This window comes from Arvicanthis niloticus, chromosome 7, assembly GCF_011762505.2.
Source record: "Arvicanthis niloticus isolate mArvNil1 chromosome 7, mArvNil1.pat.X, whole genome shotgun sequence".
In the NCBI taxonomy this organism is placed as follows: domain Eukaryota; kingdom Metazoa; phylum Chordata; class Mammalia; order Rodentia; family Muridae; genus Arvicanthis; species Arvicanthis niloticus.
The window spans coordinates 19860057-20148414 of NC_047664.1; the positions used below are offsets into that span (position 1 = coordinate 19860057).

At 43.6% G+C, this 288358-nt stretch overlaps 6 protein-coding genes, 4 long non-coding RNA genes and 2 pseudogenes across 27 annotated transcripts; 5 read left to right on the top strand and 7 right to left on the bottom strand.

Annotated features, from left to right (window-relative positions):
- The first annotated feature begins 211 nt into the window (after positions 1–211).
- On the top strand, positions 212–53504 carry LOC143443032 (uncharacterized). Of its 5 annotated transcripts, XR_013111714.1 has the most exons (7): positions 212–345; positions 4351–4609; positions 6060–6210; positions 16430–16552; positions 20547–20650; positions 51844–51964; positions 53373–53504. It is a non-coding gene; the product is annotated as an uncharacterized LOC143443032 (long non-coding RNA). The 5 variants fall into 5 exon arrangements; XR_013111717.1 differs by lacking the exon at positions 20547–20650; XR_013111716.1 differs by lacking the exons at positions 51844–51964; positions 53373–53504 and adding an exon at positions 21416–22051.
- On the bottom strand, positions 35000–57411 carry Fam161a (FAM161 centrosomal protein A). Of its 6 annotated transcripts, none has more exons than XM_034508368.2 (8): positions 53485–53620; positions 52067–52150; positions 49750–49967; positions 44191–45324; positions 43650–43817; positions 41496–41595; positions 36614–36768; positions 35000–36144 (listed from the first exon to the last, which is right to left on the bottom strand). In XM_034508368.2, exons 3-8 carry the CDS (start codon positions 49911–49913, stop codon positions 36021–36023), a joined length of 1845 nt encoding a protein of 614 aa, XP_034364259.1. In that variant the 5' UTR covers positions 49914–49967; positions 52067–52150; positions 53485–53620; the 3' UTR covers positions 35000–36020. The 6 variants fall into 6 exon arrangements, with proteins under 6 accessions (XP_034364259.1, XP_034364258.1, XP_076794142.1 ...); XM_034508367.2 differs by having other exon boundaries at positions 52067–52175; positions 53485–53558; XM_076938027.1 differs by lacking the exons at positions 52067–52150; positions 53485–53620 and adding an exon at positions 56666–57411.
- A 4842-nt stretch (positions 57412–62253) lies between these two features.
- On the bottom strand, positions 62254–76664 carry Cct4 (chaperonin containing TCP1 subunit 4). Its single transcript, XM_034508774.2, has 14 exons — positions 76397–76664; positions 73949–74001; positions 72857–72946; positions 71487–71595; positions 70696–70838; positions 68604–68725; positions 68060–68192; positions 67237–67376; positions 64618–64714; positions 64121–64231; positions 63898–64028; positions 63192–63426; positions 62646–62759; positions 62254–62457 (listed from the first exon to the last, which is right to left on the bottom strand). Exons 1-14 carry the CDS (start codon positions 76521–76523, stop codon positions 62443–62445), a joined length of 1620 nt encoding a protein of 539 aa, XP_034364665.1. The 5' UTR covers positions 76524–76664; the 3' UTR covers positions 62254–62442.
- LOC117712701 (V-type proton ATPase subunit F pseudogene) lies at positions 64754–65275 on the top strand (annotated as a pseudogene).
- Positions 76665–83052: 6388 nt separating the features above from the next.
- Positions 83053–187589, top strand: Commd1 (copper metabolism domain containing 1). 4 transcript variants are annotated; one of them, XM_034508477.2, is made up of 3 exons: positions 83053–83385; positions 118176–118457; positions 187299–187589. In XM_034508477.2, the coding sequence occupies exons 1-3, from the start codon at positions 83209–83211 to the stop codon at positions 187404–187406; spliced, it is 567 nt and encodes a 188-aa protein (XP_034364368.1). In that variant the 5' UTR covers positions 83053–83208; the 3' UTR covers positions 187407–187589. The 4 variants fall into 4 exon arrangements, with proteins under 4 accessions (XP_034364368.1, XP_076794143.1, XP_076794145.1 ...); XM_076938028.1 differs by lacking the exon at positions 83053–83385 and adding an exon at positions 91907–92044; XM_076938030.1 differs by lacking the exon at positions 83053–83385 and adding an exon at positions 93319–93439.
- LOC117712560 (U2 small nuclear ribonucleoprotein auxiliary factor 35 kDa subunit-related protein 2-like) lies at positions 90826–93140 on the bottom strand. The gene has a single exon (XM_034508476.2). It carries the CDS (start codon positions 92476–92478, stop codon positions 91192–91194), a length of 1287 nt encoding a protein of 428 aa, XP_034364367.1. The 5' UTR covers positions 92479–93140; the 3' UTR covers positions 90826–91191.
- LOC117712563 (malate dehydrogenase, cytoplasmic-like) lies at positions 145924–147652 on the bottom strand (annotated as a pseudogene). The gene is made up of 3 exons (XR_013111719.1): positions 146974–147652; positions 146320–146524; positions 145924–146109 (listed from the first exon to the last, which is right to left on the bottom strand). The product of XR_013111719.1 is annotated as a malate dehydrogenase, cytoplasmic-like (transcript).
- A 19191-nt stretch (positions 187590–206780) lies between the features above and the next one.
- LOC143443034 (uncharacterized) lies at positions 206781–232495 on the bottom strand. 2 transcript variants are annotated; one of them, XR_013111721.1, is made up of 4 exons: positions 232178–232495; positions 226128–226215; positions 216926–217082; positions 206781–207221 (listed from the first exon to the last, which is right to left on the bottom strand). It is a non-coding gene; the product is annotated as an uncharacterized LOC143443034 (long non-coding RNA). The 2 variants fall into 2 exon arrangements; XR_013111720.1 differs by lacking the exon at positions 206781–207221 and adding an exon at positions 211737–212049 and having other exon boundaries at positions 232178–232485.
- Positions 227609–231019, bottom strand: LOC143443033 (uncharacterized). The gene is made up of 2 exons (XM_076938033.1): positions 230775–231019; positions 227609–230532 (listed from the first exon to the last, which is right to left on the bottom strand). The coding sequence occupies exons 1-2, from the start codon at positions 231017–231019 to the stop codon at positions 230421–230423; spliced, it is 357 nt and encodes a 118-aa protein (XP_076794148.1). The 3' UTR covers positions 227609–230420.
- Positions 230985–255750, top strand: B3gnt2 (UDP-GlcNAc:betaGal beta-1,3-N-acetylglucosaminyltransferase 2). Of its 4 annotated transcripts, XM_076938031.1 has the most exons (3): positions 231466–231851; positions 232915–233069; positions 253170–255750. In XM_076938031.1, exon 3 carries the CDS (start codon positions 253179–253181, stop codon positions 254370–254372), a length of 1194 nt encoding a protein of 397 aa, XP_076794146.1. In that variant the 5' UTR covers positions 231466–231851; positions 232915–233069; positions 253170–253178; the 3' UTR covers positions 254373–255750. The 4 variants fall into 4 exon arrangements, with proteins under 4 accessions (XP_034365136.1, XP_076794146.1, XP_034365134.1 ...); XM_034509245.2 differs by lacking the exons at positions 231466–231851; positions 232915–233069 and adding an exon at positions 230985–231126; XM_034509243.2 differs by lacking the exon at positions 232915–233069 and having other exon boundaries at positions 231467–231851.
- On the bottom strand, positions 255335–259696 carry LOC143443036 (uncharacterized). The gene is made up of 2 exons (XR_013111723.1): positions 259269–259696; positions 255335–259185 (listed from the first exon to the last, which is right to left on the bottom strand). It is a non-coding gene; the product is annotated as an uncharacterized LOC143443036 (long non-coding RNA).
- Positions 259697–263140: 3444 nt separating this feature from the next.
- Positions 263141–264581, top strand: LOC143443035 (uncharacterized). The gene is made up of 2 exons (XR_013111722.1): positions 263141–263261; positions 264213–264581. It is a non-coding gene; the product is annotated as an uncharacterized LOC143443035 (long non-coding RNA).
- Positions 264582–288358: the final 23777 nt, after the last annotated feature.

Genomic DNA, 288358 nt, shown 5'->3' on the forward strand with positions numbered 1-288358 from the left:
GAGGCGGTGACGGCCAAGGGAGGGACGTTTAGTCTTCTTGGGGAGCGCGATCCCACTTCCTGTTGGAATGAGAGCGGCCCGCGCCTTTTTCGCGGAGGTGTGTGAGAAGCGCGTGGGGGCAGCACGCAGGACGGCCTCCCGCTCCTGCGTACAGGGCGGACGGCGTCAGCTCAGGTGCCAACGAGACGAGACCACACTGCGTGCCTAGACCGGCCCTGCCCGGGGGCGGTGTCGCAGGAGCGGGCTGTGCGCGTGCGCAGAGGCGGTCCCGCCAGCCTGCGCTCCGCGCAGATGGACGAGGTGATCCACTGAACATCTAGGGTAGTGACGTCACGAGCTTGCTAGGTGCGTTCGTGGTCCTCGCTGGTAGGCCCCAGGAAGCAAGCGAGGCTTCCCTCAGAGGAGGAGATGTGGAGGGAGGCGAGGCCAGGTCCTGCAGAAAGAAGGCTCAGGTTAACCTTTGAGGAAGGGTTAAATTGGAATAAACCGGCTGTCCGCCAGACCCAGAGACTGCTGCGCTGTAGAGAACCCCCTGCCAGTCACTCTATTGGAAAAACCAAATAGAACTAACCTGTTTGGGTTGATAACCAACTTTGAAATGATTAGTGTTGAAAACGAATGGATTTTGGTTTTGAGGCATTAGTAGGACATTGGAGTAGAAGAGCTGATAGATTTGTTTTTGAGATAGGGTTTACTCTGTAACTCAAGTTGGCCTGGAGCTTAGTTTCCTCGGTTTCTCAGAGCAGAATTACCGCCTTGTGCTGCCACGCCTGGCTGAAGTGAAGTTTGGAGGCTCGGTTTGTGAATGTAGCTTGGGAGAGTTAGCTAAGTGACAGTTGTCTGTAGCCATGTTAGGCTCTGTTTAATCCCCAACTGAAGAAAAATTGAAGTAAAGCAATCTAAATGCATTGTTTTGACTAAAAAACTATATAGGGATTGAGTGGTGAGTTTGACATAAAACTATTTTGTTGGGCTGGGCGGTGGTGGCGCACGCCTTTAATCCCAGCACTTGGGAGGCAGAGGCAGGCGGATTTCTGAGTTTGAGGCCAGCCTGGTCTACAGAGTGAGTTCCAGGACAGCCAGGGCTACACAGAGAAACCCTGTCTCGAAAAACCAAACAAACAAACAAACAAAAAAAAACCCCTATATTGTTAATAATTTCACAGAGCAGACAAGAATCACAAAGTTTGGGGAGAATAAAGCTTTGGAAGGCCTGGAAGCCACATAAGACTTCGAGGTCAGACATTTTCAGACCAACCAGTTAAATAATGGGCAAAGGAAAAAATTAAGAGGATTCCCACTTACTAATTATGGCATATATCCTTGTCTGGTTTAACATAAACTATATAACTTTATACTTAATTATAGAAACTTTATATTTACCCATTAACAATAACAGAATTTTAAGAGCTTTTATTTGTAAACATCAGAACCTTTAACTACATCTTGAGTTTTTAAATGGAAGTTCACAAAATCAAGTTGGACTTGAAAGAAAGATGAAAGAAAATCCGGCCGCCGTGCAGAATAGACCACTCCAGACCACGCGGTTCCAAAGAGGGGAGTTTATTCAGGAGAAAGGGCAAAAGGTGGGGAGAGGTAGGTGGGAGAGGTAAGAAGTTTAAGAGGGCGCCTGCCTGTTTTATATGGGCGGTGACGTGGTATCTCCCAGGTAAAGGTGAGGGGGCCAGGTGGATTCTGGGAGCGTGTGCCTGTTGCCTCGGCAACAATGTGGGAGTCGCCTAAAAGTGACGTCACTGGTTTCGGAGGCTGATACCAACAGGACTAGCTAATGTGTATTTTAAGTATGAGACTTTAAATTTCAACCTATGAGTTTTTTTGTGGGCTAGAGAAATGGCTCAGTGGTTAGGAGTATTTCTTGATCTTACAGAGAGCCACTTTGGTTCCCAGCATTCTTGTAGGGCAGCTCACAACTGCTGTGAGATTAGTTCCAGGGCAGTTACAGGCATGAGCGCACGCACGCGCGCGCGCACACACACACACACACACACACACACAAACACACAGAGAGTTTTTTTAGATTGAGTTTTTTTCTAAAATCTTTCAAAAAACTAAAACAGTATGTTTAGTTAGAAATGTTAGAAAGTGGTTTGTGTGGTTGCCTAGTGGGAAAAGGCCTTGCCGGTGAGCCTGACCACCTCAGTTCAGGTTCCACATGGTGGAGTGAGCAGCATCTCCTGAAGTTTGTCCTCTGCCCCCACCCCCTATACATACAATAGAAAAAGAAACATGAGAACGCACTGCATAAAGAGAAGCCATGAATTCCTCTGCCCAGAGTTAACGCCTGTGTTCTCTATCATGGTGATGGGTATGGAATCAGTGAACTGTGCATGTGATAGAGGAGCAGAGGCCAGCCTGTTTGGAGGTTAGGGTTATGAGGGGATTACTTGGTTATGAATTGGATTACCATCAAACAACCATGTGTTTGTTACTTTTTGCAAAAAACAAAAGTCCTAAAATATATTTTTTCCATTTCAATCAGTAAAACCAAAGATATTGAAAAGAAAAGAATGTATTATGAATATTTTTTCATATTAAATAGTCTATAGTCATGGATTTTTATATAGTTGTGTAACATTCATGTATATTCACATATGTGCGTGTACTTCAGAGGACAGCTTTCAGGAATTGGTTCTGTCCTGCCACCACGTGTGTCCTGGAGACTGAACTCTGGTCATTTGTGAAGCTTGGTGGCAAACACTTGCTGAGCCATGTCACCAGCCCAAATTCTCAATTTAAAAAACAAACACACTTCAAAGGAGATTTTGGTTCAACACAAGAGACACTTACACATGGGTTTGTTTCCTGTGAAAGCTATTGAAACAGAAAATACAAAAGCTGTCAAGCCCAAAAGGCAGCCGTGGGTGAGAGATGTTGAGTGGAAGAGGGCCGTCAGAGTAAAGCATTTAGGCTGGGTATGGTGGTGTCAGCCTGTGTTCCCAAACTGTCCTGGGGGTTGAGGCGAAAGGAGGACAAACAGAGCAGTTGGGCAACTTAGCTCCTGTATCAAGACAAAGTCTCTATGTGCAAGGCCACAGGTTGATTTCCCAGGACTTCAGAGTGAAGTGGGGGTAAAACAACCCCAAAAAGGCTCATAAAGTGGAGCTACCACCTTAGTGGGAGGGTGTGGAAGAGATCAGTGGGCTGATTGAAAGTCTGTACAGACTGGTTAGAACTGGTTCAAGTCACCCCAGTTCTGTGAGAAAGAAGATATATAAGTTAAATGAGAGGGCCTGGATTTTTAAACAAAACAAAACAAAACCTGATCAAAGGAAAGTCTGTACTGACTGGTAAGACCAGCCCTTTCTCCTATTGACTGTTCTTCGTAATACTCAGTAAGCCAGGCTACAGCTAGAGAAGAACCCCTCTGTACAAGGGCCTCAGATTCTACACCTCAAGGTGACATTTTTACTACTCTAACAAAATGGCCTGGCCTTGCATTCATCCATCTTGTACTGTCTTTAAAGTAGTAAAGTGCATACACAATCAGATACTTATGTAGCCCTACATAGGCCTCGAAGCTCTCTGTAGGCCCCTGCCTGCTGGAAACCAGAGGAAAGCCTCCTTGTCCCTCAGAAGAAGCAGCAGCCAAAAGATTCCTAAGTTGCTTCCAGAGTGACTCTGCCCTTTTCCGGAAGGAGAAAATGTTCTCTGTGCTGCACAAAGTTGCCCTCATCTACATTTCACTATCTATGGCTTCATTTCCCACGCTCATCCGAAATCTGAAATGTTAAATTGAAAGTTCCAGAAATAAGTGATTCGTAAGTTGTAAATTATGCATCATTTTGCATAGCATGATAGTCTTCTGCCGTCTGCCCCATCCTTCACAGGCTGTGACTCATCCCTTAATCCAGCAATTCCACGATGCAGATGCTGTTTTCCCTTAGTCAGTTAGCTGTGTTACTCAACCAGGCCATTTGCCTACCTCTCAGCTTCCAATTACTGAAAGCTACAATGTTTGTCATCTTAAAATTAGTGATTTTTGTAAGACAAGGATTCACTATGTAGCACAGGCTATCTTGAAACGTGCAGTCCCCTTGGCTCTGCCTCCTGAGTGCTGGAATGACGGGTGTGCTGTGTGCCTTCCCACCTGACTTAAGTTCACTGAGAGCGGTTATCAGATCAACTACCAGGGCACCATTAGTGCTCGTGTTTAACAGTGAACAGAGCGTTTGTGAGTAGTGATTCTGACAATTTGACTATGCCAAAGAGAAGTGCTTCCTTGAACTGATGAGGCAAAAACTCTTGACTCTGTAAGGAGAGAAAAAATATGCCGAGTGCCAAAGTTACTAAGGTCTACACATTTTTCTTATCTGAAATTCTAATGGCTAGGCATGGTGGCTCACGAAGACATCGCAGTACTTGGGAAGCGGAGGCAGGAGCACCAATAGTTCAAGGCCATCCTTCCTTACATAGCAAGTGCCAGTCCAGGCTGGAAAACAACAGATTGTAAAGAAGGAAATGGATTTGTCCTTGTTTTGCTGTCACCTTGAACTACAAAGTGGTTGCCACAGTTCCTGACAAGTGCTTAGTCATTCACCTCATTTGATCTCTTCACATTGGCCTTATGTCACCTCCTGTCACCAGAAGGGTAAGTACAATACAGTCCATTAATGTTGAGAGACCAGGCTATGGCTGTAACACTCCGAATGCACTGATCTTGTCTCATCTCAGAATCTAAGGCAGGTTGGGCTGGTTAGCACTTGGACAGGAGAAATCATATTCACATAACTTTTGTAGGGCAATATAAAGTTGAACTTACTGTATTTTATTGTTAATCTTACTGTGCCTAATGCATGCTCTTTATCATAGGCATGTCTGGTAGAAAAAAATACTTTCTGATTTGGTATTCATTCATGCATCAGTGAGGCAATTTTGAACAGACCCTCCCTTCCCAAAAAGGTGGAGATTACCACATGTGTTAGCATTGGAGACCTGTTCAGGTTCTCCTAAACAATGATGCTTTATTATAGGTAACAGGAATTAAGATAGAGAGGTAATGTTCCAACATAAATCCTAGGACAGGAATCAAATCACTGCCATGTCTCATGGAGGAAAAAAAGTCACAGGATCCATCTCTAAACCCAGATTATTTTAAATCTTCAGCCACAAAATTGGGAAACTCTGGTGTCACTTCACCTTTAGCACAAGGCCATCCTGGTCTTGACTTATCTGTGGGGCAGTTTCCCTTAGTTCTCTCACTAGCAACTACATTTTCTTCACATTTTTCTGTTTAACTGCCCACGATCAGAAAGAGTCCTATTGTTTCACCAAGCACAGGTGATCAGGAGACAGGGAGGAGGGGCTCCCCAAAGTCAAAGGTGGCCAAGTTTCTATGCAAGCTCCAGGCAGCCAAGGCTACCTAGCAAGACCCTGTCAAATTTAACAAACAAACAAATGAAATCTAGATGTAAGCATTTATTCCATGCTCAAGTTCCTGAATTTCTATTTAACAACTAGTTATGTGCAAATTTAAAGTTATTTAGTGTTGGGGGAAGAAACATGAATGCCCTTTCAGAGTAATTTTCTCATTTGTACAAGTATTTTTAACTTTTGAGACATTTCTTCAGCTCAGAACCTCTTTTAGAATGTCTAGGTGTTTCAAGACAACAGGAAAATCTTTGAGTCTCCATGATCATTAAACTGTGTCTAGCATCTTTTTTTTTTTTTTTAATTTTAAGTCCAGGTCATGCTGTATAGTCCAGGCTGGTCTTGATGTCAGGGTCCTTCCAGTTCAGCCTTCCAGATACTGAGAGGAATGTGCTGCATACTGGCCTCTCTCTGCTATTCTTGACCTGAGTTACTGAGGGCAGGGTTATGGTAAGGCATCCATCAGGAGAGGATGCTGATTCTGTAGTAAGAAATGCCTGCCAAATCCAAGGGACTTAAAACCACAGGTTCATTCCTCATTCATGCTACAACGTGTGCTTTAATAGTCAGAGTAGTCCCAGAATAGCTGTCTCTCATTGGGGGAGTGGCAGGGGGTAGAATGCCTCATGGTTGCTTAGTCCATAAGGTCAGCCTCAGTAATTCCAATCTAGAGCCAGCAGCATGGATGGTCCTTGGATAGCCACTGCTCCCTATTCTACAGTGAAAGCTTGGGAATACTGGTTCTACTGTCAGCAAAGAGTCAGCACTCACAACAGCAGGACAAACCAACTTGTGGCAAGAGAGAGGCCAAGCCAGCAACAGGTAAGAGTAAACATCCTTCTGAAATACCCTTACCTTATCAATTAGGATAATTCTTCACGTGAGGCTCCCTACTCAGATATGTAAGTTGTAATCTGTGGCAAGTTGACTTTAAAACCAACCATAATAATAGCCAAGCAGTGGTGGCACACGTCTTTAATCCCAGTCCTCTGGAGGCAGAGGCAGGTGGAGCCCTGGAGTTTGAGGCCAAACTGTTCTACAGGTTGAGTTCCAGGATAGCCAAAGCTACACAGAGAAACCCTGTCTTGAAAACAAAACAACAGCCATAATAATGAGAATGTGCAGGAGATACAAAGAGACAGTACCAATTATGAGTCAGTAGCAGTACGAAGACCACAGTCTCAGCGGGAGGATCTGAAATTGCTTTGGCTAAATGATTTACTGCCCTCCTCAACATAGCAACCAAATAAAACAAAGTAATAGTAAATGGTACTTTGAACATCACTGTGTGAGTTTGGCTTTGTGCAAGCCTATTCTTATATCGCACAGGTTATACTAGGAAAGTAAAGGGAAGCATTAGTTAGGCACTAGCCATTGATTTGCTTATGATCATCAATAAACATATCTATTAGCACACATGTCAATGAACACACTTTACAATAGCCAGGACAGTTTACTCTTAATAGAATTTTTCTGTATTTTATTTCATTCTGTGGAAGAAGGGTGGTATTAGAGGTGGAATATGAGGCCTTATACACCCTGGATAGGGTGATAAGATTTCCTTAAGAAATCATGAAAGCAGGAAGCAGCAAATATTTTTTAAGGTGCTGAAAGAAATGAGACAGGGGAGGGGGGAGGGAGAGAGAGAGAGGAAGAAGGAGAAGGAGAAGAGACAAGAAAAGGAAAAGAAAAGACCTTCTTTACTCCAGAATTTTACATGCAACAAAAAACATCCTTCAGAACTGAAGTGAAGAAAATACTCCCGTGAGAATGGAAAGAGACTGTTGCTAGAAGATGTGCTCAGAAAATTATTCTATTAAATCCTAAGCAAAGGAGAAATGCTACTGTGAGAAAAACAGAACATTATGGAAGAAGGGGAAGCAATGGTGGACACATGGCAAATTCAGACAGCTCTACTGAAAGCAAAAATCAACATCGTCTGTTAGGATTTTGATGACTAGAGATGCTGTATGCTCAGAAGGTCTGTATGGGGGATGAGGTTTTCACATTCAGCTGATAGTAAAATCTCAACAGATGCAGTAAATACTAAGAAGCTCAAAGAACAGAAGGCAAGAAACAGAATGAGTAGATTCAAACAAACAAACAAAAAAAACCAAATGGTTAAATTGTTGACATTAGCCCAAATATATCAATAATGTTAAGTTGCCATGTAACTGACCTCAGTAACATATAATTGATGTCAGTGTGCCAACTAAATACCCCATGACAGTATGTGCTGTCAATAAAAAACATGCTTCAAGTATTGTCAGCCCAGTTTTGCTTCTGCCCTCCAGGCACTGTTGCACATTGGGCTGCCTAGAAGGAAGGAAGCTTAGCTGCTGGGTGCATCATCAAGGAACTCGGCTGACATGAGTGCAGGAGAAATAGCCTTCTCCATGGACAGTTTTCAGTGAAACAGATCTTTTTATTCAGGGTGTACAAGGGCTACATAAACCTTGGGGAATGGGTAGGGTTTTGGAGGATGAGTGTACACTATTGGCTGGCCTGAAGTACTAAGAATGCTTCATTTGCATTAAGAGGAATTCCAGGCCATGTCCTTATAGGAAGAGGAAGTTTCACCTATAATTTGGCCACCAGGCTATGTGACTACCTCAAGTCAGCAGAGGTTGGGGGCATAAGGCTTACATAAGGTGGGACATGCAGGACCATCTCAAGGAGGAAGCAGTCCTAACTCCTGCCAGTCTCAGGACGAGATCTTCAGGGTTTGAACATGTCTCACCCTCACTCTTGCTCCAGAGTGGCTCCCCAAGTCACATGGCTTTCTGGTCCTACGAACTATGACATAGAAATTGAATAGGAAAATATGTAATATGCAAATGTTCATGAAAAGAAAACATCAATGGCAATATGAATCTCAAACAAAGTAGACTTCTGAGTAGAGAAAGTGACTGGGGATAATGTCCGGACCTGCAGGTGTAGCTCAGTGGCAAGGCTCTAGTTTGATTCTTGCAGCAGGTTGTGTGTGTGTGTGTGTGTGTGTGTGTGTGTGTGTGTGTGTGTGTGTGGTGGTAGTGCATGCCTTTAGTCCCAGTACTTGGGAGGCAGAGGCAGGCAGATCTTTGAGTTTGAGGCCAGTATGGTCTACAGAGTGAGTTCCAGGGTAGCCAGAGTTACATAATAGAGAAACTCTATCTCAAAAAACAAAAACAAAAACAAAAACAAAACAAACAAACAAAAAAAACAAGAAAAGGAAAAAAAAGATTGTTGCATGGCTTAAGGGGCTGAAAGTACCTGCTGCCAATCTTGACAACCTGAGTTCAATCCGCAGGATCTATATGAAAGTTGTCTTCTGATCTTCATATGTGTGCCATGGCACAAACACCCATACACAAATACAGTACATAAATGTAATTTAAATTTTTTAAATTGTGACTGTTTATACATTTAACAACAACTTCAAAATGCATGAGAGTTGTTGGTCTGTGGGAAGCAGAATAATAAGTAAATTGGCAGCTGAAGACATCTATACTTCTCTCTTGATAATAACACAATAGACAGAGATAACCATCATGTCCAGATTATATAAAGACACTAAAGAACTCAACAGTACCATCAACTAGATCTGACATCCACCCAACAACAGCAAAATAGTAATTTCTTTCAAGTGCATACTGAAAATTCCTAAGGCAGGCTGCTTCCTGGATCATTTAATTAAAAAAAGAAAGAAAAGAAAGAAAGAAGGAAAAAAGAACAGTTAAAAATAATGCAAATTATGTTTAATTTTCATATTGGAATTACATTGGAAATTAGTGAAAGAAAGAAAGAAGAAGAATCTCCAAACAACGGAAAACAATATACTTCTAAGTAATTCTCAGGGCAAAGAAGGGGTCTCAAAGGAAATTGGAAAATACTTTAATTAAAAAAGGAAAATACACCATATTAAAATTGTGAGGAGCAAATACAGCAGTGTTGTTACATCAACATCATAGTATTAGAAAAAAAGTAACTCTTCAGAGACCCCTGTTTTCACCTTAAGAAACCTAGAGAGTTGGGTGTATGGGACACATCTGTGACCACAGTGCCTGGAAGGTAGAGATCAACCTGGGTTATGTGAGATCTAGGGTGCACAGTCAAAATAAGCTCAAAGAAAGCAAAAGAGGGAAATAGTAAAGAATATGAAAATCAGAAAATAGAAAATATAATCCAAAAGGTAACTTTTTATAACATTAAAATTGGTAAACTTTTAGCAAGACTGGCAAAACAGAGAGATGACATGAGTTACCAGCATCCAGACTGGGAAGCAGAATATTACTGTACTATGTCATGTACTCTACAGACAATAAAAGGATATGAGAAAATAATATATGTTATATAAATTTATAATTTTATTAGATAATATAATATGATCAAAGCAAAAAAGTCAACACCTTAGATGGAAGGGGCCTGTTCTCTGCAAATTCCAAGCTGAAATAAAGAGGAATGAATAGGGATGAAGAAGGATTAGGTGGCTTCTTATTTTAAGAGACCTTTGTTACCCTGATAGCCAAAGCAAAGGCATTACAAGAACACTACAGGCTGTTGTCCTTCATAACACAAGAAAAAACTCCATCACACTATTAAGAAGTTGAACAATTATTCAATACAAAATATACACACAGTAAACACATATGACACATCATGACCAAGCAATGTTTATACTTCAGAAGTGTAAGCCTGGCTTAATATTTGAAAATCAATATAATCTACTATTTTAAGAGTCTAAACAAAAAAAGCCCCTTTTTAATTTCATAAACAAGACTGAGCCTGTCTTAAGTTGTTCTGACAAGAATGCCTTCTTTACCCATCATGGAATATGCATTATCAAAAGCATTGCATTCTGTCTTTGGTTGGTAAGGCTCTGTGCAGAATCTTACACCCTTGGCTTGCCCGCTTGTTAATTTAAAAACTCTGTCTGGGGGTCCATTTTCATGTTCAAGCCATGTACTTTGGCTGCCAACATGTTGATGTTGTTAAAGACAAGCATAATGGGCAGGAATAAAATATTCCCAGGACTAAAAGGGCTAGCATGATCAAGCTATATATGCCCTTCTTGAAGCTTGACCAAAATAGAAATACCGACCTCAGGCCATGGGTAATTTTATCAGCAGTATCTGCTGAATCAATGCTCAGCAGAGCAGCCTTCTTTAAATTCATAAGCTCACTGTGCAAAGTTAAAACATCCAGAGAAGCTGGGCAGTGGTGGCACACGCCTTTAATCCCAGCACTTGGGAGGCAGAGGCAGGTGGATTTCTGAGTTCAAGTACAGCCTGGTCTTCAGAGTGAGTTCCAGGACAGCCAGGGCTACACAGAGAAACCCTGTCTCGAAAAACCAAAAAAAAAAAAAAAAAAAAAAAAAAAAAAAAAAAAAAAAATCATCCCAGAGAGGTGTTAGAATTATGCTAACTACAAGTTCCTTTAAACTTTTTCTTAATTATAATGACTACCACTGTAAATTTTAGAACTAACATGAATCCAATGGTATTTGGCATGACACTCAAGATAGCTCCTTACCCTTAAATTCTGAACCTTCTTCCGATAATTCGAATAGGATAAAGAGTATCAATCTGTTGGTCCAAATGCCTATCTAAATCCTCTTGTATATTTAACACATTAGTAACATTTTTTTTTTTTTTTGCTAAATGATTAACAAAAGTAGATGTCTTAACTTCTTGTGTCAAAGCAATTGCAGAAGCAGTGGTGCTAGAATTAATGCAATTAAAGCTTTTATCCACAACGGGTAGACAAAAGAAGACATTCTTGGTAGAACAACCTAAGACAGGCTCAGTCTTGTTTATGAAATAAAAAAAGGGGGAGAGGCAGAGAGCTTTTGGAGCCGCTTGTTAAGAATCTGATATGTAGCCGGGCGGTGATGGCGCATGCTTTTAATCCCAGCACTTGGGAGGCAGAGGCAGGTGGATTTCTGAGTTCGAGGCCAGCCTGGTCTACAGAGTGAGTTCCAGGACAGCCAGGGCTACACAGAGAAACCCTGTCTCGATAAAAACAAAGAAAAAAAAAAAGAATCTGATATGTGCCAAAGACAAGGAAATGGGCTGCTTGGCAGGAATATGACATTGGCCAAGGGCAAAAAAGTGGGCTTCAGGCAGGAATCTGACATTAGGCTAGAACAAAGAAGTAATTTCAGGCAGGAATCTAAATTTTAGGCTAGAACAAGGAAGTAGGCTTCAGACATGAAAATGACTTTGGGCTAGTACAGGGAAATTGGCTCAGATATTTTAGTCATCCTGATAAGCCCTTAGAAACAGTGATCATGGGAGTGTTCACAGAATTTTGTTTATTGTCTTGCTTGTTCTTTGACTATTTGCATCTATTGTATTGCTAGTTTCTCAACCTAGAACTGACCTTAATACTTGCATGTAATTAAAATGGTATAAAAGCAACAAGGAGGAGGGGGTATGGGATAGGCAAATTTTAGGGAGGGGAAATGGGGAAAGGGGATGGCATCTGAAATGTAAATAAATAAAATATCCAATAAAAAAGAAAAAAAGCCACATGAATATGTTGGCTGATGTAGAACATTTCAAAAAATCACATGTCTCCATGATCAGTCTCATCAAACTGGGAATTAAAGGGTCCTTCCTCAACAAGATAAAGGACCTATTTAAAAAAAAACTATAAAACTATTGTGAGTGATCAAAGGCTGGAGGCTTCCCCTAAGACTGTACCTCCCTCAAGGCCAGTCTGTGCACTCTCACTATGCCTCTTCAGTATGACACAGGAAGTCTTAGCCACTGGAGATGAAAAAAAAAAAAAAGCATAGATTAGAAAGGAAGAAGAAATAACAAAAAGAAAACAAAATCCAACCAGACAAAATTGGCATATGTGGAAATGATACTTCTGTATTAAGGCTACACAGAAAATCCAAGGAATTTGTCTTATATCTAGAACTGATGATTTCAGTATGTTAAAGAACATAACAGCTGGGCAGTGGTGGTACACGCCTTTAATCCCAGCACTTGAGAGGCAGAGGCAGGAGGATTTCTGAGTTTGAGGACAGCCTGGTTTACAGAGTGAGTTCCAGGACAGCCAGGACTACACAGAGAAACCCTGTCTCGAAAAACAAAAACAAACAAACAAACAAACAAACAAACAAACAAAGGGTTTTCATTGCTGTGAGGAAACACCATGACTAAGGCAACTCTTATAAAGGACATTTATTTGGGGCTGGCTTACAGATTCTAAGGTTCAGTCCATTTATCATCATGGCAGGAAGCATGGCAACATCCAGGCAGGCGTGGCAGTGGAGGAGCTGAGAGTTCTACATCTTGTTCTGAAGGCAACCAGGAGAAGACTATCTCCCATGCAGCTAGGACGAGGGTCTCAAATCACACTCTTTCAGTGACACTCCAACAAGGCCATACCTCCTAATGGTGCCACTCCCTGGGCTAAGTATATTCAAATCATCACATAACTCCAATACAAAATACCAGCTGCAGTCCTCAGGAGATCTCCTTTAGTAAAGCAACTACCATGCAGGCATGAGCACCTGAGTTTGATTGTCAGCATCCATGTAAAATGTCAAACATGATGGCACTCGCCCTAGTGCTGAGGAGATGAAAATAGCAAAACAGCAAGAGGTCAGTAGCCAGGAAGTCTAAGTCAGGGAGCTCCAGATTCAATGATAGACCCTGTCTCAAAAATTAGGTAGATGACAGTTGACTCAACAATTAAGAGAACTTGTAGCTTTGAAGAGGACATGAGTTCAATTCCCTGCACCTATGTGGCAGCTCACAACTATCTGACTCTAGTTACAAGGGATCTGATGCTCTCCTCTGTCCTCTACAGGAACCAGGCACACAAGTAGTACACAATAAACAAATTCAAAGAATTCTTTTTCATTAAAAGGTGGAACCCAGGGTAGTGGGACATAACTTTAATCCTAGCACATAGGAGACAGAGTCAAGCAGATCTCTGTGAGCTCAAGGCCAACCTGGTTTACAAAGAGAGTTCCAGACCACCAAGGCTACCTACAAGATCCTAGCTCACCTAGTTCAAATATATCAAATATATATATGTGTGTGTGTGTGTGTGTGTGTGTGTGTGCGTGTGTGTGTAAGTGTATAATAGAGTGGAAATGATAGAGGAAGACCTCTAGCCTCCACACATATGCATACACAGGCACATGCACTTGCAGACACATGAGCATGTATACCATATAAACACATACACACAAATATTTTACATACTAATAGTGAACTAAAAACCAAAATATAAAATATTTATAATAGCAAACTATTTAGGCAAAAAAAAAAAAGTTATGTAAAAAAGCTCATTGCTCTAAAGTGTCAGCTAATTTTTCTCTGTGTCTTCTTATCCAAATGTGTATGTTTGATATTATACTGCATTTACATTTTAATGAACAGTTTACTCTATATTTATCCTCATCAGATTTGTTGTCTGAAGGCCTTCCCAGTATTCCAGCATACTGTTAGATCAGTATGATGTGAGCTTTAAAAACAAGCTGCATGCCAGGCAGTGGTGACGCATGCCTTTAATCCCAGCACTTGGGAGGCAGAGGCAGGCGGATTTCTGAGTTTGAGGCCAGCCTGGTCTACAGAGTGAGTTCCAAGACAGCCAGGGCTACACAGAGAAACCCTGTCTCGAAAAACAAAAAAAAAAAAAAGAAAGAAAACCAAGCTGGGTTTAATTCCAGTTTTCCCTGGAGGCAGTTAGCCTTGCTCAGTGCCAGCCATTAGTAAAAAAAAAAACAAATATTTATGGTTTTTAAATTAAATATGTTAAGTGACTGCTACATGGTAGGTATTCAACAAAGTGCATTTATTAATTCCATGATTTTAATTCTTAATTTTGAATAACCTTAGCAGAATCTTTATGCTAGAGTCTGAATGATAATCTTTTTTTATTTTCAAGGTAGCAACCCTTCTGCTTTTAGTTCTGAAAACATTGTTTTCAGGTGTATGTGGGGCAGTTAAAAGCCTTGACAAATTGACTTCAAGGTCTAATTTGTAAACTGCATGCCAATTTATTAATAAACGAGAGCTTCATGGTCTGATTACTTAGTATGCATAATCTATGTTAAACTCTCAGCTGTCCATCCCTTTCCACTTGTATTGGTCATGAATGTAACCTTAACTCTAAAATATCCCAGAATCCCACTGCCGAGAGTCCAAGAGACATGGAGCACAGAACGTGGGATTGAAAACCCAGGAGCCAGAACTGTCAGAGTATGTCCTGAGTATGTCCAGGGTCTCCAGTCATCTCCAGGATGAAAAGAAGGGCAGGGGAGAAAGTAGTTTGCCTCCATGATGAGTTTGGGGTGTAGGGGTGGTGGGAGATTGAGGTTAATTGCAAAACGTGCTGAACAAAGCAACAACAGCAACAAACCCGCCTCCTTTGCATGCCCTTGAGGGAGTTATTCCAACCTTAAACTTAAAAGCACATAAGAAAGGGGCGGTAGCTAAACATGAGAGAGAACAGTGTCCTGGAAGCCACCAACTGGGCTATATCTTTAGCAGTAAAAGAACCAGCTTATGACTATGTGACAAGGAGGAGTCCCAGGATTAAATGCCCCTTCCTCACTTCCTTGCCAGTTTCTTTCCAGTACTGGGTCTTCCACATTTCAAGAAGAAAAAGAAAAACAAACAAACAAACAAACAAACAGTGGGCAAGAGGTCCCAGGGACCTTAGGACAGAGGAGGACAGAGAAAGCTGGAGGGTAAACTGAAGGTAACAGGATGTTTACAGCATGTAAGGCACACTGACTTAATTAGCATTCACAGGCCCACGTATTTTTTATTCATTTTTGCCTCTGTCACATTTTGGATTTTAGGCTTGCTCTTCTTTTGGACTTGTGGTTTTGTGGTCTACTGTCTATTGAGTCACATACATAGTCTTGGCTATTGTTCAGAATTGGAATGTGTATTTAGCATGCACAAGCTCTGGTGTTTGCTAGGCATAGCCTTCAAGGAGGGACTAGTTATCCATATAGAAATTCTAGGAGAATCAGTGTATGTGAATGGTCATCAGAGTTACTGGAATGATCATCTGAAGGGGGAGCAGAGAAGTACAAATCTCTTCTGAAACATCCCCAACCACTCCCCACCAAATCACACAGCCCTGGAAAACACACACACACACACACACCTCCAAATCACACAGCCCTCAAGGTCATTGTTTAATCATCTCAAGTTTGAGCTGCTTGTGTCAAAGGCAGACAAGGGCAGTTGAGACAGAATGGTAACTGGGACAAAGTCCATCCATGGAACTCTTATTCCTGTAGGGATGACTGCCAGGTATTTAGCTGAATGCATAGGAAGCCCAACACATTCTGAGAGCAGACGGAATCATAATCCTAGGAGGTAGTTCTCCCAACTGGAGAAAGCAGCAGAGCATGAAGCCAACCAACCCCTCAGCTGATGTCTGAATGTACCCCTCACACCTCACCTGTTGGAAGTCAGTGTCAAAAAAAATGAAAAAACAAGAGAGAACTTCACAGGAAGTTTGGTGGCTAGGGATACAGCTCAGTGGTGGTGCATGCTCAAGGGGCTAGGCACAATCTTCAAGAACAACAGATCTTTAAGTGGTCCGATTGTAGATTGGTGTAGTTATTTAGTAGATGAACTCTTTATCAAGACAGAGTGCTATAAAAGTTCAGTTTCTTCCAGCTCTTTGAAGGGATGTCATTTGTCATGTATAACAGAGCGACCCCTCCCCTGCCAGATGCTAATGCCATGCTCCTGGACTGCCTCTAGAACAGCAGTTCTCAACCTGTGAGTTGCAACCACCACAGGGGCTGCATATCAGATATTTACATTACGATTCATAATAGTAGCAAAATTGCAGTTATAAAGTGGCAATGACATAACTTTATGGTTGAAGATCAGTATAACATGAGGAACTGTAGCAAAGGGTGGCAGCCTTAGGAAGGCTGAGAACCGCTGGTCTAGAATATAAGCTAAAGGAGTCTCTGGATATTATAAATTAACCAGTCTATGTATGGTATTCTGAGAAACTAACTCACTATCTGAGGGAGTTATCACCTGACTTTATTCTGCCCACCTAGGTAAAGCCTTATTCAAGTTTCCGGTGGTGTGTAACTTCCAGAACATGATTAAAATTTGCCCCAATGGAAGAGCTGGCGGCTTTCTGTCACCTTTACTTTTCAACCATCTTTGCCAGTAACAGAGTGAGTCCTTTGTGCAAAATGAATTTTGGCTTAGAGAACTGACTTGTAGAAGAGGTAGTATACTCTTATTTCATTTATATTCTGCTAATGAATGTTTCTTAGTCCATTTTTGCTATAAAAATAATACCACAGACTAGGAGATTTATGAAGTTCAGAGATTTGTTTCTTACAGACAAAGGGTCTGAGAAGTTCAACCTGAAGGTAGTGATGTCTAGTGAGGGCCTTCCTGCTGCACATGGTGTGTAAGGAGGCATTCTATGGGGAGAGGGCATGCCTAGGGGCTGGTTTCTGAAGGCACCAATCTCAGCATAAAGGTCTCAACTTCATGATTTCAAACGGCTCTACTCAATTCTGAAAGGACCCTTCTCTAGGTATCACCAGCAGGTGAGTCCGAGGAATAAGGTTCCAAGCTTGAATGTTTCAGGGATACATTTAAAACACTGTATTATTCTTTTAAGATTATAATCAACGATTGTGATTGTGAAGCAAGCCATGTGAGATGTGCCAGATTGATATTTAGCAGTCTATGTGCCCCTTTCAGTGAAAAGCATGTATAGATTTTATATTATTTTCCTTTTGTCTGATATACTGACTTGTTTTTATTTGTTGGGTTTTTGTTGTTTTGAGACAGGATTTGGAGAGTCTCACTATGTTGCCTTGGCTGGTTTGGGATTTTCTATGTATATCAGGCCAGTCTGGAACTCACCGAGATCTGACTGCCTCTTCCTTCTGAGAGCTGGGATTAAAGTCACGGGCCATCATGTCCAGCCTTGATATGCTGGCTTTCATATGTTTATTGAACTGTAAAAATGGAAGTTTACAGTTGATATACAATACATGGGAATAATAAGAAAATCCAGTGTTCCTTATGATATCTTGTAAGCATTTTGTTCTACAAAGGTAGATTAATATTCCATAGACACATAGAGAAGGGATTATTCTTAAAATATGGACTTTTTAGTGATTTTGAATACTTGGGTATGTTTTGCAATACTTACAAAAAATATTCACTGTACCATTAATCAGTGAAAAAGATGTTATAGACTTGCTTTTTAAATGGTCTTTATTTGGTTAGTAATATAAGGAATCAAAATTGTTAGGCACCTCATTGCATGACAAAAGGCTGGAATATTTTTAAAAAACAAATACTGGCCAGGCATGGTGGAACATTCCTTTAATCCCAGCATTCTGGAGGCAAAGGCTGGTGGATCTCTGAGTTTGTGGCCAACCGTGAACATGGTCTATATAGTGAGACTTCATCTAAATAATTAATCAAAATTAAAATTAAAAAACATGTTGATTGACATCCAGAACAAATTATTTCACCTGTAGCTAAATATAGCAGTGCTGCCCCCTTTCCATGCTGAACTTTAAAATTTTTTTTCTGCACTGGCAAAGAGACAAAGGTATTGTACTTGCTGAAATTAGAGTGTAAGCCAAGGAATATTGAAGGGTCCTTTTATACTACCTCTACACTTTAATACAAATGATAAATTTGTAGCATATGCTGCGATTTTAGAAAGCATCAGGGTCCACGTCTTTCCTTCGGTGGCATTAAATCACCGTTTCCCTGAACTCAGACGTTCACCACTCATAGCTCCATGGAGATGACAAAATACAGCTCAAACACAATCCAATTCCTCTCTTCCCCAGCGTGTGAGATCTGTTTCCATGGAAACTTCATGTTGACCAGGAAATGCAAGAATACTTATATGCACACACATCTCAGAAGCAAACCCTTTTGGTGAATAACCATGATTTAATTTTAATCATTCCATTAAAATTGTTCAAATAATAGAAAAGAAATCTGTATTCTTCTAAAGCAGACACCATTCTGCAATTTCCCTTAGCTCAATGTATTAATTGAATAGAATTGGAGATTACAGGGACTTTAATTTGCCTTTTGATGAAAGCAAAATTAAATTTTAATCATTTAGGTAAATTTATTGAGTCAAAAAAGATGAAGGGTTTAGTCTACTGGGATGTGGAAAGGAGTGCAGAGAGGTATGTCAGGACTCACACTGAGAAATGGACTGCAACAGGGATGCTGACAGCCAGTGTGCTCTGGGATGCAGGAGAGAAGAGGAAAAACCAAGGTGAGAAGGTCGTGGCCTGGTGAGGGAAAGGCTCAGAGGCAGAAGTCATGCTTGCAGAACTAAGTTCTATTGGCTGAGGTGAAGGGGAGCTGACCGGCTGTGGCTAGGGCTGTGGCATGGTGAACCCTGTACCACTGACGAATTCTCAACAGCACCAGTGTTCGGTTAGGGCTCTCAGAAGCTGTGTTAAGTGATAAGAACGTAAGGGAAAGGAATAGATCATTATTTTGAGAAACAGTCCTGAAAGCAGAAAGAGAGCCAAGATGTAACTTGAAAGTGAACTGAGACGTGTGGTAGTTTTAAAGTATGTCCACAAAACTCCTTTTTAAAAGAGATGTAAATTAGTTGTACCCTATAATGTGGGTGTAGTCAATGACTTCTAGAGAATAAAACAAGGCGGCAGTGGTGACAGTGAGCACCTCTGAGAGGATCTTAAGAATGCTAGGCTTCCTTCTTGTTTGCTTTCTCAGTGTTCTTGCTCTGGGGACACCCGCTGGCATATTGTAAGGATATGCAACCGTGGACAAGGGTTCTCCAGCCCTGTTAGGCCTCCTGATGACTACAGTGCTTGGTGCTCATTGTATCTTTGTTGCAATCTCAACAGAGAGTCAAAGTCAGCAATTCCTGTGCCTAAACTATCTCATAATCCTGTGAGGAACCCTGAGGTAGTAATGGTGTTTTAATCTAATCAGCTTTGTGGTGTTTGCTATATAGAAATCCGCAGAATAGGCTAAGTGTGAAGGGATGGGATCACAGGAGAAATGGGAGTCAGAAGGTTTCAGATGAGCTGAGAAGCGGAAGTGAAACCAGATGTCCCTCATCCTTCAGTAATATAGGAAAATGGGCAGCAGTGACAGTGATTTACTCAGAGACTGGTCAGTAAGGCTCCGCTGAGATCAGAGGCTCCAGAAAAGCAAGAAAAGTGGAAGAGCTACCATGAGCTGTTACATAAAGTCTGGCAAAGTCAAGTCAGGGCAACTTAGCTCTGCTCCAGGACCCTGGAGAGGAAGCTGAGAAGGCCAACAGTGGCTCTTGCCCAACCCTGGTAGGAGCTTTGCAACAGGAAAGACAAATGAACAGAGGATTCTGAGATGCTAGCATGGTGGTGGCTGTGTGAGACTCTAGACAGGACGGTAGGGCACATGGCTGGCCAAGTAGAAGGGACAGCAAGGCATGAGATGGGTTGAGCCAAGGATATGGGAGGGTGAACTTCTGAAGCAATTGTAATCTGGGTAACACATGTCACATCTTAGTTGAGTTTTTATTGTCAAGGAAATCTTGGCTGGGCAAGCCTTGCTTCTCAGTGATATGATAAGCTCAGGGTTCCTGTGGTGGTTTGTGCATTCTTACCCCTGGAGCTGCTAGCCCACGTCTCCATTAGGCTTTGTACATTTGTTGAGGCCGTGCATGAAAACTTTTTTGAGTGTTTTCCACTCCAGTTCTTTTCCATTTTCACAATAAACACCTGATTGAGGCCAAAGATCTGCCCCTTTTGATCATCTGTGCTCCATCCTGTCTCTAAGAGCCTGGGTCTCTGGATGTTTTTAAGAAGCATTATATTATTATAAAAAGAGGGACTGTGCCTGATTGGCTCAGAATAATAACTCTAATTATGCCAACAAGAAGCAACCTTGAAATCAACCTTGGATGATTTCTCTTCAGTCTAATTTAAAAAAGAAAAAACACCAGAACAGAAAACCAGAATAATACTGGAGAGAGTGATAGAGACACTGTCTTTTGGAACATTAGGAATTGGAGGCCTCCATCTAGAGGAATCCTGATGAAGCTTAGTTCAGATGAGGACTTAAGAAGAGTATCTAGATTCTGATATTTACCAGTACAAATTATTGTTTATGTATTTTTAACTTGGTGCATTCTCTCATTATTTACCTTGGAAGGGTGGAAAAAGACCTTCTAAAGTCAGATAAAATGACTAAAGAGAAAAAGAAAGAAAAAAATACCATTAAACCATTGGACAGAGTCATCAGTTGCAATGCTATAGGTAAGCTTTGAGTCTTGTCCACTTTCACACACCCCTCTTCTTTTTTTTTGTTTTTGTTTTTGTTTGTTTGTTTGTTTTTCGATACAGGGTTTCTCTGTGTAGTCCTGGCTGTCCTGGAACTCACTCTGTAGACCAGACTGGCCTCGAACTCAGAAATCCACCCAAGTGCTGGGATTAAAAGCGTTAGCCACCACTGCCCGGCCACACTCCTCTTCTTTAGACTGTTTTTTTTTTTTTTTTTTTTTTTTTTTTTTTGCATCACAGGCCTGTCTTGAGTTCATCCTGCATCTGTAGCCCATGTGTTTGAGATTAAAGGGATGTGCCATCATGCTGAGTGAATATATGCCCTCCTATTTATATACATAGCCACATAGCAACCCCCTTTTATCCAACTCAGTTTGTATATATTGGGTAATGCATTAATGCTTAAAGAATGGTATGGTGGGGGCTGGGCTGATAGCTCAGTGGCTAAGAGACTACTTTGGCCGGAGATGGGGTTCAGCTCAAAGCAACCACATGGTGGCCTATAGAAACCTTTAACTCCAGTCTTAGGGGATCTGATGCCCTTTTCTGACCTCCACTAGCATTTTACACACGTGGTGCAACACTCACACACTCAGACACAAATATACATGTTACATATTTAAAAAAAAAAAAAAAAAGCTATGATGAGCTGAGCACTTCCGTCCTGATGTTGGAAGCGACAACTCTTGTTGATGAGCATGGTTTAAATGTTTTCTTGTACTTTGTCCTTTCTTTAAAAAGTGAAGAGAAACAGAAATGAAAGTGTTGACACCCGCGACACAGATTTCTTATGTCTAGCACAAACAAGACACATGCAGCTACCTAAGAAGAACAGAATTCAGCCATAGTCAGAAGCTAATTATAAACGAAAAGAAACCAGTGAAACAATACATCTAAGTGCGGGAACAAGGCCGGAGAGGTGGCTCAGAGATTAAGAGCACTGGCTGCTCTTCCAGAGGACCTGGGTTCAATTCCCAGCATCCAGATGGCAATTCACACCCTCTGTAATTCCAATTCCAGGAGATCCAACACCCTCTTCTGATACCAGGCACACATGTGGTACACAGACATACATGCAGTCAAAACACTCATATGCATAAGACTCAATCAATTGGACGTGAGGGTGATCTGGGTGAAGGAGTGAGTATCCCCTTCCTCACAGCTCCATGTGCATTCCTCCTGAAGCTATTTGCTCTGTTGAAGAGAAAAATAAATCAATTACATCTTAAAAATAATGTGCTGGCGCTAAATTCATGAAAACTGTGGCTGAAATAGAGATGTACTTGGAAATTTTACAATAACTTTTGGTTATAAATAATATCAGTTGTGCCAGATGGTGGTGGCATATCCCTTTAACCTAGCATTCTGTGGCAGAGGCAGGAGGATCTCTGAGTTTAAGGGAAACCCTGTCTCAAAAAAAAAAAAAAAAAAAAAAAAGCCAGGCAGTGGTGCACACCTTTAATCCCAGCACTTGGGAGGCAGAGGCAGGCGGATTTCTGAGTTTGAGGCCAGCCTAGTCTACAGAGTGAGTTCCAGGACAGCCAGGGCTACACAAAGAAACCCTGTCTCGAAAAACCAAAAAGAAAAGAAAAAAAAAAGAAAGCAAAAATATATTTTACTGACTGATAGACTTCGTTTGTTAAGGACCTCTAGAAGAGCAGCCAGCGCTTACTCACTGAGCCGTCTCTTCAGCCCGAGTTTGAAATGGGTTTCACTCTCTATCACTATCTATCTATCCCAGGCTTGTCTGGAGCTCATGATTCTCTGCCACAGCTTCCCAAGTGCTGGGATTACTGGCGTCTTCCACCATGCCTGGCCTCTGTCCATTCCTTTTAAAGAGTGGTATCCCAACACAGAATACCACTATGCTAACAAGTGCTATGTTTATGGGTTTTATTAAAAGCATTGCTTTCAATCCTGTTCTCAACAATGCCTTGCTAAATATGCTACACACATGTATTTGCTATTTCATTGGTATTAATTATTTGAATAGTAAAAGTTATGTAAAATTGGTGAATCAAATAGCTTAGATTTGACAAGCACTGCCAAGAAGTCAGCCTCTGAGGAATTTGAACACAATGGTTTACAATCTCCTGAAACTCTAGTCTCTGGGGATTCTGGCTTCCATGGGCACCAGGCACATATGTGCCTTTGCAAGGCAAAGCGCTTGCATGAATAAAATAATGAAAATTAAAAATCAACACACAGATACACACACTCGTGTATGCGCATACAACTGATACATACATGCAGGCGCACACTAGAATGAATGAAAGGTACCCAGGATTAGTCATTCAGTGGGAAAAGCAGGTTATAACAATTGTATATTTGAGTCAAAGTCAACAACTTAACAAAGAAGACCAGGCTGTGTGTGATGGTTCACACAACTGATCCCAGCATTGGGAGGCAGAGGCTGTCAGATTTCTATCAGTTTGAAGCCTGTCTGATTGTAATAGAGGTCCAGACCAGCCAGGGCTTCATAGTAAGACAATGTCACAACAAATATTAAAGAAAATATATGGAAATAGCGATGACTTTACTATTTTTATTAAAGACCATAGGGTTGTATTAGTTTACATGACATGATCTTTCTAAAATGTCACATTATATTTAGGGTATTATTTTGTTTTGTTTGAGAAATGATTTCTCTGTGTAGCCTGGCTGTCCTGGAACTTGCTCTGTAGACCAGGCTGACCTCGAACTCAGAAATCCGCCTGCCTCTGCCTCCCAAGTGCTGGGATTACAGTTGTGTGCCACCACTGCCCAGCTATATTTAGATTTTTTTTAAATACAAAACTATTAATGACTTAGTCTGTGAGCTCAAGGCCAGCCAAAGCTACATAGTAAGAAGACTGTGTCTCTAAATGAACAAAGAGTAAAGATTTTGTGGAAGTTTTAAATGCTAAGATTATCAGTGATACTTTATGAATTTTAGTCACATGACTAAAAGATGAGTTTAGTGCTCTCAAAGATGCTGAGTGCTCAGTCACTAACCACATCAAGGAATGACCTGCTGTTCTGTCACTGTGGAGGTGGCTGGTTTCAGGAGGGTCTGATAAGTGTCCAAACACAGCTGTCTGTGTCCACTAGCACTTGTGGGGTGGGAGTGGGGGTACCTGTGTAAAGGTGATAAGTGCTAATCCATCCTTCGATCTACCTTCTCTGTCTTTTCTAGTTCAGTTACCCAAACAACTGCAAGGCCATCTCATACTAGGTACATTCACACATAAATCAATAAAACTGCCTTACTGTTTATTTTGTTGATGTAACATTACTACAATTATCATCCATCATCATCATCATCACATCCTTCTAATTAACATTTGTGTGCTAGGGCTTAAAGCTAGAGTTGTATATGGCAAAAAGGCTGTCTGACACTGAGCCACACCCCCATCCTCTTGAATAATGGTAGAAATAACAGAGGCTGGGGGAAGAAAGAAAGAGACTGGTTTCCTCAAATTATAAGTTATGCAAACCAAAATTAGAAGATTTTGTTTACACAAACATAAGCTGTTAGGAAGTTGTGGTACATTGTTGTATAAATGACAAGGACTCGGGGTTGGAGGAGTGGCTTGGTGAGCAAGAGTGCTTTTATGCAAACATGAGGACCTGAGTTTAAACCCCTAGCATTCGAATAAAAAGCCAACATGGCAGAGGCAAGAAGACCTCTGTGAGTTCAAGGCCAGTCTGGTGGACAAAGTGAGTCCAGGAGAGCCAGGGCTACACAGAAAAACCCTGTCTCCTGTGTTGGGGTGGTGGAGAGCCAGCCCAGATGCCTGTGCCTGACCCCAGATCCAAGGCGCTCACTGGCCAGCCAGCCTAGCCAGAATGATGGGCTTCCAGCTCAGTGGGAGACCCTGTCTCAGGCAAAGAGGTGGCTAGAGACAGAGAATGAAGCCTCCTTCTCCGGCTCAGCCCCACACACTCACACATGTGCAATGCCACACAGGCACACACAGGCACACAGACACATACACACAAAATAAAGTGCTTATAAATGAGAGAAAGAAAGAGAGAGAGAGAGAGAGAGAGAGAGAGAGAGAGAGAGAGAGAGAGAGAGGAAGCATTAAGCAAACCTGGATTTTTCATAGATGTGTGAGGAAGAAAATGCTGGGATCAGTTTTGTAAACTGGCTAAACTACTGATGGTGCCATGGGGGGAGGGAGAAGTGGGGGGAGCGGAAACCAGAGAAATCAGATCTGGAAGAGTGGCCAATGATTTAGGCAGGATTGTTTGAACCAGAAGTTGCAAGTTCAGCTCAGGTAAAATAGTAACAATCCCATTTGAAAACAAAACCAGGAAAGTGAAAGAGATGAGTTAACTCTTGTACTAAATCCAAAGATACGTAGGTGTTTTAAAGACATTCCACAAGAAAATGGACATAGATGTCCTCTTACTACTAAAGGCTATTCATTTCATCCCAAGAGAGATTCCAGCATAAATATATGACACTGTAAACCCATTTGTCCTGCGGTGGGGCTCCGACAAAAAATACCCAGTGTCATTTGAAGGACGGACTTTGCTGAAACACATACAAGGCAAAGGCCTGCAGGAGAAGGCACAGGAGGCTTGCCGGCTTTGATGGACATACTGCAAGTGAGCATTCCAGCAAAAGACCATCCCTTGCACTTTAGTTAGAAAACTTCCTGTCCATGGTGTCTCCACCACTGTGCCAGGTCGTCTCTGCTTAGGTGCCAGTTGTCTGAGGTTATTAAGAAAACCAGCTGTCTCGTGGCCCCTAAGGGGATAGGAACTCCACAGGAAGACCAACAGAGTCAACTGACATGGACCCTTGGGGATCTCAGAGACTGCACCATCAACCAAAGAACATATGTAGCAGACGTGCAGTCTGATCTTCATGTGGGTCCTGAACTACTGGAGTGGGGGCTATCCCAAAGCTGTTGCCTGTCTGTGGGATACGTTCTTCTAGCTGGCCTGACTCATCTGGCCTCAGTGGGAGAGGATGCACTTAACCTCACAGAGACTTGATGTGCCAGGGTGGGGGTGGGGGTGGGGTGGGGGGTGGGATGGGGGTGTACACAGGGGGTTCCCCACCTGCTCAGAGGAGAAGGAGAGGGGGGACAGGGGAAGGATTGTGGCAGGAAGAGGGCAGTGAGCAGGACATAAAGTGAATAAGTAAAAGATAACAGTAATTTTTAAAAGCCAGCTGCCCGTGTCTGGCCTGCTTGCATGGCACAGCCCCTCCTGCTGCTGGGAGGGAGAGGCCACCTGCACCATGACAAACTGAATTTGAGACAAATAGGAAGGTTTCAGATAAGCCATTGTCCTGGACAATCCTAGAATTGTCTCCTGGGATCCTCTGGAGACTATTCCGTCTATTTCACCGTTGATCCTATCAACCGTACCAACTTCTAATACAGAAAAATTAAATACTGTTAAATTAAAGATTTTATTTTTATCTTAAAAATTAGGATATCTGTTTCTGTCAGAAATTCTTTGTAGTTTTAGTAGCGTTTGCAGGACTTTTATGATGATTTAAGCAAAATTTATTTTAAGGGTTGGCATTTAATTAAAATTGTTAAATATTCTTTCCCTTCTGAGGCCTCTGGAGTCTCTCCACCTATTTTGGTACGTATTTACCGCCCTAGCTGGAGAGAAAATCAAGTGGAGGTGAACAGTTAGTTAGCTAAGGAGTCAAACCTGTTCTGCCACCATGGAAATCACGCTTCGGGAGTGGAGGCCACTCCTGCTTCCGGAAGGCTGACGAACGGTGTACGATGTGGACTGGAGAGACGTGCTGGAGAGACTGGGTTTTCTGACGGTGCGGTGGCTGTGATGTATCCTGCAGTCTGCACCTACTATTGCAGCAGGAAGATGGGCAGGGGCGGGGTGGGAGCCTGGTGAACCACATGCAGATGAGGGCTGAGGCAAGGGCTTATGACAGGGCTATGTACCACGTGGACCGGTTAGGCTTATGACTTTTAAGATTAGGGTGAGGCGTATATAAACAGGGAATGTGAAAACTCGTTCACCCCAGGATACGGCTGTATGGCTCCAGGGAAGTACCCAAATGTATTTGGAGACCGTTAGTAGCGGGATCGATTACCTTCTTTGTCAGTTTCTGCTCCCTAAGCTGAGTTCGGTCGCCTGTACCTCCTCCTTATCTCAAGGGTATCTACCTCCCCTCCATTCTCATGCATTCCCAGTTACAGTGACCTTGCTCAGAAATCCTTCAGTCGTCTTTGGACTCCAGATGCTCACAAGTTCAAAGGGTCACCCAGAGGTTGGCTCAGAATTTTCTTTTAGTCCCTCCCAATCACTCTTAGTGTGGTCATCTGTCTCCCTTCTGGGAGGTCATACGCACTCATAGGGTCGTTTTGTTGGAGTTCCTGGCAGACTTTTGCTAATTTTCAGGCCTCCACCTTACTACAGAACAGGCCCCTGGAGTCTCTGCTCGTCTTCCGTCACAGCCCGACCAATGCCATCCTGGATCCACCCACGAGGCTCCCTGAGGGCTAAGGCATATGCTTCGAATGTGCCAGGCACGGTGGCACAGGTCTCTCAGAGCAGAGATCTAACTTTTCTCTTGGGGCTGTGGATTTGGGACAGGGTCTTCTGTGGCCCAAGGAGGCCAGTAGCTGGTCTACACGGAGACACAGAACTCCTGACCCCCAGCTGGGATGATAAATCCCAGTTTACAGCTGGGAAATCAAATCCAGGTTCTTTGGTATGCTAAGGTGGGACAGACCCGCATTGTTGATCTCAGTACTAGAGGCAGGACAGAGTTCAGGCTAGCCTGGCCACAGAGCAAGACATCTCCAGGGCCAAGGTCCAGGGACAAATAAAATACTACATTTGAAATATTTTTAGCTTCCAGAAAAAAAAAATCTATGCAGTTATTAAAAAAAAAAAACTTTTAGGTTTGTTAATTTTGTGATCACAGGGGCCTTGGTTCAATCTATAAACGTGACTTGTGATGGTTAAATGTGGCCCAATTTAAATACTCCCCACTTGTTCCCGAGAAGCTCAGTAACATCTGGTGAGACCTCAGGTCACAGACCAGTCCTGTGCTATCCCTGGTGGTAATGCCTCTAGTTGGTGAATACTAACATTTTATATTCTGTCTGCAAGTCAGGATGAAGTCTGATAGTACAGGATAGAAAACAAACTATTGTCAAGTGTGGCTCTGCCACCCCTCTGCTCATGAATCTGATTTTTTAGGAGCGTGTGTGTCTCTCCTCAACCCTCAACCCCAAGTCAGGATTTCTCTGTGTATCTCTAATTGTTCTGGAACTTGCTTTGTAGACCAGGCTGGCCTCAAACTCAGAAATCCACCTGCCTCTGCCTCCTCAGTGCTGGGAGTAAAGTTATGTACCACCACACCTGACTCGTAGAATTTTTTTTTTTTTATTCTTTTCGAATTTCACATCATCATGCACCTCAATCCCACTCATCTCCCCCGCCCATCATACCTGCCCTCCACCCTTGCAGCCTCCCCCTCAGTAGGGAAAAAAGTCTCGTTGTGGAAGCTGTCGTGTGTCACAGTGTGTCCACAGCACACCCTTTTGTCCACACTTCTTTGCTTGCAAACGTTTATTGCAATGACTCGGTCAGGAGTTTAAGGCCAATTTCAGGGACATATCAAGTCTAAGTCTAGTCTAGGTCACATTGGCCCCTGTTAAAAACAAAACAAAACCAAAACAAAAAACCAACCAAATAAACAAAACAAAATACAAAATAAAGACAAAACATACCCTCTCCTCGGGGTTTGGGGGGACCTGGCTTCTTTGGGAGGTCACCATGTGAAGAAATAAAGGAACTAAGAAGCAAAGGAGGAAAAGTCAAGGAGAGTCCTTTTACAGAGCAGGTCACCACTTGGGAATCTGCAGCTACATCTGGTGGATAGCCTCTAGGGAATCCTGTAGGAGGCCTCTCAGAATTGTCCCTAAATGGGCAGCTGGGCCACTTACCCAGTAGCTCCCATACCATCCCTCACTGGTGAAGGGCTCCCAGGGGACCTGGATCCCAGTTCAACCTGCTGAATGAGTCCTTGGGCTATAGAGGAAGCCAGGCAATCGCAGGCAGGGGGTTTATAAGAAGCAAGCAGGCGTGAGATGGAGCCATCAGCATACAGAGACTGTTCACTGTGGCTGCAAGTCAACTCAGGAGTAGGCCAAGGCCAACAACAGCCTCTGCCGTTAATTCTCCCAAACTCATTGCTTTCCAAATCCAAATTCAGTAATCGACAAACTTTGTCTTTGGATGCATTAATTCCTCAAACAATTCACATTCAAAGAAAGCCTTTTAATATTACCTTTGAAATGTATCTAGAATCCAAATATGTCTTGCTGTCTTCCCATTATAACTTCCAATCTGCTATCACCTCCTCCTTGGATAATTGTATCTACCTCTTTAACGGTCTCCTAAGCAACAGCCAGAATGACCACTCTTTGGTTAAGAGCACTGACGGCTCTTCCAGAGGTCCTGAGTTCAATTCCCAGCAACCACATGGTGGCTCACAACCATCTGTAATGGGATCCCAAGCCCTTTTCTGGTGTGTCTGAAGACAGTGATAGTATATTCACATATATAAAATAAATAATTCTTCAAAAAGATAGAACAATGACTTTCATATCAGGACTGGAGCATTTTTTTCAGCTGTGCATTGCATCCTCGGGGTCTTTGTTTTTCTTTTACAACAGGGTCTGACCTACCCCGTCTGGCCTTAAGCTCTCAGGGGCTGATATTACAAGTATGCACCACAATGCCCAGGCTTACGCAGTGCTACAGCTCAAAGCCAGAGCATCGATGTTTTCTCTACCATCTGAGCCAAATCCCTAGCGCATAGTCAGTCAGTCAGAGGCTTATTAATCCAGGCTGGCCTCAAACTTGTTACTTAGTCAAAGCTAGTCTCAACTCCCATCCTCCTGTGCCCAGTGCTGGCCTGGGAATTTTATTTTATTATTTGTGTGCTTATTTATTTATTTGTTTATTTATTTATTTGTTTATTTATTTATTTATTTATTTATCCAGTTTTGGCCTGTACTGATTTATTTGTTTATTTGTTTGGTTTTTTGAGACAGGGTTTCTCTGTGTAGCCCTGACTGTCCTGGAACTCACTCTGTAGACTAGGTTGCCCTCAAACTCAAAGATCTACCTGCCTCAGCCTCCTAGGGTGCTGGGATTAAAGGCATGTGCCACTAATACCTGGCTGTTGTTTTTTAAAGCATACAAGTGTCAGTGGTTTTAAATATAAAAGATACTGAACATATTTAATAGGATTTACTCTAAAGTCTCAAAAATCTCTGTGTTTTACTAGATCTTACTGGATCTGTTGGTCACAGAATTTGTAAGCCAGGCACAGTAGCAGTAGTCTTGTTACACTATGGAGAACACCATTCTCCATAAAAGGCTTTTGGACTTCTTTAAGACGTGAACGATTCCAGATCTGGGCAGAGAAACATAAGCTGATCCCTTGAAACTCTCATTGTGCCTGAAGGTAAGGAAGTGGGCCAACTGGTGGGGAGCCAGTTTATGGGACCTCACGCTGGCCCAAATTAGGACAATTTGAGCATAACTCTAAAAATTTAATGATGGTAATAATTATAACACACCAAATAAACGAATTCATCAGTCATAATGATACATCACCTAAAAGAAGTAGGAAGCCCTTTAGGGACTGCTGTCTAACACAGAGCGGATAAACAATTAAGAAAATGGCCACTGGATAAGCCCCAATATCACAACATATTCAGGGATGATCATTCAGGAATATTAAATCAGGAATATTAAAACTACTGGTGAAGAAGCTTTTGGAAGCAGATAGTCATAATATTAAAGCACTACTCACAGACTCATGCCCTGCCTCATAGTTACCATAAAGGGATAGTGAGGACTTTACAGCACATTAGGTGACAGGAACACTTAAGCAATCAAATGTAGTATCAACCACCCGTGCCTCCTCACAGAAGGTTATCACAGAGTACATACACTGTCAAGGCACCACTTTTGCCCGAGCTGAATACAGAAATGCAAGTAAATGAAGTAAGACATTGTTTGGGACAACTGGGTGAACTGAAGGTGGACTCTGAGACAGAAGTGTTTCATCAATGTTAGTTTTGGACCATGGTAGTCATCCAATCCTTAGTACCAAGAAAAGATTTTTTTTTAGGCATTATAATGGCAATGTGAACTGAAAGAGGGTCTGTCTGGAGACTGTTCCACCTGGGTATCCATCCCATGTGCAGTCACCAAAGATAGACGCTGATGTGGATGTCAGGAAGTGCATGCTGACAGGAGCCTGATATAGCTGTCTCCTTAGAGGTTTCCACAGCTTGACATGTTCAGAGGCGGATGCTCACAGCTAACCATTGAACTGATCATGGGGTTCCCAATGGAGGAGTTAGAGAGAAGACTGAAGGAGCTGAAAGGGTTTATAACCCAAGGGGGAGAGCAACAATACCAACCAACCAGAGCTCCCACGGTCTAAACCACGAGCCTGGGAGCACATAGGGAGGAACCCATGACTCCAGCTGTATATGTAGGGGAGGATGGCCTTGTTGGGCATAGGTAGGAGAGGAGGTTTTTGGTCCCATGAAGGCTGGATGCCCCAGTGTGGGGGAATTCCAGGGCAGGGAGGTAGGAGTGGGTGGGTGGGGGCACACCCTCATAGAAGCAGGAGAAGAAGAGATGGGATGGAGGTTCCTGGGTAGAGGGCAATGGGGAAAGGGGATAACATCTGAAATGTAAATAAAATAGCCAATAAAAATATATAAAAATAATGGCAATGTTGTTGTATAGAAGACAAAGAATTTAGGTATAAAATATGATTAAGCAAATTACTGTCAAATCATTCAGGGAATAAAAGTATGAGTGTTCAGGTCAGGGATGTAGATCATTGGTAGAGCAACATTTGCTTATCATAAAGAAAGCTCTTGCTCAAGGTGAAAATTGTGTGTGTGTGTGTGTGTGTGTGTGTGTGTGTGTATGTGTGCTTGTGTGCTCGTGAGCTTGCATGTGTGTATGTGTACAGTGTGTGGTGTGTATGTATGTGTATGTGTGCACATGTATGGGTGTATGGATGTATGTGTATGGTTGGTGTATGTGTGTGCATGTGCATATGTATGTGTACATGTGCGTGTGTGTGTATGTATGTATGTGTGTGTGCATATGGATGTGTATGTGTGTATGGTGTGTGGTTGGTGTGTGTGTATGTGTATGTGTGTGCTTGTGTGCTTGCATGTGTGTATGTGTACAGTGTGTGGTTGGTGTATATGTATGTGTATCTCTGCACATGTATGGGTGTATGTGTATGTGTGTATGGTGTATGGTTGGTGTGTATATGTGTGTGCATGTGCGTATGTATGTGCGTGTGCATGTGCATGTGCGCGTGCGTGTGCGTGTGCGTGTGCGTGTGTGTGTGTAGATTCTATAAACCTTTGGAATTTTTTTTTATTCTGTTTGGTGATGAAGATCAAACCCAGGACCTTGGGCATGCTAGGCAAGTGTTCTACCCAAGCTATGCCCCCGACACTGAAAATTTTTATACAGAGTACTTCTACTCAAGATTATGAGCAAACTTCCAGACTGTAGTGACTGAGAGATGATGCTGTGGTGTTTCCCTGGCTTGTGTCCTTCTTGCCTGCCTATGGGCTGGATATGAGACTCCAGACACAATCTGAGCTACTGTAAACAAATGGAATAGGTTCTTACACAGGAAGCTGGAGAGCAGTCCTCTGGTGTGCACTGAAACTCTCCCCTATGACTCTGCTCTTTCCGTAAAACAACACTCCCAGGTGACTCTGAAAGTAAGGCAGGTGCCACTGACCTTTCAAGCCAATTCCACTTCCTCAGATGAACTGAGATTTTTAAAAAACCTTAAGGGCTTAATGACAGGAAAAACTAGACCCAGCAGCAACAGAAAATCGTAGCCTGTAGCATCCTTGTGAGAGAGGGAAACTGAGGCAGAACACAGTTCATCTCCACAGCTGTGACAGTAACACAGTCACAAAATCTCACCAAACTGTGGAAGGTTGAAGTCCTGAAAATTTGATATGTAAAGAATAACAAGAAGACTGAGTTCCACAGAATTAAATGTGTCCATATTGATAGCGTTAACGAACCATTGTATCTTGAACTTTCTTGAGATCAGGAGTAGACAGGCTAACCCAGACTGGCCTGGATTTTAATATATAACCTAGGGTGCCTTGGACTTGCAGCAACTCTTCTGCCCCAGCCACCTTAAGTGCTGGGATTACAAAAGAGTTGAGCATTATGTCTGGAGGGCTGACGGTTCCCTCCTGCCCTCCTGCCCTACAGCTTCCTCCTTGGATGGCTTCCATTTCTCGGCCACACAGCTTTCAGAACATGGCCTGTAGGGTGGCAAATGGCCATCATAGTTTCTTCCACCCTGCAGCACAATGAGAGTTTGCCTTTGCTGCAAACCATGCCACACTCTTCCTTTTCTCTGTTGGGTTGCCCGCACATATGCAGGGTACCAGCTACATTCAACCCACCGCCTTCTGAGAACCTTCCTTTCCCCCTGGATATAACAATGACTCCCCTCCCACAGTGACGGTTAGCATTCTAAGCTCTGCCCCTCAGTTACCTGGCAACAGCCAGTTATGCCTGACTCACTATAAAAGTGGCTGCTTGCCTCTCCCCTCTCTCTCTTGCTCCTCTCTTGTTCTCCCACTCTCACCCCATTCCTTCCCCCCCCCCTTTCCATGTGCTCATGGCATGGCTGGCCTCTACTTCTCCTCTCTCCTCTCCTCTCTCCCCCCTCTCTCTCTCCTCCCTCCCCCTCCCTCTCCCCTCCCCCTCTCCCCTCTCCTCTTCTCTCTCTTTTTCTCTCTCTCTCTCTTCTGCCTTTCTCTGCCTCTACTACCCTCTTGTCTTCCCTCCCCATGCCCTGAATAAACTCTATTCTATTCACGTGGTCCCTCAGGGGGAAGGGATGTCTCAGCACGGGCCCCTTTCCCCACATTTCACCACACCTCTGTAAGACATATCCCTTCCTCTCTTTATCTTTTTTTTTTTTTTCAGATTTATTTATTTTAAGTATATGAGTACACTGTAGCTATCTTTGGACACACCAGAAGAGGGCATCAAATCATATTACAGATGGTTGTGAGCCACCATGTGGTTGCTGGGAATTGAACTCAGGACCTCTAGAAGAACAGTCAGTGCTTTTAACCACTGAGCCATCTCTCCAGGCCTCTCTCTATCTTTTTATAAACACATCACTGACCCTTACAAACAGTTCCCCAGGAAGAGGAGGGCATGCTCTTTAGTGATAATGCAAAGTGAACAGACTATTTGAGCCAGGCCTCAGTGCTGGCTTCTGTGTTGCTATCCTTTGAATGGAACTATTACAGCCTGGCCTCAGCACTTGTCTCCATGCTGGTTTCCATGTTGATGTCCTGTTTGTGGTTCCAGCCTCAGAGTTAATGTAGACCAACATCACAGACACCGTGGGAACTTAGAAATGATACCTCAAACCATATGTGAAACACAGAGTTGGCTACATCTCCTGAGTTAAGAACCCTATTCTGCTGCTTAATGAAAACTCACTTTCTCAAGAAGGAAGGAGAAAAAGAGAAAGGGCTGAAAGGGACAAGCTGCTGTCTTCCCTTCCAAGGATTTCCCAAACCTCCTTCCTTCTGGCTGAAGTGATATTATGTAATATGTCCACCTGGCTGTAAGGAAAGCAAGGAAACTGAGGGTCTTTTCCTTTTTCACTGAGCACATAAAAACAAAGTAAGAGGACCCAGCCATTAAGAGCCCTAGCTGCTCCTCCAGAGGACCGAGATTCAATCCCAGCACTTTCTCAGAGGGTGACAACTGTCTGCAGCTCTAGTTCTGGAGAATCCGATGCCCTCCCCTGAGAGCACTACATTGCATGTGCAGCACAGACATGCATGAGGCCCACACTAAATAAAAATGAATCTTTAAAAAGAGATAGAGTAAGAAAAAGGAAAACCGTTACTAACCAAACCGTGGGCAATATCCTTCTCTTGATTATTTTTGAAGTATAATAGCAAGCTGGTTGGATTGGGAGAGCTGGCTCAGTGGTTAAGAGCACACACTACTCTTGCAAAGGATACAAGTGTGGTTTCCAGTGTGCGGCCTCAGTTGGCTCACAGCCCAGGGCCAAGGAGACTGATGCTCTCTTCTGGACTCCATAAACACCTGAACTCACACCCACATTCCTACATACAGATATACACAAAGACAACCCACATGCCTACACACAGATATACACAAAGACAACCCTCATGCCTACACACAGATATACACAAAGACAACCCACGTGCCTACACACAGATATACACAAGACATGTAAAGAATAAAATTGCCCAGCAGTGGTGGCACACTTCTTTAATCCCAGCACTAGGAAGGCAGAGGCAGGTGGACCTCTGAGTTCAAGGCCAGTCTGATCTACAAATCAAGTTTAGGATAGCCAGGGCTACACAGAGAAACTCTGTCTCAAAAAAATCAAGGAAAAGAAAAAAAAAAAAACCCAAACACACACACACACACACACACACACACACACACACACACACACACACACAAAACATTTTTAAAAAAACAAGGATAAATAAATAAATAAATCTGAATTACTTTTACGATTTTTCTTCGGGAAGTTAGGATCACAATTTCAGCAAATATAGAATAGTAACCTTTATCTCTTAATTAAAAGATTGTTACTCACAAGGACCATAATTATCCTATACACAATAATACACAGGATTTTAAAAGTAGCATAAATTACTTTAATACTTTACCTAACAAAAATAATTTGGGGGTTTGAGGGTATAGCAAATGGTAGAATTCATCAAGTTAAATACGTATGAGCTCTGGATTTAATCTTCCCCAGAAAAAGGGCAAACAAAGAAGAAAGAGTAGCCATGGTGTGGATAATTTAGCAGTAAATCTTTTCAGTGCCAAAATTACTGTAAATTTCCAAGTACCTGTTTTGTCTGTAGTATATTACTTATTTAAAAATGGAAAATAGATCTTCAAAAGCTAATAGTTCTCTCAATACCAATTTTTTCCTATCAAATACAAAGGTACATTTCCATAGCCAATCCATTTGTGACAGCTGTGGTTCTCCACACCTCAAACACTTTGAAAATACAAATATAATCATAATCACAAACAGCATACATAGCAATTTCTAAACTGCAGCATGCAAAGCTGTAATCTAGCATCCAATCGCTTGTCATGTGGACTCGGCCTTCCCAGGTATGGTGTCTTGGTTCAGCAGCTATGCGTGTGTGAGAGCTACCATGGATGCTCACAGAACCACAAGCGCAGGCACTATGATCCTGAGGTTGCCCATGGGGAGGGTCATCGAGACAAGAAACCTTGTGACTCGGGTTCATTCTCCAGAATTTTCTTCTCCACTTCCTTTAATGTCGTCCTTGTTTCCCTTACAAGAATCCTGGCTGCTGGTATCGGTTAAATAGTTTTCTTCCTCATTCTCTCTCTCTTCTCCATAAGAGCTAAAGAAAGAAATGTATCAATCAGAGGGGAAATGTGTCGTTTTCAAAGGTACATGGCCTGTGTTACCATCATGTAGGCAGTGTTAAGTCCATAGGCTCCACCTATAGCAGGAAGCCCATAGCAGCACCAATGTGGAAATCAAAGGTTCCCGGCAACTAATCTATCTTGAAACTTGACTCCTTGTGTTTCAATCGAAAGCAGGCCATTGTATATCTATATGTATATGTATATCTATATCTAATTTATATCTATATCTAATCTATATCATCTGTATCTATATATCTATATGTGCGTGTGAGAGAGAAATATAAGCTTGCTGTAGGAACAAAGTGTTTTATCTGTGTAATATTTATATTACATGATAAAATAGTAGTATATCTTACAACAGTTCACATGCATTCCCTTAAGAAAGAAGATTTTTTTAAACAATAGGAAAGCCCAGAGTCTGATGCCCTGCAAATACACTACCTTTCTTTATCGGACGTGCAGCTTCTCAGCTCTTGCCTGGTGATGTTTTCAGACACTTTTCCACTTTGGCCTTTCTCTGAAACAAACTCCTCAGAGAGTCCTAGTGCTTTTAGAGTGTTAGAGTAACGCCTTTCTGCAGCCATCCTTGCATTTCTCTACAGGAGAGACAATCCTTTTTAGATGAGAGCAAAGGCTATACATTTTTATTAAGATGTATAGATTTAAAAGCACCGCTGAAAATTAGGATCAATAGTGTCAGCGATTGAAATATGCTTCTTCTATGACTGACAGTGACATGTGTAGACATGGGCCAAGAGAGACTCACACATGTTCCTGACATGTGTAGACATGGACCAAGAGAGGCTCACACATGTTCCTGACATGTGTAGACATGGACCAAGAGAGACTCACACACGTGCCCCCACTACAAGAATGCATCTTTAATAACCAGCACGGTGAGCATCCAAAGCCTGTCAACATTTGGGTAGGTAATAAGCTGTCCTTTCACAAGAGAAAAATGACATAATGAAAATTAATAACCTGGCAGATAACTTACAAACCTGACATCGAGAAAAAGGCATGCGTAGAAGAATACAAAAGAACACATCTAGCCAACTCGGTTAGCCCAAGTCCAGAAACAGGAAAAGCTAGAAACAAGGCGGTGTGTGCGGATCCCACGTTAGAAGCGCGGACGTCTAGAGGTGGCTTAGTGTTGACCTCTGATGAGTCTTTTAAGATTGCATAAAACACCCCCAAAGAACATCAATAAGGAAACTGGTTAATGATCTACAGGTGGTGCAGTCTCAGTAATGAAGAGGCCGAGGCTGGGGGAGGATTAGCACAACTTCAAGGCTAGCGTGGCCTACACAATGAGTTCCAGACCAGCCATCAGAGATATACAACAAGACCTGTCTAAAAAAAACGAAAACAAACAAACAAAGGTCATGTGTGTGACTGCAGATGGGAAGGCAGGACCACAACATGTGTGGGACGGCTCCTTTATGCAGCTTGTATAGTTCTCGGTCTTACTCGCCATGATATCAGCCCATCAAAAATAAAATCAGCCATGCTGTTATCTTTACTTCATGGAAGAAAAACTGGATATTTACAGCTGAGTTTAAATCCCTTGAATGTCACTTCTTGGTCCACAGGAATTTTAGTGGTCCCTTTGTAGCTGTAGCTAATTAAGGGCTCACTGGTGGAGCCTTTAGAAAGGGCTGTAGCTCACTGGTGGAGCGTTGATACAGGCACGCTTGGGGCTCTGCGTAAATCTTAAATACCACAGAAAAACCAACAACCTTCCCCCCACCCCCCGCCCAAAATGGCTTAAATCCCAGCAGCAGACAGCTTGTTCCACAAAGCCAGGGAGGGCTACACAACGAGCCCCCGTCAGAAACAAAACAAGACAACAGCACAGTTGCTACAAGCCAGCCCAGAGCCCACCAGCTTCAGGTAACTACATCATGACAAAGTGCTCAGCTTGCTGTCATGGCTTTGAGCCAAGCTTAGCTCCTCTGAGTGGATCTTACAAGAGATCTGAACCTCCAAGGTTCACAGCTCAGTTCTGGTGGACCAATATTAGCCTGTATGCAGAATGTGAGGCAGCGCCCAGTCAACACCCAGCTGGGAAAATGGGAAAGCATAGTTGCTCTATCTAGGGTTCTGCAGGAGAAGCCAAAATAGCAACGATCAATTTTGAGAGCCAAGACCATGTCCTCCGGGATACTCCGGGAGACTGAAAAAGACACACAACTTAAAACTTCTGTTAAACTGCACCACTGTCAATAACAATAGTTTTTAAACAATGGAAGTGAGACAGGGTTCCCTGTGTAGTTCTGGTCCTATGTGGACCAGGCTGGCCTTGAACTCAGAGATCCACCTGCCAGTCCCTCCCAAGTGCAGGGATTAAAGGCGTGCACCACTACATTTGACTGCCCTCATAGGCCCTAGGGTCACTGAGGGGCTCTTGCCTCAAAAATCAAATTAGTGATTGAGGAAGGTATGTAACACTGACCTCTGGTACACACACACACACACACACACACACACACACACACACACTGAACTGAAACCAATGAGAGGAATGAGAACTGTGCCCAGACAGAACATCTGAGGCATCTCTGAATGCCCTGAGAACAGTACATCCCAGGCCTGGGATATATACCAAGTGGTAGAGTGCTTGCCTAGTCTGAAGTCCTGGGTTCAATGCCTAGGACCACCTAAGCCAGGAGTAGTAATATAAATCTATAATCCCAGCACTCAGAAGGCAGCAGTAGAATCAGAAGTCCAAGGTTATCTTTGGCTTTATAACCAGTTTGAAGCCAACCTGGGCTCCATGAGACCCGTTTAAAAAAAAAAAAATTCAAAGCTATGAAGTAAGAGAATTCAACTTAATAGTTCAGTTAATAGACCCTGTGACTTCCATGAACGAGGACAACATGGTTGCCCCTGTAACCCTCACAGGTACTTCCCACTGGAGGACCGTGCAATGGAAGGGAGATTTCAATTGGCTTCTAAAAGTGGGCAATGAGTAAAGCTGCCAGAGAATTTATTGAATGACAGCGGCTAATTAGCAGCCACAGTCACAGGAAAACTTGAGACTTCAGGGGAAAATGTACTAATTTATGTTAACAAAACCAAAATAGTGGTCACTGGATGCTGACTCGTCATTTAGCACTTGGCAGCAAGGCGAGCAATCTGTGGCCGATGATGGTCGTCCTTTGCCTTCACCGTGCAGAGCTGGAGCTGTAATGGTGAGAGGAAGGCTCGCCTACTCTTCCACTATCCTAGGCCCCCAGCTCAAAAGGACTAGTTTTGTCTTTTTAAAGATAACACATGGGGGCTGGAGAGATGGCTCAGTGATTAAGAACACCGACTTCTCTTCCAGAGGACCTGAGTTCAATTCCCAGCAACCACAGGGTGGCTCACAACCAATGGGATTCAATGCCCAATTCTGGTGTGTCAAGATAAAGTCTACTCATATAAATAAAAAATAAAATAAAATAAAAAAGATAACACCTGATGGGAAGTTATCATCAATACCTTCGTTCAAGGTAAGAGATATTTGATCAGCAAGGTTTCGTTGTAGTAGTTCTTTGTTTATTTACCAGTTGCTGAGTGGAGATTGGCAAATGATGAGGAGAGATTGCTCCAAGGGAACAGAAAACTCGAGGGCCAAAAGTAGAGGAAGCTGTTAGCTACAAGGTTAATTTGCCGTCCACGTGCCCCCCACTGATGCCATGCTCTCTCTGGTGCTTAGGAACCATGGGAATTCGCAGCCTGAGAGACTTGTCTGTTATGCTAGGATTCATAACTAATACATCAGGATGACGCTCTTAGCTTGGGCTAACCCAGAAAAGAAAATGTACAATCTAGTCTGGCCAATTTTATCCCAACTCTTAGGTTCTCCCATAGCTATACATTATAGTAGGTGCTGGGAGTTCAAACATTAAGCCATGACCCTTAAAGGCTATTAGCTAACAGGGCAGAGAGACAGTGCACAGATAACCCCCATACCTTGGTGAGAGGGATACAGACAGACCTGGTAAGGTCATGCAGGAACACAAGGAAGGCCATGAGACCGTGACTGTGAGCTAAGGTGTGTGTGAGTCTGAGCTAAGAAAAGCTACAGTCGTCAGGGCATTCAGAAAACAGCCTGATTAAAGGGCCTGGATGGCTCAGAGTCTGCACAGTAAGGGAACTAAATGAGCAGGTGAGGTGCTAGGGAGAGGGAGTGGACGCAGGCCTGGGAAGTGCTGGGCTGTACATTGTGATGTGGGTGTATGCCCAGCTGCCTGAATTCCATCCTAGCACCACATAAAGCCAACTGTGGTAGCACAGACCCATAATTCCTGAACTTAGGAAGTACAGACAGGAGTGACAAACTTAAGTTCACCTTGGCTATGTAGGAGTTTGGGGCTGAGATACTTGAGACCAAGTCTCTAAAATCAAGGCTGACAGGAAACACAGAGGTGCTTTACATACTGTTCTGTGACTTGCAAGTTTCTCTTTTGGGAAAGGGTTATGGGAAGCAGATCAACTTGGGTTTTGGGTTTTGATCCTAGCTTTACCATTTACTAACCATACACCTCACTACTCACCTCCCCGGAACCCGAGTTTTCCACCTATGATATGATTACCTCCCGTCCTGAGGTAACCCCACTGGGGAGGTCAATCATAAGACCCTTTGAGGTCACCATTGAAAACGGGACTGAAAGGCCTCCATGGGAAGTAACGACTGTGCTGTTGTCAAGATGTACTAAGGAGAATGGGGAAGCAGAGAGATCGGCTTTTGTTTTTTAATGCTTTAAGGCCTGGAGAGATGGGTCAGTAGTTACGAGCACTTATTTCTCTATAGAGGGCCTAGGTTCAATTCACAGCAATCATATGGTGGCTCACAATTCCAGTTCCTCGGTATCCAATACCCTCTGACATCTGTGGGCAATAAATGTACATGGTGCCCTCACAAAACAGTCATACACAAATAATCAAACTAACTAACTAAATAAATATCCAATTTAAAATGCTTTTAAGAGACAGTCTCACTAGGTTGCATACAATGATCATACACGAAATGGTTGGATTCATCAGAGACCCCCCCAAGATATCCTGAAGCCTCAGCAGAATAAGAACCAGGCTGACTAAAAAGAACAGACACTAAAGAAAACTGGCAGGAATGTCTTGAGATTCACGGGGTTAGTGACATGGTCTTTATTGAGCTATAAGCCTTATCAGATCTTAAGTAAAATTACTTCCTTGGTGGACTGGATGAAGCTGCCTCAGAAGCAACTGTGGGACACAGTAAGATGGAACACACACGTGGAGGCCAGGGGTACTGAGAAACAGGAAGCTGGTAATGGCCCTACATTCCAATAAACACAACCTGGGCGACTCTTTCAAACAGCATCGGCCTCTTTTGTAATTTTGCATCTTGTTCCTCCAGTTCTTGCCAATATTCTTTCATCCTGGCCTTTTCATTCCTTCTAGAATCAGATAAAGAGAATGGCATTTTAAAAGGTCAGCTACAGAAGCTTTGTTAGGACATTCACTTATTCACTTCAGAAGACAAGTCAGGAAATGAGAACACAGTTCAACTCGGTTCCTTTTCTAAACTGGCAAGATTCTCATAAATCCAGAATAAAAAGCCCAGGTTTTGAAGACACACAGTGTACTGCCCTGGGAATGGTCTGGTCATTTTGATTTCAAAAGTCTTCAAGGCAAAAAGACTTCAAACTTGCCTGAAAAGGTGTTTTATATATAAGTGTACAAAAGCAAGAAAGTCTGGTCCAAATAGGTATCTTAAAAAATATTCTTTTAAAAACAAGACTCTGAAACTGGGCAGTTGTGGCACATGCCTTTAGTCCCAAACCTTTGAGGCTGAGGCAGAAGCAGGCAGATCTCCTAGTTCGAGGCCACCCTGGCCTACAGAGCTAGTTCTAGGGCAGCCTGGGTACACAGAGAAACCCTGTCTCACAAACCAAAATGAAAAAAAAAAACCTGCTTTTCTTCTTCCCTGAGTGAGATCACCTAATGGGCAGTGGCAACATTTATCAAGTGGGAACAGGTAAAGGAGAAAATGGGGTTCATGAATTTATCAACAGAGGACAGAGCCAAAATGCATGAACATCACTGTGCTTACCCTTTAGACAAGATCCCACAGTGAATTAAACTTCACTGTTTTTTTTCTCTGTGTAAGATATACTAAAAGTAACCAAGACAAGAGTGTTTCATGGGTACAGAAATTATTATACTTTACAATAATTAATACTTTATAATAATTACGCTTACTCGGAGTAAGTTGCTATTAACTTCCCACAGGTAAATACTATATTCCTAAGGAAGTTTTTGCTCAAGTTCATCAAACTAGGCTCTATTAGTGGGCTACTACTATCCCGTAGCAAAGGAATACTCAGTGTTAAAAGCAGATTATATATATATATATATTTGGATCTTAAAAGTTATTAAGTCCCTTTAATCCTAGCACTTGGGAGGCATAGGCAGGTGGATTTCTGAGTTTGAGGCTAGCCTGGTCCAGGACAGCCAGGGTTATACAGAGAAATCCTGTCTCCAAAAACAAAACAAAACAAAAAAATCAGTTAATAAGCCATATTACTTACCCAGCTTTGGAGGAGAGCTTTTCTTGTTTAGGCATGACCATTTTTATGTGCAATGTTTGGGATGCTGGTTTTCAGACTCTGCTCTACAGAATTCTAGTGGTATTCTGCAAAGGATTGTAGGTGTTCTGAGGCTGCTATTAGCTTCCACAGGGGAACAGTCACGAGAGGCAGCATGTTCCCACGATGCATCCATTCAAACCATGGATTTGGTAAAAACTTAAAACAGAACTCCCTGACTTATTTGTTAATTGAGAAAAATATTCTGGGCTAATAAGGCCAGATCAGCCAGTTGATGTACAAGGTCCTGGCTTTGATCCTCACAGCCCCAGCACCAGATATATAATGTCTGTGTGTACGCGCTCTCGTGTGTGCGTGTGCATGTGCGTGTGTGTGTGTGTGTGTGTGTGTGTGTGCGCGTGTGTGTATACTGTATGTAAATATGCCAAATATTTACATAATTTATAAATAAGAACATACTTATATAAATAAGAAGGTTTTGAGCTGATTTTAAAGCAGTTATTAATTATAGCCATAACAGAAAATGCTTCTGTTCCACATTGTCTCATGGTTCTCACTATGGAGGTGAGTAAATACACTGACTGTCATCCTAATATGTGTATGTGTACATATATATGTAACAGTTGAGTACAAACAGCCAAAGATTATTTAAATCCATAAATTACGATACCATAGTATTTTCATATCTAGGTATTCACTAGCTACAAGGAAAGGAAAGGAGAGGAGAGGAGAGGAGAGAAAGGAGAGGAGAGGAGAGGAGAGAAAGGAGAGGAGAGGAGAGGAGAGGAGAGGAGAGGAGAGGAGAGGAGAGGAGAGGAGAGGAGAGGAGAGGAGAGGAGAGGAGAGGAGAGGAAACCAAGTTTGGCAGCTGATGTTGGAGTTTCCAGGCTCTTCCACGGTACCTGAGATCGGTTACCCTGGATTTAACTATCTGAGACAAGCTCTGGTGCGAGCCATAAGCCTTAACCCGGGTTGCCAGGAGTTTCTGCAAGTCTTTCATTCTTTGCTTCTGTTTAATTAGGATCCGATTTCTTTCTTCTTCCAACATTTTCTTTTCCTCAAGAGATTTCCTGAGGGCAACAAACTAAGGCTTAATTCATTTTAAGCCAAGGATGAAGCTATCCCGCAAAGATTTAACAGGGGATAACTCAAAGGCTGGAAAAAAAAAGGGGGGTGGGGGGGCCACCTTTTGACCAAAACCTTAATTGTGGCATTGGAAATCCAAGTGAGGCGGATTGTGTAAGCTTATCTACCGATCCCCGAGTAAAAACGCAAATCACATTTGTTTCTTAGAAGACTGTTCTTAGCAAATGATTCTCTACCATGTCATACAATACCTTCCAGATAATTTAGTAAATTCTAATTTAACAAGGTAAAACACACAAGACTTCATATGCCAATTCAGCAACCATGTGACAGGGAGTGTTCATCTCGGCGGCTTACCTGATGGCTTGCTCCCGCCCTCGGGAAGACGCGGTGGGCAACGGTGGGCTGCATTCACGAGGCCTGGGCTTCATGTACGCGCTTCTTCTGGGTGATTTACGCCGAGGAGACAGATTAGGCCTGCATGTTTCTCTCAAATTTTCTTCATCTGCTCTGATGTCTACCAAGAGTTTCTGTCTTTTATCATTGTCACACTGGGATTCGAGAAGACAACACTGTTCACAAAGCACTGGGCATTTCAGAAAGCTGTGTTCAGAGTCGGATTCCCTCCATTTCTCCAAGTCTCCAGCACTTGGGCTCAGGTACCTACGCCTGTGTTTACCCCTTAGCTTGGCAGAACTTCTGGGGTCCCTGAAACGTCTGTAAGTTGACTGACTGGGCCAAGGTGAATTCTGTAGGTCTCTGGCCTTTGGCTGCATCCTGCTGTCCCCATAGAGTTCCTCCTTAGGCTTGTCATTTGCAGCTGGCCGGTAAATAAAATGAGGCACAGGTCTGGCTTTAAACTGCTTCGTTTTCCTTTTAGCCCTAAAAAGGTCTCTCAGCTTCTTCTCACGGACTGCTTGCTTCTGTTCCTCCCTCGCAATGAACTTAAAGGGCTTCTGGGAGGCCAGGAGCGCAGCCTTGCTCTTCTCCCGAACCTTCTTCCGACGCTCCTCACTCTGCTTGACTAGATCCTCGTAAAGGGGAAGGAGCACGCCGGAAGGAACAGGATTGGCTCGGAATTTCTTCTTACACTCTGCTTCGTCCTCGTTCTCCTTGAGCAGCTTCTGTCTCGTTTCCAGGTCTGCCCGAGCATTCGGGGCCTTCTCTCTCCGATTCTGCTCCCTTACTGTCATTTCAAAGGGCACAGGCACTGTAATCTTGGGCGTCCAGGATTTAGGCTTCTTTCTTTTTTTCTTAGCTGTTTGGAGGTCCGAGTCATACTGAATATAATCTTCAACAGAAAAGTCGTTCCACATGTTGTTTATGAGTTCCTTGGCATAGGTCATCGCTCTGCCATCCCCAGGAGTCCTTCTCTCTAGGTTGGACAACTCATCAGTAGTCGTGGACAAGGAGGGCGACCCATTTAGGTCAGGCTCTGAAAGTGAGGTCACTGACAAGGCAGGATGTGAGCAGCTGTTTTCCGATGCAGAACTAAGGAAGAATAATAATTAGAGTACACTTCCAATTTTATGTGGCCAAATGTTAGAATTAATGTAATTACAGATTTTCTAAGATTAAGGTATAGTCAGTTAGAAGAGAGTAGCTGTCTAAGGGGCGTGACAATATCAGTTTTCTTTAGAACAGAGCTGAGATGACTATGAATTACCTAACACACTCTCAGTTTTCAGAGAAGAAACTTGAGTCATCAGCTGCCCCTCCTGTCTTACTTTTATTCATCCCCATCCCCTCTGTGCTTCCCAGAGCCAGCATCCTGACCATGTCTGACCGTGTTACTTCTACCTAACACTTTCATCTTTGCTATAAAGTCTAACCTACCTGTCAGTCAGGACTGGCCCCTGCTTACCCAGCAGTCTTACCCCTCTCTAGACTAGTCATCATCCTTGAAGCCTTCTCACATGACTTCTTTCCACCATGCATGTGTGGGTGCACATGGTTGCTGCTGCCCTGAAGGCTCCTGCTTGCTTCCTGTATCCGCTTTGCCTCTTATTTTTCTCCAGTTTGAACTCAGTTAGGCATGCTGGTGCATGCTAGTGCATGGCAAGACTGGAAAGACAAGGGGCTCAAGGCCAGCCTCAGCAACATAGTGAGAGCCTGTCTCTTATGCACTGAGGGTTTGATTCCTAGAATTGTTTGGGGGAGGGGATCATACTTATGTATGACACCTTTGTTGAAAATACTTTCCTGCCCCTACCAGCACCTGGGCATGACCACTGTTCCTTCTGTTTCTGAGACACTGGAGTGTCATGTTGTACTGCAGGTCTGCTGTTGAGGTTTGGTCTGTTGCCATTGTTGTAATGCTAAATTCTGTACCTGAAGGTCTAAACCTGTAAGAACGTTCTCAAAAGCTTGTGTGTTTACAAGCTTTTGTGGTGCAAACCTTGTTTCTTGATTTAAAACTACTGGTTAAACAAAATGACAGCCAATTACTGGAGGTATTATGCCTATGCAACTCATTTAAAAATAGAAGATTTAGTGCCAGTCCTTCTAATAGCTGATGTCACAAACTGTTTAGGATAATTAAGTAATGCAAGTTAACAGTCAGTCAGTCAAGCTCATGGTCTTGTCAGATACTGGTCTGGATTATCACAGAAATAAGTATCCTGGGTTGTAGAGATAACAGTAGCTGGATATGGGTAACATTTGCTTGTTCAGATGTGCTATGAGTAGATTGATGGTCTTCAAAAACTCAGAGACTCACAGAATATGGCATTTAAAGATATTTTTATTTATTTATGGCTTTTTTTGACATTGAGACATGTTAGGTCCAGGCAACACCTCATTCAACTTGGAAGAAGACTGTGAACATGGAAAGGCCTCATTTGCCTCAGTCATGGCAAGCTAGACACTAGGCAAAGAAAATGCCCTCACTTATCTGCAGACAGAATGCTGTCCAGAAAGGACAAACAGATGCAGGGAAGTCAACTGCCAAACTCTGCCAATACAGAGTAAGCAAGTCCTTTATAATTCCTGCTTTATAAAAGGTCTGTCAGCTACTCTGGGCCAGAAGGATGAAGATAGATGCTCCAACGTTATAGAGAATATTAGGGACCATCCAGGTGGTCAGCTGTCTCTGTCATTTCTATGATTTTTGGAAGCTGCATCCTTGTGCCTACTGCACACTCAGGTAATATTTATTCCTTCTCAGGTCTCTGATGGGGTTGAAGACTAGATAGTCATAGTCTTACTATAAGCTTAAGTTGTTTAGTATTTAAGAGGATGCTCTAGGTCTACAAAGGTAATTTTAGGATGGTAATATAAGGTAGGATTGAAACTGATTTAGATACAGCTCTGAACTCACCAGGATAGAATAAATAATAGAATACTGTATCCTGAGCTGCCAAATACAGACTAAACTTTTTGAATGTTAACTCTTACCTAATAATTTTCATAATAATTTCATAATTGTCCCTAGGGTAGTTTGATCATTATCATAAGAGAAAGAATCTTTTTATTTAGACAAAAAAGTGAAATTGTTGAGTTGGTCTGTTGTCATATATTGTAATTCTGTACCTGAGGGTCTAGGCCTACAAGTGAGTTCTGTTTACAGGCTTTTCTTGAGCAAACTTTGTTTCTTGATTTAAAACTATTGGTTAAATAAAATTAGCTACAGCCAATTACTGGAGGAATTAGAAGTAGGTGGGTTTTAAGTTGAGGGTGAAGAAGAGACAGAGAGGAGGATAGGAAAGAGGAGAAGATGCCTTGGGGTCAGAATCTTAAAGTTATGGCCATGAGGGCTGGTCAGCTGGAGTGAAGAGCAGCCCAGATGGAACATAGTAAGTAATAACTTGCGGTTATCGATAGGAAAGTAGATTCTGACAGCATGGAGGGTAGATGTCTGCCCAGCCCCAGTGCTGACTGAGACTTATTGTAAATAAATAACAAAAGCTGTGTCTTTTATCAGAGAACTGAAAGATTAAAGGTAAGGTTGAGCCTCCAAATGAGACTAATTTTTCCCCCACAGTGTCTGTGACCTCCTTGGGGATGTCAGAGCTCAGACAGCTCTGACACACTGATAATAATAATACAGTCAGCTGACCAGCTGGGTTAGGTAAATGATCAGCTTATGGTTTCAAAGGAAGCAGGTCCACAGTAGAAAATGAACCTTGAAACTAGATTGCTTTTAAAAACAGAAATCAAAACCTACCATCTTTAATGGGCTCATCTTTTAATTTTTAAAATTAAAATGTAATTTTCGTTATTTAAGAGGACTGGCTGGGCACGGTGGCACACACCTTTAATCTTAGCACTTGGCAGTCAGAGGTGGGTTAATCTCTGTGAATTCAAGTCCAGCTCACTATTTACATAGTGAATTCCTGGACAGCCAGGGCTGCACTGTGAAACCTTAACTCAACAACAAAAGGCCCAGCTCAAACAAGGCAAGGCTGCATGTAATCCCATCATCTGGGAAGTGGAGGTGAGAGAATCAGGGGTTCAAGGTTATCCTTGGCTACAGTACAAGTTTGAGGCTAACCTGGACTACATGAGACTGTCTCAAAAAAAAAAAAGAAAGAAAGAAAGAAAGAAAGAAAGAAAGAAAGAAAAGAAAAGAAAGAAAGAAAGAAAGAAAGAAAAGAAAGAAAAGAAAGAAAGAAAGAAAGAAAGAAAGAAAGAAAGAAAGAAAGAAAAGAAAGGAAAGCCATGATGGCTCATGCGTATAATCTCAGTACTTGTGAGGCTGAGGCAGGAGGAGCGCCCAGAGTTTGGGGCCTGTAGAGGAATTGTTCTGATGCTTTGATTTAATCGGGAATCTGTGTTTACTGACACTGAAGGTCCTTGCCCCCAATTGGTTTTTGATCTATCAATAAAGATGCCAGTGGCCAATGGCTGGGCAGAAAGAAAGAGGCTTCTAGGTTCCCACAGGGGAGGAGAGAGGAGAGGGCAGGAAGAGGAGACTTAGAGACTTGGGAGAGAGAGACAGAATAGACTCAGAGCTGTAGGGGAGATCTTCCAAAATGTAGGTGGAAAAGGAAAGTGGCCCATGGAAGGGCAGCCCAAAAGTGTCTTGGGCAGCAAGACCAATGGGCTTCACAGAAGGTAACTGGGCAACTAAGCTGAGGGCAGATTTAGAGATATTGAGCTAGGAGTAAAGTTCAGGGCACACTAGCTGTGGGAAGCTTAGAAGAGCCCAGCCACCAGAGCCACTAAAGCAGTTTAAAAATAAGCGTGTGTGTATGTGTGTGTGTGTGTTTCATCTGTGTATCTGAGATAGCTGCTGGGTGTGGGCGTGCACCTCCAACCAGCCAGGAGCACAAAGTAGAGTAGCCAAAACTCTCACAACAGAGGCCAGCTTGGAACGTGGTAAACTCTAAGTCACCCCACAGTTACCTGACAGCAGCCAGGCTAGCCTGACCCACTCACTATAAAAGGGCAGCTTGTCCCCTCCTTGCTCTTCTTGCCCTCTCTTGTTTCTCTCTTGTTCTTTCTCTGCTTCCCTTCCTCCTCTCCTTATTCCCTAACCCCCCTCTCTCCTCGTGCTCATGGCCGGCCTCTACTTCTCTTCCCTTCCCCGTTACCCTTCCCCCTCTGCCTTCTCCACCTCTACTACCCTCTTAACTCCCCTCCCCATGCCCTGAATAAACTCTGTTCTATACTATACATACCAACGTGTGTCTGGTCCCTCAGGGAGAAGGGATGCCTCAGCACGGGCCCGCTGAGGCGTCCTCTTTTCCAATACCTTACTTACCACACCTCCATAGAACATATCTCCCTTCTCTTTGTCTTGTTATAAACACATCATATGGAGAATACAACCATGTTTCACCTTCATATATGACCAACACTAGGAAGGACATTTAGAAGTACATACTGTGGGGACTTTCTTCCATACTTCATCCAAGCATTTATCTTAGCTCAGTCCACAAATGACAATGACGAACTTCTCTAGAAGAGACTTACCTAGAAGAATCGTCCCTGACGAGCTCTGCCTGGATGTCCTTTATATTTAGCTTGTCCTGGCACATTTTCTCTAATTTTGCCATGGTTTCTACATGGGCAGCCTTCAGGTCTTTGAGTTTCCTAAAATACTCTTCATCAGAGTGGTAAATATCAGAGAAGCTCATAGTGTCCTCGAATGTCACCTCTTCGTCCTTCCCAGGAAAGTTGTGACAACCTGCCTGATGGGAAGAGAACCCTGTTATCTGCTGTTTGAAATTAAATAACAAATTGACAGTGGTCCAAATGCTGATTCTTACAGAAGTCTCACTATGTAGCCTAGGCTGGCCTCAAACTCCGTATGTAGACCAGGCTAGCACTGAACTAGTGATCTGCCTGCCTCTGCCTCCTGATCCCTGAAATCAAAGGCGTGTGCCACCATGGCCAGGTTCCTAGATAACTGACAGTTAATATTCATGTGATGTCACTGACATCACATCTATTCTGCAGAAGGCAGACTAGAACTCAGCTACAAGGATTTTGACAGGAAGCCTCTTCTGAGGTGTGCAGTTTTTTGCTGAGAGACTAGCAGCTGCTGCTCCTGTGCCCAGAGCCAGCTCCTGAGGGACTTCTGCCTCAGGGCTCCAAGGGTGTGCAGTGGACAGGGGGCAGGAATGGGGCTAGGGACAAAGTTCTCAGTGGCTCTCCAGGGAGCCCAATTGGGTTTATCTTGGAGGGGGAAAGGACACAGGATAGGGCAGAGGAGAGTTGCTGCTGTGGGCCGCAAGATGAGTGATGTCCACAGGTGGCAGACACTTAGGGCATGAGAAGAGAACATGGAGTCGTGTGTGGCTGGAGACTCCACACACCTCAGGACTGGAGCTTCTGATTGGGCTTCCTCTCCCCCACTACCCATCTCTCCCTTCTTCTAACTAAGGAGAGAAAAACCTCAGTTTCTAGAGATGGAGAAGTTGCTTAATTCTCAAGTGTTTGCTATGCTGAGTTCAACTCCTAGAACCCATGTTCTAGAAAAAAAAAAAAAAAAAAAAAAAAAAAAAGCCAGACATGGTGACATAAATTTGTAATCCCAGCACTGGGGATGTGGGGACAGGAGGGTCCCTGAAGCCTAATCAGTGAGACTTTCCTCAAATAACAGCAAACAGCAGCACTGAAGAATGCCATAGCATAGAAGTTGTTCCCTGGCCTTTGTGCATGTGCACACACACACACACACACACACACACACACACAGGTATGTGCACCTAAACATACACATAACACACTTATATTTACTTAAATATAAGTAAATTATATTTACTTATAAATATAATTTTTAATGTTCTCAGTTGACAAATGTTAGATTATGTATGATACTATGTATAAAGGGCCATCAACCATGGTTTTAAATTTAGCCTACCACCTTGAACACACTCAAAACCAAACAAAGTATATTCCCAAGTTAGATTCATAACAATCTCAGAAAGTAAGTCTGTTTAACCTCTCCAATAGGAAAATTCAGAAGAGTCCGTTATAAATAATACTTTGGGCTGGAGAAGTATCTCAGTTGTCAAGTATTTGCCTATTATGTACCAGGCTATGGGTTCATTCTGCACATTGAGAAAGGAGGGGATGATGGATAAATAGATGGATAGACAGATGTATATTTTTAAACTATGTGCATACATGTATAAATGGGTGAGTGCAAGTGCCATGGAGTCCAGAAGTGGGTGTTCAATCCCCTGGAGCTGGAATTATGGGTAGTTTTAAGTTGTCCACTGTGGATCCTGGTAACCAAATTCCAGTTCTCTGCAAGAGCACCAAGTGTTCTTAACCACTGTCTAGCCTTAGACTTTTGTTGCTCTTAGAAGAAGATTCTTCTGGTATTATCCCACTTGGGATAACTTCAAGAAAACAAATGAAAGAAAACAATTTTTCTTCAACAGAACTGATATGTAGAAACTTATCAACAACTCACAGGACCAAAGAACTAATGTATGTCACGCAAGGCTCATAGGAGAATTATTATTTATATTATATTGTATATATATATATATATATATAATATTTATATTATTTATTAATTATTATTTATATTATTTATATTTGCTGCTTTTGCAGGTGCTGGAACCTCTGGAACTGGAATTATGGATTGTTGTGAGCCACTGTATATATGCTGAGAACTGAACCTGGGTCCTCTGCAAAAGCAGCAAAATAATAATTCTCCTATGAGCCTCCACAGGTACTGCACACATATGACAAACTCACACAAACCTACATACACAACCCACCTCCCAATAAATATTCATAAACCTTAAAAAAAAAAAAGCCATGGGTCACCCACCTTAATCCCAGCACTTGGGAGACAGAAGATGGTAGATCGCTGAGTTCCGGGCTAACCTGGTCTATGGATTGAGTTCCTGGACATCTGAGGTTACATAGAGAAACCCAGTCTTGAAAACAAACAAACAAACAATCAAGCAAACAAACAAACAAACAAACAAAAAAAGTGCGGAGTTCCTGAGGTCTCTGCATTTGATTTGCTCCATCTCTCGAGGATGCTGATGACCCAGAAGTCTGTGCGAGATACTTGCTCACTCCTCACTCAAATGCCACCTCGAAAAAGTCTTTGTTGACTGTCCTCTTTGTACCATGTGTCCTCCTCCTCTGCTTTTTAGAACTATTCAGCCACCAACCATCTACCCCATCCTGGTCCCATGTATATCTGTGTATGTCCTAAGTGGAGAGTCAGCTTACAAAGGCAAGCACTTGTTTGCTTTCTGCTTTTATGTCCCCAGCTTCTAGAAAGGTACTTAGACAAGAAAACATATCCAGTAAATAAATTTGTGGAATGAAAGAACATATAAGTTAGGAACCATTTAAGTTTCCACCAAAGGAAAATAGCAGGTATTTCCTTTGCAAAGGTTGGGCCGTATGAGGACACAGGTCACTGAAGGCTGCACTGAGCTTACTGAGCTTACTGAGTATCAAGGAAAAGGCCTACAATCCAACATAAATGAAAAATGAAAAACCTACACATCAGGCTGTGAACCTGTCAATGTTTTCTATTTGTATGTCCTCTAGTTAAAACAGGGAGCAGCTTTCAGACAGAACATCCACGGCCTCATTCATTCTCTCAGAAAATCTTTCAAAGGTCCTATTTCCATTGTCTACACTAAAACCAGCAAGCTCCTGACCTGGAAGAACTGTGTGAAAAGGAGAAGGAGCAGCGTGAGGAGAGCGGGCCTGGCGAGCTGAACTCACACTTGAGGCTTGAGTGCCCAGTCCACAGTTAACACGAAACATTTCAAATAGGCCCTCCTAGTTTGTTTGTATTTTAACTTAAAACGATGGACGGCTAGGAAATTCTCATTTCACCTCCGCCCTCTGCCCCAGGACTGTTTGGTTTGCAAAACACCATGTGCAATGCCACTGTTTTCCCCCTCCTTGATGTTAAGCTTTCCATGTTGTAAGTGCCACTACAGAAGAAGCTAATCTTGAGAGTGGCTCGACCCACTTACGGATGTATCAACCCTCCCAGCACCAGAGGCTTAACTGGTGTCAGTGCCATAAGAAACTAACTGTCTGTGTTGTAGTCTACAGAGCTTATCTGATGTTCTGGAACTTTTACTAATTTATTTTCTTTTCAGTGCTGACCCTGGTAGCCCCTGGCTGTAATTCCAGCACTCAGAATGCAGAGACAGAAGGATCCTGAGTTCAAGGTCTGAGCTACATAGCCAGGCTGAGGCCAGCACGTGCTACCTGAGATGCTAGGGGCCAGGCATGTCGGTACACATGTCTAATCTCAACATTTGGGAGACAGAGGTTGGCAGATCTCTACGAAGCCAGCTTCCTCTACATAAGTTCCTCTTCTCCATGAGCTCCAAGCCAGGTAGGGTTACACAGTGACTCCAGAGTAGAAGAAAAGAAGGACCAGGAAGCAGAGGAAGAGAAGGAAGGGAGGGTGGAAGGAAGGAAAAAAGAAAGAAAGGAAGGGAGGAAGGGAAGAAGGGATGGAGAGAGGGAGGAAAGAGTTTTACAACAATGTTTAATGAGATATGTGTGCCTCAGCTCCCCAAAGACTGAGACTGTAGCTGTGGGTCATTGTACCCAGATAATGTTTGAGATTTATTGACTTATTTATGTACAAGGTCTTGCTATGTTGTCCAGGCTGGTCTGGAACTCTCCACATGCTCACAGTTCTGACTCCACCTTCTAATGCTCTAACATTAGATGTTTGAAAAGGACAATGTGTTTAGTGGTTAGCACCACAGCTGACGTGTAGCTTTCCAAAGCAATAGACAACATTTGGTAACGACTGACACTAAATTAAACCCTGGGCAATGTCTAGTGGCTACCTGGCCTGCTCGACAGTGTTCCTTTGGGAAATGGCTCTGCCACTCCAGCACCTGTGTCTTTCCCTGCTCTCTTCCTATGCGCCAACTGTTCTTATAACCTTTTATTTCTTAAGGAAAATAGAAAGCACCAGAGGAACACTCACTCCTCTCTCCACCTACAGAACTGCCCCCCTGGGGACACATTCTCTATTCCTAATTTTTAGGGAACTGATGAAGCGTTTGACCATTCATTCACCTTGCTGTTTTTCTCAGTGAGTGTGGGACCCTCTGGGCCCTTGTTCCAGTCCTCCTTCCATGGTGCCTGATCCTTAATCTCTTTTGTCTATTACTTGTCTACTAAATGTTAAGGTTCACTGTCTCTCTGGGTGTGTGTGCATGTGTGTGTGTGTAAGAGAGAGTGTGTGTGTGACTGTATGAGAGTGTATGAGAGTGTATGTGTGTGTTAGAGTGTGTGTGTGAGAGTGTATGTGAAATAGTGTGTGTGTGAGTGTATGTGAAAGAGAGAGTATGTGTGTGTGTGTGAGAAAGAGAGAAAGAGAGAGAGAGAGAGAGAGAGAGAGAGAGAGAGAGAGAGAGAGAGAGAATATGTGTGTATGACAGGCTTTTTCTCTCCTCAGTGACACAGATACAGGCCAGATTAGACCAGATTAAAAGTAGATAAAGGCGGGTTTATTAGGAGGCAGCAGCTCTCGGGTGGGTTCACGGATCTCACAGGTGGAGGTCAGTGAGGTCACACATCCAGGCCAGGGTTTTAAAGAGTTTAGGTGGGGAGTGTTGCCATGCTAGCTTAGAGCTGGGATTGTGTCCATGCATGGTCAGAAACTGAGCCCCGACTCGGGCACTCTCGGGCAGGTTGTCTGAAATTCAGAGACAAGGAGTGATGACATGTTAACCTGAGTTTTCTCCAAGTAGACAGGGAAGCTTTCTCTAGGTTGGTGGGGTTGGCAGAAGGAGGGCAGATGGGGTTTCCCAGCTTGTGCAGGGGATAAGCAGAGGTTCCAGCCGAACATCCAATCTTAGGTGAATTCCCTAGTCACTCTCCACCTTATTTTTTGAGATAGGGCTTTCAGCAAATACCAGGAATCTGCCTATTTCTTCCCCTCCAGCACTGGGATTATAGACAAAAGCCAACATACCAGGTTTGTATTTGGATGTTAGAAACCCAAACTCAGCGTATAACCCAAATCTTCAGTTAGCAGGGCTCTCTGGAACCTAAGTACAACTGGACAAAGTACAGCCCTTTCTGCCACAATGAGCCAAAGTATAAATCAATTTCCAAGTGAATTATTCAAGCTGGCAGTTGTTATAATTACTACTAGTTCATGTAAACTACTCTAGGAATGACACCCATTCTCTCCTTTGGTTCTTAATAACAACTGAATGAGGTAGAAAATGGAGACAATTATAGTCCTTTCATAGACAAAGAAACAGAAGTCATGTCCTAAAATCACCTAGCAAGTAGAAGAAAATGGATTCTGATCCAGGATCCAAATCCTCCCCTTCACTCTAGCATTTCTGCCTCTGTGACCTATGATAGATTGTGTCGAATGATTCTGAACCTCACTGATGGTCAGGGTCTGCTTTACTCTACTTAAGCTTGAAAGATTTGCACAGGCCAGTCGTGGTGCCTCATAGTCTTAATCCCGGTATTTGGAAGATGGAGGTAAGAGGATCAGGAGTTTAATGTCCTCCTTAGCCAGGAATAGCAAGTTTGAGGAAATCCTGGACCAAAGGAGACCCTATATAAAACAAAACAAAACAAAAACAAACAAACAAACAAAAGCCAAGGATGTAACTGTTGGTACAGTACTTGCCTAGCAAGCGCAAACCCTTCAGCCCACCCCAGCACTGCTAAGAAACCAAGTGTGTGGGGGGTACATGCCTGTCTTGGTGTTTTATACCAGCAGAGTGCTGGCTTAAGTTCAAGGTTCCCTACTTTTAAAGGGAAATATATATATATTTTATGGAAATAAATATATATATATATATATTTCCATATATATGGAAAAGAAGTAGAGAGAACAGAAGAAGCCTGTGCCCTCCTGCTAGAAACGCATCCAGGACATAATACTGAAAATGCTTTGTGAAAAGACCTCACTGAACTCGTATCGCCTCTTTAGAAAACTTTGGGATTTGGGCGATTTGTTTATCTGGATGTTTTTCTATATCTGTGGAGCATCTGACCACTGAACTTCAAACATGCTTTCCTAATGGACTGCTAAAATCCACAACTAACCAAAACTGATAAAACACACTTGTCAGTACAACTTATCATCTGAGCTTTTATAAAAAACTATGGGCACATCAGTTTTCCTCAAGGGAAAAAAAAAACCGAAAATTAAAATTAAAAAAAAATCAAAGAACTAAATAATTATTTATTCCCCAAATATGCTGGAAAATAAAAAGAGAGTTCTGTTCTTTGCACACTCTAGAAATAGCTATAAAAAAGGCTCTCCAAGAAAGTTTAGCAGCAATCCTTAGTTGGGGCAGAGGACAGGGAGGGTCTGCATAGGACACCGCATTTTCACCCATCCTGCTAGTGAAGACCACGACAGCCCTCAGACCCTTCCGGGCTCCCACATTACCGACGCCCGCATATGCCACATCCCTTTCTTCTGTTCCTCCTCCATGGCCGCCTCCAACGCCACTGCTACCAAGGACTCTAAGGAGTCTTCGTACTGAGCGATCCTTGCTCCGGTGATGGGATTTGCTGGCGGGTGGAGGCTGGCAGCCGCCAGTCTGGCCTCCTGGTGCAGCGCAGCCATCCAGCCATCGCCCCGCCTCCGAGCCCGAGCACCCCGGGGCGGGTGAGCAGGCGCTGCCGCCTAGCTCGCAGATCTTGGCTTGGGGCGAGAGGTTACTAGGGGCCCGGTTACTAGGGACGCTATAGGAGGTGGCAAAGGACCATAAAGTACGCAACGTCCTTTCTCACTGTCACAAATGCGAGCCCCGACTCCAGCTAAGGTCTAATCATGGTTTCAGACACAAATCTGCGGTTTAACGGGACATTCTAGAAGCATAACTATCTGAAGCTACACAAATGACTACCACAGCAAGTTAAAGTAAAACGCTATCTTCAAGCGAGTTGCTCAATGGGAGCGAGTTGCGCCGGGACAATTACTGATTCCCTTGAACGACACCCAGGTCCCCGGCTAGGGACTGAGCTTTTCTCTGGTTTCTAGCTTTATTTCGGTCTAACTACCTAAACGAGAACGCGAGCGGCATACGGACTTATAGCAGAAAGCGCGTTTTTACTAACTAGATCAACATATTAGGGTACAGAGGAACAGGAAGAACAGGGTGTAGGGTGACCACCCCAAGAAAAGGACAGGCTTTGCAGCGCGCTATTCAATATGGCGGAGAACGCGGTTCATCTCTAATTGACAAGACCCAGCACGAGCTGACCAATCAGAAGGAGAATACTTATTTGTCCCGCCCTCTTTTTCTCCGCTGACCAGTAAGACGCGAGGCAGAGGAAGTGCCTGTCACTCCGACCAGTGAGTGATGGGGTAGCTTGTCTGGGGTTCTGCAGCTAGTTTAGCGGCAGATTGGAGGGGGAGAGAGCCCACAGGGACCACACCCTCCCAGCTCACCCCCACCAACCTCCTGATCGGCCTTAGGTTTTTGGCCGCTTTGGATGGTCTTTCAGTGAAATCTCAGCCACCTGCGACATAACACTCTAACTTAGAAGCCCAGCTAGTGCCCCTGTCCCCACCGCAAGGTTCCAGTAGTTTCTACATTATGCCGCACACCTTCCACAGAACCTGTTTCTGACGCAGTAGCTACCACCCCTTCCTTCCTTGTTCGCCCCTGCGAATTCCCAGCGCATCACCTTCCCCGCCTCCTCTGTTTTGCTGAGCTTGCCTTTTCCAACGCTACTCATGGATACTGGTTAGTTCTGAAAAGCTAGGTGTAGGGAGGGAGCCATAGCCGTCCGAATAACAGAATAGTGACTTCTTGTCAGCCACATGCAACTAGTTCTGTGATGGGATTTGGTGTAGATAACTGAAAAACAATACCTGTCTACAGACTGAAGCCCAAGTGGATGGTTTTAGGAACATGAAATAGTAAATAAGGGGTATGAATGAAAGACATCAGTGTGTACATACAGTAGGAAAGTTTCGGCTGACAGTATTCTAAATTTGCAGACATCTAATAAATAACACAGCTAAAAAAAAGAGAGGGGAGCAGAAATGGGCACATCTGAAAGAAAATGGCATCATAGAAGTGCTTGTGAACTTTTGTATTGAATTGTAATATACAGGATAGTGAAATGAATAATTTTGAATGTACAGTTATATGAATTCTGAAAAAAAAAATGAATACCCATGGAATCACAGGCCAGCTACACAGAGAAACTCTGTCTCAAAAACAAGCAAAAAAAAAAACCCATACATGTTAGTTGATATTTGGGTTTATATTTGAGTAAGATGAAAACAAAGCACAGAAGATGTTAGAGTTGCTCATTAGTATTGGGAGAGGTTCTTGCACACACAGATATTCTATTAAAAGCTTTAACTTCCTGTCACACTGTAAAGAACACAGAGGTCACACACACGCAAGCTCTTTCTCCATCAGTCTCTTAACTATCAATTTCTTAGCATTTGCATTGTCTGATTTCAAGGTTTGATCCCCAGTTAACTGAAAAAAGAAAAATAATCTGAACAAAAAATTGGCATCTGTGAAAAAGGAAAATGAGGGCAAGTTTCTATCTAAAATCTTGGACTCTCTGTAGGTAATTTGAATGCTGATGTCCCTATTAAATCCAAAATACCCCAATATGATGCCTGAGTTTTTAAAACCTGATAATAGGTACTTCTTACATATTTTCACACCTTTGAAAAAAGGGCCTGATTTTAAGGTAAGCCATATTTTGGCCTGCATAATCTGGTGCTTCATTACCTCTATATCATAGAATCCAAGAAGTTAAGAAAAATGAATGTTTAAGTCTAGGGTCTTGAGATAAAGATACTTGAATCACCCAGAATTTAGTTTTTTCTCTCATTTTAATTGTTAAAGCTATAAAATTAAGGCGTTATAAAACTTGGATCGGGCACGTTAGAAATTTAGGCCAAAATACTATTCAAGTCCATATTAATGGATACTGGGATATTATCCATTACTACACATTTCTATCTAAAGATGTAGCTGTTTTGACAGACTTCTGCTAACCGCTGCTTATATGAAATTTGCTGTGGTAGAAAACTGCTACCTTCCCTAGGATTTGATGTGGGGATTTAAAGCACAATAGCTAACAATCCTAACAGCAGCTGTGTTGTAGGGATTAGAACAAGTCAGAACGCTTGCCCTGTTAAAGCTGAAAGAAGTCATCCTGTCAAATTTAAAAGGATGGACTTTAAAAGGGCTAGACAGATATGCTTACATTTAAGTGCTATTCCTCAGTTCTCCACTATAAGGTTTCCAGGTGTTTAAGAAATGGTGTTTAGACTATATTCTCCAAGTAGATTGGCCATTCAGTCAATTCTGAAATGTTTGAAGTGCCCACAGTATGCAAAATTGGAGAGATCTCAGGTGGTCCTCAGTAGGTCATATGTGGAGCCTGTGCAAGGAACCTGTCACCACCCAAAGGTTAGGGGCCTAACACACCTGAGTCAGCATACAAGGAACCTAGCAAAACAGAAAAACTGTTATCTGTTAAAGTGACTACGCAATGCAAGTAAGGCACTTAACTTGAAAAACACCTGAAGCTGTGGAAGAGCTGCACATACATTTATGAAGGGGTTATCAGAAAGTGGCAGAGGTCATCATGCTCACAGATAGGCACTAGGGAAACCTCCAGGGTTACCCAGGACTGTTCCCTCAAAGGGAGACACCTATAACCTATTTTCTGCCCAGAAGGCTGGAAGTGGACATAGGTAATACAACCTGGTGACCTTTGTACTTTGTGGCCAGAATCACACTGGACCCTCCCACTGACCATCAATATAGAACCCATCTTCATGGAAGGTGTACTTTCCAGAGTTTTGATTTAGTCATATCTTAGGCTTTATTATGCACCTGTGATTAATTATCTCCAGGAAATTTTCGATGAATTGTGCTGTAAATATGCCTAAAAAAACCTACCTAGTGTCAGACTCCCAAATTGTGACCCAACACTGGCTCCTGAGTCCTGTTGAACGAAACTGCTTTCTCACCTTCCCCAGTGTGGCTCTGTTGACCATGGTTGCAGAGCTCTGCAGTATCAGACATTGATCTGTTCTTTAGATTACCTATTTGTAGTTGTGGGTATGCATTTTGTATTTTAGCTTCACTGAACTACATGCAGTACTCTTTACTTGTGAGGAAATGACAAAGGGGAGATTCTAACATTCACTAAAACTTGTCAAATTGTTTGCTTTGGAACATAATAAAGTATGCTAGGGCCTCAATCTCTTTCAAGTGCTCATGATAAGTCTACAAGCCCCTTCTGGGAAATCTACTCTGCATCATCAAAGGGAACTAAAGCCGTCGACCCTTTTTGGACAACGGAGCCCCTTGGTTACTTCCTGAAGGCCCTGCCAAGTTGGAATTTACAATCATGGTGAGACATGACTGTGTGAAACACAGTGCTTAGCAATAAAAAGCTAAGCCCATCAACTCTGTAAAATGTGCCACATTGCACAGGCTTGTTTTATTGGAGACTGAACATGAAAACGAACTTATAAAAACCTCCACCACTGGGCCATCCCCTCCACCAGAATATTCTATAGGAATCCCAACTAGCACTCCTCTTGAGAAAGACTGATGGGTTGTGACAGGCTTCTCTTGTACTACTTTAAAATCAAACATGCTATGAAGCTTTCTACAGGAAGGGGCCTCGGGGATGGGCTCTGTACCTTGTCCCTAGTGGTGACCAGGCTCAGTTGGTGGTGGTTTGAGTGACTTACAAGGTATGGTTTTCTAATGTCACTGGGACAGGCAGCTTTGAGAGTATAAAGACTGCAACACTGGAGTTGTTTTGTGCTTGTGGTTCAAAATGCAGCCTTACCCTTCCATGTCTCCTGCCTGGTTTGCCGCCAGACTCTTAACCCTCTGGAATTATAAGCCCAAATAAATTCTTTTCATAAATTGCCTTAGTTACATGGTGTTTTATCACAATAAAAAAGTAACCAACGGGGGCTGGAGAGATGGCTCAGTGGTTAAGAGCACTGACTGCACTTCCAGAGGTCCTGAGTTCAAATCCCAGCAACCACATGGTGGCTCACAACCATCTAATGCCCTCTTCTGGTGTGTCTGAAGACAGCTACAGTGTATTCATATATAATAAATAAATAAATCTTAAAAAAAAAAAAAAAAAAAAGTAACCAACACAGTATTTGTGTGATAAACAAAAAAAAAAAAAAAAAAAACAACAACAAAACACTTTTTTTCCTTCTTTTTGAGACAGGGTTTCATTATGTATAACCCTGACTGCCCTGGAACCCATAGAAACCCACATGCCTCTGCCTCTGCCTCATGCCTCTGCTGGGATTAAAGATGTACACCACCATAACCTGCTATTAAGACAAACCAAAATAAAAAACTTACAACTGGGGGTCAAGATAGCCTGACAAGTTGAGTTTGATCCCTGAAACCCACAAGGTGAAGAACTTATTTGTTCCAAATTTGTCTTATTTCCATGTACCATATCATGTACATACAAACAAAATACAAGGAAATTATAAAAACCTTACATCTGGTGGTACACACCTATAATCTCAGCATTCATTTTAAGGCTGACAAGGGAGGCTCAGTGAGACAATCCTCAGTGACACAGTCAACCCCAGGCCCAGCTACATAAGACACAATCTTAAAAATAAAACAACCAACCAGGGTAGGGGGGATGGCTCATTTGGTAGAATGTTTGTCTAGTATGCCCAGAGCCCTGGGTTTCAATCCAAGAACTGTACAAACCAGGCATCACAGTGCACATCTGTTAATTCTAGCACTTGGAAGGTGGAGGCAGATCAAATGTCAGCTGGGATGTCTCAAAAAACAAAACAAAACAACAAAAAAACAAAACTTAACAAACCAAACTCAACAAGACATGAACAAATCAAGAATGTTAACAGAATGCACAGGATAGGCCGTGAGATCAACAGGTAAAGGTTAAATTCTGAGGGCTGTAGTTTACCTACAGGCATTTCCCCTAAACGTATCAAAAGCAAATAACTTCAGAATGACAAAATTAATATGGAGTTTAAAACCAAATATTTAATGTTTTCATTAAATTGCTTCAGTACAATTTCAAACAAATGCCAACTGGAAGACAATGTCCAAAAACTCTGAAGAAGCAAGCTTCCAGACAAGGACAAGCGATCATCTTCCATTCTAGCCACAGCACTTCCATCCACACTGGCGCAGTCAGCCAGCCTCATCCAGATTATCGAGTGTTCACCTGATAAGAGAAAAACACTTAAGGTTTCAAAACTTGTAATGACATAAGATGTTAGATCATGTTTAAGGTAAATTTTGCCTCATTTTTTTATGGAAAAAGTTATGAATTATTCTCTTCTTGGTGGGTAGCAAGCTTTTAAGCAAAATGTAAAACTTGACTTCCCCTGGACTTTAACTCTATTTGCTTACCACATCATCAATTTTCAGGATGCTCCTCACAGTTTCAGTTGCTAGGGTCAAAGCACTGACTGACACCAACAGAGGCTGAACAACCATTTCCTCCAAAATGTTGGAGATCCCACCCTGCAGAGAAGCAGATGCCTTCAATATTTGACCACACACAATAAACAAGAGACAAGCGATCACTCTTCTGTACTCACCAGGCATGCTAACTGCTGATGCTCACAACACAAGAAGCAGCTCACACTTACATCCACTTAACCTGTGCCCACCCAAAGACCTGAGGTATTGTTTTTACCAGCCAGACCAACTCCTTACAAGTTAGTAAATGGCAGTTAGTGAATGCAATTTCCCATGGCATCATCTTTACTCTGAAGGACATGCAGTTGGCTTGCTAGGTCTTAGATGTGAATCCAAAAAAAAAAAAACAAAAAAAAAAAAAAAACACTACTTTTAAATCCAAACCCTTCTAACCAATCAACAACAACAAAATTATAAAAAATGTTTCCTTCCAACAATCTGCTCTTCAGCAACTCTAAGCATCAAGATTATTACCTTTCGGACATTAATGCCTGTAGTTTTTTCTCCTTGGGCATGGCGGTTTCTTAGTTCTGTTACTGTAGAAATGGGATTCAGGCCAGCATTCTCAGCTAGTGTAGATGGAATGACTTCCATAGCGTCTGCGAAAGCACGAACACAGTAGGATTCCATACCACTCAGTGTTCGAGAATACTCAGTCAGTCTGAGGGCCAACTCTATTTCTGGAGCACCACCTCCTGCAATAAGAGCTCTGAAATTCACAAATATTTTTAGCTTATTTTTACCCTAAGAAGTCTATTTTAAAATAATTTACTATTTAACTTTAAAAAGTCAAAATACAAGAGTTTGGTTGTTTTTAAAGGCAGGCTGGCCTGTAACCTGGATGAAGTGGAGAAGTACCAAAGCTCTTGGTCTTTCTTCCTTCACCTCCCAAGTGTTAGGATTACAGGTGTGTCCCACCACAGCCTCAAACTAAAGTCTTCAGAATATTGGGGCCAGTAAGATGGCTCAGCAGGTAAAATGCCTGACACCAACCCAAGTTCGGTCCCTGGGACCTACATGATGGTAGGCAAAAGAGAGTGCCTCACCTCAGTGACCCCCACACTCATGCTACATTGTACGTACGTACTTACGTGTACGTACACACACACACACACACACACACACACACACACACACACACACACACACACACACAATTATGCAGCGGTGCTTGTATTACCTCTTCTTTACTAAGCATCGAATAACACAGAGAGCATCATGAATGGAGCGCTCGGCTTCTTCAATCACCAGCTTGTTAGAACCACGTACGACAATTGTAACTGTTTTGCCTGGGCTTGTACAACCTGTAATCTTTAGTGAACAAATTTCACATTAAGTAATAGGCTAAAAGAAAACAAAACAAAAAAGGGTAAGAAAAAGAAAGCTTAACAATATGTTGTTACCTTGAATAGTTTTCCAGAACCATTTAGACTGACTTCCTCTGCTAACTCAGCAGAGCCCAGCATGTCAGTAGTGAACTGGTCAATGTGAGCAACGGGTTTGGTTCCAATCGTCTGGGAAAAGATCATCAGGTGCACAAATCAAGACAGCATTGTGATAGAGACAGAACTCAGTCAAAGAACAAGCTCTTGTCTGGTATTTTATTTAAAGCACTAGATTCAATACTGGACTACAAAACAAAAAACCACTGCTGGGCCTGGAGACACAGCTCACTAGTTAAGAGGACGGCTGGCTACAATTCTTAGAGCAGCCACATGGCAGTCCATAGGCCCAGGTGGATTTGAAGTCCAAATCAGGCCTCCAAGAGGACCATGTGGTGCAGATACATGCATGCAAACATATATAAAACAAAAACCTTAAAAAACAAAACACTAACTGTAACATAAGAATCAAACCCACATTATGTGTTAATGGATATTTCTGCACACATTAATTTTACCTTGCAGATGAATTCAATGTCTTCTCTTTCAATGTCTTTAACCACCATAATCTTCATCTTATTCAGAAAATGTAATGCAAGATCACTAAGCGCATCTCTAAAATACAAAAGTGTTTGTTATCTTAGGTTTAAAAAAATGTTACTGTTCAAGTAGTTTAAGATTTAATTTTAGATCACAGGTGCTTGGGGAGTGCTCTGCCTGTCTGACAGGACGGTGGGCAGGAGTAAACTAAACTCGATGATTGGAGACGAGGAAAGTGACTAGTTTCCTGTTGGACAGCATAGAGGAGCTCAACAAGAATCCTACTTTCCTGGTAGTGGGGAAGGATACCACCATCAATGATACTTTCAGGCAGTTTCTAAACAGGGATGACATTGGCATCATTCTCATCAACCAGTTCATCCTAGAGATGGTTCAGCATGCCCTGGATACCCATCAGAGGTCCATTCATTCCTATGATGCAGCCAAAGACTCCATCCTGTGCAGGGCCAAGGGCATATTCACCACTGAAGACCTGCACTAGGCCGGCTTAGCCTGTAACCCTCCTCTTACTACCAGGCCTCTCCCAGTTTGCCATCCTCTAAGTTTCAAGCCTTGGTTTCCAGCTTTTCCCATCCTCTTAACTGAGTGGCTCACCTAAGCTGTTGGGGGTCAGTTGTTCAGGTCTAGGCTGGGTAGGGACAGAAAGCCCAACCATCTCTCCACTACTTACTCCCTGTGCTGTTGTAAAAATGTCATTGTTGATATTAAAGGAATATTCTCTCTCAAAAAAAAAAAAAGGGTTTAATTTTACTCTTATTCAAATGGCTAATTATGAAGGAAAACACTTTTAATGTTCATTTAAAAGTTCAAAATTCGCTCCTTCTTTCTTCTTTTTAAGACAAAGTCTTCCTGTGTAGCTTTAGATGCCTGGAACTCAGAAATCTGCCTCCTAAGTGCTGAGATCAAAGGCTTGTGACATTATTACACCCATTACAAGTTCAAAATTTCTTGGAAGATTTCGAATTTTACTAGAAAACTTACAACACAAAACTGTACAACACAAGTGGGTTGTGATTCTTTAAAAAATTAGTACATTTTGCTAAGTGAACATTTATGTATTTAGAAGCACAATTCTCACAAACTATCAGAAACAATCCTAGTAATAGTAATCCTGTGACCTAGCAAGTCAGGTATTAGCATCACTGATCAAACCTGAGCAGAAACCAATTTTGGGGAACAATCTACTCAAGGTCAGAGCCACTAAATGACTGGAGATTAGAGCAATCTTTTACTTGCTCACAAAGGCCTCTATATACCTTCTGGCATAGCTTATCAGTGGAAATGAGGGTTAAAGAGGAGTTCATATTTGAGAATTCTCTTGTCTATGCAGTGCCCATAAATACCTTTTTTTAGTTAATTAACTCAGCTGGGGTTATTCACTGTTTTGAGACAATTTCACACACCCCAGGCTAGCCTAGAATTTTACCTTGTAGCTGGACCTTGACCCCATCCTCCTGCCTCAAGCACTAAGATTAAAGGCATGTGACACCAAACCCAGTTTAAGCCACGCTAGAGATCAAACCCAAGGCTGCAAAGCAAGCAACTAAGCTTTATCCCTAGGCTCAAACAGTGTTAGAACAGCTTTTTAAAAATGTCGTGCTTTTTATTTTTTTAAAAAAATGAGTGTTTTGCCTGTATATACTCATATGAACCTGTGTGTGCCTGTTGTCCCTGGAGTTCAAGAGGGTGTCATCCCCTAGAACTGGCATTATGCATGTTTGTGAGTCACCATGTGGGTGCTAGGAACCAAACCTGGGTCCTGGAGCAACAAGTGACCTTGAAAACTAAGCCTGTTCACCTTTTCTAAAGGCCTCACTCTATCCCAGACTGGCCTGACTCGTAACCTTTCAGCCTCAGCCTTCTGAGCACTAGGATTACAAATACAAGTAACTATGTTCCACCTTCATCTTCTTACCACCTTGATCTAAAAAAAACCACTATAGCCCATGTTTACATTATCAAGAGAACAGTCCTGTCTTTATAAATGAAAATATGATGCACCAAAATATGCACTTTGGATTTCCTGTGCTTTAGAGACTAAGCAACTGCTGCTTTTAAAAATTGCTGGGGTAGGGGCAAAGACGGCTCAGTGGTTAAACAGTGCTTGCTGCTCTTGCAGAGGGTTTGGGTTCAATTCCTAGGTTCCTAACATAGCAGCTCACAGCTGCCTATAAACTCTAGTTCCAGGGCATCCAACACCTTCTGATCTCCAAGGGATCCTGATCCTGTACACATGCAGTGTATACCCTAAAGCAAACATATACACATAAATATTTTTAGAAAGTCACTTGTAGGATCCCCAAATCAATTATAAATTCAGGGATAAGAAAGTAAATAGGGGCTGGAGAGATGGCTCAGTGGTTAAGAGTACTGGTTGTTCTTCCAGAGGTCCTGAATTTAATTCCTAGCAACCACATGGTGCTCACAACCAATTGTAATAGGATCTGATGCCCTTTTCTGGTGTGTCTGAAGAGACAGACTGTGCACTCATATAAATAAACCCTAAAAGAAAAAGAAAAAAAAGAAAAAAAAAGAAAAAAAAAGAAAAAAAAAAAAGAGAAGTAAATAGAACAGACCTTAGAATAGACTTCTGTATGAGAAGGACATTACATCCTGTTTTCTTAATTTGTTTCACCAAATTTAAAATATAGGCTCTCTCTTCTCGAAGAACTCGATCCATCTGGGCATAATCAGATACTACTATTTGATTATCCATCTGATGGGAACAAGAACACAGTAATTATTTACAGCAAGAGATTTTAACATTAAACCAAAGACCAGCCCACACCTACCAGTTATACAGATATGCACAGAAAAGGGTCTAAAATTACATATATATATATATTTTTTCTATTTATATATTGTTTTTGTATTTTTTTAAAGACACGGTTTCTTGGTACAGTCAAAGCTGTCCTTAACTTGCTCCAAAGACGAGGTTGGCATTGAAATCAGGAGACCTACCTGCCTCAGCCTCTAAAGTGCTGGGATTAAAGATGTTTGTCAGTACTGCCTGGCTAAAGTTGGTTCTTTGTTTTTAATATAAGATATATTTTATGTATAAGTACACTGTAGTTGTCTTCAGACACACCAGAAGAGGACATGAGACCCCATTACAGATGGTTTTAAGTCACCATGTGATTGCTGGGAATTGAACTCAGAATCTCTGAAAGAGCAGACAGTGCTCTTAACCACTGAGCCACCTCTCTGGGCCCAGCTGATTCTTTTTAGTCACACCCATTACTGGTTTTTGTCTGTTTGAAAGACAAGACCTCACTATGTAGCTCACAAATGCAAATTCCCCAAAATGAAGTTGTTCTACATACCATATATATTTTCATCTTAAAGAACACACCTTATTAGAAAATTAGTAAGTAGGAAGCCAGCTTGGATTGTACTCACATCTGTTTTAGGAGCAGATAAGCAGAACTGAATAAGCCCGATCTTGGCCTTCTCAACTCTCGTTATGCCAGAGTTTGCCACCTTCTGCGTGAGAACGAGGCCTTCCACCAGCTCACAGTCATCTATTGTCCCACTAGGAAAAAGAATCAGAGCAGAGCAAAGTGCTTTGGTCTTATTCATCCTCAAAACCCACTCTAGGGCCTCTTGGATACACTTTCATCCTACCATAAGGAAACACAAGCAAACCCTTGAGATTGCTATACAATAAAGTCAAGCCCAAGTATTTCTAGTGTCCACTTTCAGAGTTACTTTTCACTTATGTTACGTCCACTTGCCAGGAAGGTCATTGGTATTTGTTTTTAAAGGGTTTGTGGAGACAGAACCTCAGTCTAGCTCAGACTGTCATGGAGCTCACTATTTATTTCAAGCTGGCCTTGAACTCATAGCCTCCCACGTGCTGGAGTTATATGTATAAGCCATCCCTAGTAGCTCTTTCTTCAAAGTTATCTGGTTTTGGCAAAAAAACCTGAAATGAGATGCTTACCCAAGCTTCTTAACTATTTTAATGTCTCTGAGATCTACACTGGTAGCTGTGGCCGGGTCGATCACTTTCATCACCGCATTGACACTCATTGGAGAGAGGAGACTTGAATACTGAGAGACAACCTAGATTTAAGGCAGAAAGTTACTTCCACAGAAGCAATAATTTAAGAAATAAATACAAACTCTGGATTTACAAGGACTTGTTATCACCTATTTGGATATAGTAGATGAGACACTAAAGTTAAAGCTCTTTTTTCTACCCAATTTGCAAGTTGCTCAATATACAAATAAGAACATGTATGCTTTTCTTTTATTACAGCATTTGGCACAATCTAGATTGCCAATAGTTAAAAAGAACAAAAGGCATTTGATTTTATGTGAAGAGTTCCTACCTATATTGAGTGTGTAATCAAGATATCACATCAGATTATTTATGTACCTAATACCAAGGGGCTGAGAAGACAGCCAATGGAGAGGGTACTGGCTGGTTCTGTGTGTCAATGACACAAGCTAGACTTATCAGAGAGAAAGGAGACTCCCTTGAGGAAATGCCTCCATGAGATTCAGGTATATAAGGCATTTTCTCAATTAGTGATCAAGGGGAAGCAAGCCAGTAAGTAACATCCCTCCATGACCTCTGTATCAGCTCCTGCTTCCTGCCCTGTGTGACTTCCAGTCCTGACTTCCTTTGGTGATGAACAGCAATGTGGAAGTGTAAGCTGAATAAACCCTTTCCTCCCCAACTTGCTTCTTGGTCATGATGTTTTGTGCAGAAACAGAATCCCTGACTAAGATAGATAGTATTCATCAAATTTCTTCATGTCCTTGGCAGATTGAAACAAAAAAATTAGGTAGGTCATTTGCTTCAAGTCACACAACTTGACTAGTGCTAGAATACTAAAAATAAATAAATAAATTACTGCTTCTATCTAATACCAACTAGGTTATATATTTAGAGTGGCCTGGAACTTGCTATGTATACCATAGGAAAGGAATGCAAGAAAAAAAAGATTTAAATTGGACAAAATCATAATAGAACAGATGGTAGCATAAAATTTAATATTTTTGTTTACAAACTTCTAAAAAAAACTAATGTGTATGAACATTTTGCCTGCCTGTATGTCTGTGCATCATGTGTGTGCCTGGTGACTAAGGAGGCCTGAAGAGTGTGTTAGGAATCTTGGAACTGAAGTCACACATGGCTATGAGTTGCCACGTAGAAGCTGGGAATTGAACCCAGGTCCTCTGGAAAAGCAGCAAATACTCTTCTGACTGTTAGAAAATCTCTTCAGTCCCAAATTTAAAATTTTTATTTCACCTGAATTTTCCCAAGAAACTTGTTTCTTCACTACTTTAAATCTTGTAAATAAGAAAAGCAGTACATATATTATGAGCTGGATAGTGGATGGGGAATCCATGCTGAGTTCAAATACCAGTTTCATCCTCTCCAAGTGTGCCATGGGGTGAGTCATTTAGTTTTTATGTTTCTTCCCCCCACCTCATTCTGTAAAATGGGAATAACTATATAAAATCCTAAAGACAGAAGATGTTAAAAACTTAGGACAACATTTTCACACAATATTAAATAAAAACTACTTATGTTGACAGAAATTCTATAACAGCCTTTGATGTTGGAGATGAGAAAGTTCCCAATTTTAAAGCCCAGTTTTTGCTTTACCAGAAAAGTGTTTAAGATGCAGTACGTGAAAAAGTACAAGTGGATATTGCACCTATGAGAAACTCCTAATTCTTTTTTTGTCCCCCCCCCCCCCCCAAGACAGGGTTTCTCTGTATAACCCTGGTTTTCCTAGAACTCACTCTGTAGACCAGGCTGGCCTCAAACTCAAAGATCTGCCTGCCTGTGCCTGCCTAGTATTGGAATCAAAAGTGTGTGCCACCATGTCCAGCTAATAACGCCTTATTCTTTTGTTAGTCTTACTGATCATTTTACCCCAGTCTTAAAACCAATTGTCATAGAAATTATTATTACTAGTCTTCTTGTGGCAGTGTTAGATACAGTTTAGCAATCAATGCTCACTGTGTCATAACATACTATTAACTGTAATTTAATTCTCCCTTAGTGGTAGTCTTACCTTTGAATTCAATGAAGTGGTTGCACTATTTAACAAAGTTTCTCTGTCGCTCAGTTGCACAGGTCGAGACATGTCAGTAAGGATTTCAAGACCCTTTTCCAAAGCTTTCTGGAATGACTCGGAAATGATAGTTGGATGTATACCTGCCATTTATAAATCAAGTTAATTACAAACTACTTCTTTATCATTATTTTAAAATGTTTTACTCATTAAAATGTCAAAGTAATCTAATACCTTCCACCCCCCACCCTCCTTTTCTGTTGTGATGCTGAGATTGACCCCAGGGCCTCTGGCATGGTAGGCAAACAAAACTACTAATCTATATCAGAGGCTCCAAATTCTCATCATACAAACTAATTTATAATTCAGTTGTAAACAGAATGCTTAAATAATTGCTTATTATAGTTAATAGCTAACTTCTCAATTTGAAACCAACGAAGTACATTTTCATGCAGTATTAAAGCTGAAACCAATTTCATGCTCTCTAAAACATCACATCTACTTTAAGGCAGAACTGGAAAGTTGCTGTGATAAATACCACTTATCAAAGCAAGGGCCTCATCTTCTCATCTAAGACATCTATCTCTCCAAGCCTGAGATGCAATATTACAATCATTTATTTTTGAACAGCAGAATTCTCTTTAAAAATAAGCAAAATAGAAGTTCTTGACAAAAAAGTAGTTACTTCAAAGTAAATCCTACATTACTTAATAGCTTGGCTTTTTATGTTTGCCTTTTAAAAACATTTCTGTCATTCTTCAGTAATAAAAAGTATATTATATTCTACATACCTTTCTGCAAAAGTTTGGTACAGGAGTCTAAAAGAGAGCCAGCAATGATGACAACTGACGTGGTGCCATCCCCTGCTTCTATGTCTTGAGCTTTAGACAGTTCCACCAGCTATGTGAACAAAACATGCCAAGATGCTAAGAAATGAGAACTCAGTAACATCTAACTCAAGCCATCACATCGATGTCACCTACACAGAATTAGAAAACTTAATACATTCCCGACACCTGATTTTTAGTTTACCTTGGGTTTCATTTAAAGATGAAAATCAATGTGGTGCACAAAACTGTTCTTATGATTTCTAGTTTAAATTGTAGATTGTAAAGGGTTTTCAGAAAATTCTGTCTGAGGTCCTATTGAAAAGCATCAATACTTAAGAGTTGTGGATATGCCTCAGGAGTGCTTGCCTAGCACCAGGGAAGCCCTGGGGGTTTGAGCCCCAAACAACATAAAGGAGATGCTGGTGGCACACATGTAATTGCAGTATCTTAAAGGTGGACACAGGAGGATCAGAAGTTCAAGGTTATCCTTTGCTACAAAGCAGTTCTAGGCTAGCCTAGGCCAAAATGATACCCTGCCTTAAAGAAAAAACGTATCAAGGTCTTACAGGTATCTTATATAGATGGCAAACTATTGAAGTCATTCATAAACACCCTTATGAAGTTTTTCTGAAGCAACCACACAGAAACATAATCTTACTTATTAGAAAGTTATCTTTAAGTAATGAAAGGAGACCTTTTGTGAAGCACGTTGTCTATGATAAGTGCAAATGATTTTTTTGCTTCACAGCCAGAGTACTTAAGATTGTAGGAATTTGTTGTGCCCGAGAGTACATTCTAACAGAGAGCAATTCCTAAAGCTTATTTTTGCTAATACAACTTCTCACTTGCCACAAAACTAATTGTGACTCTTAAGTTATAATTTTTAATAAAGACCAGTGAAAACTTAACATTTGATATGTGATTAAAATTACTGTTTTCTAAGAACTGTGGACGTAGCTCAGTAGTATAGTTCCTGTTGAGCTTGCACAATACCATAGGTTCAATCCCTTAGCACAGAACCAGCAAAAACAAAACAAAAACCTCTTATAGAACACCTCAGAAAGAACAGTATCTTAAAGATGTACATTTTAGCATAAAGATACAAAGAGTCTCCATGTTTAAGTAGTATCAAATTTAACCAAACCAAGTATCATACAAGTACACTAAAAAACAAACCACTTAACAAGACAGCCCATGCCCATGCATATACTCCCTAGTGCTCAGGATGAAGCTGGATTGCTGCCAAGTTCAAGGTTATACAGTGACTACCAGGTCACTAGGGCTACTGAACAGAGTATGTCTCAGAACACAAGCCACTCATCTACACTTACCATTCTGGCTGCTGGGTGCAACACTTGCATTTGTTTCAGAATGGTGGCACCATCATTTGTAATGGTCACATCGCCTTTTCCATCTTGAATCTGAAAAGATTTATTTTTTAAAACTTTAATGCAATATTCTACTAGCTCTATCCCATTTACTGTTGCATACAAGTTATGTTTATGTATATATTGCTTAACTCAAAATTCCTTTCATTAGTAAAACAATATAAAACATTCACACCAACTCAACTTTACAAAAGAAGTAACTGGCTCTGCCCAGTTTGCTCTATTACATTTAAGTGTGTGTGTATACATATTTGAGCAGTGCTCAGAGACCAGGTGTGTTGGATCCTCTGAATCTACTGATGGCAGCACAGCCGGGGTCCTCTATAAGAACAGTATGTGTCCATCTCTCTGGCCCAGCTCAGGGTATGTAAAGTAGTCTACGGGTGAAGCTCATTCAGTTCAAGCATGAGGACCTTGGTTCAGAGCCCCCAAATTCCTTGGCTAGACATATTGGTTTGTCACATTTTTGGTTGCTAACTAGATCTCAATTTGAGAACACATCAATCTAAAATTATTAGACTCTATCTGTTTTATGCTGTCAATCAATTAAGAAAAAAAGCCTGAAAAGTTGAACTGGGCACAGTGGCTCACACTTGTAATCCTAGCTAGCATTCCAGAGGCTGAGGCAAAAGGATTTAGCTCAGGTTTCAAAATAAATGAACAGCCAAACATGTGAGCACAAGCCTGTGATCCCAGCACTTCAAGCAGAAGCAAGAGGATCAAGGGACAGTCTCAGTTATTTATGACTGACTTAAAAAACAAAACAAAACAAAAAACCCCCAAAAGGCATTAAAATATATAGTTAAATACTACCTAAGTAATCTCTCCTTTTGATGAACTATAAGACTTTTGGAGGGATTCAAGGAGGAAGAGGTGGTAGTACACACAAGGGCTCCAACTTAGGGCCTTGTTCCACCCTAGGTAGGCGTTCTACCATAGAACTATTTGCCAGCCCCAAAACAGCACCACCTTTCATCAGACCTTAGAATGTAAACAGAAGCTCTCAATAAATAATGAATTATTTAACTTTTTTACCATTTTGTCCATTCCTTTAGGCCCAAGGCTTGTTCTAATGGCATCAGCAACCGCTGTTAAAAATAGAAGAAAAACAGAAAATCATATATTAAACCAAGACTTAAAAAAAGCAAAGTTTTGTTTCAAACTTGTCCTCATTAAGATATGGTATATAATAGCTTATTGTGCCCCCTAAAACTTTATGCCTAATAATAACCTTAATAGACGCTAGGATACTTCACATACGCTATGTTTATGTGGAACAAATTTTCAAGATTTCTCTGAGAATCAAAATGGTACAGTCTAGTGTTAAGTTCTTAGTTCTCTATTCCTTAACGGTACACAACTCATCCACTAGCCTTTTCTCTCCCCAAACAAAAACATAATCTGCAGAGAACACATATGTGGGACCCATAGTCTAATAATTCTTCTGTATCCCTTTAAGTAGTATATGCTTTTGGCCACATCAAGTAAAGAATAAATAATTTAACAGAAAATACCTTGTATAACATTAATAATGTTTTATGTATGTCATGACTTTAGCAGTCAAACGTTTCAGATGATTTTACTGGACCTGTTTCAAAATATTCACTACCTAAAAAAATTACAGTATTTTAGATCTACATCTCTAGGTTAATCCATAACACAAGCTAGTTACTGTTAAATGATTTATGCCGAGCTACCAGTATTTTCTTCCTCACCATTAGCGAGTAATATTATCTTTATTTGAGAGGGGATGGATAATTCCAAAATGAACCAAACTCAAGCTGTATCTGGAAGAAACCTTTCTCACTCCCTAGGGTTTTGTTTTGACTTGGAAAAACTAGTTTGCCCTTTGCTCTTTTAGTAACTATAAAGACAGCTTTACCGACAATTTGGGTAACCAATACCTTCTATGTGCATGGCTCCTTCTGTCCTGTTTTAATTTTTATGCACCCTTCCTTTGAAAAGTGACTGTTCTGGACAGTTTATGTCAACCTGATCCTAGCTGAAGTCATCTCAGAGGAGGGAACCTCAATTAAGACTGAGTAGCAGACAAGTAGGGCATGTTCTTAATTAGAGATTGAGGGGAAGGTTCAGGCTATTGTGGGTGGGTCCATGCCTGGGTTGATGGTCCTGGGTTCATAAGAAAACGGGTTGAGGGCTGGAGAGCTTAGCAGATGGGTAAGAGATAGCTGCTCTTCCAGAGGTCCTGAGCTCAATTTCCAGCACCCACAATCATGTATAACCAGTCCCATGGGATCCAATGCCTTTTGGTGTGCAAATATACATACAGACAAAACACCCATATACATATAAATTACATAAATAAATCCGTCTACCTTGTTTTTTCACAGTAATAGAAACCCTAGCTAAGATGGTTGCCTGAAGTAAACTCCCCATTTCGTAATAAACTGTACATTCTCTTGGTCACTCAAATGGCCCTAGAATTGATCTTTCAATACCCCAATGACTCCACCACCATACACAAAATTAATGAACTCAATAAATTTCCAGGTGTCAGGTACTCACTCCAAACTTCCAAGACCCTTACATAGACCACCTGGTCAACTTGGCTTTTCCAACTCGGTAAGGCCCATCCAACATACTTAACTTACAGCTCCAACACACTACAGTCACCTGCAAGGTTTACTTTATAACACTTTCACGTTTAATCCCCTCCCTCCCCCCAGCAACCCTGCAAATAAATTGTTACCTCACCCAACTTAACAGCTGTACTGAAAATAAAACCAACGATTTCCTGGATCCCAGGACCTCCAAAAGATATGACAGCATGCCTGTTCTATCTATTTCACTTCTCAAGTCACGCATCTTTTCCTCCAGCCCAAATAAACCCTGACAATATCTATCTCTAAGGCTTTGCTCTTAATTTTCCTTCCGTATTTTTTTCTTTTCCAGTTCTGGTTCTCTAAATGCTCACTACTACAAAAAAACAGCTGCAATCTTCCCCGAACTGACAGCAAGGGAACTTTGGTTCAGAGGTTAAAAACATGAAATAACACATGCAGAGACTAAAACTCAGGCCAGATTTTCGTCACGTGCTTTACAACCTTCTGTTCCTCACCGGCCAGTCCAATGGGATTTACACCGACTATCCGATTAGTACCACGGAGCGGAAAAGTAAGTTCATTTAACTTGGACCTTAAAAAAAAATACTGTGCCGTCTACCACTGGGTTTAATAAACAGCCAAGCTTTAGTTCTGGAGCGTCAGATCTCATTGCTTTCAGTATTTTAGACGGTTGTCTGCACCAACGTGACCAACACCGCCCATGCCTGCAGGAGATGAACCAGGGAGCATCGCGTCCCACAATGGGGCGTGTCCGTGGCCTCCACGCTCGGAGTGCTCAGTAGAAAGCTGCGCTCTACCGGACGAGACCACCTTGGAGGAACACAACCCACCCAGGGCCAAGGTCACAGTGAGAGGCTGGACCGTACCGCCGCGAGGCGGGCCGGCGAGGGGCTGATACCTTTGGCCGCGGAAATGTTGCTGAAGCGGATCTGGGCCGGCTTGTCGCGGTCCTGGTAGGCGCCTTTCCCGCGGTTGCCCGGCCCTGCGGCCGGCGGCCCGCTTCGGGAAGCTACGTTCTCCGGCATGGCGACCTTGGTGGCTTCTGCACGGGTTCAGGAGGCCCGATGGACACGGATTCCGGCCTGCTGTGGAGTAACGGTCTCTCAGGCCGCCTCCTCCACGAACCTTCCAGAAAGCGACGCCGGCAGAGAAGGCGGAAGCCGAGAAAGGGGCCCTAGGGGGAGCCGGCGCAGGTGTGACGTCAGGGGCTGTCCGCCGCACGCCGGCTGCACAGCCTGCGCGCGGAGATCCGGCCTGCGGATTGTCGTCCTGTCCCCGTGCCTGGGCGCTGAGATGGAGCGGGAGGTTTTATAGGCGTGGCTGGAGCCACTCAATGTGGACCTGAGCCTCTAGCTCCTGCTAGTCCAGTTGATGAAGCCATGACAGCTCTGGCTTTGTTCCGAAGTGGGTGTGGCGCAGCCGGCTTTTACGGACATCTATGTCTAAATTCTATTCCTAGTTTATTCACTTTGTAAAGGTGTTGGAGGAGAGATTTGCCATGAATGGTTTCCTCCCTTTTGTATATATTTTGGCTGCCTAGGGATTTAAATACATTGGTTAAATGGCACAGAATTTTAATAGTTGTGGAGCGGTGACTGCTTGTCAAATCCAGTCCGCCTTCTAGTTAAGATCTTTTCCGTAAGCATAGCCACTGACTCTTAGGGAACATAAACATTCTAATAACTGATTAGTAGTTATCTGCTGAACAAAGTGTGAAGTCTTTACACCTTACTTAATCCTCATAATCCCATGAAATAGATGCCATCGTCTTGACTTCATGGATGATGAAGCTAAAGCTCAAGGTCAACCAGAAAGGCAGTGGAAGGCAGTACATAGCCAGGACTCTGTCTTTAGGTAAACTTAAAAGGTTTCTATAACCACTGTCTTTGACTGGGGAAGTGTATATAGGCAATACTCATCACTAGTACCTCATAGTTAATCACTAAAGAGCCCATAGGTGCCAGATGCCTGCAGTAGGTTAAGGAACACTTGTTTCATGGGATTAGTCCTGTGATCACGAGGAGCTTTTACATGCACTGGGCTTTTAGGACTAAGATGAAGTTTTCAAGCCTCCCCCTTGGGGGGGAGGGAAGGACACATCTAGTTTACCCCTCCCTCACAGCACATAAATATTCTATGGTTGTTGAGAGAACTGCTTGATATGAAGAGAACAGGTACTGATACTGTGGTGGTTTGAGACGTCTCCCCTAGTTTCAGACATTCAAATACTTGGTCCCCAGTGGGTAGCTCTGATTGCAGAAGCTTAGGAAGTGTAGCCTTGCAGCAGTATGTATATCGCTGGAGGCAGAGTTTGTTTCAAAAGCTGCCAGCCAGTCCCAGTGTGTGCTCGGCTTTCTGTTGACAATTTGAGATGTGAGCTGTTCCTTCTTCATGCCTACATGTTGCCAAGCTTCCCTGATGTGCCAGTGATGACACAGTCCTTGAGCCATAACCCACCCCCACCCCCCAGAGAATCCTTCCCGATATAAATTGACTATCTCGTGGTGCATTTGTTTGCTTTTTTTATTTTTATTTATTTATTTTTTTTTGAGATAAGGTTTCTCTGTGTAGCCTTGACTGTCCTGGAACTAACTGTAGACCAGGCTGACCTCAAACTCACATCGATCCATCTGGCTCTGCCTCCCAAGTGCTGGGATTAAAGGCCTGTGCCACCACCACCCAGCATGGTCATGGTGTTTTATCACAGCAACAGAGAATTAATTAACAGGAGTACTCTGGCTTCTTCTGCCCCTAAAAGCAGGAGACAAAACTACGATCTAAAAGGGACCTTCACTGTGCCTGCAGGAAGACATGCCTCTTCCCAAGGACAGGGAAGCCGAATGAAAGAGGTACATGCCAATCTCTGCCAATCATACTGGAGAACTGAGTTCACTGCCTACCCAGATGCATTACAGGGGCAGAACCTCATGCACTGATGTTTCAGGAAATTCTTTTTTTCTGCAATAGGTGGGTTTATCTACGGTTCCATGACAACAGCTTGTGTGGACTGTCTGCATGGTTTGCTTTCTTTTCTTTGTTGACATTTCCTTCATGGCCCATCTGTTGCTGACATCCCCTGAAGTGGTTACCTGTTCAGACCTAGGCACAGAAGACAAGAAATCAGGGGACAGAGAAATTAAGAGGCATGCTAAAAACAACTGATTGGGGGCTTTCATGATTCAGCACCTGCTTTTCTTTCTTGTAAGGTGAGCTGAATTGCTTTCACAGCAAAAACATGACCTTAAACCATCTATGTTCTTACCAAAAAGGGGTGGGGGTGGGTAATTAGTTCAAGCCCCTTTGTCATAAGTCACTTTATTATTTGTCTCATTAACAGATGATTGTCTGGCTCAAACTTTTTTTTTTTTTTTTGGTTCTTCATTTCCTCCTGAAGTCTTCCATGTCGTGTAAGACTTAAATTTATATGTTTTACTTATCTGTCTTTGTTGAAAAGTTCTATCCAAAGCTGAGCAGTTGGTGGTGCATGCCTTTTACACCCCTGCTCCCCCCGCCCCCACACAAACACTCAACGGTTAAACAAAAATGAAGTGGGAGCTGGGAAGATGAACACTTTAGAATACAGGTTAGAACACTTGTTGCTCTAACAAAGGACCCAGGTTTGATTCCCAGCACCCACATAGATTGAGCACAAACACCTGTAATCCAGCTCCAGAGGATCCAACACCCTCTTCTGACCTCCACAGGCACTGCACATATATTGTGCACATACATACATGTAGGCAAAACACTCAGCAATCGCTAGTGTATGCCACCACTGCCTGGCACAGTTTATATTTTTAATGTTTACAAAAACATTACTTCCTGCCTGGAACCATTTGCTTGCTGGCATACTTGGCCATGATTAGAGGGAAACCTGTGTGGAAGGAGGGCTGTTTGTTAGATGTTGGTTCCCCTTGGGGCTGAGCTTCTGGGTCTTTTTCTTGTTGCTGCATTAGAGTATTCTCTTAGTGTTTGCCCAGACTTGTTATCTACAAAAACCTGCAATTTGAAATTTAATAAAAGATAACTGTATTTTGAGCCTTTTGTTTGAAAAGCAGTCTAAACTGCAGTTGGGGGGCCAACCTGTAGCTGCAACTATGACAATAGCAGCCCCTGGTGGCAGAAGAATGAATTTCTTTTATTGATCAACCTGGTGATTTGGAATTGAGGCAGGCCAGGCTGACAAGGTTCTCTGTCCAGTGGTATGTAACAGAGTATAGCACCACCCAAGTGCCACTTTGGCATAAGAATTATTTTGAATTTAAAGCAATTAAGAAAGAGTAGGTGCCAAACGCCTATCAGCCAAAATATGTCTCGGTGAGTATTCACTCTAAGAAATGGGTCCTGGCTGGAGAGGCAGCTCATGCTTCTGCCTTGTTTGTTCCTTGACTACTTTGTTTATGCCTTAAAACTGACCATATTCTTTGTGTGCATAAAATATATAAAAGCAATATAAAAGTAATCTAAAAGCAGACTGGAAACAAAATAAACCTGCTTCAGCCTCAGCACTGGCTGGGGTCACGTTATCATGTTGTCTAATTGTCTTTTTCTTTTCAATCTTCCCTCCCTCCCTGGAGACCCCGCTGACTGACTGAGCTGGCTTAGTCAGACACACCTAGCACTTTGAAGGTTGGAGTATAAAACGCTACTTCCCAATCAATTGTGTTGGGGGCAAAGAGGTCCTTGTGCTCACAGATAAGCACCCGGGAAACCAGGAATGTTAAACACAAAGGGCTGTGTCTTCACAGAAAGAGACATATAACCTGTTTCCTGCTCAGAAGGCTGGGAATCGATGTGGTTAGTAGCCCGGTGCTGTGTGTATGGCCAGGGCACATCTGGCTTCCCCAGACTTTTATGTTTACCTCAGTCATTCTCCCTAGATCCTTATCTTGAGTACTGTTTCCCAGTCAGCAGAATCCATCTTTATGGAAGAGTTCACATGTACTTTGAAACGACTTTCAATGTAAACATAGCTTAAGCTTCACTGTACACAGAAGAGTGAGTTAATTATCATCAGGAAACTCTTTTCCAAAATTGTGCTGTGGTTAAATATGTCTGAAATAAACTGCCCTGTGTCAGACTCCTGAAGTTTAAACCAGCACCAGCTCCTGAGATGTATTCAATGGGATTTCCTTCTTGCCTCAAGCAACTGATGCTTTGCTGGCTGAGGTCTTTCCAGAGCGACCCCCCTCCCCATACACATAAGTTTTTAGGTTTTCTGTTTGTTTGTTTTTAAAGATTTATTTTATGTATTTGAGTACATTGTCGTTCTCCTTGGACACACCAGAGGAGGGCATCAGATTGCTGGGAGTTGAACTCAGAATCTCTGGAAGAACAGTCAGTGCTCTTAACTGTTGAGCCATCTCTCCAGCCCGTTTTGTTTTTGAGACAGAATCTCATGTGCCTACAGAGTACAAAGAGGCCAGTATATAATAAACCCCTGCCTAACCTGGGGCTCCCTATGTCGCCCACCCAACCTGGCTTCCCATTTACAACTACCTGTCTCTACCTCCTGAAGGATGGGAATAAAGACATGTGCCACCATATCTGGATCAGTAAGTTTTATATCTACATTTTAGACCTAATTAAAAACAATTTAAAAAAATAGCCATTGTTTGTGTACTCTTAAGTCCTCAACACAGTATAAGTTATCCATGAAATGAGTCTTTGGTCTTTCATATGAATATTTAAAAATGAAAGGAAATTCACTGGAACTGGAGATGTTGCTTAGCGGTAGAACACCTACCTAGAACACACATAGCCCTACGTCTAACCCTCTCAAAACACAAGTGAAATAAAAACTCAAGGGCTCTTTGAAAAGTCAGTTGGATGGTGTTTCGCTAGGGCAAACACGTGAAGGAATATTTCGTTAAAGTGAACACAGGTGTGAAAGGCTAAGCAAGGCAGACTCATGAAGGAACGTTTTGCTGAAGCAGACACAGAAGAGAGGATGTTCTGCTAGAGCAAGCACACGAAAAGACACATGATAAAAGATTCTTTACTAACACACATATATTGGTCTAGCTTATATTATATAGTTAAGCTACATTTGTTGGGCCGCCATTTCTCATAGAGAGAAACTTACCAAAAAACTTTTAGTGGTGTACTATCGTTTGCTGCCACTTTCAAGGGCTCAGGCTGATTGGATGACGTGCTGAGGCAAGACCCATGTTGAGGCAAGACACGTGGAGGACACGAGATGTCTGGAGAGCATAAATAGGACTCCAGAGACAGAGATTGGCTTGCTGATATACACAACAACCTCTCCCCAAACCTTAAATCCACATCTTTTGTAGAAGTCACTGTTGCAAACACATTTCCTTCAAAAAAGATGGAGAGATTTGGCTACTTTGCATATCTGCTCACCAGTCTTTAACACAACTGGAGTTCATATTGTATTATGCTAGTTCCCTTTATTTTAATTTTTTGTTGTTTCAAGACAAGGTTTCTCTGTGTAGTTCAGACTGGCCTTCCTCAGTCTCAGAGAACTTCCTACCTCTGCCTCCCAAGGGATTAAAGCCTAGCGTGCTATTTTTTTTAATTACAATTAGTTTATACTAATTTTTCAGTTGAAGCTAATTTCTATGTTGTGAAACTGTCTTTTAGTGTATATAAGTCACTGAGCTTTGGTAAAGGCCAAAGCAGTGTAACTAGTACCAGTGGCTGCTCATAGGAATTTTCATCATCTGAAAAATAGACCTTGTACCCACATAGTCACTTCCTCCTCTTCCCTCCTTCAGTCCTTGACAACTGGATTTTTGTAAGGATTTGCTTAATTTAGACATTGCATATAAATAAGATTGTCCAGTTGTCTTTCATGTCTGGCTTCATTCATTTCGTGCGTTTTTTGAAGTTTTTTTTTTTTTTTTTTTTTTTTTTTTTTTTTTTTTTTTTGTAATGTGTGTCTGTGCACATGAGTGCATTGCTGGTGGACACTCTAAATTTCTGAGGCTGGAGTTACAGGAGGTTGTAAGTCGTCTAAAGTGAGTGCTGGGAACTGAACTTTGGTCCTCTACAAGAGCAGTATGAATTTTTAACCACTGAATCCGTCCAGCCCTCATTTAGCACATTTTAAAGATTCACCTATATTATAGTATCATGTTACATGCTTATTATAGCTGAATATAAGGTTTTTTTTTGTAATTATGTAGATGGATATTTACTAATGGGATTCCACTTCAAAAATGAAAAGAAGGCATTGAAAAATATTGGTTGTAGAAATGGAGACCAGACTACTGAATGACTAGAGAGACAACATACGAGTATACACAAGGGAATTAACTCAAGCAAAGGGATCACGTCTTCAGGAGGTAACATGGAGGGGGTGGGGAATTATAGAGCTTAGAACTGAGTGGCAGGCACTGTTCATTTAATTGCAAGCTGTAGAATGAGATACAGCCATCGAAGAGTTAAAGCAGCGTTCTTCCGGAGTTGCAGCTAGGTATCTCCAGCCAGCGATCTTTCCTTTGCGTGCTCATCAGAGTGAAAACGGAAACAGCAAAAGCAGAGTGACCCTAAAGGAAACTGAGTGGATTTGGCTGTAGTGGAAGTAGTGGATGTGTGGGGCAGGGCAAACGTGAGAACTGTTTATATCGACTAGTGGAGGAACCTGGCATCGCGTTCGGTGGCTGCCTTTGCCAGGCTTTACGGCCCTTCTCGGCCCCCGTAGCGGACCGGAGATAGTCGCTGGGCGGCTGGCTCTCCCTGGCTATGGCGGGCGATCTGGAGGGGTGCAAGTCCCTGAGCGGGCTGCTGAGCGGCCTAGCGCAGAACGCCTTCCACGGACACTCGGGCATCACTGAGGAGCTGCTGCACAACCAACTCTATCCGGAAGTGCCACCGGAGGAATTCCGCCCCTTCCTGGCGAAGATGAGGGGAATTCTCAAGGTACTGTTGTTCCGCCGAGCAGCTCTGCCCTCCTCGCAGCCTCAGACCCGCCCCCAGCCTCGGGTGCTGCTCAGTGGCAGGTCTTCGGCTGCTCAGCCCATCTTCTGAGCCGTGGAGCTCGCTCTGTTGCGCCCTTTGCTTTAGGGACACATACCGGTGAAAATATTCCCATCCCCAACCCCCACAAGACTTCTCTGTGTCTGTAGTATAGATAAGTTTCGAGTTTTCTTCCTCTCGGACTTTGATGGGTTGCACCGGGCGTAGTAGTGCACACCTTTAATCTGCGCACTGGGGAAGCAGAGAGCTGAGTTCGAAGCCAGTCTGTTGTATATAACAAGTTTCGGGACAACCAGGCCAGCCAGGGCAATGTGGTGAGACCCTTGTTTGATGAGAGCGAGAGCGTGCTTGCCAGCTTTCCTGGGTTGTGGAAGTTAGCGTTAGAATGAGGTGGTTGGTGAGATAAAGGATTGATTAACTGGAGTAAACACCACTAAAGCAGTCGACTCTATTTATCAAATGGAACGAAGTATACATCAGACTGTCTCATGAAAACTACTAGAGGGCAACATGACAGGTGAAATTAACTAAAAAGATTTATTTTTATTTTATGTGTATGGGTGTGGTGCCTGCATGTGCACTGGTGGTTGGAACGGTTATAGGCCATCACGTGGGTGCTGGAAACCAAGTCCTCCGCAAGAGGTGCTCTTAACCTCTCTCCAGTCCCCCGACCTGAGTTTTGAGATAGGGTCTCTTGTAACCCAGACTGGCTTTGAACTCACTGTGTAGTTGATCCTCCTTCCACTTCCCAACTGCTAGAATTACAAGCATCTACCACTACCCCCTGCTGTGGCGTGTGTGTGTGTGTGTGTGTGTGTGTGTGTGTGTGTGTGTGTGTGTGTGGCGTATGAGGGCATATGAAGGCTAGAGCTCTATACTGGAACCTTGCACTATAACTCTACCTCTCCTTCCAGTCAGAGCCTCTCACTGTACCTGGAATCCAGTCTCACTGACTGGTTAGAGCAGCCAGGAACTCTGAGATCATCTGCTTGTATTTGCTCCAGTGCTTGGCTGGCTATGCCCAGCCTTTTCATGGGTGCTGGAGAATCAAAACCAGGCCCTAATTGAGCTATCTGCCCAGCTGGTTCCTGTGATTTTTTTTTTTTGGGGGGGGGGTTAAGATGTTATAACTAAAGTGTATTCAAGGTATTATCATTTATGTAAATACTATACAATGTATTGCTTTCACAAAGTCTTTATTTTTATTTTATGTGCATTGGTGTTTTGCCTGCATGTGTATCTTTGTGAAGGTGTTGAAACTTTTGATGCTGGAGTTACAGAGAGTGATGAGCTGCTATCAGGGGTGCTGGGAATTGAACCTGGGTCCTCTGAAAGAGTAGCCAGAACACTTAACTGCTGAGCCATCTCTCCAGCTCCTTCACAAAGTCTTTAAAATATGATGTGCACTTTACAACATTTTAGTTGCAACTAGCCACATTTCAAATGGTTAAAGTGGCCACAAGTGGCTAACAACCATTATATTGATTCTGCTTAAGACCAATGTGGTAGCTTACTTCAGTCTGTCACTCCAGTTCCAGATCTAGCACCTTCTGGTCTTCATGGGCACCAGCTACTCACACAGTGCACTCAATATACGTCCAGACAGAACACTCATACACATAAAATAAAAATCAATATCTTTTTTTTTTTTTTTTTTTGGTTTTTTTCGAGACAGGGTTTCTCTGTGTAGTCCTGGCTGTCATGGAACTCACTCTGTAGACCAGGCTGGTCTCGAACTCAGAAATCCGCCTGTCTCTGCCTCCCAAGTGCTGGGATTAAAGGTGTGCCCCACCACACCCGGCTAAATCAATACATCTTTAAAAGATGAAGTGGATGGACTAGGAGGTGACTCCCTAAGTAAAATGCTTGCTGTGAGAGTGGGAAGACCTGAGCTGGATCTTAGCCCCTAGGTAAATGCCAGGCATGTTTGGAACCCAACACTTGAGAGGAGAAAAGCAGATGCCTAGATTTCACTGACCAGTCAGCCAGCCTAGCCAATTAGTGAGCTCTGGGTTCCATGAGACCTTATGCTAGAATTTAAAAATAGAGTGGAGGGCCAGCAAGGGAGCTGAGCAGGTGAAGGCACTTACTGTTAAGCCTGACAATCTAAATGAAGTTCCTGGAACCCACATGGTAGAGAGAGAATTACTTGTGGCAACTTACTGCCTTGGCCTACACAATCACTTTTTTTTTCTTTTAAAGAGAAAAAGCTGGAGAGTGATAAAGCAGGATCCCCGAAATCAATTCTAGCCTCCACAGCACACAAGCACTCATTTACACACAGGTGGGAGGGCACTGAGGAGAGGCTTGATGCTGACCTCTTATATCCAAAACCACACAGATGAGGAGGCAAATTCAAGGTGCCTACTTTCTTGTTTTTTGAGAGTTTAGTTTAAACTGGCTAAACAGCCTAAAACTACACTATTTAAAGTTCCTGTTAAATTTTAACTTGCTACTAAAAATACTTATGCTTTTATTTATTTACTACATTTATCTTTTTCAAGACAGGGCTTTATGTAGCCCTGGCTATCCTGGAGCTTACTCTATAGGCCAGGCTGGCCTTGAACTGAGATCCACTTGCCTGTGGCTCCCAGTGCTGGGATCAAAGGCAAGCACACTACCTAATTTTTCTCACAGTCTTTGACTAGAAGAAAGAAAAATGCAATTACTTTACAGAACTTGATTGGAATTGGCTCTTGCAATGGGAGAAGTAATGTCTGAGTCACTTGTAGTGTCAGAGTGGCCGAAGTGCCAAAGCCCTAGAGGGAACACAGCGCACCTTGAATTGTATGTATTTATGTGTACCTGTGCACATGAGTGCAGGTTCCTGTAGAGGCTAGAGGCGGTGGGTTCCTTGGAACAAAACTACAGGTAGTTGTGAGCTGCCTGATGTGGGTGCTAGGGTTGGAACTCAGGTCCTCTGAAAGAGCAGTGCATGTTCTTAACCACTGAAATATCCCTCGAGTCCCAAATGTCTCTCATTCTTATAAAAACATAATGTGGAAATGATTTTTAAGTGGAGAGAATGCCTATTACTTAAGTTTTTATTACATATATTTATTTATTGTGTGCATAGGTCAGGGGATCACACTGAATCCCTTCTTCTTCCACCGTATGGAATTGCTTCTGTTTCTGAGACAGAGTCTCATTATGTAGTCTTGGCTGGCCTAGAACTCACTATGTAGACCAGGCTGGCCTGGAACTCACAGGATGCACTGCATCTGTCTCCTGAGTGCTGGGATTAATGGTCTGCAATACCAGGTGGTTTTGGGGGAGTCCAGATGGTCTGACATGGCAGCAGTGTCCTTTCCTGCTGAGCCACCTCACCAGCCCATCCATCTTTAATAAAAGGAAACATACATGGATATATGATGTAAGGGTGTTATAGTATTTATATGCAAAAGTAAGAAACTGTGGACAGAAGGCATTCTTTCTGCTAGACCTTTTTTCCTTTAAACTAAAAGCTAATTATATTCTTACAGTTCATGATGCAAATGAAACTTAAAAAAAAAAAATCCCTCTTCTCCTAACCAAAACTATTCCCTAAGCTAGATATGAGGAGAAGTCTTGCTTGTCATACCACTATAAATATTCAGGTGTAGCACCATGGTCTCCCACTGTACTTACCTGTACTTACCTGTCTGTGTCATGCCATGCCGGGTGAGTACCATTTCATCACTGGAGGCCTGGACATCAAAGGGCATGTGGTCTCCCACGGGTGGCCTTATTGTAGGAACAGGTCCCACAGGTATCACCCCGGGAGGAGGGGCTGATACTGGCATCATGGGGGGGGGTGTCTCCCATGTTGGGTGCTTGCATCATACCAGAGTGAGGAGGACCCAGGGGACTGGAGCCAGGTAAGATCTTGGCCCCTTCAGGAGGAGGAACAGAGAATGTAGCAGAAGTGTCTTCCTTGTTGAAATAAAGATGCCGTTTTGTCAGTCAGGCTCTGGCATGCTCCTCCATCCATTTCTGGAAGTAGTCTTTCCTACTCCTCTGTTCCCACCACCGCAGTGTCTAACAGACTGAGTCATGGATAAGATGTGTGTCCCAGTAGTCACAAGAGAATACCTCTACCCTACCAGATTCCATGTGACAACCCCTCTCCCCTCCTGCCTCCTTTTTTTAGAAGGGTCTCATTATGTAGACCAGGCTGGCCTTGAACTTACAGAAATTTGCTTGTTTTTGCCTGCTGAGATTAAATGTATTTACTACCACCAACACAACCAACCAGCTTCTCCCGGCTCCCCTGCCACCGTGTTCCCCCCCCCCCCCCTCAGGCAGGCTTCTTGAAGGAAGGTTTTTCTTGTTCAAAAGCTTTCCCGATTTTGAACAAAGTGATTATTTTAGATGTTGATAAGGGGCATATATGGGGTAGTAAAAATGTAGACCATGTTCAAGGGATAAATAGGGCTGGGTAGACAGCCTGATAGGTAAAAGTGATCGTTGCTAAAGTGCAAAGCTCTGAGTTTGAATCCCTAAAACCCACATTAAAACTGGATGTGCAGGGGCTGGAAAGATGGTTCAGTAGCTAAGAGCACTTATTCTTACAGAAGTTCTGGGTTTGGTTCCCAGTACACAAATGGTTCACAATCATCTGTGCTATCAGTTCCAGGAATGTACAGCATACCACCCTCTTCTGGCTTCCTTGGGCACCAGGTACATACAAGGAGCACATGCAGGCAAAATACTCATACACATAAATCTCTTTTAAAGATTTATTTATTTTATGTATATGAGTACTCTTAATAAACACCAGAAGAGGATATCAGATCCCATTACAGATGGTTGTGAGCTACCATGTAGTTGCTGGGAATTGAACTCAGGACTTCTGGAAGAGTAGCCATTGCTCTTAACTGCTGATCCATCTCTCCAGCCCCATAAAATAAATCTTAAAAAGAAAAGTCTTAAAACAAAAATTGATCATGTAGCAATTTGCACACACTCCTATGAGGAGATGGAAGGTGGAGACAGGACAATTCTAGAAGCTTAGAGTCAGCTAGTCCGGCATATACAGTGGAAAGACAACAAAGAAACCTCATCTCTAATTAAGTAGAAGGTTAGGACAAACACCATAGGTTGTTCTGACTTGTGGAGGTACACTGGCACACACATGCTCCTGCAGTCACACGTGTGAATGTGTGAATGCACACACACACACACACACACACACTAAAGAAATGGTGAACCGTCCAATTTGATGGTAGTGTGAGGGTTGTAGTAAGGAGCGCTTGTGATGAGGCAAGCAAAAGTGAGGCACTTCCTCTTTTGTTCCTCAAGCACTCCTGCTTTGAAGCAGGCTATACACTTACACATGGATGGTAGGAGACTGTGGGTTGTCACCTAGAAAATCATGTTCTGCATAGAAACGGAAAAGGGAGATACAAAGGACGAGGATAGAATGTGAGAAGATGTGGAACTCCTAGAGAAACGGGGGGTATTCTTATTAACAGGCTCCTGGTTTTGCTGTGCCAAGGAACAAACCCAGGATCTAGTGCTAGCTAGGTAAGGTTGTAATGCCGAGCGACACCCAAGCCTGAGCCCAGGCACCTGGCAATTTGTTGTGCAGAGTGTTTCAGGTTCCTGACTTTCACGCTGTTTCCAAATGTTATGTCTGTTTTCCTGACAATTGTACTGAATATTCTTTTCTATGTACAATGTCACTTTCCTTGTTTGGGACATTAGCAGTCTATTACCTGTTAATCACAAAAAGGGCAAACATTTAATCTGCTTATGGATATGTGAAGCAGCCCATTCATTCATTCACACTAGTGCACCATGATGCACATGTGGATGTCAGAATTATGGGAGTGAATTTTCTCCTTCTACCATGTAGGTTCCAGGAATCAAATCTTCAGGCTTGGCACTTGCACCTTTATCCAATGAACTATCTTGCTGGTCCCCACTCTAGTTTTGATTTCTGGATAATGTTCAAGGAGTTGTGAAATTAATAAAGTAGTCATGGTATATGTAGCTAGTGCTCTTAACCACTGAACCATCTCTCCAGCCTCTATTTAATTGGTTTTTTGAAACAGAAGTGTCACTATGTGTCTGGAACTCACTGTGAGATCCTCCCAAGGGCTGGTATTAAAGGTATGCACCACCAGTCACAGCCCGTTGTTTAATTTCTATATAATTCTTTAAGCTCACATTTATAATTTGCTTTGAAGAATTAATAATACTACCTGAATTTTTATACTGTACTTACTAGCTTGTTCATTTGTAAAAAAGGCAAATGTTATTATTTTTCCTATCCTTAATACTTATTTCTGGCATCTGATAGGCACTTAGTAAAGATTTGTACAACATTTGAATGAATGGGCAGTGCTTAAATGTGCCAGTTGCATTGAAAATGTCAGCACAGTTGGGCATAGTGGCATATGCCTATGTCCTAGCTATTGGGAAGCTGAGACAGGAGTTTAGAGCTAGCTTGGGCAATGTGAACATATAATTCCTGCGTGGGGAGCACAAAAAAATCTAATACTGCAAGTCAGAGTCAGGCATTCTGGGCCAGGACTGATGTGGCCTGATGCTTCCATTCTGCTCCTCACTGTATTCCCATCCTTACTGCCATTGTCTACTGTTACTGGGGTCATTAAACCCACGGCCATAGGCATGCTGGCGGCCATGGGCATGCTGGCGGCCATGGGCATGCTGGCGGCCATGGGCATGCTGGCGGCCATGGGCATGCTGGCTGCCATGGGCATGCTGGTGGCCATGGGCATGCTGGCAAGTGCTATGCAGCTCAGTTTCACTCCTCACTGTCCATGATGTGATAAATCCAGCTTTGCTGTGACATGGTAGGCAACATGTTCATTCATTTGCATCCTATCTTTGGTAGCTGTTGGCAATACAGTAACAGCCTCTGTGACAGATATTATTTGATATTAAGAGCCTAAGATATTTAAAATCTGAACATTTACATAAAGATAACTCTTACCTTAAACATCTATTCTTAAATTTACAATGTTGGTATTTGGAAATAATATGTGTAAATTATGTTAAGTTGGTTACTTGGTAGAGAACTTAAAATTTTCACTCATTCTCAAGATCATGAGATCTATGATTTAAAAAAAATATAGCATTATGAGCTGGAAAGATGGCTCAGAGGTTACGGCACTTGTGCACAGATAGGGACACACACACACAAGGCTTTAAAAAAAAAGAAGAAAAAAATTAGCACTGGATTTGGGAGGTGGTAAATTTCTGTGACCCCAGCAGCTGACAGGCAGATCTTTGTGAATCCAAGGCCAGCCTAGTATACATAGCAAGTTCCAGGCCAGCCAGGGATACATAGTGAGAGCCTGTCTATAAAACAAGGGACATTAGTGTTTCTGTACTCCTGTGTGTTCTACTTTGTAAAACAGATTCAAACAACATAAAAACGATGTTAATAGATATATTAATGATAAAGCATCACAAGGTAAAGTTATTACAGGAAAACAACATGGGAAGCCAGCTTAAACTGCATGGAAATAACACCAATAACATGATACTAAGCATTATAACAGCATTATAACAGACAAAGAAATAATGAATACCTGGTTCTGTCTCTGTTAAAGCCACAAGATTTGGTAACTTGGTTGGAACTAGATGAAGTCACCATGCCTTTCCTTTGTAGTCAGTTTCGTTTTGAATATCTTGGGGAATCTGAAGGATACTGCGTTAGGTTTTTATTCTGTAATGAAGTTTTGTTGTTGCCAAGCCTGATATCAGTCTTGGGTCCAAGTGGTGCTGCCTTAGGGGGTCTCAGGTTCGGTGGCTCTGGCTTTGTGGACCTGGACTGCCGTCCTCTTCTCTTCCTCTTCTTGAACTGTGCCTCTCATGACTCTTCGTGGCCTCTTTGTGAGATTTCTTCCACCTGTGAGGACTCTTCCTCTCAGACTCCCTGTTTCTCTTGGAGGAGTGGTATGAACCCGAGTGGTAGCTTCTTGACTTGCCATAGTATTCCTCATGGTGGTCCTTCCTTTCCCTCCTGTCTGAGTTTTTACTAGAGGAGCCAGTCCAGGCCGGAGACACGAAGATGTCTCTGTTAGCTTCTTTAAATTCGTTGTTGGGATTTTTGAACACATGAAGAAAGTTGCAGTGCTTTCCTTTTGGACACTTTTGCATTTCGAATAAACCGCAAATCGCAACCTTCCACCGGGTCACGGGACAGAATTCACACTGGAGCTGTCGTCCTGCATACCATCTTCCATTAAAGAGAGAGAGGGCTGCTTGGCATTCTTCTTCCGACTGGTACTGAACATACACATTGCCCCGCAGATGAGGTTCCAGGTTGCAGCTTACTTTGAACTGAATCACCTTTCCCACATTCTTGAACTCGGGCAGCACGTCATGGTAGAAATCCAAGAACTGCTGGTAGGTTTCCTCCTCACTGTACTCCAGGTTTGCGTCAGAGTCATAGTCATCCCTTCTGCACTGCTCCATTCCAAACGTTGTAAACATACTCTTCACGAGAAGGGTTGGACTGGACGTGGGAAAGTCGTGTTTCCGTGAACACCTGTTACCAAATCTGCACGCTCCTGTTTTATTGTAGAAGGGACAACTGGGTCGATATTTCTCCAGCCTTAAATCCTTGGGTGGCTCCGGGTTCTGCCAAGTACGTTCATTTTCAGCCTGGTCCAGCATTTTCTGTACCGCTTCCTCTCTCTCTTTCTTCTCCTGTAACTTCTGCTCCTCCTCCTCTCTCTGTTTTTTCTGTTGTTCTTCCCATTCGGCCTTTATTTGTCTCTCCTGTTCTTCCCTCTGTTTTCTAGCAGCCTCCTCCTTTTGCTTTTTCATTCTGAATTCTTCTTGTGCCTTCTCCTCCCTCAGCAGCCACTCCTCATGTAATCTTTGCCGCTCTATCTCCAGCAATCTCTCTGCAAGTTCTTCATTAGCAGAAACATTGTCGTCCTCCTCCTCTGGTGGGGCTTCCAGAGCTCTCAACCGAGCCATTTTCTGCCGACGTTTCTTGCGTTTCTCCTTCTTCATTGCGGCCTTGTATTGTTTTCGGCTGAGTTTCTCAGGAAACGCGGGCTGCCGTGATGCCATTTTACCGCCGAGCGTGGGCTCCTTCCCGGATCTCGTGACAACCTCTCTTTCTCACGCTGTGGATTGAAAATGTCGCCCACTGCTAAGTTGTTCTGCTGTTTAATGTTCGTTACCTTCCTGAACAGCGACTACAGGGTTACAGCATCCAGCCCAGATGACTTTCCTTTTCGCCAGCCTAGAAAGCTAAACCAGCTGAGTCACGGGCGTCTTTGCGCAGTGCAGCAACCAGTAGTTGGATGTGCGCATGCGCAGTCAAAGGACCACGTTTGCGTCCGAATGTGGGCTGTACCGCCTGCCTGTCGCAGTTACCCAGTTATCTGGTTATCCGCAGTTAGTATGGCCTGCCTGCGTAGTAACTCAGTTATCCGCAGTACAGCCTGCCTGCACAGTTACTTGGTTATCCGCAGTATGGCCTGTCTGCGCAGTTACTCAATTATCCGCAGTACGGCGGCCTGCCTGCACAGTTACACAGTTATCCGCGGTACAGGCTGATGCGCAGTTACACGGTTATCCGCGGTACAGGCTGCTGCGCAGTTACACGGTGATCCCCGGTACAGGCTGCTGCGCAATTACACGGTTATCCGTGGTACAGGCTGCTGCGCAGTTACACAGTTATCCGTGGTACAGGCTGCCTATGCACTCTCCCGGTTATCCACAGTACATACGGCCTGTCTGCGCAGTTACCCAGTTACCCGTGGTACGGCCGGCTTGCACAGTTACCTGGTTATCCGTGATAACACCTGCCTGCGCAGTTACCTGGTTATCCGGTTATCTGCTGTATGGCCTTCCTGCGCAGTTACCCAGTTATCTGTTACCAAGTTATCCGTGGTAGGCCTGTCTGCGCAGTTACTCAGTTATCCGTGGTACGGCCTGCCTGCACCTGCCTGCGCAGTTACCCGGAAATCCAGTTATCCGTGGTACGGCCTGTCTGCGCAGTTACCCGGCTATCCAGTTATCCTTGGTACAACGTGCCTGCGCAGTTACCCGGCTATCCAGTTATCCGTGGTACGGCCTGCCTGCGCAGTTACCCGGCTATCCAGTTACCCGGCTATCCAGTTATCCGTGGTACGGCCTGCCTACGCAGTTACCCGGCTATCCAGTTATCCGTGGTACGGCCTGCCTGCGCAGTTACCGGCTATCCAGTTATCCGTGGTACGGCCTGCCTGCGCAGTTACCCGGCTATCCAGTTATCCGTGGTACGGCCTGCCTGCGCAGTTACCCGGCTATCCAGTTATCCGTGGTACGGCCTGCCTGCGCAGTTACCCGGCTATCCAGTTATCCGTGGTACGGCCTGCCTGCGCAGTTACCCGGCTATCCAGTTATCCGTGGTACGGCCTGCCTGCGCAGTTACCCGGCTATCCAGTTATCCGTGGTACGGCCTGCCTGCGCAGTTACCCGGCTATCCAGTTATCCGTGGTACGGCCTGCCTGCGCAGTTACCCGGCTATCCAGTTATCCGTGGTACGGCCTGCCTGCGCAGTTACCCGGCTATCCAGTTATCCGTGGTACGGCCTGCCTGCGCAGTTACCCGGCTATCCAGTTATCCGTGGTACGGCCTGCCTGCGCAGTTACCCGATTATCCGCGGTTATCCGTGGTATGGCCAGCCTATGCAATTACCAAATTCATGGTACAGTCGGCTTGCGCAGTTACCCGGTTATCCGCTTATAGCCGGCCTCCATGGCGCAGCTGGCCTGCGCAGTTACCTGGTTATCCGTAGTATGGCCAGCCTACGTAGTTACCCGGTTATCCATGGTATAGCTGGCCTATGGTTATCTGCTTTACAGGTCGGCCTGCGCAGTTATCCAGGTATCCGCAGTTATCCGCGGTATGGCTGGTCTGCGCAGTTACCCTGTTATCTGCAGTTACGTCTTTTCTCGGGAACGGGGAGCCTGCGCAGTACAAATCTTACTGCTTTTTTTTTTTTTTTTCCTTTTTTGTCTCCGCCCCCTGCAGTGGGAGTGCTGGCCCTGAGCCTGGGTAGACCTGTCTTAATGCAGGCCACCAAGCCGGTGCTGGCCACCCACCTTTCCGGGATCCTTTATGTGGTACTAGGGATAGAAATTAAGTTCTCATATTTGTTTGGGCTTTACCAGCTAAACCATCTTTCTAGCTTCAGTTCCTCACTCTTGTGGAAAGTAAGGATTTTTTTTTTTTTTTTTTTAAATATTAAATGCGTTTTGTTCTTTGTAAAACACATTCTTTTCATTTGTCGTGTAATGTAGTTTTGTGGGGTATTCTCCAGAGAAGACTGCTCAGACAAGAGTTTAAGCCAAGAGAAAATATTTTCTTTTTTTTTTTTTTCTGGGATAAGGGTTTTAACTGTGCAGCCAGGCTGTCCTGGAATTTGCTCTGTAGACTAGGCTGGCCTTGCATTATGCTATGTTTAGGTATGGCCCTCATAGACTCATATGTTTGAACAAGCCTATGGGGGCCAGGGAGTGGAATGTGATGGTTTGTATATGCTCTGCCTAGGTAGTGGCACTATTAGGAGGTGTGGTCTTGTTGGAGTAGGTGTGTCACTGTGGGTGTGACCTTTAATACCATCATCCTAGCTGCCTGGAAGTCAGTATTCTGCTAGCAGCCTTCAGATGAAGCTGTAGAACTCTCAGCTCCTCCTGCACCATGCCTGCCTGGATGCTGGACTGAACCTCTGAACCTGATAGCCAGCCCTAATTGAATGTTGTCCTTATAAGAGTTGCCTTGGTCATGGTGACTGTTCAAAGCAGTGCAATTCTAACTCAGAAGAAAGATCTGCCCTCCTCTGTGTCACAAGAAAGAAAGTAGATAATTGTAGTTAGTATAGCAAAAGTTATGCTTTATGCTGAGGGCCATCACACAAGGTTCACACTTTAAATTCCTAACTATGGTCCTAAGTCTTTATTCCCAGGGTGCTCACATGTGTGATGTATCTTAGCTGGCGGTCAGGTCCAGTCTAACAAAAGTCTCTGACTTGAGGGTCAGGATACTGGGGAGACTGTCCAGCCACAGGGCTCATCTAGAGGGCATCACTCCAGATGTGCAGAACAATGGGCGTCATGGGGTTTATACCTGTGTCAGGTTTTCTTGAGTGGGTGATGTTGCTGGGTTCTGGTTGTCAGGCACAGTGTTGGCTGTAGTGGTCCTGATTAAACTATTTTTATATGTCTAGAGACTTTAAAAAAAAATACTATACTTATTACACTGCTTCCTGAGTGCTGGGACTAAAGGCCTACACTGCCGCCACCCATCTAGAAAATCTTAGAACAGAACTATCCAGAACTATCCAGAAGCAAGGTTAGTTCATTTAGAAACTTTCCCACAGCTTGTGGCTTTGACTGATTAAGTCTTTGCTTTTATTTTTGCCAGGTAGTGCTGTCTGTGTGCTGAGTTTTACAGCCTGAATGGGCACTTCCATCGTGGAGTCAGTTGTGCTGAGGTCTGGGGCCCTGTGTTACAGTAGAAAGATTTTACTGTTACTATATGGTTTGGATAATATAATTAAACATTAGTAAAAATAGATTTAAAAGGTCCCCCCCCCTCCAAAAAGAAAATAAAACAAATCCAGGCAGTGGTGGTGCACACCTTTACCTCCAGCACTAATCTCTGAGTTCGAGGCCAGCCTGGTCTACAGAGTGAGTTCCAGAACAGCCAGGGCTACACAGAGAAACCCTGTCTCTAACAAAACAAAACAAAACTGTGAGTTAGTTACTTGGGATACAGTCTCTCTCTTTAATGTAGACTGGCCTGGGGCTCACTGGGTAGCCCATGTAGACTGTGAACTTGCAGCAGCTATTTTTTATAAGTCTCTTGAGGGTTGGGGTGACACAAGTCCTGAGCTAAATATGGACTCATAAATAGAAGAGGGCATACTTTTAGGTTTTAACTGTAATTTTATTTTTCTACTGTAGGTGGCAGTAGAATATTGGTTTGCTAATAGCTGCAGAACTGCATAAAGATATTTAATTTTTTTTTCCTGGAATGTTCGAGGCAGAAAATGCTTTTGCTGGCTATTCAAAAGTAATAATTTTGTGTATAAAAAATCTAAACATTTGGCTTGGCATTTTGAAATTAAAATTATTTTTAATAAAAAATTTGTTTCAATGGGGCTGGAGAGATATCTCAGTGGTTAAGAGCTCTTATTGCAAGCTGGGCAATGGTGGCACAAGTTTTCACAAGTGCATGGGTGGCAAGTACATGCCCACATACAGATGAATAAATTAATGTAGTAGAATTTTTTATAGTGATAATTAAAAAGAATGGGAGCTGGACGATGGTGGAACATGCCTTTATTCTTAGCACTTGAGAGGCAAAGGCAGGCAGATCTCTGAGTTCAAAGCCAGCCTGGTCTACAAAAACAGAAAAACAGGAAAGAAAAAAAAGAGTGCTTGTTGCTCTTCTAGAAGATCCAGGTTGATTCCCAGCACTCAAATGGTAGCTCACAACTCAGCGTTACTGCAGTTTTAGGGGATCAGAGGTCTTTCTGACCTCCAAGTCAGGCAAAACATTCATACACATAAAATAAACAAATTTAAAAATTATAAAGAGCAATTGTTTCAACTAATTCTTTCATTAAAAAAAAAATTACCCAGAATTTTGTATGGCCAGGAGGCACAGTGCCTATACATGTTTGTAGTCCCAGAACTGGGGAGGAAGAAGGAGGAGGATTGGGAGATCAGAGTCATTCTTGACTACAACCTGGGTTTGCTTTATTTGTCTGTCTGTCTGTCATCTATCTATCTATCTATCTATCTATTTTTGAGACAGGGTTTCTGTGTAACATCCTCTGTCTTTCTCTCTTTGTTTTTTGGAGACAGTGGTTTTCTGTGTAATATCCTGTCTGTCTGTCTGTCTGTCTGTCTGTCTATCTATCTATCTACCTACCTACCTACCTACCTATTTATGTTTTTTTGGAGACAGGGTTTCTCTGTGGCCCTGGCTGACCTGAAAATCACAGTGATCCACCTGCCTCTGCCTCCCAAGTGCTGTGCTCAAAGGTGTGTGCCACTATGGCCTAGCTTTAAAAGTCATTTTTATTACTTTATGTGTATGAGTATTTTGCCTGCATGTATGTCTGTGCATCATACTCATGCCTGGTGCCCACAGAGAGTTTCAGTTCCCTTGGATCTGGATGATTGTGAGGCATCATGTGGGTGCTGGGAACTGAACTTGGTTCTTCTGTAAGAACAGCAGTGCTCTTACACACTGAGCCATCTTCTCTAGCCCCTCCACCTATTTCTTAACAGAGAACTTGCCATATATAAAGTCTTTAAATTTACCTTTCTTTTTTCAGAGCATATTTTGCATTAAAAAAACCCAATTACTAGTTTATTTGAAATATAGCCATGTATTCAAATCAACCTCATTGTGTCCCTCTATGGGTTTTGTGAACATCAGTGAGACAGACTATTTCCTTGCCCCTTGAACCTGATACTCAAGGAGTGGCTAGATATGGGAGCATCCTGACAGTGAATGAGCACACAAAGTTATGAAAGCAGAAATATAAATTAGCCTTTTTACAACTTTCTTCACCTCCTGTAGAGGAATTTTAATCCAGCAACATGGCTGCTGTGGCAAGGGATGGGATCCAAAGACCTAGGTCTGTGTCCTCTGGCTGGAATGCAGACATGCTGCACACCTTTAATCCCAAACAACGTGCATAGGATTAGTATGTAGAGGGAAGGAAGCAGCTGTGTTTGAACGTGATGTCTAATTGAGGGGCAAAGTGATGAGTCAGAGAGAGATTTGGCAGAATGAGTCAGAGACAGGATGCGCCCAAGGACCCCGCTCTTTCCCAGGAAAGAGAAGCTGTTTAAGAGCAGTGCAGGGAAAGAGTCAGTGCAGTGGGTGCTGTGCAGTGGACTTGAGTCTGTTCCTGAGTTCATGAAGTTCGGTGCAGGTCAGCAGATGCCAGAGAATAAGAAGGAGCTAGAAGATTAGAATAAACTGCCAGAGTTAGTTTGATGTCAAGCAAGCAATTTAGTGAGAAGCTGAGAGAAGTCAGATTGAATCTGTCAGCTTGGAGAAGAGTTTTAGCCAGAACAGCAGAGTTGAACCGACCAGTCAGAGTTCAGAAAGAACTTAAAAGGATAAGATTATTCAGCAGTAAGCCTCTGAGACGACAGTTATATCAGTGAATAAAAGTTATTTTTACAACTTCCATTTCTCATTTTTTGAAAATATACTGTGTGTGTGTGTGTGTGTGTGTGTGTGTATCTGTGTATCTATGCGTGCATATCCAGAAGACAACTTACAGACATTTTCTTGTCTTCTTCTACCTTATGGGTTCCTGGCTGTCATGGCTGGGTGGCAAGTGTCTTTACCCACTGAGCCATCTTGCTGGCCCTGTCTCTCCATCTTAATCTTTATTATTTAATTTTTTTTGTTTTGTTTTGTTTTTTTTTTTTAGGACAAAGTTACTCTGTGTAGTTCTGGCTTTCCTGGAACTTGCTCTGTATACTAGGCTAGCCTCAAATTCAGAGATATGTCTACCTCTGCTTCACAAGTGCTGGCTGGGGTTAAAGGTGTGTGCCACCACTGCCTGGCTTATTTTTTGTTTGTTTTAAGATTTATTTATTTTATTCCAGGCTGGCCTCGAACTCAGAAATCCGCCTGCCTCTGCCTCCCAAGTGCTGGGATTAAAGGCATGCGCCACCACTGCCCCGCTGATTTATTTATTTTATATATGCAAGTTCACTGTTGCTGTTACTTTCTTCAGACACATCAGAAGACGGCATCCGATCTCATTACAGATGGTTGTGAACCACCATGTGGTTGCTGGGAATTGAACTCAGGTCCTCTGAAAGAACAGTCAGTGCTCTTCACTGCTGAGCCATCTCTTCAGCCCCTTATTTTTGCTTTTGAGACAAGGTCTCTCTATGTAGTCCTGGCTATTCTGCCGGGATTAAAGACTGACCGGCTAAAATCTGCTAAAATCCGCTAAAAAGATTTATGTGGTTGAATGTTTTGCTGATTGTACGTATGTGTGCCCTCAGAAGCCAGAAGAGGGCGTCCCATAGAACTAGAGTTACAGATGGATGTGAGCTACCATGTGGGAGCGGGAATCAAACTCACGTCCTTGAGAACAGTTCTTTAACCACTGAGCCATCCCTCCAGCTCTCTAATAATGTGAACATGAGATGTCAGTGTGATAAATTGTCTCCTATTTGCCCTTCAAGGACAGAATTGGGCACCTAGAACAGAGACTGCATGCCAAAGCCTAAAATATTCATTGTCTGACCTTTTTATAGAAATAATTTCTAGAGCTGCCAAGAATCTTATTGCTTGAATATTCCTTGATGTATTTATTGGTTCTATTCTTAATGGGCACCCTGTTTTTGCCTAATAGAGAAGATCCTACTTTTTTTCTGAGACAGGATTTTGTTGTCTGTCCCAGGCTGGCCTTACACTCGCCGTTACCCAGTGGAACTCACAGGATAAGCATCAGCTCTGAGGCTGGCCTGTGGCCACATTCCACCTTCCTCAGGACTCTGGTTTGTAGTCTCTAATTTAGCTGTTGTTTCTTATATTTCTTTTATTGAGTACAGAACCTTTTGGTCTGTTCATAGGATGGTTTTATAGGTTTCTGTATAGCTTAATTTGGCCTTATTTTGTCATTAGACTGCATAACTGTCATTAGACTATAGACTGCATAGACTGTAAGATAGTACCTGTGTACTGAGTTGTTTCTTTTGAATTTTTTGTTTTTTAATAAAGAAGTAGTAGTTTTCTTAGCAGCTGCAAAGTAGATGATTAAATAAGTATATATATTTTTTCTCTAAAGTGAGATTTTCTTCTTTTCCCATGATGCTGGGAACCTAACCCCAGGGTACATACCCTACTTCTGAGCTATACCTCAGAACTCCCAGAACGCCCAGGTTTTATACCTTACTATCCTTGTCACATTTTAGAGACCTTTTTGTCTGTCTGTCTGTCTTTAGTGCAAGAGGTTGTGCTTTACCCCCAGAGCAAAAACACCACAGAACCTGCTTGTCACAGTTTAGTAGTTTCTCTTAGTTTTTTTTTTTTTAAGTTTATTGTTATTATCATTTTAAGACAAGGTCTTGTTTACATAGCCCAGGCTAATCTTCAAATTGCAGTCTCCCCTCCTTAGCCTTGTGAGTGTCAGAAGGCATGAGCCATCAGGCCGAGCATCTCCTAGTTCTCAAGCACACACATACACATAAAGTAAAATAAGTATATAAAAAGACATGAATTCTAACTTGTTTTTGAGTTGTATACTGCACAAATCAAGTACTCTCCCCCAAAGAAGCCTGGAAGCTATAGTAGTACAGCAGTAGTTCTAGACATGAAGTAGAGAGGAAAAGGGATTCTTTTTTTTTAATTTTGTTATTATTTTTGGAGACTTTCCTACCCTTAAATGTCCTACTTGGTAAAAGTATTGTTTTGGAGCTTGGATCTTGCTTAGCGGCTCCCACGTGTGTTAGATCTCTGCACTGGGCTGAACCTCAGAGTCATAGCACTTGAGAGGAGGTGGCAGGTAAAGTTCAAGGTCATGTTTGGCTTCATAGTAAGTTCATGGCTATCCTGGGATACATGAAATCCTATTTCAGAGAACATCAGGTCTGACAAGATGGTAGAGCAAGGAAGGCATTTGCTACAAAGCTTTCTGGCCTGAGTTAACCCATACAACCCAATCCTGCAAGTTGTCTTCTGACCTCCACATGCTGTGTACATACATAAACAGAATTCAGCATGAGTAAAAAGAATAAACTATCTTATATCTGAGTATGGAAGCCTACAACTGTAATTCTAACAATTGAGGAATAGAAACAGAATATCAGGAGTTTAGATTACCCTCAGCTACATAGCTAATTCAGGGCTAGCTTGGGCTACATGAGACCTTGATTCAAGCAACAGCAAAACCAAGTAACAAAACAACAGAGTTATCTTAGCAGCTGTCTAGAGATAGCATGTTACTGGTATGAGAGAGGTAACCTGAGGACAACCATCTGTTTGGAGGAGAAAAATTAGAATGAAATTTATAGACTTATAATTGGTTTTGTTTTGCGTGATAGCTAGGTTAACTGTGAATTAGTTTTAGAATGACTAAAATTATAAATCATTTTGTTGAATAACAGCATAATTTAATATAATCCTAATATAATGTTCTGTAATTAGAGTTAGGTAATGTAGAAGATAGCAAGCAATTGCTTTGAAGGGACCCAGTCTTGGGATTTTGCAGAAGCAGATACTAAGTTTTTAGATGTTCACAATCTTGATGTTGGAAAGCTGGCTGATTTGTGGAGTTGAAGATAGAAGCTGCCACTTTTTTCATTATTAAACTGAAAGTTCGTTCTTTTTGGTTAGATGTAGTCATTAATACCTTGGATGTGAGGTTCATAACGTGAATGAATGTATGGAGTACAGAATTAATGAACTGGGGTGTTTAATGAAGCGACAATACAGGTATGGGGTATCTTATTCATTCTTGCATGCAAAGTGCTCTGCTAAGTGTGTTAGGTCTCTGCTGCTGGGATGAAATCCTGAGACAAGGGAAGAGAGTTTGGGCATAGGATTTCAGAATTTGCAGTTCTTGATTGTTTCAGATTTGGTGTAGGGATAAATGTCACAGTGATGGGAACACATGGTACAGCATAATAGCTCATCTTGAGGTGGACAGGAAGCAGAGAGAACAGGATGTACTCCTCGGAAGTATAAGCCAAGTGACCTACACTCCTCAGAGTATGAGCCAAGTGACCTACTTCCTTACCCCTGTCTGTCATCTTAGTAGCCTGTTTAGCTATGAGCTCATGAAATACTTGATGAGATTAGTGTCCTTAGGATTTATTCTTTTTAAAAATAATTTATATTTTATTCTATGTATATAGGTGTCTGTGGGTATAGATTTGCACACATGTGTGCAGGTGCCCACTGATGCTAGAGGCATTAGATTACCCTGGAGCTGGGCTTACAGGTTGTGAGCTGACTGACATGAATTGGGGCTGAACTCGGGTTTTTCAGGAAGAGCAGTACATTCTCTTAACCACTCAGCCATCTTTCTGTCCCCCAGCACCATCCCTTTTTTTGGAGACAGGGTTTCTTTGTATAGTTTTGGCTGTCTTGGAACTCATTCTATAGACCAGGCTATCCTGGAACTCATAGAGATTCACCTGCCTTTGCTTTTCAAGTGCTGGAATTAAAAGACATGCACCACCATTGCCCAGCTGGAAAACAAACCTTTGATAAATGAACTTTTTGTTGGGACACTTCACAGGTAAACTGTGACAATCTATGTTGGGTTTATAAAGTCAAGTACAATATCATATATGTAATAAAGAGTCCATACTCTACTAGAAGAGATGAAAGTGGATTCAGATGATAAGATTGAAAGCAAAATAAAAAGCCTCATAAATGAGTTGTAGATTATAGCAACATTTTGGCTAGACTCTTGGGCTAGTGAGATGGTTCATCAGGTAATGGTGCTTGACACCAAGCCTGATGACCTGAGTTTGATCCCTGAGACCCACATAGCATAAGGAGAGAACCGACTCCTGCAAGTTATTCTCTGACGATACATGCATGAGTGCACATACACGAAATACAAAAATTATCTTTTTGGCTTTCTTGCTGACCCTAGTTTTTAAAAAAATTTTGTCTTTGCATATATAGCATGTATGTGTTCGTGTGTGTGCGTGTGTGTGTACTGTGACATGTTAGAGGACAACCTCAGCTGTTGGTCCTGGCCTTCTGCCTTGTTTGAAATAGGTCTCAGTCCAATGAACTTCCAGGCATTCTCTTTCTTTGCCTCTTCTCTCACCAAAACCGGGTTTGACCCTTGTTTTACACCTGTGTGGCAAGCACTTTACCCACCCTCTCTATATCCTTGAAGATGAAATTCTGGGGCAGTCATGTGCTGTGGTGAATGAGTAGAGATCAGAGAACTTTGTGCAGTGGATTTTCTCCTTCCAGCTTTACATGGGTTCTCAGCAGGTCGTCAGGTGTGGGTAGCAAGTGCTTTTACTTACTGAGCCATCTTGCAGGTTCCAGATGGTCAAATTTTGACAACTGGGTTCTACCTGGATGGAGAACACATTAAGACTTGAGGATGGAATAGTGTGGTGAGTTCAGGGATACGAAGGTCATGGTAAAATAAGTGAGGTACAGCTGCTGAAAGGGTCTGACTATCAAGGATGCTCTACCGTCTATGAAAGGGGTCTGACTATCAAGGATGCTCTACCGTCTATGGGGAGGAAGGAGCCAGGGAAACGTTGAAATTGGGGCAAGTAGCATAAATACACATTTCTAAGAGAATTGTTTAAATAATGTGTAACATGAACCATTTTGAGTATAGTTCCCAAGCCATGGTGCTTCAGATGGGTTTACTTCCTGCTGGGAGACAGGTTGACCTATTGACCTCATCATTGTGAGGTTGGATTTAATTCCCAACTTTCTTAGCCAACCATAAAAGTGCCTGGTTAGGAGAAATGTTGACAGAGCACCACCTATTCTACCTGTGAAGGTTAGCTTTTGCCGCATAGCCGCCCTTGTACACTGACTCACATGACTGTTACAGATGCAAGTAGCTGAGCTGCCTGGGATGGAAGCAGACTGCAGAGGCAGGCCTTAGCTTCCCAGTTCTCAAGAGGCTCATTTAAAGTCAGAAGCATTCTTAAACTCTGTGACCTTACACTGTAATGGCTCTTCTTCTTGCTGGTTGGTTGGTTTTTAAGAGAAGATCTCTCTATATAGTACTGGTTGTTCTGCAGCTCAATATGTAGACCAGGCTGGCCTCAAACTCACAAAGATCTTCCTGACTGTACTACCGCCTATGCTGGGATTAAGAGTCTGCTGCCATGCCCGGCACATAGTGACTGTCTTAGTTAGGGTTTCCATCACTGGAAACAGACACCGTGACTATAGCAACTCTTATAAAGTAAAACATAATTAATTGCTTTACAGTTCAGAGGTTTTGTACATTATTGTCATGACAGGAAGCATGGCAGCATGCAGGCAGTCATGGTGCTGGAGAAGGAGCTGACAGTTCTATGTCTGGATCTACAGGTAGCAGCAGAAGGAGATTGAGTGTCTCTGGCATAGCTTGAGCATAGGACCTCAAAACCTGCCTCCCTGGTGACACACTTCCTCCAACAAGGCCACACCTCCTAATAGTGCCACTTTCTATGGGCCAAGCATTTAAACACAGGAATCTATGGGGCCCATTCCTATTTAAATCACCACAGTCAATGGAGGCAATGAGACCTTCTAGTGGGAACCAGTCTTCTCCTAGCAGCCTTCAGATGAAGCTGTAGAACTCTCAGCTCCTCCTGCACCATGCCTGCCTGGACACTGCCATGTTCCTGCCTTGATGATAATGGACTGAACCTCTGAACCTGTAAGCCAGACCCAATTAAATGGTGTCCTTTATAAGATGTGCCTTGGTTATGGTGTCTGTTCACAGCAGTAAAGCCCCAACTAAGACAGTGACTTAAAAAACAAGGGATTATTTATTTATATTTAACTATGTGTGTAAGAGTGTGTCTGTACTATGTTTGTGCTGGTGCCCATGCAGGCCACAGGGTGTCAGAGTTCTTAGACTGAAGTAACAGGTAGGTGTGAGCTGTTGGGACTGAACTCTGATCTTCTACAAGAGCGGTAAGCACTCTTAATCGCTGAGCCACCTCTCTACTTCTCTGTAATGACTTTTTAAAAAAAAGTAAAATGGTAGGACTACTGAGATAGCTCAGCAGGTAAAAGTACTTGCCTTGTAAGGCTTTACATCCTACGTTCTATCCCCAAAACCCATGTAAAAAGTCAGAAAGTATGGTGGTGTGCATCTGTAATACCAGGGCTCCCACAGCAAGATGGAGATGAAGACAAGAGTCTCCTAGAACACCCTGGGCCAGCTGGCCTGGAGTATCCAACAAAGTAGAAACAAGGGAGACCCTTCTTAGCAAGGTGGAAAGAAAGGACCAATTCCTAAAAGATGTCTTCTGACTTCCATAGATACACTGTGGCATATGTGCCCCTCCCCCACATTAATAATAATAATAATAAAATTAGCAAATAGAGTGGCCTACAGGCATGAGAATGAGTCAGTATGAATTTACTAAGGTCTCCAGTGAGTGACACGATGGCCGTGTGAGCGCAGTGGGAGGCAGCAGAGCCGCACATGAGAGGCTCAGCCTGAGTGGGGAGGTGATTCTCTTCATGGCTCCAAATCTTGAGCTTCCTTGTTGTCACTTGCTAGTGTTGCTCTCTCTTCCTCTCCTGCTATGAATGTACACTCTTTGGTGGCAAATTCACTTACAAACAAATGGGTGTGTATTTGGAAGTCTTATCAGAAGTCTTGGCCTGATTAGTCAGTTTAGATCTGTGCCTAATTGATGTAGGCTGTAATTGTGTTTAGTTTCTACTGTATCTTAGTTTACTCCCGCTTTTGTAACAAAATACTATAGACTGCTTGGCTTAAACTTATTTCTCATAGTTTTAGAGGGACCTGTGGCCCGTGTGTGATGCAGTATAGAAGACACATACACTTCTAATACCATCGGGAAGCTTCTGTCTGCATAACTTCTAACACTGATCACCTCTTGGGCCTCATCTCCAAACCCTCAATTAGGAATTTGGATGTGAGTGGGACATATGTATCCATTTGTAATATATTAGACTCTCTTTTCTCTGTGATGATAAGTTGTTTCAATAGCACAGGTTTGAAGAAGAAAGGACTCATCATGCTTACTGTTGAAATTAACAATCAGAATCCCCCCTCCTTTTTTTCTCTTCAGTGCTAGAGAGCAGACCCAGAGATTTGCACTCATTAGGCAAGCACACTACCTCTGAGATAGTTTATCCTTACCCCTCAGATTTTATTTCTTTTATTTTACTTTTTTGAGATAGGGTCTAGCTGTGTGGTTTAGGCTAGCCTGGAACTTGCTGTGTAGCTCAGGCTGGCCTGAGTGCTGTGTTCCCAAGTGTGTGTCACTGCTCCCAGCTGCCACAGAATCTTCAGTGCACAAGGTTGACATTTTCAGATAACTAGAATGTACTGGATGCTCTCGTGCTGAGGGCTGAAGTCTCATTCTGAACCTGTATTGTTCTTTGTACAGAACGAACAAGCAAGCAGCACGGCCGCGGCTGTGCTTAGCTTTGGTTCTGGCTCACTCCTGTTTATTTTGGCTCCACTACAGAGGTCAGATCCTAGGGAAGTAATTGGTGCCTTGTTCACCTTAAAAATAAGACTAAAATTTTTGTGTATGTGTGACTAAATATTTCTTAGTATGAAAACTGATGGATTCTCTTTCTTCACATAAGATCACAGAAACACGTTGCTGTTACTTATTAAAATCAATAAATAGACTTTTTTTTTTTTTTTTTTTTTTTTTTTTTTTTTTTTTAAAGACAGGATCTCATTATGCAGCCCTGGCTGTCCTAGAACCAACCCACAGAGATCTGCCTGCCTTTGGCAGTTGAGTGCTAGTGTTAACGAGGTGGGCCACCATGCCTAGTTAGACTTCTTTACTGGCAGTGTAGACCCTTTTCACTATCAATACCTTACACCGGAGTTATGCATTTATTAAAACCGGTAAAACTAAGACTGTTGGCCAAAGACTATGTTCACTTTAAGATTTACACTTGGTGCTATATATTTTGTGGATTGTGACAAATATGCAGAGTAGCTTCACAATCGGCTGTTCTCTCTCTCTCTCTCTCTCTCTCTCTCTCTCTCTCTCTTCTCCCCTCCCCCCACGGCATCCAATGATCTCTTTCTTATCTCCCTGCTTTTACTTTTCCCAGAATGTTCAAATAGTTGGAATCATGTATGTAGTGTCTTCAGACTGTTTTTTTTTTTTTTTTTAATTAGTAATAGATACCCTGTAGTCTTTAAAACCATGGTAACCTATTTCTTTTTAGCACTGGATAATACTCCATTGTTTGAGAGCTAGGGATTTAGTTCAGTAGTAGAAAGCCTGGATGAAAATAATAAGAGTAAAAACTAAACTAACAAATGAACAAACACATTCCACTCTCTGGAGGGAAGACATCTTGGTTCCTTTCGAGTTTTGGTAACTAAGATTAAGGCCTCTGTAAGCATGCTTGTGCAGATTGTATGTGGAGAGAACTTTCAACTAATTTGGGTGAATGCCAAGGGAAGCATTGGTTTGAACGAGTGGTTGAAATATTCAACTTTGTGAGAAGCTGCCAAATTATCTTCCAAAGCAGCTCTACTACTTTTGCAAAGATAATTGTCATGGCCTCACATCCTCAGTGTTTGATAGACCTTGTTATGAATCCTGGCCTTGTAGCATGTGAATTGGTCTTAATATTTGATTTGGTGACTTGTTTCTTAGAGTCCTAGAGACTACTTAATTGTGTGCAATAATTATTTAATATTATTTTTAACACTAGAAATGTTTATCCAGAATAGGGTCTAATTTTGAGTGCCTATGATGTGAATTTTTATGTGTTTAAATATCTCTGTAGTTTGAAACTATATGTGTATTATAACTGTAACTGTGATGCCAGGTAGACAGCAAGTAGAGGGAACGAGAGTGGCCTGGATGTAGGATTCATTTTTATTAGCTTTGTAGTGTTAATGATAAAAGAAAGGTTGGGTGGATCTGTTGAAGTATTTCTTATTTGAATTGATTTTAATTAGAGTCCAGGGTGTTTTTGAAGTCTTTATGGTATTTGTTTTTGTTATACATAGTCACAGAATTTTATATTTGGTCATGTTAAACAATGTATTTGATTATATCCAAACATATGACAGGTTGAGAATGACTTGGGTGTAGGCTACCATGAATATTTACAACATGACTGTATTTACAATGTGAACAATGCCTAAGATACCACAGCTTACCTATGGCTTTCTCATTGGTGATATCCTAGTCCACATGCTATGTTTGTTATAGCGGATGAACCAACATTTTACATATCACAATCTACAGCCTAGGGGTTATTCTATGGTTTTGTTTCCTGTTTAGTTTTGTTTTTTTCAGACAGTGTAGCCTCGACTGGCCTGGAACTTGCTATGTTAACCAAGATAGCCTCTAACTCAGAGAGTTCCATCTGTGTCTGCTTCTTGAGTACTGGGATTAAAGGCACACACCACCACTCAAGGTCATTCTATGGGTTTTGACAGGCATAATGGCATATCTGTAAAATTCCTCTGAATAGTTTTATTGCTCTAACAATCCCATGAGAGTCATCTGTTCATCACTCCCATATTCCTGATCTTGATCTTCTTGTCTTGTCTTGCACAGGTACCTACTATGTGTCAGTCAGTGTGTTAGACTGTAAGGATTAAATAGTAAACATTGAGATGGAGTCCTTACATTCTTTTGTATTTTTCAAGATTGGGTTGCTCTGTGTAGCCTTGACTGTCCTAGAACTCACTCTATAGACCAGGCTGGCCTTGAATTCAGAGATCTGTCTGCCTCTGCCTCCAGAGTGCTGGGACTAAAGATATGCACCTGTATGACTGACTGAGTCCTTTTTAAAGCATTTATATTTTGCTGCAAGATCCAGGTAGGTCTGGCAGTTATCCTACACTAATGGTAAACACCACTAATTTATTGTAAAGTCTAGAAAGAGACCCCTATCCTAGGTCTGAAGGTTCAGGAAAGATATCCTATGTAAAGTAAAATCTATTTGTTTTGTTTTATTAGGTCAGAGTCTCATATAGCCCAGACTGGCCTTGAACTCCTAATCTTCCTACCTCAACTTCCCAGGTGCTGAACCACTGTACCAAGCTAAAGAAGATGTGTATTAAGGTCTGGATTAAGTGTTACTGTCTTAGTTAGGGTTTTACTGCTGTGAACAGACACCATGACCAAGGCAACTCTTATAAGAACAACATTTAACTGGGTTGGCTTACAGGTTCAGAGGTTCAGTCCATTATCATCAAGGCAGGAACATGGCAGCATCCAGGCAGGCATGGTGCAGGAGGAGCTGAGAGTTCTACATCTTCATCTGAAGGCTGCTAGAAGACTGGCTTCCAGGCAGCTAGGGTCTTAAAGCCCACACCCACAGTGACACACCTACTCCGACAGTGACACACCTTGTGATAGTGCCACTCCCTGGGCCAAGCATATACAAACCGTCACAGCTACCGGCAAGGAATGGAGTGAAGGAGCAGCAGCTGGGATTTTCTAGGCAGAGGTTCATAGAATATGGGCAGGATGGCTAATTTAGAAGATTAAAGGGCTCAGTAAAGGAGGGAAGCACAGTGAGTGGGAGATCATGAAAAATATGGCAAGATGAAGAGAAGTAGAAGTGGAGAGGCCTTGCTGACCTTTATACCATCCTGAGGATCCTAAATTTTGGAGGTCAAAAAGTCCTTAACGGGTCTTCACACCCTCCTCTCTCTTATTCCCTCATAGGGATTTGAACTCAGGCCTCACAGATGTTAAGCTGTGCTGTGCCACAGTGCTGCACTCTTGGTCTTTTTTAGTTCTTTTTGAGACATGGTCTTGTGTATACCTTGCTGGTCTTGAAATCACTAATGTGGGCAAGAGGAACCTGAGCTTCCAAACCTCCTTACTCTGCTTCTTGGGTGCTGGGATTACAGACAGGTCCTGCTTCCACCACCACGTTGGTTCGATGTGTCAAATCTTGAATCCGGGGTTATAATATGCATGTTAGGCAAGCACTCGATCAACTGAGTGATGTCCTTAGTGGCCCCACCCCACTTTTAAAAAATTGTGCAGAGTTATGAGTGTTATTGTGACATTTCATAAATGCATGTTGCCTTACTATGGCTATGATAAACATCATGACCAAATCAACTTGGGAAGGAAGGGTTTCTTTCATCTTATAGTCCATCGTGCAGGGAAGTTAGGGCAGAAAGTCAAGGCAGGAGCTGATGAAGAGCTCATAGAGGAATGCGCATTACTAGCTTGTTCCTCATGGCTTGCTCAGCTTGCTTTTTTATACACCCCAGACCACCAGCCTAGGGGTGGCCCCACCCACAGTGGGCTGGGCCCATCCACATCAGTCACCATTCAAGAACATTGCCTGAAAGCTTGCCGCAGATCAGTCTGGTGAGGGCATTTTCTCAATTGAGGTTACATGGAGGTGTACAACTTCCTGTAACTCTAGTTCCAGGGGATGTGGTGCTTTTTTCTGGCCTCTGGAGTGGAGGGTACAGCATGAATGTGGTGCAAGCAAAACATCCATGTGCACAAAATACAATTAAAACACACACACACACACACACACACAATCACAATGCGTGCCTGATGTGTGTGCATGCCAGGGTATGCTTGTAGAGCTCAGAAGAAAGCTTTGTTTTGGAGTTTGTTCTTTCTGTTTTGTATGAACTCTGGGGATCCAACTCAGCTCACCTAGCTTGTCTCACTGGACCATTTTGCCCGCTCTGGCTGAGTGTGGAAAGCTTCTACATCTTGGACACTGGTCCTTTGTTTGTTAGTCTCACAGAGTAGAATCAATGGGTTAAAGAAACATGCAAGCAGGTCCCTTCATTCTGCTGAGGCAAGTACAGTGACGGGGCAGCTCCCTTATTAGGGAAGAAGACACTGGGGAAGACATGTGTGAATGAGTAGACAGAGGCTAGTGAGGCGAGGTGGGGACTGAAGGACGTGTTCGACAGACAGCCACAGCAGCAGCACAGAGGCACCCAGAAAGGAACTGTCTTTGAGAATGCAGATATGGGACTTGTGAACAGGTTAGTTCAAATAAGTACTGCAGATGTGCCTGGTTTGTTGAGCTTCCGCTTGATGCTCAGAACTTAGAAAAATGTTTGCTATAAAAAGTAAACAGGGGCCTAGAGAGTAGTAGTTCTGAATACTCACACTGTAGTTCTGAATATTATATGAATAGTAGTTCTGAGACCATGTTTATATTTATTTTAAATTTTATTATTATTATTTCTTTTATGTATGTGTGTGTTTTGTCTGCATGTAATGTCTGTGCACCATTTGCATGCCCATGCCCAGAGAGGCCCGTGGAGGACGTTGGATCCCTTGAGACTGAAGTCACAGTGAACTGCTATGTCAGTGGCTGGGAATTGAACCCCATCCTCTGCAAGGGCAGCCAGGGCTTTTAACCTCTGAACCGTCTGTCCAGCCCCCTGTTTACTTTTTATAGTAAACATTTTTCCTAAGACTGGTTTTATGTCCTTATAACAAATTCTTACGTAAGTATATAGAGCTGGGGAGATGACTCAGTTGGACAGTGCCTGATATTCAAGCATGAGGAGCTGAGTTTGCTTTCCCAGCTTCCATGTAAAAAGCCAGGCACAACAGCATGCATGTGTAACTCCAGTGTGGAAGTGGTAATGGTGACACACAGACCTAGTCAGTGAGCTCCAGGGTTAGTGAGACATTGCCTCAAAGGGAAGATGGAAATTGATTAAGGAAGACACTTACCTCTGGCTTCTGCATTTATGTGCACAGATATGCATGATCTCTCCCCCCCACCACACATATGCACAACACACAGAACACATGTGCACATACCACATATATGCACACATACACCACACATGTGCACACACACCACACATGCATACACATACCACACACATACACCACACATGCACATACACCACACATATGCACACATAGCACACACAGATGCACATGCACACCACACACAGATGCACATGCACACCACACAGCACACATATGCACACACCACACAGATACACACAACACACATGCACATACACCACAAATATGTACATACATAGCATACATGTGAACACATACACCACACACATCCACATACATGCCACACAGATGCATACACACACCACACACATGCACCCACACCACACACATGCACACATAGCACACACATGTGCATACATACCACACAGATGCATATGTACATACACAGCACACATATGCACACTCATATACCACACAGGACACATATGCACATATGTAGCTGCCAGCAGCCACAGTCGAACCGGGTTCACCTGCAAGAGAGGCTGGGGATGGAAGAAGGGACAGGAGGGCGGGAAGAGATAAAGCCAGGACAAAGTTCTCTGATAGAGGCTCAAAGTTTATTGTATGACCATCAAATAAAAAGGGGGAGACCCCACTCCCACAAGGAGAGCACTTCAGCTCAGCAGTGCCCAGCAGCGTGGGTGAAGGGTATGCATCCTTAATCGCTGGCTGGAGGTGTATCAAGCAAGCTCAGCAGGCAATCTATTCAACTCAACTGCAGTGGCAGACAGCAGGTCTCCAAGGCCAGCACTTCCCAGGTCCTTTTGTTATTCGGTCTCTTGTGGTAAACAGCTGTTCCAGCCTGCTCAGGCTGACAGGCTGGGGGAAGGGTACACACATACATCACAAATATGTACATACATAGCACACACATACACACACACACCACACACATGCACACACACACCACACGTACACACCACATACATGCACACACACCACACATATGCACATATAAAATATAGTTTGTATTTTTTAAAGACAATTCAGCATGGCATAAATAAATGAAAATAAAGGAAAGTACAGTAATGCGAGCTGTTGGAAGATTCAAGCACTATTGTATGTACGTGTCCGTGTTGCACCTATGTGTGGCCTCACTGTGAACATAGAGCAACAATGTACTTAATACACAGCTGTATTGCACTGGCAGCCCATACACTTTAAACTCAGCAGTGGCTCTTCCAAACGGCCAGCATCCTGTTTATAAAGCTGAAACCTAGCCAAAGAACAAGTTATTTTAGTCACATTTCTGAAAAATTTAGTGTTCACTAAAACTGTTCAAAGGTACTTTCTCATGTAAACAAAGTTAATTTCTAGGCTCTGGTCATTATAAACTGGTTTCTTTATATAGTGTCAGGAGCAGCTCTGCAGTCATGTGAGACCTGGGTCAGCCTGTTCTGTGGTATGTTCTTGAGCACGGCTTGACCATACTTCCTGTCCTTGTATAAGCCGAGAATTATTTCTGGTTTTGTTCTTGGCTGTTTGTTTTTCAAGATAGTGTTTCTCTGTGTATCCCTGGCTGCCTGGAACTCACTCTGTAGACCAGGCTGTCTCTTCCTGCCTCTGCCTCCTGAGTATTGGGACAAAGGTGTGTGCCACCACCTTTTTATATTTGTACTTATTTAAAAATGAGAAGAAAACTGAAGTGAAGCTGATGAGAGCCTTCTTGAATTAAAAACTGATATTAAATGAGAATGCATGACTTTGAATTCCATCCCAAGTCAGTTCCTCATTTATTTTTGAATTGTGTTAAGATATGGATGGATTGACTGTAGTTCAAGATACTGAGGAAACTCAACCAAAATAGCTTTTATGTCTTAGACAGAGCTATGTCAGAATAAGACACGCTGCCCTGGAACTCCTTGTGTTGCTGAGGATGCGGGTCCTGCTGCTGCTCTGGGACTGTTCATATGGGTGCATCACTACACCCCAGGATAAAATCTCCTGGAAGAAGGAGGAGATAGGACAGAGCTTCTGTGTCATAAAACAAGAAGATTATAGGAACGTTTAACTCAATTCTAGTATAACATGCTTGGTAATTCCCCCCTCCCTCTGAGGACTTGCCATGTAGCTCTACCTGTCCCAGAATTTGTATAAACAGACCAGATTTATTCTTGGCTATTCTCCTGACTTTACGTCCTGAGTGCTGAGATTATAGTCATGAGGCACCAGGCTAGTCTTTAAAGTAATATTTCTATTGGGAGTCACAGCTAGAGATTTTGGATGTATTACCTGGCAAATAGGCAGTAAATGTGTTCAAGTGTAATGTGAAACATAATCTATCAGGAAGTTTGGGGGTTTGCCACACATTTTTTTAGAAGAAGTGAATTTTTATTTTATCATCCTTTTTTTTTTTTTTTTTTTTTACTTTAAAAAAAAAAATGTATGAATGCTCTATCTGCATATACACCTGCATGCCAGAAGAGGGCATCAGATACCTTCATAGATAATAATGAGCCACCATGTGGTTGCTGGGAATTGAACTCAGGACCTCTACAAGAGCAGCCAGTGCTCTTAACCACTGAATTACCTCACCAGCCCTGCCACCACACAATTCTTATATTAATAGAGACATCAAAAACAGTACATCTCTAGCTGTCCCTGGCCTGTGAGACTGTAGCCAGTCTCAGCCTGTGCACCGCCTACCTTTACATTCGTTTGCTGTCACTGCTTGCGTCCTATTTTAGTGATAGCTTATGGGTCCAACTGATAGGACTGTGGTATAAATTATCTGAATAGCTGTGGTGTGGATGAGAATGTACCCAGTTGGTGGTACTAGTTGGGAAGGCGTAGGAGGTGCGGCCTTCTTGGAGGAAGCATGTTGCTGAAGGTAGGCTATGAGAGTATGTGGCTTTGCCTTACTTCCAGTTCACATTCTGTGCCTTGTACTTACAGATGAGATGCTATCTTTCAGCCTTTTGCTCCTGCTGTTATGTCTCCCTGTCACAATAGACTGTTTTCCCTCTGGAGCCATGAGCTGAAACAAATTTTTCCTTTTATAAATTGCTTTTGGTCATGATATTTAATCAAAGCAACAGAAAAGTAATGGAATGTTTTGGTGCATGCAGTTAGAAGGTTGCTGAGATAGCCTATACAACTGAAAGAAGACCTACAGGAACCAGGGCCCTGGGGACTGTTGTAGAGCAGAGATATCAGTCCTGAGAGTACCTGTCATGTCTTCTGGGCTCATGTTCTTCTTCCTACCCCTACTCTTCTTTTCATTTATCTCTCCTCCCCTTTCTAACTTTGTGTCAAAAATTGAAGAAATCTGCTGTCCACATTCCCAGTCTCACATCGTTCTGACACGGTGATCTCCAAAGACAAGGCTCTTATCCCCTGTCTAAGTGGGAAGTTGGCTTAGACCACCCCAGTTTGCAGAGAGCAGAGAGTGCTCTAACTTGTCTAGTTTGGTGCACTTGCCAACAGCCTCTGGCCAAGGGAGCACAGCCGTGGACGGAAGCAAGCATCAGGGACTGCTGTCCTCAGATTTAGTTTTCTGTGTTCAAATTTAGCTTTGCATCGTAATTATCCATGCGTCCCGCATTTGGTGGCTCCTTGTTGCCTATGGATAGCAGCGTTGTGAGTTTTGGCACACTGTGGTTTGACCTACACCACCCTTTCAACTTTCCTTCAAATTGTTAAACTAAGCTAGGACTTCTAACAATACATATTTCTCGCTTGAAACAGCTAAATCTTTAAAAGATGAAACTTACTCTTCAAGGGATATGAACAAAGCTTTGTAGCTAATTCTTAGGTGGTGACATGTTTATATCATTGATGGTAGAAAGAATCAGTTTGACTTTTTAATCAGCATCAGCAGCAGTGATGCCAGTACCTGTATCTGTTTGCGATCACTTATGACAACCAGCCAGAGAAACATGGCTCCACAGTTAGGACTCTTTGGCTCGCTGGTCTTTATGGAAAGTTTTTATGGTGGTTTTCTGTAATCAATACTTAGTGCTTCTGCTACCATGGTGTCTGTGAAATGGAAAATAGAATATGAGTTTCAATAGAAGTAATAGATGTCTGGGCTGTGCATCATGGGCTGGATTGAAGATGGCTACAGGCCACAGAGCCTGGGCAGTGTGGGCCAAGTGGGTGCCATTGTAATGAGCAAGTATGTAGTTGCAGAGATGGGAGAGACAGAGAAGGTTAAGAAGTTTGTGACTATGAAGAGAGAACTGGAGACAGGCTAGCATGAGGAACAGCCTGATGTGAGAGAGGCCTGCACTGCCACCTAAGACCATGGTGATGTCTTGGCCTGTGCTGCCTGCTCAGGGCCATGTCTGGATCTGTGGCACTGGGACAGCAGGGGCCTGTGTTGATGTCATGGCCTGTGTTACCACCAAAGACCATAACACCAAAGACATGCCTCCTGAGGTCATGTTGATCTGCCACCACACAGTGGCGCCCTGCCCACATGGGAAAGCTGGCCCTGCCCCTGCCTCTTGCCTGGGCAGCCTGGGAGAGCTGGTTCTGGAGAACTGGCCCCAATGAGCATAGAAGAGCTGGCCCTAAGCCTTGCCTGGCCAGCAGGAAAGTCAGCTCTGGTGGTGTGGGCATGGGAGAGCTGTCAGGCTGATCAATTTAGCTACCACCTAGGCCCAGATCCAGGGCTTTGAGCTGGCCCACGCCAGCATCTACCCTATCTATGAGCTGCTGTACTGTGTGAAGGGGCCGGTCGGTCCTGCAGAACCAAAGCTGCAGGACCTCCATAACTCAGGGCAGAAGCAGAATATACTGTATGTCTTAGTGACATTCTAGTATTTGTAAAGCAGAAGCCAGAGGCCTCAAACCAGACCACATGACTCATTGCAATGAACATTCGCAAGTAAAGATGTGTGGACAAAAGAGTATACTTGTGACACACCATGACACACTGCAGCTTCCGTGGCAAGATGTTTTGTTTTGTGGGGAAGGTTACAAGGATGGAGGATACATATGGAAGGACTGGGAATGAGTGCAATTGGGATGCATGATGTGAAACTCACAAAGAATCGATGAAGATTTATGAATAAGAAGTGATGGAGGCTGGAGAGATGTCTCAGCAGTTAAGTTCTCCAATCGGATGGAGACATTTTCTCAATTCAGTTGTGGTTCCCTCTTGTCAGATGACTGGAGATTGTCTCAATGTTGAGAAAATATCAAACATTTAGTTATTGTGTTTTCTTGAATGCTAGAGTGGAGAATCTGGCTTCAATGGCAATTAAGTAAAGTGTAAGTTAGCATACAGTGTCAGAGCAGCAGCAGTACTGAGCTGCAGCTTGAGATGGGTTGCAGAGCTCAAGTGACACCCATTTAACAGCACTGCCTCAGTGCTCATGGACAGCTTATGGCACCACAGTGACACGTCAGACCAAGCCTATGGGCAAGGAGTTATTTAAGGTTTTATCAGAGAACTGTAGTTTTGAAATTTTTTTGTTTCATTGTTTAGAATAATTTTTATTTCTCCATGTGAAGCTGTATATTTAAAAAACTTAGATTTATTTATTTTATATGTATTTGTATTTTGCCTGTATATATTTATGTGCGTCCTGTGCATGCTGGTGCCTGTGGAGGTCAGAAGGGGCACCAGATACCCTGGAACTGGAGTTATGGACAGTTATGAGCTGCCATGTATGTGCTGGGATCTGAACCTGAGCCTTGGAAAGAACAGCAAGTACTGTTAATCTTTCAGCCATCTCTCTAGTCCCCTGAAACTGGATATTTAAAGTTATATTCTAGCTTTTGATAGAGAATTTCTGGTATTTGAAAGGAGAGTATTTTTGCATTTGTCCTGTAATCATCGCTCAGTTTGTCTTGTCACTTGTCTTCACTAGGGTTCCTTGCTGTGAAGACACTCTATGACCAAGGCAACTCTTATAAAGGACAACATTTAATTGGGGCTGGCTTACAGGTTCAGGGGTTTAGTCTGCTATAATCATGGCAGGAAGCATGGTGCTGGAGGAGCCAAGAGTTCTACATGTTGATCCACAGGCAGCAGCAGGAGACTGTGTGCCACACTGGGAGTAGCTTGAGCATAGGAGACCTCAAAACCTGCCCCCAGAGTGACACAGTTCTTTAACAAGGCCATACCTCCTTAGTGCTTCTTACTATGGGCCAAAAATCCACATACATGAATCTATGCGGACCACACCTATTCTAACCACCACAGCACTTGATGGCCCCTTTTGAAAGCATATTCAGCAATTAAGTTCAATCAAAATATTTTCTGTAGCTAGGCAGCTAGCTTTGTCTAACTATCTACCAAGTTCAAATATATTGCTTTTTCTTTTATCTTTATAGTCTATTGCATCTGCAGACATGGATTTCAACCAATTAGAGGCATTCCTGACAGCTCAAACCAAAAAGCAAGGTGGCATCACCAGTGAACAAGCTGCAGTTATCTCTAAGTTTTGGAAGAGCCACAAGACAAAAATCCGAGAGAGCCTTATGAACCAGAGCCGCTGGGACAATGGACTTCGGGGCCTGAGCTGGAGAGTCGACGGCAAGTCTCAGTCGCGGCACTCAACTCAAATACACAGCCCTGTTGCTATAATAGAGCTGGAATTTGGGAAAAGTGGACAGGTGAGTCCAACTTCAGTTTTCCTTTGTAAACTATGTATTTTCATTGCTTATTATTAATCCATACACTTATTTTACTTTTATTTAACCGTGTTTGCAGGGGTAACCCTAAAATCACTTTTAGAGGTAGAATCATGTGAAAATTTTGATGTTTTCAGTTATAGACAGAATCTAAAAAAGCAGCCACAGGGTCCTTTAAGTTCTCTCAAATGCGCAGATTTGGACAGTTGTGATTACAGTCTCCCAGGCAATGAGAGAGACAAAGAGCAGGAGCCGAGTTAGCCAGTGCAGAACAAACCTTTCCTATCCTGTCATCTGTGTAGTTGTTCTGGCATGGGAGGTGATAAATCCTAATCTCTAACCGTATCAAACGTATTGTTCCTAGAGACCAGGTGCACCATCTCTGAACTTAAGCTCACAAGCATTTTTAATTGGATCCTGATTATTCATGAGCCAGTGCTGCTTACCTCTGGAGTCTCCAGGCATTATAACAGGTGGTTTTGGTGTCTGTGCGGTTTTTCTTAAAGCTATCCAGCTCCTGCTCCAGATGCCTGCTAAGTTAGACTTCAGGTGACCTGGCTTATGTTTTTGAGTGGGGAAGAGGAGAAAGAAACTGGTAATTAGAGACTATCCGGACCACTGAGTTAACCACATTTATTTTTTTGAAAATAATAATCAAATAAGTGCTTTGATTATATTCTGTACTCGATGTGTATTTCCACTCTCAGTGCTTAGCGCAGTCCCGTTAGCTGGCTGCTTTCTTCACATATGCTATTCTTTAGGGATTTGGGGTTTTTTCCAATGTAATTCCATACTGACTTTAATTAAAGGCTTTTGGTTAATTAAGAAAATTAGAATGCCTTTTATTCACTTAGTTTAGAACAGTGTTAATTGTAGCAGTGGGCTTAGGTTTATTTGATAGTGAAGTCTAGTCAGTCAGTCGTGATGCTCTATAGAAATGTGCCTGCTCTTCCTCCAGTGTGAAGTAAACAAAGTGTAATGAGAGAAAAAGTAAAGAAAGGAGTAACAGTTAGACTTGGAGTTTTTCTGGTATATGCATAGGCCAGTTACCTTTTATTCTGGCAATAGTGAGTGTACACATCCATCTGTGTCTCTGAGAAGATTGCTTTTAGGCACACATACCAAAACCCATGCTCAGCTCCTTTGTATAAAATTGTGTAATATTTTCATGTAACTTACATATATCTTCTTTTATAGTTCTAGATTACTTATAATTCCTAAAACAATGTAAATTCTATGTAAATTATTGTTATGCTGAATAATGACAAAATAACATCAGTACATGGTAGATGCAGATATTTTGTGTGAGTAGTTTTATGTTGTGAATGGTTAACTCTTCAGATGTGGAGCCTGTCAGGAGGAGTCTACTGTTGTCTTTAAGCACTAAGTATGTGCTCAGGATATGAGAACATATATATCTATTGGAAGAATCTTAGGAAATTATTATAGCATTTCTTTAACCTAGTGTTTCCCTAACACTTCTTCTTCTTCTTCTTTTTTTAAGGTTTCACACCTACTTTTATTTATTTATTTATTTTTTTAAGTTTTTTTTTATTGGATATTTTATTTACATTTCAGATGCCATCCCCTTTCCCCATTTTCCCTCCCTAGAAAACCCGTATCTCATGCCCACTTCTCCTTTTTGCTTTTATACAATTTTTTAACCAAAGGCTTTATAAGTTTGGTAGTGCTCAATATCAATCAGAAGTGTAACCCAATACCCAGCCTAGATATATCAACTATCTTTGACTGATGGAGACACGGGAACATCCTCCTCCATCTCTCTCTCCCTCTCCCTCTCCCTCTCCCTCTCCCTCTCCCTCTCTCCCTCTCCCTCTCTCCCTCTCCCTCTCCCTCTCTCCCTCTCCCTCTCCCTCTCCCTCTCTCCCTCTCCCTCTCTCCCTCTCCCTCTCTCCCTCTCCCTCTCCCTCTCTCCCTCTCCCTCTCTCCCTCTCCCTCTCTCCCTCTCCCTCTCTCCCTCTCCCTCTCCCTCTCCCTCCCCCTCCCCCTCCCCCTCCCCCCTCCCCCTCCCCCTCCCCCTCCCCCTCCCCCTCCCTCTCTCTCTTTCCTCTTTCTCATCACCTAACTCCTCCTCTCCTTCTCCTCCTCCTCTCCTTACTCCTCCTCTTCCTCTCCATACTCTTCCTACCTTAGCTCCTCCTACATATCACCCTTCCTGTTAAAATAAAGCTTTTCTCTCAAAATACCCTTAGAGTATAACTATACCAATTTTTGCCAGTTAGGTACAAGATAGACCTAATACCCAGTCCATCACTTTGTTAACTAAGCAGAACCTCTGTCATCTCTCCTAACTAAAAGACTTAGTTCTGAATCTGGCTTTTTTCTTGGCTTTAGAATGAATGTCAGCTGAAAACCATCCACTCAAATCTTTTCTCTCAAAGTAAATAGCCAGGATTGGCTATGAGACTATAAGTTTTCAACCCCGTCAGAAATCCAGAATGACTGAGTTAACTGAAATTATGGGAAGCACAAAGCATAGCTTCTAAAACTTAGCCAATTTATAGAAACCGCTGAACACCTGGACACTCCCTATACTACAAAATGCTGGAGCATCTGATCTTTAGCCTTCTGGCCCAGGATCGTCTGGCAGACCTAGTAATGCAGAATTATTAAGGGCTGATTACTCTGTCTAGGCAGATATAATCAGTCGACTACTCTGCAAGTGTGTCCTTTTCTGGACAGTGATTTGTCTGTAGATGGAAAGAGGCAATTCTTGCCTAGTGGCAGTCACCACACAACTGGAGTAACTCCAAAGATGCTCAATTTCTTCTTAGAATCCAAAACAGGAAGCTGTCAGGAGCAGACAGGTCTCTAATCAAAATGAACATTAATACAGAAATGTTTGTAATGTCAATTCTGTGGACTTCTGATGTTTTGAAAACCAACTATCCATGTAAGGTAATCTGGACTGTTGTCTGTTAACTCCTCTCAGCTATTTCTAAATAAAATATAGAAAATACCCTAACAATAAACTCAAAGACATGAATTTGCTATAGGCCCTTAACTCACAGGCTCACCATCTCAAATCAGTTAAAAAAGTTAATGAAGGGCTGGGTCTAAGCCTTGTATTCCTAAATGTGTTATACAGGCACAATGCCCATGAGAGTATCAATATTCATCTCACTTTTATATCAATAAGAAGCTTGTACCAATGAAAACCTTAAATTTGAAATCAAAGTAAATTTTGTACCATTTAAGAAATTATAACTTCATCTTAATAACAATTATACATATTTCTACCATTAGGTTATGGCTATGCAATAAACCCTAGCTAATCCTCCCTGTTCCAACAAAACCACTTTTTCCCTAGAAAGACAGCCCAATATTAACCACCTCAGTCCCCAAGCCCAGGGAATAGGGGCACCGACTCTTCATTAACTTCTTCAAGCTGATTATGGACATTGAGATATTAGAAGAGGGGTGGGGGGAAGAGTAAATTGATAAGCCTCTGATGCTGTGTCTTCACTGCATCCAGCTGGAATTCCAGGACATCAGAGGTTCGAGCAGGTCTGCTCAGCTTGCTTGATGAGTAAGATACACCAAGGCTATGTATTCTGCAATATACAATTCTCAAAACAAATTTTAGTATCAAGATAATTTTTTGTTTGAATTCTGGAATCTAGTCTTCTGGCGGCCTCCTCTGTCATGTCTAATCCATATAATTCTGGGAGTTTCTATGAGGGTGTACTCCTACCATTCTCCCATTTTCACCTCCCTACTCTCAAATTCCCCAACACTAGGGAATCCAAACTTTCAGGCACCAAGGCCCTCCACTTCCACTGATGCCTAACCCCTTACCCAATCCCCTCTCCTCTAATTACTATGAGAGTGTGCTCCCACCATCCTCTCATTCCCGCCTCCCTGCTCTTGAAATTCCCCAACACTAGGCAATCCAAACTTTCAGGCACCAAGGCCCTCCACTTCCACTGATGCCTGGCAAGGCCACCCTCAACTACCTATACAGGTGGAACCATGAGTCCCTTTGTGTTCTAGGGCTGGAGATTTTAGAATGGCAACTCCAGCAGCTTGTTTCTTAGGACCATTTGCTTGAAAATTTGTTTTCCAGCCTTTTACTCTAAGATAGAGTCTGTCTTTGCACTGAGGTGGGTTTCCTGTATGCAGCAAAGTGCTGGGTCCTGTTTATGTATCCAGTCCATTAGCCTATGTCTTTTAATTGGGGAATTCAGTCCATTGATGTTAAGCGATATTAAGGAACAGTGATTGTTGCTTCCTGTTATTTTTGTTATTAGAGGTGAAATTATCTTTCTGTGGCTATTTTCTTTTGGATTTGTTGCAAGAGGATTACTTTCTTGCTCTTTCTAGGGTATAATTTCCCTGTATCCTGGGTTGCTGATACTTATATTCTTGTGCTTGCCTTTTGCCATCTGGATCTCCTTAGTGCTACCTGCCCTGTCTCTGACTGGAGCCTGTCTTTCCTATTATCTTGGTTGTATCAGAACTGTGTGGGGTGGGTGTTACTAGTGGGGTAAGAGCTGGGGCCCAAAATCTACTCAGTGCTCAGGCGCAGACAGGAAAATACCAGTGCTCCTGGCCAGGAGTGACTTCCTGGGTCCTAATGGGTCCCAGTTACTCCCAGTTTGGGGCAGACTTGCTGTCTGCGTACCTAAGATACTGCCCAGGTTAGAGCTCCTGGGAGCCCGGCTCCCTCTGGGTTCTGTGAGATTGGGGGCAGAGCTGCCGCCCAAGATCTGCTCAGTGCTCAGGCCCAGACTGGAAGAAACCAGTGGTCTGGGCCGAGAGTTCCCTAATACTTCTTGAACTAAGATTATAATGTGCCCTTTTGATTTTATTACAATAGTTTACAAGCCATGCACTCAAAGAAGCCTTGATATACAGACCAAAATAGTTGAATTTGAAAATTATCTACCGTGTTAAGTAAATCACATAATTTGTATCTGACTCTGTTTACCTCAGATCTAGAGAGTGCCAGTGGTATTAACCTGGGGATCAAAGCAATGGCATCAGTGTGTTGGCTCTGCAGCTAGGGCTTCCCGCTCAGGGCTGCTCATGCCACATTCTTATGCTTTAATATGTTGTATTTTCATTTGATTCTAGGAATGTCTTCCTCTTTTCATACTATAAAATATTTATTTAATAAAAATAAATTTATAATCTATATAGACTTAAAAAAAAAAGTACAATGAACATCTCCACTCCTTTGTAAAGCTTTATGCAGTTCAAGCACGACATTCCAGAATTCTATAAATATGGTCACACAGTGAGATATGAGCATTTTATTTAAGTAGGTAAAAAAGGATAAGACTGGTTGTTACAAACTTAAGTTCCAGGGAAATGTTGCTTTGATAATGTGCACAATTTGATCGTGCTACAATGCATTGTATTTTAGAAAATAACTTTCTCAAGCACAGCGCTTTGCTTGTTTCTGAGTAACCAGTTCCCTATAGAGCAACAGATGACCCTTTTGTTCTTGTTGACGACTGTGTAAAAGAAGCATTGGCTGGAGGAGCCTTGCACCCAAACAGAGCATGCAGACTTGTCTAGCAGTGTGTGTGCTTGCCACCCTTCCCCACAGTGTGGCACTGGGCACACTTCTCAACAAAAGTCTTTCTGGCTTTTCTCAACAGCACCCATTTGTTTTGTTTTTGCTTTCATTTTCCAAGACAGGGTTTCTGTGAAGCCCTGGTTGTCCTGGAACTCACTCTGTAGACCAAGCTGGCCTTAGACTGAGAGATCTGCCTGCTGCTCGCTGCTTCCTGAGTGCTGGGATAAAAGGCATGCGCCACCACCACCTGGCTATTTTGTTGATTTTTATGATGTTTGATATTTTCCTTATATTTGCTTGCTTACTTCAGTATAGTTCATTATTTCCTATGTCTGTCTCATGAATGCTATTTTTCTTCTTCAGTGCTAGGATTCCTTCCAGTAGCTTCTGTACTTCTGGATTAGTGGTAATGAATTTCTTTAGCTTGTGTTTATTATGAAAACTTTTTTAAAAAAAGATTTATCTATTTATTTTATGTGAGTACACTATCGCTGTCTTCAGACACACCAGAAGAGGGCATCGGATCCCATTACAGATGGTTGTGAGCCACCATGTGGTTGCTGAGAATTGAACTCAAGACCTCTGGAAGAGCAGTCAGTGCTCTTAACTGCTGAGCTATCTCTCCAGCCCATCATGGAAGCTTTTTTCCTCCTTTCCAATTGTGAAGAATAGTTCTGCTGGATATAGTAATCTAGGTTGGCCATTGTTGGCCGTTGTTTTTTAGAGCTTGAAATGGACCAGTCCTTCCTTCTGGCCTTCAGATTTTTCAGTGAGGAAATCTGCTGTTATTTGAATGGATTTGCCTTTGTATGTGATTTGATATATTCCTCTATGATTCTCAATACTTTTTTTTTCCTGTAAATGTGATGTTGAACTGTAGCATACATGGCCTTGTCTGTTTGTCTTGGTTTCTGAATACTTCCTGTATCTGGGTAGCCATCTCTTCCCCATACTTGGGGAATAGCTCCTATAATTTTATCAAGTATATTTTCTGTATCTCTAACTTAAATAACTTCTCCCGTTTCTCTGTCTTTTCATTGCATCTTGTAAATCTCACACGTTGTCTTTGTCACTCCTGCTTTTGTGGTATCGAGAACTGAACCTAGGACATACATGCTAGGTGTGAACTCAGCTACTCAACCATGTTCTGGCCTTCCCTTCTTTTGTCCTTTCTGTTTTTGAGATCAAATTTCAGAAAGCTGCCTAGGCTTGCCTTAACCTTCAGCTTAGATAAACCTTGAACTTGTGGTCCCCTCCCTCTGCTTCCCAAGCAGCTGGTGCTATAGGCTAATTGGATATGCCAATATGAAGTACAGTATAAACCAATTAAAAACAGTCTCCTCTTCAATTAGAATAATTTTTGAAGGAGCAAAAGAACAAATGTAGTATGTAGTCTCTATTTTGGAATTGGTGTGAGACCTGTCTCTGTGCAGCCCCAGGCCTGATGACACTTGCTATGGATTTCCAGAGTGAACTGAAAATATATTTGATAAAATTACATAAGAGAGAGATGCTTGCCTCTGGTTTCACTGCTGCTGACTTAGTAGGGGTCTTTTCAGAATGGCTTCTTAGGGCTGGAGAGACAGATCAGTGGGTAAGGTCACTGCCTGCTCTTCCAGAGGACCCAGGTTTGATTTCCAGTCTCCAGACAGTGGCTCACAACTGTTGGTAACTCCAGTTCTAGGGGATCCAATACCCTCTTTTTGCCTTGGAGAGCACCAGGCATGCACATGGTGCACAGATATACATGAAGGCAAAATACCTGTACACATAAAATAAAAATGAAAACCAGTGGCTTCTCAGCTCTATGTGCTTATAATTCCATCCTTGGAAAGGCGGAGCCTCAAGTCTCCTGTATTCTCCCACTTGGCTTCCTGGTGAGTAAGCTTCATTTGAGTGATTTGCATATTATGCTGTGGGCAGACCAGGCTTCAAGACTCTAGGAGCTGATATTTGCATCTGATTTTTTTCTTGATAACTTCTGCTTTCTGATCCAGAGTGTACACTTACAAAATTAAGGAGTCTCTACAGACAGAATCAGTTCTCTGAGCTTGTGTTAAATCCCTGCATTTACCATGCTCATCACTTTTGGTGGTGACTTAGGAAAGGTTCCTGGTGGTAGCTGGTTCTTTTTCATCACATCATACATGTTATTTCTCCCATTTTCCACCCTCGGGCAGTAGTAGGTTGGCAGAAGAGCCAACTCAAGCAGAAGTGGGTGCTGGGATCCTTGTTGCCGATGTGTATCAGGCTCACCCAAGGGGCCCTGAGGGTCACAGCTGTTGGACTCTGCCTCAGACAAGGGCTGCTGCTTTAGGCTGAGTAGGAAAGGCTGCTCTGAGTGTTGAATAGCAGGAAGGCACCCACCTCAGGAAGGTCTTGAGGACAAAACTTACAGATAGAGGTACAGCCATGCTAAGAAGTTAGCCTTGCGCCACAGTGTGCATGTGGAGGTCAGAGGACAAATTTCCGAAGTCAGCTCTCTTTTTCTACCATGTGGGTCCTGGGAATCAAACTCAGGTCATCAGACTTGGCAGCAAACCCCCTTTCCCGCTGAGGCATCTTACCGGTCTGGGATGAAGTTTATACTCTATTTGAATTTAAATCTGTTAGAGGCACTACTTTAATTTTCCTGTATTCTGCTAAAAGTGAAGCTAGACCTAAGACCTTTTTCAACTAAACAGAATGTCTACGAGATTGATAGTGTTGTGACTATCCCAATGAATTTTTATAACATTATGATTATAACCTACAGTTAAGTAGACTATACAGTTCACGTGGCTATATTTTTGTTGTGTTTCACTTGCAGTACTGGAATTAAGTCCCTAATTTCCCAAATGCTAGGCAAGTTCTCAACCAGTGATTGACAGTCCTGGTCCCAGTATTCACAGTTGTGTCCCACAGAAGTTAAGCAGATACTTTACATTGGTTCAGTCAAGAACTTCTGGGGGGTTTTATGGATTCTTCTGAAGATCTTGCTTCCTGGGACCTGTGTAAATTCTGAGCTGAGACGGTTCCCTTTCCTGTGTTGTCTCCTTAAGAGAGCTCTCTGTTTGAGCTCCTGTGACCACTGTTGCTCTGTAATCAGTGCAAATAGAGTATGTGCCACAGTAAGGCTCTTCTCCAGCCTGCATGTACACCTGCACGTCAGAAGAAGCACAGATCTCATTACAGCCACTATGCGGTTGCTGGGAATTGAACTCAGGACCTCTAGAAAAGCAGCTACTACTCTTAACCTCTAAGCCACCTCTCTAGCCCTCCCATACATTTTATTTCTCTAGTTTAATTTTTTTTTTGAGTATATGAAGTATATGCAATACTTTACGTTGAGCAAACAGTAGGAGAGACTCAGAATACGCCTTTGATACATTGCTAAGTAAGGACTGACCAGAGTGTATGAATCTTAATAACGTCTTCAAAGTAAAAGCATGTATTTGCTGTCAAACCCTCTAGTGTGTTCTTTGTAATGAAGAATTCTTTACTTCAGTGACACCCAGTATCCTCGTCTATACTTCCCTGTACTACTTTTTGGAACTTTTTAAAAAAACTTTATATTTATTTATTCAGTTGAGGTTAGGTTGTATACCAGGGTTTGAATGTGAAGATCAGAAGACAGCTTGCTGAGAGTCAGTTCTCTCTTTCCCCCTTGTGGGCCTCAGAGTCGGATTTTAGGTCACCAGTCTTGGTGGCACTTGCCTTTACTGGCTGAGCCATCTTGCCGCCACCTTGGCAGCTTTTGTATTGACTTAGCTTCTTTAAAACAAGGTATAAGTAAACATATGTTACTGTAAATCTTATTTTTAGATTCCTGGTCATTTATGACTCCTGTATATTTGGCCACTGTATTTTATCAACTGAAAGGGTGCATGCGTGCCTCTGTCTGTCTGTGTGTGTGTTAGTGTGTAAGCCCAAGGATAACCTTGGGTGTTGTTCCTTTGGTTTTATACACCTTGTTTTTCTAAAAAGGGGCTCTCATTGGCCTGCATCTTACCAAGTAGGATAGGCTGGCTGACTGTCCATCAAGCCCAGGTTCCGCCTGCCTCTGCCTCTCCAGTGCTGAGATCTCAGTGTGCCCATCACTTTGATGTGTTCTAGGGATTGAACTCAGGTTCTCGTGCATGCTTAGGAAGTACTTTTGCATCTGATCTATCTTTCCAGTCACGAGATAGGAGTTTCACAGGATCAGATATATCTCCCCTTTTCTTTGAAACAAGAATGTGGGGTTTAAGGGATAATACCCAGCAGAAGTGAATGAGGAAACAAACAGAAACCCTAAGTGATCGATGATAAGGTGTGGTGCTCAAACTTCCTCCCACTTTTTCCTCAGTTAAAGGACAAAGGCCCAGACCTTTGGAAAAACATTGAATTAATAAGCAAGCTTTGAGAGGGAAAACCAGAAAGTAGCTACCTTAAAATGATTATGAACTGCCAGGCATGCCTTTAATCCCAGCACTTGGGAGGCAGAGGCAAGCAGATTTCTGAGTTCGAGGCCAGCCTGGTCTACAGAGTGAGTTCCAACATGGCCAGGGCTACACAGAGAAACCCTGTTTTGAAAAAACCAAAACAAACAAAAAAAAAGATTATGAACTGTCTTACAATTGTGTAGGAATTGATATTTACTTGAATTGCTGGCTCATTGTTTACATTGAAAGCTTTTGCAGTTAGCAAATGTGTTAGCATGCTGTAGAGTGTAACCACAGCCGGCAAAGGATGTGAAGGCCCACTGTGTGTTTGTGATGCAACCTGAAGGTAGAAAATGCATCCAAAGCAACTGCCAAGTTGGAGATTAGCCTGTTGGAGTGGAAGAGATTTTTTGTTTCAAATAAGATTCACGTTGTAATTCTGTCCAGGAATGGAGGACACAGTGAGAGGATGGTGGGGTTAAGCCCTAGCCTTGCTTCAGCTGTCCATCTTGTACTGTCCTTCCCTTTCTGGACAGTCACTTTGAGATCTCTGCATGCTGGTTCTCCTTCCCCCTTGGACTAACTTCTTCCGCGCCAGCCCTTTTCTCTGTCATAGTACTGTAGTTTAATGTCTCACTAACAACTGGTAAATTCATCAGCACTCTCTGAATGCTTCTCATCATTTTACATTGAGGCTGTATTTCTGGCCAAGAAATTTGTGTAATGTCAGACACATGTGCCACATGGGTGCTGACAAGGTTTTCTCCCTGAGCATAATACCAAGTGTCCTTGCCCTTTGACTCTTAAGGACAGACATGGAAAACAGTCTCATACCTCAGAAGATCAGCACTTTGTTTATAGTCCAATAAACAAGAAACCAAGTGGCAGTTGAGGTTGTTAGCAATGGAAGGCCCAAATTTCAGGCTCTCTAGTCTCTTTCTAGCAAACAGTCTCAAACTATTACTGGGTGCATTTCATCTCTTCGGTGCTTTGATTTCCTCATGCAGGGAATTTGGCACACTACTCCAGTATTTGGCTTAAGCCCAACCTTGTGTTGGACTGCCTGCAGTTCCACACCAGTACAGCACAAACCTCTGCAAGCCTGGAGCAGAGTGGGATAGGCAATCACATTTATACTAGCTGTATCATTTTGTATATTGATACATGAAAACAAACAAACAAACAAACAAGATGGCACTTTTCACTTAAAACTGTCTTGTCTGCAAAATTTATCCCCCACTTTTCTCTGTACATGTTACTGACAGTGACCTGTGGAAGATGAGAATTCTCAGTTTTCCATCTGTTAGGTTAAAAGAGCTAGAGTTTATGGACACGTATGTAACTACTCAGATAGAGTGGTTTCTTAGCATAAAGGTATATGGACTTTTCTCCAGTGTCGACGTTGGTAAATATAGAATCTCTTCATATTCATATTTTCATTTCATATTCAGTTAGCTGCACAAATTAAACTTAACTGCTGTGATTAGTTGGTAGAGCATTGTATTATAAGTTGATGATGTTTAGCATTGTACATTAAATCCTGCTTTATAATGAAGACCCCCATACTCGGGAGACCCTTCCTCAAGCCTACAGATTGCGACCACCCAAAAATCACAAGAAACCATACCTGGATGCAATCAGCAGAGGTTTATTAGGGGAGGAGCCGGCGGTCAAAAACGACAAGCTCTTTAGCTCCAAGAGCAGGGTTTTTGGCCACGTGTGGTGGGATAAAGGGTCTTTTATAGCATGGGGTGGGGGGAGGAAGGCATTTTCGCGCGCTTACACATGATTGGTTGTTTTACAAATTTTGAACATAGCACTGGGAAGACCAAGGGAGGGGTAACCAAGAACAGTGGAACATTTCAGAGAATCTAGCCCAAATGATCTAGAGTCACTTTTTCCGGCTATAGGGCTATGGCCCCACCTAGGTGATAACATCTTTATCTGTAGTCAGAAATGCCTTCCTGCCTTGGGGAATGTAATCCAGCAAGTGTCCTTCACCTGGAATGTGAAGGCCTGAAATCTTATTTTCAGTTCCGAGTTCTGTAAGGCGGAAAAATCTACACATATTTCATAAAATGGCCTTTATAATTTTTCACTCTACAATATGTTATTTTATTGTCCCTACAACAGTGTTGTATAAGGTAGGCATGAGGATTTTTTTTAATAAATGAAGAGGATAAAAAATGTACTTATTCTGTAATCACATAACATTTCTTTGCACAAGTTAGAAGACAACAAATGTTTCAGTTCACTGTCTTTTTCTGAAGGTCACATTGTCTTAAAGTATTGTCTGTTACCACTTGAAGATAAACTTGTGGGTACAGAAGCTAATTCAGTGGATGGATTGTATATGGTAGTGAGAAAGAAGTGGAGGGAGATGGAGAGAAGGCTCTGCAGGTGAGAGCACTTGCTGCTCTTGCACAGGACCCAAGTCAGTTCCAGCACCTCGGTGGGCAGGCGGCTCCCACGCACCACGTAACTGCAGCTCCTCTTGGAGTTGCTCCTCCGATGCCCTCTGCTGGCTCCTGTGGGCACCTGCACATACCTGTGCATTCTCAGGCACAGACGTCAACACATAAAGAAAAATAGATTTTGTTGTTTTTGCTCTTTTTGAGACAGAGTTTCTCTGTGTAGCCTTGTGTTGTCCTGGAACTTGCTCCATACACTAGGGTGGACTCAGACTTACAGAGATCTGCCTGCCTCTGCCTCCTGAGTGCTTGGATCAAAGGCCTGCACCACCATACCTGGACAAGTAATTCTTTTAAAGTAGAGCTGATAATGGCTTCTCTGGAGCTGAGGTATGGTTATTGTTTGTGGCAGAGACTTCTTAGTCCTATATAGGTTAAACTTCGACACCAATTCTAAGTTTTCCTAATGCTCTTTGAAGAAGCAGTCTCTCATTCTACAGGGTTTTGAATGCAGACCATGAATTATCTCCACCAGACTTTTGAATTTAAGGTCTACTTGCAAAATACTTTGAGATTTACTTCTATTTGTCACCTGAATTAATAAACTCAGTCTTGGTGGTTTCTGTTTAAATCCTGGAAAGTCTGATGTAAGATTTTTTTAGAATAATACTCTGTTTTTCTGAGCCATGTGTGAGATGGTGATGGACAGGAAGTCTGTGCTGGGCAGTGTATTGAGTCCATTTGCTTGTGTGTCAGTCTGGGTTTGCCTGTTTGTCTGCTTCTGATGCTGGCCCATTAGCATCAATGCTACTCTCCATTTGCATTTCAAGAATAAACTTACACTTGCCAGCTGTGTTCCCAGTCTAATGTTTCAGAGTGTAGGCTTTGTAGAGGTGTCCTAGTCACAGTTCTACAGCTGTAAAGAGACAGACATCATGACTATGGCAACTCTTAGAAAGGGAAGCGTTTAATTGGTACTTGCTTACCATTTCTGAGGTCACCCATTGTTGTCATAGCTGGAAGCATGGCAGCACACAGGCAGACATGGTGCTGGAAAGAGTTCTACATCCAGATCCACCGGCAGCAGGAAGAGAGAACCACTGGGCCTGGCTGGGGCTTTGACCTCCAGTGACACACTCCCTCCAGCAAGGCCACACCTCCTAATCCCTTTCAACTGCTGCCACTCCCTGATGACTAAGCATTCCAAAGTAGGAGCTTGTGGGGGCTGTTCTTATTCAAACCACCACTAGCCTTTTAATTAGAATAATTTAATTAGAATAATTAATTCATATGCTGCCTGCCATACATACGGTGCCCAGATGAAGACTGGGATCTATAGTTAACTTTAGAACCAAATGGGTTAGATAGACATTTAAGGTCAGAATTATAAATGAGGTGGTAGTATTGCCACCCTACCGTGCAGTGCCTAAGAGCCCTTTGGTAACTGCCCTCATGTGGCCTGTAGCTTGCTTGAGAGCCTTAAATACAGTAGCTGTGGAAGTGCTCATTTTATTGATGTTTTAGCCTTATTAATGCTTGGATTGGAATTTCGTGGATTTCCCTTGGGAAACAAGGAGGAGGATAACCTTTGATGAGGGTATTTTTACACCTTGGACCAATGAACTCTTCTGTAGGCAACTATTTCTATCTTGTATATTTAAATCGCACAGCTTGTAAACGCAATAACAAAGTTGGTATTTAGAAATATAGAAGTAACTCTTGGAGCTTTAAAGAGCACAGGCTTGTGCTCTTCCTTTTCACTGAGGGAGTATCGTAGTGTGGGGTCACTCGAAACTCAGCTCTTCCTCCAGATAAGTACATGCTGGGGTGTGATCATTTGTTTAAGTCAGTAGATTCCAATACCTAACACAGTAGTTCTCAGCCTTCCTAATGCTGAGTCCTTTATAATATAGTTCTTCATGTTGCTGTTACCCCAACCATGAATTTATTTTATTGCTACTATATAACTCTAATTTTGCTACTGTTACGAATTGTAGTGTAAATATCTGTGTATTCCAATGGTCTTAGGCAATCCCCATGAAAGGGTCATTTAACCCCAGAAGTTCAGAACCGCCAAGCTAACATGATAAGATTCATCTTGAAATTTTCTTATTCATAATTACAGTTTATTTCAAATGAATCTGCATATACTCTGGATAAAAACATTTACAGGTCTCTTTTTTTATGTTTAATTTTATTTTTAATTATATGTCCACGTTTCTGTTTATGCGTATAAATATAATATCCAAAGAATCCAGAAAAGAGTGTTGGATTCCCTGAAGCTGGAGTTGACAGGCAGTTGTGAGCTGCCCGTCATGGGGTCCAGGAACCAAATTCGGGTCCTCTGTAAGAGCAGTAACCACTCAACAACTGAGCTGTCACTCTAGTTCCTCGCTAGCTTTCTTTATACGGAAAAACACCGCTGGGTTTCTTTGCTTGATATATTATGTTTATAGAGTGGACAGGTTCTATCTTGTCAGGTTGCATACTTACAGAGTTTAAATGTTGTTTGCTGGTACTAGGGTAATGATGCCACTGGCTGAAAACAGCCCTTTGACATGGGCACTATGATGTATCAGCTACCAGAGGCCCTACCTCCAACGGTATCCATAGGAAGTGGAAACAGTTCTTTCTAAGGTCAAGTGTTTCTCCAAACCTATTTTTCTGAGACTGGCAGGGAGCCTCCAGTTTTGGAGTAAGGAGTAAACTTTCAGCCTTCCATCTATTAAATGTGCATTGTTCTTTCAAAGGTGCCGAGCTTCACCGTCAACGGTGGCCTGTGAGTCAGAGCCTTTGGAAACAGCCGCTAAGCTGGTGAAAGTGGACAGCCTTGGGCAAAGAGAAGAGTTTATATTTTGATGAGTTAGAAATTAAGAATTACCATTCACTGAAGAAACCATTCTACTCTGTTATGGCAAGGTTTAAGGGTGCCTCTTTTTTAAATGGTTTGCAAGTTCATATCCTCATCTCATACTGTTTTGTTAGTTGTCCTCTCCTCCACCCTGTCTCCTCCCATTTTGAGACAACATCTTTCTTTCTTTCTTTCTTTCTTTCTTTCTTTCTTTCTTTCTTTCTTTCTTTCTTTCTTTCTTTCTTTCTTTCGTTTTTCAAGACAGGGTTTCTCTGTGTAGCCCTGGCTGTCCTGGAACTTACTCTGTAGACCAGGCTGGCCTTGAACTCAGAAATCCGCCTGCCTCTGCCTCCCAAGTGCTGGGATTAAAGGCGTGCGTCACCATTGCCCAGTGAGACAACGTCTTTCTATGTAGCCCTGGATGTCCAGTCTCTATGTAGATCACACTGCCTTAGAAGTCTCAGAAAGCTGCCTGCCTGTGCTTCCTGGGTGTTGGGATTAAAGACGTGTCACCATACCTGGTTTTCCTTTAATTTCTTTATAGTTTTACTTCTTGTAACCAAACATGTTTGGAATAATTTTTCAATGTCATTATGAAGAATTTTAAAATGTTTTGTGTTCTTAGTAATGTCCCATATATGGAAAGTTTGCCCTGTTTTCTCTTTCACCACTTCAAATTTTAATTAACTTGACTCTTACTTTTGGAAGTTAGGTCTAACTAAATTTACTGACCAAATGTATGGCTGTTGTGGAAGAAGGCAAACCCTGTTATAATTTTCTCTTGCTTGCCCAGATGCAAGTAATTAGATTTCAGAACATGGTAAGGTTTGATGTACAGTGAACTTAAAATAAAGATAGCAAACTGGTATAAAAGAATGTCAAGGATTAGTCATCCTCTTCCTAGGAATGTCCTGAGAAGTGGAAGGAGCACCCAGTTCTTCATCTCCTCCTGTGTGTTTTCTTGATTGGTCTGTTTTGTAATTTCCCCTTGTTATGCTACTTACCATAGCATCTCCTTTTCCCTTTTCATAAGGCCTAGACTATTTGTAATTGATTGTGGTTTTTTAAAACTTTATTTTGTTTTTGAGTGTGTGTGTGTGTGCACAGGCGTGCAATGCCATGGAGACCAGTGGATCCTCCTTGAGCTGGAATTACAGGCTGTTGGGAATTGCTAAATATGGTTGCCGGGAGCCCAACTCATGACCTCTGAGGAGCAGTGTTTACTCTCAACTGATGAGCCCCTATTTGCTTGTTGTGTATCTTACATGGTATTAAAGGGCATAAAAGTAGGCATTATGCTATTTTGAATGTCTTATTCCTTCTTGAATCATGGATGTTAATTACAGTATCAAGTTTAGTGGTACCAGTTATAAATGAGAACCTTATATGCTCTTATAAGATGGGTGGCCATTTTCTTTTTGATAACCACAGGAGCATCAAATTACTTGTTTCTAAATTAGTTATTTTTTTTTTGTAATATGTATTTTTTTCTAATTTTTACAAATTTATGTTTTTGGATTTTATGTTTTGTTTGTTTGAGACAAGCTCTCACATCACATATGTAGCCCAGCCTGGCCTTGAACTTCCAAGAATGACCATAAATTCTTGATCCTTCTATCGCCTCCTCCCAGGTGATGGGATTTGTGTCAGCTTGTGATTTTTATAAGATTTCTTAGATTTACCAGATTACTGAAATACAGGTTTTCATCGCAGTAACTAGCAGAGTGTGTATGTTGTATATGAGTACAGCCTGAGAAACAGAATATGGATAGCCTATAACGGGAATTGAAAAGACCTTAGACTCGGGTCTTTTTGTTATTCTTGGGGCAGAATAACACTGTGTAGCTCAGGCTGGCCCAGAACTTAAGGTCCTCCTGTCTTTGCCTTTTAAGTATTGAGACAGAGGCAAGACTGTTTCTGTCTGGTTTTCCAGAGTCTTTTTAACCTTTCCCATCTTTCTATCTCACATTTTATCAGAATCTCTCTTCATTGTTGTGGATAAATAGAAACTAGAACCCTTCTCCTTCAAAACAAGCATAAAGCCTAGGAGAGTTCCCTTTCCCCTCTGCCTTCATCCTGGAGGAGTCCTGCCCTATATCTCAAGACAGAATGCCGTGCAGAGAGGAGTGTGAGCAGAAGTGTCAGCGCACACCTGCTTCAGTTGCACTTCTATATGACGGTCCACTCTTCATCAGAGAATGCTTAGGTATACAAAGCTTAGCCTGGGTCTTTGGTTCTTCATTTCTACAGGCTTCTGTGCCATGTAAATTTTGATTTAATAAATGATACAATTTTCTCCTGTCTTTTGCATTGGCTGTGAGGGAAATTTTAAACTCCTTTTCTTTCCCTATAGATTTTTAAAGTCATGTTTTATAATCTGATAAATATTATTATAATGATGGTTCTGTACAATTGACTGTGGCATTGAGAAATATTTGCTACATTTGTTTCTCTGTCAGCAATAGGGGAATCCAAACGTTTTCTAAAAGAAACCTGTGTTTTGTGGATGTTCTGATGGCCTTTCCTCTGCTAGTCTCCAGGCATTGCTCGGCCTTTGGCCTCTTGTATTAAATACGTGAGGAATACAGTTCTTGGGGGGTGGGGGGTCGAGACAGGGTTTCTCTATGTAGCCCTGGCTGTCCTGGAACTCACTCTGTAGACCAGGCTGGCCTCGAACTCAGAAATCCGCCTGCCTCTGCCTCCCAAGTGCTGGGATCAAAGGCGTGTGCCACCAGTGCCCGGCTGAGTAATGAAATCCTAAAACCCTTGTAAACTTTGTCAGCAAATGTGAAGGCCATGTGTGTACTCTTTTCCTTAATTTTGCTTATCCAAAACTCGATGGGGGGCGGGGGCGGGGGCTTGGTTCTTTAAAAGATTCACCATGTACCCAGTTGGCCTCAAACTTCTGACCATCCTGCCTCAGCCTCCTGGTGCTGGGTTACAGGTGTGTGCACCACACCCAGCCACACCCAGCTTAGACTTGAGCTCTGGTGTGTACAGTAGCTCGTTCTTCTGTTTAGTTTGTCTCTATAAGTGTCCTAGGGGAGAGCTGTCATCTTGAAGGATCAGATATGTCTAATAACTTTCTGATGGGGAAGGTCCTGCTCATTCATTCATATTCATGTTCTAACCCCTTCCTTCCTTCCTTCCTTCCTTCCTTCCTTCCTTCCTTCCTTCCTTCATCACGGCCTGCATCTCGCCCCGGGCTGCGTGCCACTAGGGCATCTATACCCCAAGCCCCTGGTTGACTTGCTACCTTTGCCGTCTGTTGATCTTAGCTTTCCAACTCTTTTCACCGTCTCGATCCTGCAGATATTGTTCATTTTCTATCATTTGACTGTCTTTTCTGTGTAACAGATTTTGACAATATAATTCGAAGGACTAGCACATCAACCCACTCAAACAGTGGCTTTCTTTTTTCTTCCTCCAATTCATGATTTACAGAGCAGTCAGCCTTAGCTGGTTAGCTCTTTCTAGGAGCTGCAGTGAGCGTCGTGGGTAGGCAAAAAAGGAAACTAGTCAAGGCTAAGGGCAGGGCAAAGCGAGAGAAAATCTTAGGAAGGAAGAGGACACAGATAAGAAGTAGTCACCTCCACCACTGCCCTCAGCCCAGAAACAAGCCACGGCTCCTCCTGTAAAACGGATGCTCAGAATATTTGTTCAGCTTTGCTGCACACCAAAAGTATTAGAATGATAATATAAAATTTCGTGTAACTTAGGTACGTATTGCTTGTGCTTTACAGTTTGTAAATACTTGAAAAATATTCTATCTTTAGAGAGCATCTCAGAGCGACCATACAAGCCACCCAGTTGACGGACAAAAGCTGTATGGTTTTTAAGTTGATTTGAATGAGAAAATAATTCTAAAAATTAATTGCTGAATTTTTTACTATTATATATAGTAAAATGTAAATTATCATGCAAAAATGAGCAAGCCTGCTAATTCATTAATACATTTTATAAGGTTCACAAAGTCCTTGGAATTACATATAATTAATGGTGAAATTATATGTAGGTACTTTATAATTTTATTTTTTAAGACAGTTTTAAAATTTAAATATATTGGACCATATTCATCCTTTCTCCCAAGTGCTTCCGGATCCTATCCCCCTCCCTGTCCACCCAATTTTAAGTTCTTTCTCAAAAACAAACAAATACCTAATCGAACAACAAAACCTCCCAAACCACTAAGACACTACCCAGAAAACAAAAACAAAAACGCACCAAACTGTAACCAAATAGAAACACACAAAAAAACTGTGGAGACTAGTATGTTGGTCAACAACTCCTGAACATGAGGCCTGCCCTGGAGTGTTTGATATGCCCAGGGTCACTCCATGGAGAAAACTGATTTTTCTTCCCCTAGCAGAGGTACAAACGAGAGTTCAGTTAACCTTTATCCTCGTGACTAGGATTTCTTTGTCTCTCTCTCTTTCTTTCTTTCTTTCTTTCTTTCTTTCTTTCTTCCTTTCCTTCCTTTCTTTCTCATTCATTCATTCATTTTAAAATAATTTTTAATTCTTCTCTCATATATTACATCCCAACTGCAGTTTTTCCTCCCTCCTCTCCCATATAAGGTAAAACAAAAATTGTGACATCAAAGTTGGACAAGTCAAACCAACAGAATGAAAAGAGCCCAAAGGCCGGGTGGTGGTGGCGGGTGCCTTTAATCCCAGCACTTGGGAGGCAGAGGCAGGCGGATTTCTGAGTTCGAGGCCAGCCTGGTCTACAGAGTGAGTTCCAGGACAGCCAGGGCTACACAGAGAAACCCTGTCTTGAAAAACCAAAAAAAAAAAAAAGAAGGCACAAACATCAGAGACACACTCATTCACACACTCAAGAATCCCATAAAAACAATAAACTGGAAGCCATTAATTTTAACTTTAATTTTTCAATGTCCATTTTTAGTAAAGGTTCTTAAATGCTTTATCCTCCCTTTTAGCCCACCATCCACCAGAGGTAGAGGAAAAGAAAGGATGGGGGGAGGGCAGTGGCCCTGTTTAGAAAGGTTCTTTGGAGCAGTCTGTGTTGTCTGGAATTCAGCAGTTCAGTTCACAGGGCAGCAGTGGCAGCTCGATCCACTCACAAACACTTCACGGATACATCAGCAGTCCAGTTTTGTAGAGTTGGGATAGCAAACTTGAATCAAAAGCAGTGGCATGACCTAGCAGACACACCCAGACCTCAGCCTTAGCACACATCAGCAGGAAGGACTAGGAGAGATGCCAGGAGAAGTTGTTGACTGTGCCTCTCTCAGCCAAGCGAAGACCAGCGAAGATGAGAGACCCACAAGTGTTGCACAGCTGGCTCTGTAAGCAAGCCAAGCTCAGCCCCGTCTCTATCCATCAGGTCCTATTTATACCCCCCAAACATCTCTTGTCCTCCACGGGTCTTGCTTCAGCATGTGAGTCTGTCTCAACTGACATCACTTGGCTGATAAATAGAGCTCTACTATGCAGTGTAAGGCAGACCAATCCATGCATGTTGTTAGCAAAGAATCCTTCATCGAGTGTCCTTTCACTTGCAAGCTTCAGCAGAACATCCTTTCACCTGTGTCTGCTTCAGCTAAATGTTCCTTCATGAGTCTGCCTTAGCCTTTCACCTGTGTTCACTTCAGGAAAACACTGTTTATATGTCTGCCCCAGCAGAACAGCTTCCAACACAACAAAGAACCCTTACGTTTCCATCATGTAACAATCTAAGTACAGAAGACCTGGAGCGACCCTTGCAGGCCCTGTGCCTCAGTCTCTCTGAGTTCCAATGAGCTTTGCTCACACTGCTTTAGAAGGCCTTGTTTTCTTTGTGTTCTCTATCCCCTCTGGCTCTTACACTCTTTCCCTTCCTCTCTGAGGTTCCTCTTTGAGGGGTTTGATGGAAGCATCTCATTTAGAGCTGTGTGTTCCAAGGGCTCTGTGTATGTGTGTAATGTCTAGCTGTGGGTCTCTGTTTTTTCCCATCTGCTTCAGGAAGAAGCTTCTCAGATGATGTCTGACCAAGGCACTGATCCATGAGTACAGCAGAATGTCATTAGGAGTCTTTTTTTTTTTTTTTTTTTTTTTTTTTTTTTTTTTTTGCTACATTTTTTTTTTTTTTTCCTTTTTTAGACCAGTATTATTTGGTTTTGACCTAGCTCCCTGGGCCGTGTCCTCTTAGGTTCTTAGTCACCTAAGCAGTGTTGGGTATGGGTTCCATCTTGTGGAATGGGCCTAGGTCACATCAGTTATTGGTTGGTTACAAGCTTTGTGCCCCCACTGCCCCAGCATATTTGGCAGGTAGGACACCATTCGAGAAGGTTTGTGGCTGACTTATGTTCTCTTTTGGTAGCACACACAGTACCTTCCCCTATCAAAGATGCTAGCACACAAGGGTGGAGGCAATGTGTAGGCGCCAGCTCAACATCTCCATGCTCAATGAGTCGTGTAGAGTTGTCTTCAGCAGAGGGGCTCCATTGTCAGTTTGTGAAGAGCAACCCATAGTCTGGGCAACAGCCTGGGTTGTTTGGGGATTCCCATGGGCTCCATTCAGCAAATAAGTGCTATTTTCTATGAAGAAAGTTTGTAGCTCTCATCTGATTTTTTTCTTCCATTTTAAACAAATTGTTTGTATAGACAGCCGTGTGTATTAGCCTGGCCTTGAACTCACTATTCAGTCAGTCATGGTCAAGAACGTCTGACCTGCCTGCCTCCATCTCCTTATCCTAGTGTTAGATTACAGGAGTGCACAATAATGCCAGGGTTTTGTGATGCTGAGGATAGAATCCAGCCCAAGACTCTGAATTTCTGTTACATTTAAGAACAAGTCTAGCCAGGGTGTGGTGGCGCACGCCTTTAATCCCAGCACTTGGGAGGCAGAGGCAGGCAGATCTCTGAGTTTGGAGCCAGCCTGGTCTACAGAGTGAGTTCCATGACAGCCAGGGCTACACAGAGAAACCCTGTCCTGAAAAACCAAAAAGAAAAAACCCAAAAGCATAGCAAGTCTAGATGACAAGTGAAATCATTGAACAAAATGGGTATGATTTAAGTGTCCCCTTTAAACAAAAAGCAGATAATTTAAAGAACATTTCTCCCCTCTTACCTGTAACTTCTTTCTCTGAATTATAAAAGTGGGGCTGGAGAGATGGCTCAGGAGTTAAAGGCACTGGCTGTTCCTGCAGAGGACCTGGGTTCAGTCTCCCTCACGTGGCAGCTCACCGATGCCTGTAACTTCAGCCTCAAGGGATTTCTGGGCACCAAGCTTGCATGCGGTACACAGACATACATGCTGATAAAGCATACACATAAAACATAATAATAAAATGATTTTAAAATTTTATAAAAGTAAAAAAAAAACCCTAATGTTGGAGAAACTTTCAAAAGATATAAGAGAGAAACCTTTATTGCGTATATCTGGCCCCCAGTGCAGCTGATAGCACTCTATGTATCTCATTTTGGTTATTTTATCAAAGAAAAGAAACCTCTCAGAGCATTGTATACATTATGCAATTTTATATTTACTTTTGTTGGGGTGAGAAAGGGAAGAAAATATTTACTTTTCCTCACTTACATATTATTATTTTCATTTAGCTTTGAAATAATTCACTTTAGCAAAGAACTTGTTACTCAGGAAGAAGCCCTTTGAGAGAGGCCAAGGACCCTGTGTCTTTCTATAAAGAGTTCACTCTGTAAGCTGGCTGACATTACCAGGCTGAACCACACTTAAACCAAAAGTGGCCTGGCGTGTGCAGGAGCCTCAGAAAGAGGAGACTCGGAAAAAAGAATAGTCTTTAAATTAGGATTGTCCTTGCTAATGCCGGGACTGCTGTTCTAGAACTTGGCCTAGTTAGGGACACGCCATAGCCATTTGAATCCAGTGTTGTCTTCTTACAGGAACGTCCTTTCTTGGATGCTCAGTGGCAACTGTGAAGTTAAAGTGCAGGTATAACTCTTGTGAAATTACTCAAAGTCTGAGTTAAATTCTTTCAGAAACCTAATTTTCTCTTTACTTAATGCAGAAAACCTACCCCCTGTTACTTACCTGAGATAATAAACTTATAAAAAATGTTTATTTGGACTTCCACTTTTAGAGACTTGGGTCTGTAATCAGCTGGCACGGTTGTCTGGAGACTAGGGTGGCATCATGGGGGAGGGGGGTGGAGCAGGACTGCTCACTTTATGGACAGGAGAGATGGGGAGGGGAAGGAGAGGGGAAGTGTGGGGAGAAAAGGCTCTGTAAAGAGGAAGGGAATAAGGCCACATAATGTCTTTCAGGGACAATACTAGTGACCCAAAGGTTTCCATTGGATTATATACCACAGGTTCATACCACAGCCCAGCAGCACCAAGCTGAGGACCAAGGCACATGCAAATCTAGCACCTTCTAGTCAGACGACTGTAACCTTTTTAGAAAAAAATTACTGTAGTCTGTGCTTTGATGTGGTGCTTTAAAAAAAAAATCTTTTGACCTATTTATCTTGGTTAGATACAGTCCCTGATAGGCTTTTAGCCTGACAAGCAATTTATATCAACTCTGCAGGATTTTTTTTTTTTTTTAAGATTTATTTATTTTACTTATATGAGTACTCTGTAGCTGTCTTCACACACACACCAGAAGAGGGCATCAAATCCCATTACAGATGGTTATGAGCCACTATGTGGTTGCTAGGAATTGAACTCAGGACCTCTGGAAGAGCAGTCAGTGCTCTTAACCGCTAAGCCATCTTTCCAGCCCCCAATATGTGTAGCCCAGGCTGGTCTCCAACTGGTGATCCTCCTGCCTCTGCCTCCTTCAGCAAATCCTACTGGTGTGCGCCACCACAACTGGCAGGATTTTTTTTTTTTTTTTTTTTTAAAAAAAAAAACTTTTAATTGATTCTTTGTGAGTTTTACATCATACACCCAAGTCTTGCTCATCTCTCTGTCCTCGCATATCCATCCTTCACTCTTGCAACCTCCCTACCAAAATAAAACACACACACAAATGAAACAAAGCATAGAAAACATCTCACTGTGCAAGTTGTAGTATGACACGGTGTGTCTCACAATGTATCCCTCTGCTCACACAGCTTCACTTGCAAATGCTTATTGCAATGAGTCATTAGTCTGGTTCAAGGTCTCTGGCTTCTGTGACATCATCAATATTGGATCCATACAAAGACTCCTCCCTGTTATCCTGTTGTTGCCCTGTGTCATGGAGATCCTGCAGCTTTGCATCAACAGGACCAATCACTTGTAAGATAGATGATACAGATTTTGGGGTAGGCTAACTCAGGGCTGTGGATTTGGGCCTGGGTGGTACCTGAGCTGGTCAGCATGCTGGCTCTCCTTTTATGTCCACTATGTGTAATCCTGCAGAAAACTCAGGTTTGATTGTTAGTCCTGGCAAACTAACCAGCCTTTGCAGGAATGAATGGCCCACCTATAAAATAGGATGGCCTGAGGAGGGGCATTTCATCTCCCTACAATCTACAAGGTGAAGGTTTTTGTCTATGAGGCCAAGGACCACCCGGGGCCAAGTGCCATATGTCACCACATGGCAATACCTGGCCAAGAAGCTCCTGTTTGGTAGAAACTCTTTTTGTCACTAGCCATGCGCTCACAACTGAGGGTTGGCCTTGCCCTGCTCCCCACAGCCACCTTGCTCTCTCTCTGCCCCCCTCCCCCAGGAGTATTTTAGTCCTCCTCTTTACATCTCTGCTCCTGCTGCCACTGCCCCTGCCCAGCCAGCACAGGCAGAGAGGAAGGAGCAGCCCGACTGACTCTCCTGACTCCACTTGGAATCCACCTCATACCCGAGCCTGTACTGCCCAGAGGGCCTACTCTATTAAGACTGTACTCCTCCCAGCTAAAGGATCCCCAGATATACAGTGGAGACAGTTCATAACATATGTGCCACTTGCTAGTGATGACCTTTACAATTTGAAGTTGCAATCCCACCCCCATTTTCAGAAAGCCCCTCAGCTCTTATGGGTCTTTCAGATTCCGTCATGCTAATTCACCAGCTCACCTGAGACCACTGTCAGCAATTGCTCCAGGTCCTCTTCACAACAGAGAAAAGGAGAGAAAATAAAGGTAAAAGTCATCCACTGGTACCCTAACGTGCTTTAAATTGACCCTGCAGAATCCACACCTCTGTCTTCCATTCCAAGTGTGTGGACCCCTGCATGCATGTTCTCTACAGAATAAATGCTCTCTGCTGTTGCATACTATGCATATCTGGGGTATTGTTCTTCAAAGATCAGGGACCCTTAGATTGAATGTGGCCATTGGCAGGAGGCAGGGTCAGCTCTCCTGCTCTCCCACCCTTGGGGCTGGCTCACCCACGCCTTTGCCATCGGTGCCAGCTCCATTGTGTTGCCAGGTGAGGTGCAGTGTGCTGCTCTGTGGGTTTTGTTTAATCATTATTTATCTAAAATGACTTGCAACAGACTTACTTGTCTTTGCCTTTTGTCTGACATATCACTTTAATTTTTCAAGGATTTTAAAAGTTCCCTTAAATTGGCATATTTCAGGACTCCAATATAGTGCATGCTTTGTATGCTTGAGGTCCTTGGGTTTGCTCTCCAGAACTACACATGTGTATGTCCATTCACAAACATACACATATTCACACAAAATTTCTGAAAGTGATTATTATGTCATGTTTTTCATATCATACATGGAAGGGATCCTTTTTTATAAAATAGCTTTACTTAGGTGTAACTGCTCTGTATGGTTCAAAGAATGATCTGTGATAATCATGCTTTGGGTTTTAAATGTGTGAGCTTATTAAGTATGTAACAAGCCAGTGTGAAAGACTAAATATCAGAGATAGATGGACGGAGAGAGGAATAGCAACAACAGATCGTCTTAAATTGGGTGCTTATAATATGTCGCAGAAACCAATTGAGAAACGCAGTTGACATGAACAGCTGGAGTTTCCGGTAGTGGCAGACCAGTGGGTTATGTTCCCTTGGGTTAGGCTTCCAAGGAGAAGAACAAATAGTAACAGATAAAGACAACACCATTAAACTAGGCACTCAAAGGCAGCATCCAGAAACTGACTGAGGAAGCTGAGGCAGTCAGCTGAAGTCCTGATTGTGCTTTCTCCATGGACGAACTTACAGCTTCTCCTACGTCATGTGATGAATCATAGCAATGTTTACTGGAAATGGTCTGCCTTCTGGCAGTGTTTTTATGCGTGGACTGTCTTATCCTCCCTCCCTGTCACAATTAGGGAGCACTTCATCTCTAGACAATGGCACTGGAAACAAACATTAGGGTTTGAAATGGGGGTTGGAGGTAGCACTGCCTTGCTTCTTAGTGGGTGCAAACAGTCACCAATTAGGTTTTGTGTTGCAGGGGATTGAACCCAGGGCTTTTTTACATCTAGACATTGGTTCCAGTTAGGCCTCCTGCAGTTGACTGAAAGGAGTACTGTAAGGAGATCCAAGATTAGTGGGTGAGTGGGTAGGTAGGTGAGTGGGTGGGTGAGAGTGAGTAGGTAGGTGAGTGGGTGGGTGAGTGGGTGGGTGAGCGGGTGGGTGAGCGGGTGAGTAAGTGAGCAGGCTTTCTGCCTACACCACTTGTGTGCCTGGTGCACACAGGGCCAGCAGAAAACATCAGATTTCCTGGAGCTAGAGTTACAGACAGTTGTGAGCTGCCATGTGGATGCTGGGAATTGAATCCAGGTCCTCTGGAAAACAGCCAGTTCTTTTAATCATTGAGCCATCTTTCTAGCTCCTTAATTAAAAAGAGAAAAGAAATTTCCATACTATATTTTATTGTAAAAAATTTCAAATACAGGAAATAGTTGTACTATAACTAATATATTCCTGGCATGTATATGACTATAGTTGCTCCATTTTATTATTTTTTTAATCACTGTCTTCCCATCTATTTACTCAACAACACTTCTTACTGTTTTCTTATATTTTAGAAGTAGTGTGCAGACGCCATTACATTTCTCCTCTGAAATCTTCCCTATCTCCTATTCCTCCTTCTACTCCCATTTTATTTGTTTATTTATTGAATGATTGATTGATTTCTTTTGTAGTGTTGTAGACATTTCCCATGGTAGACAAGCACATTACTACTGGGTTGCATGCCAGCCTGACACATTTTATAACCATATTTCTTTATGATTTTTTTCACTTGAATATACTTTTATTTAGATTGCAGCACTAACAACATGATAGACTTTCACAAATCACCAAGCACATACTATTTAAAATATTTAGCTGTTCATGATTTGAATGTAGCATTCTTACTGTTTGGTACTAGGCTCAAAGATGACATTTTGATTCCTCAGCCTTGGGATGTTTACTGACGTCAGCACCACTGTCCAGTCATGCAGAGGAGAGAAACTCAAAAGCTGTTTCCTTTTCCTCGGTCAGCTCCTTTGCTGTCAGGTCCATCTTCTCACGGGAGAAGTCATTGATGGGGAGGCCTTCAACAAACTTCCAGGTCTTTTTTTTTTTTTTTTTTTTTTTTTTAAAGATTTATTTATTTAATGTATGTGAGTACACTGTCACTGTCTTCAGACACACCAGAAGAGGACATTGGATCCCATTACAGATGGTTGTGAGCCACCATGTGGTTGCTGGGAATTGAACTCAGGACCTCTGGAAGAGCAGTCAGTGCTCTTAACCCCTGAGCCATCTGTCCAGCCCCCAGGTCTTATTCTTGATCACGACAGGGAACAAGTAGAACAGGTCATGGGGACACCATAGGAGTTGCCATCAGAGATAACACCCATCGACACGAACGCTCCCTCTGGAGTTCCAAACCAGATGTCTCTGATGTGGTCTGAGATGGCTTTTGCAGCAGACATTGCACTGGACGGCTTCCGAGCCTGATGATGGCAGCGCCACGTTGTTGCACAGTCTGGGTGGGGCACAGAGAGACAGTGTTACCTGAGCATGCCAGCACAGTCCTCATCAGTTCCACATTTACCCTGCGGGGAAAGACCACTGCAAGCATGGCTTAAAGAGTTCCCTCCAATGTTAATCTTACTATCCTAGTTCAGTTAGAAGCACCATTTTGTAAAGGTAGGCATTCCTATAGAACACGTGACACTAAATACAGAGAAGCAGATTTTGGTAGAAACAGAAGTGGACGGATCTGTTTTTCTGATTTGGAGAATCTCAACTGTCATAAATCAGGTCACATCAGACAATGATAACCATCTTTTTGCACACTCCAAAAGAATATATTATAGTGAAACAGCAGCTGTCCTTGAGGGTCCCACAAGGCCCTGGCAGATACTCAGCTCAGCAGTGTGCTGTGCCTGCCTCTGGCTGACTGCTCACTCAGAGGGCTCACAATCTGCTTACCGTGATGAACTCCCCCTTCAGCCAGCTGTCGTCTTTTAGGGCTTCATACACACCGACTTCCTTTCCTTGCAATTTCACCTTGGCATGATTGACATCTGGATACTGGGTTGATGAATGATTTCCTCAGATAATGACATTCTTTACATCATCAGCGGTTACACCGAGTTTAAGAGCAATTTGAGATTTCGCTCGGTTGTGGTCCAAGCGAGTCAGGCAACTGAAGTTCTCCTTGGGGATCGATGGCGCTGACTTAGAGGCTGTCAGACAGTTTGTATTGTCTGGGTGTCCCACAACAATGACCTTAACTGATTTCTTGGTGTATTTCTCCAAGGCAGCACCCTGGGATTTGAAGATTTTCACATTGGCTTTCAGTAGGTCCTTCCTCTCCATGCCTTCCCTTCTTGGCATGGAGCCCACAAGGACAGCCACATCCAGGTCTTTGAAGGCAATCTCTTCTTTGTCTGTTGCAATGACATCCTGCAGAAGGGGAAGGGCACAGTCTTGCAGTTCCATCAGGACACTGTACAGAACACTCATCATGGGGGTGATGTCCAAGAGCACAAGAATGATGGGCTGGTCTTTCCCAAAGACAGATCCATTTCCAGTACTGTACAGCAGTGAATATGCAATCTGACCAGCTGCTCCAGTCACAAGGACTCTGATTGCTTCAGACATTATTGCAAACAAGTAGGTACTTAGGAGAGCTGGGATGCCAGTAGAGACCATTTGGGAGCAAAATAAAACGAGTGACTACAGAGAGGGCTAGCTAACAATTGGGTGTTAACAAGAGAGGAACTCTGAGTCCAGTCAGGAATGGCACTGCACTGAACAGTAGATAGATCTGACCTCTGTCCTGAAAGTGGACACTACTGTCTCCTAAACCTATTCATTTCCAAAGATAGTATGGCAGAAAAGTAGCTGGCCTTTTGCTCACAAGCACTGCAGAAACACAGTGTGCCTGTGCACACTTAGCTCTCAATGCTGCTGTGCAATATGTTCTTTGAAAATATCATTTTACGTAGCCACAGTCCAGGACAGATCATATAAACTTATTTTTTCTTTTTTGATTTATGTTTGTGTTCTGTTTTCTTTTAAAATGTTACTTGGCCAATTCCTTATATCTCTGTAGCACATTTAAGTTCACAGGGTTTGTTTTGTTTTCTGGTATTACCCTCATACTTTATACGAAGTGGGAAGAGAAGGTGGTGTTACCATTTCGCAGATGAGAAATTGAGACATAGTTCCTTAGCTACATAATATTTTCTGATTTTCACTTAGCTTTTTGTAGAACTAGTAAATTTTCATATTTTCTTACATTTTGTGGTTATTTAATCTATTTGAGGCTTGATACAAAATGCTGAATTATTCTTTTCAACCAAGTTTTAGCAACTCATGCTCTTGGAGTTGAACTACCAACTTCAGGTGCCACAGCCCTGGCCCTGAACACAGCCTTGCTGCTCGGAACACTGTCTACTGAAACATTTGTGCTGTGTGCTGGTTTGGATTTTCTATCCACAGATTAAATGAAGAATCTCTTTGGCATAAACTCCCACTTCAGTGTGGGTGTTTGTAGCATTTTTCTTTGAGATTAGAACAGCCAGCTGACTTTAGTGATTGTATTTTTGTTTCTTTGGATTGTGTTTGGATCTTTCAGAATCTATCTGGAATACAAGTTGTTTTTCAGTGTTTGGTTGATGATCCTTTGTGGAGCGGAGGAGATCGACATGGTTTCTGAGCTGTCTCTCCTTAATCTCACTCATTGCTATGGTTTTTGCTTCCTGCACTTTTGATTTTGGATTGAGCTTTACTTAAGGTACTTTTGAGTCCTCTTGCTGAGGCGAATGCTCTCTGCGGGCTGCAGAAGTCTCCATCTCCCATTCTGTAAGGGGCCTCAGGCTTTGTCTTCTGTGTGATCAAGAACTCTGTTGATTTTTCAGGCCCCTCCTGCTAGGCTTGCACTTTTTTTTTTTTTTCCTTTTCTGTTTATTTAAACAAAAAATATGTGTTTTATTTATCCAACGTTTTAAAGAGGTTTGTTTCAGGAAATGTTGATTTCAGAAACTAATGACTATAGTTATTTTAACAAAGATAATATTATTAAACCTATTATTCTGCATGGATGGCTACACATATATAAAATGAAGATCATCTTTTTTTTTTTTTTGTATAAATGCTTTTACTTTTAAGATGGGGTTGTGTATTACAGAATAGCATTTCTATGTAGCTCCTGATCTCTCATGCTTCCCAGTTGTGAGGATTACAGGCCTCTACCACTACTCCTTGGCAATCCATCCATCCATCCTGGCCTATCTATCTATCTATCTATCTATTCGTTTTTGAAGCGCTCATCATTGCAAAAATATTTTCTGCTCTTACCTGGCAAGTATGCAATAAATTTAATTAATAGAACGCCAAGATTCAAAATGCATGAGTCAAAGCTAATTCCCCGCCCAGTCACAGTGCGCTAGGGAAGTATCGCAAGAGCGCTCTGAACACCTTACAGTGGAAGGGAACCTGAAGCTTGCTACCTTTGATTTCAATGTTTAAATGATGGAATGATATTTAGTATAATTTTTTTTAAAAATAAAAGTCTTGTGGGTAAAGCTTGTGAGAGAGTAACTAAAGGCGACAGTTAGCCTACTGTCCCTGAATAACTTAGGAGGAACAAGGGCCGTAACGAAACAGCTCAGTGATTTGGATTCTGCTGCACACTTTAGTTACTAAAGTACAATTTAAAAGCTGCAAATAGAAAAAGGGGGAGAAATAAGAACAGGAAGTAGCTAGCTGCAGTATATGGAGGCTAGCATGCCCAGGTGCATGTACTGGGTCTTTCTATTTACCACCCACAAGAGAACTACAGCAGAATTTCCCATTCAGTGTGGCTGATTATAGGTGACAAAATTGACATCACTTAGGTTTAATTTGAATTGACTGAGGGTACTTGTCCTTATTTCTTTTAAAAGATAAAATTGGAGAGAACACAGTAGATTCTTGAATTATTTATCATTTTTGATTTCACAGTTATTTCCTAAAATGACTTGTAAGATGCCTCCCCCACACTCTGACACTTACTGAAAGCTTTGTTTAACATTTACATATCTATGCAGGAGATGGAGGAGGAAGGGCAACACATCTCCAAGGTTATGAAAATGTCTAACCCTGGGGCTGGGGAGGGGAAATTTGACTGCAGGTGCTTTCCTTATATAATGACTGATTGGGTATGCAAATCAAGATGAAATCTCTACAGATTTGGTGAGGGTTTGTTATTGCCACAGACCTAGGTTCAAGCTCAGTATCAGATGCAGAGGTCGGACTTTTCAGTCTCCTACGCAGGCTCCCCCCCCCCCCCCAACCTTTACTGCCATGCCTGCTGCTCTCAGGGGTGTATTGAATAACAGTGCTTGCTTTCTAAAGGAACTAAAAATGAGCTAATGTGAACCATTAATGTTCCGAGCTAGACAGTGTCATCAGTGGTATAGAACTTGTGCTAGAACGTAATGCTTATTAGATTCTAGGGCTGGAGAGACCCATGGGAGAGAGAGAGAGAGAGAGACAGAGAGGGAGAGAGAGAGAGAGGGAGAGAGAGAATGAATGAATATAAATTAGATTGACCATCAGGCAAAAGGTTTATTAGAGTTGGCAAAACAAACAGCAAGGTCTACATAAAGCTGAGCCTGCCCAGGGAGAGCAGAATTTGTTCTTTTAACACCCCTCGTGAGGGAGTAAGGGCAAGGGGTCTATGCACCAGTAGGAGATGGTCCAAGGTCATCTGATATCATCCAAATAGACCTAGAAATATGATGTTTATTTATACTTGTGGCTGTTTAAAGGCTCAGGGACATTCATTCCTCGGTCAGGGCTGAGGAGGCATGGGGACATTGTGGTACTATAGCACTGGTCTGTTAGAGCTCTGCTGTCTATAAGGACCTGGTCAGGAGACTGTGGTACTGTAGCTCTGGTCTGTTAGAGCTCTGCTGTCTGTAAGGACCTGGTCATAGTGCAGTTGAGGCAGACTTGGCTCTTGTGAGAGCTATGAGAACAGAAAGACTGTGTCTGGGTCTGTTTGCTTCTTGACACCCAGAGAGAGAGGAACCTGAGAGAGTGTGGTCAAGTCTGTAAGACCCTTTGGAGCAGCATCTGAAAGATCTGGGATCTAACAGTAATATTTTGTATACATAATAGCCTGATACCCATACATAGAGCCTATGTATCGTGTGTGTGTGTGTGGGGGGGAGAATAATAAATAGATTGTTGATGAAGTAGTTAGTTAGTGAAAAAGTGCATAATGCCATGAATGGTGGCCTATACCTAAAATCTCTGTATTTGATGCTTAACAAAGTAATTGTTGTGGGTTTCAGGCAAGCCTAGACTATATAGTGAATTCAAGGCTAGCCTGACACCCTGTTTCAGAAAACCAAAAGAGGGCCATCAAGATGTCTTAGCAGATGAAGGTACCTGCAGCCAGGTCTGAGGGCCTGAGTTCTCTGGGCCCCACTCGTTGACACTGACACCTGCAAGTTGTCTTCCAACCCCCATGCACTGTAGCATGCTCCATACACAGATAAGTTAATATAATTTGAAAATTAAAGGAAAAAAGAAGAAAGGGAGGAAGGTAAAGGAAAGGGAGGGAGGGAAGGAGGGAGAGAAGGAGGGAGGGTTTAGAGTACAGAATTGAACTTTATGAATGCATGGTCAGTTGATTTTCCAAAAAGATGATTCAATGGAAAATGGTTATTCTTTTCAAGAAATGGAGGTGAGACAATTTCCATCTGTGTGATAGCAAGAAAATGAACCTTTACCACATAAAACAGCCAGTTCACAGCCAGTTCAAAGGGGTCATAAATTATGAAGCCTCTCCTAAATGTTTACTCCAGTTTCTGGGCTTGTCCTTTTCTTCTCTTAATGGCATGTTTGGCAGAGGAAAAGAAGAAATAGGTGGTGTGTGTGTGTGTGTGTGTGTGTGTGTGTGTGTGTGTGTGAGAGAGAGAGAGAGAGAGAGAGAGAGAGAGATCTTAGGCAAAGAAAACCAAGATGTGTGTGTGTGTGTGTGTGTGTGTGTGTGTGTGAGAGAGAGAGAGAGAGAGAGAGAGAGAGAGAGAGAGAGAGAGAGAGATCTTAGGCAAAGAAAACCAAGATGTGTGTGTGTGTGCATGTGTAGCCATGAAAGAAGAAACAGAGTTCTTTTATGCTCATAGAGTGATTGTGTTTTATGCTAGTAAAAAATATGTGCTTTCTTAGATCTTAGAACAGTGACACAGGAAAGATGAGTAACAGAGTCATTGAAATGAAAACATCCTCTCTCTATGCTGATATGGGGATTAGAAAAAAAAAGCCAAAGATGGGGAGAAAGTATTTACAGAGGACATATATAATAAATTATTTATATTTCAACTGCATAAGGAATTGTCAGAGTTCAGTAATAGCAAGCAAAGGCAATGATACAGAACTTTACTAAAGAAGATGCATGAATGACAAACACACAGAGATCCTCACCACCATCAGGCATTAGGGAATGGCACCATCTACGCATTAGCTGGCTAGAGCCATTTAAAACTGATCCTCCTGGTGCTGATGAAGATGCCGAGCCATGGGAACTCTCATACCTTGTAGTGGTTTGAAAAGTGATTTGGAGCCTTTTCCTCTCTCTTAGGCAATCTTTTGTAGCCTATGCTAGCCTTGAACTCCTGATCCTCCTCCATCTACCTTCCAAGTCTCTCAAATGTGGGGATTGTACATGTGGGCCACCAGGTCTGAAGGACAAACCTTCACTGGTTGTATTTCTCAGCCTACAGACTATGACAGTAAGCTTATGGAGCTACATACATACTTTACTCATAGATATTTATTTACCAACTGAAAATGATTTATCTTTACTTACAAGCCTGCAGTAAACATCAGGATTCTCTATAGGAACAGAACCAATCATATGAATATTATAAAAGGGATTTATTAGCCTGGGTTCCACAAGTAGAGACTGGATTGTCCAGCAGTGCATATCTACAATCAGAGAGCTTCAGTGACTAATAGTTGCTTAGTGCAAGAGGGTGAAAGCCTGTAGTGCAGCCCTAGTCTGAGGTTGAAGGCCTGGCTATATCCTAGAGAGGTACCAGTGCGAATCCTCATTCAAAGGCTGAAGACACTGGAGCCCAAAGTTATGGATAACGGCAGCAACAAGTACTGTACTGCCAAGAACAAAACCTGCATGGGCCAAGCTGGGTGAAGGTAAAGAAAAATACATCCTACTAGTGCCTGGAGAACAGGGCCTTGGTGACTGTGTTCCTTCCTACGGGATATGACAGCAAGCCTCCGGGACATAAGTGTTTTCTATTTAACTTTAGAAAACACAATTCCCAAGTTTAACCTCAGCAGTATAGAGCTGTTGAAATGTGTTACTAGAGCTGGCAGGATATCTCAGTGAGTAAAGGTGCCAGCAGCAGCGTGCTGGAAGGTAAGACTGAGTCATCTCCACTCCTGTCCTCTTACCTCTGCTTGAGTATTGTGACATGCGCAAACAGAGACAGACAGATCGAAGGAGCAATCTACCAAGTACAGCTTGGGGAACCAATGAGTTTACAGCACCAGAAAGCCCAGTCCCAGCCTGGGTGACAAGTCACAAAGCTGCGTCCCTGGAGCTTGACACATGGCTGTATTCTAGCACTTGAGAGGTGGAGGATCACAAAAAGTCATCTTTGGCAATATAGTGAGTTCAAGACCAGCCTGAGGTACATGGGACCTAACACACATGCACGCACGCGCGCACACGCACACATATAGACCCCTAAATCAAACCCAAACAAACAACAACTCTTTCCAAAACAAAAATTTTTAGAGTCTAAGGTGGGGTAGGTAAGCCTCAGTCCATCCTTATGTAATCTTATGAAGTTATTATTCTAAATTTCATTATGAAACCTGATAAATGAGTTTTCCAAGTGGATTTTCCAAAGCTTCATAATATATGCAAGAACTAAATTTATTGCCTCTTTATTTTATTGTTTTTACTCAAGGTCTCACTGTGTCTCTGAGTCTGGCCTGGTACTCACTCTGTTCTCTGTACGGGAGCCTAGGCTGGCCTCGGACTCCCTGTGTGTGGGTTACTGGCATGCACCACCACCATGGGCCTGAATCTCATTCTTTTCACTGGTTATAGCTCTGTTTACCTATCCCCAGTACTCTATCTGCATGCCCATTCTGTGAGCTGAATTTTCAGATACTAAGAATGCATATTTAGGTGTCTAGTATAACTTCTTGCCCAGTGCATTAGTACAACAGAAGTCTGTTGAAATGAAACTAGGCAGTGAAGTTATCAATATGTGATTTATATGAGCCATGTGTTGTCTCATGCCAAGATGATGATTTAGAAGTTCTGTTAGTTGGATGGCCTCCCAAACTGAGAGTATTCTTGCTACAAATTCTCTGGAACTTTCCTTTTGAATTCCACAAGGAAAAGCTATTATAAAGGGAGTGAAAAGGATCCTTGTAATGTTCAGTATTGTTAATTTGATTGGATTAAGAAATGTCAAGGGGCTATGCCTGCCTATCTTATACCAAAGCCTGGGACGTTATCCAGCATGGCACCAGGGCCATAATGGACTGCGACTGTGAGGGAATGGAGAAAAGGTGGGCAGATAGACAACAGATGAAATGCTGGGATCTGGTGGTCAGTGCTGGAGAAACCTCCATATCCAGGAAGCTCAGCATGTTTGCTGCATGTTAAATAGAGGGACAAGGTTTTTGCATATATTGAACAAGGAAGCATGCTTATTACATCCAGATAAATACAGGCAGAGTTTATGGTGTATATCTGCTTCAAGGAGGCACATTTAGCTAATCTCAGTAGGAGCTGTCTCTGAAGGGGAGCAGTCTTCAGACTGCAAATATCCTGAGGTAGAGGATTTTCTGCACACATTATCAGCATCCATACATGGGCCAGAAGGGAAGGGTTTTCCATTTTCCTCCTGAGCTTGAGCCTGGTGTGTGTGTGTGTGTGTGTGTGTGTGTGTGTGTGTGTGTGTGTGTATGCATATGTGCATGGCTTTGCCATGCTCCCATGGGTCTGAGGCCACAGTCAACATGGCCATACTCATGTCAACAGCACACATTTACTTGGGACTTTACTCAGTCAGGGCTTCCTTTTCTCCCTGCCCTGCGTTTGGTCTCCAGTACCACTTGAACTGAGTGGTGAGGCATACGTGTAGTCCCCACATTCAAGAGGTAAAGACAGGAAGATCAGAGGTTCAAAGTCGTCCTTGGCTACAGGATGAGTTCAGTGCCAGCTTGAGCTATATGAGATCCTGTCTTTTAGAAAAAGGAAAAGAAAGAAATACCTAGGCTGTTAGTGAAACAGGGCTTTAAGTGTGTCCATGAGGAAGTTTTCAGAGAGAATTATGGGAAATGGGGTAGAAATTTCAGCCATAGTCTTAAGATTCTAAATTGAATTAAGAAGGAAAAGGCAAAGCCCATTGAGCACCAGCGTTCTTCTCTGCTTCCTGACCCGTGGAGTGCGAGCAGGCAGAGCTGGCTCTGCTTCTGCTTCATGGTAGACTGTATCTCCTGCACTGTGAGCCAGAACCATCTTCTCTTAGCTGCTTCTGCTCAGATATCAAGTCACAGCAGTGAGAAAAGTAACTAGTGCAATCCTGTAGCTGCCGTATTTCTCCCAGTCTTAGTCAATCATTTAGGGACTGTGCAGTGGATTCACTTCACTTATTGTCTCTGACTCTGGTTTCAACAAACTCATCTTTGTGTCACTGGGTCAGTGATTTGTGAAACAGTGTTCAGAATAATACGTCATACTGTTGGGGAGCATAGACAAGTGTGATGCCCGTGATGATAGCCTTTGATAGGAAACAGTGGTTTCCACAGAAATGGGTGGATAGAGCAGCAATGGAGACCAAACTGAGGAAGAGAGGATGGCATTGGCAGCTGAAAGGATGTATAAATGAGGATGTCTTTGGTCTAAGAAATGTAGTTTGGGTACACATGGTATATGGAAGTCAGAAGCCAAAGTATTGAGAACAAAGAAAAGGATCTAGAAAGCAGGGTACAGCAAACATCAAGTTGTTTGTTGGTGGGCCGAGTTTATCTCTGATTCTTTTGAGAAAATGGCTAAGTGATTTTCAGCAGTCTTTACGGTTTATATACTCTTGGAAAGAGAGGGTTCTAGTAAATTCATTCAGTTTCATGGCTTCCTGGAGCTATTACTTTTTTCCATTTTAAGATTTACTTATTTATTTTATGTATATGAGTACACAGTTGCTGTTTTCAGACACACTCAAAGGTGGCACTGGATCTCATTACAGATGGTTATGTGCCACCATGTGGTTGCTGGGAATTGAACTCAGGACCTCTGGAAGAGCAGTCACTGCTCTTAACCACTGAGCCATCTCTCCAGTCTGAGTATTACTTCTTAAAGAGCTTCTATGCATTATTTAGCCTCCTCCTAGTGTTAGATCCAAAATGGGCCCCCAAAACTGCAGTGGTAGTGACAGTGTCCTAAACAGAAGTCTAAATTCAGCATTCCTCAGGAGTCTAGAGGTTTCTAGGCTTTCTGTTTACCAGGACCCACCCGTAGCCCACCCCACCATGGTCAATCCAACAGCTTGCATCAGCCCCAACCCCACGCTGCTGACAGATCCTCTCTGCCTCTCCAGAGCTGCCTCAGCAGTGGATCCCCAGTGGACCTTTCTAGTTTCTTCCTGTTGTTGATGTTCCCATTGGGTGATCTCAACAAACCCTTACTTACACTTAGAACTGCTGCTTCACCTTCCTGAAAACATCCTGTCTTAAGAAGTTGTCATCTCAGATGGAGGGAATCCAGGAAGCTGCTGCTCAGTCTACTCAGTTCTTGTGTATTTTTGCCATCGTTGTCGATACTCTAGAGTTCAGTTAAACGTAACACTTTAAGCAGGATATAATCTTTCCAAAAGACCTTAAGAAAGCACCCCAAGTAATTCCACTTTCCATGGCAGGAGAGCTGGCTTGGTGGCTAAGAACATGGGCTGCTCTTGCAGAGGACTCAGGTTTGGTTCCTGACTTATAACCAGCACATGTTGGTTCATAATACTCTGTGACTCCAGTTCCAGGGGATCCAAGAACCTATTCTCTCTTCTGCAGGCATGAAGCACAAACATAGTGCATACATATTCATTCAGGAAAACCACTGATACATGTAAAACTTGAAAGTCTTTAGAATTCCTTTCCTAGGAAATATAAATATTTACTTCAGATCTGTCTCCTTCTGTAGAAATGGCTGACACTGTAAGCAGCCGACCTGACGAAGACCTGACGGCTGGCTAAAGGCACCGCAGGTCTGTCGGCTTGGTAAAGCAGCGCCGCTGACTCAAAGCGGCTGCCTGCTTTGAAAAGCGGCTGCCAGCTGAGGGAAGCAGCGCCCCACCTCAAAGTGGCTGACAGCGCTGCCGCTTTGACTGGCATTCGCGCGTCAGCCACTCTGAGGTGCAATCCAAGATGGCGGCTGCTTAGGCTCAGGTAGAACTACCAGTTCTTAGGAATTTGACTCCAGCCCCTCCCGAACAGGGCATGCAAATGAGGTACCACGAACCTGGCCAATCACCCCTCCTGGGCGGGGCATGCCAATGAGTATGCTAATGAGGCATTGCAAATGGACCAATCGGACACCTCCATGCGCTTTGCCACGCCCAGGGCTGGGGGTATATAAGCAGCCCATTCTGGGCATTTGAGGCAGTCTCCCCAAGAAATCTAAAAGAGCGCTTCCAATAAAGGCTGTTGAGAAGGATCCGGTTTGTTGCGTCTTCCTTGCTGGACAAGCGGGCGTGACATGTCACTTTGTGTGTTCTGCTCTGGTACCTATCAGTGTCCTATAACTCATATGAAGTCATGCAGCAGGAAATGGTTCAGATGTTCTTCCTTCCCACAGCTCAGAAACAGCATAGCCAAGGGACCATAGAGGAATGAAAACTTACGGCATATGGTACATCAAGTATTTTACTGAATCCTGAGATTCTTTCTCTCACTAAGGAACTAGTCATAACTGCAACATTTAATCAAAGGTCCTATTTTCTCTTGCTTAATGTCAGTTCTTTTATGACAAAATAAAAAATGATGTAAATCTCAGGAGAAGGCCACAGGTTTTGACGTTGGAGAGCACCCTTCAGCTCTAGGAAGCTCAAACGCTGGGAATTGCTAAGCAGGGAGAAGCAGCTAGAGCTGGCAGTGTCAGGGAAGTAATGGAGTTTCTTTCAGGTCTATGGGAGGAAGCATTTAGCCATTTTGTTTTCATTTATGTCTGCTTGTATGTGCACATCTATCACAGGCATGAGTAAAGAGTCACTTAATGCTCTGTAAGACCAGTACTAAAAGACAAGATGCCATTTCAGAGAAGAAAAGCAATAAGGAAAATGTCCGTCTGTCTGTCTTTTCTTCCTTCCTTCCCTCCTTCCTCGCTATCATTTTTAAAAAAAAATCTTCTTGGATATTTTATTTATTGGCAACCCATTTTCCCATTTCCCCTCCCTAGAACCTCCTATCCCATTCTCCCTCCTCCTTTATGCTTTCATACCATTTTAATTACATGCAGGTATTAAGGTCAGTTCTAGGTTGAGCGTCTATCAATATAATAGATGCAAATAGTCAAGGAACAAGCAAGATAATAAACACAAATAGCAAAGAACAAGCAAGGCATTAAACCCAATTCCGTGAACACTCCCATGATCACTGTTTCTAAAGGCTTATCAAGATGACCAAACTATCTGAGCCTTTTTCTCTGTTCTAGCCCAAGGTCATTTCTATGTCTGAAGCCTACCTCCTTGTTCTAGCCTAATATTTAGATTCCTGCCTGAAATTACTTCTTTGTTCTAGCCTAATGTCTGATTCCTGCCTGAAGCCTACTTCTTTGTCCTTGGCCAATGTCATATTCCTGCCAAGCAGCCCATTTCCTTGTCCTTGGCCCATGTCAGATTCTTGCCAAGCACCTCTAAAGGCTCTCTGCCTCTCCCCCCCTTTTTTTATTTCAGTAACAAAACTGAGCCTGCCTTAGGTCGTTCTGATGAGAATGCCTTCCTTACCCATCATGGAATATGCATTGTCAAAAGCAATACATTTATGTCTTAGGTTGGTAAGGCTCTGTGCAGAATCTTACCTGTCCTTGGCTTGCTAGCTTGTTAATTTAATAAGTCTGTCTGGGGGGGGTGTGTGTGCGCTCTATCATTTTTTAAGACTGGGTCTCATTATGTAGCCCAGGGTAGTTTTGAACATTTGATTTTGTCTTTCTGTTGTCATTTTGTCTGTTTTGAGAAAGGGTCTCATTTTGTAGCCCCTTTGGTCAAGAACTTGCTATGTAGCCAGGCTAGCTTTGAACTCCCAGGGATCTGCCTGCCTATGCCCTCTGAGTGCTGGGATTAAAGGCAGGTACTACCATACCCACATCTAGTTTTGAATTCCTAGGTTCAGTCAGTCCTCCTGCCTTAGCCTCCCACATAGTAGTACAAGCATACTACCACACCTAATTTTCATTGTCCTTGTAAATGTCAGCGAATAAGAAAATATTCAGATTAGCAAGAAATCAACAATATATTTTAAGAATGTTTACAGTTGCTGTTTGTTCTTATAGTTTACTTGTTTTACCTGGAGTTTCAAATTTGTAAGCAAGGGCACAATGAAACCACCAAACTAGGCCACTCTGGGTAGAAGAAAAGTTTATTGGAGATTCAAATTGCCAGGCTGTTTCTTAGGGGCAGAAAAGAGTAAAAGGGCAGGGAAACCTTGCCAGTTTTAAGGTGACACTTTTAAGGTAGCATTGTAGAGACTAGGTGGGGGAAGGGGTGTAAACCAGAATAGTCTGGGAACCAGCATGGGGACTTTGATCTGTTATAGGCTTGTTTGCTGGAGGAAGTTGGTTGAAGGGGGAGGATAAGGAAAGTAATGGCTTTTCCTGACAAACAAACCCACTTCACAAGATTTCTGAGGAATTCTGAGATTAGGATTTGTTTATCCACTAGCAATCCTTCTGTCTACCGAGATACAGTATAACCTGAACAGAGTGCAGTCATCAGGACATTGCCAGCAGCACTGCCATTTTTGGGATACTTAGGACCTAACCATATTCAAATATAGATCTAGGAGCAACTAAGATCAAATTTAATACATAAACAATATCTTTTTTCCTCAATAGATGCATTATAGCAAAACAATGTATTTAATTGAAACACTGTTTGAAGGAATCATCCTATAAATGTTTTTAATATATTAATTGAATAATGAATCTTTAAATAGTAATAATACACTTCCAAAGAATGTCCAACAAGGATGCTAGGTTAAGCATTCAGAAGGCTAGTGTTAATTGTCATCTTGGCAGAATCAAGAATCTCTTGGGAGATAGGCCTCTGGGATTATCTTGATTTAGTTAATTAAGATGGGAAGACCCATTCATTCTGGGTCACACCATCCCCTGGCTAGACTCCTGTACTGTATAAGTGGAGAGACCAGCTGGGCAGCAGGCATTGTTCTCTGTTCTTTTTTTTTTTTTTTTTTTTTTTTTTTTTTTTTTTTTTGAGACAGGGTTTCTCTGTCCAGGAACTCACTCTGTAGACCAGGCTGGCCTCAATCTCAGAAATCCACCTGCCTCTGCCTCCCAAGTGCTGGAATTAAAAGGTGTGTGCCACCACTGCCAGGCTTACCCTGGAGATGCCCAGGTGAGGCATTTTCTTAATTGCTAGTTGATGTTAGTAAATGTCCAGCTCATGTGGGTGGTCCCACCCCTGGGCACCCTTGGGTTATATAAGAAAACTGGCTGAGTGCAAGCCAGAGGAAGCAAACCAGTAAGCAGTGTGTTCCTCCATGGCTTGTCCCTCAAGCTCCTGCTTTCAGTTCCTGCTTTGACCTCCCTTGGTAATGGATGGTGACCTGCAAGTATAAGCTGAAATAAACCCTTTCCTTCTCTTCAAGTTATTTTTAGTCATGGTATTTATTACAATAGGAAAGGTGTATACTAGGACAACTTCCCTGCTGTGATGGGCACTGTTTTAATGAAGGTTTCGGTTGCTATGAAACCTTCACCATGACCAGGTAACTCTTAGAAAGGAAAGCATTTAATTGGGACTGACTTACAGTTGAGAGGTTTAGTCCATTTTATGGTCATGGTGGGAAATGTGCTGGCATGCAGGCAGACATGGTGCTGGAGAGGTAGTGCTGGCATGCAGGCAGACATGGTGCTGGAGAGGTAGTGCTGGCATGCAGGCAGACATGGTGCTGGAGAGGTAGTGCTGGCATGCAGGCAGACATGGTGCTGGAGAGGTAGTGCTGGCATGCAGGCAGACATGGTGCTGGAGAGATAGTGCTGGCATGCAGGCAGACATGGTGCTGGAGAGATAGCTGAGAGTTCTATATTTAGATCTATAGGCAGTAGGGAGAGAGAGTGAGCCATTACGCCTGGCTTCAGCTTCTGATTCAAACTCCACCCCCCAATGACACACTCCTTTGAACAGTGACTAGAAATAAGCCCTTTCTCTCCTAAGTGTTTTTGTGAGGATATTTTATCACAGCAACAGCACAAGAAATTGAGACAGTAGCTTAGTGGCGGTGCACTGCGTGTTTATCATGAATAAGGTTCTGGTTCAATGTCTAGCACCGAAACAGGTAAAACACCAAGAATGACAGGATGAAGAGAAGCAGGGGCCTGCCTTAAGTCACCGTTCTGTCCCTCGTGGCCAGCAGAGCTGCTGATGGTAACTGTTTTTAGAGTGTGTCATAGCCTGCACACTTGATATTTGTTCACTAGTGTCAGAGATGGAGTGTTTCTCTAGTTATGGGATGAGAAATTAGCAAAAATGGATAAATGGTGACTTCAGAGGGAATGGTGGTTTATTACTGTGGTTCTCTTTACACAGCCACCAAGTGAGTTGAGGAACTCCCATCTTAAGTAAATGTTATTTATTAGGCTCTTCTTCAAAATTTACCAAAAAAATTCATGTTTTATTTTTTAATGAGTGAAAATTATAAAAACATAACAAAACATTAATAAGATTTCCAAGTCTTACCAGTGATATTATTTTTCCTATCATTTTTCTTGCAGATGAAAATACAATTGCACAGGGTTTGGTAGTCTGGTTGGGTGTCTTCCATAACATTTTGTGTATTGCTGGTGTCCGTGGTTTCGCCACTGCACTAGACTAGGGCGGCACCACCTCTCATTAGATGAGACTAATCGTCCCAGCAGCCACGTAATATATTATGTTGCTCACATGGTCAGCTGTTGTCACATTAATACATTTAAAACATTTCTTCTTGGTTTGCACTACTACTTTTTCTCCTAATGCAGAAAAAGATTGTGCACCTGTGTGTGTCCTTCTGTACTTGTGCTCTGCTCTCATTAGCCCCCACACAAGAGTTTATTGCAAAGAGTGTGCTGTTTTGTTTTTTGAGCTAGGGTTTCTCTGTGTTACCCTGGCATCTGACCTGGAACTCACAGAGATCCACCTCCCTCTGCCTCCACCCCCAGCTGAGCTGCATATTTAATTTAGGGCTTTGGGTGCGAATCAAAGCCTTCCTTACTTGGAACATTTACTCTACCCCACATTTTTATTTTAATTAGCAATTATTGAGCTGTTGTTCAGAAGGCTGTAGTCACGCCCCTCTATCCACAATGCATATTGTTCCTTTGCCTACATCCTTGCCATCCCTGAATAATGACAGTCTTTAATTTCCCTCAGCCTGTTCTTAAAGCACGTTCTTAGGATTATTTTGCTCTGTATTCTTTTGTCTGTTAGTGGGTGTATTGTCATATGTCCAGCATCTGTTGACATCTGTTGACATGGATGCCTGTCAGTTACCTATGCTGACATCTTGTGCCTGTTACCTTCTATTGAATTGTTTGGAAGTTTTCATCAATTTTCAGCTCTTTGTTAGAGACATTTTAAACCTAGGGATTACCATTTAAACTTGGTTAATGATGCTATTTTTCTCCAGGATTTTTAATTTTGTGTATGTAGCATGTTAGTCTTGCTATGTGTTTATCCTAGGTTTCCTTTGTCTAATATGTTAGAGACCCTCTAAAAACATCCTACCTAGTCTTTTAAGTGCCCCTCCCAACACTTTTGGATTCTTTCCTTTGCATTAACATTGAATTTGTAGCCTAATTGACATTTATTTGTATGTAGTAATAATCAGGATCTCATTGCTCTTTTATTCTTATTATTTGTTTATTTTGTGGGGTGGGGTATGTGCCACACACGTGAAGATGAGAGGACAACTTGCAGAAGTCAATTTTTTCCTTCCACCATGTTGATATCAAGGATTGAATTCATCTTATCAGGCTTGTCAGCACGTGCCTTATCTGATGCACCAGCCCATTGTTCTAATTTCCCTTGTGTGTGTGGGGGTTGGGGGGGAGTGTGTGTCATAATTATCATTGGATCTCAAGGTTAATGTTTCCATCACTATAATACAAGTTGTCACCAGGATAAGAGTTGAGAATTGGATCTAGGATGCCCCACACAAAAGAACAAGTTCTAAAAGCTTATGTACTTTTAAAACATGTTGTGCTGCTATTTTGGTTTTGCTTTTAAATTGTTATGAATACATGTGTTTTGTCTGCATGTGTGCCTGTGTGCCTGTGGAAGCCAGAAGAGCCTGTTAGGTCCCCTGGGACTAGACTTAGGGGTAGTTGTGAGTTGCCTTGTGGGTCCTGGAAGTAGAACCCAGGTTCTCTGTAAGAGCAGTCAATCCTCTAAAACACTGAGCCATCTCTCCAATCCTATGCTGAGGTTTTTATGTGTGTGGCGGGGGGGGGGGGGGGGGGGGGGGGGGGGGGGGGGGGGGGGGGGGGGGGGAGGAGGGGGGCAGTTTTGAATAACAGGTTTTCTATAAAGAACTGTAGATTAAATACTTTAAGATCAGTGTGCCATACGATCTCAGCCACCGTAGCCTGATAGCAGTCATAGATGATATAAAAACGAATGCACCTGACTGTATTCCAATCGAAGTTTGATAAAGAAAACAGGTGCAAGCCAGCTTTGATCCAGGGGTTGAAGTTTGCTGCCAATTTTTTTCTTTTCCTTTTTTAATAGGGGACATCCTTTCTGCCTCTCCTCCATCTTCTCCCCCCTCCTCCTCCACCACCTCTCCCTCCTCTTTCTTCACCTTTTCTTCCATCTCCATCTCCACCTCTTCCTTCACTATATTCTCTTCCTTTTAAAATATTTTTTGTGTACTGTATGCATGTATGGCTATTTTACCTGTGTATGTATCTCCATTGTGCACACTCAGAGACCAGAAGAGGATGTCAGATCACCTGGGACTGGAGTTACAGACAGCTGTACATCCCCATGTGGGTACTGGAGATCAAACCTGGGTCCTCTGGAAGAGGTGCTCCCAACCATTGAGCCACCTCCCTAGTCCTGCTGCCCATTCCTAATCTGCACAGGCTTAGTCTCTGTCTCTCTTTGTCTCTGTCTCTCTCTCTGTCCCCCCCCCCCCCCATGTCTCTGTATCTAAGCCTGTGTTCTTACTGATGGTTTAATTTTTGGATAATTTAACCAACATTGAAGAAGTGCCTGCATTAGATTAGGCCATGGGCATGTCTGTGGTGCATTTTCTTGATTGTTAATGTAGGACTCATTCCACTGTGAGAGGTACCATCCATGCAGGTGGGGCATGGGCTGTATAAAAAGGTTAGCTGAGCAAGCCTGAGGGAGCAAGCCAGCAAGCAGCATTCCTCCATAGTCTTTGCCTCAGCATCTGTCTCCACAGACTTCTAAAATAAAAGATCTTTTCGTGTGAAGTTGCTTTTGGCCAGTGTTTGATCACAGCGTACAACAAACCAGGACAGGCATTAACTTACTCCTTTTATTCCATCTCCTAGGAAGTGGAACATGACTTTAAACTTCTTTGGCAAGAACATTTGTAAATGAATGTTTTAAACAGAAGTTTTGCTCCATGGGTTTTAAAGGCTGTAGCCTCTGGGAGGAGGGTACCAAGGCAGGAGTGTAGCAGGAAATATTCCCAGGTGGAAGATGAAGAATTTTTTGTTTTTCACAGAATTATCACATGGCACAGTCTGATTAGCTACTCAAGTATGTTTTTTTTTTTTTTTTTAATTAATTAGTGTCTTTCTATTTTCTCCTGAGTATAGCAAAATTTAAAACTTTGGTCAGTGGTTAAGAGTACTGGCTTATCTTGCAGAGGACCCCGGTTCAATTCCCAGTGCCCAAATAATGGCTTTATACCTACCTGTAACTTCCATTGCAGGGGGTCTGATAGCCTCTTCTGATCTCCACAGGAACCAAGTTCACATGTGGTGAACAGACATACATGCAGGTGAAACATCCATGCAATAAAAATAAAGATATAATTTAAACGTAAATAAAACTTTGGCTCATAGGTTCTTCCCCCCCCCCCCAACTATATTTCCATTTGTCATAAGTTGAGAAAATAGAAGGCTTCAGTTTTAAAATATTCAGGGGCTGGAGAGATGGCTTCACAGTTAAGAGCAGTGGTTGCTTTTCAAGCTGATATGGATTCAGTTCCCAGCACCCACATGGTAAGTCATAACCATCTATAATTTTAATCCCAGGAGATACAGAGCCCTCTTCTGGTCTTATAGGTACCAGGCCACACAAGTGTTGTACAGACATACATACAGGCAAAATACTCACACACATAAAATAAAAATAATTGAAAAAATTTCTTTCCTTTTTTTTTTTAACCTCAGAAAAAGAGGCTCTTCTGGCTGGTTGATGTGATCCACACCTTTAACTCAGTTCTGGAGAGGCAGAGGCAGGCAGGTCCTTCTGAGTTTGAAGACAACCTGGCCCACAGGCTGAGTTTCAGGACAGCCAGGGCTACATAGAAAGACCCTGAGTCAACCTCAGCATCCTCCCCAAAGAGGCTCTTTTGCCAGGCACGGTGGCTCATACCTGCACCTGTAATCTGGCACTTAGGAAGCTGAGGCAGAAGGGTGACAGTAAGCTTCAGACATTGCTTCAAAACAAAACAGAACGCAACAGAAGGACATATTTGATTTTTGAATAATTTGATGACATTATGTCATCTTCAGACCCTTTGCAGTGGTTTCCTGTTGCTTACCTAGGACCCACTATTTGACAGTATCTCCTATCACGGTGTTTTCCCATGTTCTGTGTTGTAATTGGCACGTATCTAGGATAGATAAGCTGATTTATATTTTAATTTTTTGTTTGTGTTGGTTGCTTTTTTTTTTTTAAGCATAAACTTTAGAGAATTCTGAGTAGGAAAACTGGTGTCAGACTAACTGTGCTGCTCAATGATAATTAAGACCTTTCATCTGTGCCTTTCAAAGAGCTTTGAGAATATTGTTTCATAATTCCCAAATTGCCTGTGAAGTGGTGAGGCAAATGCCATTACCCCAATTTACAGAAGCAGTTGTGGTCTTTAAGAGATGAGAGATGAGCTTCATATGGAGTTAAAAGCAAAGGTGGAAATGGTTATGAAAAGTGTGTCAGTTTTCTTTCTAGATCTTTCCAGGTCCACAGTGTTTTTAATAGAACCATGGATTTATTATACTGCAGTTATACCCTTTTTCAAGTCAAAAGATTGAAAACGTGGAATTTTCTATCCTGTTGGGAAAAGTTTTCAATTAGTAGTAACTGTACTTGGATGAACGTCATTGGCTATGATACTGCTACTGTGCAGAGCTTGAGATTTTCTAAATGAAATTCTGTGTGTTTCATGCCCAGCTAAACATTTGTAATGGGTGCCTAGTCAGTGAGGGTGCTTCAGAACCATTTAAGGTTTTACAAAACCACTACACACTGTGGTGTTTATTATCACCCAAGTGCCCTCACTGTAAATAACACCTTCTTCATAAGTGTTCCTAGTGTAGACAGTACACCTAAGAGCCAAACCTTGTTAGATACTAGTTGTTTATAGTGTCAACTTTTGAATATAGTGATATTTCTTCATGTAAACCAACAATCTAATATGGGGGTGTTTTCTTAAGTTGTGCTCTGCAGATAGCTAACTATATTATCTTACGTCTCAATCTTATTAAAGACGGGTAGTTGTTGTATTCAAATTTCCTAGGAAACACTAGCAAACTCTACCAACACACCAAAGTAACAATACCACCAGAGTACAGTTCAGCAAACAGATGTGTCCATTGGGGTTACCCGTGGGAACATGGCTAACTCAAAGGCAGCTTTATCACTAGAAAGCCCGCCCCAGCATGGGCAAGTCAGAAGCCGCCTGCAGGAGACTAATCTGTCTGCAAGTCCTGCAGGGAGATCTAGGTTTGGGAAGTAGTCATGGGAAGAAAGCGGCCTTACAGACCATAGGATAGTGTGACTCACTCAAATCACTAACATTTGATCTTCATAGTCTTGGCTGAACTGCTTGCTCAAACTTAAGTCAAAACTGAAATCCTTGCTGTCTTTCACCTTCCTTGCTTAGGCCGAATTTATAGATTATATGGTAGCATATAAAAATTAAAGTGAAATAGAATTTATTAAATTTAAACATGACTTACTGAAGGAACATTATTATAAAAGCACAAGTTCCTGGAAAGATCAAACATCAAATCTCTGACACTTTAGCTTCTTGATAGAAGAGATTATATTTACTGTTTCCTTGTACTAGGAATCAAACACGGGCCCAAACATGCTGCACAAATACTCTTCCAGCTCTGATGAGAGCGTATTTAAAAGAACACAAACTCCCTTAGAAGGGAAACAATCAGGGATCCCACTGGTATCAAACCAAGGCAGTTTTCTTAGACTGGGATGCATGCCAGTTTGGCAAATATTCAGTGTAATCGATTTTCACCGATTAACCCTCCACACTTGTTACTTGTAAGTGACCATCAACTCTACCAGCTCTGGAGCTATAGCCCTGCTACTGGGCTGTGAGTGCAAATGCAGGGCCAGCTAATGTATTGGAATCTTACGCTCCAGTGTAACAGCACCTGAAGATGATTTAGATCACGAAGGCCTGTTCTCTGGAAGGGATTAGCCCCTATTATAAAAGATTTGAGTTCCCTCTACCTCTGCAGAAATGTTCTTGACTTTCCACTTGCGCCATGTGCTGATGCCAGAGGTAGATACCCTCAGCATCAGACTTGCTAGTTTGCAGAGCTGTAAGAAGTGAGCTTCTTTTGTGTATACATTACCACGTCCACGGTATTTGGTTATAGCAGCTCTAAACCTACTCTATGCAACCCAAAAGAACCTATGTTCCCTGTTCTCCTGCTGTGCCAGCTTTGCAACTCTGCTCAGCTTGTTAGATGAGGCCTAGCCACAGGCCACACAAGCACTTGTGACACAGCTTGGTGTCATAAGCATTGCTTAAACAGAGATAATCACTTTTATTTTGAATTTTGGATTATTTGCTTTTTTTGGACGGGGTCTCTTATAATACACTTTGGCCTTAAACTCACTATGTGACTGAAGCTGACCTTTGACTCCTGATCTTCCCGCCTCTACCATCCAACTGCTGGGTTCACAGATAAATGGTTTAGAATCTGAGTTACTAGCACAAGAAAGCTGTGAGATGGTGAGGAGAGTGGGCTGAGGGGCCCACAGAGTTTGGCTCAGGTAGTAATCATTAGCCCTTTGTATGCCATAGAAGTTGTCTTAGTCAGGGTCTCATTGCTGTGAACGATGACCAAGGCAACTTGTATAAAGGATATATAATTGGGGTTGATTACAGTTTCAGAGGTTTTGTCCATTATCATCATGGCAGGAAGCATGTCAGCATCCAGGTATTCATGGTGCTGGAGAAGGAGCTGAATGTTTGGCATCTTGATCCTACTACAGTGAGGAGAAACTATGTGTTTCTATGAGGTTGAAACTATGTGCAGGAGGCGGAGCTTGAGCGCCAGGAGCTCTCAAAGCCCACCCCCACAATGATGTACTTCCTCAAACAAGGCCATTCCTATTCCAACAAGGCCATGCCTCTGAATCCTAGCAGGAAACTACCACAGAAGTATTCTGAAAGGCAGAGAGCAGATGCAGAGGCTCTGGGAAGTGTGCTTGCTCACGTGCAAGAAAGATGCCTAAGCACAGCAACAGTGTTTGATGGTCTCCTAGGCTGTGGAGCCCAGGTTCTTGCCTGCAGACTGACTATGCTCACATCAGCTCTTTGTGTTTGTTTCTGTCAGTCTCCTACTTCTGGTCTTTTCCCCAACTCTGACCCATCCTAAATATTACCACCAAGTTACTGTTCCCTTAATTCTGCCATGATCATACTATTTACTTAGCCACTTAACGGTTACCTCACTGTCTTATAATGAGCTATAAATTTTTTAGTGATGCATACATGGCTCTTTAACTTTGTTCTCTAAGATATTTTCTCTGAAAAAGTAAACTATTTAATTTAATAATTAGGTATTGCTGGTCTTAATGAAATGTCCCTACTTCCATTTCCCATGCCATTTGTCCCCAGGATCTTTTCTGTTATCAACTAGCCTGATAACGTTCTGTGTTGCAGAAAAAATGAAAATGACTTTGAGGTTGAAACATGAGTCACAGGAGGCATGTCCTGATAAATATGGATGGCCATGGTTTCTGGGATTTTTTTCCTGGCTGTAGACTGTTACAAGCTTACGCTTCCCCTGTCAACCTCTTGCCAAGTGGCAGCTGTGCCTGACAATGGGCCATTCTAAGTGTGTGAATTGATTAGCATGAAATAGCCTTGTAGAACTTACTTAACATTTGCTTTAAAAGCCTTAACTACCAGGGTGCCAGTAGGATTAACTTTGTGTGTTTGGTTAAACTAGCATTCATTGGGGGAACTCTCAGAGCTCTGTTTCACAGGCTAACATTTAAGCATGCCAAAAATGCAAAGACTATAACATAACCATCAACAAAATAAACAGCACAGAGCTGAGATTGTCCTTGACCATCACTCATATACACCAAGATAACACACACACACACACACACACACACACACACACACACACATTGGGGAGGAGGGTGAGAGATTAAAGAAAACACAAGCTCCATGCTAGAATTCGTTATCTGTTACAGTTTTCCCATCTATGGCCCACTTCTCTTGACTAATCTACTACCGTGCTTCCTCCCCACAACTTTCCAGGCATAGTTCTATTCCAGCTCTTTGTTCATTATTCAGCCTAATGTGTCCTATTTTCCATCTCTAGGTTGTAAGGCCCAGCTTAGTACTTACTTCTCATAGCACAAACTGACAGATTATGTATCAATGTCAATAAGTGTTCTTTAAAATAAACAATTCAGCCTTTTTAATATGTATTAGGGTTTTGACGTGTGTGTGTGTGTGTGTGTGTGTGTGTGTGTACTAGGTGTGTGTAATGTTCATGGAAGCCAGAAGAGAGCGCTCTATCCCCTGGAACTGGTGTTGCACACAGTGAGCTGCTGTGAGGGTGCTGAGAACCAAACCTGGGTCCTCCCCAAGAGTAGAGCAGCAAGTGCTCTACTGACCAGTCTCGCCAGCCCCCTTTTGCAGTCTCATTAACAAAAGATATTTTAGAAGAAGAAGAAAACTCCAGGACAGTTTTATTGGGTTTTAAAAGATCATAATAGGCCAGGTAAGCTGGAGTTCTGAGCGTCTGCCAGGAAAAGTGAAGAGCATTTTCCCATTTCTGAGTTAGAGCTGGAAGAAGCAGGCAGGCTGGGCCATGCAGGTGCCAGCTGCTGGATATTGTGTGAGCATTTCTCACAGGCCTCGCTGGAGAGGTCTGCAGATGAAAGATTTCTGGGGGCTTTTAAATACTCGTCTGGTTAAAGCAGTAATTCCTCTTCCCATTCTTACCTCCTCCTTTAGTGGAGGTGTGTATGTTCTGTTCTTCTGGCTTCAGGCTGATCTGAGTTTGTAAATCCCAGGAAGGGCTAGGACTTGTCTATGCAAGATGAGCTCCTTCTGTCTCCATCAAAGGATGTATTATCAGACGCTGACCAAGTAGTTTGTAAGGGGTTACAGACCATCAGCTACACAGGTGTATCAGAGAATGTCAGCATATTGGTGCTCATACATCCCAAAGGGGTCTGTGACACGAGAGGCACCTTCTGTCTCACTTGGAAGGGATGTTATTGGCCATGAACCATGGTGCTCATATGTCCTAGGTGGTCATGGGAAACAATTACTGCAAAGCCCTCTATCTCCCTGCCTCTCATTCCTCATCAAGCTCACTCTTCTGTAAATAATTGGATGAAGTGAAACATGGTCATCCCTTTAAATACGTCTGCTCAGTCCCTCCCTCAATGCTTCATTGCCTTCTCCCTTACTGCCCAACTTTAACACTCCCACAGGCTCTTGAATTAAAGGTGGTGGCTGTAGAGACATCCAAGAAAACAGAGGGGCCAAGTTGTAAGAAGAATCATTTACATGCTTAGTGATCGATGTCTCAATAGTTAAGAAAGGGATCTTCAGCTGGCTTCTCCCTCACAGATACAAATCACCAAGAGTAACTCATAAGATAAGGATATTTAATTATGGCATGGGATGTCAAGAAATGAAATCATTTTACTTTTAAGATGAAAGATTTAAAAAAACAAAAAGAGATTCCAAAGTGGGATAAGGACTTGGTTGGGGGAGGAGCCAGGTAGTGGTTGGAGGGATGAGAGAGGGAGGGAGGACTCATGTGGCAGAGTGTGTCACAAATGTGCACAAAACTGACATAGGATATAGTTTTTAAAAAAGATGAAACATTTTGAGTGAGTGAGTATGTATGTATGTATGTATGTAGAAGTTGACATCACACCTGGCTCCCCCCAGTCCCCCCTGTGAGACAGGGTTTCTCTTTGTAGCCCTGGTTGTCCTGGAGCTTGCTCTGTAGACAAGGCTAGCCTCAAACTCACAGAGACCTTACTGTCTCTGCCTCCTGAGTGCTAGGATTAAAGATGTGCACCACCACCACCTGGCTCCCACACCTGGTTTTTACTTGGCTGCTGGGGATTGAAGGTCTTCGTGTTTGAACATCGAACACTTTTCCTGGCTGATCTCCTTAATCCCAATAAGATATTTGTCAAAAAGTGGGGTTCAGGCTCAGCAATGTAGAGGGCTATCACTAAAAAGGGCTCTTTGGAGGATTTATTTCCTCCAAAAGGTAAGCTTTGGGAGATGGGGTGTGTATGTGGTGACTTACCCTGTATTTGCTCATTCGAGTCTTTTGTCAATATTTGATTATGGAATTATAGTTACCTGTGTCTGTGTTTTAAATATTTTCATGTTCTTTTATTGTATCATTAAAACTTTCTTAAAAAAAAAAAAATCTTTGAAATGTGATAGATGAAGAATGTCAGGCTCCAAAAAGTTTAAGTGACGCATGAGTTCCTGAGTATTACTACGAGGCAGAGCTGGAGGCAGAGCCCAGATCTCTGGCTTCTTGTCTTGTGTTCTGTAATTTTATACCAGATCTTCATTATCCCCCAACAAATGATGTCATCTTGCTTTTGTGTGTTAGTAAAGGACAGCAGTGTTGGCGCTGACTCTGGAGGATAGACAGTAATGTGAATTTTGTATCTGGGTCAGCTTCTAGCTGTAATTCAGTCAACTTCTCTTTCTCCCTTAATAAACTACCTGGGAGGGGGCTAACAGTTTCGTCACAAAATAAAAAAAAAAAGTTTTCTACTGTTGATGAACAATTCTGACCATGATGCATTCAAATTGCTCCTAAAGTCATTTTGTTTTCTTTTCCCCCATTAAAGTGGGGAAAGGACAGAGACTGCCTTGTTTAAAGCTGGATCTCCAGTGTCTAGAACTGATCGTGATATATTACATCTTCTTTACCAGCCAACTTGGGGGTTTTGTGATCCTTACCTTCAGAGTGACTCCCCCAGGTTAAATGCTGTGGCCTGTCTGGGGTCTGCTTTCCCCTTTAGGGCTATAGGAATAATTAGCCTTGAAAGAGTATGTGGGTGGTGGCTCCGAGCTGTGGGGAGTTGAACGTTGATGTATGGGGGTGGGGGGTGTCTCTGGCACATGGCACCTTGTGGGAGGACCTTCCCTCCCTCAGTGCTGCAGAGTCTGCAGGAGCAACAGCTCTTTTGAGGGAGATGCTTAGCGTGGCTCACAAAGCGCAAGCACGGCTCTGCTGCTTCCCTCTCTTTGCCCTTCTGCAAATCTTCTTTCTGGTCTGCTCTAGGATCTCCTTGTGCTCTGTCAAGTGAATTCAGGGGACACACAAAGTGTGCAGTGTAGAAGACAGACTAGAACCTGGGATACTCTCAAGGGTGAGGATGTGCGGCAGACAAAGACTCCATTGGCTTATTTACTTTCTCCCTCTCCTCCCTCTCCCTCTCCCTCTCCCTCTCCCCCTCCCCCTCCCCCTCCCCCTCCCACTCCCACTCCCCCTCCCCCTCCCTCCCTCCCCCTCCCTCACCTCCCTCTCCCTCTCCCTCTCCCTCTCCCTCTCCCTCTCCCTCTCCCTCTCCCTCTCCCTCTCCCTCTCCCTCTCCCTCTCCCTCTCCCTCTCCCTCTCCCTCTCCCTCTCCCTCTCCCTCTCCCTCTCCCTCTCCCTCTCCCTCTCCCTCTCCCTCTCCCTCTCCCTCTCCCTCTCCCTCTCCCTCTCCCTCTCCCTCTCCCTCTCCCTCTCCCTCTCCCTCTCCTCCCTCTCCCTCTCCTCCCTCTCCCTCTCCCTCTCCTCCCTCTCCCTCTCCCTCTCCTCCCTCTCCTCCCTCTCCCTCTCCCTCTCCTCCCTCTCCCTCTCCTCCCTCTCCCTCTCCTCCCTCTCCCTCTCCTCCCTCTCCCTCTCCTCCCTCTCCCTCTCCTCCCTCTCCCTCTCCTCCCTCTCCCTCTCCTCCCTCTCCCTCTCCTCCCTCTCCCTCTCCTCCCTCTCCCTCTCCTCCCTCTCCCTCTCCTCCCTCTCCCTCTCCTCCCTCTCCCTCTCCTCCCTCTCCCTCTCCTCCCTCTCCCTCTCCTCCCTCTCCCTCTCCTCCCTCTCCCTCTCCTCCCTCTCCCTCTCCTCCCTCTCCCTCTCCTCCCTCTCCCTCTCCTCCCTCTCCCTCTCCCTCTCCTCCCTCTCCCTCTCCTCCCTCTCCCTCTCCCTCTCCTCCCTCTCCCTCTCCTCCCTCTCCCTCTCCTCCCTCTCCCTCTCCTCCCTCTCCCTCTCCTCCCTCTCCCTCTCCTCCCTCTCCCTCTCCTCCCTCTCCCTCTCCTCCCTCTCCCTCTCCCTCTCCTCCCTCTCCCTCTCCTCCCTCTCCCTCTCCTCCCTCTCCCTCTCCTCCCTCTCCCTCTCCCTCTCCCTCTCCCTCTCCCTCTCCCTCTCCCTCTCCCTCTCCCTCTCCCTCTCCCTCTCCCTCTCCCTCTCCCTCTCCCTCTCCCTCTCCCTCTCCCTCTCCCTCTCCCTCTCCCTCTCCCTCTCCCTCTCCCTCTCCCTCTCCCTCTCCCTCTCCCTCTCCCTCTCCCTCTCCCTCTCCCTCTCCCTCTCCCTCTCCCTCTCCCTCTCCCTCTCCCTCTCCCTCTCCCTCTCCCTCTCCCTCTTCTTTCAAGACAGGGTTTCTCTGTGTAGTCCTGGCTGTCCTGGAACTCACTCTGTAGACCAGGCTAGTCTCAAACTCAGAAATTCGCCTGCCTCTGCCTCCCAAGTGCTGGGATTAAAGGCATGCACCACCACTGCCTGGCTGGCTGGCTTTCTTTCTTTCTTTCTTTCTTTCTTTCTTTCTTTCTTTCTTTCTTTCTAAGGCATGATACTACTTTTTAAAATTTTCTGGGACAGCTTCTTGAGGATTGGTTTCCTGTCCAGGTGACTGACAGGCCCATAGATTAATTTACAGGAAAGGACAGTAATATTTAGTCTTGTAATATTTGATCTTGTAATTTGGGTGGTGGTGGTGGCAGTTTAGAATAACATGTTTCCACTGATGGTCAGAAGTATTACTCTGGTCATTGTTTTAACAACAACAAATTGTGTAACAGAACAAATTAAAAAGAAGCAAAAAGGGACTAAGGAGATGGTTTAGGAACTAAGTTCTGTGTCTTTACTGAGGACCTGGGTTCTGTTGCCTGTACACATATAAAAGCAAACAATCCTCTGTAACTCCAATTCCAAGGGATCTGACAAGCCTTTTCTGGCTTCCATGGGCACAAGCACACACATGACATACATGCATACATGTGTATAAAAATCTCAAAATATTTTTAAAGAATTTAAGAAAAATATAAAAAGAAATAACTCTATAAATACCCATATCTGGGATAGGAATGTATCCCAGCTTGTAGAATGCTTGCCTAGCATGTTCAGACCATGGGCTTGCTCCTCAACACCATGCAGAAACAGGCATAATGCTCATGCCTGCATTCCTACTACCTGGAAGTGCTAGGCAGAGGCAGAAGGTTGCCGCTTCAGTCAGGCTGGAGAGTCAGAATGGAGTTAAAAATGTTGGCAGCTACAGAAACAAGTGACAGGGCTGGCCAGATGTAATGGTTAACTGGGTGGATGGACAGAGAGCATTCAGGCAGGCCATGTCCTCAGTGAAGCCCAAGGCAGCTGAAGCTCCCGGGAGAGTCAGGAGCTCCCTGCCTCAGTCCTTTGAAAAACACACACACACACACACACACACACACACACACACACACACACACACTGGGTTTTCACATGACAGGTCTGTGGGGGACACTGCATTGCAGCATTATGTGTCCTTTTCTTTATGGGGTCCAAGTGAGGCAACTGCACCCTTCCCCTGAACTGGTATGTCCAGTAAGTTCTCGGGCCTGGCTTCCTGATAGGATTCATATTCCCATGTCCTCCTGTGGACCTAGTTTATATCAATAAATTTATAGAGTGGCATCCCTTGTACTATTAGGAATGAGTTATTTATCGTGGGTGGTCCTGGACACCTGTTCATCAAGGTGCTTTTGAATTCAGAATAGATTCAAATGCTGCTTATAAAATGGAGTCTCTCAGGACAAGGCACAATCTTTATTTTTTTTTTCTTTAAAAAAAAAAAAAAAGGGCCAGTTTTATAGAATGTGGAGTAACTTAGGGCCGGGCACAGCCTGATCTTAACAAGGTCTAAACCCATTTTATTCTTAGAAACAAAGAAGGAAGTAGGAAGAGGTCTAAAAGTAGCCAAGGAAAAGTACATAGAGCAAATGTTAGATTTACTATGCAGATTTAAATCCAAATCTGTAGTGATTTGATTGTCTTTCCATCCTCACAAAAGAAATTTCCTTTGTAAATATGAACTGTCCTTACAAAAGCATCATTTTTCAGGGCTGATGGGTCTTTAACTGCAACTGAGCCTGATAACATGCCTGTGAGTTCCAGGAGCCACATGGAGGCAGAGAACGGACTTCCACACTGCTGTCTTGACTTCTGAACATGCCGTGGTATAGTTAAACACACATGCAAATTAGTTAATTAGAAACCCCACGAATGTTTGGTTTTTCAGGGCTTCTGAGTTTAAAGTTTCTCAAAATAATTCTTATGTGAAAGAGGCATATTTCAGAATGGCATACACTGGGTCTTACCATCAATTTGGGGGTGGCATAGTCCATGCCCCCAGCAGTAGTGCCTCTGCTTTCAAGTTCCTTTAGCTCAGAGCTTTACAGAGGTGCTGGGGTCTGTTTGTGCTACAGTGGGAGTGACTGGGAGTACTACCTTATTACCTTGTAGTAACAGTCTGAGGCTATAGACTTCTGTGACATAAGTGACAGAAATAAGTTGTAAATACTAACTCTGTCTTAGAGTTTCTATTGCTGTGAAAAGATACCATGACCACGGCAACTCTTGTAAAGGAAAGCATTTGATTGGGGCTGGCTTACAGTTCAGAGGTTCAGTCCATTATTGTCATGGTAGGAAGCCTGGTAGTAGTGTTCAGGGAGACATGGTGAGGGAGAAGGAGCTGAGAGTCTACATTGGGATCAGCAGGCAGCCGGAAGAGAACTGACATACACTCCTCCAACAAGACCACACCTCATAATAGTGACACTCCCTGTGGACCTATGGGGGCTGTTTTTATTCAAACTACCACATTTTGCTACTTTTCAGAACAAAACCATGAAAATACATGTTCTCAAGGGTAAGAAGGTCTGACTGTTTTGTCCTGAGACCTTACCAGTTTCCTTATGGTTAAACCTGGCCTCTTCCAGTTCTTAATATTTTAATCCAGTGGGTGGTCTTGTTAAATAAAGACCTCTATTATGATGGAAAAAGAGCACACAGTGTGTCTGATCCTTGCAAGGAGAAAGACTCTTAGAAGCTCCAAAAGCTCTTGGGAATTAAATCTGTAAGAACAAAGGAACTTGCTGTTTGTCCTCTGTTGTTGCTGGATGCAGTGGTCCGGATGCAGTAGTGGGTGCAGTGGTGGGTGCAATGGTGGGTGCAGTAGTCAGTTGCCTTTCTTCATGTGAAAACAGTTTTTTGTTTGTCTGTGTTTGTTTTTATGGACGATGATTTTAGGCTCCAGGAGTCTTTCACATGACTATTTCTCACTATTAAGAGCAGAGTGCCTCTTTTAAAGGAAAGAGGCTGGTGAAGTGTGTAGCTCTGGACAGGATGGAGAGGCAGAATAACAGCAAGACACTTGTGTACAGGACACAATACTGATGCTTGGGCAGTGGCTTGTCCCACAGGAAAACTAGACAGACATGTCAGCAGCCTAAGTGTCTACGTGTATGTGTGTGTGTCATCTGTGTATGTGTGTGACTATGTCTGCATCTGTGTGTATAACATTCAAAGATGGACCAGATGGTTGAGGCATAAAAACCTTTTTCACAAGGGCCAGGGAAGACAGGAGTGAAGGTAGGTTAGAGAGGAAAGAATTGGGGGTGGGGGTGCTGGAAGGGGTAGGGTAGTAAGTGAGCCTGGAGACGAACAGCATCCTGGCCAGATCTCACTAGGTCTTTGAGTGTGGTTGCATCTGTAGTTTTTCTTCCTGGGAGTTAATCTTTTGGAAGATAGGTCTTATAGGTAGATGGAACTTCCAGGAAGTGTTTCTTCCTATGCTCTGGGAAAATTGAAAGACAGGACTTTAGGAGTAGGTTTCAGCATGTCAGAATGTAATATTTTAAGTCCTAACATCTCTCCCACATTTAAATATATCCGCAAAAGCATATAGGTATTTCTGGCAATTTCCATTGAGTCACTGTAGTTTAAGGAACAGGGTAAGAGCACCTTTGGTATAGCATCTTTCGTTGTTGTGTGTTTAGGTTTAACCTCTGGTGGATGTCACATTAAATACAACTATTGTAATATGTCTCTCAGGGTCGGTCACAACCCTGGCCCCTTGCTCTGTGACAGAATTATAGAAATTCCTATGGAACTGTTTTATTTAGAGTTATTATTTTATTTGTTGTATTTGAGTGTTTTGCTTGCATGTGTATATCTGTACCTCATGTGTACCTGATGCCTGCAGAGTTCAAAAGAGGGCATTGGATCCCTTGAAACTGGGGTGTTATGGATGATTGTGAGCCACCACGTGAGTTCTGGAAACAAAACCTGGTCTTGTGCAAAAGCAGCAAGTGCTCTTTTTTTTTTTTTTTTCAATTTATTTTTATTTTATGTACATTAGTGTTTTGCTTGCATGTGTGACTGTGTGAGGGTGTTAGTTCCTCTAGAACTGGAGTTATAGACAGGAGTGAGCTGTGGGTACTGGGAATTGAACCCAGGTCCTCTGGAAGAACAGCCAGTGCTCTTAACCACTGAACTACCCCTATAAGTTTCCTTTTAATATTCATATTTAGTATTTAACTCTTCACTAATGAAGATACAGGCTTTGCATTTGAATTTTTTCTTTCATATTACAGATACAAACCCAAAATAGCTTTGCTTAAGGCCCTTCCTCATGGCTTGAAATGAGGGATACAAGAGGTTTTTTGCTTCTTTTTATTTCTTAATCACCCCAGCCACAAGGGGGTATTTGACTTTCATTTGAAATGATGAAACATTTGAGTTAATAACATAAAAATAAATAAATTCGATCCCAAGCTTCAAGGGTGGTACTTCCACACTGAAGACTCGGTCCTTGTTTTGTTCACCCCAGTCTCTGACTCAGCGGACAATTCACCATTAACTTCACTGGTGTGTTCTGAGGAATGGCGACAATAGGTTATCATATGAAAGTAAGGGATTGAGATTGCTCTGCATGCCAGCTCCAGCGAAGAAGACGAATGCCATCTAAATTGTCAGTCCCTGCTTTTTCTGTGTATTGTTTGAATATTAGAATTATTTCTCAATTTGACCATAAGACAATTGGTTAGACTGGGGGCTCTTTCCTTCCTAAGGACTAGCAGTGATGGACAGACAAGACCAGAGTTGGGACCCATGTCCATCAGCAGGTCACTGGCAACTCTAGCCTGGAGCCTCATTTGTTTCTGCCCTGTCAGACTCCTGGCCACTGCTGAAGCCAGCTGCTGCACCTCTGGATCCTCCCACTTGCTGATGGATGTGTGCTTCCTGACTTAATACTGGCAGCCCCAGAGTAGGGTGTGCCTCAGAGGCAGCCCTTAGGCACATCAGGAAGCAAGATGAAGCTGACTTCAGTTTGCCCCCAGAGGCCTTAGCCAGGCTCTCATAGAGGCCTAGTGTGTGCCAGCATGAAGTACTTAGTTTTTTCCTTTGAAAAAAATCAGAAATAGTGTGTAAGTAACCAATATAGTTTTTATCTTGCTGGATAAGAGCAACCATGGTAACATAAGACAGGTGTGGGGCACAGGCTTGCTTCTCAGAAACACTGAGTCACTCTAGGAGGATCATTGTAAAAGTCTCAGAGACCTTAGCAGTTAAACCTATTTAAAATCATGAATTTACAAGCTCGTGAACTGCAACCCAGTTAACCTTAAGACAGATGTAAAATGGTAGAATCATGGTTTAGATTGGTGTGGTTTCCAAGCCTGTGTTCACTAGGCATTAGTATATAGATATGTACACATACAGAGAGTAACACAGTCAGGGAGAGTTTGGTAGATGTCTTCCTTACACGATGATTAAGTTTTCTAGACATTCAGAGGGACAGCTTACTGGGCAGGTAGAATCAGGAAATTTCTTAAAGTAAGAATTGGGCTGGAAATGTAATTCAAAGCTACAGTGTGTTAACCTCACATGCATGAGGGCCTGGGTTTGCTCCCTGGCATTGGAGAGAGAGAGAGAGAGAGAGAGAGAGAGAGAGAGAGAGAGAGAGAGAGAGGGAGAGGAAGAGATAGGATAGATAAATGGAATGTGACTTTGTTTTTACTCTTAATAGTGTATGTGCTGCCCATTCTGTGTTTCACGTGGTTGTCAGTCAAGCCTTGATTCTGTAATCAAGACATTATCAAAGGCTCTAACTCTCTCCTCTTTATCCTTGGCTTATTTGGAGGGTAGATATGGGTCAAAGATGGAAGCTATTAAAAGTTTAAGTTCAGAATTTAATGTATTTATTTTCTCACATTCCAAAAGTACCCCATCTGATTTTTTTTTTAAAAAAGTAATTTGACTTTCTTAGATAACAAGACAAAACTGGCAATTCCTGTGACTACTGATGAAAAGAACCCCAGGTTAAAGCAGGTATTTTGGTTCTGCTGGTATAAAGTTAGGACGATGTGAGAAGAAATCTCGTTCTAGACGTTTGAAACATTAGTTCATAGAACAACAAAGGTAGCCTTGCTTCTAGCTCTCCTGAGGACGATAAGAGGTATCTGTATAGCCAATCCTCATACCCTTCCGCTCACACCGCTCACACCCCTCCGCCATCTTACTGACCCAGTCAGGATGAAATGCCACAGGAACTGAGTTTGTTTATTTGCAGCCTGGGTCCCATCCCTCACTCACTCTGCTGTGCTTCTCCCCATGAAATGACTACTCACAGACCCAGAGTTCTCCAGATAGTCGGGGCATGTTCATCTACTGCTCCTTCTCCTCCTCTCCTCTCCTCTGCTTCCTCCCCTCCCTCCTCTCCCCTTCTCCCCTTCCTTCCCTCCTTCCTTCTTTTCTCAACCCCTACCCTTTCTTCCTTTCTTCCTTCTATGCTGGGAACCACACCCATGATCTGGCACTTGCTAGGCAAGTACTCCACCCCTAAGCTAAATCCTCAACTCCCTATAAAGTGATTGGTGGAGGACTTTGAGTATCATATAAACAACACCAAGCTTTCCTTTGAGTCTTTATTAAAGTTAATGGAATATTAAGGCTAATATTCAGGTGTGGATACACTATTAACTATCAATGATGGAATTTACATTATCTATAAATGTATAAATACAAGCTGAGATTGTGAAATAACCAGGTGTTTGGGTTCTGAAGCCATCCAGACCTGGGTTTGGTTGCTTGTTTGTTTGGTTGGTTGGTTGGTTGGTTGCTTGGTTTGAGACAAGGTCTTTCTCAGTAACCCAGGCTGATCTTGAACTCAGTATGTAGTCCAGGTTGGCCTCTAATCCATGGTGACTCTCCTGTTTCAGCTTTTCTGTTGCTGTGTTATAGGCATGAACCTGGCCAGATGTGTATTTAAAAAATTTTTTTAACTTACTACTTCTGTGGCTTTACATAGACTATTCATTATCTTTCTGTGAAATGGGATAAAATGATCCTCACCAGTGTGAAATAAGGCATATAGTTTTGTTGTTTAGTCTTGTTGCCATGTTTTATTATTTTAAGCATGCATTTGTCTTCCTTTGAACTTCAAATTCACTAGCATTTCCCCACAACACTCCCTGCTTCTCTTGTTTTAGGGGTGGAGGGAACACAGGATATAGCCTAGGCTAGTCTTGAACTTACTGTGTAGTGGCGAGTGATTCTCTTGCCTCTACTTCCTCAGTGCTGGGATTCAGGTATGTGTGTTGCCATCCGGTTTATGTGGTACTAGCAGTGAAAGCTGGGGCCTCGTGCACCTGGGCAAGCAGTCTGCCAGCTGAATTCTGTCCTCACTCCTTGTTTCTCTTTCTCTGTAGCTTCTCCTTCTTGCAGGGGCAGGAATGAGTCCTGGTGCCCCACACCCAGTCACTGTTCTCTTACCTCCACTTCCAGAACTTTCAGTGTTGACTACATGAATATGTGACCACTAAACTAAACTAAAGAATCTTAGTTCTTCCCTGGTTAGGAGCTGGCTACCTTTGCCTGTCTTTCACACAGGCCTGAACTTTGAAACTCGAGCATGTGGAACTGTGGACAATTTTAAGTAAACAAAATCTTAATTTTCTATTAGTGGGATTATAATCTATCAAAGCTCATAAAATCCATTGTATTTTCTGACAAAGTTTGCTAGCGTTAGCTCAAACCGTCTGCTTTGGGTTAGAGGGGGAAATTCTGCTAATTCTACAGTTGTTCAGAGTGGCTTACTTCTGGCTTTGTCTCTTCCCAGTTACCAGGGACTGTTAAAGGATCAAATGAGATCGTGCATGTGAAAGGGTTTCCAGTCTATAAAACACCACATTAATGTGAGAGCTGACCATTGTATTTGAACAAAGGCCCAGTACCAACTGATGTCAGAGCACACCCTCAAAACAGAGACCATTTCCTCTCTGCCCACCTTCTACCCATTGCCTCCAAAAGCTTGCCACAGGCAGAGCTAGTGAGCCTGTCTGACTGCCCTCTCCTTCCCTGAGACTCACATTTTCTTTCAGAGAATGGCTTGATAGAACACGAGTCTAGACTTTGGGATACAACATGCATGCAAGGCATTAACAAGATCTAGGAGTGGGGATAAAGAACTCTTTTGTGCCATTTTTTAATCTTCCTGGCAGCTTTTATTCTGGCAGTCCTCACAGGTTAAATAACGTTTCAAAACAAAGGTCAGTAAGAATGTGTTAGCACTGGCCAGTCACTTTGTGTGTATGTGCGTGTGTGTTTTGAGTTTGTTTTCTTATTTTTGGTTTAGCTACTAGAAATTCTTATTTGTATAGTATGTTCAGGAAACTAAGAATTAAGTATGAGATTGTTGACATCATATTATCTACAAACACCAGATCCTTGGTAAGACCAAGACCTCTTATCACTGGATATTGTTATTAACTAAATTGTGCCCCTCCAAATTCTATATTTAAGCCCATTCTGCACCTCAAAATGACTATTTTTGATGTACTTACTTAAAAGTAAGTAGCTCTACCATATGATCCAAAGGAAATGACATCAGCGTGTCAAAGAGACATCTGTGCCCCTGTGTTTACTGCAGTATTATTCACAATAGCCAAGCATGGAAACAACCTTGTTGGCAGATGAGTGGCTGAGGGAGAGACACATCATCATGGACTGTGTGTCAGCCATAAAGACAAAAGAGGGCAAAGGCCCATCTCTGCAGCATGGTCCATGTCTGCAGCATCTCTGCAGCATGGTCCATCACTGCAGCATCTCTGCAGCATCTCTGCAGCATCACTGCAGCATGGTCCATCACTGCAGCATCTCTGCAGCATCTCTGAAGCATCACTGCAGCATGGTCTATCACTGCAGCATCTCTGCAGCATGGTCCATCTCTGTAGCATCTCTGCAGCATCTCTTCAGCATGGTCCATCACTGCAGCATCTCTAGGCCTGGGGTACAGAATGTTAATTAAGTAGAACAAGTCAGGTACTGGGAGAAAAGTCCTACCTGACACTCAGAACTCCTATATAAAAACGTCCATCTCAGCCAGGTGTATGGCACACACCTTTGAGCTCAGTGCTCAGGAGGCAGAGGCAGGCAGATCTGTGAGTTCAAGGCCAGCCTGGTCTATAGAGTAAGTTCCAGGTCAGCCAGGACTACACAGAGAAGAAACCCTGTGTCTCAAAACAAAACCCAAAACATTCATTTCAGGCTAGGGAAATGGTTCAGTGAGTAAAAGTGCATACCATGCAAGTATGAGGACCAGAGTTCAAATCCCCAGAGCCTACATAAAAGCCAGACATGAAATATGAACATTTGTACCCTCAGCATCCCTAGGAAACAGAAGAATCCCTGGAAGCTTGCAGGCTAGCTAGCCTGGCATACACAGTCAGAAAAACAACAAAGAGACCCTATCTCAAAATAAGACGAAGGGCATGCGCTCTGAGGCCCTAGGTCAGTCCCTGGTAGCTACTAATGCTCAGGCTGTGGAGATGGCTCCAAGCCTCATGACTTGAGTTTGAGGCCTGTAGGAAGCTGACCTGACAGACCTGACGGCTGGAAGGCAGGTTTGTCAGCTTGAAAAGCGGCGGCAGTGCCGCTGCTTCAAAGCAGCTACCCGTTTTTTCTTAAGGCCCGTTTCTGCTCTCGGCGCCACTGACTAAAAGCAGCTGTGGCTGCCAGCCGAGAGAAGCAGCGCCCCAGCCTCAAACGCGGCTGACAGGCTGACATTCGCCCGTCCGCTGAGGCAACAATCCAAGATGGCGGCTACTCAAGGCTTTCAGGTAGCACTATCAGTGCACTGCGCACTTAGGAATTTGACTCCAGCCCCTCCCAAACGGGGCATGCAAATGAGGTACAACTAGGGTACCACGAACCTGGCCAATCACCCCGCCCGGGCGGGGTATGCTAATGAGTATGCTAATGAGTCATTGCAAATTGACCAATCGGACACCTCCATGTGCTTTGCCACGCCCAGGGCTGGGGGTATATAAGTAGCCCATTCTGAGCATTCCAGTTAGTCTCTCCCAGAAACCTAAAAGAGCGCTTCCAATAAAGGCTGTTGAGAAGAATCCGGTTTGTCGCGTCTTCCTTGCTGGACAAGCGGCGCAACAGAGGCCAAGACCCAAATGATAGAAAGACAGATGCAAAATAAATAAAAAGAAAAGCAGAAGCGCTGGCTAACTGTCCCCTGATCTCCACACATGTGGTATAGCATATGCCCTGCCCCCACCCCAAATATGTAAAACATAATTTAAATGATGGAAGGTGAGGACTGACAGGAGAGGTTATTCTCTGACATCCACATGTGTGACATGGTATGTGCATGTGCGCGCGCGCGCGCACACACACACACACACACACGTCACTGCAGGTTAGTGGTAGAACTCATGCTTGGCTTGCTTAAGGCCCTGGATTCAGTCCTTAGCACCCAAACAATTGATTTCACAGAAGGCGAGAGCAGGGTGGTGCTGGTGACCCAGAGGCTGGAGAGGATAGAAGAAAGGAGGCGATGGAGAGTTTAATCCATGGTCCCAAGTTACAGGCTGAGGTGAGATGCTCCACAACTGAATGTCTGTAGACAATATAATATACTTCATATTTCCAGAGGCTAAAGGAAAGTACTGTGTGTTTACCATTTAAAAATGAGAAAGATATGCTTGACTTGATTTAAGCATTACACAGTCTATGCAAGTTTCAAATATCCCATGGTACTCTAGAAATATAAACTTTTTAATGTTTTCAGTATCAGTTAAAAATCAATTTAAAGGCCAGATGTGGAGTTGCACACCTTTCCCCCATCATTCAGGAGGCAGAGGCACTCAGATCTCTGTTAGTTTGAGTCCAGCCTGGTTTATATAACAAGTTCTAGGCAAGACAGAGTGTCACAGTGAAACCCTGTCTGGAAAAAACAAACAAACAAAAAACCAAAAAAAGTCAGAGTTATGGGATTAGGGGATGGTTTAGTCAGCAAAGTGTATGGGAAGACTTGAATTCAATCTGAAGAACCCACCTGAGAAAGCCAAGGGCAGTAGCTTGAGCTTGGGATCACAGTGCTGGGGACACAGATGGCCGGCCCCACCCACCCTCAGCTGCTGGCCACCAAGAGATTTCTGTCTCAAAAGCCAAGGTGAATGTCTGAGGACCAACTGCAGAGGCTGACCTCTAGCTTCCACATGTGTATGTACATGAGTGTGTGTGTACACACACACACACACACACACACACACTTACTTACATGCCAAAACAAAAACCTGAAAACGGAAACTGAAAACTCAGAGACTTGGAAAGTTCATACTCTCTTTAATGAAAGGCTAATAGAGGAGGCTCCTAGATGCAGTTAGTGACGGGAACGGTGGCAGACACGGGTTAGTCATGAGCGCCTGAACTTTATGCTGGCTTTTGTCTCCTCCCAAGGTTCTCGTTTCTCAGAAGGGTTTTGCTTTAATCAGATAGAAGAAGCTCCAACAAGGGATCCAGTGATTCTCAGTTACCTTCAATTCAGAACAATCCATTTGTCAGAAAAGACGCTTGGGGTAGGATATTTTGACCTCTTTTAATGTTTGGAGAGGAAAATGTACAGATAAGAGTATTAATCCATAGTGTACTTATCATATATATAAAATGAGTAAAGTCTTTTATTTTTAAGTATTAATCCTGTGATTCTGCTCGTAACAGAACAGACAAGAGGCCATTAGGCATGTCCCCTGGCATACCTCGAACCTTAATTTCATAGGCTTGTATACCCTGTAAGCACTTATACCAGTGTAAAGTTACTGCTCATGAGGTAAGAAAGACTAATGATACCTATCGTCTGTCCTTGTTCAAGACCATGTAGAGTTAGGGTTACCTGGACCATGTGAGATTTCTGCCACACACTTCAAAGACCTTATTTGTTGATACTATCTAGATTGGCTCACCAATCCTGAGTGACTGAAGGGACTGTATTGGAGGGAGATGTTGTGAGGGATGTTACCTCATGGAGAAGAACCTGAGAAATATCTGTTACTATTTCAAAATCTGGTCATCCTTTTTAGTTGTCTAGCTAAAACTTCTCAGTGAACCTATCACAATTTCTTTTTAGCCAGAGTTGCAGTTGGCCCAGGCTAACTAGGGACAAAACACAAGTCTTTCATTATTATACAAGGTGGGGACAGCACTGACTTTGAAGCCAGCCAGAGCTGGGAATTCAATATCTCACTTGTGTCATTTAAAATATTTTTAGATGGAAGTTAGCCTTTCCTGCCCTCAGAGCTCTCATCCACGAGGTAACAATGCCTAAGTACCTACCTTACATTTGTACCATGTCAACTGAGCCGCCAGACAAAGAGCCTCTCATAATGAGAACAAGGGCATCTGTCTCTGTACACTTGTGTTTCATTGTGGACACTCTGTGGATATGCTTTGTATGGCAAAACATCACATAGGCTTAAAGGCCTGGAGTCTGGTTTGCTGTGCTGGGGCCCTGGGCCTCTACAGCTTGCTCATGCCAGATGAAGAACCTCAGCTAGAGTCTTAGTCACTGTTCTGTCACTGTGAGAAGACACCATTGCCAAGGCAACTTATAAAAACAAGCATTTAATTTTGGAGCTTAATTACAGTTTTAGAGGGTTGGACCATGGTCATCATGGCAGGAAGCAGGCAGGCACGGTGCTGGAGCAGTAGCTGAGAGCTTTACAACCTGATAAGCAGGCAGGGGGTTGGGGGCTGGTCTTGGCCTTGGTGTGGGCTTTTGAAACCTCAGTGCTCATTCCCAGTGACACCCCTTCACCAGCTAGGCCACTCCTAATCCTTCCCGAGCCACTGGTCATCATCACCCGATGCAAGTGGGTGTGCCTATGGGGCCATTTTCATTCAAACCACTACAGCCATCTTACTGGTCTCTTCTGAAACATCCTTTTGTGTTTTACAGGAATCTGAATTTCTGTGTCTGGAATTTGATGAAGTTAAGGTCAAGCAAACCCTGAAGAAGCTGTCAGAGGTAGAAGAGAGCATCAACAGGCTGATGCAGGCAGCGTAACTGACAGCGGAGGAAGGAGCGATGAAGTGAAGGTGCTCACAGACTTTCTCCACTGACCTTTTGAAAGTCCTGTTTGCCCATTGGTGTTACCAAAAGACATTGTATACATGTATGAAAGTCTTCAAGAACAAATAAAAAATATATTTTTAAAAGTGGGTAAAAAGGAAAACCCTCAAATTCCAATCTTGCCCGTCTGCTTGCTGGGTTCTTTCACATCTGTTCCATTGGAGAGGTTACCATATTTTAGCATACCTCAAGATTATGAGGGACACTTATAAAAACATACTGAAATTTGCCAGGTGGTGGAGGCACACACCTTTATTAATCCCAGCACTTGGGAGGCAGAGGCAGGCAGATCTCTGTGAGTTCCAGCTCAGCCAGGGCTACACAAGGAAACCCTGTCTCGAATAAATAAAAACAAACAAACAAAAAGTGAAATGAAACAGGAGGCTGGAGGGTATGCAGCTCCCGGTAAAGTACTCATTTAGAGTTCGAGAGAGTGGGGCAAGTTCACCTGAGAGCCTCAGGGTCAATAGGATTGATGCTTTGGAATTCTTTCCACCTGTTGTTTGTTCCTGGGAGAGCTGTTAGTAATTCACACATGGCGAATTGTGTATCATAGAATATTCTTGATATTTCCCCTCAGAAAATGAGGAAAGCAGTATAGTCATTTAGGCGGTGCTCTCCAGTGTGTGTTCTAAGCTGTGGTGCAGTAGAACCTGCCTACCTGGACAAGATGTAACTTGAACCTAATGAGATTCTTCTGGGACTGACTGATGTAGTCAAATATATGTGGTGTAAATCTAGAGGTTGGGTTTGACCAGAGTAGGGATAATCAAGCTTTTTAAAAATTACATTCATATTCTGTGTGTGTGTGTGTGTGCGCGCGCGTATGTATGTATGTATGTATGCATGCATACATGCATGTATGCATGTATGTATGTATGTATGATAAAGCACACATGCTATAGAATGCCTGTAGAGGGCAGAAGACAAGGAAATTTAGTTCTCTCCCATAATATTGGTTCTAGGGCTTGAACTCTGGTTGTCATTCATAGCAGCAAGTGCCTTTCTCAAAGGCACACACATGCACACACACACACAAATGAGAAAGACACCCAGCATCAACTTCTGGCTTCCACGTGTATGTGCACACACACCAGACTGCAGATGCGCCCAAGGACATGCAAATATGCATGTATACTAAGAGAAAGCATGAGGGACTATTATCATGAAAATTGTTCTAGTAGGAGTATCTTAATGGACTTTGCTTTATTGAGACAAAATGCAGTTCAGGAGAAAGGTTCATCTTGGCTCACCGTTTTGGAGGGTTCAGTCCATGGCCACTTGGTTCCCTTGTTTTGGACCTGAGGAGAGGCAGAACATCATGGCAGAAAGCAGTGAAGCATCGTCCTGCAACCAGGAAGCTCCAAGAGATTGGGAAGAAGCAGGCTTTCAGTCTCCTTCAAGGGTGTGTCCCTAGTGACCTAAATTCCTTCTGCTGGCTCCCACCTCCTAACAGTTCTGTCTCCCAGCAGCACCACAGGCAGATGACCAGACCTTCAACTCACAGCCTTTTGGGGCATATCCAGGACCACCACAGCAAGCAGTTACCACACAGCAAGGATATTCCAGTAGAAGGCTTTAATCCTTGTTGAACGTGTTTGTCATCTGATCCTGACGCGAGGAAAGCTTAGCTGCCTTCGAGTTACGCTTTTATGCTTTTAAAATGCTGTTCTCTTGCATGTGGTAATGGCACTCAGCTCTCATGAGGCTACCCCAGGCCTTCTGGAAGTTCTTCCTTCTAAATCAACTTGGAGATGCTTTCAAAGCTTCCGACACCCCATCTAAAAGCACTGGCTTCTTCCCTTACTGAAGGGACAAAATTAGGTTAAAAAAAAAGAAGAAGAAGAAGAAAGAAATTAGGAAACAACAGCCAGAAGGCTTTAGATGTAGCCCCCAAGAGCCCTTCAGAAAACATCTTGAAATCATAGAGTACATCCAGAAAAAGTGTGTGGTTTCAAACAAAAAGCTGTACAAGCATCTTTCTATTCCCAGGGTACTACCGCGAGGTCTAGAGTCTGGATAATGTGTCCTGCAGTGAAATGGAGGATAAATGTTTCATCAGATAACGGCTCAGCTCGAGGCAGCCTTGGGAGGAAGGACAATAGCCACCTCACTAGTGTTGACTCACAGGCTATGAAGGTCTGTAGAAGCAGGAAGGAACCATTCATACCTGCATACTGTTTTGCTGAGTCATGCCATCAAAAGTAATAACCACACAAGTGGTATGGGCTTTTAAAAATGAGTTCTGCAAACTCTGGGTCATTAGGAAAACTGCTGTTAACATAAAATATTTTGGAGAGGGGGAAGAATATCTCATATTACACATTTCTGAACAAAAAGATGTTTTGGGCAAGGTATATTTTATATTTACTGATTTTTTTTAAAGCTTATTAAACATAAGCCATAATAAACTATATTATTCTATAAAATTCTATAAAAATATAGACACATACTAAGAAAAACAGTTAAATAACCTATCACTCAAACATACAAGGATAGCAAGAAGAATCCAGAAAAGTTGATTCTTCATTTTTAGAAGCAGAGTGTGTAGCTTTAGGGCTTTGAAAAGCACTGCTAGAGGCTTTTTGGAATGCAGTCTGCTGCTTTCCCCAGACAGTAAAAGGGACCCACTCCCTTCTGGATAACTGGATCTTATCCTTTTTTGTGTATTTTCTAGAATGGTTATTTTTTAAGGTTTTATAAGAGGTACTCATTCTCAACGAGGAACAAGCCAAGAACACTAGCAGGAAGGTCTCAGAGAACCTACTAGGTTTTCTACATCCGTAATTCTAGAACCATCTTGAGGTTAGGAACCAGAAGATAAGATAAAAAATGACTACAGTCTGAACCAGGACTCATGGAATCATCCCTGCTTTGATAATAGCCATCCTAACACCCATCTATTAGAACCCCAGGCAGATGTTAGCTTTCAGAATCAAGTCAGAAAGCCTTATTTAGGCTCTGGTAGTTTCATATGGATATGAGTGAAGGCTCTGGCCTTACTCTCAGGTCTGGCTGTTCATGGAAGCTCTGGTTCATACCAGTCAAGGACCAAATTCCACCACTGTAGCCTTCCCTTTCTCTAATGTCTCTTAAGATCATAGCCTTTTAAAAACTAGCAGAGGCTTGACGTGAGCACCTAAAATCTTAAATAGCTGACATCGTGTCAAGCTGTTCATTATTGAAGTTCTTTCTTTAGAACTGGCTGAAAGCTTGGAGAAAGGAGTATAAATAGAAGTTAATGGGAAATGAATGTTGACAGGGAGAAAATGTCTTGTGGCATGCACAGTTAACATCCAGACTAGTGAGAAGGGACCCAGGGTTAGTTGAGTGACAAACAGTCGGACACTTCCCAGAGACAATGCTGCACCCTAATGCAAGATGCGTGCTACCTTAAGTCTTAACTGCCCACCACTACAGACGAGATGTTTTACATGGGGCATTGCAACAGAAGTATGAATCTAAGCAGAACTAACTGTTAGCTTAAGCTGGACTCTGGTCAACCCCTCAATATGAGAAATAGCAAGTTTCATCTGAGTTTGGCTGGTTCGCACTCGCATGGAGGTGGCCATTGTTGTCTCCCATCGCATCACAGCTGTTTGAAACACCAAGCTAGCTGTAGTGCACAGGGACTGCCCTTGTCTGTTTCCTGTGAGGTAAGAGTGCCAACTGACACCGTTTACAACCCCAGCACAGAAGTATCATAATAAATTACAAAGCAGTGCATGACCAGGTGATTAAATATGAGTTACACATCATTAATAAATCTTTTATAATTTATCTTGTGTATGTGTGTGTGGTGCATGGGTCCATGTGCGTAGGTGTGCACACCTGTGCATGTATACATAGAACAGAAACTTGGTAGGGAAAAGTAGTGGTTTTGTCAGAATAGAGAGCATTAGCTAGGATTTATTGCATAGCCATAACCTATTAGTAGAAATCTGTATAATTAATATCAAGATGAAGATATAAATTCTTAAATGGCACCAATTTACTTTGTTTACAAATTTTAAGGTTTTCGTTGGCATGAGCTTCTTGGTTTTTTTTTTTGTTTGTTTGTTTGTTTTTTGTTGTTGTTTTTTTGTTTTGTTTTTTTTTGTTTTTGTTTTTGTTTTTGTTTTTTTTGAGGCAGGGTTTCTCCGTGTAGCCCTTGGCTGTCCTGGAACTCACTCTGTAGACCAGGCTGGCCTCGAACTCAGAAATCCGCCTGCCTCTGCCTCCCAAGTGCTGGGATTAAAGGCGTGCGCCACCGCCCGGCTGGAATGAGCTTCTTAATGATATAAGAGTGAGACAAATATTGCTACTCTCATAGGCATTGTACCAGTATAACACATTTAGGAATACAAAGCTTAGACCCAGTCCTTCTTTAACTCTTTTTAACTGATTTGAGATGGTCAGCCTGTGAGTTAAGGGACTATAGCAAATTCATGACTTGGAGTTTATTATAAGGGTATTCTCTATGTTTTATGTAGAAATAGCTGAGTGGAGTTAACAGGCAACAGTCCAGATTACCCTACATGGATAGCTGGCTTTCAAAACATCAGAAATCCTTAGAATTGACATGACAAACATTTTAGTATTAATGTTCATTTTCATTAGAGACCTGTCTGCTCCGGACAGCTTCCTATGTTAAATTCTAAGAAGAAATTGAGCATCCTTGGAGTTACTCCAGTTGTGGTGAGACAGCCACTAGGCAAGAATTGCCACTTTCCTTCTACAGACAGATTACTGTCCAGAAAAGGACACACTTGCAGAATAGTCGACTGATTATATCTGCCTAGACAGTAATCAGCCCTTAATAATTCAGCAGCACTAAGGTCTGTCAGAAGATCCTGGACCAGAAGGCAGAAGAACAGGTGCTCCAACGTTTTGAAGTAGAGCGAGTGTCCAGATGGTCAGAGGTCTCTATAAATTGGCTAAGTTTTAGAAACTACGATTTGTGTTTCCCACAATTATAGTTAACTCAGTCATTCTGGATTTCTGATGGGGTTGAAAACAAATAGCTATTGACCTTAAGAGAAAAGATTTGAGTGGATGGTCGTCAGCTGACATTCATCCTAAAGCCAGGTTCAGAACTAAATGTTCTAGTTAGAATAGATGAAAGAGGAGCTGGTTAGTCAACAAAAGGACGGACTGGGTATTAGGACTATCCTGTACCTCACTGGTACAAATTGGCATAATTATGCTCTAATTGTATTTTGAGAGAAAAGTTTCATTTTAACAGGAAGGGTGATGTGTAGGAGGAGATAAGGTAGGAGGAGTACTGAGAGGAAGAAAAAGAGAAAGAAGAGGAGAAGAAGAAGGAGAGGAGAAGCTAGGTGATGAAAGAGAGAAAGAGGGGGGAGACAGGGAGGCAGATATTCATGTATCTCCACCAGTCAAAGATAGTTGTTATATCTAAGTCGGTCAGTGGGTTACACCTCTGATTGAACAATTCCAAACTTATAAAGCCTATGATTAACATTCTTTTTTAAAAAATGTATAAACGCAAAAAGGAAAAGGGGGCATGGGATATGGGTTTCCTAAGGGGGGTGGGGGGGAATGGGGATAGGGGATGCCATCTGAAGTGTAAATAAAATATCTAATAAAAAAGAAAAAAAAAAAAGAACAGAAACTTGGGGTGCTCTGGTCTATTACTCTTCTCCCTTACAGGGTTTCTCAGTGAACCGAGAGCTGGGCTGGTAGGCAGCTGACTCCACCGAGCCTCTTGTCTCTCCCCTCCAGCCATACACGGGCACACTCAGCTCTTTATGCAGATGCTCAGAACCAAACTCAGGTCCTTCATGCTATATAGTGTTTGTTCTTACCCACTGAGTCATTTCTCCAGGGTTCGCCTGTAAAGTAGTAGTTATTCCTCCTCCTCCTCTTTTTCCTTTTCTTCCTTCTCTTCCTCCTCCTCCTCCTCTTCCTTCTTCCCCTCTTCCTTCTCTTCCTCCTCCTTTTCCTCCTCTTCCTTCTCTTCCTCCTCCTTCTCCCCCCTTCCTTCTCTTCCTCCTCCTCTTCTTTCTCCTTTTCCTCCTCCTTCTTGAGACGGGGTTCTCTGTGTAATCCTGGCTGTTCTGGAACTAGCTCTGTAGACCAGAGTGGACTCAAACTCATATCTACCTGCCTCTGCCTCCTGATTGCTGAGACTAAAGGTGTGCGTCACCACTGTCAGGCAATTGCTTTTATAGTAAAGACATTAGAAGGTTTTATGTGGTTTATATTCTATCTCGAGTCAGGGCTATGAATTGGCACAGATCTCAGAATGACTGATGTTGAAACTGACAGAAGCTATTTTAGCATCCTGTCAAAAATGAGGAAACATCTGGATAGACCGGCAGCAGACTTTGTACAAGGGCATGCAGGATGACCAGGAAGGCATTTCAGGGCTGCTGTTTTCCATCTTCTTTCTGTATGGCAGGGCCTTGGCAAAAAAACATAATTATAAAACAAAAAGATGTCCTTGCTCATTGTGTCTAGATACTATGCTCCAAGTGGTGCACATGTATCCCTGAACCTACCCAAGAGCTCTAGACTCATGAATGAAAGACAAACATACACACACACACACACACACCCTTTATATTTTATTATGCCTTAACTAGCTCAATGGCTGGGCACTTCCAAACCTCCCTGCGGCTAACACACTCTCCGGTATTCCTGAGTTAACAGTTTCTAAAATCTGTACTTTATCTCTGCTACCCCAGATCCCTGGGGCCACTCTTTGCTGACTCTTACATGGTTGGTTCTCTGTCTTCCACAGCTCTCATGTTTGTATTTTCTTCCTTCTGCCCTGGTGATTCTCTTTCCCTGTCCTGTGTTTCCTCTCTGGAAGTCGTCAAAGTCCTGGCTGTGTCCCCCTGCCTAGGCATTGGCCGCTGGCTTTTTATTGACCATTCAAAAAACCAACTGTTGGCAGGGCCCCATAGCAGACCTGCAAATTCCCATGTGAGCACAACATGTGTACTGACACATGGGGCCTGGCATGAGCCCATTGTCATTTGCCTTCTGTGTCCATGTCAGATCTGACTGTGCTTGAGGCTCCCATTGGTTTTTATACAGCCTGGTTCTATTTGTGATGGTCTAGGCCTATTTCCCTCTCAGTATCCACTGTTGCCCTGCTGCTAAGGTCCAAGTCCACCATTGTCCAGAAAGCCTTTTGAGCTTGGAGCAAAATGGTGAACTCCTTTTGGCAGAGTCCCCTTGGCTTTCCTTTTCTCAACCTGGGAGATCCCAGACCCCACATCTCACCCTTGCATAATGTCACATAGCCTTGGTTAGATTACAGGTTCAGCTTCCTTTCTCCGGATAAGAACCCATTCAGCTAGCATCTGGGATTCCTGAAATGCCTCCCCATGCTAATGAGGTACCTCAACCACCTCAATATCTTAGTTTTCAGCCAATGGCCTTTGCCCACCCTAGATATTCTTATTCCCCTTCCCCCAAACTATATAAACCATGAACCACTCCAAGCAAAGGTGATCTGTCTCCCTGAAGCAGGTTCTGGTGTGTTGTTATTACTGCTGGTACTAATGGGCCATCCAAACCCTGTTCTTCAACTCTGTTCCCTTCATCTTCATGGGCCAATGACCCTGGGGAGAAGGGAAACCCACAGCCCATCTCTGAGGGCAGTGTACAACATGAATGGGGGTTCCTGGCTGGCCACAGTACCCAGGCAGGTGGATTGTCCTTGTCCTCTCAGGCTTCCCAACACAGTTGAACACTCAACTGTCAGTGAGTCCTAGCAGGATCCTGGTGAGCTCTGTAGCACCTGTCCCCTCATTTCCCAACGAGGCTTACTCACTCTTGGTGTGACAGAATGACCAGCTTTTCTAAAGCTTTAATTATCAAGCTGCACATGTTCCTGAAACAACGGGATTTAAAGTTTTAAGTCAGCACAGAATTGTATGGAGCAAAACCACCAGTTCCCTAACACTCTCTTCTGGTCTCAGTAGGCACCAGGCATGTACATGGCATACATACATATCTGCAGGCACATACATACACATAAAATAAAGATAAATATTTTTTAGGTTAAAAAAGGTTTCTTCCCCCAAGTAGTTATTCTTAAGAATTTGGTAAGCTTCCTTCTGGATGCTTCCAGTCCACGGGAGAGCCTGTGCCCATGAGAACATAATGTGTGTCTGTCTGTCTGTCTGTCTGTACATATTTTAGTTTGCAGTTACATTTATATAGTGGATTCAGCTCCAAGGCATTATTTTAGTGGTTCTTAACTTACAGATCCAATTGAAATCTAAGAATCCAGTAAGATCCAGGGAGAAAGCTCAGCGGATAAAAGTGCTTGCTGACAAGCCTGATGACTTACGTTCCATCCCCAGGACCCACATGATGGAAGGGGAAATTACCAACTCCCCAAACTTGTCCTCTAACTTCCGTATGCACACGATAGGTGGATGGATAGATAGAGTTTTAAATTTTTAAAACGTGCGGTGAAACCTCTTCTATGGAAAACCCCCACATATTAACCTTCACACATTAACATCAGTGTTGAAGACCTGAGTTTGGTTCTGAGCAACTGCATAAAAAGCTGAGTATGCCCGTGTATGGCTGGAGGGGAGAGACAAGAGGCTCAGTGGGTCAGCTGGCTACCAGCCCAGCTCTAGGTTCACTGGGAAACCCTGTAAGGGAGAAGAGTAATTGGCCAGAGCACCCTGAGTTTCTGTTCTATGTATACATGCACAGGTGTGCACACCTACACACATGGACCCACACATCATGTGCACACACACATACAAATACACAGACACACACAAGCTAATCTAAATTTATAAAAGGTTTATTATTTTTAATTATGTGAAGATGTGTGTATCCATGTGTGGGTATGTGCATGTGTGTGCTGGTTCCTGAAGAGGTCACAGGCACTGGATTCCTCAGGAGCTGGAGTAACAAGTGGTTGTGAACCACCTGACAGGGGTATTGTTTCTGGAAGACCCGTACTCATGCCTACCAGCTGAGCCTTCTCCCCAGCCCGATAACCGAATGTCCAGTGTCTCTATGAATTTTCATATGTGGATCGTGTAACGCACTTTGAAATACAAGCTCATCTCTTTGCTTGCTGAACTTGTCCAACACCAATACACCTCTTTCTTGTCACGTGTTTTCCCTGGAGCCATGAGCTTCATAACGGCAGGCAACATTTCTTACACATCTTGATATTTAAAACCTTCTCCCCATTCCCTGAGCACCAGAATCCTGCAAACATACTCATCAGGAGATCAGGTAATTGAGTTGAGCATTAACTGAATTCATGGTTTCCAGCTGGAGACTGATTTACAGGGTCTGGCCGTGTGGCATGAATGGGATTTGTGGGACCCTGTCTCAAAAAAGACACATCATGTAGAGAATCAAGGGCTGATTAACCAAGTCGCGTTCTGGCCCTTTACTTACTCTACATGGCTTTCGTCAGTTCAACAGCTCCATGACTCCTCTTCACTTGTTAAAAATAAAATAATAATAATATAAAAAAAACAAGAACAAGCTAACACAGCAGTACCCACCTCGTATATATTGAGGCCTCTGTGAGTGGACATACTTCCATTCTTGAGCAATCTCTCTCTTGGCATCAGTACATGTGTTTGTTGCTGCTGCTGCCGCGAGGACTGGTAAAGTCTGTCTTCAGGGAGACGAGCCAGTAACATGAAGCATTTACAGACACGGTGAACTGTGCACTGAACACTTACAGCTGCTGTGGGAGCTTCAGAGATGAGTCTGGACCTCAGCTTACATAACCCAGGTCTTAAGCTAGCTATCTGCCTACCAGGTCTGGGATAACACACAGCATCATGCTTGATTTAGAAGTTAGGTTGATTGATCATTGATTGATGGTTTGACTGCTTTTCTGTTCTGAAAATCAGATCTAGGGGCTTGCACCTCCTAAATTAGGTGCTCTCGTGGAGAGCTAGTAACACAACTATGTCCAGATCTTCAGGAAAGACTTTAAGCCAAAGTTTTAAAATTAGGACATATCTGAGGACAGGTGGGGTAAAGAAGCCGACTTAAAGTGGAAATGAAGTCTTTGGATCTTGAGGTGAGAAGTGCATTCCCCACCGCGAGTGGGGTCACCATCTTCATGAAAGCACCTCCTTTTTTCCCTGACGGATATTTACAGATCTGTGTGCATCATATCCAGTTCAGCATATGAGGCTTGGGGTTTCAGTTATGAGTGGAGAGCTGAGAAAAGAAAAAGTTGTGTTCCCATGGAAGCCAAACAAAGCTAAACAAAACCAGCTAAGAGAACGTGCAGCAGCTAACAGTGTAGCTACACACCTAAGTGAACCTCCAGGGCTTGAGTCCTCCCTGGGGAGGAGACCAGAGGCAACTCTATGGCTGCCTTCATGGAGCTGTGTGGCCTTTTCAGCCCGACCGGCAAGGAAGGTAATCTTCCAGTGAGCTCTTACTACTTCCTAAAGACTGCTGCCAAAATCCACCCACAAAAGAACGGATCATACAGAACAGAATTAATGCTAGCTGGTGAGAGAGTCAAGCCTATAACTCCCAAGCAAATTTCTGGAAGGAATAATTTGTCTAAAACAAAACAATCAACCTAAATGAGTCACGGTGGCTCACACTATAATTACAGCATTACAGTCTGGTACAGGTAAGAGGGTCTGAAATTCTAGTGTTCAGCTATGTAGTGAGTTCCAGGCCAGCCTGTGTACATGGGAGACCCTGTCTCCAAAGACAAAACTCCTTCCTGATCCTCCCCTCAAAGAGGAATTCAGTTGTGAAATTAAAAGGGCTGGAGGTTGCTACTCTGTGTGAAACTGAACTTTGCTCGGTGGGTTGATATTTACCAATGGCGGCAGTAACGGCACAGAAAGGCAAGCCAGCTGTGTGACATTGCTTCCTTCCCTAGAGCTGGGGTGACTCAGGTCAGATGAAGCTCCAAACATTCCCAGAGCAGGCAGCCCACACCGACTAAGAGGGTACCTATCTATGGCCGTTAGGATTTAGCTCAGGGCGATGGAGGGAGAGGTGGTGAGTGTGTTTACTGAATACCATTTGATCCCTATGAAGCAACCATCTTGCAGGTTAATCTAGGATCAATTTAAACCATAGATATGGCTATTTTCTGAACGTTGCTACCACCTGAGATGAAGAGGAAATTTAGGTAGAAAGCCTTTGCCGGTATCAGGCATCAGGCGTTAAAGATGGCTGCTAATCTAGCAGATCTAGTGAGAGAGTCCCTTAGGGCCATTCACTCCCCTTCAGAGATACAGAGATGCTGTCCTTTCCGCAATGCTTATGGATATCATTTCAAAACGAGGAGCGGTAGTGTGAGCGCTAACAAACAGCACCTTCTTTCCCTGTATACGCCAAGAAGTGAGCAAAAAGCTAAGGGATTTGGTTCTAAGATCCCTCAAGAGCTGGAGAAGTCTCCTCACCCCGGTCCTTGGAGAATCAACTTTCAATCCCTTCGGGCGGTCCCTTCGGGCGAAGCACAGGAACCTGTGGATAGGCAAGACCCAGCAAGTCCCTGTTGCCTTGAGGAAGCCCTCAGAGAGAAGCGGTTACCACACGAACCACAGCTGTGCTACTTGCTGTGGCTGAAATCCCACACCTACTTTGCCCCTGGAAGTCTGGCCGATGAAATGTGCATGGTTCTAAAGCGCTGCATGACGAAGCTATCTGTGGCAGAAAGCGCGGGTATTAGAGCATGCCTGGGAAGAGGACACTGGCCCCTGGCCCCCTCCTCTCTTCCTGCTCCTCTGTTTCTATGAAGTAAATAATCCCCTCCAAGTCTGTCTTCCTCACAACAGGCCCAAAGGCAACAGAACCAAGCAGCCATCAACTGGTGGAATCATGAGCTAAGCTAAGCCGTTCTTCCTTATGTGTTGATTGTCTTGGGCATTTTGTCACAGTGTCAAAAAGCTGGCGAACACTCTGGGGTTGCACAGCCCACTTTAGGAACACTTTTCCTGTGGCCCCTTAAAGGTTCTACCTCCTTGCAGTGGTGCCCTCCCAGCTGTGGACCAAGTTTGAACACATGAAACTTTGGAGAATATTTCAGAGACAAAGTAGAGCATGGATTATGAACTTTGTCTGCACTGGGAAGCTGATAAATGTTAACACCTGTTTTCCCCAAATCATTAGCTCTTGCTAATTACCCTGGTGATAAGTTCTTACACTGTGGCGGACTGGAGGCTACACAGGTGACATCAATGCACAGTCAGAAACCAGAAACGGTGCACAGGGACCCTGCAATCTGAGGTGAGGATAGAGACCACAGAAAGCACTATAACTTACCCGTCAGTTTATACTTTCAGTAGTTTACAGGGGTTCCCCTTTACTCCTGACAGTGCTTGATAATACACATTTTTGCCAATTTGAGGCAAAGGTTTCTTTTGTGTTTTTCCAATCGGTGGTGTTGAATATCTGTTCGTATTTTTTCTATTTCTTTTTTTTTTTTTTTTTTTTTTTTTTGCAAAAATTGCCCTCTCCTTCTGTTGTAGCCTGGAAACAATTGTCTGTCAAGAAGTCTTCGGACTAAGATTTCAGAAATGGCTCCGCATTCAACAGCCCTGGCTGCTCTTCCTGAGGCCCCTGGTTCAATTCCTAGCACTCATGTAATAACTCTAGGTTCAGGGCACGTGACACCCTCTTAAGCCTTCCGTCCTCTGTGTACATTAGGCCTGCTCCTGGTACATAAACACGAATTCAGGCAAAACACCTATACACATAAAATAATAAATAAAAAATGGTTTTGTTTTATTGTTTTTGAGACAGGATTTCTGTGTAATCCTGGCTGTCCAGGAACTTATTGTATAGATTAGGGTGACCTTGAACTCAGAGATCAGCCTGCCTCTGCCTCCCAAGTGCTGGGACTAAAGATGTACACTACTATACCATGCTTGGTATATGTGTGTGTGGGGGGGGGTGAGTGTGTGTGTGTGTGTATAATTTCTATCACACTCATTTGTGTTGGTGTGTGCATACGTGGAAGTCAGGGGACAACTTGACTTGCAGGAGTTTGGTTTTGGTTTCCACTCTGTGGGTCCTAAGGATCCAACTCAGGTCAGTACCTTTACCTGCTGAGCCATTTTATGGCCCCAGACATCAGAAACTTTTAAACTGAAAAGATACTAAAATGGCACCAGGTAATAATGCAGCAGTTAAGGGAGAATGACTTCAAAATCCATCAATTCCCTAACAGTTCTGCCCCAACCTCCCAGTTCCTGTCCTTTGTCCGTTATGGGCTTTAAGGAGTCTTTAGATCCTTTAGGCACTAAGATGGAAACAACAGCTTTGGAAGCGTGCTAGAGCAATGAATAGTTCTTTTTAAAAGCTTTAATTGTGTGTGCGTGTGCCTTTGCGTCTGTGTGTGGGTGTGTGTATGTGAATGCAGGGCCCACAGATGACAGAGGTGCCAGATCCCTTTGGAGCTGGAGTTACAAGTGGTGGGGAGCCACCCAAAGTGATTGCTGGGAACCCAAGTGCTCGTAACTGCTGAATCATCTCTTGAGCGTCCAGAGAGCAGCTCTTAACCGTGGGTGGATACCAGAATCCCCTGAGGAAAGTCTACTGGGCACGTCAATCCTGCTGAGTCATCTGGGGTAAAAGGCAGGCACCTAAGTTTGGAAGTCAAATCTGGAAATGAGTCAGATGTACCTTCCTTCCTGCCTAGCATGTCAGTTCCGGTGCTGTGTATAAGATTCCTACAAGCATCCATGTTTAGAATAACTGTCGAATAACTTAGAATGTTAACTTGGATTCTCTGTGTCTTTTATTTCATTTTGTCCTTTACAAAGTTATCAATCTGTGATAGAGTGGGAATAAAAAAAAAAAATCCTTCTTCACAGAGTCTGACAAGCACTGTGTTGACTTTGCTGTATCAGAACCACAGGGAACAACTGAAAACTGTGTTTAGAATAACAGAAAGGTAGTTTGACTGAGATGGAAGAGAGGACACCTCACTCTTTACAACCTAGGAAAAAACCCTTGAAACCCAGTAACTGGGTCTATCTTAGAGACCCAGCAGTCAGAAACTACCAGACAACTGGTGCTCTATTCACTCTGTAAAGCTTTCCCTCTGTGAGTTTGGCACTGCACCATTCAAGAATGGCAGCTCACACAAACCCTTTAAAATGTCAGTGTACTAAAGTTGAGCTCTTAGCCTTGGTCTATTAGCTCTGTGATCCCAGTGGACACCTCCCAAGCCCGCAGTGACCTCATTCCCTGGGTTATTGAGAGGATTAGAGATAATGTATTATCCTGAGCAGCTAGTAACATGCTTGCCTTTAACAGAAGGTGCTGGAAGCCCACCAGGGAACAGTTCTTAACACCACTAGCTTCCAGCTGGCTATTAACAATCAGAATCTTGGAAGGCGATGACTCAAGCTTTCAAATCACGTTCTGAGCACCTTGGACATCTGAGAGCTCTCCAAGCATTTCAGCCTCCAGGTGGTGTGCCATGGCACTATCCACAATCGCCAATCTCTGGCCAACAATACCCACAAACTTCTCCTGCCTCCTTCTCAAGCTCTCTGTCCTGTAGGCCCTTTCTCTTGTGCTCCCTGCCCCATGCCTTCTCTCTGAGGTCCTAGGTTTCTTGCTCCCAGCACAACCATTTTCCAGGTGGAAGGTGGAAAAGTTGGAGATGAAACATTGTGGCCACTAAGACCTTCTTCAAGTATCTAAAAATAACCAGACCATGCAGATAGGCAGTTAACCTCCTGGGGCTGTCTGTCTCTCCTGTTCCTTAATGAGATTAAAGAATCGTCTGTTTCTTCTTTTGACTTTGCACAGCACCGCCATGGCTATTGGAGTGGTGCCGGGCCCTACAGTTAGTCCTCAGAGTCAGAAACTTGGGACTGCTTCTGACTCTGTCTCTTAAGGCTCGGGGAAATGTTTTTTGTTTAGTTTTGCCTTTTATTCTAATACTTACTCTTACAAGCAACAATGGTCAGGCTATTTATTTTAGTGGAGAATTGGACTGAACCACTCAGTCTAACCTGAAGATTCAGGAAAAGGGGGACAAAGTAACACTCTTTTCTTCAGGATCCACAGTTCTTTTTTAGGGGTCTGGGGGTGGGAGAGGGGATTGAGAGGTCTCTGTACATACTTGTACTCCTGGCCATCCTGGAACTTGCTATGTAAACCAGATGGGTCACTGTAATCCTCCTGCCTCTGCCTACCTAGTACTGGGATTAACAGCATGTACCTCCATGCCTGGCAGGATCTCGGGTCCTGGCATCTAATTTTGTCAGACAATACTTCTAAGTAAGTTCTCTGGTGGAGCTTGGGAGTGTGTGCCAAGCCCCAGGGCCTTTGCATGTCAGGCAAGTACTTTGCTTTGAGTTATATATTGTGAGCCTCTGGCAGTTGGTTCTTCATCACTTCAGTATGATTTAAAACTCCCCTATTCTCAGGAAACCAGAAACTAGATGTGCAATTAAAATCGCTGTCAAGAACATAACATTGTTTATTCAGACATAATTCCTATACAGATTTAATTCCGGCAACTCTCTCCTTGGCTGTGGGTAGCCCCAGCCTCTCTGAGCCCACCCCCTCTGGTTTGATCACTCCTTAGCCTTCAGCTTAGCCACAGTTCTCAGGGAAGCGGCCTCTCTCACCTTCGAGGCCCAGCACATAGGGCGGCTTCCTCCTGGGCTCCACTCCAGGGGACTGAAATCAACGCCCTGTCTGCTCTCTCTTCCAGTGAGCTTGGTTAGCCCTTTCCCAGCTGCGCTGTCTCCCTCTGCTCTTCCAGTCAGCTTTCAGTCCCCGACCCTGCCCATGGTTCAGGCTTCCCAGTACACAATCAGTCAAGGTTTGTTTGTTTTTTTTTTTTTTTTTTTTTTTTTTTTTTTTTTTTTTTTTTTTTTTTGTAACATGTATGTCTTAGTTCAGGTTACTATGTTGCTGTGAGGAAACACCAAGACCGAAAACAACTTGGGGAAGAAAGGATTTGTTTGGCTTTCATATGCTCATGATCACGAACCACCTCATGCTCTACCTTGGGAAGCCAAGGCAGGAGCACAAACCAAGCAGGAACCTGGAGGCAGAGGCTGATGCAGAGGCCTGAAGTGTGCTGCTCTCTGGCTTGTTCCCATGGCTTGTTCAGCCTACTTTCTTCTAGAACTCAGAACCCAGAGGTGTCCCCACCTACAATGGGCTGGGCTTTTCTGCATTAATCACTAATTAACAAAATGTCCTACAGGTTTGCCTATACTGGGTCTTACTGAGACCATTTTCTCTCTTTTTTTTTTTTTGGTTTTTCGAGACAGGGTTTCTCTGTGTAGCCCTGGCTGTCCTGGAACTCACTCTGTAGACCAGGCTGGCCTCGAACTCAGAAATCCGCCTGCCTCTGCCTCCCAAGTGCTGGGATTAAAGGCGTGCGCCACCACCGCCCGCCGAGACCATTTTCTCAATTGAGGTTCCCTCCTCTCAGGTGACTCTAGCTTGTGTCAAGTTGGTATCAAACTAGCCAGGCCAATGTATCACAGGCTATTCCTGGATATTCTTATCTTAATGGCTGACTGTCTAAATTCACTGGCAGCAAGCACCATGTGTGTCTTGATTGATTCCTTAGAGCAGTTGCTGAGTATTTATTGGGAGATAAAAGGTGCAGTTTCATCCACCTGTCTTATCGAGGACAGGAACTATCTAATTGAAGTTTGAGGCCTCCATATCTAGCTGATATACCAGGCTGTCTATAAGCTTTATTTGCACAGATAAACAAAGTCTTTCTGTATTGAGAGAGGAATGGGTGGGAAGGCAAAAGATAGTGATGATAATGATGGTGGTGATGGTGGTGGTGGTGATGGTGGTGATGCTGACACTAGACTACAAAAAAAGGTCTCTAGTCCTTGTGAATAATTCTTGTCCAAAGTTTACCTTGAATCTAATCAAGACTTTAGTTCTAGCCCCTATCTTATAGGGAACCCTATAAAGTTAGAGGAAAGGATAGAGGAAAACACTTGGTAACACCTCGAAGAACTTCAGATGAGGGTAGACTGCTGGGCATTAAAACAGGGTTTTAGACCAAAGATGATGAAGAAAAAGATACAAAGATCATTGTAGATCATTGCAGTTCTTAACCTGTGAGTCACGAGCCTTTACAGGGGTCACCTAAGACTATCATAAAACAGGTGTTTACAGTATGATTCATAACAGTTGCAAAATAACAGTTATGGAGTAGCAACGAAAATAATGTTATGGTTGAGGTCATCACAACATGAGGAACTGTGTTAAAGGGTCACAGCATTAGGAAGGTTGAAAACCACTGCTATAGAATAAGAGATTGAAGAGACTTAACGACCAAATATATTTTTACTTGTGTTTGTGGTCTTGAGATAATGTCTCCCTACCCAGACATAGTGGCTCAGAACTCATAATAATTACCTTCCAGTGCAGGGGCTAAAGCCATGCACCACCCCCAGCTTCATGCATCTTATGGTCCTTGATTAAAATCTAGCTAGAAAGGGGCAACTACACACACACACACACCACACACCACACACACACCACACACACACACACACACACACACAGAGAGAGAGAGAGAGAGAGAGAGAGAAAGAGAGAGAGAGAAAGCAAAACCATTTTGATTTTAATTGAGAAGGTGGAATTAGTAGTCGGTATTATTGCTGCTTTTCTTGGATGTGAAGAAAACTATTCCTTGTGCATGAGTGTTCTGCCTGCACGTATGCCTGCAAACCTAAAGGGCATTGGATCCCAGCGCAGATGGTTGTGAGCCACCACATGGGTGCTGGGAATGGAACCCAGGTCCTCTGGAAGAGTAGCCAGTGTTTCCAACTGCTGAGCCATCTCTCCAGCCCCGTAGAATATTATTCTTAAGAGATGTATATTGAAATGCTTAGGGATTAAACTGCCCTGCTGTCTACAGCTTATTTCAAATGACTCGGTCATAACCACTTATGTACAGTGTATACTTAAGCAAACAGAGCGAGGTAAGCTGCCTTTGCATCTGGATGTGAAGTCAGAGAGTATGTCTTTGGTTTTGCTTTTTAGATTTGGAAGAAGAACCAGATTTATTGACATATAATCTATATAGAATAAAGATCCACCTTTTGTCAGTTTAAAGATTTATTTATAACTTTTGCTAGTGTTAGGGATTGAACCTAGGCCTCACTCGTGAGAGTGCCAGCCTCAGTCTGGTTTTATGAGTGGTTACCACACACAGTCGCATCTCTACAGCCAGCTGGGGCTGTACATGCTATCATGACCCAAATCTCATCCTCCTGCCCCAGATACCTCCGGCCGTTCCTGCTTTGCCATTCCATCATCTCTCAAGATGGTGCTTACAAGCCTCTGCCTTTGAGTCTGGCATCTTTCATTTTGTGTTCTACTTCACTTGGGCTGTTGTAACAAATGACTGCAAATTGGCACCTTGAAACAACAAACATTCGTTGTCTCATAATGATCAGGCTGTGGGGAGGGCCGAGTTATCTCCAAAGTTTTTGGGGAGAATCTGTTCCTTTCCTTTCTCTGAGCTTCTGGTGTCGCTAACAACCTTAATACTCCTCAGCACACAGTGGTGGGACTCTGACACCTCCCCGCCAGCCCCCTTACCCCTGTCATTACATAGTATTCTCTGGCTGTTCATACAGCTGTTTTTTTTTTTTTTTTAATTTATTTATTTTATGTATATGAGTACACTGTAGCTGTCTTCAGACACACCAGAAGAGGGCATCAGATCCCATTACAGATGGTTGTGAGCCACCATGTGGTTGCTGGGAATTGAACTCAAGACCTTGGAAGAGCAGTCAGTGCTCTTAACCGCCCGAGCCATCTCTCCAGCCCCCTATACAGTGGTTCTTAACCTGTGGGTTGCAACTCCTTTGGGGAGGAATGAACCTTTCACAGAGGTCACATATCAGACATCCTGGATATCAGATATTTACATTTTAATTCTTAACAGTAGCAAAATTGCAGTTATGAAGCAGAAATGAAAATAATTTTATGGTTGAAGTCACCACAGCATTAAGACCTGTATTAAAGGGTCACGGCATTAGGACGGTTGAGGGCACCAGGTGGGCTGAATGAGGGACTACTTTATTCCTACATGACTTGGGGTTATAGTTTGAAATGTCCCCACAAGCTCTGGCTCACCAGCTAATGGCACTTCTGGAAGGCAGCAGAGGTAGGCCTACTTAGAGGAAGTAGGTCATTGGTCTAACCTCTGCTCTTTGCCCCCTTTTACTTCCCAGTCATCATGAAATAAGCAGCTTTCCTCTGCAGACACACCTCATATTACTGCCTGGAATATATATATATATATATATATATATATATATATATATATATATATATATATATATATGTTGTTGGCTGTTGGCTGCAACACACTTGTCTCCCTTGGGCTGGCTCCGTCCTGTTAGCAGTTCTCCATATTTGGTACACACTGACTATGGCACCTCCAGCATCTTGGGGGAAATCCAGACTTCATCTTCACAGCTTCACACAGGGCCTTCATGCAGGGACACTCCTGACACAAGCCTGACCTCAGCAGCTTTTCTTAGCTGCTGAGGGAGATTCTACAACCCGTTTCTTCTACCCTTGCCTCTAAAGCCAAAAAGACAAGGCTGAAGCTGCTGAGTTCTGCTGCCTGCTGGGGCTGGAACGTGGCCTTCTCATTCACTTACATCGGCATCAGCTTTCTGTTGTTGTTGGGTTCCTTCATTGCTTCAACTTTTCTTTAAGTCTTTTTCACAGTTAGAAGTTTAGCTGGGTGAGGTCTTGCCCTTCGGTTGCTATCCCTTTATTCTCTTTAGCATCAGGCTTCTTTTTAAAAACAAACAAACAAACAAACAAACAACTTTTTATCTCCTTGAGCACCAGAAATTATATTCTTGATGCTCCTTTTCTTCCCAAGCTGTACATTTTCTACTTCTTTGTCCAGCTTTCTCCTTTTCATTATAGATCTGCATAAGAAGGATTACTGGGCTGGGGAGATGGCTCTCCCAGTCGGTAAAGGTGCTTGCCACTAAGCCTGAGTTTGATCCCTAGGGACTCCCTTGGTAGAAGGAAAGAAACAACTCTTATAAGTTGTCCTCTAATCTCCACAAGAGTACATGGCACATGTGCTCTCCCCCTTCAAATAAGTAAAATCCAAATCTGTTCAGAAAAAAAGTGATTACTAATAATCACATGATACAATCAACACTAGGCTGCTTTGAAATCTCTCTGCCAACACTATTAATCCCCTCCCCTCCCCCCAAAAAAAATCTTCAATTTAGCCTCAGGCATATTTTTTGGACAAGGATAGAAAGTAGCCACAATCTTCACCAAAATATTACAAGAACAGTCTCCAGGCCACTTACTAGTTAGTGTTCTTCCCTCTGAAACCTCTCAAGCCAGGAAGTTATATTCTGTATTACTCTCAGCACCTCTGTCTCCCATGCTTCTGCTAGGAGAGCCCATTAAGCCCCACTTAAAGCACTGAACTGCTTTTCTAGTCCCAAGTTCCCAAATCTACATTCTGCCAACAAGTAGCATGGTCAGGTCTTCTGTCTTGGTCACTGTTCTATTGATATGAGGAGACACCATGACCAAGGCAATTTTTTTTTTTTATTGAGGACTGGCATACAGTTTCAGAGGTTTAGTCCATAGTTATTATGGACAGGATCATGGCGTCCTGCATAGTGCTGAAATAGTAGCTGAGAGCTGCTGTGTTCTAACCTGGGGGGGGAGGGAGGGAGAGAGAGAGAGAGAGAGAGAGAGAGAGAGAGAGAGAGAGAGAGAGAGAGAAGAGAAGAGAAGAAAGAAGAGAGGAGAGACAGAGACAGAGAAACAGAAGCTGGGCCTGGTATGGGCTTTTGAAACCTCAAAGTGACCCCCAGGGACAAACTTCTTCCAACAAGGCCACACCTCCAAATTCTTCTAATTCTATCAAGAGTTCTACTCCCTGGTGACTACGCATTCAGATATATGAGCCTATGGGGTCAAACCACCACAGCACTCAACAAAGACAGGTCAATATTTCAGCCTCCATTATATCACAGATGGCAGCACACCAGACAGGCAAGGCCCTCAGACAGTAATAACAAGAGCAACTCAAAGTATGTTTATTCCTTGCTTAGTTCCGTCATCTTATCTGCAGATGCTATAACAATGTGTCATAAACTAAGTAGCTTACCCGGTACATATTTATTTCTCACAGTTTTGATATCTAGAAAGTACCAGCTTTTCAACTCTGGAAGGCTCTTCCTGGTTTGCAGGTTCTTCACTTGGGAGGAGGGGTTCTTCTGTCCCACCCTCTTCTAAACAGCACCTTCCATGGGCCCCACCTTCAAACACCACCACACTGCAGATTAGAGCTTCACCTTAGATAAAAGTTCAGCCCATGTGGAGCCAGACGACTGGAAAAGCCCTTTCCAAATGTTTGTTAAGTGGATAAGCCAGTAATTCAAAGCAAGATAGTGAAATGGAAATGCAGGAGTCCACACTGAACTTTGACGGCTTCACATGGAAAAAGCCAAACACGACCTCAGACTGTTGTGTGTTTCTGTGTCGAATGCTACGGCACTCCTGAAAGCAAACGCTTATTCGATACCATCAACTTTTCTGCCCCCTTTTGAACAACTTTTCATTTTTGTTGCCCTGCTTAACGAGGAAGATATTTCAGTTTTTAAATTTCTTCAAAGCCTTTTCGAAGTAGCGTGCTGTATAAATAAATACTTTTTAAAACTCCAACTGGAATGAGGACAATAGATATCCCTTGGGATGAGGGGCAGGAAGAACTGGGCGGAGAAGAGTATGTGGAGGACAGACAATTCCCTGAGAGCAAGTTTGCTTTGTGAAGTCCTGAGAAACATTCTGTGCTGTTCCAGACAAAACTGACCTTTGTGGAAAGAGTTGAGTTTTTTGTTTTGTTTTTTTTTTTAAGCTGAATTCTTTTCATATAAACCCTTCTGCTCCTTAGAGATGGAAACCCATTCCCATTAATTTCACAGAAATGCAATTTTGTCTATATTCACAACTGTCAACAAATGGAACTTTCCACCCTAGACTTAAACCAAGATCCAGAAAACACGAGGCTACAGTTGGATGTGGGCTTTAACTCAGGGGTCTGTGTTACCAGAACCCACTGGGAAGGGGTAAGGTGCTTTGGAAGGTTCAAATTCTATCTGGTTCTGTTCCCCACAGACAGAACTCCTCCAGCCTCATCCAACTGAAACACAGGCCTGATCTGAATGTATTGGAGACTCAAACTGTAAATAAATGTTCCATCTCCTTACAAACAGCTGATTGAGCTTCCACTGATCCAGACAGCCAGTTTCCTTCTTTACCCTTTCAGAGGGTTGGGTTCCTCCCCTGAGCTAGATGGTCCATGCCAAAGCTGTCCCTGATGTAAGCTCCTGTCCAGGGTTCAGGGCTCATCCAACACCCATCGCTGCTCATGAGTTATTAGAGTTCTGGGGGCTGGCATTGGAAGAACTGGCTTCCTGTCACATGCTTGCATCCCCAGTCCTTCACAAGCAGGAGAGGGGTTTCCCTACATTCTGAGAGCAGAACTTGGAGCCAGGTATCTAGTAGATGCTAGCAGTTATTGGTTTTCTGTACTTTTCACGTGTTTCGCTCTCCCAACCTCTCAGAAGGCCTGTGTGTTGGAGGTTGCACCTCAGGAAGGTCTGTGGAGGTAGTTGAAACCATAAGCAGCAGAGCCTACTGCGAAGCTTTGGGTCCTAGGATTGGCCCCCTCTTCCTCTCTTTTGATTTCTGGCCTCTAGGTGAGTGGTTTTACCTTGACAGTGGCTTTTGCTCTAATGTCTCTCTGATATAATTGTATCAGGCCTTTTTTTTTTTCCCCCCTGGCATTTGCCTTCCTTGTTGAAGCAGATGTACTTAAACAAAACTCAAATTAACATAACAGGTCTCCATTGCTTTTAAAATGTGTATAGCTTTCCAGAACGAAGTAAAAACAGAATTGGTGATGATCCCAATTACTTAGCAAGGATAAAGAAAATTGTATTACTTAAAGCTGACTGTCATACAAGTTATGGCTGCTTCGAAAAGCAAACTGTAATTTCTTACAAACCTAAACATTCACTACCATGTCTGACCAAGCAACTACACTCCTAATAAAAGCCTGTACTTAGACAAAAACCTGCATATGAATTTACAGCAGTTTTCTCTCCCATAGCTGCTAAAATGAAGAAACAGCCCAACTTTCTTTCACACAAGAGAACAGATACGTAAATTCTGGCACTCACACATCATAGATTTCTGTAACAAGGGAAAAATGAACAATGTAGAAAATGATTCAAATGGACCTTGAGGAAATACATTATTCACAGGGAGGAAGAAAAAGAAAAGGAAAAAGAAAAGTTCAAAGGAAGCAACCTAGAGATGCTGTTCCTAGGCCAATTCTCCTAGTGTAAGTCTCAAGTGCTGGGGGGGGGGGCGGGGGGGGGCGGCTGTTTGTGCTTGGTGTCTAGTGCACAGGCCTCAAAAGTGAGGATGTCTCCAGCGTACTGTGACCAGGTGCCACACTGCTGCCGCTAGGACAGCACTAGCTGCTATCTAGCTGACACAGAATTCTCTTGGAGAGCATCACAGTAACAACTGCAGTAAAGCTTCACATACAGAAAGAACAGTGCCACACATGCTTCCAACAGGCCTCCAGAGTAAGAGATGTGCACTGCAGCGGTTAGAGGTACCAAAGCTGTCATTCAGAAAACCTGACGGAGAGCTGGTTGGTCCTGGTGGCAGCAGCAGCACACACATTTAATCTCAGCACAAAGGGAGGTCGAGGCGGGCAGATCTCTGAGTTTGAGGGGCTATCCTGGTCTACAGAATGATTTCTAGGACAGCCAGGACTACACAGAGAAAGCCTGTCTTGAAGGATAAAAAAACCCAACAAAACAAAAGTCATCGTTTTGGAGGGTGCAAACCAACTTCTCAAGATGTTGGCCAGCTGGTGGTTTGACCAGAATGACTGCCACTTCTGTCTAATAGATTCACTGGGTTGTTACATGGCTCCATGCAAATGCCAGTTCTCACGTTCATGGTGTTTGCTGTCCTTATTGAAACATTGTGGCAAGTATTTGTTTAAATAAAAAAGAGATAAACCAACCTCATAGCTAGTAGGTTCTTTTGGCCTTACAAGGATTTATTTCTTTGAATTTAAAATAATCTTAGAATACAGTTTTAATTTGGAGGTGAACATATTAAGTCATTCTCAAAATCATATATATATATATATATATATATATATATATATATATATGAATGCAGGCCTTTTGTTTTGTTTTTGTTTTTTTGTTTTTTTTTTTTTTTTGTTTTTTGTTTTTTGTTTTTTTAGACAGGGTTTCTCTGTATAGCCTTGGCTGTCCTGGAACTCACTCGGTAGACCAGGCTGGCCTCGAACTCAGAAATCCGCCTGTCTCTGCCTCCCAAGTGCTGGGATTAAAGGTGTGCGCCACCACCGCCCGGCGTTTAAATTTTTGTTTGTTGTTTTTTATTTATTTATTTATTTTGAGACAGGGTTTCTCTGTTGTGGCCCTCTCTGCTCCACGTTGGGTGTCAAAATGTTGAGGATCACTCTGCTCCACGCCTGGGGGCCAAAATGTCCCGGACTGCTCTGCTGCTCCGGTCTGCAGGTCAGGGTCTAGGAAGAGAGAGAGTGGGGGGAAGAAGGGGAAGAGACTCGAAGAATAGAGACGAACCAGAGGGTCCGTAGTCAAGTGTCATTTTCTGTCTCCCACAGACTATATTCACACCTCCTATTGACCCTATTACAAGGAAATCCTGGGTATTTATAAGCACAAGCAGGAGAACACAGGTGAAAACATTTTACCACATGCACCATGCAGCTGGGGTCACTAAACAGCAAAACAAGCTATGTGGGACAAACAAGATGTTTGTCAGGGTGTGCCCAGCTGTTGTAGGCTGTTGAAAAACAAGTCTCTTATCAGGGTATATGGCTCGAGATGACTGCAAAGTTGATAGCTGCTTTCTAGCTGCTTTCTGCTAAAAGTTGGCTCCCAACATTTCTCTGTGTAGCCCTGGCTGTCCTGGAACTCACTCTGTAGACCAGGCTGGCCTGGAGAGATCTGTCTGCCTCTGCCTTCCAAGTGCTAGAAGTAAAGGCATCCACCACTATGCCCCCAAATACCTACTTTTAAAAAGGTGTATTTGTGTGTGTGTGTGTTATGAAGGTGTATATATGGAGGTCAGAGGTTAGCCTCAAGTGTGGGACTCATTTCCATGGAGGCAGGGTCTCTTCTTGTTCCCCACAGCATACACCAACCATCAGGCTAGCTGGCCCATCAACTCTGGGGAGGCTCTTGTCTCATGTGAGTCCTCATACTTTGCAAGCACTTGGACTTGCTATGTAGACCAGGCTAGCCTTGAATTCACAAAGATCTGCTTGCTTCTGTCTCCCAAGTATTGGGACAAAGGCTTTCATGACATGCTCAGCTGAGAAAAACTTAATAGATGCAAATTTAAAGTCTTTTGGGAAGTTGAAGAATTCCAGGATGGAATGCACAGTGTGACCAAAGAATGTTTGTCTGTAATTAGGTATGTATATACAATTATTTTCAAATAAAACCTAAGAAAAAAGAATGTATCAGAGGAGCTGTACATGGTGATAAGGAGCCTCTGGAAGCTAACTCTAAATGAGGGAGATGAGAGGCAGGAATGCTTCAGCAGGGACTGGATGGCACACTGAGATGACCAGAAAGGCTCAGCCAGGCTTATCTGAAGTGGAGTGATGCTTTTATCAGAGTTCGGCACTCAGAGTGTTCCCTGGGGAGGCTGTTTACTTCTTATCTTTAGGAACTGAAGCTGAAGCCATGTGGGACAGGACGAAACCACACTCTGGCTCCATAAAGCTAGCGTTCCAAGGCTTTCTCAGTAGCTCATCTATCCAGTCACTCAAAATGTTCAAAACAGCTAAACTGACTTCCTTCACCAACAACAGCAGGAAAGTTTAAACAGCACAGGGAATTTGTACAAACACTGTTTGGGTTGTTTATACTGAAACTATCTTTTTTAACTTTTAATTTTGTAATAATTCAAACATCACTATCAAGAGTGAAACTAGTAAGGGCAGGCATGGCAGTTAGTTTTCTGTGAGTTCAAGGCCAGCCTGGTCTACACACTGAGTCCAGGAGAGCCAGGGTTATGCACAGGAACCATGTCTGAGGGAAGGATGAAGCCAGAACAAAGAGCCCCCATGTGCTCTTCAGGGGACCTTTGTAAACCCCAAATGTTAAGACCTTGCATTAGCTTGCATACTTTTTTATGTTTATTTTTAAAGTTTTCATATTAAGTAACTTTTTTATTGGTTTTATAAAGCCAAACAGTATTGAGAAGAGCAGGTGAAAATCTCGTTCCAGCCTCTACACTTTTGATTCACTCACAGTCGTCAAAGCCGGCCACCTGTACTTTATGCAAACACAAACGAAACGTTTTTGTCTTATTTTAAAACACATTTTTTAAAAAAGTTCTTATTTTTATGTGTAGGAATGTTTTGCCTGCATGTATGTATGTGCGCTACATGTGTGTCCAGTGCCCATCAAGTTCAAAAGAGGGCATCAGATCCCCTGGAATTGGGAGTTACAGTTGGTTGTGAGTGATAATGTGGGTGGTGAGAATTGAACCCAGGTCCTCTGTCAGGGCAACAAGTGCCCTAAGCCTTGTCTCTAAGATGTCTCTAGCCTCAGACTCTCACTATGTAGCCAGGGCTGGGCTTGAACTTCCAGAGATCTGCCTGCCCTGACTCCCGAGTCATCGTGTGACTCAAGGTCACCACCACATCCATTTTTTTGTTTTTGTTTTTGTTTTTGTTTTGTTTTTTAATTTTTTAAGTTCCCTTTCTGCACACATTTGGAAGCCACCATCCTGTGTGCTGTGTATATTGAACCTTCTGTTGATTATTTAGAAATGTATCCTGCTGGGGACATAGCTCAGTGGTAGAGCATGTGCTTAAAGTACTTTCACATAAGAATGTAGTGATGTATAAGCCCGATTTCCTTTTGGCATTCTCAAGCACACACACCTCCCCCACCCCCCATCTAATGGGCATTACACAAATTCTAAATCCCCGGGGTCCAGTTCATTCTCTGTACTGACACAGCCAGGATTTACACAAACCTCAGCTAGCATGGCTGAAGCAGAGCTTCCAGTGCCCTGGATTACCCCGACCCACAGAGACACAGTCAAAAACAGCAGCAATAAGGTGATGATTGCCTTAGCTTGGGTGACACCCCAAAGAGATCAGCCTAGGCCAAGAAAAGATGGTCTGGAACGAGGCCTTGTTGCCAAGCAACCCCAGAGGGATGAAATTAATACAGGCTATTTTCATGTAACTGCATCTCCAACGATAGCTGAGTTGATCCCATGCAAAATTAATAATTGCTGGATGACTCTTTCTTTAAATGGCTGCTGTCAGAAGCCAGGACTGAAGAAACAGAGTCTTTGTAAATGTTATCATGGCGGGGGAGAAAGGAGAGCACAATGAATTCAGTTTTTGTCTTTTTCCCATCTGCATCATAGGAAATCTGATGTTTCTATCGTAGAGGGGTATCTGCCTGGCAGATTCTCAGGCAGACAAGATAAGATGCCTCAAATTGCTGAGAAAAGATTTTACCCTGAGAGGGAAGAGAAGCCTGTGACCATCAGAGACCACTTACTGGCCTTCTCGGTGGATCTAAAATGTGCTTCTTCCCATTAGTATGTTCAGAGAGGGCAAATTATTGTAAAAATAATCCTGCTGTTTCCACTTACTCCTTAGCCTCACACCACAGCTACAGGAGCACGGCTTCATGTGCCCACAGCCCGAGTCTGAGAGCTCGTCGGTATTAAAAAAGAGAAAATGGAATGGAAGAAAAGCCGTTCTCCCATCCGACAGAGGCCATGTCAATTCCAGTAAATTGCTGAGCAGGCCAAGGACTCCTTACCCAGAGAAACTTTTAGGTCAGTATTTTTTGATTATGTAATAAAACACTGAAAATAATGCATTGGTATCCAAAGGAACTAGTTTTATTTCACATGAAAAACTTCCTTGCCTAATAATATAAAAGCAGCTGAAGCCAGACTCTCACTCTGAGGAAGAAAGCCCCCAAGTTAAACTTTCCTCATTTAACTCTTATGCAATGTATTTATTGACTTTTGTCGTGTGTGTGAGTGCATGTGTGTGCCATCAGGCATGAGCAGGCTGGGACTAGCTAGGTTGGTCCAGTTGGCCTTGAATTGTACTCCTCCTGGGTTCCAGGTATGGACCACAATGTTGGCTTTATTTCTTGGTTTTGAGGAAGTGATTTCCCTTCCTCTTGCCACCCCATCACCCTCAACTCCTAGTAGACCAGTTTGAGAAAATGTCCTCCCAACTTGCCTCTGTGAAGTGATGAGCACTTGCTGATTGAGTTGAGCAGAAGGTATGAGAACTTGGAGGAAAAACCAGATAGTTACTGCCTAGAACATGGGATATAAGGCATGGCAGGACCATAGCCAACATGCCTGGGCTCTAGTCTAATAATAATATAATAATAGTAGTTAATAGTACTATTATTATTATTATTATTATTATTATTATTATAAAATAATAGTTAATAGTAGCGTACAAACATACACCCAGGGAATACTTACGGAATATGATCAGATAAAATACCTCCTAAATAACACTTACATACCTCAGCACAGCTGTTTGTAAGGATCACTTAAAATATCAAGCTCTTTGACATTTGTTGAGGATGGTGTTGACAGACTATTTATTGGGGCAGGCTATCCAGCTTTGCATCCTTTGGGCACAATGGCTCCCTCTTTCCTGAAGTGCCTCATAGCACTTGGGAGCTGGACCAGGGCTGGGTTCAATTCCATGAACTAAGAAATATTCTGCTCTAGCAAGAGAGCAAGTGTGGGTGGTCACAATGCTACGGAGACTCTGATTTTGTGCCCATGACATGAGTTTACTGACACTGGATGGAAGGAACGGACACCACAGAGTCTGCTCAGAGCAAGCTGGCCCTCCAGATGTGAGCTGAATGCTTTCCTGCTGTGTGCCAGAGAGGTTCTTCCTCTCTGGGTCGACTTGGGATAGAATTCCATTGATGTAAACTGGAGCTAAGACCTGTAGGAAACTCTTCGGGCAGAAATACCTCTGGATGTCCCATGTTTGTGGCTTACAGTTTCTAAAGCAGAAAATAATCACTTCCCTTGTAGAACAGCTGGCACTTTCAACATGACAGTTTCCCAAGCCAAAGCTCAAGTTCTTGGAGGACTCATTCACCAAGAGACTCAGCAGGACAACAAGTGGAACAGCAAGTGCTGACCCTTGCAGGAGGGAAGGGTTGAATTCACACCAAAGACAATTCCAAGGCTGGATTTCTAGCTACTGAGAAGTGCCTACTAAGCTATAGGCATTGTATGTTCCTTTTTAATACCTAAAAGTACCTTTTTGAAGCAAATTGTAATAGCTTCCTGCTTCTGACATAACACAGCAGCAAGGCTCTTCCCACCAAATAAGGGAGAAACTGTACCTGAGGTCCCTTTCCATCCAGAACAACATGTTTTAACCTTAGGCCTGAGGATTTCCCAGTCTTGAGGCAAATGCCTGCTCCATTGATGACTATGAGGGTCTGGTCTTCTGGCAGTGCCTGGTCACCATCTCTGTAATGGCCAACTGTGCAGCATTGGCTAAAGGAAAGGAGAAAAAGTGGCTTTTCAATACCATGAGTTGTGACATCTTGGAACACAGAACACCCACTGAGACTAATATATCTGAAAATGTCTGGGGAAAGGATGTGTGATATCTCAGAAGACCGGACATCCCATTGTCTTACTGTTTATAAGGCGGCACATCTATGGCAGAAGAATAGAGCAGAGACCAAACAATGCATGTGTGAAGGGCAAGGACCAGCTTCATTCTTCTGTCTTGCTCATAGGAAGTAACCAGGTACTATCTCATTGAGTGTTACCCCAAAGGAATGCAGCTTCCTCTCATTCTCAAATGCTTTTGTGTCTTCAAACAGGGTCTTTCTCTGGACAGTAAACTGGACTCATGCTCACCATACAGCCCAAGCTGTCCTCAGAGTCTTGGTCCCCCTGCCTCAGCCTCTCTAATGCTGAAATTACAGACATGGACCTCCATGCCATCTTCTGGTATCTAGTTTTTATCCTTGGTAGTGCAGTGTCTTCCTTAGCCAAGCTGTGGCCTTACACAGAGATGTACCCTCAGACCAAACCACGCCTGAAGGAAACAGAAACTGATTCCTTGTGGAGCCTGGCCTGGCTTTTCAGTGGCACACCCTGCCGATTTCTGGTCACACTGACAGAGCTTGTTTCTCTTTAATCATTATTTGCGCTGTCATTTAAAAACAATAAATGCTGATTATGAAAATAATAATTACCATTTGGAAAATGGAGCACACTGTCCTGTCTACCATTACATTTTACAAATGTGCTGTCAGACTTGTCCCCTTCCCTCCTCCCTTCTCCCCCCACCCCCCCAGGGTATGAAGAAACCCTCAACCTTGATCCCACACCCCCCCTTCAGGCACCGTTGGCCAAGGAGGTTTCAGTCTCAGCAGCTGTGAGTTCACACGCACAGCTGCGGACTCTCATTCTCATACAAGGAAGGAAATCGGCAGGAAATGAGAACGAGGCCAGTAGTGAGCGTTTATATTTATAGTGGAAACAGCCCCAGGCTGGGGACTGACCCTCAGTGAGTCCCAGCTTTGCCAGTACTGAGCTGTTCTCCGAAGAGATCTTCTTGTTGCTGGTTCTGCCCTCCCTTCCTTCTCTTATTTTTGAAATAGGATAATTGATTTCATTTCTCTTATTTCTATAAATTGCTCCATCTATAAAGCTGGGGTGTTGATTACATTAATCTCTTTTCTCATCTGCCCTTCCTCTTTCTGCTCAGCACACTGGTTTCCCCCGTCCTCATTACCCAGATCTCTTGCATTTGGCAGGAAGTAATGTGTTCCTTACTAGTCATGGATCAAGCAAATCTGCACACACACACACACACACCCATGCTTTCTGTTGTTTTCCCAGTCTTTTGTCCCAGATCTGCCCCTGCTCTGTGGCTGTCACTGATGCAGTGAATGAAAGTGCCTCTAGTGGGAACCTACAATGAATGCTCCCTCTTCAGTTTTGCTTTAAAAAGATAAACTGGGCTTCAGCATGTTCCCAGGGCTCTGAGAGACAGGGTCTGTGGAGTGTGAACTCTCTTTGCTTCTCACTCATCTCCCTCTGTGAGGTGAGCTGTGTGTGGCTGTTGGCCACACTCTGAGGTCTCTTCCCACTTCTTCCTGCCTTCCCTTTGTTAGATTTGCCTTCTTGACTCATTCACTAACTAGGTTGAATTTCCAAGAGCTCTGTCCTCTCATCATAAATACATATGTATACATGCGTGTGGGTATGTATTATGTATATGTACATATACAAGTACTTCTGGCCACCAAAAGATATGACAGGTTGGGGTCCTGACTTTTTATTTTGGTTTACTTATTTTTGTAGACCCTATATACAGGTGGCTGGATGTGAGGTGGTCCCCCTTAGGCACTCACCGCCCATAGTAGGAGGTCGACGATGCCTTTCCCTTCCAGAGGATCTACTATTCTGACCTCAGCTGGGGTTGTATCTCCTTTCTTCAGATGCCAATGCTGGCCCATAATCCTCATTCAAGAGTTAGCATGTCCCCAGTTTTAGAGGAGTAGTCAGGCAAGCATCCTGTATACTGACACTCTCCGGTTTCACTACAATGATATTAATGTATTTTGGCAAGCACCTTTGATCAAACACATAACACATATGTAATGGAATATGGTGAAAATAAAATGTGTTGATAAACCATAGCTACCAGTTTGTAGATAACTGGGATTTTGTAGCAAATCTGATTTTGATGTCATCTTGTGGAAAAAAAAAAAAAAAAACTTTAATATTCCGTTGCCCTGTGGGCTTTAGAATCACAAGATGGCTTTGAGTGTAGCTCAGTGCTAAGAGCAGGCTCACAGGGTATGTGCAAGGACCCTCCCATCTAAGCTAAGAGCAGGCTCAAGGACCCTCCCACTTGATCTGCAGAAATGTGAACATTAAAGTAGAAATAAAAAGAATAACATAGAGGACAGGAATATGGTGGTATATGCTTGCAAGTCCAGAGCTCTGGAAACTGAGATCAAAGGATCATGGTTTAAAGATAGCCTGGGCTTCGAAGCAATAAAAAAAAAAAAAAAAAAAAAAAAAATCCAAAACCAAAAAACAACCAACCAACCAAACAAACAAACAAACAAACAAACAAAAAACAAAAATAAAAAAACAAGCAGCCAAAAATATTTACAGAGATGATTTTGGGCCTGTAGGGAGTAGGGAGTGATCTCTGTCAGGCTAGAGATGGAAAAGAGGAAGGAAGGAAGGAAGGAAGGAAGGAAGGAAAGAAAGAAAGAAAGAAAGAAAGAAAGAAAGAAAGAAAGAAATGAAACAAGACCATTTTTCATTTCCCTTTTTCTGGAGCAACAAATTGTGAGGCTGCACATCAGAGGGCCTCTGTCTCTCCCTTTTGAGGAGATCCTGTTTCATTGTTGCGAGACCAAGGTGTCAAAAGTAGCTTTTCCTGAGAGGATGGAGTTAGAGCTCCAACTATGGTTCCATAGGATCCAACACTTGCCTGAATGCACCTGAGGCCCCAGGTTCTGTCCCCAACACCAGAGAAAAGAAAACAAACACAAAGAAGAAATGAAGGTCCTGACCAGTGGGTCTCAGCTTCCTTAATGCTGCAATCCTGTATACAGTTCCTTCTGTTGTGGTGACTCCCCCAACCATAAAGTTATTTTTCTTGTTACTTCATAACTATATTTTTCTACTGTTATGAATCATAATATGAACATCTGTTTCCCGATGGTCTTAGGTGACCCCGGTGAAAGGATCACTCCTGGTTGAGAACTGCTGACCTAGAACCTCTGGCTCCACAGCAGCTGGCAGTGCTGAATTCAAGCTCCTCACACTACCAAGTCACATGTGTGGCTAAAACGACTTCTCTGGGAAGACATACATAACGCCTTCCTGCCTCCCTCAGGTGCCAACAAGCCAAGTCAGCATGCCACCAAAGTTCAGACTGGGTGTCAATGAGTTTATTGGGTTTAGTAAGATAGCATAGGTGATGAGTTACTTACAGGAATGTGTGTGTTTTCCACCTCCAAAAGGCCACGCTGGAAAGTCTTTACCTAGCAGGTTTTCCGATAGCCATAGATGGAGTCTGTCCATCCTTCCCCTGTCACCTTACTACTCTAGCCCCTCAGAGGCCACCTGCAATTAGGGCAGAATTGCATATAACAGGTAGTATAGAGAGCCTGGATGCTCAGGTGAGGACCCTGGGACCCTCCCCCACCTTTCTTTCCATGAGGGGAGGTCAACAGACAAGGACCCCAGCAGGGATGGGTGCCTTTTTGCATGCGGGCACAACTGGATTCCCAAGGATCTCAGTTGTCTGGCTTGAAGGAGTCCTACACAATACTATGATATGTCTGAGGAAAAAAAAAAAAGCCAAACAAACTCATAAAAGAAATATGTGAGGTTTCAGCAACACCAAATCTGTGGCACACAAACTCTTGTATGTGGGTGTTAATGAGGTACTCTTGGGTACTCAATGAGGTAAATCATAATGTACAAGGTAACTTCCCCACTTTCACACTCTAGTGTGAAACTGAGCTGGCCCTGAAGCTAGGATTGTACCAGAGCTGTGGGATGTTCACGGGCTTGAGTGTAAGTAGCTATGGGAGTCTGGGGTCAAGGCAGCCTAGAGAGGCTGGGTAACATGGTACTTTAGTATTTCCAGTGACACAGAAAAAATTCCCTTCAATTGTCTTCCCTTTTGTTTTGTGAATTCTTTGTTCAGGGTTACATTTTGGATTATACCCTCGTTGGTGAAGTCAGCAATCCCAGGTAAAGCTTCTTTGACTTGTGTATCTGTAATTACTTTAAGTGCTTTGGGTCTCCTATTGTGTCAGCTGGGCTGGGAAGCTTGGCAGGACTCATACTCTGGAGACGTAGAACTGAGCAGTCTGATGTGTGTGGTTTGGGAAGTGCAGCAGATGCCAGGGCTTAGCAAGCTCTCATCTTGCTCAAGACTAATTCCATGGATTTTCATTCTTATGGGCATCACGCTCCTGTGTCTGTGGGTTTGGATCCTGTTCCAAACTCAGTTGACACAGCCACTTTCCCTCAGTCCTTTAAAACCAGAGTAACAGCTGACACTTGCAGGTACCTGTCTTCTAAGGAAGGTGGGGCAGCATACTACTTCCCCATCATCCTTCAGTGTTGGTGGCCACAACTATCAACTAAGCCCCTCTCTGAGACAAATGTTCTTCGCTGAAGAGAGCCAACTTGCTTAAGGTCATGCTTGCATTACCAAGGGCAGCCATATCTAATGGCTGGCTGATGTTGGGTTAAAAAGGGCTCATTCCTTTATCCAACTTGGACCAGCCCAGTCCCAGAGCTCTCTGAAACATCTGGCCACGATGGCACTGAAGTTCGGTTTCTCTCTGCCTATTTCAGCTTGCTGTGTGCCAGGAATCTACCTGCAAGGCTCCAGCTTTCTGGGTCAGCAGAGCTCTGGCTGTGTTTGCAGAGGGTAGACTTTTCCTTCTCGACCTTTTTGCCAGTGATGGTTGTAGGGGAGTTGTATGATTCCACGACAGCCAGAGACATGGGAAGAAACGATAATAAAGTGTAGATAGGTTTCCTACGTTATAGAAAAGGTCGGGAAGGAGGACACCCCTGTTCTGCTGGGTGTTAGCTCTGAAGGACACACCTGGGGTAGCCATAGAAAGCAAGCAGCATGAGCAGAGAACAAAGCTAAGAGTACTGCAAAGAAGCTGAACTGGTGCCACAGAATGCCAGCCTGGGGCCTGCCCTACCGATGCGCTTCAGTCCTGCGGGGCAAAACCCCTTAGACAGCACAAATACTGAAAGATGGAGTTGCCTCTACAGTTTGTAAATGGTGTTCTAGCTCCAGCCTTGGTTTCTGGCCCTTTGAAAGTCTGCCAGGACCTTTCTCTTGTCTATCCTGAGGACCTAAACTCTCTGGGTTTTGAAAACCAGCCACAAGTCTTTTGTAATTTAGCTAAAATTACACTTCCCCTTTTTTTTTTTTCTATAAAATTATGGTATGGAGTCTAGAGATCCAAACTTGCACAATAAAACGTTCCGTTCGTACTGGGCTAGCTGGGGGGGGGGGGGGGGGGCTGACTCTGAAAACCCATTTTCTAGGATGAACTTAGGCAAGAAAGGGAGGCAACAGTGGTAAAGGCTTTCTGCACCTAGAGGAACAGGGGCTCAAGTTTGAATGCTTAGCTCGGATAGAATAGAACTCATGCCCTCCTACCCATAGCTGATTATGACATTTTAGTCTGTGGCTGCCTGGATTTGGCACTAAATTGACTAAACCAATAGGTGGGATCAGTGGGTGAGAGTCATCCCCCCCCCCCCCCCACTAAACACTACTTTTTTTCATTCTTTTCCTATTCCAAAGGATAGTTTACAAACAATAAACTGTGTTGTCGTGCATACAGTTAACTACTTGAAAGGCCTGTTGTTTTTAATGGGAAAAGAAAAAGCATGACTAGGAAGTCTGTGTAAATGTGGCAACTGTTGTCTTGCGCAGTGGAGAGAATGTTGCCCACGGCTTCTTTCCAGTTAATTCTGTTAATTCTGAGGCAACTAGTGTTCCAGTTTCTACCAACATAGAGGGACTGTACCTGCTGTTGAACTTAATATGTAATTCTTGTGTTTGGCTTCTTTCACTGTGTCGTTCTGTGTGACTTGAACATATGCATAATCCTACTTCCTCTAAGACTGTCTGAGGGTGCGCTGCTCTCTCCTCCCTGACTACTGTCATGTTTGGGGGATCTCTGTCCTGTCCCCCTATGATGGTTTGCTGTGAGACAAACTTGTCATGTGAGTTTCAAGAGTCATGGGATCCTGATGACTGCTATGCAGTCCCTCTTAGGGCTAGCCTATTTGTTTTCTCACCCCCATGATGCTGGAATAAGGGCAGAATGACATCTCCCCCTGTGGGTCCAGGGCAGATATTGAGACTGCCTCCCATTTGACTTGAACATACCATCTGTATTTTACCCTGTGAGGATGGTCCACGGCTGAGGCAAAGGAGAGAAAGGCTCACTATGCCCCAGTGAGGTCAAGTCGTAAATGACATCATCTCTCCTTCCTAGGAACTCTTTGAGATAGGTTACCACTACCCTAGAAACACACTCAACTCACCAAAGTGAAATCTGAATCTGGAATCACAACTTTGTACCAGTAGCAGTCAGGACCCGGGCCTCTGCATCTGAGTCGGTTCATACATATGGTAGTTAGACCTTAATCCACAAATGGATTGTTCTGCTGCTATGTAGGACTTGCAGCCAAATGAACTTTCTCCACAAGGGCCAACTAGAGTTGCCGAACAGTTGCTATTTTTCCTAAAGCGTTTTCTTTCCTCTTAGCCAGGCAGCTTTGGCCTTGGGTAAAGGTTAGCAGATCTTTGCTCTCCCCCTCGGAAATGGATGTTTTGTAACAGTTGTGTTTACAATTGAAATGGTTTCTAGACCCTGGGAGCTTTGCAAGAGATGATGCCAGAATCAGGCATTAAACTCTCTAATAGGCTTGTGCTCTGATAATCATATTAACAGTGCTGCCTCAGGCTCCACACTGCAATTTCAGACCTCTCCCCTTGAACATAATGTTTCAGCTGGATGATAATTATGAATATGATTTTGCACTGCTTCTTACTGGATGTTCTATTTTCCAAAATACAATGTTCTTAATAGCCAGTTAGTCACGCCCCTTCAAATGGCTGACCTTGTGCACCAAGGTCACATTATTGTGTACAGGCTAGACTTTACAGATCTGGGGATTTTGAGTTGTTATACCACCAGAACTGTGCACTATGGAGTCCCCTGGGGATCATGGCATTTGTTTTCAGCATCTGCACCTGGTGATGAGGCTATTTTCCTCTGCTGCAAATCATCCTGGGAGCAAATCATCTGCTTTAGAACTGGGTGATTCTAGCCTGTCTACCATCCAAGATAACATCTGTGGTACTAAGGTTTATGTGAAAAGTCACTACTTTAGAGCCTTCTTTTCCTCACTTGCCAGTTTCAAAAGACTCAAAATGAATTTCTCAGAATTCCACTGTCAAGATTCTACAGGTTCAATCAAATAGTTACTACTTCACCCAATACAAGTGTGTTTACAGTGCCCCACTCCCGAGACTGAGTAACAGCCTATGGAGACACTGCTATCCTAGAACAGTATTTCTGAACCTTCTTGATGCCATACCCTTTAACACAGTTCTTCATGATCTGATGACCCCTCCAAGCATAAAATTATTGTTATTGCTACTTCATAACTGTAATTTTGTTACCATTATGAATTTAATGTAAAGATCTGTGTTTTCTGATGGTCTTAGTGACCCTAAGACCCTGTGAAAAGGTTGTTCAACCCCCAAGAGAACTGCTGATCTAGAACCACCTAAATTCACAGCATATGTGGGTTTGGGGATTTTTGCTATCTATGCCAGCTTTGTGTGTCTCTTAGCCATGCTATCCCTTCAGGTGAAAGAGGGGTGAGGTATAAGTACCAACCAGGCCACAGAACTAAGAGGTATGCTACTGCCAAGGGAGGTCTTCATTACACAAAGGATCACATGGCCTGCGTCCGACACAACCAAGGAAGGAGAAGGCAGCTCTGAGCTGGTAGGTTTGTGGGGGATCCTGGCCTGAGGCAAGGGCAGTCAAGAGGAAAGGAGGTACATGCAGCCCAGGGGTTGGTTCTGTAGGTATGCTGTAGGCTAGTTAGAGGTACTGAGGCAAGGGCAGTCAAGAGGAAAGGAGGTACATGCAGCCCAGGGCTTGGTTCTGTAGGTATGGTGTAGGCTAGACAGAGGTACTGAGGCAAAATGCAGAGCTCAAAAACTAGGGAGAGACATCCGGACCTACTTGCTCAGGAGTTTCCGGTTTGTACAGGCAAAATTACTAACTGGGCACTAGGGTGGCCAGGAACTGTGTGCAAAATCATCTTTGGTTTCCTCACCAAAATGTGACGCAAGAGCGGCTCAGTGTACAATGTGTCAATTTACTCTGTGGGCCAAGCTGTAAGTCCCCAGAGGGGCCAGGGATCTACAAAGTAGCAATAGGCTGAAGAAATAGGGACTAAAGAATGAAACTTAGGACCTAAGGCCTTTTCCCAGACCCATGTAGTGTGGTCACACAGATGGAACAGGCCTATCTAGAAGCGTTCTCTTTAGGCCTTAGCAACCTGAGCGCCTTCTGCACTATCCACTCCAGGAAGCCTCCCAGGCTCCCCCAACCCTGGCTAATTGCTCCTTTTCTGCTCGCAGAGCTCCTATTGTAAGCACCTAACAATTTAGCACTTAATCGAGCCCAGCTGCGCATTCCTCTCTAATTGTTTTGGATGTGTTTGTCTGTCTCTGAAGCAAAATTATAACCTCCTCTGGGGCAGAGACTCAGTCCTTTAAAGGCTCTGAGAGAGCTGTGGGTGGAGGCACATTGGGGGTTATGAAGAAGGAAACTCCTCACATTTATACAAAGTTTCAAAATTGGAAAGTGCTTACTTGTAAGCTGTCTATTCCTTGCAATCAGAGACAGGTGAATTTTAACAGCCCCATTTCATAGACAGTGAAACTAAGACCAAGAAAGGTGACAGATGCTGTAGGATAACCTTAGTATTTGAGGTTCTGTGCTATCCAGGGCCCACAGAGGCTTATTTGGAGGAGGAGGCTCACAGATGTCTTGCCCTGATGGAAATCCTGGAAAGGAAAAGAAAGTGAATGGCAACATGGTCCTGTTTGCAGAGATTCAAAAAGAAACAACTGAGGCAGAACCCACTGTGCCTCTTGTTTTTTCCACCTTCATTTCTCCAAAGATGGTTTATGGCTCCAGCACGTTGAGTCGTGAAGTGCTCTGCTCCCCCTGTGCCCCACTTACGGCTAAGTAGCAGAGCTCGCATCCTTCCACACCAGCCCTGGGAAACTGCAGACTTCGGCAAGCAAAGTGAATGAAAGGCCGTCTCACCCAAGTGCCAGTCTGTGCCTGAGACTGTGCACCCATCCCCAACAGCAGCTGCCACTCACAGTCAAATACCTATTTTGCTTCCCCCTACAGAGCTGGGAGATGACACTGCCGGCTCTCACCCACTTTCTCCAAGGGCTGGACGAACCTTCTACCTGATCTCATCACTATCCTCTGCCTCCTGCACATACATACTCCCTTGAGAAGATGGACACCCAGCCATATTCCCTTCCCTTTCTGGTGCTACCCATCTTCTTTTTTCTTTTTTTTGGTTTTTGTTTTCCGAGACAAGGTTCCTCTGTATAGCCCAGGCTGTCTTGGAACTCACTCTGTAGACCAGGCTGGCCTCAAACTCAGAAATCCGCCTGCCTCTGCCTCCCAGGTGCTGGATGTAAAGGCGTGCGCCACCACCTCCAGACTCTACCCATCTTCTGATCTCCAGGGCAATATACTCTTAGAAATCTAGCTCCTGGCTCAGTGTCTTCACAATGCGTTCCTGATTCCGGCTCACATCCTAGATTACTTCAGTCACATCAGTGGCCCAACCATTAACCTCCACACTTAGTAGCTCAGCCTTGGTGTTAACATTCACTCCTAGGCATTCACCTCTACCCTACTCCATCACTTTCTGGTTTACTGTGGCCCTAAAGTTCACCTTCGCACACCCAGATCTCAGACCTGACCTCTTTCCTTGAGTGACTTGATGTCTTGTCCTTTTTCTCTGATCACCTGGCCCTGTGGAGCAGGTTCTTCTTTGCTCTTCTGCTCTAACAATTGCCTCAGTTGAGCCTGCATGAGGAGAGTGGGTGCTGAGCTGCTGGAGAACCACAGCCACTAACCTCAAATGGAATGTCAAGCTGACCTGCTTATCCTGCTTTGTTATTTGTTCAAACCTTCTGTGGTAACTTGAGTGAAACTTTTCCCCACTCTTCAAAAATCTTCATCAGTCCTGGCCTCAACTCTAGCCTCCTGTGTCAGCAGGCTCTACACCAAGCCTCTTCTTGCTATAATCGAAGGAGGCTCTGTCATGTGAACTCAGCCTCTCCTCTGTAGCCGCCCGAGGCCACAAGTCAACTGGGTTCACCTGAAAGGGGGGCTGGGAATTGAAGGGGGAAGGAGGGCGAGAAGAGATGAGGCCAAGACAAAGTTCTCTGATCAAGGCCCCAAGCTTTAATGTTCAGCTCTCAATTTAAAGGGGAAGACCCAACCCACAACCCCTCCTGCTTTCAGATGGGTGGGATAATCCATAGTCCGTTCCAGGTCACGTTGGAGATGTCTCAAGGCAAGCCCAGGGGCAGTTCTGCTTCTGTGTTCGGGGCAGCCAAGGTGGGTAACTCCACCTAGATCCTGTTACTTGACCTTGTTGCGGTAAACAAGGTCTCTTCAGGCTTGCTCATGGTGGGGGGAAGGGTACACTCCTCCACCGTGGGTATAGGACCTCTGCTATCCATTGTCTTTGCCTTGCTGTACCTTCCTCTTCTCTATGGGCTCCTTAACATCTGCATTTACAAACTGCCAAGTTATTTTATCCAATAAATAAGGACAAACATATAGCTCACAACCCATGGCTGATTCAGAGAACATTCTTCTCTGGCAACTGTTTTTTTAGATTTAATGTAGCAGTGTTTTTGCTTGAATGTATGTCTGTGTACCACATGTGTGCCTGGTATCGTGGAGGTCAGAAGAGGGTGTTGGATGCCTTGGAACTGGAGTTAGGGATAACTGAACTACCATGTGATTGCTGGGAATTGACCCTGGGTCCTCTACAAGAGCAACAAGTGCTCTTAACAGTTGAGCCATCTCTCCAGGCCTCTGGCTATTTCTTTTTACTTTTCACAGTTAAAATGAGTTGCCTAGACTTAGTGACTTTCTATTATATATATTTCTATCATATATATGTTACCTATCACATTTCTATCATTCATATATATATGATATATATGATATATATATACACAATATATGTGTATATGATATATATATATATATATATATATATATATATATATATATATGATAGCTCTTACTCTTATTTGTGTGGGATTTTTCTTCAATTTTTAATCAATTTTTCTTCAATTTATATCATTTCTCTCCTTCTCATTCATACTTTTTCCATCTCTCATTTACTCCTTAGGCTTTTTTTTTTTTTGTTCTTCCAGTCATGACCTACAAAAGTCCCAACATCATCAAAGCCACTAAAGCAAGCACATCACACATGGGTCTCTGCCATTTTAAGAGCTGTTGCCTCCTGCTTCCCCACTGTGTCTGCTGGATTTGCTGACTGACTTTTCTCCCTGCCTGGTCTTCCTGTCCCTCAGTGAGATAGCTCACCCTGCCCATGCCCCTCTTGATTTATCTACCCCTAAGTTCCCTTCGATTATCTTATGGATTTCATTGCCACAGGGACACCCGCTACTCTAGCACACAAGTGCTCAACAGGATATCTCACAGGAACCTCACACTGTCCTGGCCAAGCTGGAATCTCAGCAGGGTTCCCAGTGCAGAAATGGCCATCTACCTGGTTGAGGCTGCACCACTTAGGAGTTTTCCAGAATTCCTCACCATCTGAGCAATTGCCTAAGTCTTTGTGGTTGGTGTTCATTCTCTAATGCTGACTAGACCAACACCCTCCAGGCTGCCCCCCTTCATATGGCAGAGAATGACAATGCAAATTTTAGAATATAATTTTTACTTCAAATGTCTTATTGAATAAAATCCAAACTCTGCTTATTTCTATAACTTCCCCCTTATAGCCTGAAGCAGCTAGAAACTTCATGTCCTGTTTGTTTTGTTTTGGTCAACCTGACACAAACTAGACTTATTTGGGAGGAGGAAACTCAACTGAGAAATGCCTTCATCAGATTGTACACAGGTCTGTAGGTTTGTCTTTTACATCTGATGTGAGAGGGCCCAGCATACCCCAAGTGGCATAAGAAAGCAGGCTAAGCCTGTAAACAGGGTTCCTCCATTGTCTCTGTGTCAGCTCCTGCCTCAGTTTCCCTTGATAAACTGTAAGCCAAATCAACCCTCTCTTCTTCAGCTGCTTTTGGTCATGGTGTTTTACCATAGCAATAGAAACACTAAGCACTTTTCTTGGTCTCCCTCAAAATGGTCCTTCCTTCTTACAGTTCTTTTGGTCTATATCATAATTGTAGTGAAATAGTTTTAATTATTAAGCACTTCTTTGGTCCTCTGCTCCTAGGTTGGACAGCACATTTGTTGAATGTATTATCTCTGCCTATTGATGATGAACCCCTCCCTCATAAAGAAAGAGTAAGCCCGACAGCTAAGTGGGTGTGGAATCCAACATTTGAGTTATTTTCCCAAAGTCACAGTGGAAGCTGGATGGCACAGTTCAGGTTGCACTCAACGGCACCATGGAGAAAATGCTTTTTTTCCTCTTTTTTCTTTTTTCTTTTTTTTTAACTACAGGGCCTCAGCTTTTGGCAGCTGAGAAGACTCAAGCTTTGTTTCCTTGTTGCTTGCCAGCTGACTTTACTCAAAACTTCTTGCCCAGCAATCCTTGAAAGCATGTCTGTGGCTACGGAGAGCCATTTAAGAGGAAATACAGTAACAAACTGCCGGTCAAGAATCCAACTTTGTCTCCTCACAACATTTAAATATCAATTCGGCAGTCTGCAGTTAATCAAATACACAGACCTAACTTTTCATTTGCTTCTTTTATTGGCTTTCCAAATTATAAATATAATCGTGGGGGGGAAATCCCTCAGAGTCAAGAAAAGTATACAATGTCTCTTCCTTTCTTGCCCAGAGTGACAGTGGTTAACAGTTTATATGAATAGATAAAAATCTATTGTTTTTTTTTTGTTTTGAGAACGTTGTGACAAACATAAATCTAAACATTTCCAGAGCCACAGACTCAGAATTCCTTCTTCTGGATGACCGTACACGCGTGGCTCTGCGCATCCAAAACAACTCGCACTTACTTCTGCGGCTGCGAGTAAGCACTTCGTAATCGTGGTCGAGCTGGCTGAAATTCAATCCGTAGCGCTCGAAAGTCAATGGCATTCCTTTGGCTAACTTCATCTGACAGCCTTTTGCAAAAAGGCAAACAGGTGTGGAGTGTTAACTTCTCAGTGTGATTATCTCCAGAGGGTCAATCGAAGGCCTCAGCGATAAAGATGGATGGGAAAGGGAGCTTCTAAGCGCGCCCGGGGGTATGGGGACCCGGCTCTAGGTTCGGTGTTGAGGGCGTGCCGACTAGGCCGGCCCACCCAGCTCTACTAACTAGAGCAACTTCTCCATCCGGTCTCGCCGGCTTTTCCCAGGGCCTCACCTTGGCATGTAGCGCTCTGGGGAGCCTGCAGAGGCGCTGGGTTGGGTGAGGGGGGAGCGTCCCGGGTCCCGCGTGATCCGCGCTTGGGTGTGGTTGGTGCCCATTCCAGCGGCTTCACCGGGATTCAGATGTCTTGCTAAGCCCAACTCCTGAAGTCGCGGTGCAGACTCCGCACCCAGCGCCGCCCGCATCTTGCATTCTTGGCTTCCTGAGACGCGAGTGGAACCACGTGGAAACCTCATCATGTCTTTGATGGCTTCACAACCTGAAGGTCTGAAGAAGCCAAACAGGCACCACCCTCAGGCCTTGAGCATCTAGGTGGCTGCTGGTACTATGTACGCGGAGAGTAAAGGTCAGGTGCACTTGGGTTTCCCTCTTGTCACCTCCCCTGGTGGATCTCTCTCACCAGCCACAGGGAGCCATCTAGGCTTAGCCACACGGCAGCGCTGGCTGGAAAATTCTCACCAAGCGCCACGCCCTGGTAGCTGAAGAGTTTAGACTAGACCCTGGATGTCAGCAGGATTTGGGACTCAAGTGTCTGCTGTTTTTCTGGGGGAGGCTACTTCCTGGGGTGTGTGGGGGGGGGCTGTAGTCTTTGGAGACCGCGCGCTCCAGGGTAGCCTTGGGTTTTCTCGGTGCAACGAGGGGCGGAAAGCTAGGGAAGGGCCCGGGGCGCAATCCCAGCGGGACCTGGGCGCCAACTGGCGGGAGGGTTCGAGTTCGGCCTTTCCCAAACTTGGGCCACGGGGCGGGAGCGCGGCCGTCCCGGCGGTGACGCGCGCGGTGGCGCGGCGTGTGATTGGAGAGTCGGACGGGGGCGGGACCGAAGGGACGCGGCAGGCGGCGGCGGTGCCGGGAGCCGGGGCCGGGAGTGAGGCGCAGCTGCCGCCGCGGCAACAAGTGCTGGAGCCGAGGCGAGCCTGAGCCGCCCAGACCCCGCCGGGCCGCCCGTCCGCGCACTGCGCATGGAGCGAGAGCGGCGGCGGTCGCGGGGCTGAGCCGCAACCGCGGCTGGGACGTGGATGAGGCCGTGGTCTCCCGCCCCGCCCCGCCGAGCTGGAGGTGTCCCTAGACAAGGTACGGCCGGGTGGGTGGGCACCGGCCCTGCGTCCCCGCCCCGCCGCGCCAGTTCCGGCCGGTGTGGGCGCCCCGCGCTCCCGCCGCTCCTCTGTGGCTCCTGCGGTGTCTGCGCATCCGTTCCATCGGGTTCCCTTCACCGCCCTCAGTCTCACTTCCCTGGCCTCCGCACATCATTTCCCTGGCCTTCTCACCTCCCGGATCCCCTCACCAGTCTCCGTTCCTCCTGCTCGGCTTGCTCACCTCCCGGTCTTTCTCCCCTCCTTCACAGCCTCCTCACCTTCTCCCCGGTCTCCGGGCCTCCACCTTCCTCCCCACCTTCTCACCTGATCGGCCTCCGCTCTTCCTGCACCCACAGGGAGAGGGCAGCGACACCCTGAGCAGCGCTGCACCCCGCGCATGAAGTGCGGGCCTGGGCGGCGGGGGAGCGCCCCGCCCGCGCACTGCGCCGGTCTCGGGTGCCGCAGGGGCAGATCAGGTGTTTGTGAGCCGCTGGCTGCCGTTTTGCACCCCCATCCGCTGACGCTGTTCTCTCGGGTTCCCAAAGACTGGTTTTTATGAAACTTCGGGAGAACCTTTTGCGTTGACCTCTAAAAAAAAATATTCCACGCCGCCTGCGTTGAATGATTAACCAGACTCAGGACAGCCTGGGGAGCTCGCCCTGCTACTGGCAGGTGGGCGCACCTGCGGGGCGGGGACCCTTCTAGGGACGTAACACCTAGCACCTGTTTAAATGCACTCGCCTAGGGTCCTCTGAGCTCCTGGGTCTTAGGTGGAAGGGAAGCTCAGTGGAGACTCTTCTCTAGTGACATCGTGCGTGCGAGGTCATCTCGGAAAGTAATGCACACATTTTATAACCTGGGTTGGTCCCAGACTCGCTCCTGCCCCAAATACAGGGTGGCTGGCATTTGCTCCCCTGCCTGCAGTGGTCGTCCCAGCACTCCCAACTTGACTGCTTCCAATGATTAAACCTGTTCTTCTGCCCCACCCCCACCCCTTTGCAAGCCGTAGCTTTTCCAGGTTTCGAAACCAGTGGGTGAAAATGGGCTTCATGTTATTACAGATTCTTCCATGGTATTTATTTGTGCCTCGGAAAGTGATGGGATGATTAATGAGAAGGCCACGGTGGAACTAGGAGGGCGGGCCCGGGGCCCAGCCCAAGCGCACTTCGGTGGGGTTCAGACCGCGCACCCTGACAGGGGACCCGCTCAGGGGCAGGTCGGTCACTTTCCACATGTTCTCGTTTAACTTCTCTTTCTTTTGAATAGAGACTATGAAAGCCGATGGAACCGGGGAGTTTTTATGCCGGTCCTAGAACTCTTTATACTTGGTTAGGTTTTAAGACCAAAGAAGTGTGCGGGAGCCCTGTAGAACTGGCCCGAGTAATTCAGCCCTTTGCAGTGCATACGTATGTGTTTATCAGCAGATCTGCCTGGAACTCCTTTCTCAGCGTGGAATATTGCTTTCCCTCCCAGGACTCAGCCTGCCATTCTTAATTTAGTGTTTTTGTGTAGATGGCAAATATAAAGAAATGCCTGATTCTCTGCTAAACTTAAGAGGGAATTCACTAGTCTTGATTCTGCCACATGCTGTTAAATGACAAGTTGGTTTTTCGGGCTTGTTCCCCTATTTAGTTTCGGGAATGGGATACTTGAACAGTAAAATTCTTTTTAAGAACAAATAAGATGCTTAAGCGCTTATAGACATCAAAATGAAGTTCCTGCTGGCCTCAGCTTACCCTTGCCAAGAACCAGTGGTCTGGCAGAACCGTTCAGATTTGTCAGATTTGTCCAGCCTGAAATTACCCAAGCTTGACAGATGGAGATAGCAGATTTTTAAGACCTAAGGGAGAGATAGTCTTTGAGAAAAACATAATTTGCTTATGAATTGCTTTCCCCCAAACCCATTGCTTTCGAAGGCCTGAGCATAGAGACGGTTAATGGTTTTGAAGATATACTTGTTTAAAAAAAAAAAAATCATTCAAAGCCGGACACGGTTCACACACCTTGCTTTAATCGCAGTACTCAGAGGCAGAGGCTGATGGATCGCTGAGTTCAAAAGGCCAGCCTGGGCTACAAAGAGAAACCTTGTTTCGAAAAACCAAAAAATAATTTGAAAAATATTTAGATTTCCCTTGTTCTAAAGTAGTACGGTTATGCTAAAAAGGAAAAGGGGAAACCGATAATTTACTGTTGACTTTGTCCTATACTGTTTGTTCAAATGTATGCACATGTTTTTGAAGGGTTATATTAGGACACAAGATCCAAACATTATTGCCCAACCTTAAAATGATGTTGGTTGGTCTAAAAGCTAATATTTGGCAATACAACCTATTATAACATGTAAATAGTGGCACGTCAATTACCAACACTAAAATTATCATAGAGCTCTTTTGGTCTTCTGTAATTGCTTTGGGGTCAAAATTCATTGTGATCAGTTGTCTGACATTTTCTAGTGATTACTGATTAAAGTGTGATCTGAATGAGGGTCATTTCTTTTGAAAGCAATAGATATTTCCTAACGACTGAAGTCATCTGTAAAGGAGATACGCACATAGCCCCAGCCCACCCCCACCTTGCCTTCCCTAGATGTAGCTCTGGCTGTCTTTTTTACCTTTCTGGACAAGAGTGAGCACTTGATGAATATATTCAAATGGTAGGATGAATGTATTCCTCTCTGGAGAGGCAATTACTGTTTGGATAAGAGGTGTGTGCATGTGTGAGGTGAGGCTTTTTGAGAATTGATGTAATGATTTCATCATTACCCACTGCTGGAGAAGTCTGCCAGTCTGAACAGCGCCTGAGTGGGAAGCATGAGGCACTTAATGTTTGCAGAGGATTTGTTCCTGGTGCAGCTACTACTGGGAAACGTTATTCCTACTAAGTTTTCTATTCCTTTCCCTGTATGCTGCGCCCCCCCCCCCCCCTTCTGTGAGGGTTTTGTTGTTGTTGTTTTTACTTTTTTTTTTTTTTTTCACTTTTGCTGCCTGCTTTGTTTGCTTGGCATGGATTAATTACTGTAACAAAATCCAAACTCTTTGAGAGCCAGTGTTGTATCTGATTAAAGTATAATGCACATTTCAACATTTATGCACTGTTAGGTGTCCACATTTCCTTATGTAAATGTAAGAAAAAGTTATCTTAAATTATTTTCTGTTTCTCTCTAGACATTCTCTTTTTTTGTTTGTTTGTTTTTCAAGACAGGGTTTCTCTGTATAGTCTTTGGCTGTCCTGGAACTCCACTCGGTAGAACAGGCTGGCCTCGAACTCAGAAATCCGCCTGCCTCTGCCTCCCAAGTGCTGGGATTAAAGGCGTGCGCCACCACCGCCTGGCTAGACATTCTCTCCAGCAGGATTTAATCTTTTTTTTCCCCCTATTGGGTAGGGAAATTCCCAGTAGTCAAGAAATTGATACTTGCCACTTTTCATTGTTACATTTTAAACTAGGTTTGCCTTCACTCTGGTGTGATTACAATGTATATTGCTTACTAGACATTCTTTTCTTTCCCCTTAAGAAACAAACTTATTAATCATAGTAATCAGTTCTAAGACTATATAGCAAGGCCCCTGAGCTGTGTTAAGGTAAGGTAGTTAGGAGCATACACTTGGAGTCTGTTAGCTGAGGTTTTCCTTTCAGTTAATGAGGCATAGTGTGAAGTTTTATGTTTGTGTTAAGCATAGAGACCTGAGCTGCTTCGCTAGGCTTCTGTGCCCACCCTGAAGGGCGATGTCACTGGAGACTGTTGAGGCCCACACTCTGCCTCAACACTTTTCCTCAACACTTTTGGGGCTAAGTGCTCTGGTCAAGAGAGAGTGTGGCTCTTGGGGCAAGAGACGCAAAGAATGGAGACAAGACCGGGTGTGATTCAGTCTCTTCTATTTTCTCATGTCTCTCCTATTGAAGGGAATTCTGAGGTATTTATATACACAAGCAGGAGAACACAGGTGAAAACACTTTACCACGTGCACCATACAGCTGAGGTCACTAAACAGCAAAACAAGCTATGTGGGATAAACAATATACTTATCAGAGTGTGCTTCAGCTGTTATAGGCTTTTGACAACCAAGTCTTTCATCAGGGTATATGGTTCCAGATGGCTGCAAAGTTGATCTAGCCGCTTTCTACTAAAGTCGGCTCCCAACAGGAGACCTTACTTGCAGCACCATAGATTGGTTTTACCTATCCTCCAGTTAATCTGAATCAGCCATAGCATATGTAGTGTTTATAACCTGTGATATTTGAAAACTGGTTTTGCCCCTAGCTGTGTGACGGTGGGTAAGTTGCTTGGCCTCCCTAAACCTCAGTTTTCTCAAGGTGAGACGCAATGAAAATTAAAGTGAATGATACAGCTAAGGTACCTGGCTTCTGAGATCCTCAGTGAGTTTGGGGGTGCCTGTCATCAAGCCTGATATGGACCTCATGAGAGTGGTGGAAGGAGAGAAGCAACTCCCACAAGTTGTCTTTTGACCTTTGCTTTTGTCCCATGGCTTATGCTCACATGCATGTACTCATACATGCAAATTTAATAAAACACCAGTACCTGAGATGGTGATAGCTAAAGGAATTGTATTTTCAGTTTAAATAAACTACGTCATTATAAAAGCTAATAAGTCTTGTTTTGAGACAGTTTCAAACACCCTCTCCACCCTGGCTGTCCTGGAACTCAGTATGTGAATAAGGCGGATCCTCAAACTCAGACCCACCTGCCTCTGCCTCCCAAGTCCTGGTACTAAAGTGCATGCCCCTCCATGCCTACCTAATATAGGTCTCGCTCTGTGGCATTTAGTTGAAATAAGACATGTCCTTAAAGTTGATGACCTCTTATTTTTCCTTGATTTATCTCTGTGGATCCACATCTGGATGTCTCACCCAGAGCTGTCTGGGCACCTGGCTGGTATGAGCTAGCTTGTAAAGGGTGAAGTGACAGAGTCCTGACTAAGCACTCAAGCACTCAGACAGCCTTTACCACTTCATGTTTTGTGAGTGAATTATTCCAAAAGTGAGAGCACTTTGCAGTTGCTTTAATTGCATGCTTCACTCTGGCCGGTTAAACCATCCTCGGGTGTTAATGGACACGTTTCATTCTTTAAGTGCAACTTGGATGATTGATACTTCCCTCTTTTGCTTTCTTTGTTTTTGCTTTTCTTCTAAAAGGATCTTTTGACCTACATTTACTTAGAAACAATATTCAAGATAATGTTAAAGGAAATTGCCTTTGGTTGCATGGCAAATTAAGGATAACCTTCTGTCACCAACTTCATTTGTATCCTTCTAGGGGTTCACCTCTGCATTTTTCAGCACTTCTGGAATGACCAGGAAAAGCATGTTGTTGCTGAATTAGGTGCCATTGACACTTGTAGATCTGCTTTAGAGGGTGCCTGGCAGATAAGAGCAAGTCTTTGAAAGCCTAGGCTTGAGACTCTGTCCACACAGAAGCTGGCACATTGTTTGAGAGGTGATGGCTGCCTGTGGCAGTTGTGTTTGCAGGTAGATTGCTATGGTCTGGGTCCCCTTTGTGCCGTTGGATCTGGAGTGTTTTCACACAGTGTTACAACATATGTTGGGAGCAGACAAGAAAGGCTTCCTGAGGAAGTGGCATTGAAACTTCACCTCACAATGATGAATGAAAAACACTTTAAGAGCCAAGAAAGCAGCTGGAGGGTTGAGGATACAACAAGAGGCTGAAGCAGGCAAGCACCAACCTCAGCTTTGGAGAACAGGGGAGGTGAACGACTTTAGTGACCATGGAGATGGTCTGGAGGTAGTGGTGGGCCACTGAATGATTGTGCAGTTGTTGAAGAAAATTAGCTTGAGGCAGAGAAGAGGGGCTCTCGGAGACTGGTACAGTTTGTGATCTGCAGACTGCCTGCTTCCTGTTATTCTGTATATGTGGTCTCACAAGCTGGAGGGGTCCTTTAAAAATTGAAATACCTGGAGGTTACTTCTGTGCTGACTCCTCCTGTTTCTGTTGAAATATATTGGCAGTTTTGGGGTCTCCTAGAATACCTACCTTTGTTCCTCTCTGCCTCCCATTACCATCCTGTTCTTTGGCTCTTGTGCCTACCACTCCCCTTAGGAGTGCTTGCTGGTCCTGCCTTGCTCTCCCTGGCCATCAGCATTAGCTTCCTCACCAGCCTCTGTTTTAGGTCTGTTGGTATTTGTCTGATTACCTCATTGATTTTAGAAGGGAAAAATTGAGGGCCCCAGGAGTGGTCCAGGGTTAAAGTATACATTTCATTTGACAGAGTGTAGTGGTGGGGAAAAAAACAAAACAAAACAAAAAAACAACCCGACTCGGTGAGGGGGTGGCATTTGGAAACATAAAGGAAGATGTTGGAGAAGGGTAAACTCCAGGCAGGTCTGATTGGGTAGAGGTTGGGGTGGTGTCTAAGAAGGACCCAGGGACCAGAGTGTCTGCTAAGGGAAAGCCCAACAGCAGACTTGGCCCAGCTCTATCTAAGGGACTGCCATTTGTCCCCATTTTGAGGACTCTGGCTAGGATCCAAAGCTGCCAAAGTCAGGAGAAAGAGGAGGTGGGAGTGAGAGGTGTGGGAGGGGGTGGAGGGGCGGAGGGGCGGGTACTGAGATCATGGCAAGCTGTGTTGGGCCTGTGAGTGAGTAGAATACCAGAACTATGACAGTCTAGCTGGGAAGTGGGTTGGTTGGGAAGGTCAACATAGGGCTAGGAGCACTGGCAAGGAGAGCATGTCTGTGACTGCCAGAGAGGGCAGAAAGTGAGACCGCTGTTTGACCCAGACCCAGATGGGGCAGTGTCTGCTGTTACTGGAGTGGGACTCTAGGGCAGTGTCTCTGCGGTTACTAGCATGACCAACCAGGCCAGTAGAGATTTTATTGAAGGTGGTTTTTGACTCTGGGGCTGATGACAAGCATCTTGGTAACTATGGCAACTGGTTAAGGGCAGTGTTTCCTGCCCCTCTGTGGGGAAAAAGCCAACAAAATAAAATCTTAGGGCTGGCTGGTGAGCACAACTTTAATCTCAGCACTGGGAAGCAGAGGCAGAAGGATCTCTGAGTTTTAGTCCAGCCTGGTCTACTGAGACTTTGTCTTCAGGCTCCCTGGGGACACACACACACACACACACACACACACACACACACACACACACACACGGGTCATGTGAGTGCTCCAAGTCTGTTTTATGAAAGTTCTAGCAAGATTCTGTGACCCATGATCTCCACACTTAGAGTTCATGTTCAGGGTTTTAAGAAATTGCTCTTTGAAATGAATTACCACTGTGTGTGTGTGTCTGTCTCTCCGTCCATCCCCGACTTTCGAGTGCCTCTGTCCTTAAATGAACCCTTTATGTCTGGCCTTAGATTGTCAAGGGAAGCCCAGTGACATTTAAAAATCAAATTATTTGAATTACTTGTCTAACACAAAAAAAGATCAAAGTGAGTTTATAAACAGATGCTGCCCTCTTAATCTTGGAGCTCTGTAGTGGAGAATTCAACCAAAGATGAGAAATATTTAGAAAAAAACAAAACAATAGAAAATGATGCAATAAAAGTGACACAAGTTAAAAGATACACTATGACTCTAGCCCTGCACTGTGTTAGTGCACCAGGCTCTGTAGGACAAGCTGGGTGCCAAGCCATCTTTCAGAGGCATCTTTCTGAGGCTTTGATAGTCACCAGTTGTATCTTGTTTGCTTTGTTTGTTTAAATGAGAGGCACCCATTTTACTATTCTTTGCCACATAAGGAATTACCTCTCTTCAAATGAACTTAAAATATCTCTTATTTTTAACTAAAAATATACTCCTATTTTTAACTGAATGTTTTCTTTTGAGTTTTTGTTCTCAAGGTTCTTTTGGGTCTTCTATTAAAAAGAAAAAAAAAAAAACTCTGTAATGGAAATTTTCAATTTCCTCAGGCAATCCTGTTCTCACCCCACCCTGCCCATATCCTGTCTGCAGCAGGCTCTAAGCAGAGGGGAGAGGGAAGTGCTCGGATAGGGTGAGGCAGATAAACCCCTTCTGCCCTAGAGGGTGGATTGCTGCAGCCCTGGTTCCTATAGTAGTAGTACATGCTGGGATTTAGTACTGAGGTGATGGGAATTACTTATTCAAAGAGGCTGGGTTTCCAGTCAGTTCCTCGGTGGGTGTGCCCATATATTGAATGAACACTAATTTTTTTTGGCAAGTAGCTAGAGAAAGATACATTACTGTTTCATCTCTTTAAATATGTATCTATTAGTAGTCTTGGTTGGATGACTGAATGATTTCTCCACCTCACGTTTAACAGGACATTTGGACGAAAGGCCAAAATGTCCTTATTTTGAAGATAAATGTGTTTTAAATCCATGTGCAAATATTTAAAAATTGTAGCCAAGACAGTCTACAGATACCTCTCAGTAAGTTGAAGTCTAAGCAACATCCAGGAAGGTAGAGAGGAATTGGAGAGGAGGCCTGAGGGGAAGGGTGGCTTGTTTGTGTCACCCCAGGGCCACATGTGCTAGGAATACTCTTCTGGGAGGAGGATGGATGGTCCCTTACCATAGAGCAGAGGCGTCTGCATGCATGGGAAGAATGCTGCCTGGCTTCTACTGGTGGAGTGCGAAGGGAACATCCATCTTCTAGGGCTCCTGAGGTATGCAGTGTACAGGCTGCCTCTCTGGGCTCAGAGCCAGTCCCAGCTTTCCTGGAGCCATTCTGTTTGGGAAACAGGCCTGGGACGAAATGTACATTCAGGGACTAGATCTTCTCTTTCAGAGGGATGGACTCCTCTATGTGGGGTGCTAAGAACCAGGAGGTGATTGTACTGTACCCACAGAGAAGAGCGGGGAAGAGCAGGGACTGAGCCTGGTCCTTCGGGGATGGGGGTTGAACTAAGAAGCAAGAGACCATCAAAGACATTGAGAGTAGCACTCCTGGATGGGTGGGGGCTCAAGTCCCTGAGAGTGCTTGATGGGAATGGGTGTCTCCCCCCCTACCCCCCCATGCTGCTGCTCCATACTGCTCTGTATAAGGGCAGAGGGCAGAGAATGTTTGGGGTTCTAGTTCTCACTGCCTCCTGCTTCTCTCAGAAGTCAGAACCTCAGCCAAGTTTCTGGCCTTAGGAGCCAGTTCCTCCCTAAAGTGAGGAAGGAGACTTAGTAACTATTTTCCCGGCTTATAAATTCTGTGGGTCCTTGGTTATACCTATAGCTGGGAGAGGAGCACAGTGAGGACTTAAGAGTGCGATTTATTATTTACAGTTTTTTTACTTAAAGAAAACCTAGGCTAAAATTTACACACCAAGCGATGAGTTCCGTTAATCTTTGTTTCGCCTTGCTAAGAATAGAGCCCAAGTTCTGGGTGTGCTAGGCAAGGGCTCTGATGCTGTGCTGGACCGCCAGTCTCTGCTGTGGTTTCCATGCCTAGGGTTTTGCTTGACCCATGTCTGACTTGGATCTATTGTGTGGTGAAGAACTGTTCTTCCAGTTTCTACTCCTAATGGGACCATAGGCATGTGCGAACACACCCAGTTTGTGTGGTGCTAAGGATCAGATCCAGGGCTTCTGGCAGTCTAAGCAGTCTGGCAGATCTAGCTAAGCCACATCCCCAGTTCTCGAGCCTGTCTGTAGAAGAGTCAGGTAGCTGTCCTCTAAGAGACTGTAATACAGTAAGTCTAGGAGTCCTGAAGGCTCAGGCTGTGGTCTCTTATTTCCCTTGGTGTCTTCTTCACAGTAACCAAGGATGTGTTCTCTTTTGGGAAAATGTGTTACTTGGAAGCCTTTGTCCTAACAGCAGAGAAGCTGAAACTTCCCAAAGCAATTTATTAGGTTACTTAAAATAAACACAATGTTTGAGATGCTCTCAAACTATATTTCACAGAGCATAGGCATTGCCAAATGCAGTTGGTTAGAATTAAGAAAGACAGAGTTTGCCCATAAAGTACGTGCTGAGAATAGCTTAGGTTCGTGTTGTTTGTGTGTTTGTTTTAAGGCAGTCTTGTTGGGTAACCCAGATGTCTTCATACATACTTGTGATTCTCCTGACTCCCCAAGTGATGAAATTACAGGACTGTGAAACCAGGCCTAGCTTTACATAGGTGATTTAAAATTTTTATTTTTGCATTTTTTATTTAATGTGTGTGTGTGTGTGTGTGTGTGTGTGCATGCCACATATATGTGTGCCGGTTGAGGCCAGAAGACCTGGGTCTGGAGTTACATACAGGTTAGGTAAGCCTCTTAGGAGTGGTTGTGAACTGAACTTGGGTTCTTAGAAGAACAGCTAGTGTTCTTAACCACTGAGCCATCTCTCTATCCGTAACTGAAAATTGTTAGATTTACTTTTATTTCAGTGTGTGTGTGTGTGTGTGTGTATGTATGTACATGTACATTTGCCCCTAGTGGTTAGACGAGGACATCTGAGCCCTTGGGGCACCCAGTGATCATGATCATTCTAATAGTTACTGAAAGTTTGTCCCCTAACTGCTTTTACTGGCTTTTATAGTGTATGAGTCTATAGAAATGGGTACCCAGCCCCCAGCCCACCTCTATGCCAAGATTACCAAGCCAAGATCAGTGGCCTGCTTATTTCTAGAAGCAATTACACACTTTATATAATGGGATTCTGTTTCTAGTCCAGTACTGTAATCTCTGCTTGTGCACTTTTATTAATTTTTAATTGCCTTCTTCCTCTCTTTCCCCATCCCTTGGGTCTGCGTTTGTTTATAGACCTATTTAATTGTGACTGTTTCCTGAGAGATATTTTCAGGTATCACTGTCTTGAGGATGGTACTGGGTAATGTCCTAGTAATAGCAAGTGAGGTATTAAGGAGAAAAGTCTTTTGACAAAACTCACTGTAAAAGGACTAGAGGGGGAATCGTGGCGTATGTATGAAACTATCCACGAATGATTGTCTCAAGCAGTATTAGAGACTTGATCAGAAAGAGTAAGCTTCCCTTAAAGTGGTGAGTGGCTGGCTGCACCTGCTCGCTACCTCAGCACACTTGGGAGGTGTAAGTCATGAGGACCAGGATCTCAAGGTCATTGCCCCTGTGTAGTAATTCAAACCCACCTGGTTGAAGACGAAGTCTGAAAAGCCACAGAAAAGTTTTCCTTTTATGTCCCATGGTTTCCTACCCTGGAGCCTGATATGCTTTGTTGATATGTCTCCTCAGCTTTGTTGTCTGTGGAGTGGCAGACTGATTAGAGATAAGAGTTCTGTTGTTCTGTCAGACATGTTGTTAGAGTGATAAGTCAGATAAATGTGCAGGAGATGCCAAAGAAAAAAAGTAATCAAGCCATCTCAAAGTGCACTGGTGAGGGGAACGAGAGGTTCAACTCCATGGATATTTTGGGTTTACTTTGTTAGTGAACTAGAATTAATAGACTGTGGAAAAAGACTTTGTCATCAATGATAACTCTCCCTGCAGGTTGACAGTGACATGTGAGGCCCTTGCCTCTGGGGACTTGGGTCTTACTCTGTAAATGTGGTGATCTATGAGGAAAACTATATGGTTGCCTGGACTAGAAATCTGTTTCTTTCTGCAGTTGGGCTGCAGTCCTATAGGAATGCGTGCGTGTGTTGTTGGGCAAACAGTTGAGTGCAGTTGTACCTGGTGCTGCTTCTGATTGCCTTTTCTGTCTTACACGGGTTGGTCCCAGGTCAGGAGAGCCTGGGTTGTGGTTCTGGTTTCCTTCTGTCAGGCTCTGCTGGTGGAGGGAGCTGAGGGCTAAAAGTTCCAACAGGTTTGCATGAACATGTTTGTGGCAGGGCTAGTTTCAGCCTTTGCCAATCTTTCATTCTGCAGTGAGAATAAGTAACTAATCAAGGGTAAACTCATGAGTCCTAAAACACCTCCAGGGGATTCCAACCATGGCCGAATGATGCCTGTTACCAGACCAGCGTTGTTTCAGTGCAGAGACTGGTATCTTGTTGACCATTTGCTATATGTTATTTCTTTCTCAATTTGATTTTTTTTGTTGTTGTTGTTTTATAAAAGTCTCAGTCCTTGGTTTTTTTTTGAGAATTGTTTATGCCCCTTCAAGTATCAACAAATGCTGTGATTTAAAGACTCCTCTTCATTAGAGGTATTTTTGTCTTCTTTGATGTTGATGGTGGTAGACCACACAGGAGCACAGACTCTGAGTCGAGTTCAAAGGTCAAAGCTCAACCCTACTGGGATTAGCTCTCCACAGACTAATTGCTTCACACTGGGGAGCTGGTTGTGAAAGGTGACGTGAGAATGTCTGGACAGAATACTGGGCAAAGGACAGAGTAGGAAACTCAGAAAAGAAGCCCACGAGAAGATGGTAAATGAGAAAACCAAGACATGTTCTTTCCTGGTGGAGTGAAGGACAGTGTCCAAGGTCAGTGGATGACTTTGTATTCCTAGGTATACAGTGGCAGAGGTCAGTCTGACCTCCCTCTGGTGGGTGAGGTCATAGTACCGTGCTAAATGACTTCGAACGTGTGTGTCCTCTTTGCCATTTTCCTGAAATATTCAGGTGGTGGGGAAAGTTAGGTGGCACACTGTCAGGTTTTCAGTTAGAGGGGCGACAGAAGGGGAAACAAAACAGTCCTGTGTAGTCACATATGTGCAGAGCCTGGCAGAGGCAAACCACCTGTGCTTTCAGAAGAAATGCCTCAGTGAACCTCAAAGCCAACTGCATTTTTTTTTTTAAATAAAGAAATGATTGTCTTTATCTGTTTATTTTATATACACTTTCAGCTAATGTTACAGGAGAAAATGTTAGAAACCAAGTGTCTCTGCCTTACTGCGGTAAGAGCTAGGCAGAGATAGTGATGTAGGGAATGCTTTAAGCAGGAGCAACAAGTGTTACATTGTAACTGTACCTGCATGCCAACTGCGTTTATATTCACTGTGGACATTCACGTTGGAGCCCTTCCTTTTCTTTTATTTCCTCTTTGTCTGTGATGCAGCCGATCTATTTTCACTTTTAAGCAGAGGTGTGAAAGAAAACATGCCATCTGTCTGGCTGCCCAGCACAGTCAGATTAGCCACCAGCGGCTGGTTGCTAACTAGGAGAACCCCTGGGTCTACCAGCCCCTACCCGTTCCGTCCTGGTGGCTCCAGAGCCCATCTGTCTGCAGTTGCTTTGCGTTCCCACCCCAATTCTTGTGCACCCTGCCACTTGCCATACTTCTAAAATTAGCCCTGCTATACCACCCCCTCAGGTCCTGTCTCGGTCCCTGCTGTCAGTTAAAGCTGTGCCATTTATTGCCTCTGCTAATTTCACTGAAGGCTCTTGTTTGGTGGCCTCTCCCCTTAACTCCAGGTTAAAGGGACAATATTATGGTTAGAGGTGACTTTGGGTTGATGGCACAGAGACTGTCAGCTTGCACTGGTTCATTGGTTACTTATGGCCTCTGCTGCAGATGCACCTGCTGCTGTCTGACCTCTGAAAATGAATCTGGGCCGTTAGCTGTTTCCTTTTACTCGCTTTGTAAGTTGATGGTTCCTGTTCTGCTGGTAGGATAAAGAGAATTTCTTTCTTGAGCTCTTGTCTACGAATGGTGACCGTGTGGTCCTGTTTCTAGAGTATGGTTTGCTTTTCTCATGCTCCTTGACACCAGGACAAGCTTTCCCTGTACCGGGCAGTGCTGTGTTCTCACTCTGGCAGCATGGTGAAGCTATGAGGCTGAGACGGTGGTTTGCACCCAGCCCTCAGCCTACACGTGCATATACCTGGGCCCTGTGGGCCTGGCTGTGTAGTGAAATAGCCAGCTAGGCTGTGTCCTGAGCTGCACTGACTCCAAGAACATTGTGATGTTTCCGTTGATTTCCTCTCAAGACGGATACTGACCTCTGTTTCCGAAGCTCAGGTCCTCGAACTCCAGAGAATCTTTGCTCCCTGTTCCCCCTCAGGACATAACAGAGTGAGGCAGACTTTTGAAACATAAATTCTTTTGTGTAATTTACCAGCCCGCATACGTGTAAGTGACTTTCTCAATATCTTTTCAGAAAAAGGTTATGTGTATTTATTGGTCTGGTTTCTACTTTATATTCACTGCTTTCAGTGACTTTGTCACTGAGTGGTGACACTGAGGCGTGTTACCTAGAGCAGATGCCTGTGCGTAGGCCACCCTGACAGGATATGAGGGCGAGCTGGTGTTAGATGGGGGCCCTGAGCTCCAGCTCCAGGAGTGGGGAAGATGTCATGTGAGGATGCATGTCAGTGATGCCTGCCTTTGGGAGCTGTGTGTGCAGGGGACTGATCAGCGTGGGAGTCGGGCGTTGTAGTGAGCAGTGAAAAAGAAGCAAAGAGGAAATTCTGGGGTTTCCCCCATGCCCAGGACCAGAGAAAGCCGAGTCTGTGAGACATTCTGAAACTGCTCAGGGGTTCAAGAGTTACAAGTGTTATTAGTCCATGTGTCCTCCTTTTGGAGGTTCAGTGGGTGGATGAAAATGTCTTAGTCAGTGAAGAACAAAACTGGAGAAATGTGCCGTATTTAGTATTTGGTGCCAGAAGCAGGAGCCCCAGAGGAGAGCTGTTGAACGATGTGGTATTTGAAAACAAGGAGCTGGTCTGTAGATTGTTATCAGGCCATTTTACACTTTTACATTTTACGCAGGCTTGGAGAGGTCAGGTTAATAGTAGTTTAGCTCTGATTATCCGATGGAAGATGTTGGAAGATGTCAGACTGGCTTTCAGCCTGAACAATGGGTCTAGGCTGTCTTATCTGCTAGCCCTGGGTTTTTACTTGCTTTTTTTTTTTTTTTTTTTTTCTTTTTTTTCTTTCTTTTTTGAGACAAAGTTTCTCTGTGGAGTCCTGGCTGTCCTGGAACTATCTCCGTAGATCAGGCTGGCCTTGAGCTTAGAGATCTGCTTGCCTTTGCCTCTCAAGTGCTGGGATCAAAGGTGTGGGCCATGTCTACCTGGCACTAGTCCTGTTTTTAAGTTACATAACCTTTCCACTGAGGACTGTGCCATTGTTTCCAGCTATATTAAAGACAGGGCACGGCGGTCTTTGTTGCTTATTTTTCTCTTCTCTTTCTGAATGATCTGCATGTATTTACTTGAAGGATAAATAAATACAGAGATAGATTTATTTTTTTCATTTTGTTTGTGGTACCTAAGATGAAATTCAGGGCCTTTTGCATGCTGGGCAGGTGCTCTGCCATGAGATGAACTCTGGCCTAGCCCTGTGGTTAATTGTATTTAAATGACAATTCCACTTGAGAAAAAGAGCCATAGTGGGTTCTAGAGGAGGAGTAATAGGTAAAGATCAGAATGTGTCCTGTCAGACACTGTGATCTGTACTTTTGCCTGTGGGGACATGTGGCTGAATAGACTATTTGGAAATACTTTTTCTTTTTAGTTTTGGTCATGGAGGGGTGAAAACTAGTAACTAGTAATTTCTTAGACTCAACAGAAAAACTCTGGCAGACATGCTTTCCTAATCTGATGCTATGGGGACTCCTGGGGTTCCCCTGCCTCACTCTGGCAATGACCTCTTGTACTGATTAGGGCAGAACTCTAGGAATGGCCCAGGCCTTCTGGTCCCGCTGATCGCCTCCCTGGTAACCTGTCATCTGCCATTTTGTTGGAAGCTGTTCTCTCCACAGAACCACTTAGCTGCAAATTGTGTCTGCTGCTGTTTGTTTGAGCAGGACCCAGGAAAGGCTGGCAAGGATCAGGCCACAGATTGGAGCTTGGGAGATGCCAGTGTTAGGGAAGCCAGGCTCCCTGAGCAGCAGGGCCCAGGAATGTACAGTGATAAAGTATCCAGCTTGGGCTTGCTTCTCTCTCCTATTCTTTCTGAGATTGGTTGGATTTGAACAGCAGTGAGCCAGGCTCCATTCTCCTGTGTATAGCCATAAGCTTGATTCTAGCCTCGTCCTTGCTTGACTGGGCTGGTCACTTTTATTTTATTAGAAAGGTCCTGCCTTTCTTTTACTCCTAACGTGTGTTGGCAAGATTTCTGCCGCTGTGACAAAATGCCTGCGCTAAGTAGACTTAAAGGGGGACACGTTTATTTGGCCCATGATGTTGACCGTGGTCACTTCGTCACATTGCATTTGGGTCTGTGGTGGTCTAGTAGCATACATCATGGTAGGAGCATACAGCTGAGGGACCCCGTCACCTAAGGACAAGAAGTGAATTGAAGAAAGGAATAGATTGGGCCCCATTTTACTAACTTTCTTCCACTAGGACATAGCTCCTACAGGTCCCACTATCACTTGGGAATGGCGGGGGGTGGGGGGGGGTGGGACACCAGGCCTTTGGAGGACATAAGGTCCAAGCCTCCTAGCGCCTTGGCACTGGGGGAAATGCAGGGCATTTGTTACTGGCTTTAGGCTTGACTTGGATTTGTTGCTGGTGCTGATCCTGGTTAGCTATTGTTGGGTATCTACCTACTTTGCCTGAGATCCTTGAAAGGTGGGGTGGGGTGGTCATGGCTCAGTGAAAACAGGTTATGATGGCTGCCTGTTCACATTCAGGAGTCTGCCGGCCAGTAACTTGCTTACATGTCTGCATATCTATCTTTCAGAACTGGGAGGAACCTCTTAGCAGCGTGCACTTCCATAGCTGCCAGTGTCCCATCAATGAGACACTGCAACTGTCCGGTGTTCTGGAGCCTTAGAGGAAAGAGTCTGGGTGGCCTGGGCAGCTGCAGTGCCTTCTTTGCTCTTGGTTACAGTTAAACTGACTGGGTGTGGTAGCATGATGGTCTTCTGTGAGTACGTAGACTGTAGGCTAGGATTACACAACTGCTGGTTAGTGCAACAGGAAAGTCTTGGCGACTTTTGACAGCCATGTTTTGTGTGTGGGGAAAAGAAACTAAGAATCGAAGTCAAGAAAAAGAAACTGTGACTCCCAGCAACTGGCTCTGTGAAGGACACAGAAAGCTGAGGGTGGCTTCTGGCCTCATGGTGTGATTCCAGGGCAGTCTGTTCCAGCTGACACTTTCCTCATTTATGAGGTGTCAGCATAAGAGACATTTTGTCTGAGTAATTCAATAAATGTTACTAATCTTGCCTGCTTTTTGCATCTGACTTTTAATTTATGGTACTTTGTGGGTTGAAATGTATAAATATAAAAATTTACTTATTTATTTATTTATTTATTAATTATTTTTTTGGTTTTTCGAGACAGGGTTTCTCTGTATAGCCTTTGGCTGTCCTGGAACTCAATCTGTAGACCAGGCTGGCCTCGAACTCAGAAATCCGCCTGCCTCTGCCTCCCAAGTGCTGGGATTAAAGGCATGCGCCACCACCGCCCGGCTTAAATATAAAAATTTAATAATTATTTTAAATAAAATAACCACTGAACATAAGACTAGTGTTCCTTAGTCTCGTCCCTCATGGTTGCACTCATTTGCATAAAGTCCCAGTTCAGCCATTTGGCAGCTGCATGTTCTTGGGCAGGTCCAGTCACTTCCTGTGCTTAGTGTCTATGTGGCCAACAAAGGGAGGAACATTTAGAATACGGTGGGAGGATTGCCAACTCCAGGTGCCAACAGATGTATTCATGCTTTTCTTCTTTGTCTGAGAGCCTCTCTAAAATGTGACATGGCACTTGGGGCTAGGCATGGGCATTGTGAGTGGGATGCGGACAGAGCCACGGGAAGCTGATGGAGGCTTTGGGGTGGGAGCCGAGTTTAGGGGATCCGCGATGTCTCCAGATAAGGATGGCAGCGGGGCCCAGCCTTTGTTACAGCTCGTGTTACTGCTCAGGAGCCATTAGTACGTTGTCCTCACAAAACTCAAGCACAGCTGTTAGTTTCGTAATCTCTTTCTTGCCCCAGCTTCGACTTTCCAGATATTTTAGCTACAAAATAAAAAGGGAAGTTTTTGTTTGTTTGTTTGTTTTTGTTTTTTGGAGGTTTTTTGTTTTGTTAAAGTCAACTTTAGTGTTGTGGAGGTTTGAAAACTGTCTGTCCTTAGCTGAGTGGTGGTGCACACCTTAAATCCCAGCACTCAGGGGCAGAGGCAAGTGCATCTCTGAGTTCAAGGCCAGCCTGGTCTACAGAGAGTTCCAAGACCACACAGAGAAATGTGTGTGTGTGTGTGTGTGTGTGTGTGTGTGTGTGTGTGATTGGGATGGGGAGGACCTTGAAAGTGTCCATCCCTGTTGGAAGAAATGAAAAAAGTTAAGATTTTCGTGTTTGCATGTAGGACTTTTTGCTTTAATTCAGGGCCTCAAAATGTCAGGTAATGCAATTTCTCCAACTTTGGTGCTAGTGTTTCTTAAATTCCTTTTAAGCAATGTAACTCCTGGGGGGGGGGGTGTCACCAAAAACCACAAAATGGGCTTTATGTCTACAGTGGGAATTACTTAACTACTTAGAGCTTTTTCCACAGTTTCTTTCTTTCTTTTTTTTTTTTTAAATGGGGTCTTTGCCTTATATCTCCCGTTCTGTGAACTTCTCTTGCTGTCAGAGTCTAAAAGCAGAGTCCCCATACAAGAGTCAGTGTCTAGGTCACAGTGAAAGATGATCTCTAACTCTGGGGATGTGCATTTGAGACTCTCTCCTCAGTTAAGTGAAGAAGAATTCCCATTTACAATTAGTGGAAAGGGTTCCTCCAAGCCTTTGGAGACTTAAGGTCTGTCCAGAAAGGCTTCCTGAAGGGACCTGAAAGGAGCTTTTCTCCTCTCTTGTTTCCCTTTCCGTGAAGGCTCTAGGCCTCTAACCTTTTTATTCTTGAGCCAACACCTAAAACCTCACAGGTACCTGGGTGAGAATGGCCAGCAGGGATGGACACTTTTCAGACATATTCCCTCCCGCCCCACCTATGTCACCTTGGAACTCCTGCCTCTGGGTGCTGGGATTAACCGTGTTTGCTGCTACCACCGCCACTCAGCTAAGGACAGACACTTTACAGGATGCAGTTCACGCCTGACTTTTAGGTAAAACTTAGCCTCCGTCCCAGTATTTGTACTCATGAGGCGGCATCTTGTGATCTTGGCTGGGGGTTGAGGTGAGTAACAACAGTCCAGGAAGATGCTCTGTACATTGGACCTCTGGAGCAAGTGCATTTGGGAGGGCACTTCCTCAGACAGCTTCAAGTGCATTCACATCTCCGGATTAGTGGGACTGGGGAGGCGGCCAGTGGTTACACACATTGGTTGTTCTTCCAGAAGACGCATGTGGTAGCTAGCAACAACAATCCTAATTGCTGTTTCAGAAGATCTTACAGCTTCCACTGGCTTCTGCAATATATGCAGTGACATATATTTTGGGCAAACACTCCTATGTAATTAATTAGTTAGATGATTTTGAAAAAGGATTGGTAGACTCATGAGAAATGTCACATGGATCAAACTGGATTCCAATAATCCCTGACTCCACAGCCCTGCTGTGCAATTAATTGGTTTACCTGCAGTGATTTTTCCTACTGTTTACACTGCATCTTAGGAGACTTAGCACTAGAATTTCCCAGCCTGCTATGCTAAAGAAGTGTGTGTGCTTCTGTTTTGTTCTGTAAACCGTTATCTTTTATTTACTGGTATCTTGATTCTTTTACTGGATGAAATATGTCTAGCATATTTCATATATCGTATTGAGCTTTTGCCTGTAATCACAGTGTGTACTGGATTTTTCCTGCGCACCCTTCCAGATGCCTCATGATCGTTTTTTCTGTTTATTCCTGTACTTTTTCTTGTTACGTCTTGCAGAGGGGAAAGAGCTCACAACCAAAAGACTAGTAGTTCTGAGGGAAGTGTACGTGTGTGTGTGTGTGTGTGTACGTGTGTGTGTGTGTGTGTGTGTGCGTGCGCGCGCGCGCCCGCTCACACACACACATATGGACACATGGCTGCTACAGCACACATGTAGAAGACGAGATTAACTAATAGTGCCAGTGTTCATCTTCTAACTTGTGTGATATAGGGGTCTCTTTTGTGTTGTTGAACCCAGCACCTGGCTTCCTGTTGAAGCACAGGGATTGCAGGCATGCTGTGCAGCTCTGTGTGGCTTGTAGATGTTCCCACTGAGGTCCTCTGCTTGCATAGCAAGTGCTTCATCCTCAGCCCCACGAAGGCCTCATTTTAGCAGTAGAACTGCCAATGTAAAGAGAACACTTTTGAGAGGGCCTGGAGAGATGACTCAGTGAGTAAGAGTGTTTGCAGAGGACCAGGTGGTTCCCAGCACCCACAGGGCAGGTCATAACTATCTGTAACTCCGGGTCCAGGGGAATCTTCTGCCATCTTCTGGCCTCCATAAACCCAGGCATGTGTGTGGCACACATGAATATGTGCAGGTAAACACTCACTCATACACATAAAATAAAAACAAAAGAAGTTCTAACAAATAATGGAAACCATTTACTTTTGAAAAGTGTCTTTTGGAAGGACTGAGGTAGGTATGGTGGCACATCCCTGTAATCTTGGTCCTTGGGATGTGGAGGCAGAAAGTCAGGAAATCAAAAGGTTATGACATGTAAGTGCTAAGAACTAATCCTGGGTCCTCTGCAAGAACAGCAAGGTCTCTTAACTGCTGGGCTGTCTTTCCAGCCCCTTTTGTGTATTTACACAATCAGTGTATCTATAGTTATGGAGGGCCTAGCTGTAAGCTTTCTGGAGTAGGCTCTTTATACACTACTAGATATAAGAGACACAAGTAACCTTGGCTTTCTATGAACTGAACTGTCTGAAATAGAGTAGTTTCCAGTGTTATCAGCACAACAAATCCCTTTTTACTTTGGGATTCTCTGTTGGAAGCCAATGAACTTAAAACAACCTGCCGATTTTCATTTCATTTACATTGGTAGGTTAGGAAGTAATTTGGGGTTAGGTCTGCATCTTTAAATGACAGAAATTTAGAGTGAGTGACATGAGACTGTACATAGTGTAACATGTAATTTATAACGCATGTGGACATATTGGATCACAGAATTAAAAATGGGTTATTATGAGTTGTAGGTGACTTAGTTTGCAAAGCTCTGATTTGTATGTACCTTTTTAAGCAAAGTAGTTGAACAGTCACAAAGTTATTTACTCTGTGTTGTTTGCTTCTGCCCTCCAAGTGTCTAAAATACATTAGTATCACTTACATGGTGATTGTAATGGCCAGGCAGGATTTGAAAAGCCTTGTATACAAAAATTACATATTTTGTATAACCAACCTTCTTTGTAGATGTAGAAGTTGAGATTTAATTTGAACCAGAGCTGGTGAGTCTGGAGTCCTTATTTTAGAACATTTATTCTTAGGAAGACTTTTTTTTTTTTTTAAAGAATGGGTCTCACTGTGTAGTCCTGGCCGGCCTGGAAGGGGTGAGTAATCTGCCTCTGCCTCTGCCTCTTGAGTGTTGGAAGTAAAGGCATGTGTCACCATGCTAAGCCTGAAGTGTACATGGGCATCAGATTCACAGTTGAATAACATGCTTTCCTTCATTTTCCCAGATATGAGAAATGAGTGTGGGGCGTCGAAGAGCAAAGTTGCTGGGCGCCCTGATGATGGTAAATGTCTTCATTTATTTGATTGTGGAAGTCTCCAAAAACAGTAGCCAAGAAAAGAATGGAAAGGGAGAAGTGATAATACCCAGAGAGACGTTCTGGAAGCTGCCCAGCCCACCGCGGGCGTACTGGAACCGGGAGCAGGAGAAGCTGAACAGGTGGTACAATCCCATCCTGAACAGGGTGGCCAACCAGACGGGGGACCTGTACACATCTCCAAACATAAGTCACCTGAACTATTGTGAGCCAGACTCGTCGGTCATGACAGCGCTGACAGATTTTAACAATCTGCCGGACAGATTTAAAGACTTTCTCTTGTATCTGAGATGCCGGAATTACTCGCTGCTTATCGATCAACCGAAGAAATGTGTGAAGAAGCCCTTCTTACTATTGGCGATAAAGTCCCTCATTCCACATTTCGCCAGAAGGCAAGCAATTCGGGAATCGTGGGGCCGAGAAACCAACGTAGGGAACCAGACAGTAGTGAGGGTCTTCCTGCTGGGCAGGACACCCCCAGAGGACAGCCACCCTGACCTTTCGGACATGCTCAAGTTTGAGAGTGAGAAGCACCAGGACATCCTCATGTGGAACTACAGAGACACATTCTTCAACCTGTCCCTGAAGGAAGTGCTGTTCCTCAGGTGGGTGAGCACTTCCTGTCCAGACGCAGAGTTTGTCTTCAAGGGGGATGACGATGTGTTTGTGAACACCCATCACATCCTTAATTACTTGAATAGCTTATCCAAGAGCAAAGCCAAAGACTTGTTCATAGGTGACGTGATCCACAACGCTGGGCCTCATCGGGATAAGAAACTGAAGTACTACATCCCGGAAGTCTTCTACACCGGCGTCTACCCGCCCTATGCGGGGGGCGGCGGGTTCCTGTACTCCGGCCCCCTGGCCTTGAGGTTGTACAATGTAACTGACCGGGTCCATCTTTACCCTATCGATGATGTTTATACTGGAATGTGCCTTCAGAAACTGGGCCTTGTTCCAGAGAAACACAAAGGTTTCAGGACATTTGATATTGAAGAGAAAAATAAGAAAAATATTTGTTCCTATATAGATCTGATGTTAGTACATAGCAGAAAACCTCAAGAGATGATTGATATCTGGTCTCAGTTGCAAAGTCCTAATTTAAAATGCTAAAATATACATGAGCTTCGTTTCACAGAAAGGCCTAGCCTGACTAGTTCCCATGTGTGCTTTCACAGTAGGCGAGTTCTGTGTGAGGCTGTTACCCTTCCTGAAGTAGCTCCTGGGCCTCCAGGCCCTCGGTCCATCCCTCGCCTTGTGAAGAGGGAAGGCTCAAGATAACTCAGCATGGCAGGGAGAGTGGTTACCACTCTTTCTCTGGCTGTCGGCCCTTAGTTTCTAGTTTGTTTTCTTTCTCCTCCAGAATTTGACCATGAAGATTTTTTTGCTGTTGTTCTTGTATGTGGTATACTCCTGTCTCCACTTTAATGATGGATGGATGGATGGATGGATGGATGGATGGATGGATGGAGATATATATATATATATGAGCGCCAGGTGTATAAACCTCTTGGCTTATCAAGATTTTGTAGGACACAACCTGGTGGTTTTGTGAAATGGAATTCTATGTATTTTCATAAGATTTTGATGGATTTTAAAAGTTGTCTAGAAAGTGGACTGATGTCAACCTTCCCTGTCACCCAGCAGTATTGTCCTTGTTACTAGAAACCGTTACTGCAGTGCACGTAGTTCATCTTGTCAGGGCTTATGGCCGTTAGGACAGAGGAGATTTTCTTTTACTTGTGTTTGGTTTCCTAGGTGGCATCATGGTAGTTAACCTAATTTTAGTATTTTGAAAATCATGAGTGTGATTCCCTAAAGGCCAACTGAAGACTTAGTGGCCTGACAGCCATATGTGTCTGTGAGTGTTCAGTGTGAGCCAGGAAGCATTTGTGACTTTCGAACTTCGTAAGTGATTTGTCAGTTTAAAATTCCAAGATTCTATTCTTGCCATATTATCACATATACTATAATTTAGATAAAATTCTTCTGGGTAGTGACGCTTCCCTGTCTCAGTGTAGAAGTGCCTATGTTTTTATTTATTGTTCAGATCAAAGACCAAAACATTTTCTTAAAAAATATTTTGTGTAATATTTTATTTGTATACAGTGTTGTTTGTGAAATATTTAACTAGAGCATGATATTTTATTTTTTTTTTCTCATTTTTAATTAGTTCTTTGAGAATTTCATACAGTGTGTTTTGATTGCATTCACCTCCCCATCTCCTCCCAGATCCAGCCCCTAGCATGATGTTTTAAATGTTAAGCTGTAACATGTTAGATAAAGTTAATTCTTATTTTTGAATTTTAGAATTTGGATTGGGGGGGTGGCGCGGGTATGACCTGCTAGAGAAAATAAAGTTCTGCCAAAATATTGCTTATACCTTCTATCTTGTAACATGCTTTCTTGAAATATTTTTGTGCTTTATTCCCATCTGTGCTACTAGGGACTGGGGAAAATGTGGAAATAAAGTGATCGTATTTTTTAATCATCATGTTGAATAAGTGATAATCTTTCGGTTCTTGTTTCCCTGTGTTTCATGACATCCTCCCTGGGCTGTCCTTCCCAAAAACCATTACAGTAATCATTATATTTAACAGTCTGTTTCCGTGTGTTAGCCATCACTGAATCTCTAGTCTCAAAAGCACTTCCCACCGGACACATAAAAAGGTGCTGTCTGTGTCTTTCTGACACCTGTGCCATCCGGATTTTTTGTTTTTATTTTGAGGAGGTCTCTATGGAGTCCTGGCTGTCCTGGGGCTCAGTATGTTGACCAGGCTGGCCCGTAACTGCTAGAGCTCTCCTCCCTCTACCTCCACAGTAATGATGGAACTGAAGAAATGCACTCCAGCTAGAAAGCACCTGGGCCCCTGCATCCCAAGCATCTGCAAGAAGGATCCAGGCATTTCCAGACATGGCTTGCACTTTTTTTCCTCATCCTGTTAACTAACATACACCTTCATGCCCTTCCTCCAAGGCCTCTCTGAGATCAACCAAACCCTTTTACTGACATGACACGACACAGACCAAGTAACCCTGGTCTAGAGCGCCCATGTCTGCTACCATCCTTTATGAACAGTATTCAGAATTGTTTGAGAACGTGGTTTAAGGTGAAGCTTCTAGTGCATGTAATGGCCGTGGAGTGGGAAGGGAATGTGACCAGGAAAGTGTGAAGGCAGCTGCCCACTGGGACTGGGGATCTGCTCAGAACCCTGGAGGAAGTGCTGAATGCACACTCATGATTTGTGTCTGAAGCCTAAAAAAGCTGGCTTTTTCTAAGACCGCTTTAGAGATGGCCTAATTTTTTCACAAAGTCTGTACACTAACTTTAAAAAAATAGGCTTCAGGGTTACACTGCCACTCTTACTACAGATCCAGTACAAAAGAAAATGTTGGTTGAACCAGGACAATTTTTTTTTAATTTGGTCTTACTTTGTGGCTTAAGGTGGCCTTAAACTGTTCCCCCACCCTCACCCCCGCAGCCTCAGTTTCTCCGATGCTGAGGTTACAAGGTTGTGGCACCATGCTCAGCTGTAGACGATTTTCTTTTCCCATTTTTGCCTTTTGAAAATGCGCTCCAGGACCTGGGGCGTCGATCATTTGGTAGAGAGTTTGCCCATCATGACAGAGACCTGGAACTAAACCCTAGGACAAGGTAAACGTGGATGGGGTGTGGTGGCACAGGCCTGTGTCCCAGCACTCTCCAGAGGTGGAGACAGGAATATTAGCAGTTCAAGGACATCCTTTGGGTACATAGGAAGTTGTATGCTAGTTCAGGGTACATGAGAATCTGCCCTGTTCACTTCCTGTCAAAAAAAAAAAAAAAAAAAAAACATGATGTCTTGTTCTCCGACTGCATGTTCTACAGGAGTCTATTGTTTATGATGAACTCTGTTGAAAGTAAATTAGCTCTGATAGTATTTAATAGTTAGCTCAAATTGTGCTGCTGTTATTTTCATGGGAGAGGATGCTAAGTGATCTTGGCATTTTATATGAAGAACTCAGTTGTGTAAAAATTTATAACCAGTATTAAATTTTTTTTTGTCACAGATGGTGTGTATGTGGACACACATGTGCCATGACACCAGAAGACAACTTCATGGAGTCCTCTGTCCCCTTCTACCTTTATGTAGCTTCCAGAATCTGGCTCAGTTTTACCCACTGAGTGATCCTGTCAGCCCCTCAGGAAACGTTTTATATTAAAGGATACATACCCCAAGTTTAGTTTCCATGCTTAAAGGCTACAGCCGGGTGGGTCTCCTTCAGTCTTTTCGGTTTTTTTTGTTTTTCAAGACACGGTTTCTCTGTTTCAGCTTTGGCTTGACTTGTACAGAACTCATTCTGTAGACTAGGCTAGCCTTGAACTCAAATCAGCTCACCTCTGCCTCCGAAGTGCTGGGATTTAAAGGCATGTGCCACCATGCCCAGTGAGAGTCTTCCTTTACTTTCATAGATTCAGCCGTGGAACCCCACGGTTTTGATCTTAAATGTTGGAACTGCCTTCTATGCTCTGCAGCTTGTGTTTCCTTCCCACCCACCATATAGACTTTGCTCAGGTTAGGGAAAACCTCAGCAGGAATGAAGCCGAACTTTAACATGACCCAGCTGTGTGCATGTGGTCCCAGGGGTCTGCTTCATCACCCCACTGCCTCCACACCAGGAGCGTCCCTGGGAAGGCCCCTCTACGCCTTCCGGCCAATGTTCTCCCTTACACCTGTGCACTGATAGAACTCCAAGTCTTTGAGAAACTGGTGGTGCCATCTACATTTGGACCCACGCTGGGGGGCCAGGGGTCTTTTTACTGTGAGGGGAGGCAAACCCTTGGTTTGTTTTCCTCAGCTGGAGTGCTCGTGTGTCTTCTTGTCATCCTGACCTCTGCAGTGGGTCACAGCATCAACTACTCCACCTTGAAACCTCCGCATGGTGATGCAGCATCTATTAGCTGGAATCTTTGTTCTGCTGTTGATTCCCTAATCCCGGCTGACAGACAGCCTTATCCTTAGATACCTCCTCCTTTTCCTCCTTCTCTTCCTCTTCTTCTTCTTCCTCCTCCTCCTCTTCCTTTCTTCCTCCTCTTCCTCTTTCTCCTCCTCCTCTTCCTTCTCTTCTTCCTCCTCTTCCTCCTTGTCCTCTTCTCCTTCCTCTTCCTCCTCCTCTTTTTTCTCTTCTTCCTCTTCCTCTTCCTCCTCCTCTTCCTTCTCTTCCTCCTTGCTTTTTTTTTAAAGCCTGGAGATCCTCATGGATGTCAGGCATGTGTTCTACCACAAAAGCATAGGTTTACCTCTCCTGGTCCTTACTTTGAGAGTGTTCTTACCTGGTAGGCAGGGGCGTGTATGGGGGTGGGTTGAGTACCTTCGCTCTGCATAGCTTGGGACCACGGTTATTGTCCCCTCAGATCAAGGCAAGGAGTTGTTCTCTAAGTTTAGTGCCTGTATCACTTGGATTAGTCTGTAGTCATTTTTGACATGTTGGCACCTGTTTGGTCAGGGTCAGCATCTTCTGTCCTCTAGAGTGGAAGAGCTGTCTCACCTCTGACTGTCTTGCAGACTTGGCCACCTGCTTGTGTGTTGCCTGTGATGATACTGAATTGCCCAGAAAGGACCAGCGGCAGAGCTCTGTCCCTGTCCCCTCCTCCACTCATCTATGCAGCTATGCCACAGACTGGGGATAACTCTGGGAAGGAGGCCCCAGGTTCATTCACTGCCACCCAAGTCCATTCAACAGCTCCTTCCTGGGGTGGGTGGGCGTGGCCAGGCTCAGATCCTAGAGAAAACCCCAGGTCTTGCCTCCTTTTTATTTAGTGGATCCTTTGTAGCTCTCCCTCTCTGTCATCCAAGGGCTCGAGGCAGCTGGGGCCAGAATACCTTCTTCCACATTGCAGAACATGGCACAGGACTGAGATGGGAATGAACATGTCTGCACCCTGCTGGGTAGAGAAGGGAAGCTGAAAAGCAGCGTTGTGCTGGCAGAACACACCACCAGCAAAGGGGAAGCTGAGAAACCTCCTACCTGGACAGAGACCCAGCACGGGAGGAGCCACAAGTCCTGCCTTGTCTGGGCTCCTGCAGTCCTGCATTCCAAGCTGCTGCTAAGGCCGGCACTCAGACTCTCTGGCGGCAGGATCTGTCCTCCTGGCTGGTGAGATGGAGCAGCCCAGGCACACAGAAATAAAAAGACCGTAATCAAATGTGGGCGCATGTGAGCCGCTCACATAGCAACAGCCTCACGGTCTTGTTTTTGTCTTGTGGGAAATAAGAAATGAGCACCAGGCATTGGAGGGTACATTATGCTTAAATTTGGTGGGAATGCCCGTATTTATCCCACTGCAAAAGCTTCAAGTGAGTCACCATGGAAGGAATGAAGGGGGTGGGGTGCTGGTATACTGTCTAGGAGGTTAGGGAACTTACTCACAGAGACCTGCTGGACCCAAGAATAAGACAAACAAGATGCAAAGCAGCCCCTTGGGGAGCCTGCTGGCTTCTCAGTTGGCTCTCCAGTTGGGAGGGGCGTGTCATGCTTGTCGGCAGGCTGGCTACCGCTCCTATCTCCAGAAGTGGGAAAAGGACTTCTGTAAGTCCTGCCCTACAGTTGAATACAAACTCAGCTACAGGGATGATCCTGAGGACAAAGCAACTGAAAGCAAGTCAAGGTCGCTGTGCTGGCACTTGCTGTGAGGACAGCCTGGGCTACCAAGCAAGACAACAAAACAACAAAACAACAAAACCAAATGTGGCATGTTTTAAGTAATGTGTCGGAAAATTTAAAAGTATGTTTAATTTCACCCCAGGGCACCTTTTCATTGCCAGTAGGCCGATCCAGTGAGCTAAATATTGTAAGTGACTTATTGAGTGACTTCATTTGGAAAACCTTAAAAAAAATAATTTAAAATGTAAAATTTTCCTCTTAGTTTTTATGCCGTGTATGTGTGTGTCTCTGTGTCTAGGTTCCCACAGAGGCCAGGAGAGAACGTCATCCTCTGAAGCTACAGTTACAAGCAGTTAATGAGCAATGCAACATGGATGCTGCGAACCAAACTGGTTCTCTGCAGAGAATGCTCTTTAAAATGTATTAATAATGTTTATTTATCTTATACCTTAGCGTGCGTGAGTGTTTTGCCTTCATGTATGTTTGCACACCATGTGCATGCCTGGAGTCCACAAAGGTCAGAAGATGGTGTCAGATCCTACAGGACTGGGGTTAATAGATAGTTGTGAGCTACCCTTTGGGTGTTAGAGATTGAATCCAGGTCTTCTGCAAGTGCAGCAAATTTTCTTAACCTTGAAGTTATCTTTCCTGCCCAAGCAGCAAGTGCTTCTAACTGCTGAGTCATCTCTTCAGCCTGTATGTTTTTGAAAAAATACTTGGGTGTGCATGCACTCCCACGAACACATATACACCTGCTCGTGCATACGTGTGCAGGCATGTACACACAACACACACACACACACTTGCCTGAGCATATGTGTGTGCACCACATGCTGTGGGAGCCCAAGTAGGTCAGAAGAAGTGCCAGACCCCCTGGAACTGGAGTTGCAGTTGTGAGCCAACATGTAGGTGCTTGGAACTGAACCCAGCCCTCTGCTACAGTTAAGTGCTCTTAACTGCCAAGCCACCTCTCCAGCTGCCCTTAAAATTGTTTCATTTTAAATTAATTTTTGACACAGAAAAGTTGTAAAAACAGTACAGAACATCCAGGTACTTCTCTCCAGCTTTCTTTAACTGTGTGCTATTATCAAGTCAATGTTGGACCAGCCAACAGCAGGAAATCAACACTGCTATAGCTGCTTGTTGGCCGTTGGCAGTGCTTCTCTCTAAGGTCTGTTTATTGTTGGTTTGGCACCTTATTTAAGGCCTCACATGACATTTAATTTTGTTTTCTCCTTGGCCTCCGCTCTGTTTCTCAGTCTTCCTTTTTCTTTCCATGTATCTCATGGAATTAGGACATGTCACGAGGGGTGTTTGTACATTTGAAATGTACAGATAAACAAAGGCATTAGTGTGTACAGTGTCCAGAACCTGGCATGTAACAACCGCTCAACAGTGACTAGCTCGCTTCCATGGCAGTGTGGCCTCTGTCAGCATCTGCTGCTCTGCTATTTCACGATCACTGCCCATTGTCCTGTGCTCATACTGACCAGTACTCCAGTGGTCACTGGCTGTCCCTTCCAAATATCTGCGGATATTAAGGATATATGCCTTAAGAAGGGATCAGAAAGGGTGGACATGGTGGCATATGCCATAGCATCGAGGAGGCAAAGGCTGGAAGATGGCTGCCAGGTCAAGACCAGCCAGGCAAGACTATGTAGCAAGACCCCAGTTCAGAAAACAACCAAGCAAAACAAGACAGGTGAACTCAATGTAGGGGGCAGAGGGGCAAGCAGCAGATGATTCCTCTGCACTGGGTGTGTCTAAGCTAGCAGTGTCTTGCCTCATAGGGAGTATGTGTAGTGTTAGACCACGTCCCTCTGGCTGAAGGTCTGGACAATACCCCGCTGGACAGGATAGAGAGATAACCCACATAGTTGCGTACTTGAGGCAGGAGTGAGTCCCAACTGACTAGGGCAGAGTTGCTGCAAGAGTAACCTTTAGGAGGAGGGGCGGGCTGGGTGGAGAGAGCCCCCAAGCCTGTGAGAAGCTGGTCCTTCCCGAGCTAGGCAGTCTTGGCCTGCTCTCAGAGTAGGCTTCAGAGCTGAGTCTCTCTCTACTGTCTCAGCCAGCGTGCAGGCAAGCGCAGCAACTATGACTGCTCCTCAGTAGGCCCTTTCTGTGCCAGCACACAACTTTATTTACAGGATGGCTGTTCTTGGCAGCTTTCTCCTCCTCCCCAGACTCTTTTCCTACTTTGGAGTGTTTGGCTCTATTTTTACCCAGAGATGGGATGATTCTCGTGTTTGAAAATAGCTGCCATGGAGAGGATTGTTGTGGCTGCTGCTTTGGCCCCGCCAGGCAGCAGTCGTCCATCCTTCCGTTTTTTGACAGATGTGCCTAGGATGTGGGGTGGAAGTGGGGAGTGGGAGGAATGACAAGTGCCCCTGCGTGACTTGCCGGCAGCCTGTGACATGAAAGCTGCTCTTTTGCATAATTAAATGGGGCTAGTGAAGTTACAGGCACCCTTTAGGGACCTGAGGGTGAGAATCAGGGCCATGAATCTCTGGAGCCATTGAAAGGGGAGGCAGTAAGTAAGGCATGGGAGAGCCTTTGAGCCCTTGACCTGTACTGTCCTGGCTTCCAGGTATGTGAGCTTTCTGGGTTTTTTGTTTGTTTGTTTGTTTGTTTTTTGTTTTTTTGCCTAAGCTAGCTGAAGTGGATGTTTTTGGTCATGACTGAGACCACCAGAGCCCAATCCGTTTCCTAAGTTCTGGGTTGATCCAGCTGTGGGTGCCTCAGATTCCTACCCCAAGATGTCCGAGTGAGGACAGCTTGTGACCTTGTTCCTGGGTCTTGGAAGAGACACGGATGTACTTGCAGTAAAAGCAAAGAACATAAGTGGCAAAAGATAGGAAGCCATGGGGATGCCTTTCTCTCTCTTCAGGCTCCAGGATGAGAAGACCCAACTTCTCACAGGTTTTAGATGATGCATCCTCCGCTCCGCACGATGCTGGCTTTACAGCATGCGGCAAGCGGGAGCGCTCCACAGCTGTGATAGCCGTAGAGGCTTGCATCTGATCTCAGAGGAGAGCCTGTGAACATGCAGCAGGTTGGAGTCCCTGTGGGTGTTCCCTGAAAGGGCAAGGCAGGAAGCTGTGCGAGCAAACCGGGTTCTAGATGCCGGAACACCCGCCAAGAGAAACCACACGCGTCCAGCAGTGCCAGCCAAGAGAGAAGCTATGCAGGGTACAAATGAGACTGGAAGACTTGGTTTCGTCCATGAGCTCTGAAGGCTGGATACAGGTACAGGACGTGATTTTTGCCCCACTTGGGTTGGCCTTGCTTTGGTATTAGGAATGTTTACTCTGTATATCTTGAAAGCATGTTAAGTGACCTTTGGCTTCTACAATTCAGGTAAGAGTTTACCTTGAGTCCCAGAGGACACTCGATTCTGGACTTTTGAACAATGCTGGAACTTAAAACTGGGGAGAGTGAGCACATTTTCATTGTGAAACAGATATGTGGGAAGCTGGGACAGGATATTTCAGAGTAAAGAAGAGTGCTTGCTCGTCACCTTGACAAGGGGCGGCTTCAGGATGGTTAATCTCCATTACCAAGTTAATTGGGTTGAGAAGGGCCTTTGGTGGTTAATAAAACAGATGTTCAATTCATTATGTGTGAGGTATTTCCAGAGGTTACTATATAGGGTGGGGGTGGGGCAGCGGGGGAGGGGGCTGAATGTGGTGGCACCATTTTGGAGTTTGGGATCACAGATAAAATGACAGGAAAATGTAGAAAACCAGCTAGTAGGGCTGGAAAGATGGCTCAGAGGTTAAGAGTACTTATTATTCAATTCCTAGCACCCACACATAGCAGCTCACAACTGCCTATAATTCTAGCTCCAGGTGATCTGACGGCACCTTCTGGTCTCTGTGGGGACCTACACACTGATGTATACAAACACATGCAGCCAACACACATACATATAAATAAAAAAAATAAATCTAGGAAGGAAGCAGGAGGGAGAGAGCGTGGAAGGGAGAGAGAGAGAGAGAGAGAGAGAGAGAGAGAGAGAGAGAGAGAGAGCCACCCACAAAGCATTCCCCTCTGTGTCCTGCTGCATTCTCCCTTACTTTATTTTTTGTGATATATTTTATCAGAGCAATAAAAAAACTATCGAAAGTTATATCCTAGTAAATTTGTATTAGAATAACGTTTCATTGAGCCTAAATCAATAAAATGTATATGGGTTCCAATTCCAAGTCTTGAGAAAGGGTATCACACTGATTTAAATTCCTCCTCTTACACCAGGAAGCTCTGAAGGACCACTGAGCATCAGAAGTGTGCTTTTACTGTGTCTTCCAGGACGGGATGAACTTTCTATGACCTTCCTAGTGCTATGTGGAGCAGTGGATCTTGCCACCAGACAGAAAACTCGGGAAAGTCACCAGATTCAGAAACCCCAGTACTCTCATACCTGAGGACAATAGGCATTTTCATCTACTCCCGACCAGGTTCCTGTCCTGAAACATGTGACCAGGACACGCCATGGAGAGGATTGTGGCAATCAGTCACATAGAGGAAACACCCGAAGCCCCTCCACATGCAGATGAGGCATCCCTAACATCTCAGACCAAGCCAATAGAAAGCATCTGTTTGTAAACCCCAGCCCACCCTAAAATGTATGTGAGACCCTATCCACAGGGAATAAATTGCACAAGCTATTTCATTAAAGACCGTCTGAGAGTGCCCCTCTGATACAGCCGAAACACTCTGGGGAAGAAAATTCTCTCCTAAAGCTTTCATCGTTGAAAGCTGTTTCAGCCTATCGCAGTCGCTTCCTGCTCAGTGGCCCCGACCTTGGCTCCTAGCTGCCATCTAGGCACCACATCCCACTGGCCCTTTACGCCCCCTCAGCCCATAGTGTTCCAAAGTAGCATCCCAAAGCCTGCCAGGACTCTGGAGCAGCAGCAGCTGTGGAAGAGCGATCGACTTCCCCTTCCCTCCAGAGAGCACAACTCTTTGGCCAGTCCAGTACACAGACCTGCAGTGCTAGTGGCAAAGCAAAGGCCCAAGGTCTCATCTGACACTAAAACTGCAGTCTCTGACTCCATGACACCATGAGCTCCCCTGCCTGCTCATTAGATGGTTGCTTGGAACCAGGGGTGCTGTGTGGGACGGACCATAGTAATGTCCTGGGCATAGGTGGTTTCCTGTTCCAGCAGTCCAAGGTTCTCTAGGTGTTTTTCACAATGTCATTTAACAACTTGACAGACTGATTTTGAGTTTAGCTTGTTCTCCCCTGGTTTTTATGTGAAAGTGGGTAGAAAGTTCCACAAGGGCCCAAAGGTTGTTTCTGGCCAGGGACCAGCCCATAACCAGCGAGCTCGGTTGGTAGTTGCAGAATGAACAAGCGCTGTGTTGTTTACAGAAGAAAGATATATGTGAGTTGAATCGATGGTGGTTTAAAACTCCTACAGTGTTTCCTAAGATGTTGCACTAATCACACAGACTGACTTAGTTTCAATCTAGTTATTTGTTCTTGAGTTTTCTTGAGAAAGTGAATGAAAAATCCCGTAGGGGCAGGCATGCTCCCTCCTAAGATCAGTTCCAGCCATCCCTTGTTAGTAATTGGCGATCGATAGGTGATCCTTGAGTGAGCTTGGTGCTATTTGTTGAAGAAGTTAGGTGACAGACTCCCTCCATAGCAGCGAGGAAGGAAAAGGAGGGACACATCTGTTCCCTGGCATCTCACTATTGTATCCTTTCTGTCTACCCTGTCCCATTGGTGTGCACGAGGGAGCTGCTGGTGAAGGGTGGTTAGCTGATGGTTAGCTGTGGACCCTGGTCTCTACCTCAGGAGCTTCTTCAAGCCATCGTTCTCCTGGATTCTAACTTCAAGCTGCCCCTGCTTTGCTTTGGTGTCTATCACATATTTCATGATTCATTTTGAGACCTGGCTCTCAGCATGAACCGTTGCATTACAGTCTGGTACTTGTTCTTCTGCCAGGTGAGGGAGTTGAAATTATTTCTGGAGCTTGCTGGGACAGTACGATGTCAGAAACATAGACAAACACCTTTGTCTCTACACCACATCGAAATGTATTTAACAGTAAATTCACAGGTATATTAGCTTCTTTGGCAGTGATTTGCCAGATTTTCCTGCCCGTCTTGATTGCCCTGACCAAGGAGCACACAGGTTCTGAATTCCAATCTTAGTTCCTGATACTAACATAAATCATATAGTAATACATCTCAGTGTATGTACATATGTTGGTTACAGGCCACAGAGGGTTAGGACCCTGCAGAGTTTCAGAAGTCAGTTAGAAATGCTGATGGGGTCTGCTGGCCTGAAACAGGAAACGCAGATGAAGAGGCTGCTGGATGGGGCAGAGTTAAACACAAAGCCAGGGTGGCATCTTCCATGAGTTTAGCAGTAGACTCTAGGTTACTCTTCATAGTCTCTCTTGGTGATTCGTCGACAGTTTTGACTCCTTTACATAGAGGAATGGATGTCTATCCTCAGTCACCACACTACACCCTATTCCTCATCTTTACTCCTGGCCTAGCACTGAGGCCTTCCAGCCCCTGCAATCCATATGTGGAAACCCCAAACCTTTCACTCCGTATGTGGAACTTTGGTCATGGCTAGACAATGTTCTCATCTCTCCTTCACCTGACGTTTCTCCCACATCTGTAGAGATTCCCGCTAAGGTATTTCTGTCTTTCTAGGAAATAGTGACATGGCACTGGAAGCACATTGGAAGAGTAGGGTCCTGGGAAAGCATCTATAACAAACCACCTGACGCTCGAAAGTCCCTAAAGATGCATAGCTCCTAGTTCAGAGGAACTCGACAGTGACCCCAGATTTACAACAGTGTAAGATTACCAGTGCTGAGTTGTGAAGGTCAACAACCTCTCTAAAACATCTGAGAAGAAAGGCTGCAAGCGTTCTTCACTGTAGAATTGGTGGTGAGCTCTGGGTGCAAGTGAGACTCTCGCTTGGTGTATAATAAGGTGGAAAGAGCACCAGCCTCACCCCCCTCCAATGTGGCGTCTCCTTGGCAGGTTCTTAGCCTCAGAAATAAAAAAAGATTTAGAAACATGTAGAAGGAAATTTGCAGACAGTGTCACTCAAATCTGAAACACACACACACACAGAGAGAGAGAGAGAGAGAGAGAGAGAGAGAGAGAGAGAGAGAGAGAGAGACAAAACAGGTCAGATATTCTTTGTTGCTGTCAAGGAATGTCTTGCCTTTGTTAGAGGTCAAGAGGCAGTCTTTTTTTGTGAGGGAAGTCTGCAAGAGATTGCTTGTGGTGGGGAGTGTCCTCCAGAGAAAGAGCGAGAAACTGTTGGGGAGGTAGGCTTAGGGTTTAGGATAGTGTCTGAAAACCAGATAGGAAAGAGAAAAACGAGGGTTGTAGAGATGGCCCTGTCAGTAAGGGAACTCAAGTTTGCTCTCCAGCAACCACATCAAAAAGTGGAGTGTGGTGGATTGTACCTACAATCCCAGTCCTCAGGAGGTGGGGTCAGTAGCATCTTCTGGGCCAGTGACCTCCAGGTTCAGTGAGAGACGTAAAAGTAGAGAGAGAGAGAGTAGAACATTGGGTGACATCTGGCCTCCACACAGACATACACAGAGGACTTCCAGCACAATTAGCATCTGCTAGAGAAAATACTTCCTTCATACGTAGACTTTTGTTAGGCTTAAGTCAGGGTCTATTCAACCTTCAGCAAGGCCTCATTTCAATACCACACATTTTCGTGGAATATTGACCCAGCTTCTGGCAACCAGATGATCCATGGTGTTATCACCTGCTATCCTGTCAGGTCTGTGGGAAGCCTAACCTCTGGCTCATGCTCTACTAAAGGGAAAGAAAATGGCCATTATTCGAGGAGACACAGACCTCATGTCATCCCAAGAGCCCTAGCTCTGAATGAGACACAAAATGTCTGGGATATCTTGTTTTTGAGATGTAGCCCTGACCGGCTGGAACTCACTGTGTAGATCAGGCTAGCTACAAACACACCTACTGAGCACCAGGATCAAGGCGTGAGTGAGTTGTTATGCCCAGCAAAACCTAAGCTTTTAGACCTTGGTGAGTGAACTAAGGTTTGCTATAAAGTGCCAGTTTTCTCAGCTAAAACATTGTCCTCACAAGGACTGTCACATGACTTCCTAGAGTGAAGAGACACCAACAGACCAGAGTGCTCTGTCCAGCTTGGCAAGCCCATGAATTTATTGGGTTTAATTACAGGGTAAAACTGCACTATCAGCATGTCCCAGTCCCAGCATGGCTGACTCACAAGCCGTGTTCCGCTGTCCCCACCCTCTGTTAACCTTTCACCTTTTGGACGATCAGGTACCACAAGGACCACATGCACCTGGCAGGGAAGAGTTGTGACTAGACTGTCCTGTCAGGATCTACCCTTCCTCCCGGGAGTGTTAGCAGCCTAGTTACCACAGACTTAGCTATCACCTGCACTACTCTGCGCGTGACATTTCCCAGATCGTGTTCTAGGAGCCCTCCCTTAGGTCACCACAGCAGCTCAGGGGAGCAGTCTGTGGGCTTGGCACAAAGCCTTGAGCTACTGTGGGGTGTTAGCATTGAGCAAGGGCAGGGGCAAGAGGCAGAGCTCCCCACTGTCGCCTACAGCAGCCTTCAGAGTTCTCCCAGTCTCTTCGAGGTTTCAGCTTGGGCCTGAGATCTGTGGCTTTGGGTCAGAAAAGGATTTCAGGACTAGTCAGTATGAAGGAGAGTCGGGGGTTTAACAAAGACGCTATAATATAGAAAGAGAGACACAGAAGGCAAACATAGGCGTGTACTGATCTGAGGGGCACCTCACTGCCTTTACGATAGTCATGTATAGGATTCTTGAGCGTTCGAAGCTATCATGTTTAAAGGGTGCCTAATGAACCTATTTCAATGACAGACTGGTTCCTGAGGGCCACTGGACAGGATAGCATTTGATAACACCATGGGTGACCTAAATGCCAGAAACTAGGAGATCTTTATTGTAAGCAAATTCAACAGTCTGGTTGATATTCCCAGAAAATGTCTGGTAGAAGAAGGAGGCTCTACTGAAGGTTGAATAGACCCAGACCTTAAGCCTAATGAAGGTATGCACATGAAGGAAGTATTCTCTCTAGCAGATGCTAATTGTGCTGAAATTCCTGTTTCTTACACAGCAAAATGCTTCACCAAGACTTGGATGAGGCGTTTCTTTTCCTTCTCAAGCCCTCTAACTTTTCCTGTCCCCCTGTCTTGCCTCAGTGGGAGTAGAGCTCATGGACCCCAGTTCACAGCTTTCAGCTCTACCAAGGCTCCTTGATGTCAAAAGATGATGGAACCAAAGGGAATTGAGGGATGGGTGGCTCAGAGGCCCCATGTTCTGCTCCTAGCATCCACTACTGCCTCCGACTCTCAGTCCTGCTCTCTCTCTCTCTCTCTCTCTCTCTCTCTCTCTCTCTCTCACACACACACACACACACTTAAAAATAAAAAAATTATTTTTTTAAAAAAATACATCTTTGCAGTCCATTTCTTACACCCTGTATTGTAACCACTCAGCAGATTTACCTGATGCTATCTACTCTAGAAGGCCCTGCCGCAAAGGTGTCTGCAGGTCTCTTCCGATGTCTTCCTCAAACGTCACTTCATTATCATCGTCATCACTCTACGTGCATGATGCCTGTCTTGGGGAAGGCATGTTTGTGGAGATCATAGGACAGCTTTGTGGGGGTCAGTGCTCTCCTCCCACCTCTACAAGGATCCTAGGGATTGAACTCAGGTCTCTGAGTGTGCCTTACACGCCGAGCCATCTTGCCCACTCTGCAGCTTTCTAACTCGAAAGTACAACTTTTAACTTTTCCTGGTGTGTATGTGTGTATGTGTGTGGGGGCAGAGGCATGCAGGTGTGTGTGCTCAACATCAGATGGGTCATGAACAAGTCTTTACTACATGTGACCCCTCTCCTGGGTGAATTAGTGACTTTCTGATTAGGTGAGAGAGTGCACAAGCCATGTGGATTCTTACTGGCTTGGCCTTGTGATTCAAAACCAAACAAACAAAAAATTGTGATGTGAAGATCACTTGAGCCTGTGAGTTTGAGACCAGCTTGGGCATCATAGAGATGCCTGGTGCCAGATTATACCCACAAAACCCAAAGTATTGATTTTACGTTGACAATTCTCCCTATGCAGGAAAATCCCTGATAACTTGTGTAACACACAGCCTAACTCTGTAAGTCTGTGATGTATGAGCTGACTTCCTTCAAAAGCTATGTGCAAAGAGGGCAGAGAGTAACTTCAAAGATTTACGACTTTGTTTTTATGTTTATGGATGTTTTGCCAACATGTATATATGTGTACTGTGTGCATGCCTGGTGTCTCCAAAGGCCAGAAGAGGATGTCAGATCCTGTCGTGCCCCACTCAACCAGCAAAGAAGACGCTAACAACCAGATCCTTCTCAACAGCCTTTATTGTAGAAGCGCTTCATCATTCTTCCAGGGAACCCTGAGTGCCCAGGGCGAGCTGCTTATATACCCTCAGCCCTGGGTGGGGAAAGTGCGTGGAGGTACTCGATTGGTCAGAATTGCAGTGCCTCATTAGCATACCCCGCTCAGGAGGGGTTGGCACCAAAACTGAGTTGGCCCAAGGGTGATCGCATGCGCAGTGCACTTGTTTTCCAGTAGATCATACCAGAAGCTGGCACCATCTTGACCAGCCGAGTCGGGTCAGCGGCCTACAAGATCCCATGGGACTGGAATTGTCAGTTGTGAGCTGCTCCGTGTGGGTACTGGGAACTGAACCTGTATCCTCTACAGAAGCAAGGGTAACTTTACAGTGGGTATTTGACAGACACCTACCTCCTTGATAAGATGACCAAGGACAGTGTGGTGGCGTGTACCTCAAGCCTAGCGCTAGGGAGACGGGAACTTCAGAGGCAGGCAGATCTGAGTTTGAGGTTTCACGACAGTCAGAGTTATACAGAGAAACCCTATCTTGTGTGTGTGTGTGTGTGAGAGAGAGAGAGAGAGAGAGAGACAGAGAGAGGAAATGAAGTTGATATGTAAATGAGTCATAGTGCTACCTAACCTCTGACCTCCTCCCCGCCCCCGCCCTGGCTCACTCCCTCTGTCCATGCCCAATCTCCCTTTCCAGGACACAAGAACATAGAGATGCTGCCAGGCTCCTCTGGCAAGGAAGGAGGGAAGGAGGGAAGAAAGAAAGAAAAAGAAGAGAGAGAAGTGAGCCTCTGTCAGTGTGATGAAAAGACTTTGTTCCAGTGGTTTTCTTCCTTATGGTCCCAGACCTAGTTCTATTGCGTGAAAACTTTGGGCAAATCTCATTTGAAGACTAATCTTAAATTACCTAGCTAGAACTCATCAAAACTATCAAGGTCATAAAAAATGATTCATATATGTATGTATATATGTATACATGTATAAGTATGTATGTATATACAAATACTGATAAATAAAGTGTTTTGGGGAAAAAATGAGAAAATGGAGACACTGTCATATCCAAGTGAAGCTAAAGGAGACTTGGCACTATCATGATATTGCATCCTAGGTTAAATCCTGGAACAGAAAAAGGTTAGATACACACCAGGCACTGCAATGGAATGTGGACTTTAGTTTATAATAAAAATGTCCCAGTGTGAAGAGTGGAGGAGAGGTCAAGAGTTCTGAAAGGCATTAAAAACCCTATGACAGAGGCTGGGAGATGGCTCAGAAGTTAACAGCCCTTTTCTCGCCAGCAGAGGACCTGGGTTTAGTTCCCAGTGCTCACATGATGGCTCACAACTGTTTATAACGCCAGTTTCAGGGGTAAGGGGCATGCACAAACACTCATGCAGACACTCCCACCAACACATAAAATAAAACAAACTTTAAAAAAAAACAATAATAAAGAAGTGAAACCTGTGGCAGAGAGGAAGACTGGAAACCTCCCTCGGAGGAAGTGTGGTTGAAATCAAGTGAGTCACGAATGTCACCCAACCTCTGACATTTCCCCCAGCCCTGGGCCTCTATCCACGTTTGCACGCCCAATCCACCTTTCTAGGATACAAGAACATGTGGCAGGCTCCTCTAGACTTTGGTGTTCACAGTAAACATCACACTGTTCCTTTAGTTAGGATAACTGTCCTACAACTATGACAAAGAGGAACCTGTATATAGGACATGGGAGATTTGTATTGTTTTCATTTTTATTTATTAAATTAATTAATTTATTTACATTCCAATGTTGCCTCCCTTCCCTGTCCCCCTTCCCCCTCCCCTTTGCCTCTGAGAGGGTGCTCCTCAACACCCCCCATGCATCCATCCACTCATTCACACCTGACCTCCCCCACCCTCCTGGGAAGGACCTTCCCTGGAGCATCAAGTCTCTACAGGATTGGGAGCATCCTCTCCCACTAAGACCAGACAAGGCCATCCTCTGCTACGTGTGCTGTGGGCCATGGACCAGCCTGTGTGTGCTCTTTGGTTGGTGGCTTAGTCTCTGGGAGCTCTGAGGAGTCCGGTTAGTTTATATTGTTGGTCTTCTTCCTATGGGATTTGCAATCCCCTTCAGTCCTTCTCCTAACTCTTCAATAGGGGGTCCCCAACCTCAGTCCAATGGTCCAATGATTGGCTGTATGTATCTGCGTTTGTCTTAGTCAGCAGTTGGTAGAGACGCTCAGAGGACAGTCATTCTAGCCTCCTGTCTGCAAGTACAACATAACATTGAGTAATAGTGTCAGGGTTTGGTGCCCGCCCATGGGATGGTCTTTCCTTCAGTCTTTGCTCCATTTTTGTCTCTGTATTTCCTTTAGACAGGAACAATTCTGAGTCAAAATTTTTGAAAAAGGTGCAGGATCAGGTATAGGGGGCAGGGAGACAGGAGAGAAGCCCAGAGGGCCAGGAGAATGAATGGAAATATGCAGCTAGGGGGGCAGAGAAGAGAGGGAAGAGAGGGGGGAACCTCTAGAAAGTCTCAGAGACCTGGGATGAGAGAAGCTCCCAGGACTCAATGGGCAATGACCCAAGCCAAAATGCCCAACAGTAGGGAGATGGAATCTCAAGAGACCACTTCCAGTAGATAGACAGGGTCCCCAGTGGAGACATGAGGCCACCCACCCATCTTCAAAGTTTTTGACCCAGAGTTATATTGTTTTTATAATAACTCAAGACTATTTTATAAAAACGGTTTGGAGAGATGGCCCCGCAGTTAAGAGTACTGGCTGTGCTTACAGGAGACAGATTCTCAGCACCCATGAAGGGAGAGTCACAGCTGCCTACTCCAGTTCTAGGGGAGCTGGTACCCTCTTCTGGCCACCTCAGGTAACTGCACTCATGTGTGCGTACACATACATACATACATTAAAAAAGAAAAAACAAATAAATTAGAGTACATGGTTGTAGCGACATGGTGTACAACCCTGATTTTAATTCCACATTGCCATGTGGTCTTCATTCTGTTTTGTCACATGACTCCACCTAAGCTTCCTTCCTACTGTATAAGGACAGGAGGTGTGCAAAGCCACTAATAGTACTGGCCTGTACCTAGGCACTTCCTGTGTGCCAGACACTGTTCAAAACACTTCCCCCAAACAACTTGTTTAATTCTCCCAACCCCGTGAGGAAGAGCGTTGATTCCTATGTGTGAGACCCCTGTTTCATCATGATTCTTTCTCTTTGTGGTCCAAGCTGGTCTCACACCCACAGCATGGCTAAGTATGACCTGCCTCGACCTCCCAAATGCTGGGAGGACAGGCTTGGCTTCCATGGTGATTGAATAAAAATTGTTCATGCGTTTGAACACGTGAATCCCAGTTGGTAGAACTGTTTAGGAAGGATTAAGAACTATGGTCTTGTTAGAGGTGAGTTGCAGGGGCAGGCTTTGAGGTCCCAGAAGCCTCCCTCCGCTCCCAGGGCGCTTTATGCTTGAGCATCGAGATCCTCGATCTGCACTCTGCACTCGCAGCTGCTGCTTCAGCTCCCTTCCTTCTCGGGCAGCAAGCTCAGTTAAACTCTCTCTTTTATAAGTTGCCTCAGTGATGTTTTATCACAGCAATAGAAAAGAAGCTCTATGGTCACTACATCCAGCTTTCTTTCTTTTTCTTTTTTAAATCAGGGTTAAGACAGTATCTCACCCTATTTCATCCTGGAACTCACTGTGTAGCCCCTGATCAATGACCTTGAACTTGCAGTGAACCTCCTGCCTCAGCCTCCTATGCACTGGGATTACAGGCATAATCCATAATGCCTGACTCAGGTAATTACTGGAAGGGTGTCTCCTGAGTGTGGAAGTCTCACAGCCTGGTCTGAATCCCACTGCTGTCACCACTGGTTGAGTGACAAGTACAGTCAGTCCCTCTCTGGACGTTACTACTGGTCTGTGGACAGGATGCTACCCACCAAAGAGAGAACAGAGCAGAAAGCATACAGGTGGTATGTTTACCTCTGGTTTATTTTTTTATATACTGGTCATTCTTAAATATCCTCAAAACAAGCTCCGGGACTGAGAACCCTGCTACAGAGAGTCTGCTCGTGCCCCTTCCATGCCTGGCTGTTCCCCCCTCCTCTCTCTCACTGAGATTTGTTTAGGGGTCAGAGGTGGCAGAATAGGTCAAGGAGGGAGTTACCCCAGCAGCCCCGGGTGTGAGATGGTCCTGGAGACCCAAAGCTAATTGCTAACTTGCCACCTGGTCAGTTGGAGAGCAGGGCCAACTTAGCTCTGCTGCCGGAGGTAGAAAGGTACAGGTGTGTGGAGGTGACAGGCCAGTAAAGTCCTTGCTGTGAAGAGTTAGGACGTGAGTTTACTTTTACATACCAGCACAGGAGTGAGAGCCAAAGCAAGCCTAGAATTCCACAGCCAGAGATGGAGACAGGGATATCCCTGGGGCTTGCTGGCCAGCTCCTAACCAAATTGGTGAACTCCAGCATCAGAGAGATGCTATTTTTGTTCTTCATTTGTTTCTTTGTTTTTTGTTTTTTCCTTTCTTTCTTTCTTTCTTTCTTTCTTTCTTTTTTTAATGTCCATGGAGATTAGACTGGTAGACTTGTATTCATACCCCTGGTCACCTTTATAGACCTTACCTGTCAAATAGGGACACTGTCTAAGAACTACAAGAGCTAGTTAGTTCCTGGGACAGTACCTAGCAGGAGACCTGGCATGTACCGTTCACTTGAATCTTGGATGCCTGATGTACGTTGTAACTGCTTGGTCCCCAATCGATAAAATGATGGTTATGTGTCAGTGTCTTGTCCCTGGTTCAGGTGAGGTGCCAGGGAGAAGAACTACACCTCCAACCTCCCTGGAGAGCACAGTCATCATGACTGCTCTAGACTTTGATATTTTTATCCCTGTGTTCTCTGACTCTTAGGTCAAGGGCCTAAGTTTAATCTTAGGTCCATTCCTTAGAACTATGTATCTTGGCAGCTGGCCTCTACCCCTTCCTAATTTCCTTGGATACCACAGATCAAGGATAACTCACCAGCTTCCCTGCTGATTAGGCCCCATCCAGGCCACTCCTCAAGGCAGCTTCAGGGCTAGGCCTGCCTTCTTCCCATCATAAACTTGCCCCAGTCACCCCTCTTAGAAGCCTTCACTGACAAAGTGGTTCTGTCCAGTTTAAAACCTTCACTTTGGGGGGGTTTCCCTAGATAAGCATGTGAGCCATGTTCTGTAGTTCATAAGTAGGAAAAGACTTGTGAGGTGGTCTAAATAGCAAATGTGAACTATCAGAGACCACTCAAGTTGGCCCTAACTCTCTGGGAGCACAGATGCTATTCTTGAAGACCAAGGCAACTCCTAGAATCTCCTTGATGTTCCTTGATTGTTGGGAGCCGACTTTAGTAGAAAGCGGCTAGATCAACTTTGCAGCCATCTGGAACCATGTACCCTGATGAAAGACTTGGTTGTCAAAAGCCTATAACAGCTGAAGCACACTCTGATAAATATATTGTTTATCCCACATAGCTTGTTTTGCTGTTTAGTGACCTCAGCTGTATGGTGCACGTGGTAAAGTGTTTTCACCTGTGTTCTCCTGCTTGTGTATATAAATACCTCAGAATTCCCTTCAGAAAAAGAGACTTGATCACACTCTGTCTTGTCTCCGTTCTTCGAGTCTCCTGCCCCTGCAGTCCCACTCTCTCTCTTGACCACAGCGTTGAGGCAAAGCGTTGAGGTGGAGTAAAGGCCACAACACTTGATGTTGAACAAACACCAAGGCTGGGGCTACCAGGGGAGAAATCTCAGCAGAACTCCTCTCTTGAAGGGCAAGGTTTCTACTTTTGTCAGGAGACAGCAGTAACTGAGGCCCATTACTGGAGAGTTGCTCTAACCTATGTCCTGAGGGGACAGGACAGGCATCTGGCAATCTCAGGTTCCCTGGCCTTGTTCCATCCCTGGGGAAAGTAGACAAGGCACAGAATGTCAGCCTGGCAGAGAGAAGAAAACTGAATCAAGAAGTCTCCATGTGCTTTCCTGAAACTCTGACGAAAATGAGTCATAAGGAGAAAGCAGAAAACCAATGAGATGCAGGATCTCTGCTATGCCACAAAGCAGGGAGAGCGGCAGGCTCTGGTGGGCACAAGGTGTGCTGTGCAGGGTTCCTGCTTGAGAAAACGATTTACACCCACCACACATCCAGTCCGGCCAGGCTGAGAAGCGAAACACAGCTGTGCAGGGCAGTCAAGACCCTGCAGGAACTGTTTGGTACAGGTGCCCAAGACAACTGACAGCTACAAGAAGACAGGCCTGGAGAAGACAGGCATACTTGGAGGCTGTCAGCTCAAATAAGACACCATTAACATGGACAACAAGAAATATTTGATGGCTCAGCCTTTCTGTGCTGATGGCTCAGCCCCTTCATGCTCCAGTGGCTTTCCCATCTCATTTTCTCTGCATCTCAGTGGGACAAGGCAAGGCTGGTGTGATGCTTGATCTCAGTTGTCAACTTGAAGACATCGAGAACCATCCATTGAGGTGGGCACGCCTAAAGAAGATTGCTTTGATTCAGTTTGTTGAGTTGGGAAGATCTGTGTGGGTCCCACTGTTCCTGGGATGGGACCTGGGACTATATTGAAAGGAAAAATGAGGGGTTGGAGAGATGGCTCAGTGGTTAGAAATGCTTGCTGCTCTTTCACAGGACCTGGGTTCAGTTCCCAGAACCCACCCACATCTAGAATTCCAGTTCTAGGGGACCCAAGGACCTCTTCTGGTTTTCTCGGGTGCCATGCATAAGTGTGGTACATAGACAATCATGCAAGGAATACACTCATAAAATAAAATTAAATAAAAAATGAGGACGTGAGCCGAGCACAAGCCTTTGTTCTGCTCTACTTCGTGACCGAGAGTGTGCTGTGACCAGCCGCCTCAGGCTCCTGGCGCCCTGTCTCCCCACCGTGATGGATTGTAGCCTCAGACTGGGAGCCAAACCTTTCACCATAAGTTGCTCTCGTCTGTCTTCCTTCCCTCCTCTCTTTTCAGATTACTTTATGTGTTTGAGTGCTTTGCCTTTGTGGTGTGCATGGAGTACCCAAAAAGACCAGAAGAGAGTGTGAGAACCCCCTGGAACTGGAGTTAGAGACAGTTGTGGGCCTCCCCATGTGGGTGTTGGGAGCCAAACCAGGGTACTCTGGAAGAGCAGCCGGTGCTCTTAATGTTGAGCCATGTCTTGGGCCCTGCTTTAAGTTCCTTCTGTCAAGAAGTTTCTCACAGCAACAGGAAAAGTAGCTGAAGCATGTTTATATTTGTTTGATGTGTGAGGAACCTGGGGCCCAGAGACATCATTACCTAACTTGCTTAGATGTAGGACTAAGAGGTAGTTCATTGGCAGAGGAAGGTGGATCTCTGTGAATTCAAGACCAGCCTGGTCTACATAGGAGTTCTAGAACAGCCAGGACCATGTAGAGAGGTTCTGCCTAAAAGCAGCAGCAACAGCAACAATAAGAGGAGGGAGAGAAGGAGGAGGAGGAGGGAGAGGAGGAGGAGGATGGCGGCCGCAGCAATGCCGATTCTCACATTCAGTGTGTTGTCCCGACCTTTATTCCAACTCGAGATGGGGGTGCAAGGTGAGAGTGCAAGGAGGATTGCAAGTTTGAGGCCAGCCTGGGGTATATAGTTTGACTCTATCTCTAAAGTTTTTTCCCTTTGTAAATCCTATGCACTCGGGCAGCCATCTTCCAGTTAACTCACCAAAATGACAAACACAAACGGAAAGAGGAGAGGCACCCGGTATATGTTCTCTAGGCCTTTTAGGAGACATGGAGTTGCTCCTTTGGCCTCATACATGCGAATCTACAGGAAGGGTGATATTGTAGACTTCAAGGGAATGGGTGCTGTTCAAAGAGGAATGCCCCATAAGTGTTACCTCGGCAAAACCGGAAGTCTACAACGTCACCCAGCATGCCGTGGGCATCACTGTAAACATGCAAGTTAAGGGCGAGATTCTGGCCAAGAGGATCAGTGTGCGGACCAAGCACATCAAGCCCTCGAAGAGCAGAAACAGCTTCCTGAAGCGGGTGAAGGAGAGCGATCAGAAGAAGAAACAAGCCTGAGCTGCTGGAGCCCATTCCCTAGGAATCCACAGCGTACCGTACAAAAAAGAAATAAAGGACCTGCACTGCAGAGTGTTTTCCTTAGGTTGAAAAAAAAAAAATCCGTGCACTCTTTTACCTTAAGAGTACATGCATCTTCTGTGCAAATTGCCAGACCTGGACTCTGCCCCGGCCTGTCACAGAGGAAAAGGCTCTATGAGGAGGCAGGACCACCAGCAGCTGCAGTCAGTGTGACGAGCCTGCCTCTGACTGACAACTGAATCCAGGACTTTCCCCACAATACCAACTGGTTGCCTTCCCTCTCACCACATCTGGAAAAAATGATTCAGGTGGCAGTGGGCTAGCCATGTGAGCCTGTGTGCTGAAGCACTTCAAAGTGGGAGCGAGTGCTTCGGCTTCCCCCAGATTCTGTTAGGTAAAGGTCATGGTGTTTGTGAAAATATGTGTGTACACTGGTTGGCTCATGGGAAAGGGTTTCAAAGGCTATGTCTGAGATAAGGTTGGCTTTAGCGGCTGCTTTACAGAAGCCTGGTCGCATCCCTGGCCCTCACTGGATGAGTGGATCTGAAAAATCTGGTCCTTCCCTTCCTATCTGGGTTGCTGAGCTCTGCCTCTGACTGACTGTCACTTTTCTCATTTACCTGAGGTTACTTGCTCTAAAGCAGTTCTCCACCCACACAAGGAGGGCGAGAACAAAGAAAGGTCGGGCCCACGACAGTTTCAGGTCTCTTTCTCTGTAATAGCAGTTTTTTGTTGTTGTTGTTTTTTTTTTTTCTGGCCACATGAGGACGTTTCCGGACCTGTCTCCACAGAGAATGCCACATCTTTCTCTCAGTCTCTTCTGAGGCGGACAACAGCACTCAGCACTCGTGTTTTGGTTTCAATCTCAGCCCAGTGTGGAGGTCAGTAAAGCCTCTCCAAACAGGAACGGAAAGTCCTACTATGCTGCTTCCCGCCCATTTTAGTCCAGCAAGTGATATGGAGAGCAGCACTCATAGCTGGCCAGGTGCTAGGCTAATGCCTATTTGCCTTCTGCCTTTCCTGTGTGATTAGGATGTCTACAAGCACAAAGAACCAGTTCACGTGGAAGGCTGCAGTTCATTTTGAGGCAGAGCTTACCAAGGCTACACGGGCAGGATGCTCCTGGCTGCTCAGTTAACCCGTGGATATGGAAACGAGGGTTTCTCTCCGAATAGCAGCTCCCAGAAGCCAGCCTTATCTAAGGGACTGCCCTGAAGCCCTTTCCTGTGAGCAGTTCATCATGGGCTCATGTTGGAGTGTGTCAGATAGAACTCAAAGCCAGATGTGAGGCAAGTAACCACACTGTTCTCAAGGAAGCCCAGAAAGAAAAGGTTCTGGACAGATATAGCCATAGTATAAATAGAACAGATGCCAACCCTATAGAAGAACTACAGACAGCTGTGGAAAGCTGGACTGGAAGAGGCACTCTTTCCTGGTGAAGAGCATACCACTATCCAGTACCAAACAGCCCTGAAAACATACATACAAGTAACATTACATGGAATAAACAGGTTATATTTAGGAATATATATGTATGTATATACATATATATGCATTAATAACAGTTAATGAAAAAAGAGGCCAAGAATTTGAGGAAGAGCAGGACTGTTGTATATGTGAGGATTTGGAGGGAGGAAAGGGAAGGGGGAGGGGTGTAATTATAATCAAAAAAAAAAAAAAAAAAAAAAACCCAAACCAAAAGGCAGATATTTTACCAAGTAAAAACTAGTGCTAGAGAAACGTCTTAGCAGATCAGAGTACTTAACTGTTCTTGCAGAGGACCCACGAGCTCCTCCCAACACATCAGGTGGCTGTATTTTATAACTCTAGTTCTAGGGAACCTAGTGCCTCTGGTAATAGCCATGGTCACCTACGCTCATCTGTGCGTGCCCATACAGACGCAGAAGTAAAAACAGAAAATAAATCTTTAAAATATTAGAAACTAGTAATGTAGTTGTTGAGATAACTACACATGGTCTTATTTGTGCTTTCTAGCCATATAGAGTTTTTGCATCCAGACATTAACATACATTAGGAAAAAACTGGCAGAATATGTATTAAGTTGCATGTATGCATTAATGCAGAGTGGACTTGGAATGTTTTTCATTTGCTTCTTTTTTGTTTCTTTGCATATTCTAACTTTCCTTTTTTTCACAGAATAGATGTAATAGTTTCATTTTTTTTTTTTTAAAAAATCACTAAAGAGGTATATTTTAATTTAAAAGCTATGATATAGGGGAAGTTCTGATGCTAAGGTCCTGTTCCCCAATTGGTTCTTGATCAGACAGTAAAGAAGCCATGGGCAAAATGCTGGTTTGAAAGTATAGACAGGACTTTTGGGTCCTTGGAGAAAAAAGGGAGATGCAAGGAAGGGAGAGGGAGTTCGCCATGCTTTGGAGACAGGAGAACCTGGCAACCATGTGAGGTCTTGGGAGGAGCCGTGGGCAGTGGCTGCTCCTACAGGCAGGTAGTCAGAGATGTTTAGCAAGTGTGGAGAGCTTTTGGGACTGTTTGGCAGGAATCTGACATTGGCTAAGGATAAGGAAATGGGCTTTAGGTAGGAATCTGACATTGGAATCATGAAAAGTAAGTAAGTTCAGGCAGGAATCTAATTTTAGGCTAAAACAGAGAAGTAATTTCAGCCAGGAATCTGAGTCTTAGGCTAGAACAAAAGAAGTAGGCCTCAGGCATGAACATGACTGTGGGCTAGGATAGGGAAGTAGGCTCAGATATTTTTGTCATCCTGGTGAGCCCTTAGAAACAGTGATCATGAGAGTGATCACAGGCCTTTGTTTATTGCCTTGTTTGTCCCTTGACTATTTGTAGCTATTGTATTGCTGGTTCCTCAACTTAGAACTGACCTAAATACTTGCATGTAATTAAAATGGTTTAAAAGAAAATTGGGAAAAAATAAACCTGCCTTCAGCCTCAGAACTGGCTGGGGTCATGCTGTAACATTGTCTAATCGTCTCTTTTCTTTTAATCCTCACTCTTGCGCTGGAGAACCTGTTGACTGACTGAGCTGACTTAGTCAGATGGCGCCTCAATGTTGGAGCTTCAGTAAGAGGGACACAGTGAAGGACACCTTGGGAATTGGAAGTGTGCACAAAGGAAAGTAAAGAAGATTTCGGCCAGTGGTAAGTAGACCTTGTAGAAGGACGAGGTAATGGTAAAGTGTGTTTTGTGTATGTGTTTAGAGTTATGCTAAAATCTAGAGAATCGAAGGTAATTCTCATAGGTGCTTTTAGTCTTTGGACCCTGACTGGGGATAGTGTACACCCTAGACATGGGTTTCAGAAAAGCAGTCCTCCCCTACTATCTGGGGATGCTTTGGAGAAAGATGGAAAATGAACTTAAGCTGTCTCAGAGCTCTCCTAGGAACAAGCGAAGGTCAGGAGATGTCCTGCCTCCTCTCTGGCTCCTACTGGAGAAATGCTTAGTTCAGGATCCCTTCTGTAGGATATCTGGGTCCCTTTGGTGGGACATCTAGCCCTCTTCCTTCTCTGTCTATTGTCTGTCCTTGGTGCACCAATCTGTCCATGTTTGTCAGTTTTTGTCTGTGTTTTTGTTTCATTGCTTGAATGTTGTTCCATGTTTCATGTTTAAAGGAAAAATGGTTAAAACTTTATCTGCTGGTTGTTCAGCCCTTGCTTCAGTTTTTAACTAGTATAAAAAAAAAAGAAAAAGAAAAAAAAAAAGCAGTTTCACTTGGCCTTTGGAGCCCTGCACCTGTGGTTAGGAGTCTAGCACAGCTGGAGAAGCCCTGCCATGGTCTCATTGATGTAAAAGCTGCTCTTAAAGGGGCCAGCAGTTTTTTGGCTTTTGTGGTAAGGAGCTGACGTTGTTTCTCCTAGAAAAATCTGTGACTATGATTATTGGGGTCAGCAGGTGATAAGGTGCTTCTCTTAAAATTACAGCTAGAAAAAGTACAAATTTTGTCCAATTTAAATAAGTAAATGTGTGCAGCCACTTCATTTTTTGTTTTGACGGGTTTTAATAGTATAAATATGTTCTACATGTCTTGGTTATAGATTATTGGCTTATAAGTTATTGAGTACAATTAAACGTTTATAACATTAGTAACAGAAAGTTGGTTTAAAACTGTGACTCAGGGTTGGAGTCATTCTAAACAGCAACACGTGGGATGAGCCAACCCAGAGAAACAGGTCTCTAAAGTCACGTCTAAACTAGGTAATATTTTATGTATTATAACGATTTATAAAAGATTTAGGGCAGTGTCTCTTTGAGGTATTGGAGGCTGCACTGTTTTGTGTTTGTATGCAGGAACTGGCAGCCAAGCTTTGTAGCATGGGGGTGATTCAGCTGGTGTTTTTAGAGACTGAGTTGTTCCTTGGAGGTTGAGTTTTGCTTTCCAAAGTTATGGTTGTGCTCTGGTGTTAAAAAGGAAACTTGAAGATTGTGGTTGAATTACCAGTGTTCCATTGGCTGCAATTTGCAGTTAGATCACAGGCTTGGGATTTTAACTCACATATATTTGTAATTAAGAAATTCGGCAGGTGGAGATTGTTGCATGCTTTGTGAAGGGATGATGAGGATATGGAACTTGTGGAGGCATGGCAGCCTGGCTTGCCTACTCCAGCTGCCATTCCAGGAAATGCACATAGAATTATCATAGATTTGGAGGATTGATTTATACTGTTCCTTTACATTCTGGCAACTGTGGGAGGTTTGCATTTAGTGAGTTTGCTTGTAATTCTGGAGAATCCATGAAAAAAATCCATGGAAAGTTTTGCCTCAAGAAGTGGCTAATAGCCTTACATTATGTAAGAAATTTTGTTGCTGCTTCAGTACAAGAAGTTAGGAGTTTGAATCTTTCAGTGTATATTATTCATTATATGGATATTTTGTTAGATGATCCCTCTGAGGGAGTTTTTCTGCAAGCCTTTGCTCTCATACAACAAGCCTTAAAACTTGGGGGGAGTGCTTCTTGCTCCAGAAAAGATTCAAAGGCAATATCTTTTCAATATTTGGGACCTCAGTTATATCCTAAACAGATTGTGGCACAGAAAATTCCAATAAGAAAAGATAGTTAGGGATGGAGAGGTGGCTCAGCAGTTAAAAGCACTAACTGCTGTTTTGGAGGCCTTGAGTTCAATTCACAGCAACCACATGGTGGCTCACAACCATCTGTAATGGGATCTAGTGCTGTCTTCTAGCTTGCAGGTGTACATGCAAAAAAAGTAAAAGATAATTTAATGATTTTCAAAAGTAGTTAGGAGATAGTAATTGGCTAAGATCTCATCTTAAGCTTACTACAGGAGAACTTAAACCTCTGTTTGATACCCTCAAGGGAGATGTAAATCCTAATTAACTGATGAGGAACAGATAGCTTTCCTTTCTTTGGAGGAAGTTGTTAGCCAGCAGCAGATACATTGTATAGACTATGATCAATTGTTGGCTGCATCCTTGCTACTGAAAGATATTAAAAACTTATGAAAAATATAGAAAGTTTTTATGACCCCCTAGACCTGAGAAAGTGGAACTGAATGTAAGATTTCAGGCCTTCACTGCCCTGGGATACATTCTGGGAGGAGTACATTATCCCTGAGTCAGAGGACACTTGCTGAATTAACATTCCTCAAGCCTCAGGGAAGAGAACCCACCTGTGGGTGGGGAAGGCCCAAAGCAGGAAGACACATTCCTGACCACAGAGAAAGATGAAAGTCATCTGGGTAGTCCCAAGAACTGGCTGACCACAAGATGAATGGTTAGGCGAGGTTACATCCTTACAAAAGATAAATGTATAAGATGTTTTCCCCATGACCCTGACTAAATTTGGGTTGGGACTTTTTAAGACTTTCTGCTGTTTTTATGTTGTGTTTCCTTGGTAACCTCCTCCTCCCCCCCCTTGGTTTGTGGTTTTCTTCTATATAAGCCCTCCACTCCCAGCCGTTCTTTGTCAATTCCTCTGCCCCTGCGTGGGATATTAATTGACTATCAGTCGACTGATCCTGAAATATATCTCATGCTGTTGCATCAAGAATGGTGTTTTGTGAGTTATTGGGGTGGCCTCGAATTTCTGAGGCTTGAGGGAGGTCCTCCCTTCATTTGGGGTGGGGGAAGGGGTGTCTTACACTACAACTCATGGGCCCACAGCAGTCCTTTGGCAAAAGGGACCATTAATGTGGATTCATCTTTCTTCATCTCCAAGTAAAATTTTAACAACTTATTATGAAGCTGTAGCTTTGTTAATACAGAATTATAGACTAGAATCAAGAAAATATTTTGGGAAAGAACCTGATGAAATATTTATTCCATATTCCAAACAGCAGTTAAATTGGTTTTTGTAGAATACTGATATTTGGCCTATTGCATGTGCAAACTTTTCAGGCAAATCTGATAATCATTATCCAAAAGACAAGTTGTTACAGTTATTCTCTATACACGCTTTTGTATTTCCTATGAATTTACACATGCAGCCCATAGAAAATGTGCTTACTGTATTTACAGATGGCTCATCTAATGTAAAGGCAGCATATGTGTTTGGATTGCATGTTCATTCTCTTGAGTTTCCCCCTGCTTCAACACAAATAATTGAACTATGTGCTGTAGCTGCAATTTTTGAAATGCTGAAAAACCAAGCTTTTAATTTGTATACTGATAGCCAACATATAGCTCATAGTTTACAATTACTTGAAACTGTTCCTTTTTAGATACTGCTAATTCTCAAATTTTGCAATTACTTATGCAAATACAACTCAATTTAAGAGAACATACAGTCCTTAACTTTGTAGGACATTTAAGAGCTCATACTGGACTACCCGGACCCCTTAGTGAGGGCAGTGCCACAGCAGATTTATACAAATCTATAACCAGGAAGGTTATAGGCCTTACACAGGAATAGTTAGCCAAACAATCTCATTCTTTACAACAAAATAGTGATAGCTTGAGACAACAATTTGGTATTTCTTGAGAATGTGCATGTCAAATTGTAAAGACTTGTCCTGAATGTCCTCAGTTTCTTCCTGTAACACATAATAGTGTTAATCCTCGAGGACTTATATCTAATCAATTATGGCAAATGGATGTTACTCATTTCTGATTTTGGAAAATTAAAATATGTACATGTGACTATTGACACCTTTTCAGGCTTTCTAGTTGCAACTGCTTTAACAGGAGAAGCAACTAAAACTGTAATTAGTCATTGCCTACATTGCTTTTTTATGCTGGCTGTTCCAAATCAGATTAAACAAATAATGGAACTGGCTATTACAGTCAAGCATTTGAGATGCTTTGTCAACAACTTAATATTACTCATATTACTGGGATTCCTTATAATCAAGGACAAGGTATTAAGAAACAGGTATTGTGGAACTTTAAAACAATATCTTCATAAAAGAAAAAAGGGGGGAGTTATATACCCGTAAACACTAATTTATTTAAATCATGTTCTTTTATTTTAAAAATTTAAAATTTGGATGCCAAGGAACTCTCTGAGTGTCTATGGCATCCTACAACTAGGCATACTTATGCCTAAGTGAAATGATAGGATCCATTTGGCATGATCCAGATGAGGTATTTAATATGGGGAAGAGGGCATGTTTGTGTTTCTTCCACAGGATGCTGAAGGAGCATGGTGGCTGCCAGAGTGATTGGTGATGCTGATGCTGGGACCAAGAATGATGCTGACCTGTGAGCTTGCTGAGTGCCCTGACAATGGTGACTGGGAAGCTGTATTGGACATATGTTCCTGACCCACCTTTGCTTGCCTATATCCCAGATTGGACAAGCTGCCTTGCATCAAGCTTTTAGACCTTGTGGGACAGAGAATCAAAAAGAGAAGTTATAATGACTCTTCTATTTCCTTTAATGTGACCAGTTATTCTGACTCATTCATGGACTGATCTAGAAATTAATCCAATATTGGAAATGACAGCCTTCATTTGGAAGGCTAATTCTGGACATTTTCAGAGACATATTTGGAAGTTAGCTGCAGTTCTCTATGATGTCAGCAATAGATAAAGTTAGGCAGAATTTCAAACAAGTGTTAGTGCATGTGTTAAAGCTCCTAATCTTTTATTAATTGGTCATGTTAAAATTACTTTTGTCTCTTCTACAGTATTCAATGTAAGTAGCATTAATTGTATACTATCTAATTGTGTTAATGTATTGAAAACTGGCATGTTTTTATGGTGGTCTATCAACCAGCTTTAGTTTTATTGCCTGTGAGTATTACAGAACCTCATTTATAATGTATTAAATATATACTTTTAACCACACACATCTGTGGTGTAGCTGTGGGTAGTGTGGCTGGAAACACTGAAAGTTCCTCCAGGCAGAAAGTTAGGCACAGCGGCTGTGGCTACAGAGGCTCATTAAAGGCCTTCTCCGTGGTTCCTCACGGCTCAGCCCCAATGACACGAGAAAGTCCTTGGGTTTCCAAAATGGCTTTATTGGCATGATGTATGATGGTTGTAAGTACTGGAAGAAGTGAGTCAGGCTTTAAGCAGAAACAAGAAGGTAGCAGGCTCGATTATTGTTGGCATAGCAGCTTTGATTACATTAATAGCTAGCACCACTGCTTCTGCAATTGCTTTGTGTTGACACAAGAAGTTAAGACAGCTACAAAGTTAAGACAGCTATGTTTGTTAATCATCTAGCAAAAAATGTTACTAATGTTCTGAGTATTCAAAAGGATTTAGATAGACGTTTGAAACAATGAATTGATGTTCTTTATAATACTATTCAAATGATTGGAGAGGAGGTTCAGGGTTTAAATGTAAGGAGCTATCTTGAGTGCCATGCCAAATACCAATGGATTTGTGTTACTTCTAAAATTTACAATGACAGCCACTATAATTGGGAAAAAGTTCGAAGACACTTGCAGGGTATTTGGCATAATTCTAACACCCCTCTGGATGTTTTAGCTTTGCACACTGAGATTATGAATTTAAAGAATGCTGCTCCACTGAGCTTTGATCCAGCAGATACTGCTGATAAAATTATTCATAGCTTGATGTCAGTATTTCCATCTTGGTGAAGCTTCAAGAATGGCATATATAGCTTGATCATGCTAGCCCTTTTTGTCTTGGGAATACTTTTATTCCTGCTCGTCATGTTAAAGCTCATCTTTAACAACATCAACATGTTGGCATCCAAAGTACATGGCTTGAAACTAAAAATGGACCCCCAAATTTAACAGGCTGGCAAGCCAATGATGGGCAACCTTCTGCAGCACCTTACCAACCTAAGACATAAGTGCATTGCTTTTGATAATGCATATTCAATGACAGATAAGGGGAGTCATTCTTGTCAGAATGACCTAAGACAGGCTCGGACTTGTTAAATAAAACAAAGGGGGGGGGGGGAAATGTGGAGAGCTTTTGGGGCTGCTTGGCAGGAATCTGACATTGGCCAAGGACAAGGAAATGGGCTTTAGGCAGGAATCTGACATTGGAATCATGACAAGTAAGTAAGTTTAGGCAGGAATCTAATTTTAGGCTAAAACAGAGAAGCAATTTCAGTCAGGAATCTAAGTCCTAGGCTAGAACAAAGAAGTAGGCCTCAGGCATGAATATGACTGTGGCCTAGGACAGGGAAGTAGGCTCAGATATTTTTGTCATCCTGATGAGTCCTTAGAAACAGTGATCATGAGAGTGATCACAGGCCTTTGTTTATTGCCGTGTTTATTCCTTGACTATTTGCAGCTATTGTATTGCTGGTTCCTCAACTTAGAACTGACCTAAATACTTGCATGTAATTAAAATGGTTTAAAAAATTGAGAAAAAATAAACCCACCTCAGCCTTCAGCCTCAGAACTGGCTGGGGTCACGCTGCAATATTGTCTAATCGTCTCTTTTCTTTTAATCCTCACTCTTGCGCTAGAGAATCTGTTGACTGACCAAGCTGGCTTGGTCAAGCAGGGACTAGATTTAACTGATTAACTAAAGTTAGGGCAGGTGGGAGGAGCAGAGCTAA

Coding starts and splice junctions, on each gene's coding strand:
- Cct4 (XM_034508774.2), bottom strand. CDS start 76,523: ATGCCGGAGAACGTAGCTTCCCGAAGCGGGCCGCCGGCCGCAGGGCCG. Junction 64,715..67,236: donor ATACAGAAGTCTATTCTAAG/GTCTGTTCTATT, acceptor TTTGTATTTTAG/AGATGCGCTTAGTGATCTTG. Junction 64,029..64,120: donor GTTCTGGAAAACTATTCAAG/GTAACAACATAT, acceptor TGTTCACTAAAG/ATTACAGGTTGTACAAGCCC.
- Fam161a (XM_076938027.1), bottom strand. CDS start 56,845: ATGGCTGCGCTGCACCAGGAGGCCAGACTGGCGGCTGCCAGCCTCCAC. Junction 45,325..49,749: donor GTCAGGGACGATTCTTCTAG/GTAAGTCTCTTC, acceptor ATTCTTCCTTAG/TTCTGCATCGGAAAACAGCT. Junction 43,818..44,190: donor GGGCGGGAGCAAGCCATCAG/GTAAGCCGCCGA, acceptor TGTTGCCCTCAG/GAAATCTCTTGAGGAAAAGA.
- LOC143443033 (XM_076938033.1), bottom strand. CDS start 231,019: ATGATGAGGTTTCCACGTGGTTCCACTCGCGTCTCAGGAAGCCAAGAA. Junction 230,533..230,774: donor CCAGAGCGCTACATGCCAAG/GTGAGGCCCTGG, acceptor TTTTTGCAAAAG/GCTGTCAGATGAAGTTAGCC.
- Commd1 (XM_034508477.2), top strand. CDS start 83,209: ATGGCGGGCGATCTGGAGGGGTGCAAGTCCCTGAGCGGGCTGCTGAGC. Junction 83,386..118,175: donor AGATGAGGGGAATTCTCAAG/GTACTGTTGTTC, acceptor TTATCTTTATAG/TCTATTGCATCTGCAGACAT. Junction 118,458..187,298: donor AATTTGGGAAAAGTGGACAG/GTGAGTCCAACT, acceptor TGTGTTTTACAG/GAATCTGAATTTCTGTGTCT.
- B3gnt2 (XM_034509245.2), top strand. CDS start 253,179: ATGAGTGTGGGGCGTCGAAGAGCAAAGTTGCTGGGCGCCCTGATGATG.
- LOC117712560 (XM_034508476.2), bottom strand. CDS start 92,478: ATGGCATCACGGCAGCCCGCGTTTCCTGAGAAACTCAGCCGAAAACAA.